Consider the following 282,041-nt stretch of genomic DNA (forward strand, 5'->3'; position numbering starts at 1 on the left):
TTAGCCATAGCATTAATCAACTTCATCCCATCTCAGAGGGGAAAAAAATAATTTTCTTAACGAGGACAAAACCAAAAAAATGACAAACACCTGCTCCCTGCTTACCCGAATGATATGCCAACTCAGCTACAAGGTCTCGTTTCTAATGTGACTCAAGGGTGTCACCATTTTGACAACAGATGAGTCAAATGGAAATATGTCACTCACTCCGCACTCACTACCAGCCTCGAGATACAGAAACCTTGTAAAGGCTGTTTTCTCCACCTCCAGACAGAACATTTATGATAACAGCAGTGCTGAGTCCCTGGGCTCCGCAGCGTGTGCCTGTGTTAACACTGCCTGTAGTAACTGCTCCAGTTACCCAAGCCAGGCGGTTGAGGCCAGTTGCTGCCACACAGGCGGTAAGGATAAAGCTTCAGCAGAATCATAGAATCATAGAATAACCAGGTTGGAAGAGACCCACCGGATCATCGAGTCCAACCATTCCTATCAAACACTAAACCATGCCCCTCAGCACCTCGTCCACCCATGCCAACAATTCATAGAATCATAGAAACATTAAGGTTGGAAAAGACCTCCAAGATCATCAAGTCCAACCATCAACACAACACCAAGGTGCCCAGGCTCTGGTGCAGCTCCCTCACTGTGGCCAGCGGCAGGCTGGGCAAGGCTCAGCTGGGGCAGCATCCCCCCCGGCAGGGCCAGGGACGCCCCTCGTACCACACAGAGCACAAAACTGTGGTGAGAATCAGGGGTTCAACCTCAAGGAAACCCGAACAACAGCAACAAGCACCTTTCTACAAGGTGCTCCCAGCATCAACATGTGGCACTCCCCAACAGAGCAGAGCAGTTCTCGTTAACCCTTGCCTAGCTGACACCAGGTTTCCACATAAAAATAACTTTTTAAAAAGCTTTGAAAATCTTATCCGCATACATTCCTCTAGAATGCTGAACAGCAAGTTAAATGAAATACGCAAGAAAGACTGACAAGATCTACAAGTTTGCTGCAAGAGACCTCTGCAGCATATGTGATAAGAACATTAAAAGGTGGTTCTCAAACAGCTGTCAAACTAATTTCAAGGGTTTGGTGGGTTTTTTTGGTGCCTCCAAACCTATTTATAAGCAGAGCTGAGTTTCCTAGCTACTGGTGCCATAAACCTGATTTAGGAAGAATGGGAGGGAGTTAAATCATACTCTGCTTTTAAACCAGGAATAAAAATAGTCTCTCACCACAGTTTAGATGATGATTTTTGGTAACATGGTTTAAGATAAAACATTTTTACCTCTTTTTTTTCAATTCTACTTTGATACAAAGGAATAAAACACAAGTTCTGTCAGCAAAATGACAGACAACAAGGGGGGAAGCGCTCCAATATATCTACCTTTGATAATACAGATGTTCTGTTAGACAATGAGATCTCCCCTCTGTGTCAGGCCCCTTTTTCTGCTGAGGCAGTTGTATTAAGAAGGACAGGTTCCCCAGATAAGTCGTGGCTGCCCCATCCCTGGAGGTGTTCAAGGCCAGGCTGGATGGGACTCCGAGCACCCTGATCCAGTGGGAGGTGTCCCTGCCCATGGCAGGGGGGCCTTGAGGTCCCTTCCAACCCAAATCATTCTATGATTCAGAGTAGTCTACAACAGACAAAAGCTCTCTCCCCTGCCTAGACTGCGAGATGGTTTTGCAGACATGATGCAGTGTCTGGCTCTTGAACTGACAAACTCCACTGAAGGCCGGACACAGAAGGAAAAGCACCTACAAAACATACAGAGCAGCTTTCCTTACAGCTTTGCATAAATAATTACTGCTGTTGGAAATCAGTTTATAAAACCATATACCTGAGAAGTTTTACTATCCAGAGTCTTCTCCCCCCATCCTAACCCAGGGATGCTGCATTTCCAACACTACTATTGCTGCTAAGCAGAGCATTAAGCAGAGGTATCAAAGTCTATGCCCTCAGCAAGGCAAGTCAAACCATCTCTTGCTCTTCTACACAAAATGATACAAATGATAGATTAACACTGGGAAGCCAGAGCAACACACAGAAGCTGTACTAAAAAAGTTAGTCCTTTTCCCTTTCTGTACCTACCCAGGAGCTAGAGGAGCAGAACAAAGCTCCCATGATCCAGGAGGAAGTGGTTAGAGACTTGCTTGGCCAATTAGGCATTCACAAGTCTATGGGGCCGGATGGGATCCACCCAGGAGCATTGAAGGAGCTGGCGGGTGTGTTGGCCAAACCCCTTTCCATAATCTTCCAGCAGTCCTGGAAGACTGGGGAAGTCCCACTGGACTGGAGGCTGATGTTGTGCCCATCTACAAGAAGGGTCGCAGGGACGATCCAGAGAACTCCAGGCCTGTCAGTCTGACCTCAGTGCCAGGGAAAGTCATGGAGCAGGTGATCTTGAGTGCTGTCATGAAGGTCATGCAAGAGAACCGGGTGATCAGGCCCAGTCAGCCCAGGTTCACGAAGGCAGGTCTTGCCAAACTAATCTCATTGCCTTGTATGACAAGGTGACCCACTTACTGGACGATGAAGAGCCTGTGGATGTATCTTCTCGGACTTCCATAAAGTCTTTGACACAGCTTCTCCCAGCATTCTGCTTCGGAAACTGTCCCCTCTGGCCTGGACAGGCGCACACTCTCCTGGGTGGAAAACTGTTTGGCTGGAGGGCCCAGAGAGTGGTGGGAAATGGAGTTAACTCCAGCTGGAGGCCAGTCCCAAGTGGTGTCCCCAGGGCTCAGTGCTGGGTCCAGCCCTGTTCAGTGTCTTTATCAATGACCTGGATGAAGGCATCGAGTGCACCCTGAGCAAGTTTGCGGACGACACTGAGCTGGGTGGAAGTGTAGAACTGCTGGAGGGCAGGGAGGCTCCAAAGGGATCTGAACAGGCTGGACCGCTGGGCTGAGACCAATGGGATGAGGTTTAACAAGGCCAAATGCCGGGTCCTGCACTTGGGGCACAACAACCCTGTGCAGCTACAGACTAGGAGAAGTCTGGCTGGAAACTGCCTGGAGGAGAGGGACCTGGGGGTGTTGTTTGACAGCGACTGAACATGAGCCAGCGGTGGCCCAGGTGGCCAAGAAGGCCAATGGCATCTTGGCTTGGATCAGAAACGGCGTGACCAGCAGGTCCAGGGAGGTTCTTCTCCCTCTGGACTCGGCACTGGTGAGACCGCTCCTCAAATCCTGGGGTCAGTTCTGGGCCCCTCACCATAAGAAGGATGTTGAGGCTCTGAAGCGAGTCCAGAGAAGAGCAAGAAAGCTGGTGAAGGGGCTGGAGAACAGGCCTTATGAGGAGCAGCTGAGAGAGCTGGGGGTGTTTAGCCTGGAGAAGAGGAGGCTGAGGGGAGACCTCATTGCTTTCTACAACTACCTGAAAGGAGGTTGTGGAGAGGAGGGAGCTGGGCTCTTCCCCCAAGTGACAGGGGGCAGGACGAGAGGGAATGGCCTCAAGCTGTGCCAGGAGAGGTTCAGGCTTGACATCAAGAAAAAATTTTCATGGAAAGGGTCATCGGGCAGTGGCAGAGGCTGCCCAGGGAGGGGGTTGAGTCACCTTCCCTGGAAGTATTTAAAAGACACTTAGACAAACTGCTCAGGGACATGGTTTAGTGGCAGAAAGGAATGGTTGGACTCAATGATCCAAATGGTCTTTTCGAACTTGGTGATTCTATGATGATTCCATGATTGACGTACGCTTGCCTATCTAATACTCTTCCCTCTCACAGAGGTAGAATGTTAGATAAATGTGCCTTTTGGAAAAGCCTATTTATATGCTTTAAATGTAAGCAAAACGTAACATTAAAAATTATTCTGTAGTCCCAAAACAGATAAAGGACACATGCTGTCCATGCTGAACACATTTTTGAGGATATTTGCTAGAAGATGTTTGCCACCTATTGAAGTTAAAACTTGGAACAATGTTTTACAATCCAGATACTGCTTAGACAAAGAATGGGACCTAAGAGTCTGGATAAACGATGCTTACAAACAAGGGAGAGAGGGAAAACAGACAAGCTATCTGCTCTTCTCCATCAGCTTGCTTTGGTGGACCCAAGACTGAAAAGCACCATGCTAGAGCCCTGCTGAACCAATAACAGCCCATCTGGAAACAAGGTTTCTCACAAGCCAAGCCACCTTGCTAGCACAGCCCAGGAAGACTGAGTGTTGGACTGGAAGACAGAGCAAAACTGGAGGCAGAAAAGTCCGAGGTTTTACTGTGTAGTGATCTGCAACATTTCAGATGTCTGCTACTGCTTTACCCTTGTTTAAAACAGAAGCAATTCTCTACTTCTGCTTGCAAAAAGGACTAAAAGTCAGCTACAGACAGTGCTACCACAGAGATGAGGATGGCAGAGAAAAAGCAAGTAAAAGGCTTTCCTCCCCCTCCTTTACCAGAAAATTTCTCCGAGTTATGTACATACTCGTATCCTGAACTCCCCCTCCAGTTTCACAGTTTGCAGTTAACTCTGCATTCTGCTGGAGATGACACATGTTTAGCTTTCAGCATGTTTAGGCTAGAACACCCTCTGAACATCACACGAGGTCACCGAGCCCACAGAGGGAAGTATTTCCAGCTGCAGAGACAGGCTAGAAGATACTAGACAGAAATATGAGGCTCCATCTCTATAGCACCCTGAAGAAATCAACCTACTCAGTGAAGGAGACAACTAAACAGCTTGGCAACGCCTACAACTGGTGCTCAACCTCAAATCCAGCAAAAAGATGTAAATATTTAGATTTCAATTTCATCTGATACGATAAAAATAAAATGCCTATTTCCTTTTTCAAAAAAAACTAGCATTAAAATAGGTAAGCCACCCACGTTGAGAAAATTATTCTGCAGCATTTCTACCTTTAGGAGGAGCTTATTTAAGTTATAGTATTGATCTTGAGACAAACAACCATCACAAATGACATTATTCCCATCGAATTGTCTTCTGATGTATATAAAACATAATGACACCACTTGTCTATATATAAATGTTTTGCTGTTCATTCCAAACATCTAGTGGCTGATAGCAGCACATTATTTTTTACCTTTGAATAAACATCCACAGCTCTCCAGGGTTCTCTGTGGACTGATAATTCTGACTACAACCCAAATCATCTGAAAAAAGCCATGGAGCAGTCCACTGTGTCCTGAACTGGACTCTTTACGAGTTATCCACGCTAGACGCAATGGAAGCTGAACAGCAGTTTACCATGGCTGTACGATAAGAACCTGAAATCCTTCTGTAACCTTTTAATGCACATAATGGTGTTTAACCTGGAGAAGAGGAGGCTGAGGGGAGACCTTATTGCTCTCTACAACTACCTAAAAGGAAGCTGTGGAGAGGAGGGAGCTGGCCTCTTCTCCCAAGGGACAGGGGACAGGACGAGAGGGAATGGCCTCAAGCTCTGCCAGGGGAGGTTCAGGCTGAACATTAGGAAAAAATTTTTCACAGGAAGGGTCATTGGGCCCTGTCCGAGGCTGCCCAGGGAGGGGGTTGAGTCACCTTCCCTGGAGGGGTTTAAGGGACGGGTGGACGAGGTGCTGAGGGACATGGGTTAGTGATTGATGGGAATGGTTGGACTCGATGATCCAATGGGTCTTTTCCAACCTGGTTATTCTATGATTCTATGAATTATGGGCCCACTACATATCCATAGTTAAGAGTCATGCAAATATCAAACTCCTCTGGAGCTGAAGATAACATGGCCCCACAAGCCCCAGGATATGCCCAAGCCTCAACATGCCAGTGTGATTACACACTCCCACCTTCCAAATTAGTTATTGTGCCGTTAAAGAGAAACGCCTTCTCAGGTCATTGCTCTGTGGGTTAAGTCAGCCAAGACGTTTGAATTAGCCTCCCAAAGCTCAGTGATCATTATGTAAGTGCCAGCAATATAAACAAATCAGAGTTAACTTCCCTGTCCATTACAAGAACCACTGCTGTGATGACGAATTGCAGAACTTTCAGCTGTTCATTCACTATTAGCTTCCCCAAGTCCTCCCAGTTTTACTGTAGCCATCAGATGTGCCTCTCCAGCTGCAAACTACCACTTGCTTCATACTGGCTTGTCTGGACGACCACTGCCCCAGCCAGCCTATGAGAACTTGTTGGGGGGGGGACAGGGCGGGAGGTTAATTACAAGTCCCTGGATCTAGTCTCTTACAGGAAGCAGAGCTGCTTAAAGAAACAGAAAGGATGGATGGCAAACTGTTTTCCCTCTCTCTGACTTCCAAGCCCAACTGCTTCCCTGCAGAGGAGGGCTTTACTTTCTGCTTACAACATCGTGGCAGTCCCCAACCTCAGCTGTCCAAACAAAAGTCAGGACTGTAAAAGCTGTGCAGAGCTCTCGCTAATCAAAATACTCAGTGTTCAGGGTTTGGTTTGTGAAAAATCCTCGAGGTACACAAGGATGCCAATTTCTGGATGTTGTACCTCTTCAAATCTGTCTTAGCAAGATTTTCTGGAGACTGTTTAAAAGCCAGAAGAAGATTCTACTTTAGAGGCCCCAAGTACTGGCTCGGAAAGGAGAAGGCGAAAATCAGTCTTCCTATGCCAGGAAGACCCAGTCACCGCGCTCAGGGTGCCCACGCTCCTACTCACGCAGCTGCATTCTGCTCAGCACCCTTCTTAATCAACTGAGGTGTTTGCTTTCTGTCCCTGCCCTCCGTGGCACTCTGGCTGCAGACTCAGAGCACTGGTATGTGCCCTCCTGCCACGCGGCAGCCAGGAGGACGCAGGAGCAATGACCTCAACGTCTTCACTCCTGAGCTCCAGAGCACCCTGCCAGGGCTGACAGCTCCACTGTAGCTTTCCACTCTGTTCACTGACCTGAGCTGTGTTAAATCACCAAACCCAAAATCACTGTATCCTTGCTAGCATCCCGTGCATAAGAGAGCCCGCATGCAGGAGACGCTGTTTTCCACCTCAGCGAGAGGCACCAAGTTCACCTCCTGGATAATCTTTCATTGCACAGCCACCACCTCCTTGCTGTCATCTCCTTCCACATGCTCAAGGCTCTCCAGGCTAGTTTTTAGCCCTACGTTTATTTGATTTCTTCCTGGTCTTTCACACCGCGGCTGCCATCATTGTGCGACCTGTGAGACCCCCGGGCCAGGATCCGCACCCCCGACCCTAAACCTGCACCTCCAGGCCAGCACCTCGAGCTGAAACGAGCACCCGAACCCCAAAAACTCTTCTCCCTGACCCAAATCTGACCCCCTGGACCCACACCATGAGCTGAAACCAGTCACTAAACCCGCATCCCGAGCCAAAACCAGGACCTGACCCCCAAAAACTCTCCCCCTGCCCCAAACCCGACCTCCTGGCCCTGCACCCTGAGCTGAAACCAGCACCCGAACCCCAAAAACTCTCCCCATGACCCAGAACTGACCCCCTGGATCCGCACCCCAGGCTGAAACCAGCCTCCCTGCCCCAAAACTGGCCCCTAAAACTGGCACCGGCACCCGACCCCTGAAAACTCGGTACCACACCCCAAAAGTGACCCCGGACATCCAAAAACTGACCCCTGACCCCCTCAAAACTGGCTCCCCACCCCAAAACTGACACCAAAAAAACAACTCGCCCTCCCCAAAACTCACTCACTCGCCCAAAACCCACCTGCGACTCGCAAAAAATGATCCCGATCCCCCAAAACTGGCTGCCTGCCCTGAAACTGACCCCCAGAAACCAACTCACCTCACCCCAAAACCGACCTGTGACACCCGAAAAGCAACCCATCATCCCCCAAAACTGACTCCTGGCCCCTAAAAAACAAGCCATGGATGGACCCAGGGGAAAGGGATGGACCCAGAGGGAAGGGATGGACCCAGAGGGAAGGAGTGGCATCCAGAAGAAAGGGATGGCATCCAGATGAAAGGAACATATCGAGAGGAAAGGGATGGACCCAAAGGGAAGGAATGCCTCCAGAGGGAAGGGATGGGGCCAGAGGGAGGTGCGTGGGGTAGATGGATTCGTGGGGTGCTTAAGGTGCCTGGCTTGGCACCCACCCACGCTCTGCTCCTTGCCTGCCCCAAAACCCGCGGTGCTGTGGGCGCAAAGCACTGGCGTGGGGCTGCCCAGGCCCTGCTGCTGTTTGATGTCCCCTTGCGCGGCGCAGAAAGAGGGGAGCATCCCCCAGGAACCAGGGCATGGATAGGAGTGGTTGGACTATATGATCCAGTGGGTCTCTTCCAACCTGGTGATTCTATGATTCTATGATTCTGTGCAGCTCCCACATACACTCAGTAACTATCTCCACTTGTCTAAGCAACCTCTTATTTCTTCTCCCATCCAAAGCTTGACCCTGCGTCAAACGCACTTGGGAAGGGTTGCAGGAGTGAGAAGAAACTCTGCCTCCAGACGCCACCCTCTCTCCAGAGATTTCTTGCATCCTCACAACCACCCTTCAAAAGGAAAGAGACCAGTAGAGAAAAAGGTATCAGAGTTCTCCCACGGGATTTACTGAACCACTTTGCTGTGAGCTTCAAAAGGATATACATTTCTTTAATTAAAATACACCATCAAGCCAATCACTGCTGTGAAACCCCCCTGCCCATGGAAAATCCACGAGGATGAATTCAGGAGTTCTGTCCACTGACTTGGAATCGTGCTGATTAAAACTCCCTGGAGTGATAGGAGCAGAGCTAGCCCATGATAAATTGGTTTGTTCTTTTTACATTAAGAACGTGTAAATATCATTCATTACTTTGTTCATACAAAATTGTGTAGGAGTCCCGGCACTGACACGATGATTAAAGAAGGCACATTCCCTTTCAGTTCACAGACTCCTCTGCCCCAGTACAATGTTGTGGCATTTGGATTTCCTCCAACACCCAGGAAACAAAGTTAAAAATAAAGTGTTTTATTTATGCCCTCTCCCCCATTAATTACTCCATTTCCATTCAGCTGAATACTACGGAACATTTTTGTTTAAAAGGCGCTTTCAGGCTCAAAATTAAATTTAGATAAACAGAAATATTAATTGCATCATACCCTATGTCAGCCAGCTTTAAAATTAGATTAAAAGGCATTTTCCACGTTCAAATAAACTGGCTGTTGAAAAAAACATGGGGTTTATATAGCGAATTTTCTTTCTAAGAATATAAAAGCAAATAGAAAGACACTGAGGTCTGTTTCTCCTCTCTCCTCAAATTGAGGTATGTGTCTCAAATACACGGAAGCTTAAAAGAAAAACACCATGTGAAAAAGACGTTTCTCAGTGGATCACACTGGTCCTAGAACAGGACACTGCTGTGAATATGCATGAATGGCACGAGTCAAACGACACTCAGGAGCAAGCATCAGCTTTCACTTGCCATTTTCCCAACCCTCCCAGTCAGGCTGCCAAGACAACAACTGAATTACAAGATTTTTATTTGAATGCCACTTTGGATTAACTGGAGGAACCTTCTTTAAACTGGCTTCCTTGAAGGATGTGCTGCTTCCCTATTTGGTCAAATCACAGAAGCAGTAACAAATTGTGAATAAAAAGAGACCATTTATTTAAATTCAAAATCCCGCAGCAGCCTGTCAGTTGTAAGTTTCAAGAATTGCTATTAACAAAAAAAAAAAAAATCAGAATAAGGTCTTTTCAAACTGGTTGCTGTCAACTAAAATGAGAAGTTAGATAAAACTCCCACGTGCCAGATGGTAAATCACAATAAATGCTTGGGCTGTTAGATGCACAACAAGCAACAAAGGCATTGAAATACAGCATCAGCAAACCCAAAATAGAAAGGATATTTCAATAAGAAATTAACATTAGGGAGAAAGATCCTTCTGAAGCTCATCAGAATCAAAAGTCATACATTGAGGGCTTCTCACTTTACTCACTACCTCACGCAGGCATAAGGAACAAAGTAATAGTTCTAGCAGAGTTACCTGAAGCTAAGGGCTACAGTCAGCAAAAGCCTCAGTTAACTGTTTAGACATCATTTACAACCTTTTCTGCCAAGCTAGTTTAAAAAAAATTCATTAAAGGATACCAGGGAATTGTTTACTCAAACCATTACTGTTTCCTGAACACAGATGGAAGAAAAAGTTATATTAATAAGATAAACAGCTGCTACTATATGCTGTTTAAATGGTAACAAAAGCATCTAAGGGCCATAAAGGGAATAGTAAGGGAATTAAAAAGCATTTTTATGCATGAAGAAGGCTAACATCTGTACATTCATTAAAGTGTATCAACCGTGCTTTTAATTAAAGTTAGTGACAGAAACTTAAATATGATTAACGAAGCCTAGAAGCCTACCAGAAGCCTGCTCTATCAAAAGCAAAAAGCACAAGCTGTGTTTCCAGGCCTTCCCTGCTCACTTCTCTTTCCCTCTTGGAGATGCTGCCACAATCAGAACACACTGCAAGGACCATGAAGCAGCATTCCTGTGAAAAACAGCAAGCCAGGACAAGCCTGCAACCACACTTTCATGCTTAGCCATTCTTTATTTTGTATATCCCAAGGAGGCATTTCAACTACTGAACAGCCTGGGGCCAAGACCAGGAGCCGGTTATCTGTCAGAATAACCAGCTCTGCAGCCATTTATCAACCACTGCGGGCGAGAGGTCTGCCAGAGGCCAGGCAAAAAGGCTGCACAACACACAGGAGTCTCCTGTTTGACAGCGGGAAAAAACCCCTCTGAAGGCAGTGCTGAAATCTGTAACACAGCCAGTCTTGAGTCACTCAGAAGCACAACACAGTCACGACAAAAATAAACTATGTGATTAGAATACAGTGCAAGCAAAAAGATGTGGGCATCGAGAGAGAATTAGAAGGCAATAGGAGGATAAGGAGTCCTACAGGACACAGATATATCAACCTGCAATCAAACCACATCCTGCTTAAGTCCCAGTGTCTGCAGACTCGTCTGTTCAGCTGCCCCACGGAGCTGCTGTCGGGTACAGAGCTGAGCACATGCAGATCAGGTTTTCAAAGACTGAAGATATTTTTTAGCACCTTGTTACCCACTTAGAATCGTAGAATCATAGAATCATAGAATCACCAGGTTGGAAGAGACCCCCAGGATCATCGAGTCCAACCATTCCTATCAAACACTAAACCATGTCCCTCAGCACCTCGTCCACCCGTGCCTTAAGCATCTCCAGGGAAGGGGACTCAACCCCCTCCCTGGGCAGCCTCTGCCAGGGCCCAATCACCCTTTCTGTGAAGAATTTTTTCCTGATGTGAAGCACTTGGGTGCTTCCAGACACACAGATTGTGGAAGTTCTCATTTTAGAGCGGACACCAACACAGGAAGAAACTTCATTTTACTTAAACACACAAATTAAATAAATTTTCTCTCAGTCATTGCATTTTAGCATAAAACGCGCCGGGACTGAACTGCAGGGCTGACTGCACAGGGCTCCGCTCCGAGGGGCTCCTCACTCCCAGCTCTGCTAGCGACGCTCGAGCCCCAGGGCGAGACCCTTTGTGCGAAAGGCTGGGGAGAAGGTGAAGGAAGGACTGAACCCCCGCAGCAGCTGAGCAAAAAGCCGCTGATGCCGCAGGCCGGCGGCCCGGGCAGCAACCCCCTCCAGGACGGAGCCGAGGGGTGCTCGGGGGCTCCAGTGCCGGGGAGGCCGGGGGAAGGGGCGCCAGGCCCAGCATCCAGCTGAGGGCAGGGCGCGCTGCTCCGGCTGAAGGGAGAACTCTGCCTCCTGCCCTCCCGAGCAGACGCAGCGCCGGCTCCCAGGCCCCCAGCCCGCCGCCCGCCGGCCTCGGAGCGGCCGCGAGTCCCAAAAGCCCTCGAGGGTCTGTCTCGCCTCCAACTGCTCAAGGGCGTCTCTCCGGAGAGGCCACAGGGCTCGAGCCTCCGCGCCCCCCTCACCGCCGTGAAATCCAAGCCCGAGAGATGTGGAGGCTGCGGGAGGAAGGAGGGAAGGAGAACGGGGAGAGAAGGAGGGAGGCTGGAGAGGGAAGGAAGGAGGGAAGGAAGGAGGGAAAATGAGGAAAGAAGGAGGGAAAACGGGGAAAGGAGGGAAAATGGGGAAAGGAGGAGGGAGGGAAGGAAGATGTGGAAGGAGGGAAGGAAGCGAGCCCGCTGGGGAGGGCAGGAGGCCGGGGAAGGCCGTGGGCTCCCCGCGGTCCCCGCCACCCCGCGCCGCTCGCTCCGCGTTACGAAACGCCCGCCGGCCGCAGCGGCGCCGCCGGGACCCTCGGGGGCTGCGGGCGATGCTCCTCGGCGCCGCCGCGCGCCCCTCCGCTCCCCTCCGGGGAACCCTCCCCGCCCCGGCTCGCCCCGCCGGGGTCCCGGTGCCGCCCCCCGGCCCAACGCACCGGCCGCTGCCCGCGGGTCGCTGCCGGCCGGGCCCGCGCTGGCATCCTCCGCGGCGAGGGCGGCTCCTGCCCGGCGGGGGGCGGCGAGGCGGCGGCAGGGCCCGGCGCTCCCCGGCCGCCCCGCTCCGCGCCCGCCGCTCCCGCCGCCGCCGCGCCCCCTGCCGGCAGCGCGGGGCACAAGCGGCGAGGACGTTCGCTCTGCCGCTGGAAACGGTTCATAGAATCACAGAATCACAGAATCCCCAGGCTGGAAGAGACCCACCGGATCATCGAGTCCAACCGTTCCCATCAAACACTAACCCGTGTCCCTCAGCACCTCGTCCACCCGTGCCTTAAACCCCTCCAGGGAAGGGGACTCAACCCCCTCCCTGGGCAGCCTCTGACAGGGCCCAATCACCCTTTCTGTGAAAAATTGTTTCCTAATGTCCGGGAAGGGGTCGGGGGGAAAGGACCGCAAAGCCCGTCCGGCCCCCCCCGCCCCATCGACCCGGCCCGGAGCAGCCCCAGCCGCGGGGCAGCCTGCGCCGGGCCCCCCCGACCTGCACAGGGAAAAAATCCTTTCTAGTATCTAATCCAAGTCTCCCCTCTTTCAGCTTAAAGCCGTTCCCCTTCCCCCTCTCTCTGCACTCCCCGATCAAGAGCCCCTCCCCAGCTTTCCCGGAGCCGTTTCCGTACTGGAAGCAGCTCTAAGGTCTCCCTGGAGTCTTCTCCAGGCTGATCGACCCAAGCTCTCTCAGCCTGGCCTCGTACGGGAACGTGCTGGATGTTACTTTTAAGGATGCACCATTTCACTGCTTCTGTTCCACTCCAAAAATGTAAAATACTACCAGCAACCAGCCCCTCATTGAGTCCTGGACAACTGCAAGCTCGGCCCCCTCCAGAGCGCTGCCCAGCTGATGCCACCTGCGAACTTTGTCCCCATCCTCAGGGCCTCATCAAGCCCTGCTCCTGTTTCTGCTCTTCAGGGGGTCCCAGTCCTGCTCCTGGGCGCTGCCCCCACAGTGCCAGAGCCAGGTCTGCTCTGCATCTCAGCTCTTTGCAGAGAGGCAGATTATTCCTAAAGCTGTCACTGTGCAGAGACATCCTTTTCTGGTTTTAAATTTGCTTTTAAAAGAAGTGGACAAATAGAAATGTTATTTTCCAAAGGTTACATCCCAGAGGTGAAGGGCCTGTCATTTTATTATAAGAGAAAACTATTCGTGGGAGCGCCTGGCATGAGAGAACGAATAAAGCCTGGGGCTTCAAATTTTGTAGATCTGGAAAGGCGATAAATGCCTGAGGGGGGGCAGGTGGAGGAGGAAGATGATTTACGTCCTCTCAGAGGAAGCGTTCTGGCTCTTTGGAAGGTCTGTATTTGTCCCAACTATGGAACAAAGCAATGTGCTTGTATTAAAGGTATTTAAAAGGGGATTTAAAAAAAAAAAAATCAAACAAAACCAAACACCCACCCCCACCAGTGTCTAGCAAAGAGCACGGCAAGGGCACTCACGTTCTCCACAGTAAACACGCACTTCATGTGCCGAGCTTTGTGGCATTTCTCATCCGATTTTCAGAAGCGCTGAGCATTCAGGCCTCCCACTGATTTAATCTGGAACTGCATATTCCCTGCCCCTCTGAAGATCCGGGCCGGAGGCACCATGCTGAACAGCTCACCCCAAGCCAGGCATCCTTTGAAAAGGTTGTCCTAGAAGTTTACCAAGAGCAACACTCAGATTCCTCCCCCCTTTTGTGTTATGACAGAACAGAAATAGCCTACAGAGCTTCAACAGATGGAGGAGGACTTCTGATTAAAAAATAAATTCTGACTCACACTTCAGTTTTTTGGATGCAATAAAAAGAATACATGAATATGAATAGCAGTGGAAAGAACAGAGTGGAGATAAAGAGGGGTTAGAGGGAAAGGCAGTGGAAATAGCTGAACCCATTTATCTACTTGGTTGCAATGTCTGTCAGGAAAATTCTGTTTGGTTTTGCTGTCAGGCAGATGAAATAAAACAAAACGCATCAGTGGACCTCTGAAGTTTCCAGTGATGGATTCCTGGGAAAAATCCTGCTGGCTGAATGAAAATTTTGAAGATGGCTTTTAAAGCATACCTGTTAATAACTTAAAATGATGGGGAAACTTCTTTAGCTCAACACTGGAGCTACCCATGCTAGTCAAGATTACTTTTTACTCCCTCAACCCTTTCCAAGTAAAAATCACATGTAAGAATATGGAATACCATCAAAATTTGTATGTCTGTTCCTGTAGCTTGGAAATATATTTCAGCAAGTGATCTCTGAGCATTCAGGCGCCATTTCTACATTTTAGAGTAAAGGGACAAATTAGTACTAACAGAGCTGACTTCTCAACTCCAATCCTGTGTCAACAGAACCCGCAGAGCAGAATAATACAATTTTTCAAAAAGACTGCATGGGTAGGACAGTTCTTCATCAAATATCTTAAAACACAGCATTCTAATTTTAGAATCAGACCTTCATAAGCTTCCTTTATGACAGCTATTCTGGGCTTTTAATCGCATCATTGGTAGCTAAACATCTTGATCAAGGACAGAATTTGAAACACACAATATGATTAAAACCTACATTATCGCTGATGTAATATCCCAGAGCCTATTATTGTTCTTGGGCAGGAGGAAAGAATCTAATTAAGCATTTATTTAATATTAAAATACAAACTGAAATATCAATGTTGGACAGTAATTCAGCAATATGCCAACAAGCAAATATGTATTTTTCACCAAGAGAAATGCACGTATGTTCACAAATAGAGCTGGGATTTTATTCGGAAGTATATGCAATCAGAACACTGGCACGGCCCAAACCCAGCCTGGCGCGTTAGAGCAGTCACTCCGGTGAAGTAGCTCCAGTCCTGGAGTGTCAGCTGGCACTGAGCGATTCACTGGGAGAGAGGATGGCTGCTGTCAGTCTCGTGAATCCTGGCACCCGGGGAACCAAAACACTACTTGCTGCAACTGTTGGGAGACATCACATAATTTAGAGGAGTATTTTCCTAACACAGCCAAATGAGCAAAACAGACCTGTTTGCAGCCAGCCAGCTGTAATGAAAGTATTGCTCACAGTTTTGTCACAAAAAAAAATACCTATGTTATAAGTTTTAATTTAAAAGGATTTACCACACAACAGTAATTATCTTTAACACAGGTAATTTGTGTTGCTTTTTGTATTAAAGTTCAAAATTTCCTATTGGCTAGTATTTACATACCATAAATATTTATAAAATGGTGAGGAAAACACAGTGCAAAAGGATAACGCTGTTATTTTCTGAAAACAAGCTGCCTCTTAGTTTCTTGTTCTTATTACAAATTGGATATCACTATTTAAAAATAATTAATATTTCTAAAAATATTACAATCCAGGATAAACGTCAATTTCTCAAGTGTAACAAAAATATGTTTTAAATATAGGCGGCTGTTTGAAGTACAAAATATTGCTGCTTGTAAAGTGTAAGATGGTTGTAAATCTACTACTGACGGTTTATAAAAATACAAAACAATTTGCATTTACTGAGTGCATAATTACATATTAGTGCAAACAAAAACAAAGCATAATTGCATTCAAGAGAGAATTGTCAAAGATTTGCAGAGGTACGTAAAACATGAAATCTTTTCAGAGTCATGCGTATTGACCCCAAATCTCTATTAATCCTCTCCAAGCGATCTTCCAGGGCTTCCTAAAAGAAACAGTAAAAGAAAAGAAAGGAAAAAAAAAAAAGGATTTAATAACATACAACAAAATCTGATGTTCCTTCTAAAATGAAACAACTACTGCTTTTCCTAGGTTAGGACTGGTATCCTTTTGGACACATTACTGGCACATGTAGGGCCAGACCTACACACCTTTCATATTATTTTAATGTACGTGTGTGTATTTGTGGACTGTTGCCTTTTTTAAAAATCGTTTCAAGTATTTTGGGTTATTTTCCACTTGATTTATGAAAGTGCATGAGATAAACTTGACAAGAATTACAACACGCGGATAATTAGGGAAATGCATTTAGCAACCAGGTGACCACTGCCAGGAGTGGCAGTATTGGTTTACTGGAATGCACTTTTACTTTCAAATTTACTTGCAAAATTATTTCAATATCAAGCCTTGAGATGACCATTTAGGAAATGCTGAAGTCATAGGCTTCCTAGAGACCTCTATAATACAACCTTGAGACACTTTTTTTCTGAAGAAGGCATGCTCCTGTATTCCACCTACACTACTCCCTTTTGCCTTCCTATTTTCTTCTTTATACTTGCAAGCAGATAAAAACAAACCAAATGAACAAAATCTGAACTTTGCACTTTCTTCTACAGCACAACATCCTCTCTACAGCTTCAGGGATCTATTTCATAGTCACTGCATTTTCTTAACATATTGCCTCTATCAACCACTCAGTGTTATTGCAACAACACACTATTCTTGCAGTAATACAGAAAAACGCATCCTGTGTACAAAAAATAGAAGATATAAACAGTCTTATGGAGAATACATACTATGTAGTAAGTACATATATACATATATAACACATCCTTTTCCTTTATATGCATACATATATGCACACATTCACACAAAAGAAAAGTCATCTGTTTGTGGTTGGGGCAGCAGAAATTAAATGTTTGCAGAGTTAATTACTCTTTTCTGAATCACTTCCATACAAATTATTCAGATTGTTTTCACCTTTTACATAGTAAGTCAGAATGTGTTCATAATTAACTTGAAGTAACTTTTCCATTATCTGCTAATGCAGTTAAGCCTAGAGAACATCTTTCAGGCAGATTCCAAGTTCAGCCATATTCAGGAACAATTCTGAGTAGTATGAAAAAATTCTGACAGTAATCACCCTTACTATAGAGCAGAACATTAATTTACGCTGTACATCCTCAAATTGTGGAAGAGCAACTCAAGAGAACAGTCATACATAGAAGCTTTTTCACCTGATTTAATCTTGCTTGCAAGGTCAGTCTTCCACCAGAAGAAGGTATTCGACTCAATGCAGCCTCAATCTATTAACAGAAAATACTTCATCTGTAAATGCCAGTTTCAAGAGCAAATACAAGCCTTCCTAACTCATCTTACAAAGAGAGGAGTGAGGTGTAGAGATTACAGATACACAACCAGTCCTGTTCTTAAACACTAACTTATGTTACCGTGACACTGTGCCATACAGAACCGATGCAGAAGTCAACATTCATGAGCAGACCCTCTTAAGGATACTTTGAACAGAGCACTCTTACTTGCCAGAATAACCTTCCTTGTTTGAAAGGCTGATTTAAAACATTATCCATCAAGGAAGAAAATAAATTCACTCCAACCCCTTCCATTCACACTCTGTTTATGTTAAATTCCTTTAATGAAGCCAGGGACAGAAAAGCACCAGAGCATGGGAAGTAGAGCAGGGAATGATAATGGCATATTCCTAGGGTATCACTAAAAATAGTGCATGAATCTCAGCCATGCGCTGCAGACCTATACAGCTGCATGCCTTGCCTCTCATATAACAATTATGTTTTGTTGCAACTTTGAAATAAAAATAATCTTTGCCTGTTGCTTTTCTTGAGTCAGCTCATCAAAAAGCCTCTCTGTTTCAGCCAGAGTCTTAATCCTTGCTGCGTACTTGAAGTCTCCCTCGAAAGGTGTTAGCGCTGGCTCATATTTCTGTGCTATGCTCCTCTCGTCCCAAGCTGTTGCTCTCTTCATCCCAGTATTGACAGATTCAGCGCAAGAGGTGTGTCTGATATCTGAATGCTGCCTTCCTATCAACAAAATAGGAGTCCTCTTATTTGTTTTGTAATTATCTGCAAAATTGTGACATATGACAGAAAAAGAGACTAATAACAAGAAAAGCAATGTGACCTTGGAGGTACATAAACTGAGGAGAGGGACTAGCAAAGCTTTGTTAAGCTTGCCTTAAACGAACTTCCCAGAAGAGTGCAAAACACTTGTATGGGTCATCTTTCAAGTGATCTTTGCAACACAGCATACTTTTTTAGTTAACAAACAGATTACTGTACTAATTAAGAATTACTTTTACTGGTACAACTTTTCTAAATATCACCAAGTAGCCTAGTTGTCATAAAAATACTCATCTAAATAAACACATCAATAAAAACAAAAGCAGAACATTGTGACCAGAATTACAAAAGTGAGAAAACATTCGGTTCAATAACTCATTTAAAACATAGGAAGCAACTGGCTTTACTATAGTTACTCCTTGCTATCTGTAATGCAATGTTTAGCAATAGAATTTTATTCAGATCAGTATGTACCTCCTAATGTAGACCCTACTAAGATACTCATTGCATAACTGACTTAAGCATAGGAAAACATATTGCCCTTCTTTCCCTATTTACCTTTGTTGTTCCACTGTGTTCATGCACACAAACCCATACATAAAAATAAAATGGTGTATGAATGGCATTTCTCTGCCTACAGGAATAAATCAAGATTTAGAGGATTTTTTGAAGTTGTACTTCATAAAGTAAAGTCTCAGCTTTCTATTTAAGCAGCTGTTACAAATGTGCAAGAAATTATGGTAAAAAAAGAACAGTTTTCTCCTCATTCTGACAGATTACCTTCTGTGTCATCTACTGAGAGAAACTGGAGCCTTTTTCTTGTATTATTGTGCTGCAGAATAGATGTAGGACCAGTTTCCAGGTCATCTAGAAGTATATCAAATCTACAGAGCACGAAGCACACAATTACTTGCCAGAAATCATGTATCAAGTAATACAGTATTTTTGACTTTTACACCATCTGGTTAAATAAGCAATTACTTAATAAAACACTTCTATCCCACAGGCATAGCAAGTCTTCTGATTACTGCTTACAGTACCACACCCCAAAACTCTCTTGTTTGCACACAGCAAAATATCTCCTTCATGTGCCTTTCCTTCCAAAGCAGGCCAAGCTGCCCCTCTCAAGCACACCAAACTGCCATGTTGTCATCCACAAGAACCGTTAAAGTGGTGCTAGACATTCCTACACTTTAACCTCACAGCTCAGTATGTTCTCAAACTCTACAAGCCTTGCCAAGCAAAGGTCTCTCTAGAAACCACATTATCTAATACAGTTAGCAGAAAGCTGAGTTTATATTAATGTGCTAGAGGTGCCATGGCAGGTAGGTAGATACTAGTTTCAACTTTTATTTACACCTCCTGATAAGTGGCATGTAGATCTGGACCTACTCCACAGACCAATTCTTCTGTAACTTCTTTGTCTCAATCTTGGCAAATGCTGAAGATGGAAAAGCATTCTGGATTTTTTTTGCCAGATTTCAAAAAGTAAAACTTAGCTTTACATTCAGAAATCTTCACATGACTCATCTTCTAGGACTTTTAATGAACAAGAAACAGCAGGAACAGTATTAAGCCTGCATAAACATACTGCTGCTATAATAACGACAAGAACACAATTGTATTCACAAAACTGGTACCTTGTCACTGTGTTTTCATTTTTGTTAAGCAAATGGCTAAATCCAGGAGAGAGGTTTTCTTTTGGAGATCGTTTTGGGCTGTACGTCACAGACACCGGTGCCAACATTATCTCTCTTCTTGCTGCAAAAGACAAACTATGTTTACCTACCTAAAACTTCTTCCAATGCAGCGCTCATGATCAGATGCTTACATCTTAAAAGAATGCTTTACAAAGCTGTCTATGTGTTTATTCTAGTTAGATGAAAACTGCATCACCACATAGAAAAATAAAGATAGGGTTTCTGCATTATTCTAGCAGTCTGAAATAAATCTCGTCTATAATCATAGAAAACATGAGAGTTCCAAGTTAGTTTTCACTTTTCTTTCTTCTAGAGCAGCCTTTCATTATTTGCTTCTACTTTTTGAGTAACACAAACCAAACTTCAGAAAAGCACTTACTTGGAGTGCTATTTGATTTCCTGTTTGAAGGAGGAAGAGACGATGATCTCTGGCCAGAAGGGGGGCTGTACCGTTTTGGTCTGTGTTGGTCTTTACCTTTCTCTGGGGAGCGGTTAGCAGCTAGAGAAGTCTCAACAAAGCCAACAGTTTGACGTCGATTTGATGTTTCTAATTAAAAGGAAAAAGTTGTTATATTAGTCATTCTTTTTCCATACAAGAACTCACCAATACTCTCTCACACTCAGTTTTTACTGTACAAAGACTGCACTTAGTCTGCTTTACATCACCATATATGTGCTGTTTTGCTCAAGCCTCGCTTCCTGCTCACCATATTCACGAAACAAGAGAGTTTAACTCATGACAAAGGATGCTTTGCAGAGTGTGGGGGGGAACTGATGCTAAATAACACTGATTTAATAAAGAGACAGTGGAAAGCAGGACAAAAGCATCTTTTGGTAAAGAGGGTTGAATACCCGCCTGAACCATTATACAAGTATTTATGAAATGCTTTCTACTTACAAGGCTTCTTGAATCAATGCTGTTAGAAAAGCTCAGTGCAGTGCTACATGCGCCAGCTTTCATAACAATATACTGATACACCGTTATGAGAACAAAACTTAAACAGATGTACAGCCAGCCAGAGCTTTATTAGGACTCCATTAACTGCTTATGAATACCAAGTTATTCTTAGAAAAAGAACATTAATTGCTCTCTAGCCTGAGACCTAACAGCAAACTTGGCCTTCCCTCTATTTTAAACAAGTCACTTATCTATATAATTTTGGATTTTCTTAGCAAAATTCCAGAAGTCTGCATGCTAAAACTGTTTCTATCTCATCATTCAAGCCTGATGGACTTTAATGCTAAGAAAACCAAAACCAAAAGACATAGAAAGATAGAAAAAAACAATAAAAACAAGTTCAGGAATATAAAAATAAAAGTTACTAGCTGTCGTGTCGTCTTTTTCTGTCTGTGTACCCCAATCTTTAAATGCTTTTCCTTCTTCAAGTTCTTTAAAGGCTTTTATAATCGGTGCTTCTGACATCTCATTTTCTTTCTTTTCTATTGTGTTTGTTGAAGAGCCTTCCTCAGAGAAGTCTTTTTCAGGAGGAGAATGGTGCCTTAAAGAATGTAGGGTAGTGGAGGGGAAAAAAAAAAGGATCAAGTTTTATTTATTTTATTTCCTATACCCAAATACTAGCTGAATAAACAAAACCTGGAGAAATTTAGTTTGAAATTTAGTCATCAATGCAAAAATTTTAAGGGTGTTTTTAGTTTCAGATAAGAACCTCAAAGGATTTTGTTACAGATAATTTCAGAATCTGAAGTTGAACATGAGCTAAATTTGGTGACTTCACATGTTGTTAGAACTAAATAAATTCTGACAGAGGCTTTAGAAACTTTTGAGGAAGAAGGCAAACCACTGATAAATTACATTGTAAATTACACCAGAAGCTTCACACTGGTGGAAGGCTGCAGCTAACCACTAGAGCTCACATCCAGTACAACATGGCACACGGTGTCTGGACTCAGTAGAACTGGACACAACTCAGAGGGAGTAAAGACAGCGGCATAAAATGCAGTTGAAGCTTTCTGATATTTCAAGGAAGGTACTGAAGGATGATGCTGCTTGCTTCATAGCAGGTTGGTGAAGGAAGAAAGCTGCTTTGGTTTTAAGGAATAGATTCCGTCTACAACATTCAGAATTTTTTTGTTTAGAACTCTAGTTAACAAGTACTAAAGCTAAAATAGTAATCTAGTCAATCCTGGATAAAATTATTTTTAGAAGTGTTCAACTTCACAACATAGTGGAGACTGAAAGAAACCAACTCACCTAGAAGGAATGTAGGTTTCCTCTAACTTATTATCTCTAGGGCTCTCCTGGACTTCCAGAGGCTGGCCAGTGAAGATGGAATACTCTGCCCCTGGTATCAGCCATTTTCGCCTGCTGACATCAGGAGTTGACAGTTTGCTGTGGGAATAAAAAACTTCAACATTATGAAAGGCTTTGGAATTTCTTTTTGGTTTTCATTAAAAAAAAAAAAAAAGTCAATTCAGCTATTTATTCTAGTTAAGCAGAAACAATAACACATATACAATAAACTTGTAAATACTGCGGAAAAATAACTTTTAAAAACATATTTGTAAATAAAAAATAATTTTAAAAAACTATGTGTTGAGGTTTCAATCTAATTTACATGTTAGGCTCAGAATGCAGAACTCGGCAAAGATCTTCTTCCAAGTTAATGTGCTTACTGAGACCAAGGTTTGATTAACAAGTAGTTCTCAACCAATTGAACAAAAACCTTTTGGTGCAGATTACTCCATAGTTCAGAGCATCTGACTCCACATTTCCCTTTGACACCATTTGTTAGAAAAATAAAAACCAAAAAGCTCAAACAAGAAAACGACACTGTTGATAATCTGAGAGAGATAGATACTAACTAATAAGCATCAATGAGTTCATTATTATCTTGAAACGTCAAAAGAAAATTGTGAGTTTTATATGCAGGAAAGTAGATGATAATTAGCAAAGAGGGTTCTTGCTTACACGAGACATGAGCCCTGACTACTATTCTGTAAATCTATCCTGCTGTGCATTCAATTGGAACGAGGCTTTCTCTGAGCCTTTGAGATCAGCAAGGGACAGATTAACTTCCAATCCCTCTTGGCTTTTACATCCTCCTCCCTGGTGAACACAGCCTGCCATGTTCAGGTCTTGCTTTTCTCTGTTCACTGTTGAGGGATCTTGTTCATAAACATTAAAACAGCTGTAAAGAGAAATCTCTCCCTGTAATATGTTAGTACATAAATCACTTGCACCTGCACAATTATAAAAAGTCAGGTCCCCCTCAAAATACCACTGTTCAATATATACAAATGGACATCCACAAAACACATCACATTATCATTTTGTGCTTCCCAGCACCAGTGCTGAACTGGCAGAAACAATGAAGAAGCCATAATAAAGCAATAAAAAAACAAAGGGTGACAAAGCTTTTCAGGTCTTTAAATATTAAAAAAACCAACCAAACAAAAAAGAACCCCAAAAAAACCACAACACAAGACAACTTCAATTTCCTTAACATAAATTCACAATTAAAACTAAAGTATGCATTCTATTTCCACTCTACTCTCAGGATACCTGTACAAGCTATGTTTAGAAACATAAGAAGTAGTCAGCCAATCAAATCAATCACAAAGAAAACCTCAAATGTCGAGTCAGACTATTAGATTTTATTTCCAAGATCTTTGTTGAACATGGGGATTGTACTCAGCTGAGCAACTGAGACCTATCAAATGCTCATTTGGGAAGACTAGAGAGAGTCTGCCAAGTCACACATACATTATCCAAAGTAGTTACTTGTTTTTAATAATTACTTGGCATGTGAAGTTTCTGGATTACGTTGTATGTTTAATCCAGTTTAGACTACAAACTGACATCAAGTTGATCCATCTTTAGCCAAAACATATCAAAAAGTATTCTAACATACATAACCTGGTTTTACATTGTTGGACTATTCACTTACTTGGCACAAGAGATTCTTAAACGACTTTCAGTAACATGTCGACATTTCAGCGTGTTTTCGTGTTCCACCTGCTTGAGCTGAGCTTCAAGTTTAGAAATTGTCCTAATGTGGAAGTAACCAAGATACATTATGAGATTATTTAAATGAAATAAAAGATACATCATATTTCTTAGAGCTTACTCATTTCTATTCAGATAACCTGAGTGAAGCCGAAGAACAAGAGCAAATACTATATTTTTATCTACATATGTATACAAATATGTATATAAATATGTATTTGAATTCCAAGTTATATAAGTTAGGTGGCCTAGCTAGACAGACACAACCAGAAGACATTGTCATGGATCAAAGCATTCACCTCAGAGGGGTTGGGGGAAAACAAAACAAGAATATTTTCCCTCCTTGAAATGATGTGCTTATACAAAGGTCTCCCTGACTCTGGATTTAACGAGTGCCTCCTACCCTGTGTCACTCGGGTAACCCCACTCATCTCCTCCTCCGGCTCTTCACATGATTTTCCCCTCTCCCACATACTGCAGTCCACATCTCCAGCGAACTAGCCTTGGGCAACGCAACACAATCTTAGGCATTCCCCACTTAAAAGAACAGAAATATAGGGTTTTGGAGCTAAAAATAAAGAAATCTCATTTTCCACTACAATTTCCTCAGTCTGGAATAGTCCCAAGCCAGCAGCACTAAGAAACAGGCAGGAAAACACAGATGCACCAATAGAAATACTTGACTAAACACCATCATTTCCTCAACAATCCCAATAAAAAATGAAGGCAGAGTGGGTTTGGCTTCCTCTCATTCCTCTCTTAAATTCTTCCTATTCATTCTTTCTGTTCTTCTTTAAAAAATCAGGTGATCTGAGCTGAAAAAAAAAGGACTGTGACATCTCCTGAGTATCACATTTGCTATTTTTCAGGTTTTGTCTGAAGACTCTGCACAGGTTAATGCTTGGTGGCATTGACATTTGGAACTAATTTCGGTGTGAAACTTGTAGCCACGTTTCTAGAAGAATCATCAAAAACCATGCATAAAAAAAAAAATTGTCTTAACAATCTGGGTTTCAGCCGCTCATATAAAATTATGGCAGCACGTGCTCCCAAAAGAAGCCCAAAGGGAGATGAATGACATGAAACATCACCTCATTATAGTTCTACAATGTCTGCCCTAGAACCCCCTCAGATGTTCTCTCTTCCCAAATCTCTACACTTTCCTGAGCAAACGTGCTGTTTAACAACCTCAACAAAGAATGGCTGAGAAATCCCAGGCTAGAGAATATATTTATAACAAGAAATTATTTTGATGTTTGATGGTCAAACACGTCTTGCTTAGGGCCCACATAGAAAGTATAAAGCTCCAGGGATTTCTGTTCTCCCAATCAAAAAATAGATTCAGGTAGCATGAGGGACATCCACAGGAGATATTATTCCTGCTCTATACATGGAACACGTTTCTGTCCTTTACTCATGCCTAGGAGCCATAATCTTGAATAGCAAACTCCCGCCAGCATCCTCACTCCTGAAAAGCAGGACAGAGACTGGTTAGCTGAAGATGGGGGCTCCTGAGAATTCAACTGCAGCAGTAAGAGCTTGAGCAAGACTCTGGCTGATCTTCCTGAGTGACAACAGTCAGAAAGGAAGCAATTAATTACATCCCACTGGAAGGGACTGAGATTGATAAAATAGAAAAAGCAGATATCCTAAAATAACAAGATTTTTACAGGGTATACAAAAGTAACAAAGCAACATGAAATGCTTCATAAGATGCAATTACACTTGCAAGATATACAGCCTTCATAATCTAGGAGCAAACATTCAGAGCACAGCCTACATTTCATATTGTTAAAATTGTAATAAGACAGTTTCCCATTTACCTTTTCAAATCAGAAATCTGCATGTTTGCATCAAGCAATTTGTTTTCAGTTGTATTTAATGTATCCTACAAGTACACAAGGAAAAAAGGTAAACAGCCTAGAAACTACACAAGGAAAAAAGGTAAACAGCCTAGAAACCACACAAGTGTATTAAAAGAAAAGTTAGTAACTCTACACTGGTCTTGAAGACAATACATTAAGTACACCTTTCTATTTGAAAGGGAGGGTGATTCAATTTCTTTGGCTTTGACTTTGCAGCCTTTTTGTTGTCTCTGACTGGAAAACATACATTCCAAACTCCCTCTTTTCCCTCCAGGGCTCTAATGATGTAGTAGGAAGCACTCAGTTAAAATAAATATGGATCTTTCAGTTTGATCTTTTTCAAAATACTTAAGTTTATTAAGTTAATTAAAACACCAAATATGCAAAATGCATAATAACATGCCATAGAATTAACTAGCATGTACTTACCTTTACTCTTTCATGTTCTTTTCCAAGGGACTCATATTCTCCTAAAAGCTAAAACAAAACCAAACAAAGAACACAAAAACCCACACTGAGACCATACACAAGTAACAGTTCTGTTGACTGCTGTAAAATTATCTGAATCATTTCTCTACAGCATGCAGAAGCCCTACAGGGGATACAGAGTGTACTTTAATAGTACTTCTTAAGTTCTTGCACCTTCCAACAAGAACAAAAAGTTATAGGCAGGACAAGAGGAGACAGAGCTACTTACACAATGTATTTCTAATTTTCAAATTATTTCTCTCTAAAGAAAGCGAAGGAGTTAAATGAACTGATAAAATTAGTCACTGACTTCAATGCTGACTTTATATTTTGAAATTTTAGTTGTAAAAAAGGAGCCAAAGCATGAAATAGCTTTCCCCAATCCATTTAAATATTCCATAAACCTACGACTGAAGAATCAAAGAACAAATCCTTTGATTATTTAAAATCATATCACAACTTGCTAAACCTGTTATTTGTGCGACTTATAAAAAATTCAGTCCCTCACCACTAAGCTTAAGAGAGAAAAAATAACTTTCTAAAATGATTTCCTATAATACCTCTAAAAATAAGATAAGAATACATGGAGTAATAAAATACGTGTGCCAGACTATGACAAGTGTTATCACATTGAGTGATGCTGCCTTAAACAATTGGTTTTAAATATCCGCTAGGCCTGCAGTATCACCTACCACCTAGCCAAGAGTCACCCAAATAATTTCTCTTCTCTTAGTTGTGCGTCAAGACTTCATAATGGAAAACTTTGAGTAGTTTTCCAAAACACCCAGGTCTTGCCATGTTCTTAACCTGCTGTGCAAATGTGAACAACGTTGCCCATTTTCTTACTTACATTTTGAAACATTTTACTTTCTTCTTTTAGTCTTGTATTTTTATTGTCAGATAACTTATAAGCCTTTTCAAATGCTTCCTCTAGATCTTTAAGCCTTGATTTTAGTCGACTGATAGTGTTATCCTTCTCTTTATTATTTGTGCGCATTTCTTCAACACGTTCTTGCAAAACTTTGGAAGCACTACTGGCTGCATAAAAGCGTTCCCTCCAATCTGCCTGTAGGAGGAAAAAAACTCATTAATTATAATGCTTACCTAGCAGATTTTTTATTGCAGTACGAAGTATAATCTAAAGCCATCTAAACATAAAACAACAATACATCTGTACATGAACTAAACAAGATTTTTGCTCATTTTTGTGATGTATAAAAAAGAATATTAAAAAAAAGTATTTTATAGGACTTAAAATATCCAGAGGTTAGGCCTTTAACCCCAACTGACCGCCTTGCTTCCCAGCACAGAAAGAAAAGTTTTAAAAAGGTGGAATGGATTAGTCCAGCTGTCATAACAAAATCCTTTGACCAATAAATGCATCTACGCAGTCATGAGCAAACTGTTTTGACCTAGCCAGAAGGACTGTATGAATATATTTTGAAAGAAAATATTTTTAGCCCAGTAAAGATGAGATTTGCTTTTATCACAGCTTTTATCACTTTCTCACAAGAGAAAGTAATTAAAACAAAATAAATTTAAAAAAAAAATCTAAGGAGAAACATCATAAACATATCGCAGTATCTCACTCTTAAACGTTGTTGGATCCCTGCTAACCTGGGAAGGTTGTTCATAAGCAAAGTGATGATTATTCAAGGAGAAACTCAGCTGGGAAAGCCACTGGTGTAACATATTGGCTGATGTGACATATTAAGGAGAAAGGGTGAAAATAGAGAAAGATATGGAAACAGATCAGCTTAGTAACAAGTGCATTTTCTTACTCTTTTAGTGAAAAAGCAACTTGATTTAAGAACGTCTACTTACCACTTGCTTTTCTAGCATATTATTCTTATTTTCAAGGGCTTTTATGCGAGCACTCGCTTCATTCAGAGCTGCATCTAACTGGTCACACCTATTTAGAACACAAAGATTACAAAAATCTCATGAAATTTTAAAATACTAAATCTACATTTTACAGTCTTTTTTCCTTCCTCTTGCATCCCCACGAGTTCTCATGCCCAGCCTGTGACCTCCACCCACAGTCTCTGCCTGTTGCAGCGAGCAGCCAGTGTCTCCGCTCAGACAGGCTGTGGTGCTCATGGTGGGCAAGCAGCAAACTGGGAACATGCACAGAGACTCCAGATGGCTCAGAGCGTAAGAGCTGCAGAAGCAAAAGCAACCGAGATGCACCAGAGCAGAGCTAATTGATGATGCTGTGTGATAATTAGCGACAGACATCTTACCACAAGCTACTTTAACTCAATAAATGACTGCTCGAAAGTCACTTTTAATAGCTAGAACACACGGGTGATGGAAGATTATTACTAAAGAATCTCAGCTACTCACACTCTTTTTCAATTGTTCTGAAGGGTACACATTTTTTAAAGTATTTTAGCTGTCTGCCTTTACAATATGTATTTTGACTGGCAATAATGACATAAAAATTGCATCAAGCTTCTATATATAGCAAACATTCAAGTTGTGTCTAATGGAATGTATAGGTTAGGCACACAGACTGCAGTAGTAACATCTGGTCAAAGACCACTGACTGGCGTATTGGCTTTACAAATCTAACAGTGAGTTCAAGCACAGTCCTGTATCATCTGTGGTTTTAACATGAAAGATAAAGAGGGACAACGTTCACCAGAATGACCGGTGAGCATTATCCTGCAACAGAGATACTTCCACCAGAAATCGCTTGGGATTACCTCAGTCTGCTAGCTTTTATTGAGCAAAGCTTATTCTGGTGTCAGCAAAAATCAGGTCAAACAAGATCTCTGTTCCAAACATCACACTTGCCTAATAATAATTTTAAACTGATCTTAAACAGCTGCATAAAATAACAAAAAATTTATATTTAATAGGAAAATATTCATATAATAAATGCATGAAATCTTCAGAATAGAAGAGCAACATAAACATTTTAAGATATTCTAAACAAGCATAGTCGTTTTTAAAGTGTAAAGAATGCCATGTACCAGAGGAAGAGGACAAGAAAGGATAAACAGTACCTGTCAGCAAGACTTTGATTGATTTTCTGCAAGTCTTCAGATGAAGCAGTTTTGTGGCTTGCCTCTAGCTGCTGTTTTAAACTATGTAGCTCAGATTCATAGTAGGCTCGTAGATCAGCTATGTGTCGAGCATGTTTTTCCCTCAGGTTCTGCCTAATCCTATTTTCAAAATTAAGAACAAAGAAAATGCCAGCTATCCACATCACCATGCACTGCTGTAGTCACTCACATAATGAGTTCAGCACATCTCTCTTACACAACTTAATTGCATTCGTATTAAAGCAAGAAAAAGCTTCATCACATAAAGCAGGGCTGTAAGACACCCAAGGCTTGCATAAAAGTCTTCCTGTTAATACGAATATTTACAATAAATACAATACAAAGTTTAACTCTCTCCTCTCCTTTGCAATGCACTAGAAACTACACATATGACTTTGAAATTCTCTAACCAACTTAACTCCCTCACACAGCCTATGAAGAAAACGTGTTTTTAATGTATAAACAGAAACAGACGAAGCATTAAAACATAGGACATTGCTTTGCCTCCTAGTTAAGACTTTGACATCCAAGGAAGACAGAGAATAAATATTATGCCTTAGATTAAAATAGTACAGTCTAAAGAAGATTAAATAACACAGTCTAAAGAAAGACAATTGCAAGAAGGAGAGAATGAGCATTCTATTTATACACCATCTGTACTGCAGGGGGAGGGGAAGAAGATGAAGGAAAAAAAGGAAAAAAGAAGCAGCAATGTCAAACTATGCAAACAGAACTCACATTTTGCTTATTTTGCTAGTATTGTGAAGTTTCACTTCTTTCATGGAAGTACCAACTCTATGACACTTAAAAAAAAAAAAATTATTTCTTACTTCGACATTACCACAGGATCTTCAACAGATGTCACCGAGAGACTACGTTCTGGCACACTGTTGTCAGCACTCTGAGTAACAGAAGATGGAGTTAGAGTCAGTGTTTCCTCCTCAGTGTCAACTAAATTATCATTATTACCATCTCTATATGCCATTGGAAAGGGACAGATGGTCTTGTTTTCATTTTGGAATGGGCGATTTCTCCAGAGGTCCAAATGCACAGCTCCGCTGCTGACAGGATATTTCAGAGAATCATCTAGCTGAGATGAATTACTTGTCTGTGAAAAAGAGTCTGTGTCACAATGACTTGAAAATCCGGGCTCCACCACAGAGTCTGGAGAAAAAGCAGTAGTTTCTTCAGGAACATTGAAGAAACAGCATCCTGGGTTCTGCTGCCCTGGTTTCACATGTAGGGTTGGGTCCAACGTCAAGATCTAGGAAATAAGTTATGATGCTAAAAATATTGTGGTTTAACTTTCGTAGCCCGAGAACATCAGCAATCTATATAATATATTATAGGAATTATATTGAATATTACTACAATAATTTAGTAGTGATAAGCAAGATGAAGGGACCTGTAACAGCCTAGGTGATGATACATATTCACAATGTTTGCAACTTGAGTTTCTTAGTTTCTATTAAGAATAAAAGACCTATCTAAAATAAGTAGCTGTCTACAAAACCTTTTACTTTTCAGTTGCCTACGTGGGACTATGATGTTTGCTTGTAGGTTGAAACAATGTATTTGAAAAGTTAAAAAAATCACTTCATGGACTGTATCAACATCACAGATTAGCCATCATTTCTGGATTCTGTAGAAGACTGAAAGCTGTATAAAGAAACAGATATGATGAAGAATATTTCCACATCCTGTGCTTCTATTTCACGGGTGGAATTAACTTGCCTAGTGGGAAGCAGCAAGAAACCTGCTTCTGTGACTGCAGCCTCAGGGCAAGCAGATTCATCCCTGCACCATCCTCGAGGCTGCGAAGAAAAGGTGCTTGTTTACCCAGGGTATTCTCAGAGGATCTTTTCAGCTGGATCTCTCCCCAGTCTAATACATCACACGGCAGCACAAACTGCTATTCCAACATAACACTGGAGGTGGCAGCAGGGGCCAATTAATACAAGACCAGTCTGTAACCAATTACGTGTTTCAGACTAGGACACAAAGTTAAGAAATTAACGTTACCTGTGGTGGGTGGCTTGACTGGGAAGAAGGCATAAAATTCTGGTCTGGCAGCTGCTTATTTTCCCTTTGTCTTCTATGATAAATATCCTTCAATGATGACAACTTCGTTTCATCAGCAGGCAACTTCAACAGGCAAAATCGCCGTTACTCTCCCTGAACACAACCCTCCATCCTCAATATAGATAAGCAATTTGTGGGGTGGGATTAACTAATAAAGCAGTTCAGAATGGAAGGCAGCTTTATTCAATGCACCCAGTTTAAAAAAGGGTCTTTAATGAGCTAAATACACCTTTAATACACTAATCAGTTTCTTTTCACCTCCTATACATACAATTTCTTTAAAATGACAAAAGAAAGTTAATAAATTCCTTAATAAATTATAAAAACAGTGGGGATAAAAACAGAATATGAGTGACTGAGATAACAGAAGAGTTCACTTCGCGAGGGCCGTTTCTTTCCACTGTAGAAAAAGCAAAGATGACAAGCAACTATAAGACACCTTTGAAAATACATACAAACTTTACCTGATCTGGTGATACTTTTGTGGAGAAAACATCAGCAAACTCACTTCTATAATTCTCTGGTAAAGAGTGATACATCTCCTTTTCATTCAGCTTCCAGTAGGAAAGTCCTGATAAGAAGAAGCATTGAAAGAAAAAAAAAATTACAAGTTTCAAGCTCACAGCTATAGAACAGGAATCCCAAAGTCCATCAGCAAAATGTTACTTTGTCAGCTAACAAGAATGCTGTATTAATTACATGCATCTATTGCTTAAGGATCGCACTAAAGCATTTGTTACCAGAAGTTACAAAAATCCTGATGCAAAGCACAAGCAGCATAATCAGTATTACAGCACACAGCATCAGTAATGAAAGCTATAAACGAACGAAAACATATTTAGTCTTTGGTATTTAAAGAACAATCCTCATTTACCACAAACTTTTACATTTCTATTGATTCCAGTACAGCACTTAAAACCTGTATTACCCAAGGAATAATCCTAGACAGCCATTTAACACTACAGACACTCCAGTTTTGTACTTGACAGCACTTTACAGCATGCAAAAAGCAGACTACCAGGAGTAAGAGGGATGGCACAAGAGGAACAGACACAGTCTCGATCCCACTTCAGTTTCTTATATGAGTCCCCTCTCAATGGGTGGTGAAAAAGAAATAAATTTACACAGTTTGCAGGGCTGCATCTCTGTGCCCCTTTTTGTAACTGAAATGAACCCACATTGTTGTAATCAAAATATGTGAATTAGTTGTCTGGCTTTCACAGAAGAAACAAAAAAAATCCAAAACAAAACACCAAGACCAAAAACCACCTCCACAAAAACAGCTCAGCAACCAAACCCCCAAAACCACCCCCAAGCACACCTCACACACACATCCCAAAACATCAAAAGCAAAATCAGACCAAAAGAGAAAAAGGCTATGTTACACGTTGTTATTTTGTTCTTGTCTATTGACACAATTATTGAACCACACCTTGTCTTACAGGAATCCTGCCTCTATTACCATGCACTCCTGTGATTACTACACCAATGACACTAATATATGAAAGATCATTTGATACCCTACCATGATTATGAAAGAATTTTATACACAAAGCTCAGCTTTAAAACGTTGAGAAATATGAAGGACAAAAATTGCTGCATGTCTTACATCTGCCGGCAGTGAAACACAGGAGTTACCGTCAGTTTGAAATGTGAGAGCAAGAACAGCAGAAATATGTTCGAAGTATGAAATACTTACAGAAATATGTATCAAAGTTTAATAGCTTGTCAGTGCTCAAACCCTCCTCACCGCCCCAAAGTTACAGGAATGTGTTCTTGTAAGAGTTTTAAAAAACAAGAATTCAAAAGAAAAGGAAACTTAAGAACAATAACTATACCTGAAGCTTCAGACACTAAGGAATTTGGACTTTCCTTCGGTTGACTGAGGTAAAAAGTGTAAGGTGGCAAAGCAGCATCAGTGAGGTTTGTCTAAAATTACAAAAAGAAAACAAACTTGAGGAAAAATCGCAAAGCAAGAAAAAGAAAAATATCAAGGATATAATTAAAAAAAATGCATGTAAATGCTGTCAGTCTTCTTAAGCAAAGAGATTAAATTTAATTATACAGCATGTTCCAAACCTTTACAATTTATATTCAGTGCAATCACAGCCTAAAGGGGAACTAAGCTAAGCCACATGGTTAAAAGATATTTATATTTTCCAAATCACGTGCCTGTCCACTTGTGGAGCAATTTTGTGATTAACTGCTACAAAAATACACATTTCAGAAAGTCATCAAAATTCTCTTGCTCCTTAAGAGGAGCAAGTACATAGAGGGATGACTTACCAACAAAGTGTTATTCTTTCCTCAACCTAAGACTGGAATTTGTTGCATTCAGCTGTTATGACTCTACCCACTACACATCAGGAGGTAAGCACAGTCTATCATCTCAAAACAGACAAGAGACTGCACACCCTTCTTCTCATCACTCCAAACTTCCTAAGCACCCTCCCAGCTAAATACAGAAACAACTTTGAAAAGGGTGGGGCCAACACTTGGAAAAAAAATCCACATAATTTACAATTTGCTACAACTGTCCTTTTCCTCAGCCAAAAGAAGAAACTACGTTGATACAACACAGTGATACAAGAGCAAGTGAGGGCAGCAAGCTTTAAAGTGTGCACCTCACATTGCTCTTGTTTATCACGCTCAGGGCTTTTTGTTCCATTAGAGTAGCTGAACAGTCACACTACGCGGCAAATTCATAACAACCATACAACTGAGGACTGGAACAGGACAGCAACCACTGAGTTAATGGAAGAAAAAAAATTAGAACTAAAGCTTTTCTAGTTTTTGCATGAAGGACCATCTCACCTCAAGGCTATTCTCTCCCTTTTAATGTTTTTATTTAGGTATTCTGCTTTGCCTAAGGAGGAAGAAAGGAAAATGAAGGGGTATCAACTGAATTGTTACAAATGAATAGAGAGATAAACTTATTTTCAAAAGCTGAGAGAGAAAAACAACAAACCACAGCAGATTAATTAGACTCCAGGTTTGAAATAGCCCCTTACAGTAACATCTTGTTTCCACTGACAACAGATGATGAGAGACAGCAAGTCCCAACAGCTCCTAGCCCTTCTGGATCACCCTCAAAGTGACCACAGGAAAGAAAACAGACCATGCCTTGAATCAAGTGATTCTTATTTGCTAGTTCTCCTATTCTCTTGTAGATGGAGTCATTCAGAGTTTCAGGAACTATTTCCTTAAAAATAGTACATGGAGAGAGGTTTGTGACAATTCATCTACTATAAGTAATGCTAAAGCTTCATGGTTACGTGAATGACATTTACTCATACAATCATGTTGCATAACATCCTTTTGGATCAGAAATATTTTCTGTGATGAAACTTCCCTCCCCCAAAGAAGCAGATTTGTGGACATACACGCTTATTAACTCAAGAGTATGTTGCGGGGGGAGGCTGCGGAGACACAAAGAAACTTTTTTCTCAAAAGAAGTATTTTGAGCCAATTCAGCAATGACAGCAACAGGCGTTAACTACAAACACTTCTAAAGAGCCAATTACATTTCCTGAATGTCTCTTGTGGGAGCTGGTTACTCCACTGAGCTTGGAGGAGCCAAATCGTAGTCACACACAAGCATAAAAGAAAGTCTTCTTTCATAAAAAAATACAAAACAATATAAAACAACAGAAATCAAACATTAAAAAAATATCCCTGCAACTTAAAATCCCAGTCTGGAGAAACACTATGTGTCCTAAACAAAGTAGCTAATGCCTCCACACACAAACAGTTCTGTGTACTGAAAGAGATGTTACCAGCCAAAATTAAAGATATGTCCAAAAATTTGTTATGGAAACTATGACTGCCAGCCACCATAATAAGGTTCAACTCCAGGATTCCTTGTAAAATTACAGGGCCCAATAAATTACCATGACCTGAATAATTAACTGAGGATGTGACTATTATCTCTATAAGGAAAAAACATGTCCCGCTTAGGCAAATCAAGACAAAAATAAGGGAAGGAATAAAACACTATAAAACAGCCATGTAAGTATAGAATGATGCAAGAAGTGAACTCCGCCCATGTAAACTTTAAACATATAAATGGGAACATCACTACTCAAATGTTTCAAGTATGAAAGCACATTCTGAATCAGAACATACAACAACACTGGAAAAATACCAGTGACAATAATAAAATCAGGAAAATTACATAAAATAAAAAGATACCTACATTCTCAAGGGGTAGTTTCTTCACTTGCTCATTTTCTTGCATAGAGTTCACACATACTTCTTCAGCATTTGTTCTTTTTGGTTGGTTTTTTTTTAACTTTTGTGCCCATGACGTTAAAGATTTACTAGATGGTAAGAAACGCATACATATATCATCAGTACATAAGGCCTTTTCAGTGAAAAACATTCTTGAATTGAGCTTCTCCAGCTCTTTGTTTCTCTGAAGTCCATGAAGCGCAGCTCCTCCTCTCACGGAACATGAATCAAATACTTGAATAAACCCCAACAGAATGGAGGAAGGAACGTGTATCAATGAGGTGATCATCTATCTTATATGCTGAAGTAAGACATTTCCAAACTCAATTCTCTAAAGAAAGCTGGTTTATTATCTACTAGGAAAATGCAAGTTCATTTTCACAATTCTCTCCCCAATAGAGAGAATGCTTTTATCTCCACAAACCACTATCAGAGGCCCACAGGCAACATGCTGCCCACAAGATCTTTGACACTGCTCGTGACCACATGAAGCCACTGTCATTACAGCTGACAGGGAGAGTGAAGGAGACTGTTAAGTTATATGTGACCAAAGCAGTGCTTGGTCAGTATTGCTGCCAAATCAGCTAGCCAGTCTTCAAAAAAAATCTTGGTAGACTCACCCACCTACTGAACACAGCAAAAAACCAAAGATCAACCAAAAAAAAAATCCAACAGAAAAACCCAAATGTGTTCAGCTGTTGTCTGATACAATTTATTACTGTAATGTAAACATATAAGACTCGTTGAGCACAATAGGAAAATATCAGTCATTAAAATTGGTAATCAGCACCTAAATTTCTGGTGCACAGATAAACACTATAAATAAACTGTGTCTTAGCTGAAATTTGCAGTAGAAAGTAGATTTCATAGTTTCCCTCCCAATGTATCTACAAAGATAAGACTGCAGATACAACTATGTATTACACAGAAGTGTGAGGCTGAACTTTATCTACCAAGCAGCAGAGTACTTTTTACAATCAAGAAGCTCCATACCATTCTCGCACGTTTCCAGCTAGCAGCAGCTGTTTACCGAGTGGGGACTATCTACAATAAATTTAACACATTCAGGAATTCTATCACTTACCTGGCTTTTTTTCCACATTGAGCTTCATCAACTTTATGTTCAAATTCAGCAGGAAAAATTAAAGTATCATTCCTTCCTGATGAAAAATTTTCCTCTATTTTTTTGGGGAAAATTTCACTTTTATTTTGAACACTGGCTACAACTGCACCACTTTGCAATACTGCTGCGTCACCCTGTCCTTGTGATGTTTTCTCCATGCAGTCTGTGCAGTCATTAACGCCGTTAGATCTGCTAGGGTTCAGTTCGGAGGCAGAAAGAGTACCATACCCACTATTCATTGAAACGTCACTTGCAAAACATTCCTGATGCAGATCAGAGGCATTCAGCTGACTTTCTGCTTCATTAGATCTAAGTTGATCGACGATGCACTCATTTCCTTCAAAGATTTCAGAACTCATCCCCATTTGACTTTCTGGGGATGAAAAAGCGTCTGTAAGCTTGGCTGGCAAACTTCTGCTCTTGTTGGCACCCCAGCTGCTGGTCTGCAGTCCCACCAACTGCCTTATCTCATCCTGAATCAGCTACAGAAAAACAAAAGGCAAAACTCCTATGAGATGGTGCCACAAATCACACTTATATTTTGAGGCATCTTGGATTCAATTTATTAGTGAAAGAATTAGAGTACTTATATGAAATAGCCCAATCATTTCAATGTGTAAACATCTCATGCATGAAGTAGATAAATATACTGTGCATAACAGTAAAATGTGCATAGTAACAATCCTCAATTCCATGCAGTGAATCACAGGTCTCACGAATAATTTATTAGTGTAAAAAACCACACATGCATGTATTCACTGCATGCATTCAGAACTGTAGTTACCTACCAGCCAGCTAAAAACTAGAAACTCTCTACGTATGTCATTAGAAGTGCACATAAGTCTTACCAGGTTTAGGTCTAAAGGAACCTATAATTTCGGTATACATTTTTAAAGATTGCAAGGATGTTTTAATGGAAGTATAAATCATCACTCTATTACACTAATAGGAATAATGTACCTCTGTAAGATTATTTGCACAAAACTCGACTTTAATACATCGGATTTAGATAATACGTTATTAGATAGTCCAAATAATATTAATACAAAGATCTACATTATGATGTTTTGGTATCTGATGGAGTGGAACAAACCTATAGCTAGATCATTTGAAGAAATTTAACAGGTCACTTTCTCTTTGGTCCGCAAAGCCCATGAAGAGCTATTTCAGTATATTAGATCAGTAATTATGGGGTTTTTTTAACTTTTCAGATGCACACTGGAAACAGCTCTGAGAAACAACCCATGCTTTTATCAAGGGCTATGAAGACCTCACGCCAGTGCCCATGGCTGCATCCTTTGACCAGCAATCAGCACTTCTGCTGAATTACATTGAGATTACTGAACTTACTCTACACATCGCAAGATCAAAGTATATCAATGTTTTGAAGAACACGCTTAAAACTATTTACTTCAGGAGGATTAAAAAAAATGTTTTTTCACAGAACTACAGTAACTCACATACAAATAGCAAGTGGAAAGCACAAATTGTACAAAAATAATTTGTTCCCTGAAAGTAAGAACTAAAAAATAGGACCTAATTTCAGAGGAACCTACACGCAAGGATTGTTAGAATCCAGCCTCATGTTTTACTAACTTGCCGTAGAATTAATGATTGAATTTCAGCTCAGTTTTTCTGTGCTAAAAAACCCCAAAACAAATTAACCCAACAAAAAAACCAGGGATGAAGTATTCTGTCATAACAATTTTTTTTGTTGTGCTAATGGTTTCAATAATGACTGCAGCAATCATTTTGAATTTTAGTTCTGTGATTCAGCTCTGCCAAGGAAGGTGGGAAGTGAGAACAAAAGGGAAGAAACAGAACTGTGGTGGACAAAAATCAAACTGACCAGATTCTCTGCTGACATTTAATCTTTGTCATTAATACTTTGTGCAGTGAGAAGTAAAAGGCTACTATTTCAATTCAATAGCACTTTTACTTCTCTTTGCATAGTTATAAATAATTCCAAGAAAAATGGGAAAAATAAGACAATATTTCTGTAGAGTTTTGGAATTGTATGTATTTTTTTATTTTAAATCCTCTTCAACCAAGCCTGATCTTAGGATGATCCACAGGTGCTGGTAGTCTGTTGTTGGCACTCTTGTCTTCCAGCATACAGATCACAAGTCGAGGACTAACCCCACTGATTCCAAAATGAAATCAAGGTCTTTTGATCTATTTTTTCATATAGACGAGGAAGTAGTTTTATAAGCACAGTTGGTCTTGAAACGCAGCATAGTGCAAGCCTTATCTCAGAATCACATCAATGCTAATGCAGCATCTTGCTTTTCTACCTCAAATACTGGATTTCTGGTTTTGTCTTTTTATTATTCTAATTAGAGCATTGAGTTGCCTGCATTTCATCATTTTCACTAGGTCACTCATATACTATTCTGTTCTATGATTCTATGATAAGTAACTCCATCTATTTTATTTAACGCATTCACTCATACAACTGAAGGCAAGTAATAGCTGTTGATTCTATATTTAGTGTGGCAATTCACGCAGTTAGTAAATCCCTGCTGGTACCACAAACTCAGCTCTTCCAGAGGTAGCCTTTCCTATTAATAAATTAAAAAAAAGGGCAAAGCCAGCACAATGGATTAGTCAAAACTATGACTAGCAACAAGTGAATCAAACCACTACAGTGACAGGAAGGATATACAAGGGTAAGGAAACACCGGTGGGAAAAAATAATGAGATGGGAGGGGGGAAAAAAAGGCAGGAAGGGAGAAACAGGAGATAGGATAAAAGGACAGTACCTCTTGTTAATTCAGTTCAGGAACTGTTGTTTACTACTAGTGTAGAGGGCATCGGGAAAGGGAAGGGAAAAACAGCAACCAAAATTATGAAGATATTAACTTATATATATCGAATTACTGCCTTTTATACATGCATACACATTTCTCCTGTTCTAATAGATAAATATGATTCAGGAAAAATGTCACTCTCAATGCAGATCATTTTTCATCCTTAGAAAGGAGATCATTCAACTGAAGGGTGAAATAAGCGTTCAGCTATTACACTGAATGGTTTTGTATGCTATATACTGTCTAGCCCAGGAAATGACAAGTCGCATAATATTTTCTAAAGAAGAGAAAACTATTATGTCTCAAAGTTAGAAATTATACAATCCAACAGTTAATAAAAAACAGCTGGTACCTAAAAACACCCCAATTATCACATGGGCATTCTGAACCAAACATTTGTGAAAACAGTAACTGAAAACAAATAATCCAAGAATCTTTACTTCTGAAATGGTTCCCACCAGTGACTTTATTAATTAGCCAAGGTGTCTCAAATACGCACCCTGTAAATCAGCATTCCAGTCATCCACTTCTTTTAACTGCCCGTCTGATATACTGACAGAAAAACTGAGCAGTGCCAGAGACTGTATTATTTTAGAGGGGCAGAGGGTAGAAAAAAAACCATTCAGTCTAACCTGCTTACATGAACAAATTATTACTCACTTGGATTTGATGGTGGAACTGCTCTTGCTGGGCGAGTATTTGTTCCTGACATTGTTTTTCCACCAGTCTCAATAACTGTAGCCACCTTGTCTATTAAATCACAAAGTAAAATAATTAAAGCACAGCCATATTGCATCTCCTACCTTTTACTCTAGCTGCAAAACAATTTTGCAATGTTATACTTGGCGTTGACATAACAAAGTTTAACAACAGCACTGCTGTCGTCCACCCCACCATACATGCAGTCCCCTATTCCATCATTCAATGGAAACAATTCACTAGAGACATATTCTCCTAAAAAAAGGTCCTTCTAGACAGCAAGGTAACACACTTCTACAACTTAAGTTTGTTTAAAAAGAAAACAAACGAAAATAAGCAAGGGAAGAGAGTTAGTCTATTTAAAAAAAAATAATAATAACATTACTTAAAAGTAGAAAGAACTGGCAAGAAAGGTTGATTCCAGTACAATAAATTGTAGGCAGTTTTAAAACTGATAATTAAACATGTTTATGTCCAGTGAACCATTCATTTCAATAAGAAACTCTCCCCTTCAGCAGCCCAGCTAAAGGCCACAATACATGTCTATTTAGTCACAAGAAGAAGATAACTTAAAAAATCCAATATATGGGGTTCCTACAATGCAGTAAAATCTGGATTTATGCTAATGTTTACGGAGGCTGATACGATACTTAAAGCATAGGACATGGACATAAAATGCATGAGCCTAGACACAAAAATATTTTCTTGAAGCCATTAAAGAGCTCCAAAATAAGCATCTGTCAAGAGACAGTTTGACTGACCACAGACAGGAAGCTCAAAAATTCTGCAAGAAAAAGCCCACGATGTGGAAATCTGATGTTCCTTATGGAGACTAAAAATAAAGATAAAATTTCAAATATAATAGGACAAAAACAACATTAAAAAGGGGTTTGAGACATCAAGCTCATTGAACCCACGTTACAATCTTTGCATTGTTTTAAATCTGGAAAAAAACCTGTTTATTTACTCTATTTGTACAGATGATAAATTCAACTAAAATAGAACCTAAAATAGAACAACTAAAATAGAAAACTTCTATTTCTAGGTTCACTTCAGACCAGTTTGAAGCGCTACAATTTTAACGGTTTAAATTTTTCAGTTCAAAGACTTGCTATCTTAAAATACTGATATTGACATCTGTATTGTAAAACAGTAAAATAAAAAGCTAAGATAAAATCATAATAAAATCCATCCACCTGATTAGTTCATACACTATAAAAGGATTTGTCCTATCATGAAGAATAAACACATACATATATAGAACTTACTGCTAAACTATATCATCATTAGGCCTATCTTCAAAAATGCAAAGACGATGCATTAATATAATTTATTTTTAAATAGACGCTAAGATCAAATACCTCACAGTTCTTCGCGATTTCTGAGTCAGCATTTCCAACGTTCTGGATATCTTGCATAAAAGAGGCAAGCAGCTCAACAGAACCTGATGTTAACGAGGACCTAGCATTCCCTGAGTAACCAGAAACTCCATTGGGACTGGATGAGGGACTTCTAGTGAAACATGAGGAAAAACATTTCAATTATTTACCAATGCCAGTTCTCCAACACAGTGGCCGAAATATCACACCACATATGCTATACAGCCGTAGAAGAATTATACACTTAATTTACACTGTGACCATCATCGTGCTGAAAAAAAACCACCTGACATTGGTAAGAATGAGGATATTTTTCAAGAAAACGTCAAAGACTCCATTGCATGCTTCACTCTTTTCGTACACATTACTAAAATGCAGTAGCTTTCCAAGAGGAGAGACAGAATAATCAGCACAGATACTACTGTGCACTAGTACAAACAGCAATAAACCCAGTTTTTCAAATCTATGCATGTCTTCACAGATTCCGAGATCAGAAGCTTTCAGATTTAAGAGACTTGTAATTCTTATCTGAACAGGTCAGTCAAGAACCTCTCCTCATCTGACCCCTTAGGCCATTCACCTGCATTTGCCCTTCTTATTCACCAAGCATGGAACAGAAAAATTCAGTTCCTCTAAGTTGCTGTTCTCTGCAAGTGACTTAGCGTAACGCGTGATCTTTCCAAACAAAGGTCTCTCACAATTTGTCACACCCCTCCACCCATTCAAAGAGACACAAGGCAATGGAAGTAACTAAGCTTTTAAGGGACAATTTAACAGTTCTTCACTAAGGAAGACACCTGCAAATTTAAAAAAAATATATACATGGTAGAATATTACATATTATTTCACCTTAGCACCAATGTTACTGTAAAAGCATACTAATTAAGCAAAACAAACATAACAAATGTATTTTTTAGGAAGGCCTCCAGCACCGTACCTGTTACAATTCAAGTTACATACAGAGCTATGAGTATTTCTGTCATCAGAGCCTGCACAAGATGAAGGGATTTCTTGTGTTGTATTCACATCACAGTTTTCCATACCTTGGGCTCAAGGATGACATTACCCTGAAAATACAAAGAAGTAAGTCACGCTCATATTTTAAAAAGCCGTTTGACTCCATTGTTCAAAGAAAAAGAATTGGATTAAAGAGACAGTTGTCTCAGCCAAACCACCCCAGAAAGAGCCAGCATTCCACAACTAACCTTTCTTCCTAGTCCCACAAGGAGCTTGCAAACTGGTGCTATTGACTCAGCCATGTACTTGCTGGGACTGCTACAACTTAAAGAGATTCCTAGCACTGCATCACACACCTAGACTGAGCTATAACGAGTGTCTGAATCCAAAACGTTCCAGGCAGAACAGTGTTGTTTGGTTGGGTTTTTTTTAAATCTGAGGCTCTACAGATTTATTTTGAGAATTCCAGTTTACTTAACCTGCTGAACTGGAATCTGTGCCTGCACTGGAAGAAGCACACCCACCAAATCATAAAATCCCACTGAGTTAGACTGCAGTTGACCAGTTCTGCCATTCGTGCGCGTAGTATTTGGCTTACGGTTTTTTTCACAGAACTCTTATTTTATTATTACTGTTTAACATTAATTCTAAAAGCTTTAAAATTGTTTTGAAACACATTTCTTATCATCTAACAACTCTCTCCCTCTCAGAGTGAAGCAGCAATCCCACAGCAGTTCAAACCAGCAGCTAGCTAATGCAAAGCATCATAAATAAACAAATAAATAGAAAATACTTGTGTGATGGTCTCGCAGCACTCAAAGCAGCACTTTACAAGAATGGTTGTACAGAGACTAAAACATTCTTCCAGTTTCCATGCTTTCACTAAGAAAACACTTGAAATACACTGATGAATCAATTCATCTACAGTGCTTATTTCAGCACCTTCTAAACCCCGGTGACATAATCCTATGTTCTAACACTGAAGAAGAACCTTACAGTCATTTCATAGGAGAACAAAAAGAGACATTCAGTAATACCATCCTGACAGTCTGTGATAATACTAAATCCCTGCTGCCTTAACAAAGCACACCACCTTCAAAACACGACCACTCTTCTTTCCAGGGCTCACAAGGACGTGCCGCTGTTTCATTATTTGTAAGTACACAGAGATCCATCCCTAACAGATAGTGTCAGAAGTATAAAAAAATATTTCCGTCTGAAGGAAACTGATGGACAACCATCTGATTTCACCTGGTTTTACTGGAGCCTGTTTGGCTTTAGCAGAAGTATTTTCCACATACTCATTTAAGCTATCTCCTTTGGGTAGGGCTGAAAACGCAAGAACTGGAAAGAAGTCATCACAGATACACATATGCCTCTGGCAGGGCTTCCTGGGATAAACCAAAGAAGGAAAAAAGAAAAACAAAAAAAACTTTCTTTCTTCTTTTGCTAGTGGTCAGAAGTCTGGAAAACTTGAAAATTATCTGGCACCTAACAGGACAGATAAAGCAGAAGCTGCAAGTGTCTGTGGAGCGGCTGGATGGCAGTAGCGGGGGCTACATCAGCCACCCGAGTCTCCCCAGGATGAAACCACGGGCAGCCTATCTCAGCAGCACAGCGGATGGGTGGGACTTAGCTGTGTCACAGGCTCGTTTCATAACCCCATTAGAAGTCTGTTCTCGATAAAAAAAATATTAAGTGAGCTATAGCTGGGCTGAAAAACAGCTAAGCCAACAGCTGCTGTTTCCATGGCACGGAACAGCCCTCATACAGCCAAGTCCCTACATAAAGGAGCAGGATTAAAGAAAAACAAACTGCAACGTATTTTGACTCGGAAGAGCAGCGCTGGTTTAGATGCGAACACCCCGGCCGGCAGAGACCCGCGAGCACGGCTCTGCCCGCCACGGGCCGCTCGGGGGCGACAGGGCGCCTCACCCCCCGTATCCCCAGCTCCCCGAGGACGTCCTGAGGGATGCTGAGAAGGGACAGCGAACCCCAGGCTCTGGAGCGCAGCCCCCCTCAGAGGAGGGCCCTCGCCCCCACAGCCGAGCCGCCTCAGGGCCCCGCTTCCCTCCCCGCGTCGCCTCCTCAGAGCCGCCCCCCCCAACCCCAGCCAGGCAGCGACCTCCCCGCTCTCTGTCGCGTCCCGCGGGTTCGGCCCTCAGCGAGCTCCTCCCGCGCAGCTCCGCCCGCCGCCGCCCCGGGGCCCGCGCGGTCCCTACCCGGCCGCTCCGGCACCTCCCTCCCGGCGATTGGCGGCCGTAGTTTCGAACGCGCCGGGACCGGGGGGGGCTGAGAGGGGGCGCGGCGCGCGGATTGGCGGCCGCGGGGACGCGCCTCCCGCCGCCATTGGCCGCCGAGACCCCGCGCCGCGCGCCGCCCGCGCCCCGATTGGGCGGGAGGCCGCCGCGAGCCCCGCCCCCCGCGCGGCCACCGGCTCCGCGCGCGCCCCTCACCCCGCGGGGCCGCGCCCTCCCGCGCGTGCGCAGGGGAGCGGGGAGGGGCGGGGCCGGCGGCGCGAGGTGAGCGGCGGCGGGAGGGGGCGGAGGGGGTGTTGCTGACCCGGGGAAGGGGCTGGAGAACAGGCCTCATGAGGAGCGGCTGAGAGAGCTGGGGGGGTTTAGCCTGGAGAAGAGGAGGCTGAGGGGAGACCTCATTGCTCTCTACAACTACCTGAGAGGAGGTTGTGGAGAGGAGGGAGCTGGGCTCTTCTCCCAAGTGACAGGGGACAGGACAAGGGGGAATGGCCTCAAGCTCCACCAGGGGAAGTTCAGGCTGGACATTAGGAAAAAATTTTTCATAGAAAGGGTCATTGGGCCCTGGAACAGGCTGCCCAGGGAGGGGGTTGAGTCCCCTTCCCTGGAGGTGCTGAGGGACATGGTTTAGTGTTTGATAGGAATGGTTGGACTCAATGATCCGGTGGGTCTTTTCCAACCTGGTTATTCTGTGATTCTATGATTCTTCTATGATCCCCGAGAGATGGGGAGTGCCGAGCAGGAGGGACTCAGGGCTCGGCACAGCGTGTCTGGCTTGAAATGCAGCTTTGCCCACTCTGTGTCAGAGCTCGCCGAGGCCTGTGTGCACCAGGGCCCGCGAGCGCTGTCGTGGAGCAAGGTCAAAAGCCACGTCTGGAGCTTGCATTCTTTAGAGAAGGATTAACTCTGTTTCCTATACTAACCTAGCATAGAAAAGGAACTGCAGAGCTCGGATTCATCAATCCGTCTGTGACTGTAAATACACACCAGAGCGCTGCTGTGTTCTGCTCGTCACCTGCTCTGACCGGGCAGTGTCACTCCCACAGGTAAAAGTGTCTCTGCATTCCGACTTATTCAAAATACTCGAGCTCTGTTCTGCCTGCCCTGACTGTTCATATCCTTGGGACAAAAATATTCCATGTACTGTATTGTTCTTTTTCTTTTTTTTGATTGTTTTGTTCTCCCTCTCCCCCTTTTTGTGCTCTTCCGTGACTGTAAGCCAGTGAACATGGGAAGCCAAGTCATTATTAGGCCAGTTATGTAAATCTGCTGCTTCCTCCGGCAGGTTCCTTCAGCTCACGGTTTCTGGCAGCCTCAGAGGAGGGTTTCTGCACCCTCCCCTGTCCGCCTGCTGTGTAGTTCAAGCATGTGTCAACAGTTGAATTGCAGGTGCCAGCAGGACACAACTCTGGCACACATGGAGTGTCAGCAGAGGCTTCCCAGTCAGACTGCAATTAGAAATATCCTCTCTTCCCTCACCCTTTTTTTCCAGATATCTTTAAGTGCCAGTAAGAGTACCAATTTATTTACTGTTTTCCAGATCCCTTCCAACAACAAAATAATAATCTTATCTATTTTAAGACACCTAATGCAATAAGAACTGAAATTCCATTTGGAATGGTAAATATTTCAAGGCAAATGCCTATGACATCAGTTCAAATATCCCTTGAAAATAAATCTGAATTTCAAAATACCACTTAAGCCATCCAGCTAAACTAGATAATCTTAAAACAAGGATACTAATGGTGAACTCCATTCCACATTCTATTTCAGGTTTCATTCCAGAGAAACTGTGTCCTTGTTTCTATATGAATGTTCCAAGTTTATTTCATTTTACATTCTTACTGAGAGAAGTACGAACACCATCATGGAGACCATGGATTTTGAGGAAGCAGCATTTTTCTCTGCCTGCAGCACCCTTACTCCAGGCAGCAGGAAAGAACTCTTCCAATCTCCTTGAACTAACTGAGGCAGAATTAGAAGAACAGTTTGTGAGAGGTGATGGCCCAGGAGGTCAAGCCACAAATAAGACAAACAACTGTGTTGTCTTGAAGCATGTTCCATCTGGGATTGTAGTGAAGGTAATTGTATTTTATTTCACTAGGTCACAAATCCATCATGTCTTCTGAGTCTCCTTTCATAGTGAAGCATAATCACAGTGTAAATGTCATGGAGGAACAGTCTGTACTGTGGAGAACCTTGGCAAGCAGCAGTTTTGGCTATCAGCAGATAAATGAACTCGGGGTCACAGCTGATCCTCCTGGCTTCAACATGCAGTGCTGTGCTGTAGTTTTCTATAAAATCTGTTTTCATTGTAGCTGCTGCCACATTCCCATCCTGTCCCTCTTGTAAGTTAGTTAGAATTAACAAGTTGATCATACTCACTTTACACTTTTTAAGCATTACGGTTACTACTTCTTGTGGATTAACACTTTGAAATTAATCTCTTGCTTCCTTATCACAAGGGAAGATACAGCTAAGTTAAACTCAGAAGCAGCTTTCCAAGGTGATATGGAAGCAGTCTGTTTGCTGACAGAATTAAAGATTAATGTAAAAGCCAGTCTGATAAACCACAACAGCAAATAATTATTAGGCAGCCTCTCCAAAATGTATCACCTGGATACAGAAGTTCTGTCAGTTCTTGGTAGAAGGATGCTCTTGGCTTGGGGGAGAGGGGAGTTTCTTTACTGTAATGGCAGGAATATGTAGACTGAAAGGGAAAGCAGAAATATAAGCAGGTTACTGTTCTAGTAAAAAATGTCCTATTGTATTTCTTAAGTGTCATCAAACACGATCAGTGGAGCAGAACCGAAAGATAGCCAGAGAAATCCTGCAGGAAAAAGTTGACCTTTTCTACAAAGGTGAAGATAGTGATGTTTTTAAAGAGAAGAAAGCATCAGAGAAGAAGAAGCAGGAGAAAAAAAGAAGAGCAAAGGAAAACCTAGAAAGGAAAAGGCATTTCAAAGAGATGCGACAACTGGACAAGAAATAAACATGTGAAATGCTGACTTGCCCTAGCAGGGTAAGGGAAACATTTGTCATTGTACCTAAACACTGTTTTCAAACAGATGATGTAGGGCTTCTCAAGCACAACTGAAATATTGAGCCGTGGCCTGCTACTGCTGTAAAACCAAAGTGAACAAAGCAGTCATGTACGCCTGCTTCTGTATGCCACCACCTTGTAATTCACATTTAGCTTCAGTTTTTCTGCCAAGTTGAGGAGATGATAAGTCAGTCCTTGTTAAAAAGGAACTGTAAACTTTCCACTATTGTTACTGGAGACAAAAAAATTCAACAGGTCTTCTTTTCCCAGATGACACATTGTGAGGCTTCTTAAGAGCTCAGTACATACAGAAAACCGCCCTAAAAGGTTCTAAACGTTCCATCTGTACTGAGGCAATGCCAATAATCCTTTATAAAGAGTGACTAGGCTTAGATTTGGTTCTGAGAGAGACAGTGGTCCCTGGCTACCTCCTTCATAGCTGTCGGCTAAACAACTGCTCTGTTCTACTCAATGCTGAATGAAGTTTAAACACAGGCTTTACACATCTGATCTGGAGTGGTGATGAGCCCTGTGGGGCGAAGGCAGTCCCGTGAGTGAGGGTTGCTTAGTCATGTTCTTCCTGTTAAAAAGTGAAATTGAATGAACAATGCATGTTGGAAGCTGCCTGCCAAGGCAACAGAACCCAGTTCATCCAAGCTGAGAAATAATTAACTCTGCCTCTTAATAGTGAGTTTTCTTCAGGTATTCATAGCTACATGTCTATTAGATATCCTACATATTCCATCTTCCTTAGGTTTTAGATTTCATTATTCACAATAGTGAATTACAGTCATTTATTACATTTGTGCTACGCTGCAGTTAAGCTTGGGAACTTTGGTACCTTCACTGGTTTTTACGGTTTCCTATTTTATGCAAATAACATGTAGCAGCATTTCCCTTGTCACTGTTCTTTTGGAGCCACCAGTGAAGCATACGTCCCTGCTTTAGTCCTGCTAACAACTCTTAATTGCTTAACGAGCGCTTCTCTTTTAATTTTTGGACAGCACCCTCACCAGCTTCCACTAGGTTCTGACCTCCAGCAGCGAAGGGATGCTGTTTCAAGAACTGAAGCCACAAGGTGTATTTTGAGAGCAAGAGAGACTCCTAGCAACTACCCCACCTTCTTACAGAGCTCAACTACATCCAAACTGTGCCATGGATGGAAACGCTCCAGTAATCTGCAGGCTTGCTCCTTTGTCTGTTCCTGAATTTGAGCCTCCGGCATGAAGGTTAAATTTTCATCTGTTGAGGATTCCTGTTCACGGAGTATGAATCTGATTAAAGTGACTATACATAGTTTTAATCCAAACTGTTAATGAAAATAAGCTTTATTACGTCAAGTAATAAATACATACAAAGATGCAAATAACAGTTTTAGTACTTTATCCAGAATTTTCTTTTTTTTTTTTGGCAAACTTTAAACTGAAATCTCCAGCCTTTATGTAGAAATTAGCTTTCCAGGACCTTGTTATTATTTAATAGGTTTCCCTATTCTCCATATCACTCATGCACTTTAAATGGACTTCAAAGCACTAACAGTCATGCAAATGTTTATGCAAAATGAACAAAAAAAAGAAAAATAAGAGAAGGGGAAGGTTAATTCTAAGCAGGGTCTAAGCTGTATGAAAAATTGTGACTTAGCAGACTACTAGGTAGAGCATGCTATTCTGCCTTTATTAAAAAAATCCTTAGAGCTTATGTCAAACTTTGAAAGATTGACAGTTTGGGGTTAAGTGAATATAGTCAAAGGAAAAAACCAGAATGAGGCTGTGGCTGGATAAGAAGAGAACTGAAATAGAGCCTGGGAGAGAGCATTCCACTGCATGCAGTTCAATTTTCATGTTTTAGAAACATCTTAGGGAGTTTTAACGTTTTTACAAAATGCAAACCCTCAGTAAGCTGAAAAAAACCTTGTTTTCTCATTCTTAACTATACAGTTTTATAAGGACAAAAAGAGAAAAGTAAACCATTCATAATAAAGGCATTTGTCTGAATGTTTCAAGAGTCAGAAGGAACGTGTTACGTTTTCTTCATTAAGAGATGGAAAATCTTGCAACTGAATTAGTGGGCTAGGATCTTGCGTTTCGTTCCGTCTCAGCCAGGCATTCCCGAACTAATCCTCTAGCATGAATAATGCCTGCAGAAGAATTGGACGTATTTTAATTCATCTCATTCAGGTCACACTTGCAACAACAGTTCAAAGGTTTACATATTTCTGTCCCGAGTTGCCAAGGTTACCACAGCCTCAGAAAAGGGAGAGAACCTTTGCTTCTCCAACATCAGCTGCTGCTAAACAAGTTTGCTTTCCCAAACTGGCAATATAAATTGAAAAGGGACTACACCAGCAATTGGAGCACAATAAGATTTGTAAGTCTGCAGTGATAGGTAGATCTTAATGTACAGGACAGGCCTACGTAAAATCAGAAACTTAGCAGAAAGGGAAAAAAAATCATCTCACCTACCTGTGAGTTATTTTGCTACAGTGAAGTGAAAAAAAACCCACAGTTATTTGGGGAGTCATTTTAGCAAGCTCTAAAGGTTATCTTGGAATAGTTATACCTAAAAGCTATACCTTGGAATAGTTCTCTGAGAGGATGCATCAAAATCCAAGCCTTCATAAAACTGCTTAAATCCAGGTTGTGCCTCTTGTAAGAATAAGAAGACACTTTTTATGGTGTGTGCGAAGAGTTCTTTCCTAACACTGGCTTGGCTCCCAGTGTAAATCATCACCACTTTACACGCTGCCATGTCTACTCTCATCTGATAGACAATATGGAATTTTCCACTACGAGTCCTGTTGCCTTGAGTTCCAACAATCTGGACCTTGATTCTTAATCCTGGAACTACATCTAGACTCATGTTCACAGAGCTGCTGGAGGAACAGATCTTGAGATAGATTTTTAAAATGAGACACTGTCAGATTCTGTACAACAACTGAGGTTATATTTTACTGACAGGACAAGATAGAAGGTGATTTCTCTGCTCAGTCATTCTCCTTAACAAGGTGGAGAAAGGACAGTAAGGCAATAGATGAGGTTTAATCTCTGTTTAAAAAGAATGAATTCTGTTTCTAGAAACCTGCTAGCCCAAATCACAGGAACAGCCCCTTACATCCAAGGATTACTGACCAGGTCTGGTGGAAGGATGCCCAGTTTATGCAGCAGAACTACCCTGAACTATGTAGAACACTGGGAATTTGGCCAAATTTAGAGGTCAGTAGCCTCCATGCTTAGGAATGGGTGGAGCTGGGGACACAACTTTATTCAGGAATAACCTCCATGTGGGCATGGAGGCCGCAGTCACATGGCTGCCCTCAATCACTTCTGCTCTCATGCTTCCACATGCTCTTTCAGTGCTCCTTCAGCTGTTAGGCTCCCAAAATGGAAAGAGAGGGCTGTCTGTGACCCAAAGATGGTAGCAAAAACTATTTATTGGGATTCTTTGCAACACTGCCAAGTCACAATGGCAGCATTGAATCTTAAACCTGCATTAGCCAACAAACTAAATACTCACTGCAAGAAGCCGCAAAACAACATTTCCTTGCCAAACAGAACCACTCAGTTCAGTCTGCATCTCTCCTGGTCTCTCTAAAGTTGTCCCCATTAGCCTATTGCCATTCATGATCTATTAATACTGTCTCTGGCAATGCAATAAAGAGAAACTCCAGCAACATTGATTTTAGCTGGGCCAGATTCCACTTACCACTCATCAGCAGACTTTATTGCATCCTTTCCCAGAACAGCTACTAGTCATTTTATTGCATGTCACGGCAGATATATTACTCTCCCATAATGGCTGAGCCTTAAATAAAGCTTTGTAGTCTTGGGTAAATGTAACAGGGATTTGCAAGGTGAAGTTAGTCTGTTACAATAACATTCCCATTCCGGGTGGAATGCATGAGCCAAACTCAGCAGAAGGACCAAGGAAAGGGAGGAAAAGGCAAAAGACAGAATTGCCAGCACAACTGTTGTCGAAGGCCTTTCAGGGTCATTTCAGGAGCTGGAGCAGTGGAACATCCCACTGCTCCTTCAGAAATATCCCTCACACCCCCTACAGAGGACAATGTCAAGCTGATGTCAGCAGTGCGACATGCAGGGGTTTCTTTTACACTGCAAAGAAAGGGCTTTTATTGCCTCTTTTAGTTGATGAAGCAAAGCTAAGGAGACCTCATCAGCCAGGCCTAAAAGCTCCCTGACTAGTGGACTCTTAATGACACCCACTCAACACTATGCAATGGAGCCCAAGCGGCAGCTGCACAGAGGCACAAAAGTGGCTGTTTGACATCCAAGTCTGAACAGCCTTCCCTGACAACCCATTTCATCTATTAGATGTTCTCTGCACCCGCCCTAGTGTGAGCTACCACAATGTAGCAGCTCTTCAGTAAAGACTCTTCTGTCAAGAAGACGGGTGATGGATATGAGAAAAAGTAAACAGTGCTTGGTTGTATATTTTGGAGAATGGGTGGAAAAGGGAATTGAAGGGGCAAGTCAGTCACCAGGAATCTAGCAGCACATATCCACAAGACACTTTAATATTTCAAATCTTATTTTCAAACCCTTAACTGAAAATCCTCTTGTGCACATGAAACAAATTTGGTCACTGGTTTATCTATCAGATAGTGCACGAACAGAGGATCTCAGATGTTCAGCTGCTTGTTAATACACCCAGTTTAATGATGAGCTCAAGACAGCTGTCTCCTTCCAAAGGAAACAGTCGTCATGAAGCCGTATACAACTAGTCAGTGCACAAAGAGTACGTGACACTTTTTTTTTTTTTAAATAAATCTAAATGTTACCTCTTTTTAGCCTCTCCATCGCACTTTTACTCCCAGCGTACGTGGGTCTAATCTCTTTTCCTAATTCTTCTATGATAGCTAGAAGTTCTGCGTATTTGCTTTGCGGTACTTGACTGCTGCTGGTACCCTGTAGTTGAAAGTAGATTAATCTCAATTAAATACTGCTAAAACCAAAATAATTACAACAAACAGCAACTGGAATTCATGGAGGACCAGAAATAGTCCTGGAAGTCACTTCTTAAAAAAGAAAACTTTGCGTTTATAATATAAATGTGATTTTCTTTTTGCAGTTGCTGCTACAGTTGAACACAATGCTACATGCCCTCCAAAAACTGGGATCAGCTGGGAGGATGCAAGATTGGGACCTGAAGTGGAATAGAAGTTAAAACAATCCTGCAAGAACAGCAAACCGAGAACTGCTCATTTAACTCTCTTCCTGCTTTTTCAATGTTTAGGCGTATATTTTGTGGAGACGTTAGCTAGGCAGAGAGCAAGAATCACATACAAACAGAACTGCCCATAAGATAAGGGAAATCCTATGAAGTCAAATGCATTTCACTGAAATTTTACTGCTCCTGAAGCAGCCTATCGACTGTCTGTGACACACAGAAGTTGTAAGACTAAATTTTAGAGTGTAAATTTGCCAAAGAAAAACAGTAGAGAAAGATTCATTTTTTAACAATTAATTTTAAAATATGTTAGAGCCCTTACAATGAGTATAAAACTCAAGACAAGTTTCACTGTGACTCAGAAGGATGGGACTAACGGTTAATTAGTAACCAATCTCACTCAGCACTCTGCTTAGTCTAATTTGATCCCAAGACATGTGCGATGAATCAGTCTGCCATTTGGGTTTGATTTCATATCTTAGTGGGAGGGAGGAACACCTCACATTACGGGGCGCAATGCACACCGGTGTGCAAATGCAGAGTCAGTAATCTGATTAAAGAAAAACAATAAGCAGAGCTGTACCTGCATCCCTTGTGTATAGCCTAGAGATGGGGGTCCGTAGTCATTTACGAGCTGCCTGTATTGCGCAGACGTTGCCATACTTGTGGAAGGAGAGTGAACGCTCCCAGCTGTAAGAGAAAACGAAAGAAAAAAAAATCTGTTACTACCTAAAAATTAATTAGTCTGTTACACTGGGACATATTTTAGATCACTTTTTTCTAAAGCTGTGACCTCTCACCTTTGTCTCAGCCCACTAATGTCATTTCAGAGTCAGAGTTTGCTAGGAAGAGAAAGGTTAAATTAATGCTTTTCTAACGTTTGCTGTATATTTGAGAAGAGCATAACCTGCAACATTATCAGGGCAAATTGTTTGCCTGAAAGTGAAATAGTGTAACATGACAGGTTGTTCTGCCCAGACAAATTGAAGGAGCCCTATTTTTGCTGTATACATTCCACAGAGATTAGTCTATGCACTGTACTATTTTTACTTTTTCAGTGCAAGTTATCTGAAAGTAATTTTGCAACTCAAAGTGTCACCACATGGTCAAAGCATGTTACCCTCAGTACCATTTTCAGCCAACGCCAGAACTATTCCTAGGGAACAGTCAATTGAGGTACCTCAGATCTGCTGTTCATTGTATGCCAACAGAGGCAAAGATTGCTACTGCTCTTTGTGCGACATCAAACATTTTCAGCCAGCCAAATTGTGCTATATAAGAAAACCAAAGGAAAAATAACATCGCTTTGTGTTATGGCTACTGTTTCTGAAGTTATAGAAGATTATATTCATATCTACAGAGTTCTGAGTCAGCTAAGAGTTACAGAAACAGACTCCACTGTGATCATTGACAAACTGCTCCAGAAATGAGCAATCAAAGTGCTTGTCACTCCCAACAGTTAAGAATTTGGGTGTGAGAAACAACTTCTAGATTTTCCTTAGGAGGCTTTGTGACACTGCCTATTTCACAACAGTGTTAGAGCACCTGCTAGTTATGGGCTGCACACCCAGGACTGAGGGAGCATTACACCATTCAACGTGTTCACTCTCGCAGCTGCAGTGCCCCTCCATCCACTGATGCTGCTGTCTTTGCCTGTAGGCACAGACACACACTGCCTGCTGTCTGGAAAGACCTTCCCCCTTGTAAACTCCTTTGCTGAAAACTCCCAGCTGTCTTTCACAGGATCTCATTTACCAGCCTTCATTTAAAACCTAAATTAAGCTGATGCTAAAAGTCATTGGGGGTCAGAACTAAGTAAATCCCTAGCTGCGTTTTAAAGTTGCAAGTGATTTCATTCATATTTTCCCCTGACTTCAAGAAGAAAGAGCCAGCAGTTACACTGGAAAAAAGCACTGCTGACCACAGCGGAACAGACTCTTGCTCTCAGCCAGGAGGTCCTTCCACTTCAGAATTAATCATGCAATATCACTGTGGTGTTGTCTTCATTATCAGAAGGGAGCGTGTTCCCAATTTTGACTAGTTAACCAGATGTGAAATCCTAAAAAAGGCAAACTGAGCTGGTCACTAGGTCACCTCAAAAAAAAAGCAAGGTTTCTCCTTGTCTTTAATTAAGCTGGTAAATTTTATGGCGTTACAAATGCATTTCCATTGCTAAGGTTCCACATGGAGCTGTCACATTTTGTTAAAGCACAGTAAAACCCAAAAAACCCACCACACATATAGGGTAGGGCACTGTGAAGGGACACCTCAGTGGTCAGCTATTCTCTTAATTAGCTGTTCACATCACCAGCTCAAAATACACACACAATTGTCAGATTTCTGTCTGTACAACTCAGTCAGTGCTTCAAGTCCAGATGACTACATTTCAACAGTTATCAAGCATTACACAACAACAGACCGCATCTTTCCTCCAAGGACTACAAAACGCTTCAAAAGCATTAATGAGCCCCTTGTGCTGCAAGGTAAAAAGGTTTAATTATCTTAATTAAGCAGAGAAAGACTTAAGCAATTTTTCATCATGTACAACAAAAGACCCATCCTGCAAAGACTTGCTCCTGAACTGTTACTGCAAGCAGTCACACTCCAGACCTGGGAGCTCCAAACTGTCTCAGAACTAAAGCAAGGACTCCGACAACCAGGCTCACAAACCCTGTGGTACCCACTGAACAAACCTTAGCTGCAGCCCACACAGAATAAAAAACAATCTACACCACCCTATCAGTTAATGATAATACAATACAGATAATTTTGTGATTATTGCAGATTACGTTGATTTAAGCAATAACATGTGCTTGCTCTGTATGAAATAACACAGCAGAGTATGTCTAGGTAGGAAAGAAAACCCCACTAGAAATGTGATGTGCCAAGAGAAAGCAGGGAATCCAGGAGCTGACCAAGAAAGTTTCACAGATGTGAAGCCAGCAGCACATGGTGCTGCAGTGGACAGTAGTTGGTCCCAGCAGGAGAGCCTGAATCCAGCAGTGACTCAGTCAACACCAAACGACAAAAACAAACAGGAACTTTCTGCAGGCGACTGTAAGTAAGAACCTGGCGGCTGCAGTCAGAGCGTGGCTCCTGCCTGGAGTCGGCCGTGCGATCCGCGGAGTTGCGTGTGCAGTATTGTCTGCCGTATTCCCGACATATGCACAGCTGAGCTGCAGACACTAGAGGCCATCGCAGAGTGCGGCGTGCCCTGCCAAGTGACAGATCCTGGTAACCATGGTGAGTTTACCCGTTTCTTTGCAGTCTGCATCAAAAATGTAATAAGACATAATGCCATGCGCCGACCACTTTATCAGCAGCAGCAGGCCCAGAGAACAAAGAAAAGGATTTGACTTGGCCTTGGCACCAGCCTCCTTCTACCCAGGTCACAAGTTACGCCAGTCAAACTCAGCTGGAGGAGGGAGAAATGAAAAATACTTAATTTCACCTCATTTTAAGATGATGCAATCATGAAAATGAAATTAATTGTGGGGGTATCAGTATCTCATGGGGCAACAGATGTTGAGCTTTTTCACCTCGCGCTTCGTATATTAATGTCGAGGAGAAGACCTGGGTCTTGGATGACTCTTACTCAATTAACCCCAGACACGTCCACACCTCTGAGCATCCTGTATATCTAAGAGGAAAAAAAAAAAACCCCAAACAAAAAAAACCCAAACAGCTATTGGTACTGCAGTTAGCAGGAAAAACTAGGCCAGCAAGTCTCACACTTAATATCCAGTCAAAAATCAGTGTGACGATTAAGTATTCACGAGAGAGAGAAAAAAAAAAGGAGGGGGGATCTAAATTGCAGCTTGCTTTCTCATGTTAAAATTACAATGGAGACAAGACAGTTAAGAACTGACAGAATGGAAAGGAGAGTGTGCTTGGTACTGAATTTAAGTGACACTCTGTATCACATCCCAAATTGCCATAATGCTCGCTGCTGCATAAAACCTAAATTAATATACACATTTTCCTCCCTTCACTTTCCTAATTAAATTTACACAAAACCTTTTATACACACATGTATTCTTGTGCCAACAATGTTTTTTATTTCTGTATTCAAACAGAAGACTGCCAGAAGCATTTTCCCCCACAAAAATATAGTGATTTTCTTGTTAATCAATATTAATCATTATTAATTGGGGGCAGGGGTGTCTAACAATACAGCAAACAGAAATGAGATTTTTGTGTCAAAATCTCTTCCTTCCAGCTGTCCCTCTGAGCCCAAATTAACACCCTGGGAGACAAAGGATCTAGAATCAATCTTTGTTTGCCAAAACTCCCACTGACCAGGAACTACCCTGTGCTGGGTAAGGTCCTATAAAACCTCAGAAATGAACACATGCCATTTTACAAACTCTTTGTGCACATGAATATGACAGCCTGTAAGAAGAGATACCTGGAGTTTATCCAAGGTACATGCTATAGTCTGTGGAACCTCACAGGTTCTACCTCTATTTCACAGCCTCTTCAAGCCAAGGTTGTTTGCGACGTAAAGGCTGTTGCATTACGGTTGGACTCGATGATCTGGTGGGTCTCTTCCAACGTGGTTATTCTATGATTTTATGATTCTATGATTTAGACTACTAGGGGTCATCACCCCTTTTGCAGGGCCTGCTGCTGGAAGGTACTGCCTCTGCCACATCCCTGGAGGACATTTCTCACCTGCTTCGGATGGCAGTAGTATGTTTCCTAATGGTATGCGGTACGAGAAAACCAGGCTGGAATATTTTAACTGAGAGGGTATAAATTTTTCTGTCCTAAACTGGACAACTTTGCAAGAAAACACATATTCATGTAAGCTGCTCTGCCAAGGTACATTGTGAAGCATTGTCAAGCACAAGGGGAGCAGTAACACCTTCAGCCAGAGCAGGCATTTCTGCAGCTAGTACCTGAACGCACCCTGAACCACAGCTGCAATGTTTTGGCTGACTACAAGAATACTTGATTTCTTAGCCCTCTACACAGTTTGGTTTAAGTTCAAGAAGAACTCCTTGCTACCTACGGGACACCACATGCATGCCTACACAAGAAGATCTGCTGCACAGCCAAGCCACACACTGAACTTGACTGGAGTTGCCAACTCAGAGCAAAACCAGACAGCCCCATTTTCCCCAACCTTCCAATAATTTCTTAATTTTAAAATAATGGACCCCATTCTCATTTGCACAAAACTTTCCTTACAGCAATGGCTGTGAAAGTTGTATTTTTACCCACCATTTCCCCCTTAAAGAGCCCATAGGGTAGAAACAGACCTTTCTTTGAATAAAACTACTTCCTTTTAAAAAAATCCAATGTGCACACACATAAATATGCTCTCAAGAACCAGGACATCTTTATCGGAACAGCCAGAGGCTTTGCTCTTTTGATCTGCCTCACTCTGGGCCTTTCCTCATTTCACCTCATTTTAAGATGTGTTCTCATTCTCTCGTTCTAATCTTTCCATGTGAGTGATGTTTTAGGTCTCCTCTTCCTATCCCCTTGCTTTTGGGTTTTTTTTAATCAGAAAAATGAAAGACAGTCACTTGGACTCCCCACCATTCCTCTCTAATAGCTTAGGACACTGGCTATTTCTACACTCGCAAGGTATTTGACACAACAAGGGAAGGATCAGAAGACGAAAGCAGGTGGTACACACACACACACACACACACTCCACCTGTAGTCGGGGTGAGAGGGTATAAATTAAGATTAGATTTTGGCCTGGTCCCCCAGACTAAGTGTCTGTATTGTGGGTAGGGTTCAAAGCTGTCCAATCCTTGGTTTGGCCTCTTGTGTTCCCATTAAAAGGGATGGAGCATCAAAGCTGCACAACTACAGTAGAGCTTCTGGTTTACCTTTATGCAAAAAGAATCAAGTTAGCATGAACCAAAACCACTCCGCAACTCAACCAGCATATGATGGGTGAGGACAATGAGGAGATCTGCTGATTGTGAAAGCCCTACCACTGCTCTGAACCCAAATGCAAGGTACACAAAGCCAAAATGCCAGTTTTCCAAATGTCCAAACAAGTCCACTTGAAAATCGCTAATTCTGAAACATGCTTAATGTGCTTCTTTTCAGGTCATTTTTAACTTCACAAGGACTTCAAGAGATCAGGGAATCAGCAAATTTCCATTTAAATCAAGAGGAGAGTGTATTTCCTAGAAATCATCCATTCTGATAAGGCATGAACACTTTGCTCTCTGCTCCGCCTACAAACAGTATTCCTTCCAGTACTCCCACTCCAAAAACAACCTCTCAATATGGACAACAATATCAAACATAAGCTGTCTCTGTAAAAGGCAGCAAGCAAGCCATTTGCTCATGCAAGTCTGCACTGCAATCTTAATAATATGAGGAATGGACTAGTGCACTTGGCATCATTTCCCAGGATGGAATGAAACGTGTCTCTCTGGTTGCAAGCTGCAGCCCCAGTTAGAGAAATTATTTTCATTTCACCTCTGGGTGAGAATTTACACTTTTCACCACGTAACTGCCAGTCACTGTGTGGTGTGGCAGGTTCAAGGACAGCCCTGCTTGTCCGCAGCCACAACAGCACCTCTTATACAGGACAACACTCAGGGAGCGAAGGAACAGTTCCTTCTCTTCTCACAGTCTGCTGGAATTTGTTTTTCCAGATCCTACACGTATCAGTTTTTATTACAGGAACAGGATTTTGCATTGAAACCTGACATTTCTGGAAGAGTTAGAATAAAACCAAGAGAAAATCCTAAGCTGTTTCTGCTGGCCTCTGTATCTTAAAACAACTTTTCTCTGACCTGTGCATACTCTTAACAAAATAGGAATGCTGGTGAATATCCACAGAGCCAGAAAATACATGGACACAAGAGAAAAGAGAAACTACAGACCAGTTCACAGCTGGAGTAAAATCTCTCGAGTTCCACTGAGGTCAGTGGAGATGCTCTACTTCACCTCCCCTCAGCAGCTGGTCCTCTCACAGTTAGACAATGTGAAACACGAGACAACTGAGGAAGAAATTACTTTTCAGGATTCAGTATAAGCAAGAGAATACAAACAAACCAAAGTACGGCTGTTAGAAAGTGTAACATAGGATGCTGAAGGGTCAGGTGAGGCTGGGAAGGTAGAGCCACAGCATCACAGGCCCCTAAACAATGTACTTTTTTACGACTCAGGCAGAGAAGGTGCTTGCGCAGGAAATTAAATAGGGCTCCCCAAACACAGTTTGGAACCGACAGCCTTGGGTGGTACACACAGGGGCCCAGTTCCCAGAGCACCTTCCCACCGGGATGGCAATAGATAACTCGGACAAAACACAGCAAGCCTGGCTGCAGACAGCCTGGGTCAGGTTTCACCACTGACCTGGGCAACGGGGAAGAGGAACAGGCACCAAATTCTGCTGCGACAACATGTTCTCTTTCCCCTAGCCTGGTGTAAGGCAGAGAAGTCAGCACCCGGATGCTTCCAGCATCCTGAGTCACTTGCAAAGCAGCTGCATTTTCCTCACCCACAGTCACTCACAGATCTGCTGACGACCCAGGGAAGCTTCCTCCCCACGTTTCCTGCCCCCTAAACAGCTCCTCTCCCTCTGGACTTCAGCCCAGGTTTCTGAGACCTCAAACATGTTCCTGTGCAAGAACAGAGCACAGTCACCCCTCCACGACAACCGCCTCATCTCACCCATCGGCTTACTGAGCGCCATTTAAACATGATTTTGCAGAGTGGCCACTCTCAGCCTAAACTTGAAAGGAGTTAGTTCTGCAGCAAGGACACAGCTCCAGGAGCTGAGACGACACTGCCTTTCCAAACACTCCTGCACCAGAAGCCCTGCACTGCAGGGAAGCAGCATTACCTCCCAGAGGAAAATCCCTGTGAGATCCACAGCTGGCCAGAGCCCTTCGTCGGCCGAGACCAAAATATTCAGCATTCACATGGAGAGTTCTTCTGCAGGGCTGATTTCAGGCCAAAAGGGACAGATTTCCTGTTTTCTTCTCCTCTGCAGGACAGGGCGGGGGGGAATCCTTCTCCCCAGGTCTGGAAGCAAACCTAGGATTTCTCCTCCTGGCCGGGGAGGCATTTAATTTAAGCACAACAGAAAAGCAATCTTCTTCAACTCAGAATCAAGCTCCAGAAAGAAGGGGGGGCCATTTGCAGTCATATCACTGTGAATTCGATCTGTGCGACTGCAAGGACTGCTTTGTCTAACTCCCTTGGCCTTAGGCCACGGTGCTGGCAATACCACTAGCTAGAGGAAGAGCTGGTGCGTGAGGATAATGGCAGAAGACAGGGAGGGAAGAGAGAGCCCATTTTGGATTCAGAGGAGGACGTTCCTTCATTGAAAAGATTCTGGGGGTGTTGAGGATGATCCAAACTCAGAAGAGAGGACAACTTAGACAGGAATAGTTCCAGCATGACAGCAAACTGCTGCAAACTTGCCATTATGAGGAAAAAAGCAACGGGGAAGCGGGGGGAGATAAAACTGCACAAAAAAATCTAAATCTCTGACTGCAGCCAGAGCGTTCGAAAGCACAGACACGGCAGCAAGGGGACTGGAGAAAGAAACTTCACCGCTCAGCTCCCAATGTGAGCGGCACGTCTGACCCGGGGCTCAGCAGCCAGACCCGGATCCCCCCGCTGCACGACCTGATCCCCACCCCTCACCCACCACCGCAAAATGCCACCTTTGTTTTCCCTGTAATTTTACGGCTGTTCTTGAGACCAAGGCGCAGGTTCTCGTGGGAGCCGACAGGAGAGCGGTTTCCCTTGCTGGGCTTTGTTTTGTTTCTCTTTTTTTTTTTTTTCCTTTTTTTCCTCCGGTCACACTTCTGCTTTTTGTCAGCAATCCTCAGCACCTCCCCTCGCCCCGGCCCCCCCCGGCCCCCCCCCCCGCCAGCCCCACCGACTCGGCCCCACGCCGGCTCTGGGCCGCGGGGTCCCCGCTCCCCCCGCTCCCCCCGCTCCCCCCGCTCCCCCCGCTCCGGCGGCGGCTCCTCGCGCGGCCACCGCTGCTCTCCCGGCGGCTGGGAACGACGAGCATCCTCCTCACCCCTTTCCTTCACCGATCCCCCCAGGATCACAGCCGCGAGCGGCATTCTGAAAACCATCCAGGCAGACTTCCCTCCTCCCCAGACCCAACCGCAAAACTTTCCCTTCCTCGCAGAACCCCCCAGCCCGCCTGCCGCCCGCGGCTGCTCCCGGCACCCGGCGCTGGGGCCGAGGGCACACGGCAAGATCGGGTGTTTTTTGAAGTCAGACGCGATGTCTGCGTGTCGGTTCTGGCACGGAGGAGCCGGCTCCCCCCGGAACGTCCCAGGGCGAAGCGATCGCCGCCGCGGCTTTGTTCGGGCTGCGCCCATCGCCGCGGGAGCCCGGCCGGTGCCCCCGGGAGCGGGGGACGGGGAAAAGGGGGGGGACACGGTTAAAAAAATTTAAAAAGAAATAATAAAGTTAACGTCATTAATGCCATCAAGGAAAGTTGTTAGAGAGGAAAGTTGTAAAGACTCCTCTAGAGATCCGAGGAGCAGGAGGAGAGCCCCCCCCCCCCATCCCCGGGCCGGAGCCGGAGCCATCGCCCCGCGCGGCCCCGCGGCCCCCGGGCAGCGCCGGCACCGGGACCGGGTCCGGGTCTCTGCGGAGCCGCCCCCGGCGCGGGGCGCCCCCCCCCCTTCCCGAGCCGCCTCCCGGCCGCCGCCGCCACTTACCCGCGGCCAGGGGCGTCCCGGGGAGGTGCGCGTTCAAGTTGGGCTTGTAAGACATTCCCAAGGACATGGCGGGGGCGGCCCCGCCGCTGCCCCGCACGCCGCCTTGTTTACGGGCGGCAGCGGCACCGGCAAATATGGCCGTCAGTTATATTGACACCCACAATGCAATATATCATCCATACATCATGAGGAGACGCCGATCCGCAAACTTTCGGGGCGAGGAGGGCGGGCGGGCGGCAGCCGGCGGGGCGGGGGCTCGGGAACTTCTGGCACAAGTCGGCCCCGAGCCGCCCGCCCCCCGCTGCCCATCGCACCCCCCGACACGGAACCTCGGAACCGCCGGGCTGGAAAAGCCCTCCGGGACCATCGAGTCCAACCATTCCTTTCTGCCACCAAACCGTGTCCCTCAGCACCTCGCCCACCCGGCCCTTAAACCCCTCCAGGGAAGGGGACTCAACCCCCTCCCTGGGCAGCCTCTGCCAGGGACCAATCACCCTTTCTGGGAAAATTTTCTCTTGATGTCCAGCCTGAACCTCCCCTGGCGGAGCTTGAGGCCATTCCCTCTCGTCCTGTCCCCTGTCACTTGGGAGAAGAGCCCAGCTCCCTCCTCTCCACAACCTCCTTTCAGGGAGTTGTAGAGAGCAATGAGGTCTCCCCTCAGCCTCCTCTTCTCCAGGCTAAACACCCCCAGCTCTCTCAGCCGTTCCTCATAAGGCCTGTTCTCCAGCCCCCTCACCAGCTTCGTTGCTCTTCTTTGGACTCGCTCCAGAGCCTCAACATCCTTCTTGTGGTGAGGGGCCCAGAACTGACCCCAGGATTCGAGGAGCGGCCTCACCAGTGCCGAGTCCAGAGGGAGAAGAACCTCCCTGGACCTGCTGGTCACGCCGTTTCTGATCCAAGCCAAGATGCCATTGGCCTTCTTGGCCACCTGGGCCACTGCTGGCTCATGTTCAGTCGCTGTCAACCAACCCCCCCAGGTCCTTCTCCTCCAGGCAGTTTCCAGCCAGACTTCTAGTCTGGAGCTGCTCAGGGTTGTTGTGCCCCAAGTGCAGGACCCGGCATTTGGCCTTGTTAAACCTCATGCCATTGGTCTCAGCCCATGGATCCAGCCTGTTCAGATCCCTTTGGAGCCTCCCGACCCTCCAGCAGATCCACACTTCCACCCAGCTTAGTGTCGTCCACAAACTTGCTAAGGGTGCACTCGGTGCCTTCATCCAGGTCACTGATAAAGACACTGAACAGGGCTGGACCCAGCACTGAGCCCTGGGGACACCACTTGTCACTGGCCTCCAGCTGGAGTTGACTCCATTTCCCACCACTCTCTGGGCCCTCCATCCAACCAGTTTTCCACCCAGGAGAGTGTGCGCCTATCCAGGCCAGAGGTAGCCAGTGTCCTAAGCAGAATGCTGGGAGAAACTGTCAAAGGCTTTACTGAAGTCCAAGAAGATACATCCACCGCCTTCCCCTCATACAGTAAGCTCCCCATCTTCCCTCCACTGCTTCCCTTTCCTCCCCACCTCACCCCCACCGTCTCCCTTTGTTCCCCGTCTTCCCCCCAGCTAATTTTGACAGAAAATATCTGTTAAAATGTTTAGAATAAAATATAATTCTTTTTTTTCTTTCCTAGATGCCAACAAGGATAGATCTGCCCTTCCTTTTTTTTCTCCTGTCTGTTGATGTTGCATCAGGACAGGTTCAGATTAGACATCAGGAAAAATTTCTTCAGTGAAAAGTTTCTCGGGCACTAGCAGAGCTGCCCAGGGAGGTGGTGGAGTCCCATCTCTGCAGGGATTTAAAAGACGGACAGATGAAGTGCTTAGGGATCTGATGTAGTAGTGCACAGGTATGTTTGGACTTGATGATCTGAAAGGTCTTTTCCAACCAAGCATTTCCATGATTCTGTGATTCAAACCTCTGTTTCTCTCCACTTAAAGACTGTGAGTAAATGTGGATTGCAGCTTCTGCGGGATCAGAAAATAAATAGGAATCTTGCTGATAACTGACTTGATTTTCTGCTTGCAAGCAGTGGTAAAACTTCCCCACAAAAAAAAAAAAGCTAAATTTGCAGGTTAATTCTGAAGCTTCCCAGCTTGCAGATTGCATCTGCCACCTCAGAACTCATCCTTTGCACTGCTAGTAGTACTACTCAGGTTCGTTCTTTCTGTCAGTCAGTCCCAAACAAACCTCTATAATTGTTAAATTACTCCAGATTTATACTCATATAACTGCCTGGGACCTGGATAACCTCTCCTCCAGCATACAGCTCAGCCCGAGACCCATCAGGTGAGATCCAATGTACCTTACTGGAAGGCACTCTGAAACCAGTGAGGTGGGTTTATTGCACGTGCTAATTATATCTATCCAAAATGACCTACTGCTCTTAATGCCAGTTACAGCAGACACAGAAAGCCCAGTCCTGCTCCTTAGAAGTCAGGATTGAATTCCTTTTCAGTGGCACTCATTTAGGCCCACAGTGTCTCTCACCATGGGCTGCTCTGCAGGAGGAGGCAGGTAGTATTTCATAGAATCATAGAATCATAGAATAACCAGGTTGGAAGAGACCCACCGGATCATCGAGTCCAACCATTCCTATCAAACACTAAACCATGCCCCTTAGCACCTCGTCCACCCGTGGACGAGGTCTCCATTGGAGAGACAAGGGAACAGTCACTGAGCAGTTAGTAGATTTCCTCAGCATAAAGCAGAATTGAAGCAGAGTGGGAAAAACGTTATGGCCTTTGAACCCCCTAGCCTTTGATGCCCTAGTGACTGCACACTGCAAGAAAGAAACATCTGAAAATTATGACTAGTACCAGATCATAGAATCATTGAATCATGGAATCACTAGGTTGGAAAGGACCCACTGGATCATTGAGTCCAACCATTCCTATCAATCACAAATGAAATACATAATCTTCTTACAGTTGTGTATTTTATCACCAGTCCAAGTGCATGATTCCAGCTCTTGTGGCAAAGCCCAGGGCGGCACAGACTATCCTTGCACAACTGATCCATGTCTGTTAGAGAGGGGACCTGAGAGCCCCAGGTGTGGAATTACACACTCAGGGACAATATTTTCACCATGGTGTTTGGGGCTTTAACTGTGTAATTCTCATTAGAGTCCTGAAAGGCTGCACTGATCCAGCACCATGTGAGAAAGAGCTTTGCGTCCCTAAAGCTTCACTTCCAGGCTGGTAAATAACTGCTTCTCTATTGGTTCCTGGAAGGCCAGCAAACTCCTGCAGGCTAGGGGCATGCTGCTCTGGGACTTTCCATTGCTGTGTGATTGTTTACAGTCACACCAAGTGAGTGCGAAATGGGAGTGTTCCGAGCTTGCCATGTACGGCTTTACACCAACTCTACAAAACTGCACTCAGAGCAACACTGTGAAGAACAAGATCCCCTGTGTTTTGCTTGTTTCTTTTAAAAATAACTTCAAAATATACAATATTCTGGGAGAGAGGGGGGAATAAGGGATCAATCCTGTAAAGATTATCCTTTCTTCAGCATAGGGCACTGCTACCTTTGGAGCAAACTGTGAGGGTCAGGCTTGATGACACAGTCGGGCTTGTAGGGTCAAATTATTTGCCCTGTGAGAGAAAACACAACAGTTCCACAGCTCAGTATTTTACATTCCCTCTGCAGTTCTCTGGGCATAGGTAGCAGTGGTGGCATGAGACAGAACCCCGGAAAATGGCACCCTTACTGCGTGGCCTCAGATGCTACACAAGCTTCAACTCACTTCACTAGTTGCCTCCTGTTTTGTTTTTGCAGACACTGCTGAAGTTGACTTGGGTAGGAAATACCTGCACATTCTTCCTGTCTGCCACATGCTTTCTGGATTCCCTTCAGTTGTTTGGAACCAGATGTGGCCACAAGAATACGACCACCACCGTGCGTGGGCCCTAGGCTGCCCGTTTAGCAGGATGATCAGAGATTTGAGCTCCCTCGGAGAGGCTGCCTGCAGTTTGTCTTCTTTTATGTCATGAACATGGCTTGCAGCACAGAGAGTTGTGTTCTGGAACTACACTTCCAGCAGCATGCACGCTCCAGGCTGTTCACAGCAAGCTACGGGTCCCTGCTCTGCAGACTGATGGCTGCAAAAGCAGCTTTCAATCACCAAGTGGCCAAATCATGGAGCAGGAAATACAGCAGAGCCATTTTATGTCACGTGACATTTTCAAGCCTTCTCCACACTAAGAGGTAACTTGAAAATAAATACATGTGCTTATGTTTTTCAGCAAGGGAGATGGACAGTAAGATACGCCTGTCTCTTTGGACATCTGCAAGTGCAGATGATGTGTTTTCCAGTATGGCTACTTCTTCTCTGATGTGTAAGATCTGCAACGTTCACCACGTCCCCCTCCTCTTTTTCTTTTCTTTGCATTTTCTCTGTTCCCTCTCCTGGTTTGACTTTCTCACCTCTGCTCCTCCCAAACCACTGGGAATACTCAGCAGGCAGCATTTCCACAGAATGAGCCTTCCAGCCCCTGCTTAGCCAAGCTCTGAGTGATCTCAAGGAGGTTTTCCTTTCCTAAAGCTCTGTGAGGTTGGATGCCAAACCTCTCTGGCAAGAGTGTAAGGAATATACATGCAGAGTGCGATGTTGGAAGGTGCTGGCAGCTGGGTATCAAGATGGCTCTCCACGGTAAAGCTAGGGGCCTTAGGCCATGCTGTAAGACAAAATCATTTGTCCTGTTTTATGTGGAAATAAAGCAAACAGCCATCAGTGTCTGCAGAGCCGTGCTGGAACACTGTTGGAGACCTGCAAATGGAGAGCACGAACTGCGCTTGTCTCTTATCATCTTGGATTAAATCAACAGTGAGAAGAATTAAAGATGGCACAGCAAGACCCAGGTTTTTCCTGGCATGTCTTTGACATGTGTAAAACATTACATTTGTGCATTAATTTCAGTGTAATTAATTGTTGTCAGGTTTAATGAACTGAGTGACTCGGAGACATTCTAACTGTCCTTTACCCACCACAGAGACCCATGCAGCAGTGAGAAGAAAAAGATGGGAAGTTTGTTCCTTTTCCTGGAGTGAGTTTATTTTCAAATATTTATACCCGCGTTTCTAGAGATTCAGCGTCATACGTAAAGAAATCATAGAGGCATCTACAAGTTTCTGAGCACTGATTTAACCTGCAAGTATCCAAACTGCTCTCTTGTTCCAAAACTAAGATGATAGGCCTAGGCTGAAAATTAATAAGTCTTGAGTGAAGGCAGGCTTAACCTCTTTGAAAAGCACAAATGGCAGATGCAAGTGTTAGTTCTAACAAACAGCATTTTAAAAGATGTTTTATAGAGCTGAGGCCCTTTCTTACTGGGAATGTAATGAGCCAGCACCTCCTGGTGTGGAACACTTCCTTCACCTCCTTCCTCAAGCCCACCTCAAGGGACACCTCGCATGTTCATAGGGCTCTCGGGGACATCAGCAGAGAGGGAAAACTGCATTTTATCCTTTTTGGTTCCATTGTCACTCCCTTCTTATCACCTTGCTGCAAGTCCTTACATTTTTGTCTTACATTTTGTTCCCAGCAGCTGCTTCCTGCTGATGGTACGAGGTTTCCCTCCTGCTCTTTTTGTTCCCAAGGGATAGCTTGACAGCTCTCCATGTCCCTCTGCTGTGATCTGCTTTTTGGCTGATATTTGCTGCTTATTGCTTCATCCTCAACAGAAAGCACGACAAGTACCCTATCCTGAACAGAAATAGAGATTCTTCAGCTCTACCCTGTTGCCTTTCTTCGTCACACCTCAAAATACCCCTGGAAGCTCTGGATTGCTCCCCCCTGCAGGAATCAGCCCTCTGAGACCCTCTGCAAGGGCGGGGGGGGGGGGCGGCTGCCACAGAGATTGTTGAAGCCAAAAGCGCGGCGGCAGCAGCTGTGAGCCAGGCCCTGGGAAATCCTCTTCCAGGGCTTGGCCCGCATCAGCAGACAAGCTTGCAACAGTTTCGGATCAAAGTCTGGATGCCATTTCTGGACAATCTCTCCCCGTAAATTCTCCCAGATAAACTTTTATCCCAGACTAGCCCCGCTCCCCAATTTCAGATGGTTCCTCCCAGGCCAGATGCCATATGATCTGGAGTGACTTTCCCTCCCAGCCTTGTTTTCCTCCTACTCCTGAGTCCTTTGTCTGGCTGCCAAGTGGAACAGCCCTGCCAGGCAGCCGCTCAGCATCGCCGCATGGGTGCTGCCCTCTGGGCTGAGGAGCCAGTTCCAGGCCCATTTCATCGTCGAGGGGGATGATCTGCCTTAAAGGAGAAAAAGCAAATAGCACCTGTAAAGCCCTCAGAAGAGACTAGAAATGTTTAAGGTAAAGAGGCCTTAGTGCTACTCTGGGTTTACCTCTGAGATGGTGTGAGTACAAGCCTGCTCCCTCCTGCTCCAGCTGGAGGTCTCCCTGGAGGACAACGGAGGAGGAATAAGAAGTTTCCAAGCCCTCAGCCACAAAAACACAGGCCTGGAATCTCTCTAATGAGCGTTTTCCTCTTTGCAGTTTGCCAGGCAAACAAGCAGCAGGCACCAATATCAAAACCAGTCCAAATTCTGTTGAAAACCAGCAAAGGAAATAACAGCAGAAAGGAACCAGCTACGTTTTGCTTGTCAAGAACAAGTTACTGAGCCCTTTCAACCAGGAGGAGAGCTCTCCCTGCCCATCCCATGGGGTGAACCCCGGCCAAGGGCTTGGGCCAAGGTGCTCCTCCTTCCTCGCTGTTGCTTGCAGGGACGGTTTATTCACGTTATCCCCACGTTACAGGGCTTCCCTGTATCGTTGTTCCAGACAAATGAGTGCTCCACCCTGCCTTATTCCTTCCGTTTGCCTGGAAGAACTCTCCTTTCTTGCCCTGCGGGCCAGACTCTCGTTCTCCTCCACTCCCTGGCCCTTGAAGGCTGTGCCAAGGAGGGCGGCTTGGCCCAGGGCGCCGCAAGCTGGCGCGGCCCGGCTTCTGCCTCCCGCCCTGTGCAGCCGGGGGCCCGGGGCAGGCATCACCCCACCCTTTGGCTGGGGCAGAGAAGCCTGAGAGACTTGCTTTCATCCCAGCTCTGTCTGGGAAAGCTCCAGAACCTGCTCTGCGTGCTAGAGTGGAGGAATCCACGGCAAAGTAGAGTCCTGGCTCGCCTGCTGAGTGCTTCCCGTACACAGGCTGGTGTCAAATGCCCAAATCCCAATCGAGTTGTGCCCATGGGAGATGAGCGTCTGTGTGATGCCCGTGTTGGCTGCGGAACGGAATTCCCCTTGGAAGGGGCACACCAGGGTAAAGATTCACCAAAACCCTCCCAAATGTCACCAGAGCAGTGAAGTATTAGTAAAACAAACAATCTAGAGGCACAGACACCTCTGTCCCTCATCGCCTCATTGCGATACCAACTGTAAATCCTGATGGGAGCATCCCTAATAGTTGCTGGTCATTTGAGCAAGGGAAGTGGAGGAGAGGATGGAAGCAAAGCCCAGGGATGGAAAATGGAAATGACTGTGAGGAAAGGAATGTGGAGCATCACAGCTTTGGGAGGGAAGATCACAGAGTAGAGAGAAGGGGAAAACCAGGAGATAAATCATAGCGACAGGACAGCAGAGTCTCGCAGAGTGCAGTGCAAGACACGGGCGGCTCCTCAGTGCTCTCTGGTCGAGCACCATGCCCCAAGCTGACACTGCTGGGCACAGCACCGCCGCCTCCTCCCGGGGCAGAGCCTCAGACACGGCGTCTGCCAGGATGAGTCTGACGATCTACTGAGCTCCTGCCCCAGAACGTCATGCAGCACTGCAGTTTGAGCCCTGAAGGCACCTCTTGCCAAGGTGGTGTCTGCATGCAGGTATCGCTGCTGTGAAAGCCTCAGTGCCCACCTTGGCGAGTGTGCGGGTGCGGTTTTGCAGTGCTGATTGCAGAATTTCACGCTCCTGGTGAAGGCAGTGGGGCAGGGTGATGCTCACAGCATTAGGGCTTAGAAATGCTAAGTGGCTTTAGGCAGGTAAATAATCAAACTGCTTGAAAAGGTCTGCCTGAGGAGTGACAGCAGCAGCCTGCTGCCCTGGAATAGTGCCTATGGACCCCTTCTTCTCCCCCTACAAAAGCAACGAGAAGAGGCAGTGGGGTCCCCCCGAGGCTCTCTGGCACAGACACGCTGTGTGTGTTCCCCATGAAGCACCGACCAGCCAGCTGCCCCCACGGATACCAGAGCCTGGCAGCCACCACGCTGGCCCCGTCGGAGCTCTACGTGTGCGAGAGAAACGAAGGCACAGTCCCGGCTGTGAAGGATTTACAGCCTGGGCAGACGCTCGTCACAGGAGAAAGCGTCGTCTGTAACTCAAGCAGCGCAGTCTGAGGCCAAGATTTGGCAGCAGCAGAACACGGCAGAGCCCCCGAAGCGCCATCCACCTGCCCCAAAGGGCTCTGGGGAGGGCATGCTGATCTCCCCAGGGGCGCACGGCGCTGGGACGTGCTTCTCTCTGGCCACGGAAGGGAGAAAACACCAGTGCTCGGCTGGGTTCTGCCCTGGAAAGCAGCAAAGGCCCAGGGGGACGCGTGTGGCTCAGCAGCCATGTCGCAGAGCCCAGGCCTGAGCTGGGAGACCTGGGGGTCCCTCACAAAAACAGGCAAAGCGGCAGCGCCCGCTCCCAAAGCCCAGATCTCTGGCACAGGGAGGATAACGCTGGGTTTGCCGAGACTGGCTGAAGTCTCAGATCTTCCCTGTTTCATACCTCACATCTGCCTTTTTATTCACTGCACGTAACTTCAGGGGAGATCTTGCCCAGGAGTAATTAAATCACTTGCACCCTGGTTTATGATTTAACTTACTCACTCTGGCTAAGCTGATAACAGATCTCTGTTTCATGACCTGCAATTCATTGTACATTTAGCAGGCACAGTCATTTCTTCCAGCTTATATACATGGAAGTAAGGAACATATAAACCAGACCTGGACTTCCAAAGGTAGAAGCCGCCAGCTCACAAGCTGCCTCTCTGGCATTTTTAAGGCATATTACTTACATATTGGAGAAAAGCCAACCAAAACCTCTCTTTAAACATTTCTCCCTTACTTGGAGAACAAAGCCTACTACTTTATGAAAATGAATAATTCTGAGGTTTGGGCACCTCCATTTATTGCTGACAACTTGATGTCATCACCTTTCCAGACCTGGGGAAAATGAAAATAAAAGTCAATATATAAAAAGATGCACAAAATTTATATTATAGTAGCCAGTTTATCCCAAACTGGCTCTTTGGCCAAAGGAAATATACTTGTGTGCTATGTGTAGAACATGAAGAAGTCGATACTTTCCAGTCTTGACACAGTTTTTATAAACTTGGCTCCCTTTTTAAAGATCATTACAATCAGTGTTTGAGGAATGTCATGAATCTGCTCTGAACCACCAGTTTAATTAAGTGGGGAAATGAGCCAGGTTCAGTGCCAGGTATGTAAATGTACTGAAAGAAAAGTTCTTTGGATTATTACAACATGACTTCTGCTAGTCTGAAGGATCCTAAAATGGAGTGACAATGAATGTTTAGCATATGCAGAAGCATTGCTCAAAGGCATTCCAGTATAAAAAACCTATGTGGACAAGTTCCACAACAGAAAATTAGAAGGAAAAACCCCCCAGAGTAGTAGTCAGTTTACTTTATTTAATTTTTTTTTTAATCAGAAAAATCCCCCTACCTCAATACGTCATGGCCTCAAGCTCTGCCAGGGGAGGTTTAGGCTGGGCATTAGGAAAAAATTCTTCACAGAAAAGGTCATTGGTCCCTGGCAGAGGCTGCCCAGGGAGGGGGTTGAGTCACCTTCCCTGGAGGGGTTTAAGGCACGGGTGGACGAGGTGCTAAGGGACATGGTTTAGTGTTTGATAGGAATGGTTGGACTCAATGATCCGGTGCGTCTCTTCCAACCTGGTTATTCTATGTTTCTAGGATTCTATGAAGGCAGGCGAGAAAAAGGACACACATAATCCATCTCATGTTACACGCCTTTGGAATTCTGTCAGTTGACTATCAAAGGTGTAAACTGAATAGTGAAGTCTGACTTTAAAAAAGCAGCATATCCTTTGTGCAGGAACAGTCTCACCACAACGATTACTGCAGGGGTGCAGTACGGCCCCTCCAGGGGTTGCTGAGGCAGAGAACACCCACCTCTGAGAGAATTCAGCAACCACGGGACCTGATGTCAACAACTGACAAAAAATGAATCGGTCAATCGAGATGCCATTATGTGCACCGGCAAGCGATCTGGCATTTTCCTGGTTTTCCTCTCTGAATCAGAAAGCAGACACGTAAATACGTACAGAATCAAGAAATGTCAGTAGAAATGTCTCTGTCCTTCCCAGTGCCAATCAAACACAGAAAAATTGCTCTTCTGCAAGTGACTGGTCTCATTAAAGTTAAGCCCTAAGTGCAACTACATTCAGAAACACTCACCTAACTTAGTTCTTACAAAATAAAACTGAACACATTGATTCATGCGTTGCAGGAGTTTTATAAACAAAAACCATCACTTGCATCGGAATGTGTTTCTGTGTCAGTTAAGCTGCCTGCTCAAGTGCACCAGATCCACTACTTTGTCATCTTAGCACAGGGGCCTTTCTGCTGGGCAGAGATGCCAGCGTCCTTCCCTCCTGCCGTGCGCAGTTCCACAGAAACCTGCAGCATCGGTTCATGGCGTAGCGGGTGAAAAACTCCTTACACAAGATTTGGGCTCAGCTTAAACCTGCCCAGTTCCTACTCTTGAATTTTATTACTGCCTCAAACATCATGCACTCAAGAACTACTTTGGCTCAATTAAGAAACAGCAAAGCACATCAAATAAGTAAGTTCTTACGAGGTATTTACTTGCGCTCTCTTTAGCGTAAGCTTTTAGAGGCAACCTGCCTCCAGCTGTTATCACAGTGGCTGAGAAACATTGGCATTTCCAGTCTTTTCTTCCCTCCTTCATGTTTTTCTCCTTACGAGGAAAGTTCTTGCTTTCAAACTGCACAGCACCTAAGCAGTAAGTGAGCCGAGGCTGCTCTGGGCTGCAGCATCAGCCCTCGAGGCCCCCACGACTGCCTGCACTGTGGCCCATTTGTGGCTGCCTCACGCTATTGCTGCTCCGTCCGTCCCTCCCGCACGTCTGTGACACGGAACCGCACACTGCGGCGGCCGCCACGGCGCACAACCACCTCCGGCATCTTCTGCACTCAGCGTTAAAGCTTGTGTTGACCACAGAAGCTACCCGAAGGCTTTTGTTACCATTTGCAGCTGGACCCTCGTTGCCCCAACTCTCCCGTCACAGCCTTTGCAAACCATTTAATCAGGCACCACCCAGCAACAGGGAAGGCAAAAAAACTGTGACAACCACAGAAAGCTAAATAAGGCTTAAATAAGGGCTAAATAAGAGACAGACAATTTTGGGTTTTCTTATTAACTTCTAGATTTGATAGGTGTATTTTCATCTGGCAATTAAATATATGCACCATTTTTTCAAAGGTAAGGAATTTCCATTTCCTCAGTTGTGCACATTTAGATGTTACACAAAGCTCAAAACATTCCCACGAAATACACTGCAATGGATGCATCTTTTCTATTCATAAATTACCAGCCATTCTAGGGTGCTTTTAAGGCACTTAATGTTTCATCTGCATGTTTTACAGGTGAAGACAGTGGGTGGGCCCTACTGCTGATGTGTTTAATTGTAGAGCTTGTACTGCAGGAGCTCACCGAGTGTACAACTTGAGATACTAGTAAGTGGAAGAAAACGGAAATGCATCTGGAATTAAAGCTTGAGTTCTGAAATGCCCTGAAAAGACTAAAGAAAAACTACAAGAAATTTCTAATATTTGTTTCTCTCTGATACAGGCACGAGGATGTCAAGACTACCAGTCACTGGAAGATGTAGGGAATCGACTTCTCTCAAGAAAATGCACTGAACACTAAAAATACAAAATAAACCCACACAGCATCAGCTGAAGGCCAGTTCCAAGTGGTGTCCCCAGTGCTCAGTGCTGGGTCCAGCCCTGTTCAATGTCTTTATCAATGACCTGGATGAAGGCATCGAGTGCACCCTTAGCAAGTTTGCAGATGACACTAAGCTGGGTGGAAGCGTGGATCTGCTGGAGGGTCGGGAGGCTCCAAAGGGATCTGAACAGGCTGGATCCATGGGCTGAGACCAATGGGATGAGGTTTAACAAGGCCAAATGCCGGGTCCTGCACTTGGGGCACAACAACCCTGAGCAGTGCTACAGACTAGAAGTCTGGCTGGAAACTGCCTGGAGGAGAAGGACCTGGGGGGGTTGGTTGACAGCGACTGAACATGAGCCAGCAGTGGCCCAGGTGGCCAAGGCCAATGGCATCTTGGCTTGGATCAGAAACGGCGTGACCAGCAGGTCCAGGGAGGTTCTTCTCCCTCTGGACTCGGCACTGGGGAGACCGCTCCTCGAATCCTGTGTTCAGTTCTGGGCCCCTCACCACAAGAAGGATGTTGAGGCTCTGGAGCGAGTCCAGAGAAGAGCAAGAAAGCTGGTGAAGGGGCTGGAGAACAGGCCTGATGAGGAGCGGCTGAGAGAGCTGGGGGTGTTTAGCCTGGAGAAGAGGAGGCTGAGGGGAGACCTCATTGCTCTCTCCAACTCCCTGAGAGGAGGCTGTGGAGAGGAGGGAGCTGGGCTCTTCTCCCAAGTGACGGGGGACAGGAGAGAGGGAATGGCCTCAAGCTCCGCCAGGGGAGGTTTAGGCTGGACATCAGGAAAAAATTCTTCCCAGAAAGGGTGATTGGTCCCTGGCAGAGGCTGCCCAGGGAGGGGGTTGAGTCACCTTCCCTGGAGGGGTTTAAGGGACAGGTGGACGAGGTGCTGAAGGACATGGGTTAGTGTTTGATAGGAATGGTTGGACTCGATGATCCGGAGAGTCTTTTCCAACCTGGTGATTCGACGAGTTATGGCAGACAATTGATAATTTTGAAAAAAAAAATGATGACAAGATGCAACATCCACAATGGACGCAGACACCCCATGGAAGGTTTATATATGATATATGTACTTCAAAGTACAGACAAACTGCCTGTTTGGCAGGCTGAGAAAATAGGAATACATTCTAAGAAGGTCATGAACAAAAAAAAATCACAAAGGAAAACAAGAGTTATTTACATTCAATAATTCAGTAGCCTTTAACATCTCTATATACATACATACTGTCTTTCTATGTGTACAGACTGCGACTAGATCCAAATAAAACTTATTGCAAACACAAAATACAGCCCCCCTTGATAATTCACGTGACAAGCATTTACAGGTTGCAGAGCTTTCTTCATTTACAAAGGAAATAATCACAGACCTACCAGACAACCAGCATCCTTGGGGAACATGAAGTCTTTACAAGAGGTGTTTGTTCTCTGTGGACCATACAGCAAGAGGGAAAAAAAATGGAAAATTTGCAGTGCAGAGGGTTTAGGAGGTTATAATTGCATTTACTGGGCCAGACACACCTTAAGTATGAAACGAGTTAACAGGTCAAAAATGAGTTGCTGTCAAGGGACAGTTTAAAAAAGAAACACCAATTTTTCATCCCTTCAATTCTGAAATCAACTTAAATGCGCATCTTCCCCTTCTACAGCACACTTCCCAACCTCAACCATTTCACATTGAGCTTTGCTCCCATTAGAGACACCCATCCTTTCTAAATCTTACTTCCATTTCAGATGGTGATGTGTACAAAGCAGATCAATGCCCCAAAAGCAGGAAAAAAACCCTGATGGTTCTTGCCCAGGCAGGTAATTTATCTGACCTGACACTTGGTGTCTCCTTTTTCCTCCCTGTGAGGATGCTTACGGGCAGTGCTCCAAGGGGAGACTGCAGAGCTGTTCCTTATGCCATCTGCTATTCTATTTACGGTCCTTTTCTCCACAAGCTTTATCAGCAGCTCATGCATGGAACAAACCGCTGCCAAAAAAACCACACCCCAACAGCTGAGCAGGAGTCATCAAGAAACAAGAGTTTCTGTAAGCATAAAGGCTAATTTTAATAACACTCCGGAGCTGGATGCAGAAGTGTTAGTAACTGAGAGAACAGGCAAAGACAACCAAGTGAGGGAATGGATTTCTGGGATGGGAACAGTTCTTAAGAGTCTTTAAGCTGGGTTTTCTCCCTCCAGGGGACACAAGTCCATGGGAAATTGAACAGAATGTGAACAAAGAGCACACCTGTCAAAACACTACACAAAATCCTATTTTCCTGGAATGGATGCCAAACACATCCACTGGTGGGTACAAGACATCTTAACATCCTCCCTCAGACCCTGTCTGGGGGCTACAGTTTTGCAGGGCATCAGCTCCCCCCTGGGATTACAGCGCACAGGGGAAATTCCCTCTCCTACGGGAGGATTAAAAAAACCTCTCCGCACACCCAGCACCTGCATTACAAGCACTCAGAGGGCTGCAGCAGGTGGCACAGCAACAGCAAGTACACGACACTGCTCTAGAGATACATTGCAAGTCAGGCACAGGTGTGTGCAGGACATTCACCCCCTTCACCATTTCAGAGCAGGAGCCGAGGGTGGCAGGCAGACTGACCTCCCCTGACACAGGCACTCTGGCTCCTGCACTGGGTACTGCCACAGGCAGCATTAACAGAGCCTCAAGCGAAATTATTCACCTAAAGGAACTCACTTCAGCCTGAAGTTGTGGAACTTCTGGCATATCTACTTCTGTGACACTTGAATCCAGCTCACCAAGCGCTTACTGAAGTGACACACGGCAAGGGAGCGCTGCTCAGGCAGGGGAGCATCAAGGTTTACACACAGTTTAGTTTTTGCCTCATTAAGGAGCTCAACTGTGGAACAGCTGGAGTGTGAGGGAAGCCTGGTTAGAGCAGACTGGAGCATGCCAAGTCCCATCAGATTCCAATTGTACAGACTTGTTAGTGTGGTTTTTTTTTTTAATACAGCAATTGCCTAAACAAGACTCCACTTCTTGTTAGTACAATAACTTTTATTTGACATCTACAAGATCAGTATCTTGTAGTATTTTTGGACAGGTTTATACAATCTCAATTTTTCAATAGTGCAACTTGTGCAAGCAAGAAATGACAAACATTGTCCTTCACTTTCTTATAAACATCTACTATTATAGGCAAAACAAAACTTACCCATATTATAGATAAGTGACTATTCACATTTGTACATTACAATTTCTTTTAAACAGCTCCAGATAAACTCTACAATGTCTTACAACATATTAAACAGTATTCAAGTTACTGGGTAACAGAAACAGCACATACAGCGGAACCCTCAAGTGTTTCCCATTCTCTAATTTACAGCTCAAGTAAGGTTCATCTTACAAGTGACAAATTAAATTACATTAAAGAAGTAAAAAATATAAGATTGTATGCGAGATGGAAGTGAATTTGCACTTAAGTTTCCATAACCACCTCAGATTAAGGAAATGCTTCAATTTAAGCAAAACAGGCATTCAGCCATCTTTGCAGTACACATTAGGAATATCATTAATACATTAAAAACGAACTAATTTTAATTTAAGATGTTTATCACAAAAAGAACATGTTGTAGACTCAAATATATAACCCCCAGGACAGAACCAGAAAAAATGCAACACCTGGGTATAAACACTATAAAAATGCAATAACCAATGCTGTACAACTAAGATTGTGTTTCTCTCCGAATTCCTGTTGCGTGTGTTTATCCTGCCCATGCCCGTTTCCAGAGACATGCACTGTCAAACAGAAACTGGGAAGGAACTCGAATGCATGATGTGCAACCTCTAGGTTTCATGCTTTTATAAACCCATAAATTGAAGAGAAAAACCCAATATATATTTTTTATATATATACCAAATACATGCATTCGAGGATATCTCCCACAGCAATGGCATCGATGCACTGCGTTAAACCCTGAGCACGGTATGACAAGGTAAAAATAAAGCCTGCTTGGGGATTTTCAAGCATTTTCAAACTAATTGTGGTTTGTAGCTTAAAAGGCCAAAAGTAAAAGCAAACAGGAAGCACTACAGAGAGCATAAGGAAAAACAGATGCACCACCATAAACAACTGCTGGCTTTCAGTTCCACCAACCTTTTTAGACTTCTTTATTCCCGAAGTATTTGAGAGCACACAACTGAACTTAAAAGGTTATATTTCTTTGGAATCTGTCCCTGATTTTTATGCAAGTGATATGCTTTTACAGCCTTTTCCTCAAACACCAAAGTCAACACCTGTGGTTCGTCCTCTTACGCGCTGTTGAAGTTGGTGATGCTTTGTGGGTGATGCTGCTGCCAGATCTGCTGCTGTTGCACTGCGAGCTGCTGAGACTGGTCTGACGTCGACAGGAGGTTTACAAGGGGCGATACACAATTTGCAGGAATGATCAAGCCTGAAAACAGTGAAAACTCAATTGTTTCACACAAACAATCTGTTATTAAAACCTCAGACTGATATTTAATTCATGCAACAGTCAAAGATAGTTTCCAGCACCAAGCCTAACCCAGCACACCTAACAAGTTCTCGTTCTCAATAACAGGCTTATCTTCAGAAGCCACTAGAGGTGTTAGGTCACGAAGCACTGGAAAGAAGTTGCCATTTTGCCCCGAAGGCAAATTTTATTCTGCTGTTACCCGCTGCCACCTAAAACCAGAAGTCGGCTATTTTTTCCTTTCCTAGTCTCACAGACATTGCAATGCCATGAAAGTTTAAACATTAAAAAATAGGTTTGAGCTCTTCCAATACAGTTTCTGGAGCAGGAGCTGTTATTGCACATCCACAGCAAGCCCATGTTTAAAAAAAGACAGATTTCAGCCTCCCAGCTACCTGCTACAGGAGCTTCACCAAGAGGTTTAGCAACAAGAAATGACAATCATCTTGAAGTCATTCTAAGCTATAGATTACACATGACTTTCAGTAGCTCAAAACCCATGAAAACAACCTTGTGGTTCTTGGCCAGAAGCGAGAAAAAAAAAAAAAAAAAGAGTGAAGCCCTTGGTTTCAAAGGTAGCTTGGCTGGAAGAGGCCGAGTATGACATTGCTGTTCCTAGTAAATGAGAAGAACTCAGAATGTGTTCCAAAACCTGGTAAAGATTGTCTTCCTCCTCTAACCTGACTCAAAACACCCTTTGTACTACAAACACGGATTTTAACATACTGACAAGCATCTTGATAAAGGCGCACATCACAATTTCTTTTAAACAGCTCCAGATAAACTCTACAATGTCTCACAACATATTAAACAGTATTCAAATCTGCTACATGATTCTCAACATAGACTGACCTGTAAGTTACAACTACCTTCTACTCCAAGAGGGAAATAAATCACTTACCTACAATCCTCTGCCCATCTTCTGTTCTTAGACGAACTATTTGCATTTTCACATTAGTACCACTCACAGAGGCTAGAACACCTTCTACTTTTGTCCAGACGCTCAATACTGAGCCACACAGAACATAGTAAGTTCGACAGCGGAGTCCCACTTCACAAACTAATCCCAAGCCTGCCTTCTTACAATTACCTCTCCTGCAGCATAAAGAAAAAAAAAAAAAGCTTTCAAAAGAATTCTGCAAACAAAAAGTGAGACTTGAAGTTATTTAACATTCGGAGTTGAGCGAGGGCTTTAAGTACACAGTAAGGGGAGAATACTTTGTCCACAGCATGCCTCTAATGGTACAACTTCGAGAAGTGCTGGCCTGTTTAGGACCACGTCTTCAAAATGAAGAGCAGCGCTTTAGGTCAAAGCTATCACTCATTTACATCACCTGAGAACCAGAACATTACTGTGAAACTGGTATCTGATCAGTGTATTTCAGAAGCTCCAATATTAATCTGAACCTTCTACCAGTTACACTGTTCCTCAGGAATTAAGACAACAGCTGCTGAGTTCAGACAGAGGAGGTAGCAAAAGAACAGCTGTCCCTGACATCAACCTCATCTCCCCCGGCAAACATCTGAATTATCCACCCACAATAATAGATCAGATCAAGACACAAAGCACAAACTACTCCTGGGTCATTACGCATCCACTGGAGTGCTATCTATATGTTAACATTAATTTAATACATTAGGACTCCAAGGACAAGTGCAAAGCTTCACGTTTCCACTCAAAGGTTAGGTCAGTTGACTGGTCATGAGACCATTTCTTTAACAAGTAACACAAGATTTCACATCAGTAACAGAAGAACAGAAGTAGTGGTAAACCAGTTAAGGTAAATGGTTTAAGTGAAACCATCTACGTGCATGCAAATACTAACCAGTAAGCATGGGTGCAGGTATCCGCAGAAGAATTGTACTGCTCTAGCCAGTGTGGCAGAGCATCTTCAGAAGGTACCTGGAAAAGTAATTTGAAGTGGGAATAATAAAGTAAAACACAAACCTTGTATAGAACAAAAACAATTTGGTCATTACCATGAGAAAAGGGTGATCAACATTCTGATGGTAGAGAGGTACATTATCCTATGTTATTATAATTTCAGACTATTCATTGGAAATGCCATCTCAAAGGATGAGCAAAATGCTTGAGCAGGGCAGGATCTCAGCAATGAGAACAGCAGAATTTCAGAGTGTTTACAATCAACTTGATACCGGAGCTTCCTCAGGTTTTTATGGCAAACTTGTGAAATTGTCTAGTTGTTAGATATCTTTCCAGCTTCTAATTAAAACAATCCATGACAGCATTTAAAACACCAAGCGAGCAACTGAAGCTTCAGAATAATTGCTTGGCATGCACAGTATGTAGCTGCTTATTTAAAAGTATGTTCATATCCCTCACAAAGAAGCTTTTCCTTGCTAGATTCTCAAAACCATCATTTTACCTTACGCCACTAGAGATGATTTATATTCAGAAAGTTTTGGATACAAGAATGCAGAAGTCACACAGGCCCACTTCAAGGGACCCAAATACAAGCTCTGCTCTGGAAAAAACAAGCTTAATTTTTGACTTACCAGAACTTTCACATAAAAGACAGAAGAAGAAAGTCCTTCTATTTTAACTTTTTTCCAAGTTTAAAACTAGCAAAATTTTTATGGTTACCTTCTTATATTTCTTTCTCAGGTCTGCACATGTTTCTAGTTTGAGTTGTTTCCCAGTATTTGGTCTGTATACTAAAAAAAGCTTCTTTTTAGGATTCACCTCTTTTACTAGAATAGCGGTTTTCTTGTTATTTCTTATCTGGAAAAGAGACAAACGAAAAACTTCCTAAGTTTAAGCACACTGACAGTACCTACCTTGAGTGATTCCATCATGTGTCCCTTACAGAATAATAATGCGTGTGTGCATGCAATTAATATAACAAGTAATAATGACACCTTTAGAAGACAGCACCACTGACCTACATTAACCTCACAACTTTTCCTTACAGTGAAAACATCACATATCTTGATGCAGATTTAAATAAGAGCTATTAATTTGGCCTCATATTCCTATCGGAAAAAATCCCAACCAGCTAAAAAGGTGTGCTTCATACATAGCGCTGGAAGCAAATTTAACATGAATTTTAACGTAAGATTAAAAGCACGCTGCAAGACTGGACAGCAATTAACTTGAACAGTACATTTTATCAGGTAAGACAGCATATTTGGTTAGCCCCCAAAACACTTCTTTGAACATAATGTAAGAGACAAAGAACTTTACCTGTAGTGATAAATAAAATCCATCATCTGGACCCGTCTGTTCTGCCCAGATCTTAGTTGCTTCGTCCCAAGACATTCCTCTCTCTACGCTGATCTAGAAGACAGCCATGCAGGGGTGTTTGGGAACAGGCTTTAACAGTTACAGACATGGGAGCTAGAGAATTGTAGAACCACTGAGTGCCCAGGGAAAGGCCTGAAAACTCCCCTTACTCAGCTGATTGCGTGTTTTAAGAAACTTATTGGCAAGAAAGTTCTATCAGTTGATACAAAGAAGATACAGTGACTTACAGTGTATAGTTCTACATGTCCAGAGGTAGAATATCCAGGAGTTAAAAACTTCTTAACATCTGCCTTCCTTACTTTCTCATCTCCAGAGCCCAAATCTTGAAAGGAAAGGAGAGAGTTATTCTGTTTCTTCTTACTTAAGTACAAAAGTACTGAGAAATCAATTTACTCACCTAAGATGCCCATATCATATCTTCCATTCTTTTTAGCATTTTGAATAACTGCATTCAATGTGTCCGAAAAGTACTGGAATAAAGCATTCTGCTGATGTACTTCCATACCAAGAATTCTATTCAGAAATTTCCCAATATTGTTGTAATCTTAAAAAATAATAATAGACATATTTGGTCAAAGACTAAGTTTGATGACAAGCTCTCAATCAGCATTCAAGGAATCTCAAAAAGACTAAAATACATTCAGAAATGAGGAAGACATTCTTAAGTTCTCAAAAACCCACAACTTTTTCAATAGTTGGAACTTCAGTTTTGTTGCTGGGAATCCATTATCACGATATATGATATTCCTAGTGACATTCTGAAGATACACTAAACATGCAAATACCTTTATCAAGAGTTAATATTCCAGATCTGTCTTCTACATTTATCAAGCCTACGCCAATTAATCCCTGACGAACATCTAGGAAAAAGAAAGAAGTTAAATCATAGTTACTTTGCTATCTAAAAACAAACCAATGAAGCAGCAGCTTGTTTGTCATTCTTGTTTCCGGATCCGGTTCCAAAACTTCTGACACCCCTCAAACACATGACTTGCAACTTCTACCCAAGACATCAACAAGACAGAACTTTGCCTTCTGTCCTTCCAGGAAGCACAGGCAGGGACAACCACCAATGGCACTACACACCAGCCCACAGGAGGACAACATATTACAACAGATAAAGTGAAAATGAAGTTAAAGAATTGTATGTAATACTTGGGCCAAACCGATAAAGAACGTGACTTATATTGAAAGAATTCACATATCTTATTTCATACATGAACTTCAACATCCAAGCCAGATACACAGGAATAACATCCAGTGAGAGCCCATCTGGGCCAGCTAATTGGTTTAGGTAGTAACAGTGTTTTCTAGCTCTGAAGTTATTTGCATTTTCTGTATATCAGAGCATGAACAAGACTTGGCTATTACATCCACTTAATTACACTTACCTTTGAAGAAGTCTCCAGGAAAATCAGGAGGAGGCGAGACCATCGGGGAGTCCAAGTTCACAATGGATTTCATAACAATCTCTAAAGCATTTCTGCCATACTGTGTAAGAAAGAGAAAGTTGTTCTAATAACATGATCCAGCCTTTGTGCCTCAGCCCCAGGCACACACGGTTTAACAAGTACTTGTATTCACAATAAAACATTCTTCTCTGCAGTAGTAATGGGAAACTGGTTATTAGCTTTTCAGTTATAAACTACACTATATAAACAGCCCAGATTTGTAATTAGAATTACCAAATTAACCTTTCAGTTGTGACTGAAAGGACATACCATTTGCTTAAGACTTGGATTGTTAGCAAATGCATAAAAGTAATTTAAACACCTATGTGTTCCACACAGCTTTGCCAACAGAACTAAGAACGTTTAGTGGCTATCTCAGAGAGAGGCCTCCTGCCAAAAAGTAATGCAGTTCGAAGTAATACACATCATAGGAAATGGAAGAAATCCTTCCTCAACAGGTCATTTGTGGGAAAAGCACCACAGCATGAGCTTTCAAACAGAAACAGAACCGTCACCTTGTTGTCAAAATTGAATCTGCTGAGGTCTCGAGTTTCTGTAGCCCGTCTGTCACCATGGGTGAGGGCTCCCTGTTAAGACACACTTTTGTAATTAAACCAAATTTAAACAAGAACAAATAAGTTGTGTTTTCCTCAAACAAAGGATCAAACCTCTTGAAACAATCTTACCAAGCTCTCCAGTCTTTTTGCAACTATAGATGCAAATCTTTGCTCTCCTGCCAATTCAGAAATAAGGAAGACATACTCTGGAGCAGTCACTTGGTTGGATCTATGAGTCCTTCCTGGATAATTAAGTAGAAACACCAATGTTAAATAAATTCTGCCTCACTGAGCATTTCTAATAAACTATGAATTGTGGAGAGTAAAGAGAAAAGCTAAAACTTATCCCTGCTGAAAATTAGCTTCTCCTGTAAGTAGTACACAAATGCCCTAGAGTTGTGACAACTTTCATAAAGACACTTGGTATATGAAAAAAACCCCCAACCCTATGCTGCAGCATAAATTCGTTAGCTATGACTAGAGATAAAGCTGGTTCTGTCTATGGGTAAGAGAGACTGGAAAGTCCGCAAGAGGTCATTTAGTCTATCTTAGCTTCCATGAATTAGCAGGAAATTCAGTGTTACTGAGTTTGCTAGGGGAAGGATACAAAAAAGTTATTTACCAAACTGCTGTATTGCTCTATCCGCACTCCATGGCAACTCCAGAGTCATGTGAACTCTCCGTCTCTGATTCTTAGCTCTACGGTCTGCTTGCAATGATATACCAGAGCTGGCAGCCTCTGAGATTATGGCAATGTTCTTTTATTAAGAAAGAAGTTGTTAGTCAGCAGTAAATCCAAGATCAAGCTTCAGTTTTCAGTCTCTACATTTAATTTTACAGTTACTAGCAACATGGGTCTGGAATGGTTTTGCTATGATTTGGTCTTCCTGTCATGAAGAGTAGGGGAAGGGAGAAAAAGTACGGCTCTTTCTAATGACTTTTGAGTGAAAGGAGTGGGTTTCACTTTTCGGCACCACCTTTCTGTGCAAATGAAGACAGACAGTATGCTGCAGTCTTGCCATTCCAAAGGGCAAGTCTCTCTAATGTCAGCCTGCACTTAAGGGAGGAACACAGGAAGACTTGCTCCGAGAGCAAGCCACACAGAAGACAAAGTTGCTGCTAGTACTGTGTAAGGAATTGGATCTGGCCATTCTGGTAGCTGAAAGCATTTGCCTTGAAAGAACGTTTCTGGAGTGTGCACAAGTCACTGACAGGAACATGAGCATTTACCTTCAAGTGTCACAGAATCACAGAATCACAGAATCACAGAATAACCAGGTTGGAAGAGACCCACCGGATCACCGAGTCCAACCGTTCCTACCAAACACTAAACCATATCCCTCAGCACCTCGTCCACCCGTGCCTTAAACACCTCCAGGGAAGGTGACTCAACCACCTCCCTGGGCAGCCTGTTCCAGTGCCCAATGACCCTTTCTGTAAAGAATTTTTTCCTAACGTCTAGCCTAAACCTCCCCTGTCGGAGCTTGAGGCCATTCCCTCTTGTCCTGTCCCCTGTCACTTGGGAGAAGAGGCCAGCACCCTCCTCTCTACAACCTCCTTTCAGGTAGTTGTAGAGAGCAATGAGGTCACCCCTCAGCCTCCTCTTCTCCAGGCTAAACAACCCCAGCTCTCTCAGCCGCTCCTCATAAGGCCTGTTCTCCAGCCCTTTCACCAGCTTTGTTGCTCTTCTCTGGACTCTCTCCAGAGCCTCAACATCCTTCTTGTGGTGAGGGGCCCAGAACTGAACACAGTATTCGAGGAGCGGTCTCACCAGTGCCGAGTACAGAGGGAGGATAACCTCCCTGGACCTGCTGGTCACGCCGTTTCTGATACAAGCCAAGATGCCATTGGCCTTCTTGGCCACTTGGGCACACTGCTGGCTCATATTCAGTCGGCTGTCAACCAACACCCCCAGGTCCCTCTCCTCCAGGCAGCTTTCTAGACAGACTTCTCCCAGTCTGTAGCACTGCATAGGGTTGTTGTGCCCCAAGTGCAGGACCCGGCATTTGGCCTTGTTAAACCTCATGCCATTGGACTCTGCCCAGCGGTCCAGCCTGTTCAGATCCCTTTGCAGAGCCTCCCGACCCTCCAGCAGATCGACACTTCCACCCAGCTTAGTGTCATCCGCAAACTTGCTAAGGGTGCATTCGATGCCTTCATCCAGGTCATTGATGAAGACATTGAACAGGGCTGGACCCAGCACTGAGCCCTGGGGAACCCCACTTGTCACTGGCCTCCAGCTGGATTTCACACCATTTACCACCACTCTCTGGGCCCGGCCATCCAACCAGTTTTCCACCCAGGAGAGTGTGCGCCTGTCCAGCCCAGAGGCTGACAGTTTCTCAAGCAGAACGCTGTGAGAAACTGTGTCAAAGGCTTTGCTGAAGTCCAGGAAGACCACATCCACAGCCTTTCCCTCATCCAGTAGCCGGGTCACTTTGTCATAGAAGGCGATCAGGTTAGTCTGGCAAGACCTGCCTTTTGTGAACCCATGTTGACTGGGCCTGATCACCCGGTTCTCTTGCATGTGCTTCATGATAGCACTCAAGATCACCTGTTCCATGACTTTCCCTGGCACTGAGGTCAGACTGACAGGCCTGTAGTTTCCTGGGTCCTCCCTGCGGCCCTTTTTGTAGATGGGCACAACATCAGCCAGCCTCCAGTCCAGTGGGACTTCCCCAGTCTTCCAGGACTGTTGGAAGATGATGGAAAGGGGTTTGGCCAGCACATCCGCCAGCTCCTTCAGTACCCTAGGGTGAATCCCGTCCGGCCCCATAGACTTGTGACTGTCCAGTCGGGCTAGCAAGGCTCTGACCACCTCCTCTTGGATCATGGGAGCCTCATTTTGCTCCTCTAGCTCCTGGGTTTGTACACAGGCGGAACGACCCTCCTTACGACTAAAGACTGAGGCAAAGAAGGCATTAAGTACCTCAGCCTTTTCCTCATCCCCTGTTACTGTTGTCCCTTCTGTGTCCAATAGGGACTGTATGGTCTCCCTAGTCCGCCTTTTATTATTTATATATTTGTAGAAAGATTTTTTGTTATCTTTCACTGACTTGGCCAATCCAATTTCTAGCTGAGCCTTAGCCCTTCTGATTTTTTCCCTACACAATCTCACTTCCCTCCTGTAGTCCACCCAAGAGGCCTGTCCCTTCTTCCAGAGGCCATAAACATTTCTTTTCTTCTTGATATCCCTCATGATCTCTCTATTCAACCAAGCTGGCTTTCTCCCCTGCCGGCTTTTTTTCCGGACCACGGGGATGGCTTTCTCCTGAGCTGCTACAGAAGAAGACCACAGAAGTTCCACACAACAGCAATGTTTGCTTGATTTGCTCTCTTGTGGTAGCTCATCCCACATTACCCAGAGGCAAGCAGGGTGGGTTCTCTCTCCAGAACCCCTTCCCACCCACCTGCCCTTCCTTCTAATCAGCTTCAATACTATCATTACTCCAGTTAGTATTTGCTTTCAGAGTGCACTACAAAGGAAAAGAGCTATCGCTCTTTCCAACATTCCTTCTCAAGCCTTCTTAAGTTAAAACAACCTCCACCTTTTCCCTTCAGCCCCTCACTGAAACTTTTTTCATATTATGTCAGTCTGTTTTTTCCCCATTTCTTAATTTCATTATTTCCTCGTGGAAGCAGAGGGAACAGTGATCCAGAGAGAGGAATCACAAAGACATGGAGGGTTATCTACCTCTTAAACAAATCCTGTTTTACATGACCAGCTTAAAGGTGCTGACTTTCAGTTTGGCGTGTGTGTAAGCAGCTCTTAAGCACAGGCCTCCATGCCCACTGAACTACAGCCTAACCTTCAAAGCACACTGCAGCCACCTACTAGACAGGATGACTGAACATACCAGTTTGGAAAACAAGACATAGCAGTGCACAGAAAATGCTTTCTAGCTAGAATTACTTATAGTACCTGAAAAGTGACTGTAGGGTAATTGCAGGGCCACAACTTGTGTAACTTACACTAAGTTACTACGGCATCTGGCAAGTGTTTCTAAACTGCATCTCTTTAAGGAGAGTACCTTATCTCCATCCATGAACCTCTGTTTTTCTGTGATATTCAGAATTTCAACAGGCACATCAAGTTCAGATCTTGACTCATAAGATATGCTGCCATCATCGTTGCTTACAACTCTACCTTTGCGGCCTGTCATCTTTAAAAATAAAGAGGGAACACAAGCTCATTATGGCAATACCAAAAGTATCACATGACCAAAAACTTCAAGTAACAGTGCCATTTATTCATACCTTAAAACAGATTCAGTAATTTACTCCAATTGCAAAACAATGTTAGAGAACCTGGATTATTTTTTTGGTCAATGCCATTACCTCCTATGTGAAACACATACTTAGAAGGAACTCAGAAAAACGAACAAAGCTAGAAATGATCTAGTATTGTATTACTGTGCATACGGGATTTAACAAGAGCACTAAGAAAATAAACTGACAGCTGAGATTGTCACTGATTTTAAGTGAGTTTTAAAGCACAGTGATGTCTTTACTTGATACAGAGAGGTAGTTTAAAGCATACTTCTAAAGTTACTGAGAAAGAGAGAATTCATCAGGCTTTTCACTGACACAATTTCAGTATACTGGTTCTTATTCCTCATTAACTAGGAAGATGAACTAGACCCGCTTTCTGTTTTGTATACACCAGTTTCCTATTTAACACAGCTAGAGAAATACATCACTAAAGGTAAAAAGTAACAGGTAGGACTTACCCAACAATAACCTATTGACCCATTTGCCGTATTCTAATACAATCTTCAAGTTTCTTTTTAATTCAAAGGCATTCACAGCAAAAGTTACCTATATTTTCATCCCAGTCAAATTACTATATAGAACTGCTAAATGAGCTCTCTTTAATGACTATTAAGAGAGCTCACAACCCTGAAGAATGACAACATTGACTTACTGCAGCCAGATAACATTTGGTTACAGCAGAAAAAAGCCACCAATTTTCTTACTGTGAGCACCATCTTACCTCTGCAACGTTTTCAGGGCCACCCAGTTCATCTATAAGCTCATCCAGTGTATTAGGTGGAAGATCTTCAGCCAGTTTTTCCAGTTTATCCAGCAGTTCCTTTTTCATTTGTTGGGCCCTTTCCACAGCATCCTGACTTGTTACAAAGCTGCTGTTTGTGTTACTGCTTGCTGAAATTTAAAAGAAACTCTTCAAGATACAGAATTTCACTGCCTAATTGTTAAGTGGATCAATGCCTAAGAAACTTATTCTTACCTGATGTGTTGGTACTAGAAGTGGTGGTACCAACAGTGGAAGTAAAACAGCTAGGTCGTTTTGATCCGAGACCAGAAGCTAATAAGGCACTTTGAATAGAATCTGGGTCTATACTTTTCTTCTTTTTCTTGTCTTTATTTTTTTTATGCTCTTTTCTAATTAACCACGGATCTAAAGTTAAATAAAATACTTTCAATAAGTTTCAAGCATTTACTAAAAAGCCATCCTTTCTTTTGAAAGGCTACATTCTCATAACAAAAGGTGAGTTACAGACCCCTTAACTCCAGTAGGTAAAAATCGACTTGAAGATGCAAATCAACATTTCAGCACCAATTCCGATCTCATTAGACTTAAAACTACATGCTTATCAAACGCTGGAATACGAAGCATGAAGTCTTCCTTAACTATGTGCAAGTACAGTTACTTGCTTAATGCAACACTTAAACTGCCTTACCATCTTCATCATCTTCACTGGATTCGTCTCTGAATGGGTTGAAGTCATCATCATCTCCGGAGCTCAAAAATTTGGAGCTCTCATTGTCGCTTTCTTCATTATCTGAAGCATCAGACTCACTTTCACTCTCATCAGAGCTGCTACCCGCAAGGCCACCTGTTTTGCGAGCTTTTTTGGCTTCTCTGCTTATTTCCTCACCTAATTCCATCACCCCAGAAGAAAAACAACGATTAGTTTGGACCCTGCAGCCTATTTTTGAGTTACATTTTACCACCACTGCATACAAACTAGAAAAATGCTCAACTTCTACCTGTTTAAGAGGATCTAATCTAAGTTTTAAGAAAGACCTCTCTCCTGAGGTTTGTAATGATCACCTACCTTTTGCTAAGAACATAACCAATCAGGTAAGAAGGAGTGGTATTAGGCTTCTCTTTACTGAGCCTCAGGAAAGAGAAAGCAATTATTTGCGTGACTGCATTGGGAAGTGATCTGACATGTGCATAGCATTTGAGGCTATTGTCTCGTACTAGATTCATCCAATTTTGAGCAAAGTAGTAACCAGAATCTACAGGTTGTATTGCTTCAGCAGCAGTTCTAAAATCTATTAATGGAAATTTCTAACACAGTATCAATAGACTTGAAATACATGCTTTGTCATGAATGACTATATTGATATTTACGTTCCCGTATTTTTTCCTGAGTTCATTCTTAGACAGCTCTGAAAAGGCCATTTTCACTAAAGTTTTAGTGTAGAACTTAACCATTACCTTTCCGTTTCTTTATTTTGTTCTCCTTGCAAGGGCTGTCTCTGGGTGAATTGTTATTACTTTGAGCAGTCAGGTCAATTCCCAACAAGCTAAACAGCTTCTTCCTGTCAGGAGCTGGAAAGTGCTTTTCAATAAGCGACTGGAATACTCCTCTGTTTAAGAAAAAAGAGTTCTTGAGTTAAATTTGCATTTATTTGAAGTAGAAATCTAACATTTTAACAGCCTGCTTGATTTCTTTTAAGTATTCCTTGCAAATGTTATTACACACTCTGTGTAATGATCACTCATATTACTGTGTTGGTCACACTCTTAAAAGTAGGAGACATTGACCTCACAGTACAGTACAGTAATGGTATTGCCATTGCCATTTTCTTATTGCTCGCGGTTTAGATGGCAGGTTATAAATTAAGATCTTCAGCAAGGAAGTCTCAGGATCTTATCAGATGAGCCAGATGCAAAGAAGGAAGTTGTGATTGTAACTTGCTTTAGTGTAAATGCAGTGCACACTTTCCAAGTCTTTCCCCCATCCCAGTTTGAGGACAGTTCAGCTGCTCACATCTGAAAATGTCATTTCACAGAGTGCTAGTAATACCAAAAACTAATCAATGGTTCACTTGAGCAGTATTGTCAGATTTCGTGTACAGGTAGTTTAAGTAAAGAATATTTGTACTAAAGGACATCCAACCTTCTACACAATGATGCATGTTTTACACATGAAAGGACAAATTACTACACCCACACTACGATGGATTAAGATTATTTTTGCAAAGAACAGTTCCAAACTTCAGTCTTACTTTGCTGTAGAAACAAAGTCATTCAGTTCACCACCACCTTCCTCCAAAGCTTCTAATGTTCTTGCTTCTCCTGTTGACTGCAGGCCAATAACAACACACTAAAGGACAAATACAAGGCATTGTCACTAAGATGACTGACTTGTAAGTTTATTTCTGCCTAAATTTTGATGCATTAAGTAGCTTCAATACTATAAAGTCCAAAAGCATGTTACTACATCTTAAAATATTAGTGTTCAACAAAAAAAACCTAATTGCTTTACATTTAAAAATATCTTAAAATAGGTCTTGATCAACTTACTTTCCCATTCTTGATTTCTTCCCGAGCTAGCTGCACCACCCTCTTCACTTTAGACGCTATGCAGAGGTACTTGAAAAACCTCTGATGAGCTGACCAGAACTGACCCCACATAGACTTTTTCATTCGTTGCTCTGCATCAATAAGATCGGCTGCTTGTTGAAACCTCTCTCTAGCGCTGACCCACTGAAGAAGAAAGTTAATTGGTTTACACTTCACATTTCAAGGCTACACAGGTACGTTAATATCCAAACAAAGACAGAAGACAAGTTTAAAGTTACAGTACTATGGGACTGCAAGTAAAGGTATTTTAAAATTGATGTTATACACCTCTCAAAGATAAAATCTGGTTACTGTAGCTGTACAATATGAATACCAAGTCATACTTCAGCACTTCTTCAGTAGGTAGAGACCTTGCTCTATGTACAAGGACTAATTAGTTTTATCCAATACAGCAGTGGTAATGTACAAGTAGAATGTGCACTCAGGGAAGAGACACTCCTCTTAGCATTATGGACAAAACAATTAAGAACATCATGGAAAAGATAACCAGCAGGGGAATAAATGAAAACATTAAAGGGAACCACAGCTTCAGTGCTTTGGATTTGATCTGCCATGCAAGTAAAACTCCCAGTCTACACTTGGCACTGTTTCACAATAACTACCCCCATCATGCAGCTTCATTGAAGAAGTGCGTGCAGCCTAGTGTTTCACAGCTTGTTCTCAGCTCAGTTGCCTGAAGGGCAAGGACTGAGACACAAAAACGTGACCAGCAGGTGAACATTAGCTTTATCTTAGGCAACAATGAAGGTCTCTGAAGTAATGCTAGAATGCAGTGGATCTGGGAGAAACTCCAAAAACTGCACCTTTTACGACTCGGAACAAGAATTAACAGCTTCTGCCAACTCTTAAAGGGAGAAATTTTTACACTAAGATGAGACAAGAAGATGCCATTCCTGAATCTGAACAGGCCATAGTACTGCATGCTATTTCAGGAACATTCAATTTTAAACCAAATAACTTCAATCTCTCTGAATGCAATACAGAAAGCGAATTTTAAAAGGCATTCTTACCAGTTTCACAGATTTATTGTACATTTTAACATATTCTTGTGAGAGCAGAACTTCATCAATTTTGAAAGTTACACCTGAAAAACTCAACTGTCTTGCTATGTACATTCCTCTCAGCTTCATATCCATGGCAACTATTTCCATGGCACCAACACCCCTAAAGTAAAGGAAAAAATTCAGTCAATATTAGAGTTTTGCAGAGGAAGTATTTGCTACAAAAATCCTTCAAGTGTTTTAGAAGAAAAGGGCATGCTTACAAATGTGAAGGAATGTTTCCAAACTCATTAGTACTGTTTAAGCACATCCAGTCAGGGGTCTTGAAGTTTAGCCTATATATTAAACTATATCCTTGCCTCGTGAATATTAAATGTAACCCAAGATGTATAAACACTTAAATAGTTGCTTTTTCCCCAAATAACCTAACATGCATTAGGAGACAGTACCTTACAAACTGTAACTGGGTAATGAAGTTGGCCCAAATACATAACAATCTTGCATTGCCATTTTACAAACCTTCAGTGGTATTTAAACTAATGAATACAAACTGTCTTAAGCTATTCAGATTTATACCAATAAGAAAATAATTAAGCTAGTAGGAAACTTCAGTTCTTCTCAAGAGCCACACACCTACAGCAATACCTCAAGAGCACAGCTGACTACAAAGCTACCCTACTCACAAGCTTGGACGTGTAATTTCATCATTGCTCAGTGGATACTTACTCAGTAATAAGGTAGAGACTACACTCACACAGGCTAGAAAGACCAGGCATCATGTAGATGGTGTGCAAGGAGATGCACGCTCAGCCCTACTGTTGCACTCTAAAGAGTTAAAAATTCTTTTTAAGTAGGCAAAGCTTTAAGATGCTTTCCTACCAAAGAATGTAGCAGTTGCATTTTCTACATTATAGTTCTTCTGCATAGTGGGACATCAACTCTCCTGAGCGTACTCGGTACACAGTGTGTTTTCATGACAAGCAGCAAAATATTTTCATTTCCTAACACCCATATTTTCAGAGGACTATTCTTCCAGCAAGCTTCTAAACCTCCCAAACTTTTCCATCAGTGAGGGAAATGTCCAATTTTTTGGCCACATAAGACAGATTACATTTCTGCTTGATTTAAATGCTAGTCAAAGTTCTTACTGTGACAGGAGAAATTGCAAAGGACTATAAGTGAAGACAAAGTAAACAATGCACCACTGCAACCATACGCATTCTTGCCATGGCTCTTTGAAGTATTACCTTCTTTCCACAGCCTGAATAAAATCACTGAATTCTCTAAATGGAGTTCCTTCACCCCATATTCCAAGACGGTTCATGTATGCCATATTTCTTGGCTCAGATGCACCTATGAGAGGAACACACTCAGTACCAGTGCCGGTAAAAATGGAGACATGTAACGCAAACCAAGCAGTACCTACCTGTGGCACTTGCATAAACAACCCTGGCTTTTGGAAGTTTATTTTGAAGTTCCAATACAGCCAGACCTGTTTTTGTTGGTTTTGACGAACCAACAGGACACAGATTCTTAGCTTTATGACACTCATCAAATACAATCTGAACCGTAATTAAGGAAAAAAGTTGTTCCACTTATTTTTAGAAAGAAGAGCTAAAACAGAAGACAAGATCTGCTAATTACAATAGGTGGCAGAAGCAAATTATAATCTCAAAAATACTAGTAATTTTTCACTAAAAACTTCACTAATATTTAGCAAGTAATTACTTGTACCAGAGTTGTGTGGCAACAACACGATGGTAATAGATTTGGCATGAAGTTCGTAAAACTTGAAGTCTAATGTCATAGCACGCACACAATTTATTACTGTCACAAATAAAAGAACGATACATAAAAATACCAATAAATAAAGACGACTTTCTTTGAAGATGTAAGCTTAAACAGTAATTTGTTTACAGTCAACTGAACTCCAGATAAAGGATACAACTCCATCAAAGTCTTCCCCGCACCAGTGAAGAAGCTGCTTTAATCTGGTTTTGTATTTACCACCAGACTGACTTTCACCAATAAGAGAAGAATAGGTAGCAAAGATGACACCTTTCTTCACACTTCCATTATGCTTGGAAGAGATTTTCCCATACTTGAACTGAAATAAAAAGTTACAGAAATTACTCAGAAGAGAGCCCTCCTCAAATCCATTTGCCCTTTGATTAAGCCATGTTGGTGGTCTTAACCTTACAGTGTGCACACTTTGAACCACCTGTATCCCTACACCACGATTAAGGCATGTGGTTAATGACTTATACAGGATCTGAGGCCTCAAACGAAAAACAGCCATGTCCTTTGACCACACAATTTCCTTAACTTAAATACAATTAACATTCATTTCATTGCAACCCTTTGAGCTAATAGGTCAAGTGTATTCACAGCTACTACTGTAAATGACCATTTCATAGAATTGTAGAATAGTTTGGGTTGGAAAGGACCTTAAAGATCACCTGGTTCTAACCGCCCTGCCACGGGTAGGGACACCTCCCACTAGATCAGGCTGCCCAAGCCCCATCCAACCTGGCCTTGAACACCTCCAGGGATGGGGCCGCCACAGCTTCCCTGGGCAACCTGGGCCAGGGCCTCACCACCCTCATGGTGAAGAAATTCTTACACTGAGTCTAAATCCATCCTTCTCCAGTTTATACCCATTCCCCCTCATCTTATCACTACAAGCCTTTGTGAACAATTTCTAAAGCTTTGCTGTACTTTAGAAATTAAGACTCCAAAAAGCAAAAATACTAACTTAAACTAAGTTCAGCAAATTCAATGAGGAATCCCATTTTATAATTTATGCAAGTGGTTAATCCTGAGCAGAGGTAACCTCCAAAAACAGCTTCACATGCTACAACTGCTTTAATAAATTACTGAGGAAGCCTGTTATTCAAGTAGTAGATACAAAACATTAGATAAAATGTATGCTGGGAGATAGAAAAGAAAAAAAAAAAATGCTAGAAAGCCTAACACATTTAAACAATACTTCAGCTTCCAGAAAATATTCCACTAGTGGCATCAACAGTGGCTTGAAGAGTAATGCTCAGAAAAAGATAACACACACTGCAACTTAACCCTACAGGGGGCCTATTTACATGATTAACTTAAAGCACCATGTGTTCTTTGTAAGATTAAAGCCTGCCAAACAAGACCTAAACAAGTTTACTGAAATTAGTACATTCTTACTCTTAAACAGTCAACATACACAACTTGTCACACAAGCGTACCTAAAGTTTTGCCTCAATTGTACATAGTAAAAAGTTTCCACACCTTGTTTAATGAATGAACCAATATGTTTTTTGCTCCAATGTCTCTCAAATCTCTTTCAGCGTCGTATTTCAGATCATTTGACACGCTAAACCTGAAGATATAAAACAAAGCATATATCCTGTAAGTTACACCAGAAGTTTAAAAAGAAGTTAACAGAACATTGGTTGGAAGACAGATTACACACTACGGTGTCCGCCAACAAATCCTAACTTACCAGACTGCTCTTTTTCTGCCTAACAAGTAGTTTTCATAGATTATTCCAGCTATGGTCCTTCCTTTTCCCACACCAGCACCATCACCTATCAAGAATCCAGCTCTGTCTCCATTGGGCAGGAATGTTTCATGTTGCTGTAGGAGAAAGAACAAAAAAATTTGTACCCATTCTCCAGAACACATTGCTGTGGAGTGTCAGAAATGAGCAAACATAAGAAACATCCTACCGGATGAGACCAATGGTCCACCCAACCAAGCAGCCTCACAACCACAGGAAGACAGGATTTTATTTAGAGAGAGCACACGAGCCTCGCTGCTTTTGATCCATTCTCCTCCCCCTTCCCTCAGCACCTGGAACTGCTGTACGTATCTACCAAATTCCTCCAGTGCCCACCACGAGACTGACTGCTACGCACCTCCACAGCCTTTTGTGGCAGCAAGAACCAGATGTCCACTGCCTGTGTAAAGCATTCTTCTGTCCATTTTAAACCAATCTCCTATCAGTTTCACCAGGTTCTGCTTTGTTCTTGGTTTTGTGGGATTCCACTGCCTTCTTGATTATGTAAACCTTGACTTTGTTACCTTTCATTTTTCTCCTCTCCAGCCTGAGGTGTCCCAGCCTTGTAACTTTCCCATAAGAAGCTTCTTCCCTCCTGTGACCACCTTAGTTGTCCTTTAGCTTCACTACCTTCCTCCCAGAGATGCAGAGAGCTGCAGGCACATCTGATGTGGGTCCACTGAAGTTTACTATAACAGCAAAGTAACACCCCCTCTTGCTCTCCCTTCCTGATGATGCCAAACTGTGTTGGCTTTCTTAGCCTGCTACAGCCATAAAGTTATTTCAGAGAAACAAATGACTGCTAAGACATGTTTTAAGACATGTCGAGATCAGCACCACCACAGTGGTTTAGACAAAACTTTCTAGGCCTGCTATTCTCAAATTTATCTGAGCTGAAACTCACCTGGCACCTGCCATTAGAATGCAACTCAAACCTTTAGGATCTTATTATTTTATCTCCTTTTAAAACTGATACAGCTGCACTTGTCAGATAGAATTTTTTTCTTCTTAAATTCCATGATAGCTTTTAAGCTACACTAATGTCTAGCATACCTGGGCTGCGTAAGTGATTGCTTCAAGTTGCAAGGCCGACAACCAGCCACTGTCAATTGTTTCTTCAGATATTGATGTTTGGTACCACACATCAGGAGGAGTTACACTAGACAATGAGCTGGTTTCCACTACTGGGTCAGGATGACGTAGACCAATTTTCACTGGTTGAAAAGGGAGGCGGAGGCAGGGAGAAGATGAAAACATAAAACAGTTCTGTCACTGTAGCACAGGATATTATATTTCCCAAAACAAATTACAATTGTACATTGCAACAACTGAACTCAATGACTACATTTCACTGCAACAGTACACCAACTGTTAAACTGCATCGCATGTAAATGAATACATTAACCTGAATTTACATCACACAATCTTGATTTTGTTTCTCTTCTCACCACTTCCCTCAATTTTCATGAAATCAGATAAAATCCAGTTCACAGAAAATAAAAGCGTCTGTGTACTTGACTTGTTTAAGAAAAACTGGTCTGAACCTCGTCTTCCCAAAAGGCCAGAGGCAGCTTCAAGATGCCAGAATCACAAAAGAAGCATTCTTCTAGCTATTTATATAGTGCTGTTTTCAAGCAGTATGAGGAGAAAAGATTTAGAACAGACATGGTTTAATTACTGACATATCTAAATGACAATTAACCATCTAGCTACAAACTCCATGCAAAGTTTTTTTGCCTTGCTCTTACAGCAGGTTAGCAACAAACCCAGGAAACAAATTTAACAGCTTTTCATCACAGATTGCAACAAACAAGAGAAAGGAGAGAAAAAAAAAAAAGAGAGGAGATGGCAACTAACAACAGTAAAAGATACACTTTAAATATAAATAAATAAATAATCAGCTGCCAAGCAGTCAGGAACAATGCAGAAAGAATGTGGTTAGGGTAACGTCACACCAAAAGACTCAAACTAGATTCTTAAGTGTAGTAGTGACCACTTAATGCCTTCACAAACTTCCTTCTGCTGAGGCATGAAGTGTCTTAACACAGGTTAAAAAAGTCTCATCTTGGTCTAATCATTTCTGAAACAAGCACTGCTCAAAGATACACTCCTTTTCTATTAAAAAAATCTGCATTCGTTCCAAAACTTAGCACTACAGAAAAAAATATGCTAAGTAACTACAGAAGAGTAAACAGCAAACTAGCTCTCAAAACATTTCAGCCTTTTGATGTAATGAAACATTAGGTCATACATTTTATTGGCATGTACTCAGCATAAGTTTCTGCATGGCCCATTTCCTCTTCATCTTCTTCCTCAGGTTCCTCCTCTTCTTTTACTGCTGGCACTTTCTAGAATAGAGAAATTCCTGCATTAACCCCACAGCACATTGTTAACACTTGATGTCCAGTAAGTTAACACAAGAAACAAAGCACGTACAAGCTTGTACCTGAATGCTTTAACACGTCCTACATGAACCAGTGAGCAGCTGGGAAAACTACAGACAGAAATGTAGATTTCCTATACTCTAACAACCCTCAAAAACACAAAGCCAGGGAACTTCCTCTCCTTTGCAAAGAGATTCAAGCGCTCCAAACTCTCACAAACTGAACTAAAAAAGAAACACTTCTTATAGCATACTAAATCCAAATTATGACTTAAAAAACACTGCCTTGAAAACACAACAGCTAGTTAACAGCTGACACCTAACCTTCAAGCACTCCCATGAAATCTCCTGCAGTTTCACATTCGCTGTGTCACTTCACAACTTTGGGGAGTAGTTACAATAGTCACAGTTCTACCCAGTACTCTCTGAAGCCTGACAGTTATCCATCTTCTACAGTAGTCTTGAGCAACGTGAATACGCGAATTAAACTATTTCCTAGATGACAAAAAACTTCCACAATTACGAATTTAACATTTAATATATATATAAAAAAAATAACCTGAATACCCTTCTGTTTGCCAGTCACTAAGGAACACTGCTCATCACAAACTTCAGTCTGTTTCTAGCTATCAGTGAAAATTCTGAAACTCGAGTGTTTACAGCATCAGAATGTATATCTATTAAATTTAGAAAAATTAAATGATAGTTTGCACCTTAAATGAAACTGCCCAGGTGGTCTGCCACACTAGAGAAAGCCTTCTCATTTCCTCATTGTTAGTTATACGAACGAGGGTATTTAAGAAGAAAATGTCTTAAAACACATAGCAAGCGATTCACTTAGCTTTAACTGGAACACACTCTTCTGTGTTCACAAAATGACTTTCTGTTGAGGACAGTTATTTCTTGAAATTGTCATTTCCTATGGAGGTAGTCTACCGTACGCAGCTGTTACTTGTAGTCATCTAACCAAGTATTCATCTAGTGGAGAAACTAACCTTTTGAACAAACACGTACTCAATTCTCCACACAAAAGGCAGATATGAATAACTACTGAAACTAGTCACATGTGGTTGTGGCCAGTAAAATAACATTCATTTGACAAGCTAACCATTTGTACTACATACCATAGTAGGTGAAAAACTTCTCATTTTAACATCATTTATCCATATTCTTGCTACTTCTTTTGTGGAAGCCTCCTTTTTCACTGCACCATTGCTTAGATCAGCTACAAAAGAAAAGCTGTGTTTTAACAGAACTCTCTCCAAACATCAATCCAGATTAATACGCTGGAAGAGAAGGTTAAAACGTCCACTGATGCTTCAAGAACACAATCAATATTTTGTCCAAATGAAAGTCTAAATTGGGCATTAAATCTTGTTATTTCTTTGAAGAAACTTCCTATATACCATTGCACGGCTCTGTATTAGTTTCAGCATCTTAAAAAAAAAGCTACTTAGGACCTTCACCAAATCTATGCACAGCATTTGGAAACGCTTCATCTTGTGAGGCTTTGAAGTTTAACAACAAACCAGAAAGCCCAGTGTTTCAACAGAAACGAACATACCTGGTCTGGTGGCACTTACCACCTTAGGAGAGACTACAATTATTTCTGCAAAACAAAAAGCCAACACTTTCAACTCAATTGTTTAGAATTTATAACAGCATCTTTCAAGAGGACAATTTATTAACTTTCCTATCCTCAGCCACATTTAGGAGCACTTGGCAATAGAGCTCAGAATGGAACTAAAAAATTTTAAACAAGGATAGATGTAAAACATTGAAAGCAGTTGTCAAACTTCCATCATGTTGACAGACAATGCATGCAATAAGTTTAGCTTAATCTTCCCTAAAAAATAATTAAGAGAATTGCAAAAATAAAGTTTTCCTCGAAGAGGTTATGTATATTAATATTTTCCAATCTAGAACTCCTGCTGCCTGAATTATATGAAAAGACCATGTTTCACACTCTTCCCCTGAATTTTCTGAGTACCTGTCATTTTCAGGAACAAAGAAAGATCCTGAAATACAAGCACATAAATAAGAAATGCAGTTATAGATGTTGCATGTCTCCTTTTTGCTCAATACAGTAGCTAAAGATTCAACCATTTTTAGTAGCTGTGTCACTACAACAAATATTGTGCATCCATGTTACCTATCATTTACAGCCTTCTGTGAGTTTTCATTTAACAGAGGGAATAAGCCCATCCTATGAAACTTTCTTTACTCCTCTTCCTCACTCCCTTACCCCTAACTCCCACTTCAGATAGCGTCTCAACTCTAGTTTTTGTCAACCACTCGATTACAGAAAGCAATAAAACAAGGAAGCACATTGTTTTTGTTTGAGTCCCAACACCTTCATTTATTGCAGACTATCTGCATATAAAAAAATAGGTTAGTTCCAGCCACCCCTATAAAATCCATCTCGCTTCACAGACAATGAAAATACAGTATTCCAGCCTGTGTACCTTTCAGAAAAAGGTAGGAATAGATATTTTCAAACTCAACCAGTCTGATCTTAACCTCATGCTAAAACCAAAACTTGAAAGAATCAGGTCAAAAATACACACATGCAGCTTTTCCCTTATATTAAGCTGACCCTTTAAGTTGCCCACACATTAGAAATAACATACAAGAAAGATTACTAAAGGAATCACAAAGCAAAGGTTTAGAGAGTGGTAACAAAATACCTACGGCATGTAACACATTTAAGTAGTAACATGGACACAAAGAGCACTTTTTTAGGATTTTAAGATCTGATGCCTCCCCATGAAGCACACAGTAATAGAGATTTTTCTCTCAGGAGATGCATTACCGAAACACCCTGTCAGAAGAGTTCCAGCACGTACTACAGGTCTAGTGTGGAAGAAGCCAAAGAAGTACTCATTAGTAATAGTTCCACAGCAAGTACACAGTAGAACAAAAGCTGATGTAGACTCAAGTAATACAGCTAAATCAACTTCAGTAATGTTCATTAATTAATATTACCAGTTTCCCAGCTGCAATCTAAAAATGTCATCTCCCTCATTCCTTGCAGTAAATCAAGAGCTTTTTTTTTTTTTTCAAAAAAAGCGCCTTTTATTTTTTATTACTCCATCCTGAATTCTAACACAGGTAAAGTTAGAATAGAATTTATCAGGTTTTCTCCACCATTTCACCTTACTATTATATTCTACTAATCAATGAAAACACAAAACATATAAAGATCTCAACATCTTATTTCACGATTCATCTGAATACTGTATTATGAAGAAAGAAGAAAACTCACTTGCTGCTGTTGCTACTGGTTGAGCAATATTAGGAGGTGGCTTCAATTTCATGAGTTCATTAAGACTATTATTCTTTAGTAGATCTTTCAGCTGAATCTGGTCCTTTGAAGGTGTAGTGGTCAAGGCATTGCGCACTGCTGGTGCTGCAGCTGAGGGCCGAGTGGTTGTGCTGGTCTGGATGATTTTTGCTACAGTGATAGTCTGCCTCGTTGTTGTTACAGGTGTTGTTTTTGTCATCACTATTGTAGTCCCTAAAGTTGGAAGCTGATTTATTTGATTCAGCACAAAGGTTGTGGTGGATGGTGGTTGCTAGTAACAAAGAACAGGGAAATTTTCAGAAGACAGAAAAAAGCCAATTTTATTAGACTTCTATCTACAGCATTGGAGTCACCATTTTTAATACACTTGTACTAAGAAATGTCTTCCCATAACATGCTGAAGATGCTAGGGTGGTGCAACAGTCTGAGCAAGAAGCATCTATCAAGATACTGCTAAACGTATTTTTAATAGTATTTTTAAAGTACATTTTAAGGTAAGATAAAGGAAATAAAACAACAGGATGAAGGATTCGTCACCTGGGCACAAAACTCTACTATTACACGTACACACACAGAAACCCTGACCTGAAGAGAATTTCCAGTACATAAACTAGCTGCACAAATGTCATGATAAATAGCTTGGATTACTGAAAGCGTATGCACAGCCTTTAAGACACTGCAATACACACCTTCCTGCAGATCAGCTTTTCTACATTCTCGTTTCAGGTGCAACCACCAGACTGTGGTGCCCAGAATCACCTGCAGCTAGTCTTTTCCAACCTGGTGATTCTACAATTCTAAAGGAGACAGGTACACACAACCTCCCCCCATCCCCAGAATTTGTATGCAGAGGAAATCAAAGGCACACAGGAGATGTCAATGTTTTTCCGTATGCTTTGTCCTCCCTGTCATAGAAATCACATCAACCCATGCGTACACTAATCTTTCACATTCTCAGCACAAGCAGAACGGAGACAGCGGCCAATTAGCATTTCACAGTCCCAGTTCTTTTCTTTGACTAATGTACTGTACTGATATTACGCAGCAAAGTTTTAGTAACAGAGGTGGCAACTGTGAGAAGATGCCAGACACTTTCCCCAACATACAACAGAGCCAGTTCCAACCTGTACAAGACACCTGCCACTGGCCAAGGCTGAGCCAATAGGCAATGTTGGCAGAGCCTCTGTGATAACGTATTGAAGAAAGGGTAAAAACTGTTGTCGCAATCAGCAACCGGGAGAGAGGAATGAGAATGTAAGAGAAACAACTATGCAGACGCCATGGTCTGTGAAGGCAAAGGTGCTCCAAGCACCACAGCAAAGACCACCATGGAGCAGATTGCCCCCCTGCAGCCCATGGAGGTCCATGGTGGAGCAGGCATCCAATCTGCAGCCCATGGAGGACGCCCTGCTGAAGGAGCCGGATGTGCCTGAAGGACACTGCGACTCTGGAAAGGTGCCGAGGCTGCATTAGGTTTGCTGGCAGGACCTGTGGCCATGCAGGCGACCCACACTGAAGCTGTCCATTCCTGAAGGACTCACGGAAAGAGCCTAAGCCGGAGCAGTTCATGTACAACTGCAGCCCACGGGAAGAACTCACACTGGAAAAATCTGTGAAGGAACTGATGGAGCAGGTGGAAGAACACAACGAAGAAGGAGTGGCAGAAACAATGCATGATGATGCTGGGAGAGAAGCTGAGACCAGGAAGTAGGGAGGGATGGGAGGAAGGTATTTAGATTTGCTCTTATTTTTCATTATCCTACTCCATTTTTAACTGACAATAAATTCATTTCCCCAACTTGAGTCTATTTTGCCTGTAACAGTAACTGATCACCCTGTCCTTACATTGACACATCACTTTTTTCTCTCCCTATCCAGTTGAGTGATAGAGCAGCTTAGCGGGCACCAGATGTCTAGCCAAGGTTAACCTACCACATACACACACACACAAAACCTTCTAGTACCAGTTCTTACCCGAACATTTAATAAGGCTGAAGCTGACACAGTCTCTGGTTCTTGCTTCACCGCAGCTGTGGCCTCAGTCTCCAAGCCCAGTTCTAATGCACTAAGTGGCACTGACTGCAAAGAAAAGAAAGCAAGCATCAGGAAACATGCAAATTAGCAGGAAAAAACACCTTTAAGATTAAATATGCACCCACAAAATGGAAGTTTATGGGGAAGTCCATAACTGTGCTCGTTCACAAAGGTTTCACTGAAAATAAGGATTATCAAGTGGTTGGTTTAACATTCAAAGAAGTTAAACATGCAATAGCTTATTAGTTAAATCGGGTAAAAATGTAATTAGTTTTGTGATGTCACTACTCAACACACTACTATTCCCAGTCTGTATCTGAAACAGTCACGTTCTTGCAGACTGAATGCTGTCATGGAGCTTGAACACCATGTTATACTATGCTTTTTGCACATTTTATTGGACAGCAGCTAGATTGCAGTGATACTAAGAGTTCTCCATGGATACATAACAGCATGCCTCCACTTCATTTCCAGCAGTTACATATATTTATGTTTATACCGACCTCAATAGATTGCTTTTATTGTATAAAAGTTTAAAATTAATTAGCAAGTCATTTTCTAATCTCATGGTATCGAGAGAAGAAATTTAAGGAAACTCCACATTCTTCAACCATTTGCTAACAGATGCCACCCCCAACTGCACAACATATCAAGTACAAGCTCTTATGTCCTCTAGCGAATGAACTATGTTCTTGTTTTAACCTGCTGAACAGCTGGAGTTGGTGCTGGATTTGCAAGAACCACATCCGGCGAGTCAATATCAAATAGATCATTTGGACTTATTCCACTCTCACTCAAAGCAGCAAGCAACAGATCTTGTCCTGGCTCCACCATCTCTAAAAAAAAAAAAAAAATAGAACCACAAACGTAAGTTACATTTAATTTTTATTTTGTGCACACACGCTCACGTTTAAATGTCCCTTTCCTGCATTTAAGGGCATAAGTGATGCAGTTTTACATACACAGAGTTTCACTTTCTACATTTGCTCTGGGACTTTTGTTCATTTGTAAATTCCCCTCCGCCTTTTTTAAAATCTTTTCAACATACCACACATATTTAGAAGCTGGAAAAATGAAAAAATTTACTACACAAGATACTACCATACCCATAACCTTAAAAAAAAAAAAAAAAAAGCTTTTTCTAGTCTTCATCACACTACATTTTTAAGCATTACAAGAAATACCAGGAGGCAGAAATGGTGAGACTATGTTATGCTAATGATACATCTTTGTCAATGAAGCACACTGCAGGAGGAAAGCACAACTAAAACTCATTTAGTTTATCTTCTAACAAGTTAGTGGTAAGAAGCATATGAGGAAAGCTTTTATTTTTTGCTTGTCGTCATATTAGATAGTAATTCATTCACTGGAGAAATTCTGTTTTGCCTAATGGAAGGCACAAATGTTCCACTGTTATAGTAAGTTAACTTATATATTAAGTAGGTCACTAACATCAGGTCACAGACTCCATGCAGAATTAATTTCAAAAAACTATTGTAGAGAGTATAAATTATTTAAAAAGCCAAGTACTCCATGTTTTAAGATGAAGAGGGAAGATAATATGTTTTGCTTCCTTAAGAGGAAGCGCATTCGCCCTAATGCTAAGGGAAAATTTAGATGAGTCCAAATAACAAGCTGTTTCTTATTCCAAGCAGCAATCTGTTTCACTTATTTTCCACCTCTCCTCCCAGTAACACTCACTGGTAACAAGACAAAAACCAACAAAGCTGAACATCAACTCTAAAGCAGATAAGAGAATAAAAACATTTATTGTTATTTTAGACACAATCATTCACAGACTCTGAAACAGCACTCACTTGCTTATCCTTCTCTGTGCATACACCTAAGCCACATCCAGCTGGTTGGTCACACACTGCTTAGCACGTTTGGCAAAACAAGTAATTCTTGTAATAAAACAAGCCTCAGGCATTTAATTCTTATTCTTCCTAGTTTCACTCCATCCAATAGTAGGGAGAGACCTTCTTTTAGGGGACTAATTCCGAGATGGTGGCACAACTGAACAGTGAATGTAAGGTAGCGGGACAATTCCCCGACCAGAACACCCAGTGCTAATGAAACACCAAAAACTAACAAAGCATCAAAAACTGTACTACCCAAAAGAACACCAAAGCAACAAACAGTAACTAGTGGGACGGCTAGGAACCACATGCAATTCCATTAAACAGCACTTGCTGTGCCAGAACTAGACTATTTTTTTTTAAATAAAAAAAAAGGCATTTGAGGTGAACAGATAAATTGGCAGTATGGCCGGGTTCATAGTTATCAGGTACAGAAAATATTAAGAAATATTAAGACATTTAGCAGATTTAATTAACATGGCAGCTCCTTTGAAGGATGTCACCTCCCACTAGTCTGTCTCCTAGAACCCTGAATGGGTCAAGAAAATTGAGTAAGAGCAGACTGTTAGCTTCACCTTTCATAACCATTAAGATTCCCATCTCAAAAGGGGACTACCCATATACTAATTAAGTAGGATAAGTTATTTTCATCAGCTTAAAATGCTAACAGCAATCAACCTTTCTAATTTAGAAGCTTACAGCACTATTTTCTAATTTGAAACAGTCAAGAAGAGAAAGAGTAAGTCTGCAGGTGAAGTTTTAGCTTATCAGTACTTTTGGTGCTAGCAAATTCAGAGCAGCCACTGTAGGTGAATTCCTCTACAGAAGAGGAATTAACACTAGTTAACCTGTCAAACCAACACTTTAGAGTTTTAACTTAGTATCAATTGGGGAAAGAGGCATGAGCACTCTTCCACGTTTGCTCAAAATGGTCAAAAACCCAAAAGCAGTTGTGCCATTATTCACTCCTTATGTAGTTTTGATCACACCATCTCTAAAAGAAGGTATCACTAAAACTTGGCTGAGAGATAAGTGGCTATACTGAATAGAGGCATAAGGTCAGAAGCTTGAGGTTGTTTACTTAAGAGAACTAGGTTGAAAAAAATTACTCAAGAGAAGCCCGGGTTGTCTCTTGCAATACATGAAGGAAAGTCCTTTCTATGAAGTTAAGACTCAAAGCAAAACCAAGGCTCAGAAAAAAAGACAACACCACACAAAAACGTATCTTCCCCAGCCATCCTAAAATGGTGCCACAATCACTCAAGTCTGTTTCAAGTCAAGTTTAACACACCCACAGCAATACTGAAGTCTGTGTTTTTAACCTTTAAAACCATCATGGCTTGGGTAGCTTAAGACAAATCTCACCGAGTTTAGAAAAAAAATCCCAACACATTCACGGCACTAACACTAATTGCTTGCTTCGAAGTTTTTGCTAGATGACTACCGTATAGCAACCCCTGCTATCCCAGAATAAGTTCCCTCAGCTTCGATCACGCCTTTCTTAGCAGAGCGGCTTTCATGTCCTCAGCTGCATCTCTCATGCTAACCTCAATTTTAACAGCCTTAAAAATTAGCAGTTGCTAACAATCTGCCAAAAAGCTAAGTATAACAACAACAACAACTGCTTATTTGTCTGCCAGACAGTTTGGACAATGCAATTTTGACTAGTTTCACTTACTTTGTTTCTGTATGCTAGGAACAAAGCTCCATTGTTTGGAACTGGAACAAAAAGAATTCTGAATTTCTAGAATTTTACATTAAAATCACTGAATACTTAACACAAATTTCAGGCTTTGTAAAACTTCCAAGCAGCACAGCTTCCCTCCCTCCACCCTCTAATCTCCCCCCATCAGTTTTAATTTAGTAAGGAAATTAAATGAGAAAAAAAAATCAGGAAAAGCTGCATTGTGGTGGCTTATTTTTTGTGACATACACTAGTCGAGCCTAAAACGTTATCAAGCTGAAACAGCTCCATAATCTTAAGAGGTAGGAGGCTCCTTCGTTAACATAAGCGAAAGTGACTTTATCAAGCTCTACAGCTCAGCTTTGGCAATACTATATAAGGACCTAAAAATCTCCAAAAGAAAATACTTATAAAAATGTTGTGAATATTACAAGCTGTTCCACAAGTGTTTCACCAGTCAAAGAATTGTTCTGAGCACACAGAATCCTGCAAATAAAGTCAGTGTGTTTAGTCAGGCTGTCCAATGTCATTAAACAAGAACGAACCCATTCAATAAAACTAATAAAAAAAAAAAAATAGTCTATCAGCAGCAGGAGAATCTCTATTATTTTCTTTGTCTTAAGAGAAACTATAAACTGTTGCCACATCAAGAAGGGCTACCAAACACAAAGAATTTTGGGAAGTTACTCTTCTGGTAAAGAACACAGCCTAAAATTTTGATTAAAAAACAGTTCCGCTACTCCTGCACTTTAAGTAAATAATTTCTGATTTAAAGATACAAATACAGAATGCCATGCTTCATATTATGTCACATATCCATGCCGACCTGGCTATCCCCCTCCCTGCCTCCATTTTAGCTTCGGTACAAAGAGGCTAAACAACAACAATAAAAAAAAAAAACAAGAAAAAAAAAACCCTCTCAAATACACAAGCAACCTGCTCTCCATTTCCCCTAAGAAAAATAATGGTAGAATCCTAAACCATGACAACGCTTTTGATTTTTGGGTCTGCAAGTTACACATTGTAACACTGTACACCGAAAGTACTTACTTAAAAATCACAATGAGCTACAGTATCAGAACTTATGCCAAATCAAACATTGCAATTAACCATGCACAGCTGTTGCCAAGCCCTTCTGACACTGGCCCCTGTGGCATCCCAGCTGCACACTTAGGTTTTAATGCTTGCCCTTGAGCACCAATGCATTTCCAATGCATTTCAGCAACTTACATTACCCTGTTATTGGAAGGGTTTTTCCCACCGACTTTGAGGAATACATGTCACTGGAACTATACTGGAAGCCACTTAAAACAAACTCTGAAGTGGTAGAGAAGACATATAGACACATCCCCCAAACTGTCTAAACTGTGAGTTATTATCCACCTAAAAATGTCACATCTCCTACGTGCAGGCTCTCAGAAAAGAGTTGGAAGGGCTGCTAACCCCCAGTCCCACACAAGGATATTCTCTGGCCGTCCAGATGATTTCTGGCCATGTCACAGCTTTTGGATCCAGGAGGCAACCGAGGTAACAACAAAAGAAAAAAACAAACAAACAAAACAACTAAACCAATCCCTTTTGGTCCTTTCCAAGTCATCTCTAATCAAAGACTAAAAGACTAAAACACTAATTACTGAACTCACTCATCCTTACATGCCCTAACCTCAAGGCCAGTGGTGAACACTGCATTTCAACATACAGAGTTGACTTTTGATTTTTGTGAAAACAACATCAATTCTGTAAAAAAACAAGCTAGTTTTTCAAATGCTAGTTAACACGCCAAAATCAAAGTCTGTAAGGACATAAGAAACGGTTCACAACGCTGTGAGATTCAACTCTGCCTCAAAGCTCTCTTATGACTGTTGGATGAAATTTACAGTAGGGAGGATACACAGTCTAAAAATGCAAAGTTCAGAAGTTGTTAGACTAAACAGTGCAATGATTTGGCATTAAGTCAGTTGCTAGACTAACTGGTTGGAGGCAATAACTTGGCCAATATTGAAAGATCTTAAGAAACAAAAAGCCAGAATAGATAAAAGCAGCATCCAAGTACTAGAACCCTCCCTTGGTTTTGGCCTGGGAGTCAGTTCTAGGTTATCTCAAGACACAAGAAACAGAATAACCATGTCCCCTACAGACTTCAATAGCTTTCGAATTAGCTAGGAGCCAAAGAACTTAACTGGACAACAAGACAAATTGCCCACATTTTATTTTTAAAGACCAAGATTACATTTAAATATAATATATCATGCCTGCAAACAAGATATAGAAAAAAGAATTCCAGTGTTGTACTGCTACAGAACTTCTGCCATAGTAAATTCTTCATGTTACCTCATCAACTTGAGTTTCTCAATTTAAGGAGGAAAAAAAAAAAGCCTACAAAATATTCATGTATGTATCTAGATCACTTTAACCCAGACACAATCTATACTCTCTAAAGCCAGTCTGTTGCTGAGTTAATTCTTAACTCTAGAGCAAGTTTAGAAAAAAAAAAAAAACAACAAAAAACCAAAACAACAAGAGAAGTTATTACTGTGAACAACACAATCCGCAGATCAAAACCAACTAAAAACAGAGTACAGGCACCTGGAAGGAAATACAAGAGTTCTAATCTATACCTTCAAAAGCAGCGTGGAGCCCTCTCAGCTAAAAAGAATAACGAAATAACCTACAAAACAGCAGACAAACCCACAAGGCCTCTTCCCGTGCAGACTGTAAGGGCATTTTTACGTTAAACAATTCCTCCCCCTGGCAACCCCTCGCCTGGCCAGGCCCGGGGGGTGCTGCCCGCGCCCCGCGACACGTGTTCCCGACATAAACTTCCGGGTTGGACTGGAATTGGCTGCGTAATCGTGTCCCGAGCGCGACTTTTTGTTTGCAGCCCTTCGCCTCCTTAAAAGATCCCTCTAAAAGCGCCGGGACCGCGGGGAAGGGCGAAAGGGCCGCGCCCGCAGAGCCGCTCTCGTAAATCACCGCCCCCCGCCCGGCCGGAGCGGCTCCGTGCCCAGGAGCGGCCGCTCTCCCGGCGCGGCCGGGGCTCACAAAGGCCGGGAGCCGCCGCCGTCCCGAGGCGGGGGGCAGGCCCCGGCCCCACCGCACCAGGGCCGCGAAGCTCGCCTTTCGCCGGGAGAGCGGCGCCCCCCCGTCCAGCCCCCGGGACCGCGGCGCAGGGGCCGGCGGAGCGCCGAGACCCCCTCGGGGACGACCGCCGCGGCGCCGAGGCGAGGGGAGCCCCGGGGGCGCCGCCACGGCGCGGGGAGCGCCCCGAGGCGGCGGAGCAAACCCTCCACTAAGCGAAAAAGCGGAGCGGGACTCACTCTCTCTCGCTCTGGGGTCCTCCCGCGGCCGGTGGTGGAAGTCTCCGCCGCTGGCGCCGCCGCCCGCCGCTTTCTAACTCACCGCCGCCATCTTTGCCCTCCCTCCCCTCTCGCGCGGAGGGGGAGGGGAGGGGGGGGGGGCTGGGGCCGCGAGCTGCGCCACACCACGTGACCGCCGACGCGCCGCGCCCTGCCCCACGTGACACCAGCCACCGCCCGCCGCTGGCGCGCGCTCCGCGCCACGTGACCCGCCCCCACCCGCGCCAACCTGGCCTCCCCGGTCACGTGGCCGCCGCCGTCTCGCGCCAACCCCCCCCCCCACAACTCCCCGCCGGCCACCGGCGCCGGGCCGGGCCGCGCGCTGCCCTGTCACGTGACACGCCGCACCTCGTCCCTCCCCGTCCCAGGAACAGGTCGGAGGCAGCGACCTCCCCCCCCCAAAAACCCCGCCATATCCACCGTCCTCAAAAAAAAGCGACGTCCCCCGCAGAGGACCCCGGCTCCGGGGCGGCGGCGGGAGCGGAGAGCGGCGATCCGGGCCCGGTTCCCGGTGGGTGGGGGAGGGGAAAGGCGGAGGCGGACGGCTGCGCGCGGTCACGTGACCCCGGCTCCCCAAGATGGCGGCCGGCGGGGTGATGGCAGCGCTCTCGCGAGACCCCGCTCCTCTCGCGGCCGCGGGGGGCGGGTCCCGCCTGAGGCGGCCCCTGGGGCGGGGGACTTGCGGGCTCCCTGACGCGTAGTTTACGAGCTGCTAATGCGAAATTTTCTGCTGCGAAGAAAATAGCTGCCTGCTGACCGGAGTTTAGCAATGGGAGAGCATTTCAGTCTTGTGAAAGGACCCCTTCCGCGCGATCTCGCGCTCACAGGATGGTTTGGGTCGGCGGGGAGCCTGGCGGCCGTCAGTCCAAGCGCCCTGCAGGAGCAGGGGCACCTCCGGCTCCGCGATTTGCTCGGAGCCCCGTCTGGCCTGGCCTCAACACCTCCAGGGGTGGGACACCTCTCTGGACAACCTGGGCCAGGGCCTCACCGCCCTCAGCGTGAAAAATCCATCTAGTCTAAATTTCTCTTGGTTTCGTTTAAAACCATTACCCCTTGTTCTGTTGCTACAGGCCCTGCTAGAAAGCTGTCCCCCATCTTTCCTAGAAGCCACTTTTAAATATTTCAAGGCTGCAAGAAGGTCTTGGAGTCTTCTCCAAGTTGAACAACTACTCTCCCAGCCTTGCTTCATTCCCAGTTGCATAACAATACAACCATTTTTAAAAATTTTTAACAGAAGCAGACATAAATTGAGTGTGGACAGTCATGAAATCTTAAAATATTCAGTACTGCTCATTCAATTTTACACAAGTTTACTTATTTTACTGTTAGACAAACTTAAGGATTAAAATAACTAATACAGGATAAGCCAGATTTAGGCTAAGCTATTTAAAGACAAAGCAATGTTAATTAAACAGACTTAAGTATTTCAGATTAATCAGTGATGCTTCAGACACTAAATGGAGGAAAAGACGATGGACGTCTGTCCAGAGATGAGAAGAACAATTTAAATGGCAGCTAAAACCTTGATTATTGCCCTCTACACACTTCAAATAAAGGCACAGCGAAGAGCAGTTTGTGTGCGGTCTGTCTCGCATTAGCTGCATCTAAACAGCTCCCTGCAATCATGGAAAGAAAGCAACAGTTTTGATGTATTGAGTTGAAAAGATAGTTACCTGCCAGGCCTGAGAGCAGAGCTGATGATGGGCCTCAACTGGGAGAGGTGAGTGATTCTGCTGTATGTTTCCTACTGGTGTGAAATGAGCACATGTGGAATTATCCACAGGACGCTGCTTCCATGGGATTTTGAATATAACAAGGATCTCACTGAATGCACTTTTTGGTCAGAGGTGGGCTTTTTTAATCCTTGGTAGATACTACTCTGACTGTAATTATATTTTATAATCTATGAAACATAGCTAGGACCTACTGGCATTTTACTATATGACTTTATACAATAATGTTGCTTAATGTAACACTCAGGAGTTGCCCTTAGGGCATAGTTTTTACTTGCTTTCTAATGGAGAGATACAGTGGCTGAGACACAAATTGTCAGTATTTCATCTTGTGAACAAGTAATTTATCTAAATGTTGTGATAGTGATTTTATTTTGCAGAATTGACAGGTGTTGTGTGAGAACTACAGCAAGAACTTGCTCTCACGTTATTTAACTAACATCTTGTGGTGCATTTAAAATAAACTGAACTATTGAATTTAAAGGTAACCCATCATAAAAAAATAAGAGGTTTTTTTTAAACTGGGTGAAGCATTAGTTTAGACTGCGGGTATTTACTCTTAAGATTTTCTTTCCTTTTTGCGCCAGTCCAACACCACGTTCATCAGTTTTTCTTCCCTTCCCCCACGAAAGTATTCCACATTTCTACATTAAAACGCCGTTCTCTCAGTAGCTGCTCTCACAGTGCTACACAAGATAATATTTAGGTCAGTGGGTTTTAGAGCTGGTGCTGGGAGCCGGGCTGTGCCCCCGGGAGCACGGGAACCGGCCAGCACTTCCCACGTGCCCTGGCTCCTGAACCATGGTGACAGGCGCTTTCAGACAGACGCCTCCTCTTTCGGGCTACAGCCTTATGTGTGATAACATTTTTACTTCCTCTAGGTACTGGCTTTTTTAGCCAAAATCTCCTGAAGAGAGCTGGGGGAGCCAGCACGCACACCGCGAGCGCTCGGTGCTGCTGCAGATGATGTCGTTTCCTTTGTTGCTCTAGGGAAGAGAGTGACTTGGCTTGCCCCCTCTGCTGGGGGCCCGCACAGCTGCAACGCAAACTCGGTTGCTTTGTGTAATATACATCTAGAAACTTAATATTAAAAGACATCCAAGACAAAAAAAGGCTGAGCAAAACCACAGTAAAGGTGTTTCCAGAGCTTTCCCAAGACATTAGGAACAGCGTTCCTCAATTACTGCCAGAAGGAAATCATTATTAGTAATTTATGAAGCATTTTTTTCCCAGTCACATCTTAGCCGTATGAAAAGAACAGTGTGAATTGGGGTGGAAAAATCAGAGCAGCGTCTGCCGAGGGCTCCAGTGCTCTTCTGGAGAGCTTGGTGCGCCTGCCTGGATGGTGAAGAGCATCGCCACGATGTGCAGTTGGTGTCTGCTGTCTGCAGCCTTGTGCCCAGCGGAGTTCACAGGCAAACACCCAGCGCATTGCACTCTGTGAAATGCATGTGTATGCCCTGTTAGTGATGATGCAGAAAACATGGTGATAGCCGGGCTTCTTTTGCAGAGGAGCTATCGTGAAATGCAGGAAGCGCAGGCCGTCTCCTCTGCAGTCACGCTGACTTTGTTTCTTGTCCACTCCCCGGTGCCAGGGACGGTCTGGGGAGGATGGGACCATCCCTTTGGTTTGAGGCATTTCTTGCTGAAACTGATGTTGGGGTTTTTTTCTGTTCTTCTTGGGGAGAGGGATGGTTTTCAGTTGCATCACCATCCTGGACTGGCTGATTATGTTGCTGTAGGAATGCCCGAGGGAGCCGCAGCCTGTGGCTGCCGATAAGCCCTGGGTGGGAAGCTGTCCCTGCGCTGATAGCCCTGTGGGTGAGCACGCTTATCACAGCTCTGTATCCCGAGCACACACGAGCAGCTGCTGTCGGGCAGGTCCTCAAGGGGCTGGCACAGATAAGAGGACGGATTAGTCACACGTTGTGGTGGTGGCTCAATGTGATTGCACCAAAGAGGTCCTGTGCGGTGATTTACTAACTCCTTGATGACGCTCACTACCCAAGCAGAAACAGACAGTATCCTGGGATGTTCAGTTCTGGGCCCCTCACCACAAGAAGGATGTTGAGGCTCTGGAGCGAGTCCAGAGAAGGGCAAAGAAGCTGGTGAGGGGGCTGGAGAACAGGCCTTATGAGAAACAGCTGAGAGAGCTGGGGTTGTTTAGCCTGGAGAAGAGGAGGCTGAGGGGAGACCTCATTGCTCTCTGCAACTACCTGAGAGGAGGTTGTGGAGAGGATGGAGCTGGCCTCTTCTCTCAAGTGACAGGGGACAGGACAAGAGGGAATGGCCTCAAGCTCCGCCAGGGGAGGTTCAGGCTGGACATTAGGAAAATATTTTTCACAGGAAGGGCCATTGGTCCCTGGCAGAGGCTGCCCAGGGAGGGGGTTGAGTCACCTTCCCTGGAGGTGTTTAAGGGACGGGTGGACGAGGTGCAGAGGGACACGGGTTAGTGATTGATGGGAATGGTTGGACTTGATGATCCTGTGGGTCTCTTCCAACCTGGTGATTCTATGATTCTATGTGCATGCCTTCTCGCCCCACTGCTGCTCTGCTCTTTGCAATCATCCTCACCGGATCCTGCAGTACCTGTACGCGGCACGGTGCTGGAGCCTGTCCGAGCCTTTCTGCTGGCGGCTCTGTGGCTTTGCCGCGGCTTAGCTGCCATCCTTACGGAACAGGGACTGCACGAGGACTTTGAGTATTACCTGTTCTCCAGGCACGCTCGGAGGGTGGAATTAACAGACTTAATTTTCGACCTGAGAGGTTTCGGCTGGACGTTGGGTAAAGCGGCAATTCTGCAGAGCAGAGCTGGGCAGAGCAGAGCTGGGCAGAGCAGAGCTGGGCAGAGCAGAGCTGGGCAGAGCAGAGCTGGGCAGAGCAGAGCTGGGCAGAGCAGAGCTGGGCAGAGCAGAGCTGGGCAGAGCAGAGCTGGGCAGCGCCGCCAGCGCCCCGCGGCTCCCCGGGGCCGGCGCTCCCGCCGCGGGGGGCGGCCCTTCCCGCGCCGCCAATGGGCGCGCCAGGTGCCGTTCGCGCGGGCCAATGGGCTCGCGGGGGACGCGCGTTTAAACCGAGTCTCCGGGAGCGGCGGCCCCTCGGCGGGGCGGGGCGGGGCTCCCGGCGGCGGCCGAGCAGATGGGGCTGCGCAGGGCGGCGCGGCGGCTCCTCGGGGCCCGGCGGGGCGGCGGGGCCGGCTCGGGCGGAGGTGCGGGGAGGGGCGGCGGCGGCGGCGGGCGCGGGGCGGCGGGCTCCTCCCCCGCGCGGCTGGCGGGAGGGGCCGCGCTCGGCCCGCCGCCGCCGGCCCTTTAAACATGGCGCAGGCCGCGGCCGGCGGGCCGTGACGGCGGGCGGCCCCGGCTCAGGCGCCGCTCTGTGTCCCTCGCCCCTAGGGAGGAACATGCCCGGCGCCGAGGAGCCCGGCCCCGACAGCGCCGAGAGGAAGGGACCCGCCCGGCCCCGCGCCGGCGAGGTAAGCGCTGCCCGCGCCGCCCCCGGCTCCCGCGGCTCCGTCGGGGCCGCCCGGCGCTCCCCCCCGGGGGGTCCCGCCCGGCACGGGGAGCGGCCGGCAGCGAGGGGGGAGCCGCGCCGGGAGGAGAATCCTTCTCTCCCCGTTAACGGCGCGTCGAGAGCTAGGGGGCTCCGGTGCGGTTCGCAGCTTCTGCCTCCCTCCAGAAATGCCCCTAGCTCCCCGCTCGCTGAATGCTGACAGCTCTGCCGTGTGGGGTTCGCTGCTTAGAATTGCTAAAATGGGGTATTTTCGTGGTATTTCGTCTTCAAAAGCTCCTGGTTGCTTTAAATAAGCGAAGATTGTCTTTCGCAGGCCTCCCGGTAGCACTGGGGGTCGGTGGCTGTCTGGCCTGCTCTTTCTCAGACTGTTCTAATTCGTCTTTACTGGAGTTTATTTGTGGGCTGAGATTTGAGCCTCTAACTTTCCTTATTTTGTGTACGATTTACATGCACCTTTGTTATTTATGAGTATGCTAATTATTAAAATTATCCTGTGTGTTCTATTGTGTGCTTTGCTTGCTGTTTTGGTGTTTGTATGGCTCATGTGCTGGAGGATTTGTTTAGTCGGCTATATTAGAGCTATTTTTTAAATAATGGGGAACTTTGTATGCTTTTATTAAGGAAAAAAAAAAAAGCATGTTTTCATTGTTTTAACTGGCTTCCAGTGTCTGAAAATTGCTTTTAGTTGAGTCGAAGTATAGCCAAGACAAACTCATTCTGGCCAAGTTGGATCTGCTTGTCCAGACTCTGCAATTTCCCAGCTGCCCCGCGCAGCCAAACTTGGTGAGGCGGCAGGAGGCCGTAAAAGCAAAGGTGGCACAACTCCACTGAACACTGCTAAATTTGATACTGCTCACCGTTTATGTTCTTGGAGCTCGAGACAGTGTACAAACCCCACTCTGTGGTGTTGGACCATACCTGAGGGTTTTACCATGTTCCTGACTAGGCGTAACTGCTTTGTGTAGACCCTTCAAAGTTTCTTTTGCTGTGAACAACTTTTACACGTTATTTTGTGAAATATTATGGAGAAGAAGAAAGCAATGTTGATCTCCCAGACTTCACAGAGAGGTGTCACTTAAGGTAGACTGTGCAACCGATTCCTGTCTTCTGTGTTGCTCAGTTGAGCTTATAATTAACTGCTGTAACATTTGATACTTCATGGAAATGTTTGAGTAAGCTCATACCTCTCTGGCTATGAGAATTATGTTCTGGGCTTGGGCAATTTTTGCTGCATTACTGGTATTTTTTTTTGGCTTGCACTCTGCGAGGCCGCTTTCCTCCTGAGGAACTCAGGGTTGCTTTTTTTTTTTTTAGCACTAGAGTTCATACTGTGAAGCCCAGGGTGGAACCCAGAGTTAGTTATAAATATCCCATCCTGACACGTTTCCTATGAAAGTGAGTTCCTTTGATTCCCAACGGGCTCATACTGGGCCGGGTTGCTCAGTTTAGAGCAAAGCAACCCGAGTGTCACAGTGACTGAACGTGAGCCAGCAGTGTGCCCAGGTGGCCAAGAAGGCCAATGTCATCTTGGCTTGTATCAGAAACGGTGTGACCAGCAGGTCCAGGGAGGTTCTTCTCCCTCTGGACTCGGCACTGGGGAGACCGCTCCTCGAAACCGGTGTTCAGTTCTGGGCCCCTCCCCACAAGAAGGATGTTGAGGCTCTGGAGCGAGTCCAGAGAAGAGCAGCAAAGCTGGTGAGGGGGCTGGAGAACAGGCCTTCTGAGGAATAGCTGAGAGAGCTGGGAGTGTTTAGCCTGGAGAAGAGGAGGCTGAGGGGAGACCTTATTGCTCTCTGCAAGTCCCTGAAAGGAGGTTGTGGAGAGGAGGGAGCTGGGCTCTTCTCCCAAGTGACAGGGGACAGGACAAGAGGGAATGGCCTCAAGCTCCACCAGGGGAGATTTAGGCTGGACATGAGGAAAAAATTCTTCACAGAAAGGGTCATTAGGCAACGGAACCGTCTGCCCAGGGAGGGGGTTGACTCGCCTTCCCTGGAGGTGTTTAAGGTGCAGGTGGATGAGGTGCTGAGGGACATGGTTTAGTGTTTGATAGGAATGGTTGGACTCGATGATCCGGTGGGTCTCTTCCAACCTGGTTATTCTATGATTCTATGAAAGTTCTCTGGTATTGAGAGTTTGCATTAGTAAAGTTCTTGGAGTGCTTACCACTGTTATGTTTTCAGTTAGTAGAAATAGCAACAGCAGCAAGGGTGATGCATTAAAGCACTGTTAATTTGCATTAGCACAGTCAGACGCCAGCCCTTTTTTTTTTGCAGCATGTTATGGATACCCATGTGATGCACCAGGCACCTCTGATGTACTGATTTCTGTGTGGGTCTGTTTTAGGAGAATGTGTTTATTGGTCAATCCAAAATCTACAGCTACCTGAATCCTAGCAAAACTTCTGGTGCTCGTCCTCCGCTCCAAGAAGAAAACTCTGTCATGTATCGTGAGGTGAAATGTCAGGGCAAAGCACTAAACAAAGCCTACAGGAAAGGAGATGGTAAGATTGATCTTTGGATTTTTTGCCTCATTAAACATGCTCCCCCACACCCATTTGGAAACTTCATTGCAGGTCAGGAGGGGCAGGCAGCTTCCCCAGCCTGGTGGCTTTCCCAGTCCTGCAACTCTGTTCACAAACTGGGACTCTGCAAAGATGACGGTGGTGTCCTTATTCTTTTCAAAACTTAGATCACAGGTTTACCAGCCAATTCTTCCTCTGGTTTTCTGTCTGACTATATTTGTATTGTCTCTCTGGATATAAAAAGCTAATGGTTGTGTTGTCACTGTGCCCTAATCTCCTTGCAGTTCTATTACTGCTCTGCTTCCTTGGGGCAGTGTTTTGCAGTTTATCTTCCCCCTCATCCCCCCCTGTTTTATTACCCAAAGCTGGTTTATTCTGTAATTTGACTACTTTATACTAAGTTAAATAAAGGTAATTCAGCATCAAATCGTGTGTGAGGTAGAGTCATTGGTAGAAGAAGAAACAATTCTTAAATTTTTGGGATGAAATAAAGGCGATGAGAAGGAGGAACACAGATTGTGGATGCTGAGTGCCAGATTTCATAGATGCTTTGCTGTGGTGACTAGGAATGAGACTGTTGGCGGGGGGTGGGGGATAAATAAGCTGGCTTGTGTTTAAACGTAATAACAAAATAATAATTTGTCAGAATACGTTGATGCGAGCAGGTATTTTAAGCCCTTCTCAACACAGGAGCTGTCAAGTTTTTTAGAAGCTGAAGGCCTTAAGTTTCCAATTTAGCTCTCCAGGTTTGACAAGTAAGTGAAGACGGCTTCAGCTTGTTGCACTGCTGTGGCCTTGCAGCTGTGCTTTATTTCTCCAGTGAGGCTAAAGCATCTGTCTTGGCAGATGGGACTGTTAAACCTAGTGATTTGCTTTAAACAAAAAGTTTATTCAGCTTTAAGCTGTGTTCGCCTACCTCTAAATCAGTTGACTGAGGAGGATGTGGTTGTCTCAAGGTGGGATGCATGCAACCAAGAGAATGTTGGTTGTGTGTGGGGTAGACTTCTTGTAAGTGCCAGTCCTTTAGCTCCTGTGGGTTTTGGCTGAGTGGTGTTGGCCACTTGGTACTAGTGTCTGTTGCTGTGTAATGCAGGATCCAGAGAAGCTTCTCCTCCCTTCTTGGTGTGGGATATTGATTAGTTTATGGCAGTAATTTAGTATGCTGGATGCAAACTATGCAGTTGTTTCAGACGCTGCACTGAAGGTGCTGCATGCTGAGGTTTGGAAAACTGAGCCCCAAGCCTAATGTGACAAGTACTTGGCTTTGTTTTACCCTTTCTCTGCTCGTCTCTGCCTCTGTACTGCATGTGCTGTAGCAATGACTAGTCAGAAGCTGAATAACAGCCTATCTGGGCTCTGGCTGAAAGATTGTATTATTCCCTTCCTCTTTCTCCTGTTTGACAGAACTAGAAACTTGGAGTAGAAACCATTGGAATTCATTTAAAGCTCTGTGGTATAGATGATCCTAAGTTCAGAGCCTTGCTTTATTTCCTTGTTGCCAGGAAAAAAGAATGGTGGCAATATAATCGAAGGTGCTATGAAACCAGAAGATCAGAAGGAGAAAGAAGATGGGCGTGATGCTTTGGTGCCCTCCTCTGATCAAAACCAAGAAACTATAGAAACTCAAAAGACACCTCTGCCTTCAGATGGTGCTGATGAGGCCAGTGCTGCAAAGCCAGCTCAGAAAAAGACGGTTAAAGCAAAACGTGGACCACGAAGAAAGTGAGTGACTTCTGGAGTTGGGAAAAGATTTTCTTCTGTTTGTCCTTGTACACCAGGAGGGTTTGATCTGAGTTTTTTCTTTAGGAAATAGATTAATGTTGCTCTTGCTTTGCTGCCTTTTTTAAACAAATGATTATGTTGGGGGAACAAATCTTAAAGGCAACTTTTTTTTTCCCCCCCTCAAGGATACTGTGTTTGAAAGTAATGTATAATGCCCAAAGTATTTATCTACTGTGCGGAGGACTTTTGTTGTTCTTGCAAGCAAGGCTGGTGTATTTAATCTCAAGTGAAATACTTGCTGATCACCTATAGGAAAATAAATTAATGAGCCATTAAGACCTACTTTTCTGTGGACAAATGGGAATTTATCTTGTCAGAAACAGAGTATTAGGTTAATTACAGTTGGAGACTTCCTGGCTGAGCTGATGATCTTTCTCATGATATTGGAGTAGCGTGACCTAAAACTAATGAATTCCTTTCCAAGCAGTTTTCATGACCTAAATTTTAGAGTCCCTACTGGCAAGGCACACAGGGCTCTTCAGAATTTTAGTGTAACCTTCGGTTGGTTTCCAATGGCATCTCTTCCTTGTTGTTGAAGAATTAGTATACTTAGAGTAATGGAAATAGCACGGGGAGGAAAGGGAGTGTAGCTTTTGGCTTGAAGTAGAGTGCACTGATGATAAACGCTGGTTCATACTGATCACCTTTCAATGCACCAAGCTGAAAATAATTTAAAAAAATCTTATTTACCTCCCTCCTCGAGGTGTAACTTCACAGTCTGAAATACTTGTGTTTTGTGTTTCTTATTCCTTAGAACGCAAGGAAGAACACCAAATCGAAAAGTGACAGATTACTACCCAGTTAGAAGAAGTTCCAGGAAAAGCAAATCTGAATTGGAGGTAGCACTTCTTGTCAAAATAACATTACTTACAACACTGCCAGTTAATTGAACAGTGCGTAACTACCTGTAAATGGCTTCCATTGGCCAAATACAGAATGTTGTGCACTGGAAGTATTGTTAAGAACATTCTTAAGATTTGGAGATACTGATCCAGTCCTCCTAGGACAGTATCTAACTGCTTGTATATATGGATGGCAGAAATCTCTCTACCATTCAGCTCTGCTAGAAATGTGGGGTGGTTTGCAAAAATAAGTGTCACTGTCTAATTTTTTTTTTGCCGTAGAGTAAGCTACAAAACCTATCAACGTGGTTTTGTTTGATCTTGTTTCTTCTGCAGACCGAGGAAAGGAGGAAAATAGATGAGCTAATTACAAGTGGGAAAGAAGAAGGAATGAAGGTAACGGCAATGCCAGCCTGAGTAGCTACGTACCGTTTACACAGTACCTTGCAGTTCATCTGTTTAAGAAGAAATTAGTGGAACTCTATCACAACTGCTGCAGTTCGTCAGCAGTGGAGCAAGACTGGAGCACACTGTCTTCCCTTTTGCTTGGGTGCAGTTTGGTTCTGTAGAATGTGTGCAGCCTCAGTCCGAAATACTGAAGTGGTTTCATGGTCTTCACTGAAAATGCATTTGCTCCCTTTAGTATCTTATTTCTTGAGTTAGCTTCCAGAAATGGGGTTAAATATAGCATCTTAATTGTCATATGTTTAAAAGGTAACACCCATATACTGTCTGTATGGTAACAGATTCTCAGGCTGTTCACAGCCAGTTGCTGAGAATCTTCGTTAGGGCATCTGGGATAAAGGGGTTGTGCTGATTTTCATTCCTCTGCTAGCAAATACCAATTACTGGGACCAAGTGCTTATCATTTGGTTTACTCTGATCACCTTTTTTTTATAATTTAAAGCAGAAGTGGCTGCTGGGAAGTGTGGAAGAGCTGTAATTCTTGAAAAGCAGCAGCCTGCAGTTAGCATTGTCGCATCCTTTACAGGGACAGGAGAACTTTCCCGGAGTTGTCCAGTTTACATGGGGAGGCAGGAATAATAAAGTATAATGGGTGATAAATGTAATTTCTGTGACTGATTTTTCTTTTCTCTAACTTTTTAAGCTGTCCATGGTAATGATGATGGTGCACCTGAAATGAAAAGGCTTACTACCTCAGCTAATATGTAGTTTAAAAGAAAATATAGACAACTCTTCTCTGTGTATGCTGTTTTAAAAAGTAGTTCTTTGATTAGAAGACCCTGTATCAAAATACCTGGTAACTCGGGGTGTATTCCAGATTCATCCTGTCTGCAGTACACACAAATACTCTGCTGTGGCTTTTTTATAAAGACAAATCACCAATTTCCCAGGATATGGCATATTTGTAGTCATGTAAATAGTTTCTAATTGGCCAGCTGTTTTTCTTTTCAACTCAACAGATTGATTACATCGATGGCAAAGGGAGAGGAGTAATTGCTACTAAACATTTTAATCGAGGAGAATTTGTAGTTGAATATCACGGGGATCTCATTGAGATCACTGATGCTCGAAAGCGAGAAGCTCTGTATGCTCAAGATCCATCCACAGGCTGCTATATGTACTATTTTCAGTACCTCAGCAAAACGTACTGGTAAGCTTCTCTTCCCTCATGTGTGATAATTGAGTGACAGAGGCTTTGAGTGCTGCGAAGTCTTTTCTTATTTTCATGAAAAAAAAGAAAATAATTGAAACCATGAATTAGGAAATTATTTGGAGCACTCTTTCATGGCTCAAGAGTCTCCTGTACATCTGAGCTAAAAGGAAAGTTAGATGACTCAAAGCCCTGTTGCCTGAAGTACAGCACAAGCTAAATGGAGAGTTGTATCTGCTTGGATGAGACTTCCACCTCTGCCATGGACTTATGCCAAAACTTATTCTTTTGTAAAATTAACTGCTTTTCTTAGTTGCAAGGATTTTTTTTAAAAAAAACCAACATGAACAAACTCTCAGGGAGAAAAACATTGCCTTCCACTGTATTTGACTGGGTCTCCTTCTTTATCTCGTACCTGACACCTACCTCACGTGCATACCTTATCACTCTATTTGCAGTTTCATTTGCTGCAGACTTCAATTCTCTGAGCAGCTACTTGGGCTACGCTCTTTCCTCCTTGGCTACTATTACTGGATACTGGAGTATGGGTCACTTAGCCTGTATGCTAATTACTGTGAAGTGCTCTATATGCTAGGTGTCTGACCTGCAGTCTAGATGCCATAATGATAGCTGCTAGAACAACTTTTTGTGCAATGAGGGGCACCAGAACTTTAATTTCCAGGCCTCTGGAAATTTGGTATATAGTGTTTGGGCATTCTCAGCCTTCTGCGTGAGCAGAGACTCTTGCTAGCTTACTCAGCAGATATTGCTTAACTTGGAGACAACTTTCCTGAGGGCAGGGTATTTAGGTTGTCAAGCCTTTTTTAGGCTGTTCTGCATCTGGGTTCTGTTGTTCCTTGTGAACAGCTGAAACCTGCTTGGAAATGGGCAGCTCCAAAAAACACTCTCAAGTTTTCAGTTTTCTGGCTTTTGTGCTAACTTTAAAGTCTCCCAGAATTGCTTTAGTTTGCCTCCGTCTGCTGTATCACGTGCTCTCTGTTTGATTGTGTGCGTGTTCAGTAGTGTTCTTCGAAGCCTTGTGTGGATTCCTCGTTCTTTATTGATTTGCACTTTAGTTTTTGTCCACAGATGTGATTGTGTGGTATGCAGCAACCCTGTGTTCTGTTCTTCTTTCAGTGTTGATGCTACAAAAGAAACCAATCGTCTGGGAAGACTGATTAATCACAGCAAATGTGGCAATTGTCAGACGAAGCTTCATGACATTGATGGTGTGCCTCATCTCATCTTGATAGCTTCCAGAGACATTAAAGCAGGCGAAGAACTGTTGTATGACTATGGAGACAGAAGCAAAGCTTCCATTGAAGCTTATCCCTGGCTGAAACACTAATTCATCCGCTCTGTTTGGGTTTGGGTTTTTTGGACTGAGTGCTCTATAAGGAGTCGTGGATTTTTTTTCTCTTTTGTTGTCCTCACTTCCCTCAGCTTTTAGCAGACTGCTAATGGTGTTCTGAGCTCCTTAAAAACTACCTTTTTGCTTTGCAGTATTTAAATACCCATTAGAGTTTTCCAGGCAAGTTTGAATAATTGACCTTAGATTGCCAAAACTTTTATATCGTGAAAGGAAGCCCTCCCTAAAATTTGAATGCTTCTCCATAGTGACCAGTGCCACTTGAGCCTGCAGTCAAAAACTTGCGCAGAAGCTCACTCGCTTAGGATGTGCTTCTGCTTTTGCAGTGTAATGTCGTGCTCCGCTTTGGGGCGATGACCTTGGCGTTAGCTTTATTGGCAGCAGATGTACTTCTGTGCTCTGACTCGTGCATCCAGTGGCTGGGCTGCTTGTCAGACTGCTTTTTGCAACCCAGTGCTGACAGGCTTCTCTGAGATGGATGCTACTATTGTTCTCCAATAATTTGTGGTAGGGATCCAGTTTTTCCAGTGTCATATCTCCTGTTGGCAGTGAACTTAAATGCACTGGTGCTGAGGGAAATGGATGGTCAAATTGGCTGCTTTCTTCAGAGAAATGACTCCAAGCCAAATCAGGGTGAATTTTGATAGACTGGGGTGATATTGATTAGAAACATGAAGATAGAATTTCACAGTGAGAATCAATGTTTGAAATTACTATTTTCTAAAAATTAAGATGGTACCTTTTTATAGCTAAATGGATGATTCTTGGAGGTGTCTCCCAGAGGATTTTAAAGTAGTAAGACAAAAAGGCACTCTCCAAAAATGTTTTATTACCTTCCTATGCTAATTAGCCACTTCAGAAGCTATTTATTTACTGTGAATGCTTGAAGTAGAGCATAGCGGTTCCAAAAATAGGAGTCATCTTCATATGCAGCTTCAAACTGTAATGATGGAGTTCATGCAATGAAGAAAGTGGATTCCTTATTGCCTGGTCCTGTAGGTCTGACCAGCATGGTCTGGTCCCACTGTCCTGAATGGGAGTTGAGTGCTTAGCATCTTGCGGATGTTTTAATGTTACTGTTGGAGAACAAAATCTGTGATATAGGCGGGCAATACAATGCAGGTCCTTTATGTTAAAGATGAATTCTTACCAGTTGGAATTTTTGCCAAGGCAGGCTTGGCACGTGTGTAGATGAAAATGGCTGTGAGCCATCAGCCACGCTTGCTGCTGGAAGGTGTCGGCAAGGAATCTGTGGCTCTGTTAATATCTTCTGTTCCTCGTGTCTTGAAGGCTGCTGCTGTTCCAGCTAATGCCCTCTAGGACAATCCTATACGCTTGCCTATGTGATAGGTCAAATGGCAACATCATCCTGGTTGTATGCTCCAGCAGCAAGAGAGGTGGCTTAGCGATGTGTTTTTTAAATTAAAAACTTGAAGACAATGTCTCTGTAAAATAAAGAATATATTTATTATTGATGAAGTGGCTGCTATGGTACCTGTCTCCATTGCAGATCGTTAGCATTTTGAAAGAAAGCTGTGAAAATCATTAGCCATTAAATGCTTTATATTATTTACCACTGAACACAAGGCAAGCTCATCGGAGGCAGCCTGTGTTTTCACCATTTCTGAAGAATTAACTGGAGACCTGTTACCTTATGAGTACTGAGTTACAGGTATGCTTTGTCGGCTGACTTGTTTGGGTTGGCACTGACTTTTCTCTGGTCTCAGTAACAGAGACCACAGCAATGTGTACAGTATCCTGTTTTCCTAGAGCACTCCCTTGAAGTCAAAAAAAAATTGGAATAAAATGCTTCTTTTTTTGTTTCTTTTTATTTAAACATTTGCTTGTTCTTTCTCAGGTCAAATAGTTTAAAACATCTGCTCTTCAGCATCACTTTTGTAGTTGAGAAAGGGGGAAGATATCTCCCCATTTCATGTTAAAAATATTGTCTTCTCTGAAATGCTTAACTGGTAATCAAGTAGCACTGCATCGGAAGATGGTAATAAAACTGATGTTGCACTGAATATGTATCCTTTACTTTCCTAGGAACGGATATGTATATATTACCTCAAGACTACTTTTTGCTGAAACATGCCATTTGAGTTTTTATCCTTGTGCCTTATAGGAAGGTTTCATGTTCTGATAAGGTGCAAAGCACTCAGCAGGCAAAAAGACACACTTGGATTGGGAACCAAGCTTCCTTTATCAGGCTCCTATGGCTTTGCCAAAGGCAACAGGGTTGTTCTAACAGGATGGCAGCCTCTTCTTAAGTAGCCTTAGCTGAGGAATTTGCTCCCCTTTTGAGAAAAAAGCTGTGCAGCTAACTTGGCACCAGAGCAGATGTAACTGTGATGGTTCCACAGAAAGACCAGCCCAAAAGGCTAAGGTGCTCTTCTGACTGCTTTAACTGGTGAACTCCCACCTCTTTTTATTATTATTTTTTCATAAAGAATATCTTAAGTGAATAATTGGAGCTTTCATTTTTGTCTCCTTCCACTGCCTGTGGAGAGTGGCTTAGGGCTGTGTTACAATCTTCTGTCTCTGCGGCAGGGTGGTACTTCAGCCCATTACCTGAAGCTGCCTCATTAAGGCTTGGTGATTAGTGTGTTCTGGGGCATAGTCCCACCTTTTTAAAGGTGATTAGAAAATGCTTTCCTGGGGTAAATCACAGGAGAGGATGGAGTTCAGAGCACATGCAAAAGTCTCTTTTCAGCTCAGAGCTGTATTGTGGTTCTTGCTGGCAAGTGATTAATTGGTGGTGTTGGGTTTCCACCCCTGTAAACACAAAACCTCTGCTAAGGAAATGCAGTAACTTCCTTCCCTGCTCCAAAAAATACTTCGTGGGGACCAGGCCAAGGCTTATTAGTATGTTGAAGATGGCAAAAGTGCTTCGGCAGTTGTGTACCCTGGCTGAACCAGCCTGCTTAGCTCAGATGTCTTTGATGTTGCCTTGCTAACGAATTCTCTCTGAAAGAAGACTGCGGTTCTAGCTTCTGCAAAGCCGCATCCACATTGTGCATCTGAGCAGATGTGTAGTGTCCTATATTTTTCATGTTGCTATCGTACAAGAGGGAATCAAAAGATTTCAGAGCCCGCTTTCACTTTTGAAGATAGCAAGATCATAGTTTGATAGCTGTCACTGCTCCTTTTATGTCTGTTCAGACTTTTCTGCCCTGGAAATTCTACTTTTTTAATTGGTATCCTTTGAGCTTCTCTTTCTAGTCCTTTGTTTGCCCTATATGCTTCCATTTGTGATAAGTCTCATTACCTGGGCTAATACACAGGTTGTGATAGTTGACTGAATGAACAGAAATTATGAAAAATACAACTGTCTGCTGTGGGAGAGCTGTAGCTGTCAAAAAGGAAATGTTTGGTGCATCTCTTCCAGCTCGAGCAGCATGTCTGCACCTCTGAAAGAGACATCGGTCCTTCACACGGACAGAGTGCAATGCAGCAGCTTTTCTTCCCTTGCTGTGTTCTTCATCTTTCATGTCTACCTCAAACAGCCGCTCTGTGGTGTACGGGGGCTCTGTTGTCGCAGTGCAACTGCATCGTCCGTTGGTGCGGCTGGGTGGGACAGGCCTCCACCTGCGTATTGCCCAGCTAGTGCAAAGAAAGACAAAAAAACCACGCTGGGGTTTCCTTCAAGCAGTTCTGTGCTGGTGCAAGATAATTACTGTCTGCAGAAGAGCCGTGGGGACTGCAGTCTGCGTGGGTACCTTCTTCCCAGCGCTTCTCTATGAACACAATTCAATATCTTCACCCTGCAAAATCATTAGGGCTGAGCATTTTGATGGGTGGGCAGGATAAATATGTGATAGTACAGATCACAGACTCTTCTATTAATAATAAAAATCACCTTTGTATAAATGTTTATTCTCTACATGTGGGTAATGTCTGGCAGGAATCATAAGAAATATAAAAAGTGACTGTTTGAAACAGTTTCTAAAACAGCAAAGTAAAACCTGTTCTGAAGGAATATTATACAACACAATTTTTGAGTGCTTCTCTACAGCAGGGGTGATGCTTTCTCTTCCAGTTGTTGACTCCCTGATGCCTTAGAAGCAGTCATCAGTGCCACTTCTGAGCAGCAGCGGTGAAGTTTTTGAGAATGCTCATTTTCCATCTTTAAAAGAGATCCTAAAAAAGAACAAAAAGAAATTTATAATATACAACTGGAAAAGGAGCATGCAGCCATAAGACTGTGCAAATGTGTTCTGGGGAGGGACTGGAGGGAGGAGTCTGAGATTGCGTGTAGCGGATATAGTTGCTTCATACAAGGTCAATATGCTCCCAGGGAGAGCCGGCCTGTTCCCACAGCAAAGTCGTGATATCCTAGAGGAGAGGCAAGGATTGCAAAGCTTTGCTCTGAAATGCTTGGTTTTCCTAGAGAAAAAGCAATGCCCTGCTTGCCTGGGTGGACACGGCCTTACTCTGGAGTGCTCTATCAGTTTTTAATTTTACAGGGAGAGGAGAAAAACCATATCCAGCCAACGAGGCTGAAGTTCAGAATTCACCCTGGATTCCCTAATTGTGAATCAGGTCCTAGTCTGCCTAAAGACGCAGGCAGGCTTACAGCTGTTTGATTGTCCTCACTGTCCCTGCTGGCGGCAGGGCTGCTGCTGGCTGCCTTTCCTAGTTCTTCAGTTTGCTCTTTTCTGTGAGATGATCCCACGGGGAAAAGAGGCTTTGGCGTTTGGGGGGTGGGGTGGTTTGGGGATTTTTTATTGGTTTGGGGCTTTTGGGGTTTTTTTGTTTGGCTTTTTTATTTGGTTTTGGGGTTTTTTTGGGGGGTGGGGTTTTTTTTGTTTTTTTTTGTTCTTTGGGGTTTTTTGGTTTTTTGCTTGTTTTGTTGTTTGGGGGGTTTTTTTTGGTTTCTTTTTGGTTTGGTTTGGGTTTTTTTTGGGGGGGGTTGTTTTTTTTTGTGGCTTTGTGCATAACGAGGCATTACTGACTATGTTTAAACCCATCCCTGGTCAGCTCGGGCAGGGGCGAACGGGCGCTCACAGGACAGGGATGGCAGCCTTGCCTATTTCTCGTAATGAATGACACTTCTGTTCCTTAAACACTGTGATGTCATTTTGCTTAGGCTGAGCTTTAATGAGAACACAAAAAGTAACGACCTGCCTTCTACACAGAGGAGGGATGGCAAAGCACAACAGAAGTGAAAGGGAAGTGTAATCAGACACTGGACATGTTACAAGAGTCCAAAGATGACAGGAGGGTACAGACAAATGGTGAATTTCTGCATGGGTGGATCTGTGGTACCTTCAACAAAGCCACCAAAGGGCTCACACCACACAGCTGGGAACAGATGGGAGTTTCCCAGCTTCCCTGCAAGGCAAGTGGCTGTTCCTCTTCCCACCCTATGGAGGAGAAAAGAAAGGCTTTGCCCAAGCTGTAGATTTTGCCATCATGCTTCGACACTGCTGCATTCCACGTGGTTGTTAACACCTACTTTAAGCTAAAATTTCAGATTTACTGAAGGAGGTTTCCCCTGCTTGGAATCAGGTTAGACGTTACCAGCTTGCATGCTACACGATGCTTTCGCAGCATGGCAATTTACTGTCCTGAGCTGACCTCATTTGTCTCGAGAGCTGATCACAGCTTGTGACGGCAGTAGCTGCAAGGAGCTAAAAAACACTTGTCTGGATATAAAAATACAGGAGGGCATCTAGAAATTGGTGTCATTCTGAGGCCAGTTCTCCTCTTAGAGAAAAATGGGACTGTGAGCTGTGTGACACTGCAGAGCTCTCTCTGCACTATAGCTTCTCAGCAATCACGATTACAAATGCAGTCCTCAAATATCATCAGTCATTTTAAGCCATTCTCTGTAAGGATGTCAGGTACCTTGTGCTAACAGAGCTTATTTCCAATTTTAGATGTTTTGGAACATATATTTATGGCTGTAAAATTCTAATTTGGGTTTTGTGTGAATGTTTAAAGGGAAGATTTTTTTTTTTTGGCTTCAGCTCTATCAAGATACAACCACATAGAACTAGTGGAACTGGAAAGCAGGCTTGACGCACTCTCAACGCACAGCACTGTGACTTAAATCACTAAAAACCCCAAAACATTTCCCATGTAAATTTTTAATGTGGCCTTTAATAAACTGGATAACACAGCTCAGCAATCAAAGTGAGAATCTGTTCTAATGGCTGCACAGCACAACTAGGGAGCCGAGATGGGGAAGTGGTGCCTCACTGTGCTGTGAGAAGTGCTGTTGAGCAGTTTGTAAACAGACTTCTTTTATTGACCTTTAACTTCTTGGTTTAACCTGCCTCTTACACACAGCACAGGGTGGCTTACTGGATCTAAGAGGTTGTTACTGAAATCTCTCAACTGACATCTAATGTGCTCAGGTGTTTTGTGTCTAGATTAAGAAGTAGTTTCTTGCCCCAAAGAGTTTAATACAACCTGATGATGAGGGGAGAAGTCTTGGAAGTGAATTTGTAACACCAGGACCAACACCCTTCCTGCACCCCACCCTTCATCTCACACTGATCCTCCTAGCTGGTCTTTTATAGAAAGACCAAAATCCTTCTCTGAAGGACCTTGTTCTGCACAGTTCAAGTGCCTGACACAACCCTCTGTTGTCAGTCTTAAAAAACTCTCTTCAGCTTATCTTATGCAGGAAGGGCTTAATATTCTGCTTTCCAGATCAGTGCCATGTTCAGTGTGGGAGCAAAGGAACAGCAGATAAGCCAGCATCCCCCAGGGGAAAACTGGAGGAGGAAGGAAATTCTGACTAAAGCTGAGCTGGAAACCCCTGTGCTCTTTGGTACCAAGTGTGGCTTTAGACAAGAACAGCACACGTGCAGCTGCTGTGGCTGCATAAACAAATTCATGTGTGCAAGAACCAGCCTGCATGTGGAGTGGGAATAGGTGTATGTGGCCTTACAGCAGTACAGCGACAGGAACAAGCTGCAAATTCTGCAGAGAAAGAGGAAGTTTAGTTTTAAAATTATGCGGCAGAGAAACTTCATAATTCCCCCTTTTTTCTTTGCACATTTGGAGGCTCTTGGGAGCAGAGACATCTCTTGCACATCCAGACAGTGCCTGGCCTGGTCTAGGTGCTCAAACCTGATACTGTGATCTAATAAGCTCCTCAGACAAGAAGTGACTGTCATTAGTTCTTTGCAGGCTTCACAATACCCCTTTTATAGCATCGTGGCTTCTCTTGCATCACAAGAAGCTGAGCTTTCAGCTGGTTACACTCTTGCAATACTTCTTGCAGCTCCTGTAAACGTGAACCGAGGCTGGTTTGGATCTGTGTGCTCCATTACACTTTTATCTGGTCCAAGGCTGAGCTGTAAAATAAACGGCGGTGGTTGTGATCCTGTAACCTGACAAGAACAGGGCTCTCCTAGAGCAAGAGCGCTGAATTGTAATAATATGTAATAATTCTTAGGACTACTGGGAGTTCATCACAAGCCTGTTTTTTTTTTCATAGAATCACAGAATCACCAGGTTGGAAGAGACCCACCGGATCATCGAGTCCAACCATTCCTATCAATCACTAACCCGTGTCCCTCAGCACCTCATCCACCCGGCCCTTAAACCCCTCCAGGGAAGGGGACTCAACCCCCTCCCTGGGCAGCCTCTGTCAGTGCCCAGTGACACTTTCCCTGAAAATTTTTTTCCTGATATCCAGCCTGAACCTCCCCTGGTGCAGCTTGAGGCCATTCCCTCTCGTCCTGTCCCCTGTCCCTTGGGAGAAGAGCCCAGCACCCTCCTCTCCACAACCTCCTTTCAGGCAGTTGTAGAGAGCAATGAGGTCTCCCCTCAGCCTCCTCTTCTCCAGGCTAAACACCCCCAGCTCTCTCAGCCGCTCCTCTTGTTCTCCAGCCCCCTCACCAGCTTCGTTGCTCTTTCGAACTATAATCACTACAGTTTTTATATGACTTTAGCATTCCCTTAGTGTCTGATTTCCCGGCGCAGGGCCCGGCAGTGCCCGGTTCTGCTCGGGGAGCACCCCGGCCGGTCGCGCTGCAGTTTCGGGGCTCTCCGCTGTCGCTGCGAGCGGCCCGGGCCGCTCGGCCGGGCGGGGCGGCCTCTCCCCTCCCAGCCCGGGCCCCGCGGTCGCTGCTTCGGGCCCTGGCGACGGTTCCTCAGGCTCGTTGGGCGGCGATGACCCCGCGGGCGCCGCCCTCGGCCTTCCCGGCGGCCCCGGCGGCCGCTGCGGGGCGGGCGGGGGAAGGGGAGGGAGGGGGCGGGGCCGGCGGGGGAAGCGGCGCGGGGGGCGGGATCGGGGAGCGGCCGCCAGGAGCCCGAGAGGTCAGCGGGGGGGGTCGGGGGGTGGCGGGGACCTCGAGGACCGTCCGGCTGTCCCCGCGCTGCCTCCGCGGCTCCGGCGCCGGCCGGGCCCCCCGCAGCGGCCTCCCTGCCCCGGGCAGCCCGGGCCGGGCCCTCCCCGGCCCCACGGGGAGGCTTTTCTCCCGAAGAGCTCGTCTCAGGCTTTCCCCCTCCAATGTAAAGCCGCTCCCCCTCGTCCCACCGCTCCGTGCCTCTGGGAAACGTCCCTCCCCGGCTCTCCTGCAGCCCCTGAAGGGGCTGGAAGCCGCTCTAAGTTCTCCTGGGAGCCTTCTCTTCTCCAGGCTGGAAGGCCCCGGCTCCCCGGCCCGGCCTCACGGCGGCTGAGCTCCAACAGCAGCGATACCGACACTTTATTTAAGCTTGTCCGACTTCTCGGGGATTTTTGGATGGAAAATACCGTACAGCAGTGCTGGAAGTGGTTCCTGTACTCCCTTCTCTTCTCCCCCAAATCCCTGTGTGTCCCTCGGGTGTGTGTTCTTCTCCCCTCTAGACGATGAATGACTGGGCCCCCATCGCCAAGGAGTACGACCCCCTGAAGGCCGGCAGCATCGACGGCACCGACGAGGAGCCCCACGACCGCGCCATATGGAGGGCGATGCTGGCACGCTACGAGCCCAACAAGGGAGTCACAGGGGATCCTCGCCTTACCCTGTTTGTAGCGAGGCTCAATCTTCAGACGACAGAGGAGAAGTTAAAGGAGGTCTTTTCCAGGTATGGAGACATCAGAAAGATCCGTCTGGTTCGAGACCTGGTCACGGGCTTCTCGAAGGGTTACGCGTTTATCGAGTACAAAGACGAGCGTGCTCTCTTGAAGGCCCACAGAGACGCCAACAGGCTGGTTATCGATCAACATGAGATCTTTGTAGACTTTGAACTGGAAAGAACCCTCAAAGGATGGATTCCTCGGAGACTCGGAGGTGGTTTTGGAGGTAAAAAGGAATCTGGGCAGCTGCGGTTTGGAGGACGGGACAGACCTTTCCGAAAGCCCATCAATTTGCCAAACATGAAAAGTGATTTCTGTGGAGAAGGATCCGCGGAGAAAAGAAACTGGTCTCGTGAAGGAGCAAGGGACTGGAGAACAAGGGAGCGAGACCATGAAAGGAGCAGAGACAAGCGATGGTCAGAAAGGGAACGGTCATGGGCTTGGGGTGACAGTGAGAGAGAGAGGGACTCCAAGGAGGAGAGGAGCAGAGGGTGGGAGAGGAAGGACAGAGACAGAAAGGACAGGGATAGAGACCGAAGCAGGGAACGAGACGCCAAGAAACAAAGGGAAGATGATAAGCATCGGTAAGCGACAGAGCATCACTGGGGTACAGAGCTCCTGCACCCACAGTCCCTCAGTTGCAGGTGTTCCCTTCAGCCTGGGGGTGTGAGCAGCACTCCCAGAACCAGAACTCTTACTCCCTTGTGCTTGTGACGATCACCTGCTAGGAGTTCTCTGTAGTTTGGTTGCTAACAGTTATTACGTGTTGAGTTGTTCTTCAGAGAAAATAAACTTACCTATTAATATCTGTGAAGTGGCGAAGGCATTTAAGAAATGCACTGTGTGTACAGGCACCCCCTGCACCTCTCGTCCGGTGCCTGTTGGGTGCCTGGATTAGGGCTCATGAGAGCACTCGTATTTAATTATTTATGTGCCAGGTGTCCACACTCAGTGAGACAGATGCTATAGTCACTTGTTGAAGAAATAGTAACGAAAGACAAACTCAGCTTCTGAAAAACAAGGCCCAGACCAGAAGCTGGTGGGAAATGATTCTGTTTTCCTGGAGACACTGGGACAGGTGAGGTCTTTAGCAACAGCACATCCTTAACTTGTTCCATGACAGAGAGAAGCATGTAGTAAGGAATCTTTTTTTTACATCATGGGAGGAGGTAATTCCCTTTTATTAGAGGAACGTGCGCTACAGAGCAGGAAACAGGTCAGAAAATGCCTGAAGTTCCTGACCCACTCATGAACCATCACTGAAGGATGGTGGTGTGCTTAAACGTGCCTGCGGCTGCTCCCACTCTCCACCTCTCACCTAAATGAAGTCCTGCCTGTACAGGGTTTAAATCTTGTTCTGAACACTGGGCTCACTGCTGGTTGTAGCTGAACTAGGGAGGACGGAGGGCAAGCCAGGGTGTGCAGACACAGACACGCGTCTCCCACTTAGTAGCTTACAGTGTTTTCTAGAACAGGCTCTGCTGCATTCTTTGTCATCATATGCCATTCCAAAATATTTCCTAATGTATTTTAAACTGTTTGGTTAGGGGTTTGTCAGCTTTTGAATGGCCCTAACCTAAACCTTACATAGTTTGAGGCTTATTTCCATGAAGTGTTGTATGAGCCTTTTCCAGGTGAAAGAAAACAGACCCATATCCTGCATCCCCACGAAGAGATGGTATTAACCTTCCACAACAGAAAAAAAAGACACAAGTCTTGCAGAAAAACTTGTTTTTCAGAAGTATTTATTAAACTGTTAAAATGATTTCCTGCCAACAAAACAAAAAAAAAAAACCAACCCAAAACCCATCGGTGATCCTGCCCCTTGCAGACAGGTTTGTTACACCCCTCACCTGGTAACGTCCTGGCCCTTTCCCTAAAAGCAGATTTTACTGAATATTAAGAAACAAAACGTGACAGATCTTCAAATCTTTATATACTCTTCCCTACGTGCCATCCTTTATGATAGCACTTGGAGTGTATAAACTCAGCATTTCAGATGTAAAAACAAGGAGTGGAGTGGTTAATGCTAGCAAATCAGGAATAACTAATTATATTTTTGAGGTAATGGGCTGCAGAGATGAGTGGGGAAGGTGGGACTGCATTGTGAGTGTGTGAAACTGGCTGCAGAGCTGATCCGCACTGGGCTCTGGTGCTGGGGAGGAGCTTTATGTGCACAAGGCCAGGAGACACCCGCTTAGGTGTTGGGGAAAACCTGTGTGATCTGTGTGTTTGTCACCCTCGCTCCCTGCTCTCTGACTGTGCTTATTCAGGCCGTGCATTGTTTCTGATCACTGCATCTCTTCTGAATGTGCTAACTGACTGTAAACTATGCTAGGGAAAAACTCCACAGGCATCACTCACAATTTAACTGCCTAGAGTGTATTTTTTTTCTAATACAAAAGTGAAATTGAGATCTTAACAACTCAATTATCATTAAGACACTCCCCCCTTCCCTTAAGAGCTGCTTTTCACACAAGAGGGGGAAGTGCTGCTGTTTTGTCAAAATAGCTTTCTGTAAGCAGAAAACTTAAGCTGTTACCAAAACATAACCAGGAAAGAGCTACCTGCCCAACGCTGACACCAACGCCACCATCACCAGTTCCGACGCCGATTGCCTTTCACGAACAGCCACGACTCCTCCCTGCAGCACACCAGGGAGGCCCAGGGAGCACTTTTGCTCTCTAGAGCGTGTGGGAGGTCTGTGTTTAAAACAGCACAGTGACAGGCAGGAGCAGAGCAGAACACAGCCCCTTGTTGCCAGGGATGGTTTCCTGGCAGTTTCACTACAGACAGGCCAAGCACGTTAAAGAATCCGCAGTCTTGGATGACCCTGCCTTAAAAACACCTGGCCTGCACTAAACCCCTCTGGCTCGCTCTCATCTAGGGGTCCTCTGAGGCTTCCTCCCACGTTCCACCCCTGTGAGCATGGTTCCCTGCTCCAAGTGCTCTCCTGAGAAGAGGCTCTTCCCGGAGCAGATGCAGCTGCTGTGGGTGAGGCACAAGCTACAGCTCAAGGCCCCCGCGCTGCGTGTGCAGACGCTACCTACGGCCTCGTCGCGTCACAGCAGCTCCAGCACGGGCTCACCCAGTGTGCAGCCAAGCTCACAGGCGAGCTCAGCACGTCCCTCACAAGGAGCCACGATTAGGTGCCTCCATGGAAAGTGTGAGCAGAGAAGGGTGTGCGCTGACAACGGGCTGCGCAATAGTTATGCTCCTTGGGGCTTTGGTGTCGTGGGTTTCTTAAGCACAGCCTCAGTCAGACCCAAGGGCCTCGCAAGTTCAGGTGCCAAGCAGATCCAAGTCCCAGCTCCTGGCAGCTCGGCTGGGCTGGGCTTTTCCTGGTGAGTTAAACCCCTGTAACTGCAGCTATCAAACATCAGCCAGCACCAATGGAGCCGCTCGCACACAGAGAATGCGTCTGCTCTGTCCAAGTAGTGTTAGACTGTCAGAGAAAATGCTTTGGATTGGGCTCTTCACTAAGTCAGTTAAAACAGTCCCTGTTAGCTTTTTGAGGCTGCCTCCCACTCTGAGGTCAGGAGTCTTATCTAGGCAGAAAAGTGGAGTGTGACTTCATCAAACAACTGCCTGTGGGAAAGGGACCTGGTTCCTTTCCGGCAGCTCTCTGCTGCTCTGGGGGGAAGGCCTGGTAAGAAAGGAACAATTCAACTGTTGGAATTCCTCCTTGTAAGCTGTTTGTTTTCATTAATACTGCAGAACTCATGGCAAAATGCAAGGCATGCTCACCTCATACCTCGGCTTCTTCATGCTTTAGGCACTATAAGCAGCAAGGGAAATGTACACTCACTCTCCCTCTCAAGGCTACTCCAGTTTATCAGTTTGTATTGGGTGGATTTCCAAGCGGTTCCTCTGCAAAAGGCAGATGCCAGCTGACCTCGACAGGACACAGCAGTGCTAGAAACTGCCACGGAACTGACCAGCTGGCCTATCCCTCCTGAAAAAATCCTTACAGAAGTAAAAAGCAAACAACCAATAGTGTTACAAACAGGGTAAAGGAGTCTTTGCCACTACATACTGTACACTGCAAACAAACTTCTAATAATGGCACAGGTCCTTTTTTTTTGGTTTAAGGAAGCTTGTGTTACTGTAGTTAATGTGTGAACAAGACTGTAGACTTGTTATTCAGCACAAAACAAGTCGTCTAGAAGCTTCAATGTCCCAGGGTATCAGCTACTGTTACTACAGAGCTTGGATTCTGTTTTCAGCAGTCACCAAGTAAACAGCAAGGGATACCTTTTGGAGAGTACATCTGAAACAGCCACTGAGGTGTGCAAGGCAAATAACAGTGATGAGCTGCTGGATTTGTTTACAGAAGCTTCTTGTGACTGGACTGTCAAGATCTACTGCGGTAAACTGAACACCTCCAGGTTTTAGTCACAGGTGCTGCAGGGCTTCTTGTCCTTGTTCGGTGTAGGCGTAATCTTTATGTGAATTTGACCATTCTCCAAAAGTATCCTGGAAGTGGACATTTTTCTGTGATGTCTGCATACGTTTCTTATCACGAGAGAAGAAACTAAACCTTCCAGGAAGGGAGGGAAAAGAAAGATGACCGTTTACCATCTTGAAAGCACTTCAAACACCCGGCACGATACACAGCACAACAAAACATCTGCAAAAATCAAGGCAGTGAAGCCTGATGGGAGCACGTGTTAAAATGTTATTAAGATGAAGTCATTGCAATCTCAAGCGGTTTGGCTATGGAAGCTTCAAATAAGCTCTACGGGGTGCAGGTATCATTTTAGATGTATATCCCCCTTCCCCAGCCCTGGGATAAAGCAGCGCCACAGTACAGGTTAGTTTCTTGGTGTAAGTAAAGTGGTATCTTTGGCAGTAAATTTATAATTTACCACAGACCAGAAATAGAAAATGTTTTAAGGGTGTCAGCAGGGAAGTTCGTAAGAAAATAAGCCTCCCCATTTTTTCCAAATGTACAGATTTTGATACATAGACTTGATTCCTGCAAAAATAAATAAATAAATGCACACGAGTTTGCAGGCTCCAAAGCGATGCGCGCAAGTGTGCTTGTCATTTCCTGTCACACGGCTTGGGTGCGCTAAGAGAATGACGTACGTGAACCAACAGCCATTTCATACAACAACAAACTGCCAGCTGACAATAGAACCAAAAAAATACAGTTGGAAAACTCCTTAGTATCGTTTTATTTGTATAGGACGAAGTTACTTCATTAGTTGGATTTAATGTTCTTCATGAGTTCAGTACAGGAGGTGTTAGGGCTGTGTTTAGGTCTGCTGAGAAATGCAAAAGTTGTGGTTCCAGCTACAAAGGCCTGAGTTGGCTCCTTACCCTTTGAGTTCTAATGGTGCTTTAGGAGGTAAATATCGTTTTGCTTGCACAGCACCGAACATAATGCAGTTCTGCCCCAGGACAGGTATTGCTAATTGCTTCTACAGTCAGAGACTACGCAAATATAAGCTCGGCTTTGGTAGGCGATGGAATGTTTGTCAGGGCACAAGCTTGGAGCTGTGTCCCCACCCCCTGTCCTCACCATTCTGCCTCCACCCCTGCTCCCTTCAGGCTCCCCTCAGCACCACGATCCTGGCCGGCTGAGCCGCCTTGTGCAGACCCGGGAGTTCTGCCTTCGACGTCTCTGGTCTCACAGGACGCTGTTCTTGAGTGTCAGGTGAGATTTAAGGCAACTTTCCTGAAAAAATATCCTATCGTATGTGCAGGTAAGCATGATGATAATTATTGAAAATATCAAGAATATTAAGAAACATTATTTCCTGACTAGAAAGGGATATAAAAAGCTACGCAAGTGCACAGGCAGATAACTAACATTGCTAGCAGGACCTGAACTTTTGCATTTCCTGGATTCAAACGTGCAGCCTTAATAGCAAAATAAGTCTTTTGCGCTTAATTAGCTTCATACTTTTCTACGACCTTCATCACATTCACACACATATGCTGTGTCTTTTCAGGGCCAGATCCAACCCCAGCTGATAAAAGAAGTGTCTGGCCACTGAGGATTTCTGCAGAGCGTGTTTGGTCCTGCACGGTCAGGCTTGGTACCCTGAACCCAGACAAGGCATGGCTGTACTTATGCAATATGTTTCAACAGTCAAAGTTCAGTAATTTTTCATTTTACCATGAAATGAAGTGAGAGAAGAGTATGTTCATAAAATCTCTACATGAAGCAGAAGGGTTAGCCTTTTAAATTCCTTCTGAAACAATGAAAATTGTTATTATGCCTAGAAAAAGCTCATGTCTGGAAAAAGCATGTCTGTGTGGAGAGGAAGGGAATTAATTACAGTGTTGCTGCTGCAAATATGAAGATTGTTTAAGCAGCAGTTCTGATGCAACGAGACTTTGCATTAACAATGATCAGCACATCTCCTAGGGACAGCCAAGAATAGGAAGACAGAATTGATTATTGAGAGTGTATACACTATTCCAAAATACATAATTAGAGACAAAATATACAGTGCATAGATAGAAAAGCATGGAAACAACAGCCTATAATCTACACTGGAAATTAATGTAGATATCAGCCATTACGTTCTCAGCCATTTCATCTAACTGAGATGTAACAAGTCATTAGAATGGGTTTCTTAAAAAAATTCACCAGTGTGAATTGTGTATAGGCACACTTAGTGAGCAAAATTAACTGATGCTGGTTAAAACTGCACAATGCAACAATTTCTTATGGAGTAACGATCAGTTTTGCAAGGTACGTTAAGGCAAAAGGTGATAAAATGTCAGTGCTTGAGGGTCAGCATGGAGGACAACGATGAGCTGTGTACTGACTGGTCATTCTGATTGGCATTTTTTCTTTGTGATCCCACAAGCAGCCGATGAGAATGCAACCAGCAGTGCAGGTTAACACGGGATCATGCAAAAGGAAACCACGGTACCAAACATTTAAAAAAAATTCCTACAAGGGACACAAGTCTTCTTATTGGCTGCAATGTGGGATCATCTGGAATCAATCCAGCTGCTACCATGGGCATTATGGCTGTAAATATCCTGGTCAGGAAAGTACAGACACAGAAGAGATAAGACTGCAGCAAGGGAAAGAAAAACCATTCCATTAAAAAGAAAAGAGGCAAACATGATACACAGCGTTACTCTGAAGTACCACACAGGACACGTTACAGGGAGAGGTGGATCTGCATCACCCAAGACAGCTCTCCTCAGTGAAAAACTCTTATTTAGGAAAAGGAGCATTGCAATAGTTTGAATTGCTTTTGAATTTCTAAAAGATACCACTTTTCTGCTGTGAGGCAGCCTGCAGTCTGGGTTGAATTTCATCAAGGTATCACTACCTCTAGCAATGCAGAGCACAGTGCACATTTTTCTTCCCAAGAGACAAACAGGCATTAAAATCATGAAATGAGGGATGAAGGTGTATGTTAAGAAATACAGAACAGGACTCTGCTGTGACTACTGGGTATTTGCACGGAACACAGGGTTAGACAGGACCAGCATCACAGTTAAAGGTTCTACAAAAGCTACAGTTGATAACTTCAAGTTAAAAACTAGTTCACAGGTGAAATCTTGAAATAACCTCCTATGCAGGCTGCTCGGTTAAAGGGCTTATGTGTCTGTTCGTAAAGATCCTGCATTGCTTCACATGCAGAAAGATGCCAACTGCAGGCAGCTAAATGCTTATTTGAAACCTTGCAACTCCTCTAGCAGAAATGCTTTCCAGCTGGCCAGCAGCAAGACTTTCTTTGTCAGAGTTCAGCACTTTCACTCTGCATTATACAACTCATGCAGCGCAGCGGCTGGGAGAGCACACCGGGTGGGCGCTCTGTGCCCCGCCAGCCCCACACAAACCTGCCGACACACCTCCAGCCATACCTGGAACACCCTCTGTTTTTCTAAGGATTCTCCTCAGAGGTTCTCCCTTGTGCCAAATATTTTTTTGAACTGTGGACTAATGTCAATTAAAGATTAAGTTGAAATCACAAGAGACATTTCACTTGCGACCAACCACAGCTCTCCCCAATGCCGTCACTCTAATGGCTATTCTTACATGAAAAATGCAAACGAACAAGCAAACATTATCATTAGCAGTGGCTACGACTTCTCTTTCTACACATCGTGGCACAGTCACAATGGGGCAGAAATGAGACGGACACATTGGCTTTTGTAGACTGCAAGAATAGGAAGAAAATTTATGACTTTTTCAGGCATTACATCAGTGACAAACAAGCACGTATGCTCAAAGAGGAAACAAAGGGGCGTTTTCTGCTCAAAACAGGGGGAGCATTTTTAATCCCTGTGCTTTTCCTCCTCAGTGAAAGCCCCGGGTTACACTGTGTCATCAAAACTCTGACATGTGCTGTGGTGGAGACAAATGTAGAAATCAAATCAGTCTGAGATCAGAACTCAAGAGATCACCCCAAATGTGCAAACCCCAGGGGTGAAAAGTGTTGATTTCTGTAACTTCTTGTTTTCCTGTCTTTATGGGGATGCAGCCCAGAACTACCTGGGCACATCTTAGATGGCAGAGGCTCCGTATATCTATGTCTCATTCCCTGAGATGCTGCAGGGTCGAGAAAAGAAGAGCCCATTACACCAGCAAGCATAAAACTTCTCTTGAGAGGCCAGCGGCAGTGCCTACTACTTTTGTACTTTAGCTTTCTGTTTAATCAGGAGGAAAAGTCTGAAATGGAGGGGAAAGCAACCCTGCTGTCATTTGTAAAGGCATCCTGAATGCAGACGTCAGCATTACAGGTTTTCCTCATTTCAGATGGAGAGTGTACGTGCCTGTGTGCTGCCCAGGTGGCCCTACGGCCCGGGACAGGGGGCTCTGCGGACAGCTCGCAGCGGGCAGGGCTGCAGGCGGCTGTTCCAACAGGGCACAGCAGATGCCACACTCGGGTTCTTTGTTTTTTCAGCACTGAAATTTCCTGTCCTTTTAAAGCCCATCCACAAGTACACTGCCGACAACACCACAGAGGAGGGGAAAGAAAATAAAGCCACACCAGACAAATCCTATCCAGACAGGCTGCAAGAATAAGCCAAACCTGAAAATTATTACCATCCTTCAGGTTACTTAAGTAGATGGTTTTATCTTCCTTTATTTAATATGATAGCTAAATGAAGAGAGAACAGAAAGAAGTGACAGCTAAAGAAAGTAATTTCACCTCAACAGCAGGTTCAATACGTGCTTCCACTGTTTGGCAGAAGAAGACTCTTGCCTCTTCCAAAATGAGCCAAACCAACATGATTTTATTTTACTGTGTGCAGTTTTAGTTACATGAATTTAACAGAAAATCTGAGAAACAGAAGGATTAGATAGGTGCCTGAAAATGTGCATCAACCGAATGGTCTGATGCCCAACAGGCTTCCACTAAGAAATAAATTGAGAGGAAGAAAGCACTGAGATAACCAATTGAAAACACTTTTGTGCCTCCTGCCATGGCTCCCTGCATTGCTTATGTGCGTGTGCAGAAGGAAGAGTCAAAGCCAATACTTCATCAGCATATGCCCTGTCTTACAACGTGTTTACATTTCTATGCTGCATTTGCTTCATAAATCAAGCATGGAAAGTGCATTCAACACAAACTGAGTAAGCTGCAACCAGCCACCCTCTCCGAGAGGAGAAGCTGTAAAAAGTACTAAAATAGATTTAAAAGAAGATCTTGTGAGACAGAGTATTATTATCATCACAGTTGTAGAAAGAAAACTTAAATCCAAACTCAAAGTGTGTTTTCTAGTCATGTGAGAGGAAGGGTTCTCAGCAAACAGAGCAGCACAGACAGAAGCTGTAATCTACTGAAAATAATAAAAAATGCCTTCCTGACTTTATGGTGTTTTGGATCTCAGATCTTCCCATGGAGCTGTCTCTCACAGGGCTGCTGCTATGATTAAACAAGGACTGAAGGTTTTGGACATGTGGGACAGGACAGAAGAGCTTTTTATGTGGAAACTTTTAAAAGACTCTTCCAAGATAATATAGGCAGTTAAAAAAGTTAAGCTTCCAGAATCACAAAAATCCAAAGACTTACTATATGGTTACAGGACACAATTTGGAATAAATAAATGTGCAAAAAGGGAGTTTCAAAGGCAAATGGATTGGCCAACGCTTTGGTTTATAATTAAATGGTGTACCAGTAAACACACACCTCTGACAGTAAGCTTAGGTTTCAGACAGTAACATGAACTACTTCACCAGAAGAACGTGGGGCTCTTTATAGCCAAGAAAGCTCTAGCATCCTCTCCAGTGAATTTGTTACGCAAACAAAAGGTGTTTGTGCTATGCACATTGTGCAAGTCGGGGTCCAAAAGCTTAAGTCAACACAACAAGGCTATGGGGAAACCTGGCTCTGCATGCAGAGCTGCTGCAGGTCTGAGACTGGTTTTACTCAACAATGCTCTTTATGGTCTTCCAAGTGAGACCTGGAGGCCAGTGGCTGCTGACAATCCACCACCTCAGGAACTGTGTGTTGGGTAACTGGGTCTTGAACTTGACTAGGAGCATCGTTCCTACAGTCTTTGCACACTGAGATGTGGCCCTGACTCAGTTTTGCACACACAGGACAGGCAGAGTGGTGCTCTGAAATACTAGCACCTCCCTCTGGAGTATGACCGTGTGGCTCAGACATAAAAAATTCTCTAGGAAGATCAGGTGCCTGTATTTAAGACCTCATCTGCTCACACAGGCTATAATAAAACACTGAAACACACGCTCTTTCGGTTCGCCTGAATGGGAAAGATGAGAACCAGAGTGGGCTTCTTGGACACACCAGACTGGCCCATAAACAAGAGCACATGAGTTCTGTTGGACTCCGGGCTGGTCTCTGCACACAGGGAGCATGAGATACCACAGGAAATGATCTGAGACTAAAAGATGACCATGGAACCAGGCAAAGTTTTGCTGCTGTGTCGTGATACCTGTCAAATGCTCCTCAATGTCTCTCACAAATGCATTAGGGATGTACTTAACTTCTAAATTCTTTAAAATTATCCCACCCATAAGAAACATTTAGTATTTGCAGGCTATATCCAGTATCCTTAGAAAACACGCTACTTACAGTCGTTTGATTCCAGATTCAGGCTGAGTTGAGGGTTTTGGTTGAATTATAGGTGGAGGTTGAGGGGATCTAGTTTCTTCTTCTGTTTCCTCACTTGAAAAAAAGAAAAGATAATTAATGTTCCCCTCCCAAGCCATGGAAGCACTTTCAGTTCTAAAATGCAATTGAAGGTTGCTGTTGATGAAGAAATGCAAAAAGATCTGTTCAAAGCTCAGTGAAACCAATAGGAGATCTTTCTGCTGACAAAGGAACAGCACCTGGAACTGGGTGTCCTTTCAGTATTTTCTTCCCATTTGGATGAGGAAGAAGAGGAATGCATTGAATAAAGGTCTGGAAATTTCATTTTAGATCCCCTCTCATCCTCATGTTTCAAGTTCAAAAGTACTAAATGTTTATAATCTTTCTAAGATTCTGTGAAAACCTAGAAGTTAGGGAAGGACATAGATTTTTCCTGATTTTGAAGAACCAGATTCAAACTAAAGCCACATGCTTACTATCTCTGCTTTAAGCCTTTGCCAAAATAAAAACTTGCTGGATACGTTAACACCACATTTATTGTTTCTACACCTGCCCTACAGCTTCTCTGTGTATGGCACGCACAAGAGAGGCGATCTAACCTACCTTTTGTAATACAAAAGTTCCTCTTGAAGTAAAAACACTTTAGATTTCAATTCATTCCTCTCATGAAGGACATCCCGGAGTTCCTGCAAGGTGAATCTTGGATGATTTGGATCTTTTAAGTCCAACGCCATCTTTTCTGACTCTGAGAGGCAGTCATCATTGTTTGGTTCTGCCTAAGAAGTGAAACATGGGCTTTAAAATCACCATGTGAGTGTACATCTGAGAAGTCCAAAGTATTTATCAGTCTACTTCCACACGTCTTCCTTTCAGCACTATTAAATCCTCTTTTAAGAGAAACACAGCAGTTTTAAGAGGACAAAAATGTAGAAGGAATTTGTTTTTCATGTTACAGTCAGTCAGCAAGAACAGCTCAGTGATGTGATCCCTTTGCTCTGTCCTGTGCACAGGCTCTTGAGACCAGGCAGGCTCTGAGAGACCTGAGCTCTATTTTACCTCTTTTCACCTGGTGTTTGGAGGAAGCTTGCAAACAAGGAACACCTAATTGTTGTGACCTACAGCCATAGCCTTGTGCTTACAGCAATCTTTCACAGCAAACAAACACCGTTTTTTTTCTAGCAGGCCTGAAAATAGGGTCCAACACGAGCCACCTCAGAGGTGAGAATTTTTCTTGTGGAGCAATTCCTGTGGAATCCACACTGCCAGAAAGTCCAAATTTTGATAAACAAGTCAGTTTAAGGAATTCATACTTTTAATAAATGTGGTAAATCAAACATCAGCCTTCCACATAAATGCTGAAAAACTGCATAGCAAAGATCACGACAGTTCCTTCCAGCTCTTCCCACAGAGGAAGCTCCTTTGGATGTTAATATATTAAGTGGAGATTTAAATTTATATCTCCTTAATGCCTTTATTAAAAAAGCAGGACTGGGGTAAGCACCAGGATCTAGCTGCAAAGTGGAAGAAAACTGCAGATGAGATTTCACATCCATACCCTTACCTCTTCGTTTCCTCTAAGAAGAGTTCACTGCAAGCTTGGAGGAATTTTATCTCTCCACACCCAGTTTCTGTGGCTCCCAACAAGCCAGCACCTGCAGTCTGGGAATGTGGTTGGATTCTCAATCCTGCAGGGCTGCTTCCAGCCACCCAGCACTTACACAGAACTATTTGGCCCCAACTACTTCTGACAATGTGGTCTGTGCAAACAGAGCTCACAGACCATCGTTCAGGTCCTCTGCTGTTGTTCCACTCAGTGGACCAGTTCATGAGAAACCAAAAGCTTCTGGGAAGGGCACTTAGAATCAAGATGCTGAAAAGCAGGTAGAAGCCTTTAGAGGTCTGCAGGATTTCTGACAATACCAGTGTAAGCAGGGCACACTGTTCCAGCAAAGTACATTTGAAATGTGATGCTTTTTGCAAGGACTGACTGGAGTCCAGTACACAAAATCAGAGATGACAGTAGCCAGGTCAGCCACCTGCCCTTTCAGTAGGATGCAGAGATCAGAGTCACAGAGCTCCTGCATCGCACTGACACCTTGCTGGGATACAACCTGGAATTTGAGCAGCTAAGTACCGAAATTCTTAAACAGAGTCCATTTTTCGTAAGCCCGATCCTTCCCTCTTTTGAGCTTATGCATTTGTGAAACAGTTTTGCTACCTACTGATATCTGATTCCAGGTTAAACTTGGCTGGGCTAAGGTTGGTGCAGTATCAGTTCCTACAGCAGGGACTGCCGTCCTCGTCCTGCAAAGCCAAAGCAGCAGAGCAATGCTTGCTTGTCCACTTATTGGGATCCACCCCGTTCATTCAAATGTATTTCTTCACACAGCCTACAATAAAGATTGAAGCAATCTAACAAGAGGTTCAAAGGAAATTACCCAAACAATTTTCCTCTCCTTCACCCCAGAGAGATTAATCTAGAGAGATTAGAGTCTGAGCTGATGCCTCTTCTTTTGGTTGTATTCGTGCCCCACACCTTTACCCAGATAAGCTGTTTTTGCTAGGTTCTGCTCAACTCAGTAAAGACTGAGCAGCCTGTAGTCAACACAAACATTTCTGCCTGAAGCCAACAAGCGATGTCCATTGCAGAGCATGCAGCTATTCTAGCTTTCTGCTTGCCACTGCAATTCCTGCCTAACCATCATCCTGGCAGAGGGAGCGGGGAACGGCTCTAATTATAAGAGGCACCATTGCCACAGAACTGATGAGTTAGAGAGAGGTAAAGAATGTGTCCTTTCTCTCCAGAGACTGAAGACACTTTCACTCCCACTGGCTCCAGGCCCAAGCTCTACAACCCCGTTTACAAAGCTGGGTGTCCTGGTTGAATTAACAGCAATGAAATCATTCTTTTCAGTATTAATACAGTGCTCGCCCCATTCACCAGTGACATGTTAACACAACACTGGCTCTAACATTCCAGGGGGGACTGAGGCACCACATCAGCCTTTGCCTCTGCTTCTTGATGTACATTTCTGCCTGCTACAAGTGAATTGGACATTTCACTCCCTGATGCAACCTATCAGGCATTTACAGTGCCACTTGGTACTTGAGCTCCTACCAACACATCCAGTCAAACAGCTCCACGTGACAGTGCTCCTCTAAGTCCTTTCATATCAGGATACCCCTTCTTCCATTTTGTAGTCTTCTCAGAGCTTATTAGGAAAGGGAAATACAGCACATTTGCTTTAGTAAGACAAAAGTAGCACAAACTAAAATAACAGGAACCAGGAGGAGGACGAAGGGATACAAGAGATCAGAGATGCATCTTTTTCTTGGGAAGCTCCCCTCAAGCTGCCCTTCCTACTGCTCTGATCTCAGCACCAATTCAATTGGCAGATTATCACTTTGCCTGTTCCTGCAAGTATTGAGTATGCAAGCAGCAACATTTGCTTTTCCTGAACATTTGTGCCAGGAACATCACACTGCACAAATTCTAATAGGTACCAAAAGCAGAAATAAGGCCAAAGCTGTTTCCTCTAAAAGATGCCTTCAAATATTCATATGTTGATTTGGTAGTAAAAGACCAGCTTAATCCTGACAGATCAAAAGCACCATAAGCACTGCAAGGACCAAGAGTGGGGAGTTCTGTGGCCTCTGGAAGTCCCTCTGACACAGTTTATTTCCTACTGTGGTTCACGTGACATCACCATCACAGTGCATTGCACAGTTGGGACCCCTTAGGGCTTCCGTATTTGCATACTTGGCAAGGCTTTAGATACCTGTCAGCCATCTATCTTTCGGAAGAGGCAGACCAGAAAGGGATCAGTTTGATTTCCTTCAAGGGAAGGGACTGATGTGTACAAAAAAAAAATTAATCCAAACATACTAATACAGCAATACCAAAACACCACATGCCTCCAATACAAACTCCAGAGAACTTGAATCACCTCCCCATATTCTTAACAGCACACACTCTTTTGAATCTGTGATTTGTTCTCGTATCTAGCAAATTCTGCAGCCTAGCACATGACCCATAGGTTATACTTGCTAGGACACAAGGTGTTACGGCAGAGCCATTCTCTAATGCCCGGTGCAAACTTCTGCTGCCGCTCCACTTTATGTGTGACTTATTCTTTCCTTTAGGAAGGAGGAGTCTGTTCCACTGAGTCATCATTCACCCTTTCAGGGCCTTTCCTGTCACAGTGCTATGAGCAACATTGCTTTCTGCAAGTCACATTTGAAAATGAGATGCTGTCCTCAAGTCCCACCATTGCCTCTGCTATGTATCAATCACATTTGTCCAAAGAAGAGGTACTTGATATGAAGTCCAAAGCTTTTGAAAAAGCTGTGACTTAAAATGCCTCTTACCTTTACTTCCTCCCCATCTTGGCTGTCCTCACCCTGAAGTTTTTCTCTCAGTTTCCCCAGCTCTGCTCGCAGGGTGCCCATCTCCTGCTCCTTGGTTTGCAGGTATGCTTCTAACTCCACCTTCTGCTCAATCAGCGCCTTCCCCTGCGCCTCCACCACAGTGATCCGGTGCCGCAGGTCATGATTAATTTTCATTAACCTGTTCTGCTGCTGCTGAAGCTGCAAAACATTGACGCAGTAGGTCAGCATCCATTCTGCCATGATGGCCAAGGCCCAAACACCATGTTAAAGAAAAAGCAGTGGGTTCTTGTTGAATTTAATCTGGAAAATTCTCCCCCTTCCTTATCCCCAGATTAGTTTTATAATGTCTAATTATCTAGTACTCTTGCAGTCACCAGATTTTAATTGGTTTCTAGAGTAAAGCAGCATGTCTCCCCTAGCACATGGAATTCTCCAGCTAAAAGCAAATCCCCCACTCCTGATATTATGTTTCAAAAAAGCAAAGTTCAAGGACAGAGTGGCTTATGGGATTCTGGATCAAATCTTAACCCAGAGTAGAAGAGAGAAAGACAAGACAGAGGAATCCTCAGTATTCAATTTATATAATAAGTACTTTGCACAGAGCTCTTAGGCTCTCTCATAAGGCAAGATTTGTCCTGCTGGGTATTGCATGAATAGCACCAACTTGAAAGGCCGCAGCATCTGCCAGAGGCACTTGGGGAAAGCAGAGATCTAGGCTGGGCCCTTGCTAGCACTAGAAATGTCCCATGGCCTGAGGAGATGAGGCAGAGTGAGTATGGGAAGCGAAATATGGGTAAGGAGGTCATTCCTCCTGACACAGAAAGAACCAAGACATCATTTGATTCCCAGAGTCACAGCAGAGTCTGTGACTCATCTAAGTCTACACCCGGACCTCTGGCACTGTGCCCCCAGGGCCACTCATCCTCTCAGTGACCTTCTGCTCACTGCTGGCAAAAGCGACCTGAGCTGGGCTCCAGCCCCTTCCTGGGCACAGAGGTAAACCACCCCGCACCCCTGGAGCAGGAGCGCATTGAAGTCCCTGCTGCTAAACTCTGGTTTGCACTGCCAAAGCACAGAGGCTCAAGAAGCCAGAGAAAGTTACCCATCCTGTTCCCATGAAGGGCAAGAGGTATCGGGTCTTTAAGGAGGCAAACAAAACAACCTCTCCCACCTCCATCTTCCTTCCTTGTTACACTGGATCCCAGTCACATTTCAAGTGTGCCTGGTCCTTCTGAACACAGCAGAGGATGCGTGTCTGCACTGAAGGCTGCCTAATACTCGTGGGCACTCCACAGTTACGCCAGGCACTTCAGTTTCTGGACTAATGATCTGGCATTGCTTACAAATTCTACGTTAACTTAAAACTTGAAACCATGCTATGGAAGCATAGGTGAGAAAGAAGAGAAATAGGATGACAAAGAGCCACTTACAGCCTCTACATCTTCATTCTTAAGTCCAAGTTCCCGGTCCTTTGCTCTGATTTCATCCCTCTGTTTATCTACCACTTCCTTCAGCTTCTTCATGACTTGCCGCTCTCTCTCTGACATTCCTGGTTAAAAAAGGAAAACAGAAAAGAAACTAAGATAATCAGGAACTGCTGAGACTGAGAACAAAACCAGTAAGTAATAATCAGGTAAAGATTCTGGAAGTTGCTTGCTAGTACAATTACAGAGAAGCTGTTGGAAGATGCTTTAAAGATTACTTCAAGGCTAACAGAGAACATAGATGACACAATCCACTCCACTGGGGCAGCATGCGGCTGCTCTAGATGAAGTCCAGTCCAAGCAGGAGCTCAAATCCAGGGTCTATGGCTGTCTTGTTCTATTACCTTTGGCAAAGTATCCAGTTACATGGGTCCTCAGCTTCCTCTATCTACAGACTGCAAATGGTGATAATTCACTCACCCTGCTGGGGTGGCTGGAAAGCCACTTCCTTTTTGATACATTAAAGCAGTTTCCCATCCCACATCAAGAATGCGCTGGATACACATCACACGCATCCAACGGTACAGCAGAGAACGGGTCACCGCTCTGCTGGCAACAGAATTAGTGATCATGGCTGGCCAGGAATTTGGTTCAGAGGACTTGTTTCTGTTAAACCCCAGAAAAGAGCTGAGTGACACGGTGTTCGCATTCTAGTATTACATTCTCATCTTACTTAATTCTGTGGTAAATTTGCCTGCTCTGGACCCTGGTCCCCATTATCTCTCTGCTCTAGGTTCTAGTTCTTCATAGGATAATTTTAATTCTTCACATATCCACCAGGAAGGAGAAGCAGACACTGACACATATTGCTACTTATCTCTTGCAAATGATCCACACTTTTCTATTGCAACACAGTTCTTATACGCCGCTGCACCCACAAATCCCACACCAGGTTCCTGGATGTACCCCCTGCAGGAAGTCTCAGGGCTGTGACCTAAAACGTCAGCTGTATTTTAAAACAAAAAAATCCAGACCTTTGCCTTCAAGTACAGAGAGACCACAGTAAAACTTTAGACTGGTGACTTCACCCCAGTAGAAGCTAGGAATAGTGAGGGAAACTATGTTCATTAGCACTTGTGAGGTGTTCTGAAACCTCTATATAGCAGCTGCTACATAAAGAATTTAGAACCATTTCAGTGCTGATTGCTTTTCCTCCCACTGTGCTCATTTTTCTCCCTAACAGTGAACGTAAAGGACTTGAATTGTGTGCACAGGTCACTACATTATCATTTTCATTGCAAGAGAAGAGGAAAGAAAAGGTGGGAAGTGTTTGTGAAACAGTCATGCCTTCCATTTCCTCAGGCACTGGGGAAGAGGAGAGGGAAATCACTAAGTGACCTAAACTTGAAGTAATTATCTCTAAATGATTCAAAGTCTACAATCTGCAAGATCTGAACACACCCAGCTGGCTTCCCTAAGTACATCCTATGAGCAGCTTCCTGTGGATTGCTGTGGTCATAGCATTGTTCAAGCAAGAGAAAGGAAATCGGCTGGGAAAAAAAGAGGAAAAATATATAAAATAAATAAATAAATAACCATCATTTATGTTTAGGGACTTTTTTTTACCGTTTACTGTTGTTTATACAACTGCTGTCATAACAGGCCAAAGCACCAGTCAGGGCCTGCAGCACTACACCACTACCCAAGCGCTTAAAAGCTTGCTTTGATGTTTGAAAGGGAATTGTAGGTTCCTCAGCAGCCTAGCACAGGAGGTTCACACCACTGCTGACACCTTGCTGCTTGTCTCCATTACCACAGCCAAGCCGAGACAGCAGCTCCCCTCGCTGCAGTGGGACAGCAGCTTGCTGGTTGCGTTTGACACAGGATGGGTCGAGTTTTCTCGTGGCATATTATTAGGATATTCCTATCAGTCAGCGTCATCCATAGTGCTCAGTTTGATCTTGGAAGCAGTAGCATTAAGTGTTGCAGACTCCTCTTCAACACCACCTGCGTATTTTGTATTCTGCCACCTCCTTTCATACGAACCCTGGTCTGCTCAGCCCCTTGGCAGATGCCCTCTGTGCAAAACTCTCCTGTTTAGATAGGATTTCATCTGCCTCTTAGAAACACCCCCATTACACTAAAGGGAGGCTCTGTGAACCCTGATGTGACTATTAATTGGTAAGGATTGAATCTCAAAGTCTTGTATATCCAAAACACCGGCCTCTGTTGCCTGTGCTAAAAATAACTCCTTTAACTGCCTGGTGAACAAGCAGCAAGCTGTTAATCCCAGGGGCTAGCACTAAGGGGAGACATGACCACAATACTAAATCACGCTGAGATACAGCAACTGGAGTCCGGTCAAAGTCAGTCCTGCTAGCAGGGCATTTAGCTCGAAAACTTCCCACCACAGACTCTATATGTATCCAATCAAATGATGGAGACTGAAAAAAAAGCAGCATGACTACTTTTTGACACTACCCAAACAAGTCAGTTGAGAAAAACCTGTCCTTCATCATTAATGACAAAACTTCCTAAAAAGAAAACAGTTAAGCTTGAGATAATAGGTGCTAATAATAAAATGGGGTTACTATAAATTAATGTGATTTCAATTAAGCTGATGACTTTGGCCAAAGAATATTAGTGACTGCAGAATCTGGTCTCTGAATGGGCTTATGGAGTTCGTTTGCGTTATTATATTTGGGCAGACACAGTAAAAATAACGTGAAAAGTATGCCTGGCATTTGCTTGGCCAGCTGAATGAGAAGAGTATGGCTATATTTAAATAGCACATGAGCTGCAGTGAGCTAGATACCTACTGGTAGAAGGAAATAAAAAAAAAATTAAAAAAAAAAGAGAGAGAAAACAAAGGGGAAGTTGTTTCTTTGTAACACAATGTCGTAGTCTTCAAGGTCCATGAGAGATCACTGCCATCCTGAAATTTTGCATGGAACTCATAAGGGTGACATTGAGCTACTTCTGTGTCAATAATTGAATCCTGAATGGGAAGTGTTCTTGAGAGGTGTAACCAGTTTCACTTTTTGAAGACTTCATTGTACTCCTCCAAATGGCAGGTGAGCAGTACCTGGCCTCTGGGAGGAAGCAGTGCAACTTCTGCAGTGTTGGATGGAGTTCCATCCACCTACAGGAAGCTGCCATTTAATCCCAACCATCACTGTCTGGAAAAGGACACCCCTTCGTTCCTAATACTTCACTGGAGAGCTGCAGTGGCTCAGCTGCATGGTCTGGTTTTCAGAGTGGCAGTGACTTTGCCCATTACACAGCATGTCAGCGTTTGAGGGAGCCAGGACTCTACTGATAACCACAAAGCAAAGCTGGGGCTTGAAGAAGCAGCAGCGTCCTGTCTGTGTACAAATAGTTCAGAAAGCCACCCACTTGCAGACAGACTCACCATCCATCACCGGCAGGTTTTGCTGCTCGAATAATGCTGTGGCCACTCACAGCATCCACCCTGCCTCAGCTCAAGGCTGTGACATTCCTAAAGCTGCACAGCCTTTGTTTTTTTAACTCCTCAGCTTAAACCTCAGGAAAGTATCAGGAGCTCACAGATAGGGCTTTAAACTAGATGTGAAAGGGGAGGGGGATAATATCAGGCTAGCCTATGACAAGCAGTGGGAGGACAGACAGCGGTTGGAGGGATGAGGTGCTGGGTACAGACCCTACACACGCCGTCCAGGGCTGTGCTGGGGATGCCATGGCACAGCCAAAGTCCTGTGAAGATGATACTCCTGAGGTAGTAAGTATCAGGGAGTAAACTTCTCCAAAACACCTTATAGGTAATAAAGGGTCCACTAAGAAGGCAATGTGACCGGCAACCCAGCTGAAGGGCCTCTATACAAATGCTCGAAGCTTGGGCAACAAGCAGGAGGAGCTGGAAGCTACCATGCTACTAGAAAGCTATGATCTAGTTGCCATCACTGAAACTTGGTGGGATGAACCCCATGACTGGAGTGTGGCTATTGATGGCTACAGGCTGTTCAGAAGGGACAGACTGGGAAGGAGGGGTGGAGGCATTGCCTTCTGTGTCAGGAAAGGGATAGAATATGAAAAGTTCTCATTGAAGAGTAGCCACGAGCAGATTGAAAGCTTGTGGGTCAGAATAAAAAGACCAAGGAACCAACAGGAACCTTGTGGTTGGTGTATACTACAGGCCACCCGATCAAGGAGAGTCAACTGATGAAGCCTTCTTCCTCCAGCTACAGGAGGCTTCACGCTCCACCCTAACATATGCTGGAAAAGTAGCACGACAGCTGTAGGCAATCCAGGAGACTTCCTGGACAGCTTGAAGATAATTTCTTAACCCAGCTAACAGAGACCCTGACCTGAGGGGATGCAGTACTGGACCTGATGGTCACTAATACAAGTGAGCTCATCAGTGACATTAGGGTTGGAGGCAGCCCAGGCTGCAGTGATCATGCACTGGTGGAGTTCAAGGTCTGAAGGAATATGGGGCAAGTGAGGAGTATAGTCAGGACCCTAAATTTCAGGGTAGCAGACTTCCTACTTGGTAGGACGCCCTGGGACACGATCCTTGGGGACAAGGGAACAGAACAGAGCTGGCAAATACTTAAGGATGCTTTCCATGAAGCACAAGAGCGCTTAGTCCTCATGTGTAGAAAATCAGGCAGGAAAGGGAAGAGACCACCGTGGCCGAGTTGAGACCTGCTGGTCAAACTCAAGAAGAGGGAACTGCACAGGCAGTGCAAGCAGGGACAGGGAGCATGGGAAGTGTACAGGGACATTGCCTGGATGTGTAGGGATGAGGTCAGGAAGGCCACAGCGCAGTTGGAGCTGAACTTGGCAAGGGAATTGAGGACTAACAAGAAGGGCTTCTACAGGTACGTCAGTCAGAAGAGGAAGGTTAAAGAGAACATACCCTCATTGAAAATGTCAACCTTATATCAACAGACGAGGAGAAGGCTGAGGTACTACTTAACAAATTTTTTGCCTCGTTCTTCACTGACAACTGCTCTCCTCACCCCTCCTGGGTCATGGGACAACAAGATGGTGACCAGGGGGGTAAACCCCCTCCCACTGTAGAGGAAGATCAGGTCTGTGACCACCTGAGGAACCTGAACATATATAAGTCTACGGGACCTGATGAGATGCATCCCAGAGTCCTGAGGGAATTGGCTCACGTGGTTGTGAAGCCACTCTCTGTGATATTTGAAAAGTCATGGCAGTCAGGAAAAGTCTCTGGTGCCTGGAAGGAAGGTAACATTGTCCCCCTTTTTCAAAGGGGTAGAAAAGATGACCCTGGGAACCACCGACCTGTGAGCCTCACCTCTGTGCCTGGGAAGATAGTGGAACAGATCCTCTTAGAAGTTATGCTAAAGCACATGGATGACAGGGAGGTGATTAATGGCAGCCACACAGCTTCACCAGGGGCAAGTCCTGTATGACCAACCTAGTGGCTTTCTATGATGGGGTAACCACAGCGGTGGACATGGGGAAAACAATGGATGCAATGTATCTGGACTTCTGTAAAGCAGCGACACAGTCTCCCACAACATCCTTCTCTCTAAATTGGAGAGACATGGATCTGATGGGTGGACCGTTTGGTGGATAAGAAACTGGTTGGATGGTTGTATTCAGAGAGTAGTGGTCAATGGCTTGAAGTCCAGATGGAGATCTGTGACAAGTGGTGTCCCTCAGGGGTCTGTACTGGGACCAGTGCTATTTAATATTTTCATCAATGATATAGACCGCGAGATTGAGTGCACCCTCAGCAAGTTTGCAGATGACACCAAGCCGAGAGGTGCAGTTGCCACAGTGGAAGGACAGCAGGTCATCCAGAGGGACCTGGACAGGCTGGAGAAGTGGGGCTGTGTGAATCTCATGAGGTTCAACAAGGCCAAGAACAAGGTCCTACACCTGGGTCGGGCCAAGCCCCAATTTCTATACAGGACTGGGGAATGACGTGATTGAGAGCAGCCCTGCAGAGAAGGACTTGGAGGTGCTGACTGATGGGAAGCTCCACAGGAGCCAGCAGTGTGCACTCGCAGACCAGAAGGCCAGTCGTGTCCTGGCCTGCATCAAGAGAAGCATGACCAGCAAGTTGAGGGAGGTGATTCTGCCCCTCTATTCCTCTCTTGTGATACCTCATCTGGAGTATTATGACCAGTTCTGGAATCTCCAACATAATAAAGCAATGGAGCTGTTGGAACAGATCCAGAGGAGGCTACAAGAATGATGCGAGGGCTGGAGCACCTCCCATATGAGGACAGGCTGAGAGAGTTGGGGTTGTTCAGCCTGGAGAAGAGAAGGCTCCAAGGAGACTTTATAGCGACCTTACAGAACCTGAAGGACCTACAAGAAAGCTGAGGAGGGACCGTTCACAAAGGCTTGTGGTGATAGGACATGGGGCAATGGGTATAAACTGGAAAGGGTCAGATTTAGACTAGACATAAAGAAGAGGGTGGTGAGGCACTGTAACAGGTTGCCCAGGGAAGCTGTGGCTGCCCCATCCCTGGAGGTGTTCAAGGCCAGGTTGGATGCGGCTTTGGGCAGCCTGATCCAGGGGGACGTGTCACTGCCCATGGCAGGGGGGTTGGAACTAGATGATCATTAAGGTCCCTTCCAACCCAAACTATTCTATGATTTGATGATTCTATGAAATGGACTCGGTCTCTAGCAGCTTCAAATGAAGTGGTATGAACTGTGGAGCAAACAGACACCTGCTCATCTCCCCATGCCCTTGGGAAAGAGTTATTGCAGAGCTGTGGGTGAGAGCTGAGAGCAGCAATTGTTTCAGTTGCTGCAGTGAAATCTATCTGTATTTGCAAGTTGGAATTTTATGCCTTGAACTTCATTCTGCCTCAAGAAAGAAGTTGCCCACAAATTGGTTTTTTTCAGCTCTTCATTATTCACCCACTTCCTGGATTATAAATATTTTCACTTATTGGCTGTAGGTCCCAAATAAGTGAGAGAACCCTGAAGCTGGGTAAGACCAGTGAAATCAGTCTCCTGTTCTAGATGAATATCATGATAGTCTCCTGAGTATCTCCATGTGGCAGACTGATATAATTCAAAGAAATCTCGATCTGCTGTATTTCAAGCAGTTATCCTGAAAAGACCAACAGCTGCAGTTATTTTTGTGCATAATGGTCTGAAATAAATATTTCTGGATTATTCTGTTTCTATTAGAAAACATAAGGAGTGCTTAAGAATGTTTTTTTGCAAAACCTGAACTAAAATGATAGATCAAAAAGTGAAGCTACACTTTACTTTCAGAGATGCTTCTTAGCCAAACAAAAAGCTGTTTAGGCTTTTCTTTACCTCCTGCCTCCACCTCTGAACATGCAGTGTCATTCTGTTTTATGAGATTTTCTATGCAGATGAAGAAAAACCCACCCCCATCCCCCTGCAAACCCCAGACCTGCATAAATCTATAGGAATAAAGCCATAACATCCAGTCAAAAAAAATATTACTTTTTATAACAAAAACAAGTACTGAATTTGAAGTATCAAACTTGCCTTCATGCTTCTGAAATTCCTCTTCTGTGAAATTAATGTCTTTGTGAGACAAGTTTGTCATCAGTTGTTTATTCTCCTCCTGCAGCTGGGCAATTTGGGTAAGAAGGTCCTGTGCTTCCCCTCTCCAGACATCCTCCACCAGTTCTAATTCCTAAAGAATAGACCAGGACAACACATTTTTATTTTTTAAACACATTAAAGAGTCTTTGACTGAACTATTCACAGATCAAACTAGTAACAATTCTACTACAATTCTTATAGAAAACAATTAAGTGAGACTACTTTGAATTTCTTAAAAGAGATCTGCTTTTCAAATGCCAGCATAAGGAAACCAACTATCAACGTCTCCGTTTGCTGTACGCCGAACATAAATACGTGAGGAGACAATTCCTGATCCAAATATTTCTGACATGCAAGTTACCCAAAGGATGGCTCCTTATGCGCAGTTTTGCTGTGAAGAGCAGATTAAGGGGACTGCTACATTAAAGGAGATAACCCAACATGAGCAAGAAGCAGTCACAAAGGCTGTTATAAATGTTAAAAATCACACTTTGTGGGCCAGAGGAGCCAGTGTGAGACCTGCTCATTTTGAAAGAGTAGTCTAGATTTCTGTTATGAAACAAAACAAATGAGTCCATGACAGAGCTGCAAACCCCAGGCTCCTGGTCCACACAGCAAATGCAGGACAAAACTGTGCTGCTCCTCATGTAAATGGTTCTATATGGAATGTCTTAAGTGGCATCTATGCTAGCGGCAGTAAGACCCGTCAAAACAACAGCTCCCATTTGTCAAGAGCAGCTGTCACCAGTCCCCTCAAAGGTCAAATTAGGACAAGAAGTGTAAAGCCTTCAACGAAAAACAGTTGTATTTAGAGATCTCCTTCTTCCAAAAGCCTTCGCCAAAAATCACACTTCTGCAGTGGGGGGCATTCTCTGCTCCGTTTTCATGTGTGTGCTTCAAACAAAAAAGGCTGCCTGTAAATCACTGGAGCCAGGCTGAGTCACTTGCTGACTCTTACATTCATCCAGCACGCCCCTCTCCTACCTAACAACAAAACACATTCAGACAACAACCCCGCCAAGCACAGCTCTAGGCTAGAATAAGCTCTGCCGAGAGATTAAAGGATAGCTTTCTGCTATGAATGCATGCTCCGATAAAGGGAAATTGTGGTCCTATTGACTTCTCAGTCCAAATGCTATTTTATTCCACATTTATTTCTGCATCACTGTCTTCTTATACTGCTTGCTGAAAATTTTGCAGAAAAAAGTATATGTCAAAGATTATGAGTAACATATAAGCTACATGGACTCAATTAGTAAGAACATTTCACGAATCACCTCTATTTTACTTTAAACTATTTTGAGAGAAAAGCAAATCTGTAGTGAAACTTTATATTGCCAAATACCTTGACTATTTACAGTGATGCTGCATGTTACAACTCTGTAGCTAAAATAACGTGCTGACCTAGTTTAGATAACAAAACAGCACATTCATCATTTAAAAGCATACTGGTAAAAACAAAATAGAACATACATGAAATGTCAGCCTATCTAAACACATACGATTTCTGTGTGACCACACTATGAACAGACAACTATTTTAACGTTTGCCTAGGCAAACTTTCTTATTTATTGCTACTGAAGAGCCCAATGAATTGGAGCAGAAATTAAGTTCTGAACCCTCAGAGACAGAAGGCAGATCCATGGGCCAGTCAGCTCAGGAAAATCCAAGTGGCGCTAAGCCAGGTTTATAGGCAAACCAGATTCACATTGGAAGATTCTGAGGGCTAAAATCTCACAAACTGATGCTTACTAGGATGACTAAAAGCTTTTCTGGATTGTTTTTTGGTGGCTTTTGTGTCACAATGATTTCTCAGTCTCTGGCTTTTTCTGCTTACCACAACCTGTCCTGAGGAAGAGTCTTACAAACCCTCAGGCTGGAACACAGAGGGAGGTGACACCACTGTTCCATGGGGACCTGGTGCACTGGGAATCAACTCAATTGAAAAAAAATGTATGTATCTTGTATTGTAAAAACAGATTTCTACCAAAGTTTGTCTGGATATTTTGAACACTCCGGGAGCCACTTCTTAACTATTGTAGAAGGTGGCCGAGTAGAGATGGTTAACTGGTGGGGGATTAGTTGACAACTAGAAAGCGTTAAGCAGTTGACACGTTTGGGAAAACTTTTTAACACCTATCTCAACTTCAGAGTCACCTACACAGAACACCAATTCGTGCAACGATACTTGGTGTTGCTGCCAGGCCCGGTTCAGGGTCCACATCACCAGGCAGCATTTTGTAAATACCTGAGGTAAAGAACTACTGTAAACTGGTGATACAGTGGTCTCTGCGTGAACAGCGAAGAGATGGGACTTAGGGCAGCTCTTCCCCGAGGTGACACGCCGCTAGGGCTCAGGAAGAGCTAACGGGATTCTAACAGAGGGCCCAGACACAGCATGGGACGTGCACAACGGATCATCCATTCAGCGCCCAGTTAGATCTGTTAGAAGTGCAACAGGACGGGTTTGGTACACGTACCTATTCTCTCAACCCTCTTCATACTCTGGAAACTTATCGGCGCTTTATACATTAAAGATCCAACACCACCCTCCTCAAAGACACTGCCCTGAGGTATCTCCTGCAAAATGTTGCAGGAATTACCCTGGATTTTTCATATGCTAAGATTTTTCATATTCAGCTGACTCGCTTTAAATCTTAAAACTTGAATTCACTTAAATTAAAGACCAGCCTTTAAGTTTGGGGTCTCTCTTTCAGAAACCCCCCGTCTCTTTACCCGGACTCCGTGCGCGTGAGGGCCCGAGGCAGCCGCCGGCCAGAAGCGGCGTTCCTTTCGATGGGGTCTCTGGTTTAAGAGCTGCTACAGGCGGGTGACACAAGCCGGGAAACCATCTCCCCCCTGCGCTTTGACGGGAACGGGGTGAGGACCCCGCAGCCGCAGGGGGAGCAGCTTCCCGAGGTGGGGGGGGGGCTCCCACACCGCCCTCACGCCGCTCGGCCCTCCGCCCCGCTCCTACGGCTCCGCCGCCCGGAGAAGCCAAAGCAGCCGCGGCTCTGGAGAGAGGAGAGACCTTTCCCGGCCTAGCAGGGACCGGCCCGCCCGCCCACCGGGAGAAGAAAAGGAGCGAGAGCCGCGAAGGGAAGGAAACGCGGCGACCGGAGAAGGGGTGGGGAAAGGAAACTTCCAGGAGGGAAGGGAACCGCCCCCGCCCCCCGAACGCCGCTCCCGGCACCCCGGCCTCCCTCTTTGTTCTCCGGGGGCTGCGGGGGGGGTCGCAGCTCTCCCGGGGGAAAACACCGAGCCCCGAGAGAGGCGGGGATGAGGGGGGTGTCACCGAGCCCCGCCCGCACCTTCTGGTGCTTGCGCTCCTTCTCGATACGGTCCATCCTCTCCAGGCGCAGGCGGTCGAGCTCCAGGCGCAGCTCCTCCATCTCGGGGTTGATGTGGTTGCGGCTCACCAGCACCTCCAGGATCTCCAGCACCCGCACCACCTTGGGCATGAGGCGGGCGATGGCCTCGCACCCGTGCTGGTCGATTACCCGCTCGAACTCCTGCCCCACGGCCGAAGCGATGTCGTAGACGTCCATGACCGTCAGCTCCGCCGCGTTCTTCTCCAGGGCGGGCGGCCCCCCGCCGCCGTCCATGGCTCGCCCGGCGCCGCGGCTCCCGCATAGGCGGCGGCGGGACCCGCGCGGGCCGCCGGCTGCGGGGGGTTCAAACTTGGCCGGGCGGTGGGAGCGGGGGGCGGCCCGGGGGCTGGGGACACGCCCCCTCGCCGGGGACACGCCCCTGCGAGCGCTCGTGCCTCCGCGTGGCCCCGCCCCGGGATGGCCGCGCCCTTTGATGGCCCCGCCCCCTCGGAGCCGCCGCGCCTCGCTTGGCCCCGCCCCTTGCCGGCCGCGCTCCCCGCCGCCCCGCCCCCTCATTGGCCCCGCCCCCTCAATGACCACGCCCCTTAGAGAGCGCGCGCATCCGTTGGCTCCGCCCCCACAGCCCCGCCCCCGCCGGCTCCGCAGCGCCAGCCCGTTCGTAGCCTCGCTGGCCCCGCCCCTTCCCCGACTCCGCGCCCTGCCCCTCTGGCCCCGCCCCCGGCAGTGGCGACGGCCTCGAGTTGTGCCGGGGGGTTGGATAGGAGAGAAAAAAGCGTTTTCCACCGGAGCGATGAAGCATTAGCACAGGCTGGCCAGGGAACTGGTGGAGCCGCCTTCCCTGGAGGCGTTCAAAGAGCGTGGAGATGTGGCACCTCTACACAGACTCGGTTTAGTGGGCACAGGGGTGTTAGGGGAAGCTGGGGAAGGGGCTGGAGAACAGGCCTTATGAGGAGCGGCTGAGAGAGCTGGGGGGGTTTAGCCTGGAGAAGAGGAGGCTGAGGGAGGCTGAGACCTCATTGCTCTCTCCAACTACCTGAAAGGAGGTTGTGGAGAGGAGGGAGCTGGGCTCTTCTCCAAAGGGACAGGAGAAGAGAGAATGGCCTCAACCTCTGCCAGGGGAGGTTCAGACTGGACATCAGGAAAAAATTCTTCACAGAAAGGGTGATTGGTCCCTGGCAGAGGCTGCCCAGGGAGGGGGTTGAGTCACCTTCCCTGGAGGGGTTTAAGGGACGGGTGGACGAGGTGCTAAGGGACATAGTTTAGTGTTTGATAGGAATGGTTGGACTTGATGATCCGGTGGGTCTCTTCCAACCTGGTTATTCTATGATTCTATGATTCTATGGGCTGGCAGATGGACTGGATGATCCTGGAGGTCTTTTCCAACCTCAATGATTCTATGATTATATGACTGTGCGCTTGTAAATGTTCTTATTCTCATGGCGCTCGGTATGAGGTGCTCCAGAGGAGTCTTTACAGACAAATTAATTGTGCCCTGAAATAATTTTAGGTTGAAATCTTGCCAATTGCTGTACAGTGTAGGAACAATGCATTGTATTTTGGACAAGATACTATAAATAACATCAAACACTGGAACTAGTCAGGATAAGCAAAACAGGAGCTGCAAAAGCAAAGTTTGGAGTGAGCGATACCTCTATGTGTTGTGAATGCAGCATCAGTTTTCTGGTTTTGGCAGATGTGAAATGGCAATGAAAGTAAACAGGAGGTGTGAATGACGCAAAATGTGACACTCAGACAAGCTTTTTCAGGCAATGCTGTCAACATCTTGTTCTGTCACAAGTTACAAATTTTTATCTACCTCATGCTCTGCCAGTGGGTGCCGATCTTCACTGAGACAAGCAGCCAGGAGGAGAATGAAATAACCTCCAAACATCCAAGTTTGACCTTCAGTTGTCTAACTTATTGTAGTAATGATATCCCATGAAAATATACTAGGAAATTTATTGCCAACATCTAACACTGCAAGATGCTGCACAAAGTTCCAGAGAGAGCATGAGGATGAATAACGGCATAGTCATCCTTTCCAGGCAAAGACTGCTTGCAAAAGCACAAGAAGGAGCAGCAGTACGGGCAGAGCACTGGGAGAACACTCTGCAGCACCGCAGGGGAATAGATAGGCTGTGAAATCATTGTTTTGTCCAAGTAAGAAGTGAGAAAAAGAGTTCATACCACCAGAATTCAGTATTAGATGACTTCCAATTGCTATATAGAAATGCATGTAGAGGAAAAAAGTAATAATTTAAAGAATGTGCTAGCAGCAAGACAAAAACTGCTACTGAGACAGATGAAAAGCCAGCACAGCAGTTCATGCTGAGCAGTAAATTCCAGGTTGGCTTGCTCCGAACTCATGGAGAACAATGGCGGTTCTTGGTGACTCAGCAGGAGAGTCCTTTTATCCAGTCATGTACGTGACCTGCAGCTCCTTACGTTTGTGCTTCTCTTGCCCAAAGTCTTTACACACCCAGAGCCTGCCCAAGCGCAGCCACCTCTGCGAGCTCCAAGCCGGCAGCTTGAGCGGAATTTACTGCCGTAAATCAAACGTTTGGGTCACATTTGCTGCACAGCTGGAGTGCACAGCTGAGTGCAGCCATGTCTCTCTAGAAAGCTGGATCCAGCACCAGCCTTTACACCTTCTAAAGCGCCTGCCCATGAAAAGATATTTCATAGAATCATAGAATCAGCAGGTTGGAAAGGACCTCTTGGATCATCGAGTCCAACCGCTCCTGTCTGCCACTGAACCCTGAGCACCTCGCCTACCCGTCCTTTAAACCCCTCCAGGGATGGGGACTCCACCACCTCCCCGGGCAGCCTCTGCCAGGGCCCAGTGACCCCTTCTGTGAAAAATTTCTTTCTGGTACCCAGTCCGACCCTGCCCTGGCGCAGCCTGAGGCCACCGCCCCTTGTCCTGTCCCCCGTCACTGGGCATCAGAGGCCTCACCGAGCTCAAGCGCGGCCGCCCGCCTTTCCGACCGGCGCTTAATCGACCTCTAGCGCTCGGGCGCGGCCGGAGCCCAGCGGGGTCCCCGTCCCACCCGCCGCCGCCGCCGCCGCCGGTGCCTCCGCGCTGGGGCTCCCCGCCCCGCTCCCTCCCCGGCTCCGCCCCTGCGCTGCGCGGTCTCCGTCTCTCGTCCCTCGGCGGCCGCCGTAGCGCGGCCCGTACGTGGCAGCGGGGCCGTGGCGGCCTATGAGCGGCGGCCCCGTGCCCCGGAAGGGGCGCGGCTTGAGCCGGAAGCGCCCCCTCCCGCCTGGCCGCGCCGCTCGGTGCCGCTGCCGCTGGGCTCCGCCATGTCGCCGCTGCGGGCGGTGCTGGCGCTGCTGGCCGCCGTGGCCGCCCCGGCCGCCGCCTACTTCGTCAGCATCGACGCGCACGCCGAGGAGTGCTTCCTGGAGCGGGTGCCGTCCGGTACGAAGATGGGGCTCATCTTCGAGGTGGCGGAGGGGGGATTCCTGGACATCGACGTGGAGGTGAGGGGGGGGCCTGGGTCTGGGCCGGCCTGTCCCGCCGCGGGGCCTCGCTCCGGGCCTGGCGGAGGCGCTGCCGGGCACGGGGCCGCCTGCCCGCCCTCCCGGCCGCTCCCGCCGCGTGTCTCCCGGCGCTCCGCTCGGTGCGGGCTCGGGGCCGTGAATGGTTCGGGGGAGAGGGAGCGGGGCTGCCCTTTACGGAAACGGGGTGTCTGTTGCGAAGACAGCGCCGGGAATCGAAGGGTACCGGCGTTCATCAGGTCGATTCCTGTCTCGGAAGTTGTGGGTGAGTCCTTTTCTTCTTTTCTCGAGGTATCGAATGGGTAGGAGGATGGTAAATGAGAGTTCTTTCCTCTCCTTGAAGAGCAGAAAGCTGTTTGGGATGAGTCGAACACGAGAGGGTCGTTGATGACAGGGAGTGTAACAGTTTAGAATTACACGTTGCTCGAGTGCAGGACAGGGCCCGGAACATTGTTTTCCATGGTGAGATCCAAATCCCGTTTGGATGTCACTGTGGAAGCTCGGCAGCTGGGTTTGGTGGCTTGGCGGGATGGAACCCTTAACATCACAGTGACCCTGAGTGCTCCCGGTTGGGCCCTAAGCCCGTGTGCAGTGCCGACTGCAGCAGTGCGTAACAGTGCCTGAAGCTGCGCTGACACTCGGGAGAATGCCCTTTTTTTTCTTTTTTTTTCTTTTTTTTTTTCCCAAGCATCAGAGATAAGGTTTGCCCTGCAGTTGTTAATTTGGCGAGCAGCCCGGCCAGGGCTGTAGATAGCCTGTGGCTTACTTGTTCTTGAGCGCTTCTTATCTTGACTACGGGAGGCCAGTAATCTTGGCCGGCAAGAGAGGCCTTTGTAGGGCTTTCTTTACCAAGAAAGTTGTGGATTTTTTTAAAAAAAAGAAAATATTTCTGGGCAGAAGAATATATCACTGCTTTGGAGTTGTGCGAGGGAAAGTATGAAGAAGGCCAAAGCCGTCGGATTGCAGATGGTGTTGATAAATACAACTGGGTAACTTCAGAACATGTATGCAGTACTGTAATGGTGTGCTTAAAACCACTGTATTTTAAATTAAATGCATGATATTTTGTTCTCCGTCCAGATTACAGGGCCTGATAATAAAGGCATTTATAAAGGCGATCGAGAGTCCAGTGGAAAATACACGTTTGCTGCCCACATGGATGGAACTTACAAGTTTTGCTTCAGCAACAGAATGTCCACCATGACTCCCAAGATAGTGATGTTTACTATTGATATTGGGGAAGCTCCAAAGGGGCAAGACATGGAGACAGAAGGTGAGGAAGATTCCTGGAAAGGAATTAGCTCTAGCGCGGGAGCTGTTCCCTACTTGCATGACTTTTGAAGTTGACTAGGGTTCTCAGAATTCCCGTTTTTTCAGGCTGTCCAGTTAGCTGCTCTCTTGCACATGCTGATATGGATAAGGAAGTTTTTAGACCTCAGTACACTGTTTAATGCAAAATCACCAGACAATCACTCAGCCATCTGCAGAAACTAATGCTTTCATCCTTTAGTCTTTTAATCAGATTCATTCTTTGATTTCTAGTTGGCTCAGCAGTTTGTAGACTGCTGCAGGTATTCGTTGAGCTCTTTGGTAAATGTGCTGATACAAAAACTTTCTCAAAGCCATATAAATGACTGTTTTATCTGCAGCCCTTTGTCCCATATTTGTGTTCATCTCTTACACTTTTCTCTAGGTGGTGGAGATACCTGGGATGGTATGTGTACTGCTTTTTGAAAGCTCGTTAGCATCCTGTCTTTTGCGTACGTTCATTCACTAACAGCTAATGTTTGCTTTTTCTCTGTAACATTTGTTTGTAGCATGAGAATGTCTATTTAATAAACTACATAAAAGGTCTGATTCTGAGCAATGCTGAGCACCAGCAAGCTTCCATCGAGATGTTTATATACTTGGTGGCTCTTGGGATCAAGTCCTATGCTTGTCCATGACAGTTTGTCTTCAGTGGGTGTTTATGGCTAACAGAAAGCTTAATTGGGAGTTTTAGATGAGATTAAACACTGGACAGCCAAGAAACTGGATCTTCTAGATGGCATTTGCTTTCTATTGCTAAAATGCGCATTGAATAATCCAGTGCTTTGGGAAGCCATGAGCTGCTTTTAGGTTATGAACTATTGGTGAAGTTACAAGGGGAAAAACTTCAAACTTGTATTTTGCTTTACGAGAAACAGATTAATGTATTGGGTAACAAGTTATAAAGTTTATTTAGAAATCACTAACTAGGTAGCTAGAAAAGTAGGAAATTCTTGTTTTCTATTTTAGCAAGTAAATGACTGTGTGCATTGAGTGTTTGATATCCTTTGAAAAGGAACTAATTCCTGGCTTTTGATTTTTTTTTTTTAAAGACTCAGTTAAATCTTTTATTGAGTCTGAATAGACCTACTGTAAAGAATATTAGTGCAGCTTTAAATTTTTAAGGCAAGCCATTTTTCTCGAGTGTATTTTTTTATTGAATGGGCATAAACAAACCCTGCAACTATGGTTTCTTCTCTTACTAATAAATTGCACTTATTGCAGTGACCAGTTGTCCCTGAAAAAAAGGGATTTACCATAGTAGAAAAGCGAGTGTAGATTACACACTATTTAGATTTTAATTGTAGCTTGTATGAGTGTTATTCTCTGGTCCTCTTGACTGCTTCCCATAAGGTGTGCATTTTGAATAGCTTTGTTTTCAGATTGTGATCTTGAAATAGTTTATAAAAATGTAATAAAGTATCTTCAAAGTCAAGTATGTCCCTTGAGTGGAGAATGTGTCGGGTTTTGAGGCTTTTTTTAAGAGGGCTGATGGCCCAGAGCGTGTCGTGGAATAATGACTTGAACCTCTCCTGTGCAAGAAAACTTTGAAAATTACCTGCATAATTTATAAATTTGTCAGTGGGCAGCTCTTTTGAGCGTATTTAAAAGGTCCTGCAATTGACTCAGATCACTCAATCTTGGGTCTCTGATCCTTCCATTTGCTGAACTATCTCAAGCTAGTTTTTTGTTACCATTGGTCTGATATTTTCTTCGTCTCCTGCTTTCACGACACAGCAGAACCTGAAGCCAGTCCTGCCCCTTTGTTTCCACCGAGTGCTGTGCTTCAGCTCAGCTGGGAGATCACAAGATGTGACATGTTGCTTCAGAAAGTGATCTCGTTTTGCCAGCATCATGATCTTAAGCTAAATTCTCAGTCATTCTATTTTTGCAAGCTTAACAACTAGGAAAAGCTGTAATGTTAAGATAATTTGCTTGGAATATATTGGGTGTGATTGGCAAAACGGATACTCGTGTGTGGTATTGATCTCCTGTGTTTTATGTTCTGTTTTCCTGGAAGAGTATGCCCGTGTTGAAAATAAGTGGTCCGTACTGACTCTCAGTTGCGTGTCTTCTGCCTCCCTTTGGATGTGGAGAAAGATGTTTTCCCAGTCATTAAGTACCAGAGAGACGTGTTAGGAAAAGTGGCGCTAGAAAAATTAACTGTACTTTGCTGTAAGGTTAGAAAGTTTTCAGCTGTACAGACTCCATTTTTCAGAGCTTATCCTGCGACAGGAAATTAAGTATAACTGTTCATAAATTTGAATTATTTGGGTTTTGAGTCAATAACTGATACTTCTGAAATTATTCCACAGCTCATCAGAACAAGCTAGAAGAGATGATTAATGAGTTAGCAGTGGCCATGACAGCTGTAAAGCATGAACAGGAGTACATGGAAGTTCGTGAAAGAATACATAGAGCAAGTACGTGTCTTTGCCTTAAATGCCTTCTGCCCTCTCCAATGAACTTACAGAATGCCGTGAGTGTGCCTTAATAATTGAGCCAAAGTATTTTAAAAATCTTTTGTTGAAACAGGGCAGCAATGCAGTTGTTTCCAAGCAGGGCATATGGTGAACTCTCCAGTCACAGCCCTCACTTTCTGAAGTGCCGCTTTAGAATATTACTGAGAGTGCCAGGAGGCACGTTGCAGGAAGCCCAGTGATGATAAAGAGCAAATATTCGTAATGTGAAAATACAGCATTACATTAAACTCTGGCCCCTCAGCTTTTTGAACCTATGGATGTGTGCAGTTTTATGACTTCTGTTACTAGTGCCCTGATTCAAGAAAACACTGAAGCTTTAGAACTAAAGATGATATGCAGCCATCACTTGAAAAAGCCAGTGACTTCTCTTCGGAAAGTTTCCTTTGGCCTTTTCCGAGGTGGCCAGAATAGAGAAGGCTGCTGTGTAGTGCGTGTGTGGAGTTGAGGTGAAAACATCTGCTTGTGTAGCACAGTACAAGCCTCTCTCGGATCTCATCTCTTTAGACCAGAGAGCCCTTTTGGGATGGTTGGAGTGACGTGATACAAAGATCAGCAGTTTATAGGCAGTATTTCAGTTCCATTGACAAAGTACGTGTAAAGTTTTTTTTGAATGCTTTGTTACTCACTGCTTTTTTTTTTCTTTTCCCCCAACAGTTAATGACAACACAAACAGCAGAGTGGTTCTTTGGTCATTCTTTGAAGCCCTTGTACTAGTTGCCATGACACTGGGACAAATCTACTATCTGAAGAGGTTTTTTGAAGTCCGAAGGGTGGTTTAAGAGCACTTTCCTGGTCCCGGATTTCAGCTCACTGTCTACCAAACATCCTGGTCACAAAAAAAAAAAGTCATGTAGTTTCTGAACCCTCTTTACTGAACTGTAAAACTTATTTGCTTATGTTCCTTCCTAGTTAAAAATGAATTGTTTTTATATATCTTCTGTAGCAAAAGCTGTGCTGAAATCTTCTCACTTAATTGGAACATTTTTTTTCCACTGAAATCTGCCTAGTCTGTACATTAAGCGATGTCCAGGCGAGCTGCAAACGCTGTAATTCAGCTGTAGTAACAGGCATTGTTGTCTTTTCTAACTGTTACTTTTTTCCCCTGTTTTCATAAATCCTTGCAGTTCTATCTAGGGAAATAGTATAAGGCCCTAAGGTGACTGTTTGCATTTTTGACATCTTTAACCCTGAGGTAGGTGTTAGGAAATTGAAATAATCCCTTCTTCACACAAACTGCCATGGAAAATCGATTGGAACTATATTCTAATCTTGAGTAGGAGACAGCTGGCCACGTCTAGTCTAGAGTTCATACCTAGTTGCTATTTTAAACGAATTCTCCAGTAACTATCCCAATTGCAGCAACTTATTCTCTATATTCTTTTAAGCGGTCAATCTGAAAATACGTTTTCTTCTCTCATTGCTGAGTGTTCATCCTGTGGTTTTAAGTCTTTCACAGGTTTTATATCAAAGCTGACTGTGTGCAGTGTCTTGGCAAACAAAAAATAGTTAACCCTTTGGGTTTGCGGGTCCGAAGCTCAGACTGTTGGCACTACTGCAGCACGCATTAGTGTTCGGGAAACCTGGATTCCTGATGCCAAAGGGTTAATCATTCTGGGGGTTTATTGCAATGCTATGCAGCCCTTATATTTAATTTCAGCGGCAGTCCCTGCCGTTATCCGATCATAATTAGCACAATGCTAAATACTGGCATGTTTTTTTTTTTCAGGCACATGTAGATTTGTTTTTGTATAAAGTTTCTTTCCTCAGTATCTGATTGGTTTAAAAATTAAAGAAGCGTCTGATGTGGGTGCTGAGCCAGGATTATGTTGTGACTGATGTATATTAGTTGTAATCATCTTGGGGTGGGATGGGGTCTTTTCCAGGGGGGAGCCTCTACAAGCAACACGCAACAGTTTTGTACAATTAATTTAAGATTTGTTACAGGTTTTCATGTTCCAGGTAAAGTTTTTTCAACCTCGGGCAAACACTGGCAGCAGTTCTTCAGAAAGGTGGCTGTTACACCTTATCGCGACTGTTGTGTGCCAATATTTTTGTGTAAAACACTTACAATTGAATTCAAAGATGTACATTTAAAAATTGGTTGTGAATCGAAATACGACCCAAGTTCGATAAATAAACAAATTCTTTAAAAAAAATAAAGTAGCTTTGTATCTTCTTTGATGCTTTAAGGAAGCGCAGTTTAAAACTCAAAGCTTTTCATATTGTGGAAGAAGGTCTTCACTGAAAGGGTTCTTGGGCTTGGCAGAGCTGCCCAAGGAGGTGGTGGAGTCCCCATCCCTGGAGGGATTTGAAAGATGGGCAGATGAAGTGCTTAGGGATCTGGTTTAGTGGGGGACAGGTACGGTTGGACTTGATGATCTGGCAAGTCTTTTCCAACCAAATGCTTGTATGGTTCTTCCCAAAGCCATTCTGCTTTGTCAGCAGGCAGGAGGAATCCTGCTTAAGAAACTGGCCTGGGCAGGCGCGTCCTCTGCTGAATGGGTGGAGGGCCCAGAGAGTGGTGGGAAATGGAATTAATTCCAGCTGGAGGCCAGTCCCAAGTGGTGTCCCCAGGGCTCGGTGCTGGGTCCAGCCCTGTTCAGTGTCTTTATCAATGACCTGGATGAAGGCATCGAGTGCACCCTTAGCAAGTTTGCGGATGACACTAAGCTGGGTGGAAGTGTGGAACTGCTGGAGGGTCGGGAGGATCCAAAGGGATCTGAACAGGCTGGATCATGGGCTGAGACCAATGGGATGAGGTTTAACAAGGCCAAATGCCGGGTCCTGCACTTGGGGCACAACAACCCTGAGCAGCTACAGACTAGGAGAAGTCTGGCTGGAAACTGCCTGGAGGAGAAGGACCTGGGGGGGTTGGTTGACAGCGACTGAACATGAGCCAGCAGTGGCCCAGGTGGCCAAGAAGCCCAATGGCATCTTGGCTTGGATCAGACACGGCGTGGCCAGCAGGGCCAGGGAGGTTCTTCTCCCTGTGGACTCGGCACTGGTGAGACCGCTCCTCGAATCCTGTGTTCAGTTCTGGGCCCCTCACCACAAGAAGGATGTTGAGGCTCTGGAGCGAGTCCAGAGAAGAGCCACAAAGCTGGTGAGGGGGCTGGAGAACAGGCCTTATGAGGAATGGCTGAGAGAGCTGGGGGTGTTTAGCCTGGAGAAGAGGAGGCTGAGGGGAGACCTCATTGCTCTCTCCAACTCCCTGAAAGGAGGTTGTGGAGAGGAGGGAGCTGGGCTCTTCTCCCAAGGGACAGGACAAGGGGCGATGGCCTCAAGCTCCGCCAGGGGAGGGTCAGGCTGGACATGGGGACGTTTCTCCACGGGGGCTCATCGGGCCCCGGCAGAGGCTGCCCAGGGAGGGGCTGGGTCTCCATGCCTGGCGGGGTTCGACAGCCCGGTGCACGCGGCGCTCTCCCCCAGCCCCGGTCCCGCTGTCCCGCCCCTCCCGGCCGTCCCTCCCCCCGCCCTCGCCGCTTCCGGCGGGCGCTGCCGGTCCGTGCGCCTTTCCGCCTCGGCCGGAGCGCGCCCCACGCCGGGACCCCGCGGCGCCCGGAACCGAAGCGCGGCGGCCCCGTCCCCGCGGCGGCGCCCGGCTGGCAGGCGCGCTGTGCCCGCGGCGGGGCGGCGATGGCGGGCGGAGAGGGGCGCTGGGAGGCGCTGCCGGTGGCGCTGAGCCCCGGCGTGCGGCGGGCGCTGCGGGAGCTCGGCTTCGCCAGCATGACCCCGGTGCAGGTGGGAGCCGGGGGGCGGCTCGGGTGGAAGGGGCCTCGCAGCCCGTCGGTCGGGAGGAGATGGAACGATTGGAGCGAGGCCGGAGGAGGCCGCGAGACGAGCCGGGGGCGGGAGCAGCTCCGAACGGGGCCGGGCCGAGGGGCGGGTGTTCAGCCTGGGGAAGGGAAGGCGCCGGGGAGACCTTAGAGCAGCTGCCAGCGCTTGAAGGGACTCCAGGAAAGCTGGGAAGGGGCTGTTTACAAAGCCGTGGGGTGATAGCGTGAGGTGCAATGGGAATAAAGTGGAGAGGGAAGATTTAGACTGGACATAAGGAGGAATTTCTTCACCGTGAGGGTGGTGAGGCCCTGGTCCAGGTTGCCCAGGGAAGCTGTGGCTGCCCCATCCCTGGAGGGGTTCAGGGCCAGGCTGGATGGGCCTTGGGCAGCCTGATCCAGGGGGAGGTGTCCCTGCCCGTGCAGGGGGTTGGAACTGGATAATCTTTAAAGTCCTTTCCAACCCAAGCTATTCTATGCTCAGGCTCACCCCTGCCACGGGCAGGGCATCTCCTGACTCTCCTTGCCAGGCAGCGTTCACAGAGGCTTCAGTGGCTCTGGGGTTTGGCCACTTTGAGGTTCGTTTCCAGCAGAACAAACTCAGATGATGTTTCTCTTTTCTCAGTCTGCAACCATCCCGCTCTTCATGAATCACAAGGACGTAGCCGCAGAAGCGGTGAGTGCTGCTCCTTAGTGGTGTTCCTGGCTTTTCCCGGGTTGTCTCTGGAGCCGAGGCAGCGCTGACTCGCTTTCCTTGCTCACAGGTAACTGGCAGTGGCAAAACCTTGGCATTTGTAATTCCCATACTTGAAATTCTTCTGAGGCGGGAAGAGAAATTAAAGAAAATGCAGGTAAGGTTAAGTTATTTAGTCTTGAATGCTTTTTTTACAGCGTGCCAATAAGGTTTGAGGATTTCAGGAAAAGCACTGTTAAGGAAAATTCCATACACGTAAGGTGACTCGGTGCTCAGTTCTGTGGGGTAACGATAACAAGAAACGGTTTAAAACTTGAACTTAAGTAGTGAGGTGCTTTCTTTGCACTCAAATATGTTGTATTTATTTGACGTGATTGAAACAAGTTCCCGAGCTGTGAGAAAAATGTCTTAAAATATCAAATACAATGATGTGCTGCAAACAAGAGCCTTTGAATCCTTTTTAGGTTCCATTTCCTTTAAGCCGATTTTGGTGTATAGAGAACTTGCGTTGCTATTTGCTGTTAAAGCTATTTGAGCTGAGCTATTTCATTGTTCAGTGCAGTACCTCTTTTGTAGATCTTTTCCACTGTTTTGTATACTTTATTGTATTTCTGTGGGAATATTTTGTCTAAAAGTGGCATCGTAAACATAGCTTATATTTGCTTAGCTTGTAAGGGAGAATTTTTCCCAAATTTTTCTTCTAGTCTTCTATTTTCTTTAAATTCTTTTTGGTTTTCCTGCGCAGGTTGGAGCCATAATTATCACACCAACGAGAGAGTTAGCGATTCAGATTAATGAGGTGCTGTCACATTTCACAAAGCACTTGCCCAGGTTTACGTGAGTGACCTTTAGGCTTGCTGTGACTGTAGTTCCCTTTTCTTTGGATGTCTGTCACTCATATATTTGCAAAACTTGAAGATGACTTGAATCTCTGTTTTATTGTTTTAGTCAAATTCTTTTAATTGGTGGTAGGAATCCCATAGAAGATGTTGAAAAGTTTAAAGAACACGGGTGAGTTGCTTGTTAATAATTTTTATCAGTTCCTCACAGCTGTGATTTTCTCATTCTTGAAATTTTCATATTAGGGCTTTGGTCTTGCTGGCATTAAAATTAGGTGGTGCTGCATGAGTTTGTTAGGATATATGCTGAGGAAATGGCGAATTCTTTTCCTTGCATGAGATACGCCCCAGTGAGATGCTAAGAAAGGATCAGATGTGCAGTTTGTGCCATTTTTGTGCTGTTTGGGTCAAGAACAGCATGCAGCACGAGTGAGTTGAAAACTGTCTTCACTGAATATTTCAGTTCCTTCTTTCTTGTAGACTTTGTACGATCAGTAGGCCGTAGTGAGATTGAGACCATGTTGATGAATAACTTTCAGGAACTATTTGGTGCCAATAGCCATGATGAAGTTTTTAAGCAATCCTAATTGCTTCTGGCTTTTACAAAATGTTTCTTCTAGCTGATAGTTGTTTTCCGTCGCTGCTGATTGTGTTGTAAACTTGTGTGACCGCAAATGGCGTGTTTTCACCTGAGCATTTCTTCTCCCATCAACTTGGTATCTGAAAGGCAGTGAAACGTGAATACAGCCAGAAGTGACAAACTGAAATTGTGATATTGACAAGTGTGGTCAACTAGGGTGCAGGTTTGTGCGGTGGTGATTTTGGTAGCAGTTCTTCCACAGTCTTTACCTTGTGGTTACGAATTGCTGTGTGTCTTGTTCACAAACAGCGGGAACATCATTGTGGCTACGCCGGGCCGCTTGGAGGATCTGTTCAGAAGAAAAGCAGATGGGCTGGATCTAGCAAGCTGTGTGAAGTCTCTTGATGTGTTGGTGTTAGATGAAGCAGACAGACTCTTAGACATGGGTTTTGAAGCAAGGTATTTAAATAATACATGAGCTCTGTACCTTTTCTCTTAATTAGCTCAATGGAAGATGGTGTATACTAGGCTCTCTGTTTATAAACTCTCACTTCCAATCGTGCACCGTTTCTCTGAGGGCAGTCCTGGGACAGTTACGTTTCACGTGTGCTCACTTGCAGTTTGAACACCATTCTGGACTTTTTGCCCAAGCAGAGGCGGACAGGTCTGTTCTCAGCAACTCAAACTCAAGAAGTGGAGAACCTGGTGAGAGCTGGTCTCCGGAATCCTGTCCGCATCTCAGTGAAGGAGAAGGGAGTGGCAGCAACCAACACACAGAAAACTCCAACACGCCTGGAGAACTATTACATGGTGTGAACCTCTATGCTTTGTTTCTTGTTCCCTCTCCTCTTCCTCTGGTTCCATCAATGAGTTTTTAAATCTTGGGCAGTTACAATCACATTAATAGAGGAGCTGGAAGTCTCCAAGGCGCTCTCGGGTTCTCTGAAGATCAGTAACCAGCCGAGGAGAAAGATCTGAATTAGCAGCCCTGTTGTTTCCTGCTGTGAGGTTTGTTGGGCTGGCCAGGAGCTGTGATCCCAAAGCAGCCACCATGCTGCGGCTCCTCGACCTGCTTCTAGTTGAGTGGGTGTGGGAGGAGGCGCTGGCAGTTTCGGAGAAGTGGCTGAGGGAAACCTGAGAAACTGACATGCGAGAGGAATTGTGGCTGGGGATGGAAGTATTTATTTTTACTTAAAACAGGATGCATTTTATTTTTTTTTTTCCCTTTTTCCTTGCCTTGTGTAGGTATGCAAAGCAGATGAAAAATTTAATCAGTTGGTGCATTTTCTTCGACAGCACAAACAGGAGAAACATCTAGTCTTCTTCAGGTAATTCAGTTTGGGTTTTATTGTGACAATAGCGTGGTGGTTTATTACGTAAATTCCCAAACTCTGCCCTCTGTGGAAAAGGACACAACTAATTTGGAAGTGATTCCTTTTAAACGGTGCATAAACCCAGATTGATGTCAGGATTGCGTTGAACTTTATTAAACAAAACATACATTTTAAATGCATTTTTAAAGTAAGGCATTCTAGAGGATTATCTATTAATTCTAAAAATTATGTACGCCTTTTAAATAAACATAGGTCTCAGAGCGCTCTAGCTTGATTGACTAAACCAGATTAAAAATCCAGCATAATCTTTTTCTTTTATGTCTGTCCTTATTGCAACAGCACGTGTGCCTGCGTGGAATACTATGGGAAGGCTTTGGAATCCTTAATCAAGCAAGTGAAAATAATGAGCATTCATGGGAAAATGAAACACAAGCGTAACAGGATTTTTACTGAGTTTCGGAAGCTCCCAGGGTAAGAACGTTGGAGCAGGGTAAGGCAGCCAAAGGGAAAGCAGTGAGGGATATGTCGTTCTGTCTGACAGCGTTATTCCACCACGGAAGTGTGGAACTGTGGTGGTGTGGTTAGAAGGATGCTACCAGCTGGTTCTGAATGTGTTTGTGATAACACAAGCTGTGCTTAGGTACTCAAAAGTATGATCACAAACAGAGCGGAAATGCGGCTGGAGCACGTCCAGTCTAATTGAGAAAATCTGTGTGGCAGAAGGTGCAGGGATGTGGCTTTAGGGTACCCTGCAGTCCAGGACCCCCTGCAGGTTGTGATGTTTCTTGCTGCTGACTGTGCTGCTGTATTACTGGGCACATTGAACTGTCACACTCCAACCTCGCATCAGCCTCGCTGCATAAACGTACTGGTAGCAGGGAGCTGGAGGTGAAAATAAACTTTTCCTGATGAGTAACCAGGGCGGAAACCCAGGATACTGCTTTTGTTGCTATACAAACAAGAACATGGCAACGTGGTGCTGTAATTTACCTGCAGAAAAGTGTTCTTTGTCAGCTTTGCAGGGCATTAGGAAACTCTCGCCCCATTAGCTGTCATTTTTTTATTGTGTGGGACCTCAGTTTTTGGCATTGTGCGTTATAAGAAGGATAATTACCAAGGGACTAGAGGAACTACTGTTTTAAATGGGATGCTCTGAGGTCCTTTTATTAAACCATTTATAGTATTACATTCAGCTGTGGTGGATGCAACAGTGATGTAAAAATAGAACATAGTGACATGTTGTCTGTAATATAAATCACATTCCTTTTCCTAATGTTATGTAGAATTCTAGTTGGAAGCTGCACTTACCTTGTATTTTGTGTCTTTTCAAAAAACCAAATGTTTTAGAATGTTTTGTTCCTCATTCTCTGGTGCAGATGCCGAACACGCAGCTGGGGGGAGGGGGCAGCTCTTCTCAATGGCCACTTTAATGAAAATGCACTTTTTCTTCTTCCTAGCGGCATTTTAGTTTGCACTGACGTGATGGCCCGTGGCATAGACATCCCAGAAGTGAACTGGGTTTTACAGTATGACCCACCCAGCAGTGCAAGGTACAAGTTCAGCTCTTAAGAACCTTTACTCTACTTGTGGTCATGTTATTATACTGTTAAGATGCAAACTCAGAACACACAACTGTGGAAAACACATTTAATCACTGCCTGGAAGTCAGTCTGAGCGGTCACAGAATAACACGTGAGCAAGGGAGGATGAAATGCTGTGATTTTTGTTATAAGTGCTTTGAACTGAAATGACTTTGTGGTGTTTGTGTGTAAGTCAAATGGGTGTTTGCCACTTACACTGGTGGGAAGAGGCTCTCTGGCCTGTTGGTGCGAGAGTATCGAAGCAGTGGTGAGAGGTGAGACGCTAGGGTGAATGAAAACAGAGGTGAGAGGAGGGGACAGAGCTCCTCAAGGAACGTACATTGAAAGTTCACATGGAAGATGCTTTTCCATGTATTTTAATTTCCAGTGTCACAATTCTCCCTACCATTTGCTTAAACTCCATCCCAGAGCCTATGACCATTGTTTCAGCATGCAGTCCTAACAGTGGAGCAGGGCTGCTACCCGTTTGTACCAATTCCTGCTGGATTAGTTCAGAAGTGCATAGCACGTAGCACAATTATTTACCATCCCATCAGATTTCCCCTTTTGCTGTCTAGTACCTTAAAAATTGACTGAGCATCTCTTATGGGAACTCTTGTTGTGTTGTTTCAGTGCCTTTGTGCATCGGTGTGGCCGAACGGCGCGGATCGGCAATGCAGGCAGCGCACTTGTATTTTTGCTTCCCATGGAAGAATCTTACGTTAACTTCCTGTCAATCAACCAAAAGGTGAGTTGGCTTTTACTCTACCCTGAAACAGGAAAGGGCAAGGGGACAAGCTTAACGATAGCAATTTTGAATCAGAATTTGTAGGACTTAAGGTCATACGCATAGATCATGCTTTAGCAGAGGTGCATACAAGAAAAAAAAGACAAAGAAAAGTGAAGACAAGAGCTGCTTATTAATTGCGAAATGCAACTCTCCATTAGAACATGGTTGCTCCCAGTGTTCCCTGCTGAGTTTGTAATAGGAATATATGATGCACTGAGTAAGGAAAGGCTTTTCATTCCAAGGGTGTGTAGATGCAGCATTTCCAGAAGGGCAGCGCTGGCTTGAGCTCCTCCTGCCAGCCCTGCCCTTGCCAGTTCACGCGCCGCACTCAGTGCTCTTTACTTTTAACTCAATTTCCCGTGTCTTGTCTTGCATTTGTGGAGTTAATTGTATAAATTCTCCAGAGCCCTGCTGGCAAGAATGTAGCTAGATAAGGTGTGAGACAGAGGTGTTGCCTCTTGAGCTGCAGCGTACAAGTTGTGTTGCTGGGCTGGGACAGCTGCACGGGGTCAGTGGGGAGCCAGCGCGTTGAAACGACCAAGAGAAGGGGGAAAGGGGCCTCGGTTTGCCCAGGATTAACTGGAGAAGGGGGTGCTTGAAGCTTCACGGTACATTTTCAATCATTCAGCCAAACTTTTCCTTTGTTTTCTTAAGTCTTCTTTGGTTTTCAGTGTCCTATGCAGGAAATGAAACCACAGACAGACGTGTTGGATCTTCTCCCAAAGCTGCAGTCCATGGCCCTGGCCGACCGCGCAGTGTTTGAGAAAGGGATGAAGGCGTTTGTGTCTTACGTCCAGGCTTATGGCAAACACGAATGTAACCTGATCTTCCGAATAAAAGGTAATTCCCAGCAGGAGCTGGTATCTTTTTCTCTTCTCTTTAGAAAACAGTCTTTGGTTTGGCAAAAAACAGTGTTATTGTCCACAAACTTCAACTACTAATTCCTGATATCCAACTTAACTTTCCGCAGCATCAGATTCTGATAAAACACCTATTTTTACGGCAACATTTCCCATAGTTTTCAAGAGAGAATGTTTAATTAGCAAGTTTGACCAAAACTGACATAAATAAAAGTGGCTTAGCATTGTTACTAGTATTAAGTATCAAATGCAAACAGTACAATAAGAAAATGGTTTTTTTTTTTCTGCGATTTACTAAGTGAAATTAACTTTCTATCCAGTAGACTGATTTTACCATCTTTATTTTAACAGATCTGGATTTCGCTAGCCTTGCTAAAGGTTTTGCATTGTTAAAAATGCCAAAGATGCCTGAACTAAGAGGAAAATGTTTCCAAGACTTTACTCCCGTCACTGTTAATACAGACTCCATTTCATTTAAGGATAAAAATAGAGAAAAACAGAGAAAAAAGCAATTAGAGCAACAAAGAAAAGAAAGAGAGGAAAATGGAGGCAAAAAGAAATTTATAAAGAACAAAGCCTGGTCGAAGCAGAAAGCCAAGAAGGAGAAGAAAAAGAAAATAACGGCTAAAAGGAAGCGCGAGGAGGTGAGGTGTGGCCATTGTGTCAGACTGCGTGTGATCACTGAGTGCACGTATGCACCTTCAGATGGCAGAGCCATGGGGTTTATTTGATGCAATAGGACCTTGGCAGACAAAGCTTAAAAAAATTGTAGGGAAGCTTTTTAAAGGCAAACATCAAACCAGCTTCTCCAGCCTTGGCTGCCAGTCAGTAATGCTGCCACCAGAGGTAGCGTAGGTTTTTGTTTCTCAGAGGTGCAGCTGTTGGGCGTGGTAGGGGCAGTGCTTGACTGTTCCTCCTTGCTTTTTTCAGTTCTCAACAAATGTAACTGAGGGTGACACAGTTTCCTAGGTAGAAATCGGGAATTATTTCCTGCTTGGAAAGTCCCGGAAAAATCTGAGTTATAAATGTCTCTTGTATTTAGCTGTATTAGAATGAAAGCCTTTTGGTGTTGTGTTTCATTTGTTGTTTTTCAACTGCCAACAGGGCTCTGATATTGAAGATGAAGATATGGAAGAGCTGCTGAATGACACAAGACTCTTGAAGAAATTAAAGAAGGGAAAAATTAGCGAAGAAGAGTTTGAGAAGAGACTAACGGGCAAGCAGGGTAGACTTAAGGTAGAAACTGATGCTGACTGAAGGCCGACAGTTGTTCTAATGCTACTTTTACATTAGAAGACTGCCTCTTTCAATAAAACTGTGTTTTAATAACAAAATGATGATGCAGAGAAAAGAATTGATCTGCTTTCTTCAGAAAGAGACCTGGTGTCCATAAAGACATGCAAACAAGCCTGTGATGAAGAACAAAGCTAAAAGCACTGTTCTTGTATGGTGTGACAGGAGCCGTAGATTTCCAGTAGCAGCTTTGTGCGTGTTTTCATTTCATTTTGCTCAGGTCAGCAGCAGCACACCTCACAGTGAGTCTGAATACACTGCAAGGTATTTTATTTTACAATATCAAAATACACCACGCATCTTTTAAAATAATTTATTTTAGGTCTTCAGAAGGTGCAGTAACTTCTGCAATTTTTTTAACAGTGGTCCACCGACATGTAAAGTTTTGTTTTAAAAACTGTAGGTGGCTGATAATTAAATTAATCCTTACTGTGTCCACATAACCCCTATAATCTTCCAAGTTTACACAACTGTGATAGTCACTTCAGAAGATGATGCATCCTGTACACAGAGTCCTCTGTTACAGATAGAGTTTAATAAGTTCATCACTGACAGCTGATGGAGTTAACACACCGAGGTCTGTAAAAAGTAGTGTAATTAGTGATGGTGACGTGTAGTCGATCCAGGGATGCTCCTCTGTCAGATTCTGACTTGTTTTGAGAGTGTCTGCTTTGTACTAGAAAGAAATGGAGACCGTTACTACACAGCTGCAAGTTAAACCTCTTGCAGGCAAGAGCAGGACTGTAGTCACAAGCAGATGTTTGTGGTAAAACTGAAGGAAGCCAACTGCTTTAAAAAGAGGCTGGTGCTGCCTTGGTCTCAGCTGTTTTACCTTCTGTATGAAGTACAACCTCTAGTTCCAGGGTGTATTTATTAAACTGTTTCTTGCCCTCAGCTGTGTTTGTGGCCTAAATGAACTAGCTGTTTGTATTACAACAAATTATGGCTGTTGGACATGTGACTGTACCTGGTGTGAAGTTGCTCCATGTTAAAGAGAGCTACAGCAGAGAGGTCCAGATAAATGAAGACGTGCTTAGACGAAATTATTCATAGACATGTAAGCATGCGTCTTAGCTGGCTAAGAAATAATCTGAATTACTCTTACCTTAAACTTATCTGGTACGTCCTGCTGATTTAGAGGAAAAAGTCTTACAAACTTGAAACTTTCTGCTACCACATAAAATGGCTTATTCTGAGCTTTGGCGCACACAGCAATTTGATTAGTGCCAATCTGTGGAGACAGACGGAAAACAACAAGCAGACTAAGTGCTAGTGAGCCATAATATTGCCCTGTTTCCAACAATAAATAGACATTTACTGGATAACATCCAAACGGAAAGATTTTTTCAGAAAGCCTTGAATTCCTCAAAGAAGCCAAACTTCTAACGTCTAGAGTTTACAGAATGATGTAATGAATTCACTGCCCGTTACCTTGTTAATAATGCCTCCGCTTTCCACTACACCTTCAGCACCAACTAACACCAGGTCCACTTTCTCCATAATGTAGCTGTTCAAAGGGGGAAAGAAATCCAAGTCTTACTGGGTAATATGACAAGTGACTTGCAGAACAGAAATTAGTGACTCAAGTCTTTCATTTTTCTGAACTAGTTTTGTGTACCTATGTAAGTTCACGTCCTGTTACACATGCTTGGAGTGAGCTTCCATCTGCTTCCTTGGCAAGAACATTAAGTAACCGTATCTCTTTCAGCCATACCTGACCTTGGCATTTTTGTGTAAATGCTGGAGGAAGTTGACATCTGACTCGGAATGTTACTCGGTTGCAGGATGCAGGTGCCTGCACAGTGAAGCGTAACTGCATTGTGATAACCTTGGCCAAACACACACGGTGCTTCTCATCTCCCTTTCTTTACATCCCTCCAATGTGTTTTGTTAATCCAAAATACAGTTGATGGTTTTCTTTTTAGATCTAAGTGATTTGAATAGACTTAAGTTGTTCAACAAAACTTGTGGACTCGTCCGGTTGAGCTGCTCTTTCCTAGATAGGGGTGCCTGGGGACACAGACTGGTACATATTCTCTTGGAGGCAGCATCTTGTGCATTTTGCACTTGAACAAGAACTGAGATTTGGATTTGTTACTGTTCTTTCTTTTCTCATGTTTTGGACTTTTACGAGGCAGAGGTAATTTAGCAAATAGCTTCAGAAACCCCCAAAAGATAACATATATGCAAATCAGAAAAATATTTAGCCTTTTTGTATAGCACCTCAGGCTTGGGGTTGGTTTTTTTCCACATATCCCCAAGTTCTACGCTGAGGTCTGACTCCATTTTTCATTCTAATATGCAAATATCAAATATTTGTTTTGTAGCAGGCGTATTCTCCTAATTGCACACCTAAAGGTATAACTTGTTTAGCTTGTTTGGTGACTGCAATGAACTAAGTAATAACCTCTGTAGTTTGAATAAGCTTCTAGGAAACTTACATACAACACTAACAAAACTGTGATGAATGATATCAAGCTTTAAGGATTAAACTTACCCAACTGCAGCATCCAGAATCACAGTCACAGGAATGTTGAGGTTCCTCAGGGCTTTTGCCATTTTTTGCCTATTAAAAAACCATTTTGAGCTTGAAAGACAATGCTGGAAACAGAATGAGACCCATGACTGACCATGTTTGCCTTACTTGCAGTTTTGGTTCATGATGTACCCTCTAACAGAAAATAAGTTCTTGTGTAGAAATGGAAAAAAACAGATTACAATAAACCCAAGAAAAGCCAGGTCAGTTTGGTTTAGCAGTCAGAATTAGAGAAAGACAAGTCTGTGAAATATTACTGAGATGACAGGTTATCTACACTGCTCCAGCTTTTCCCCCAACAGGGTGTAAGAAACAAGTGGTAAAGCATGGGGAGCATTACTAGAAGTTACTTCTGTGAAGCTGGAAAATTGTATGTACTCCACTTGACCAAACGTCCTTGGTTCTAGTGAGATGTGTTAGCGACATCTGTTATCTAGCGCAGGATTTACTGCTTCACTTACACAACAGTGCACGCTCTGAAGAGGGAAAGCTTGCTCTCTTGCTATCAGTAATATAATTTATTTGGCACCTTCAAACAAGATTGTTAGCCGAATGTTTCACTTTGCTGCGCTTCAGACAGTACTGATGGTTAGCTCACTTTTGAGGCAAAGAACTAGAAATCAGTTGTCTCCTATCTCAAGGGAAATGTAGGTTGCCTGGCACTGACTGAAAGTTTGTAAACTTTCGAGGAAAGCCTCGGTACCACTGTAATTAGAATATTTAGTATTGGAAATTACTTGCCAATATTGTTTTTTTCCCACTTGTTTAGAGTAACGCGGTACTGTTAGCAAGGGTGACATTTGCAATGCTGCAAACAAGCCTAGCAGCTTTTCTTAAGGCATGACAGACTTGATGCTAGCTGTGACTTACCTTGTTAACCACACTAAAACAGAACTTAATAAGTACTTGCCCAGCTTGATCTGGCTGTGATTCAGTAACATAAACGCTGAATCGCTTCTTTGCCTCCACAGCTGCTTCTAAGACTCGCAGGACCACTCTTGAGTAGGCGTGTGTCAATATTCGCTGCCAAAAAAAAAATCCCATGTTACTTTTTGCTGAGCTCTGGGAAGTCTTTACTTCTGTCAGTGGTGTCATGGCTTCTACTCCCCACAGGTGTCAGTCAGTGTTACATAAACAGCGTGTCACTTGTGCTCTACAGACATGGGATAGCAAATCCCCGTCTGAGCTGGGCTTCACGTGGCCACACCAGTGGGGCCAAGGGGTGACAATCTTGTACTTTAAGTAGAAGCTTGGAGCTGTGACTCTTCAGCAAATCTCAGAAGCAGACCACAAGTTAAAGCTGGATTGCACAGCAATGGAAGTCAGGGCAGGAGATGAATCTTAATGCAATAAACTGAAGGGCAATGTTGCATCTATCTACCTGCAGAAGCTACCACCAGAGAAGGTTGTTGTGAATGTCAGTAAACTTTGCTCCCCTCCCCTTTCTGTGTTTCCCCTCTGCCAGCAGCAGAGCATCAGAATGACAGCGGCCTGGCCTCGGCCTACTTACGGCACCATCTCTGATGAAAGGATGACACAGCTTGGCGATTTTGTTCCTCGAGAGGGAGACTTTCCTCAGGAAGATCTCCCCACGCTCGATCATGATTTCTTTGCACTTGGAGTAGTCCTGGAAAAGGTGGCTGTGTGGGCTGAGCGTTCGGCCGGTCCCCAGCAGGCAGGGAGTGCGGGGCTGCCCTTACCGAGTACTCCAGGGAGGTGAGGCTGATGAAGCGTAGGAAGAGCTCCCCGGCGGAGGAGACGGCCACCGAGGAGTCCACCCGTGACAGCGTGTCGATGGCGGCCAGCAGGCTGCTCCGCAGGCCCTGGATGGTCTCCCCTGGGCAGAGGTGAGGGCACGGTCAGGGCCTCGCTGCAGGAAGACCCGGGGTGGAGACGGGACTGGGACCCAGGGTCGGGGGGCAGAGGAACCTGGGATGGAGGGGACCCCGGGATCGAGGAGGGACCCTGGGGCGGGGTGGGGGGCCGGGGACAGAGGGCGGGACCCAGGGATGGAGAGGGTGGCCGGGACCCAGGGTCGGGGGGCAGAGGAACCTGGGATGGAGGAGGAGGAATTTGGGATGGAGAAGGGACCCTGGGACGGAGCGGGGGGCCGGGGACAGAGGGCGGGACCCAGGGTCAGGGGGGCACCTGGGAGCGAACAGGGGACCCTAGGACGGATGGGGGGACGGATGGGGGGACCCGGGGGGCCCGTGCGCCCACCTCGGTCCTGCTTGAGGAAGTCGAGCAGCGCGCGGATGGCGGCCACGGCCGAGGAGAGGTCGGGGTCATCCCTGAGCTGCGCTCGGAAGGTCTCGATGAGATCTGCAAAGCAACGCGGCGTCAGTACCCGCCCCGCGCCCCCGGCCCCGGCCCCCGGCCCGCTCCGCACCCGCCGCGCCCATGGCCGCTCCCGCCGCCCCGGAGGAGGCGGAGCCGGCGCCGCGTCACTGGCGAGCGACGGGGCCGCGGGCGGCGCCATGAGCGCGGGTGAGGGGCTGGGGGCCGGCACCCCCGGGACACCCCCTGCTATCACCCCTCCTCGTGCCATCATTCCCCCTGTGCCATCCCTCCTGTCCCGTCCCCCATGTCCTGTCCCCCCCCGTGCCATCTCCCCCATCCCACCTCCCCTGTGCCATACCCCCCTGTCCCATCCCCCCGTCCCATCCCCCCTGTGCCATCCCCCCCGTCCCATCTCCCCTGTCCCTTCAGCCCCTGTCCCATCCCCCCCCATCCCATCTCCCCGCCCCAGGCCTCCCCTCTCCCGGGCTCAGGGTGATGTCTCTGCGTTGTCACCTTTTCAGAGGACGAGCTTAGCCTGCTGGTCATCATCATTGACACCAACCCGATCTGGTGGGGGAAGAGGGTGCTGGGAGAAGCCGAGGTACTGGGTGCTGGTGCTGCTGGTGGCGATTTCTGAGGAAAATAAGTTTGGGTTTTGTTAATGTTAATAAGTAGCCCACAAACGGGATCAGTCTGTGCAACTGGTATCACGCAAAACCAGGCTGGGCAGAAATGGTTTGGGAGGACAATTATAGAATCATTAAGGGTGGAAAAGCCCTTGGATCACCAAGTTCAACCATCAACATGACACCAATGTACCTAGTAAACCACGTCCCAAAGTGCCACATCTATGTGTTTTTGAACACCTCTAGGGATGGTCACTCCTGAGTAGCTCTGAAGAGAAGGACCTGGGGGTGCTGGTGGATGAGAAGCTCAATATGAGCCAGCAGAGTGCATCTGCAGCCCACGAAGCTGGCCATGGCCCCGCATCCAAAGAAGTGTGGCCAGCAGGGTGAGGGAGGGGATTCTGCCCCTCCACTCTCGTGAGACCCCCCAGTCCTGTGTTCAGTTCCAGAGGCCTCTGCACAGGGAGGACATGGAGCTGTTGGAGCGAGGCCAGAGGAGGCCACGGAGATGATGTGAGGGCTGGAGCACCTCCTGTATGAAGACAGGATGAGAGAGTTGGGGTTGTTCAGCCTGGAGAAGAGAAGGCTCCGGGCAGACTTTAGAGCAGCTTCCAGTCCTGAAAGGGGCTCCAGGAAAGCTGAGGTGGGGCTCTTGATCAGGGAGTGCAGGGATAGGACGAGGGGGAAGGGTTTTAACCTGAAAGATGGGAGATTGATATGAGATGTTAGGAAGAAATTTTTTCCTGTGAGGGCAGGGAGGCCCCAGCCCAGGTTGCCCAGGGCAGTGGTGGCTGCCCCATCCCTGGAGGTGTCCCAGGCCAGGCTGGATGGGGCTTGGAGCAGCCTGATCCAGTGGGAGGTGTCCCTGCCCATGGCAGCGGGTGGAACTGGATGGGCTTTGGGGTCCTCTCTGACCCAAACCATTGTAGGATTCTATGATATTGTCTCTTTGTCAAAGCTTTTTTTCCTAATCACTTCCTCTTACGGAAAGAACCCCTTCCTGTCTTCAAATTCAATATCTCTTAGCGACAGTTATTTGAGAGGCTGATTTAAAATTACTTAACTGTGGATGTTATTGTAGTATATCTACTTTCTTCTTCTTTTTTTTTTTTCCTACAGTTTACCCTGTCAAAATGCATTGATGCAGTGATGGTACTGGGAAATTCGCACTTATTTATGAGTCGCACCAACAGACTTGCTGTAATAGCGAGTCACACGCAAGAAAGGTGTGGTTGCCTCTTAACAGTATAAAGGTTTAAAGCATACTTTCCTCTATCTGTCTCTTATGTTCTTGTTGGACTGAAGTATATGATTGAAATGACCTTTAAAATGCTTAACATATCATTGTCATTAAAACCATAAATTAACTAAAACTGCATAGGAAAGAAATAATCAACTTAAAGCCTTACACTAAGCAAACTGCATAGGAAAGAAATAATCAGCTTAATGCCTTACACAAAGCAACAGAGGCTTATAGGACAGAAAGGAGATTTAAATAGGACAGAAAGGAGATTTAAACAGAATTTTACTTAAATCTGTATGGAGAGAGAGGATGGTAGTGGTGTGGCAAGCAGGACAATGGAAGTGCCTGAAGTTTCCTGTTTAGTGGATGTTTCCAGCTATTCGTGAGCCTCAGGATCAGCCACTAAGTGCAGGCATGGTATCTGTTTGCAAATTCTCTTAAGAGGTGTCTTGAAAGGAAGGAGGTGAATGTGGGTTCTACTCCATTTCGAGTTTGAAGGTTGCCTGCCTTGTGTAGTCTCTTTAATGTATAAAGTATTAAAATTATTTGAAACTATATTTCAAGTATTGCTGTCCACAGCTGGTTAGTTTATTGCATTTTTTCTTGTAATGTTAAGGACAAAACATGAATACTTTGTTTTTTCTCTGTTTCAGCCGTTTCTTATACCCTGGGAAGCATTGGGCTTTTGCAGATATCTTTGGAGATGGCAGTAGTTCTGTGGAATCTAATTGCTCTGGCAGCAAGGATGGAAAATATGAGTTGTTAACGGCAATAAACGATGCGATTGCAGAAGAGATTAAAGACCTCATGACAAAAAGTAAGGAAAAGGAAATTCTCGGCTTAATATGTAGAATTGCAAAACACTTGGACTTTCAAGGAATTGTAGGAATTTCCTTTATTTTCATAGACTCATAGAATGGTTTGGGTTGGAAGGGACCTTAAAGGTCATCTATTTCCAAACCCTTGCCATGGGCAGGGACACCTCAAGCTTCTCATCAGTCATTGAAATCACATTTTGATCACGTGAACTCTAATATAGAATCATAGAATAACCAGGTTGGAAGAGACCCACTGGATCATCGAGTCCAACCATTCCTATCAAACGCTAAACCATGCCCCTTAGCACATCATCCACCCATCCCTTAAACCCCTTCAGGGAATGTGACTCAACCCCCTCCCTGGGCAGCCTGTTCCAGTGCCCAATGACCCTTTCTGTGAAAAATTTTTTCCTAATGTCCAGCCTAAACTTTCCCTGGCGGAGCTTGAGGCCATCGCCCCTTGTCCTGTCCCCTGTCACTTGGGAGAAGAGCCCAGCTCCCTCCTCTCCACAACCTCCTTTCAGGGAGTTGTAGAGAGCAATGAGGTCTCCCCTCAGCCTCCTCTTCTCCAGGCTAAACACCCCCAGCTCTCTCAGCCGTTCCTCATAAGGCCTGTTCTCCAGCCCGTTCACCAGCTTCGTTGCTCTTCTCTGGACTCGCTGGTAGATGGTTTATTATGCCTGACACTTCAGGCCTCTGTGTTAATAATATTTGCCAAAGATAAAAGTTGTAATATTTGATAGGGTCAGTTCAGCAACTGTTTTTATGTATGAAAGTAACTTTTTCAACTTTCTCTTGTATTGCAGCTGACATGAAGGGTCAGCAAACAGAAACTTTGTTAGCAGGATCACTTGCTAAAGCACTTTGTTGTATCCTTTTGATCATGGACTCTTCAAAGCCTTTATTTTTGACTGTTTATTATAATAATCATGTTTTAATATGGGTTTTACTATTCCTGTTCTGTAATAATACTAAAACCTGAAATGTTTTTTTATAATAACTGTGGGTCCTGCTTATTAGAATGCATGTTGGCGAAGGTGGTGAATATGTGGTATGGATACTGGACTTATTCTGAAGTACAGAATGTAGATTCCTTAATGTCTGCTAATGTAGTTATTAACAAGATGAGCAAAGAGTTAAAAGGTAAGGCCTCTTCTCCTGAGTACTTACATAAATACTAGAATCAGAACAACTGATATAAATGCATATGTGCCTACAAATAAATATACATATGTTTGACTCAAACTGGAGTAATAGGTGTGGCCAGGTTTGTCCCAAACATTTGAAGTTCCCCAGTTTAAACTAGGTCTGGGTGACAATTAGAAGTGCAGGACTTGATCATTAGTCCACATTCTTATTCTGATTTTCTGTTGCATGCAAGTAAAATGAGTAAAACTGTAACTGGAATCTCTTTGGAACAACTGGAAGTTGAGAGGAATTTTTTATAAGTCACAAAATGCACAAATCCTCTTCCAAAGCTCCTGCAGAGCTGTGATGATAGTTGAATACCTTACTTGATTTTGGTCTTCCTCTTGTGACTTCTGTAATCAGGAGTAGCCCTATTTGTGCAAATAGTTCTGCAAGGAGCATATTGGACTAGAATCAGCTGTACGTTTCAGATCACTTCAGTCAATTAGAAATACCACATAACTTGAGATATGTTCTTAAAGTGGTGAGTTGGTAATGAATAACTTGGAACATTTCTTTCCTATTAAACATCTAACTGAAATGGATCTGCTTTCATAACAAGTCTAGATTAGTTTACAGATACTTGTCAAATGTTTCTGCTACTCTCTGTGCCACTGGAACTGTAAACCAGTTTCATATACATATTTTAATTGAGACGTTAGATACTTGACAACTTGAACATTCGTTATCTAACAGCTGTTAGATGCCACAGAATTATAAGGACAGACTACAGGTGACAGAAAGAATGTACTCATGCATTTATTTTTCTTTTCAATACTTAGCCAATCAAGAAATGAAATCAAGGATTTTGGTAAGAACTTCTGCTGTCAGTTTTCTTTTAGTCTTGAAGTCCAGTGATTTTATGTAGGTTAACAAGGTTGAATTGCTTTATTTAGGTCATAAAAGCTGCAGAAGACAGTGCATTGCAATATATGAATTTCATGAATGTGATCTTTGCAGCACAGAAACAGGTAAAACTGTCGTTTCAGTTTGATGTATATTACCTTCCATTAATGTGCAAAGATAACAAAATTTTCATTTGTTTTATTTACTCTTTCTTGCAGAGTATTTTGATTGATGCCTGTGTTTTGGATTCTGACTCAGGTCTTCTACAGCAGGTACAGATGTCCTATTCTTACTTGCTGTTTACATTTATTCATAGGTATTTGATAATATATAGCTTGACATGTTCTTAAGCTCTCTCCTTGCCTTTATTTCAAGAGTGGGTGTGGAGATATGTTCAGTGGATCTGACAGTTCCAACATGCAGGCCTCGAGCAGTATCTGGATATTTTAAATATCCTGTTAACCTCATAAAATGTAACAATCTGATCGTGCTCTTTGCTTTCCAGGCTTGTGACATTACGGGTGGCATATATTTGAAAGTACCCCACATGCCATCCCTTCTACAGTATCTGTTGGTAAGTCACTTGAGAAACACTTCAGTGTTTTTCACGTCAGATATGAAATCTTACTGACTTCATTGATGAATTAATGCAGCAGAACTATTCCAGTTTGCAGAATTTTTTTTTGTTTATTCATGCAGTGGGTATTTCTCCCCGATCAAGAACAAAGATCCCAGCTTGTCCTTCCACCTCCTGTTCATGTTGACTACAGAGCTGCATGCTTCTGCCATCGAAATCTCATTGAAATTGGTTATGTGTGCTCTGTGTGCCTGTCAAGTAAGTCTATAGATATTTAAGAGTATGATTTCTTACCTTCAAATGAACTATTTTAGTGAAAGTTGATTCTTTTATTTTCCAGTATTCTGCAACTTCAGTCCTATCTGTAGTACATGCGAGTAAGTGTTGTTTCTTCTTGTTTCAAGACTGGGTGCGGAAATATGATCAGTGTATCTGACAGTTCCTTTTTTATGCTGTTTCAGGACTGCTTTCAAAATATCGTTGCCACCTGTCATGAAGGCTAAGAAGAAGAAATTAAAGTTAGCTGTCTGACAACATTACGTAAATACCTCATAACCTCCTCCAGTAATTCCATGAAATGGAACATACTTGAGAAATCAGTGGCATTTTTTATTGGATTTGAAAGAGAATTGCATGGAGTGTTACTACTTGTTTCTTAAGGGATAAGTATTTAAATTGTATGTCTTCTACAGAGCCCTGTAAATAACAAACCACTGTATTACCACGTAGCCGGTGTTGGTTTAAATATTAATTCATAATTGTGTGAGGAACCAGAAGCTGCAGCCTGTCAGGAGGCAAACCCTGTGAAGCTGAAGGTATCTGGCCACTGCAGAGCTTCACTCCCCCAAGTTATTTTTAAGGACAAGAAATCTCTGATTCATTTGTATGTTGGCGTAAAGATAAGAATGACCATTTCTGGTGTGTAGGATCAGAATTGTAGCACTCTGTTATTCAGGGACTTCAACTTCTTACCAGCTTTTGCTAGGAATTTTTGGACTGAAACACTATCAGTTTTAAAGTAAATGAGGCCACATTTTCAAGATGCCTTAGAACTCACCTTTTTCTTAAGATGCCAACTCCCCTGCCAGTTCACTTGTGTGTACATTCATATTCTTTTGACTGTTCTGTCATTGTGGTATTTCTTTCTCATTTGGATTCTCTTCATTTGTGAATAAAAGGGTCCCCTTTGTTTAACATAACTTCAGTAAATGCAAAACAGCTGGTTAGTCTCTAAGTCTGTTTTTGAAAGCAGAAACCAAAAAAGTGTAATTTATGTAATATCATCGTATGTAGAGTTGGAAGGGACTGACAAGGATCATCGAGTCCAACTCCTCTCCCTGCCAAGGGCAACCCCAACATTCACACCAATATGACAGCAGGCAGACTTTCCTTTGTAGCGTGTGGCCTTATGCCTGGCATTTTGAGAGGGAAGGGGTTTGGAGTAGGCATGCTGCCTGCTTCTGAACAGGGCTTTGCTTGAAACAAACAAACAAATCTCTCACAGCTTTTAAAGGCTGTGTAATGTGGGGGTTTTACCCGTTGCTAGTAAGTGATGTTCTCCTGAAAGGAATACAGAGAGAACTTGTTTCCCACATTGAAGAAGGCAGTTGTTTTTCCAGGAATTTATACCATGTCTTTGTGCTTCATAGAATCCTAGAATGGTTTGGGTAGGAAAGGCCCTCAAAGCCCATCCAGTTGCACCCCTTGCCCTGGGCAGGGACACCTCCCACTGGATCCAGTTGCTCCAAGCCCCATCCAACGTGGCCTTGAACACCTCCAGGGATGTGGCAGCCTGGGCCAGGGCCTCCCCATCCTCACAGGAAAACATTTCTTCCTAAGATCTCATCTCAATCTCCCCTTTTTCAGCTTAAAACCATTCCCCTCCTCCTCTCACAGGATCACAAGGTTGGAAAAGACCTCCAGGATCATTGAGGCCAACCATTCCTATCAACCACTAAACCATGCCCCTGAGCACCTCATCCACCCGTGTAAATACCTCCAGGGATGGTGACTCAATCACCTCCCTGGGCAGCCTCTGCCAGAGTCTGAGAACCCTTTCTGTTGAAGAAATTTTTCCTGATGTCCAGTCTGAACGTCCCCTGGTGCAGCTTGAGGCCATCGCCCCTTGTCCTGTCCCCTGTTCCTTGGGAGAAGAGCCCAGCTCCCTCCTCTCCACAACCTCCTTTCAGGGAGTTGGAGAGAGCAATGAGGTCTCCCCTCAGCCTCCTCTTCTCCAGACTAAACCCCAGCTCCCTCAGCTGTTCCTCATAAGACCTGTTCTCCAGCCCCCTCACCAGCTTCATTGCTCTTCTCTGGACTCGCTCCAGAGCCTCAACATCCTTCTTGTGGTGAGGGGCCCAGAACTGAACACAGGATTCGAGGAGCGGTCTCACCAGTGCCGAGTCCACAGGGAGAAGAACCTCCCTGGACCTGCTGGTCACGCCGTTTCTGATCCAAGCCAAGATGCCATTGGCCTTCTTGGCCACCTGGGCCACTGCTGGCTCATGTTCAGTCACTGTCAACCAACCCCCCCAGGTCCCTCTCCTCCAGGCAGCTTTCTAGACAGACTTCTCCTAGTCTGGAGCTGCCCAGGGTTGTTGTGGCCCAAGTGCAGGACCCGGCATTTGGCCTTGTTAAACCTCATGCCATTGGTCTCAGCCCATGATCCAGCCTGTTCAGATCCCTTTGGATCCTCCCGACCCTCCAGCAGATCCACGCTTCCACCCAGCTTAGTGTCGTCCGCAAACTTGCTAAGGGTGCACTCGATGCCTTCATCCAGGTCATTGATAAAGACACTGAACAGGGCTGGACCCAGCACTGAGCCCTGGGGACACCACTTGTCACTGGCCTCCAGCTGGAGTTAACTCCAGTTCCCACCACTCTCTGGCCCCTCCATCCAACCAGTTTTCCACCCAGGAGAGCGTGCGCCTGGCCAGGCCAGAGGTGACAGTTTCCTAAGCAGAATGCTGGGAGAAGCTGTGCCAAGGGCTTTAGTCCAAGAACACCACATCCACTCTGCTGCTCCCCCCGCTGTCCATGACCCAGAGGCCCCTCCCCGTTGCCATGGCGACGCCCCGCGACATGGCGGCGGTCCCGCGCGCGGTGCTGCTGGCGCTGCTGGCGGCGGCCGGGGCCGGGCGGGCCGGGCGGGAGCTGCCCACGCATCGTATGTCTGTGTGTGCGGGGGGGTGGAGGTTGTGTGTGAGTCCCGTGAGGCTCACCGGGGCCGGGGGCATCCGCGGGCCGGGGCCGGGGCATGGCGGGGCTGGGAGAGCCGTGAGGAGGAGGGCGCGGGGGGCTCGGGGCTCGCTGAGAGGCGTCGGTGAGTCCCCCCAGCCCAGAAACCAGCCCGGGGCTGCAGCGCGAGCGTGGGCAGCGGCGCGAGGGACGGCATTCTGCCCCTCTGCTCACCTCTTGTGGGACCCCGCGTGGAGCCCCGCGTCCCGGCCTGGAATCCACAACGTAAGAAGGAGATGGAGCTGTTGGAACGGGTCCAGAAAAGACTACAAGGGTGATCAGAGGGCTGGAGCACCTCCCGTACGAGCACAGGCTGAGAGAGTTGGCGGTGTGCAGCCTGGAGAAGAGAAGGCTGAGGGGAGACCTTAGAGCAGCTTCCAGTACCTGAAAGAGGCTAGAGGAAAGCTGGGGAGGGACCTTTTACAAAGAAAGATTTGGAGTAGTAAGTCAAGGAGGAATGGCTTTAGGTTGGAGAGGAGCAGATTTAGACTGGATAATAGGAGAAATTTCTTCAATATGAAGGCGGCGAGGCCCTGGCCCGGGTTGCCCAGGGAAGCTGCGGCTGCCCCATCCCTGGAGGGGCTGGGTGGGCCTCAGGCAGCCGGATCCAGTGGGAGGTGGCCCTGCCCATGGCAGGGGGGTTGGAATTGTATGATCTTTAAAGTCCCATCCAACCCAAACTATTCTATGATTCTGTGGTTCTGTGAACGTTATGTACAGATTTTGTGATTTAAAACTGAAATGTAGTATTTGTTTGAATAATAACTTTTAGCTTGCCTGTGCCTGGATGCTCATGCTTAAGTAAGGACTTTTAGCAAGGTTGCAGTTAGAAAGAATTATAAAGAATATGACTGTATCTCATTAAGCCAGATAACAGGGACAAGCGCAATGATAAAGGTAGAAGAACCAGCTAAGACTGGATGCAACCCTGAAAGGAGCCCAAGGAGTCTAAGAACAAGTGTGAGAAGGGGAGGTGAAAGTTCAGCTGTGAGGGAGACCTACGACCTTCATCCAGAGACCCCTGAAGCAGAGCGTGTGCGCCAAGGGGAGGAAACTTATATAAATACATTCTGAGAACTGGTTATAATAGGCACACCTATTCCAGGAAAAATAATGAATATGTAAGTTGTTTCCTGGAATCTATATAAATATGTATATTTAATCAGTAGAAAAATCATGTAACCAGCCTCTATAATTGCACACACATTATGTGGAGCCTTCCCCTGTGTGCCCAACATCGCATTAAAAGATACCTTACTTAATAATCAAATTGGCATTGGTTATTGAATCTGACTTTTCATGGCATCACAAGGCAAAGCAGAGTTAAGTTTCATCTAAGTAATTGTCTGTTTTGAAAGTGAGACAGAATGCCTCTCTGACAGCAGGTTTTTTTTCAAGCAGTGTTTTTTCAGGCACTGTGCATTCTTTGGAGATGAAAACGTCTTGTGTTCAGTCTGATCTATGCCCAACAGATACACATCTGATTCTTCCGGAATCCCCTCTGCAGCCTTTCCCTGTCTCAAACACAAGGTCAGGCAGAGCTGGCTCCAAAGCTCCAAATGAGCAAGAGTTGTGACTGTTGTGAAGTTCATGATAACATTAATATGAGTCCTTGGAAAGTCATAGAGTGTGCACAAGATTTCTGGGAAAATTTATACACATGCATGTAAGTGGGAAGTCTATTCTGTAATAGCTCTTGTCTTGCGGCACAGGACTGATTGAACTCGCTCCCTTGTGTTGCCCAGGCCTGATAAAGGCTGCTCACTTTCTAAAATGCCAAAACGAGTCTTAGAGAGTTTAATTTGCTGGCATTTTCGGTATCAATGGGACAGTCGGAGCTGGTGGTCCTGAGCCTTTCTGCACTGGGAAAGTCTAGAGGGAATTCCTGTGGAACTCGCAGTTCAGAGCCCAGTGCCCTTAACAGTGTCCACATGCTGAGGGCAGCAGCTTGTCACTGCTGATCGCAGGCACTGGTGCACCCTGGTACCCATTGCGGCTGCGAGGAATTGAAATCCATGAGCCAAATTTGGCAAGTAATGCCAAACACATTGCGTGGACCAGCTAGTGTCTGTGTGGGCCAGCAAGTGCTGCAGCCTCCCGTCTTCGTTCCTGCATTATTCCTGAGCATCCTGACCAGTGTAGACTCATAGTATGGAAACTCATGGTGCGCCTGCTGCTCTAGCATTTAGCGAGACTGTGTGTACTGCCTGGTACTGGGCATCGTGAGGTATTTTTGTCTTACAGATGTTGCCTTTTTCAGTGTGTTAGAACTTCTTTTTTTTCTCTTCTTTAGTCTTTCAGCCTTCATTTATCCATATGTCTGGGTCCAGAGTAAATTTGTTTTTTCTTGGAAATTCTTCAGGAGTTTATTTTTCTATAACTTTAAGTTCTATAGATGAAGACACAGGTAAGAGTGCTTTGCTTCTACCCCCTGCTTCCCAAATAACTTGTAAACAAATGTTCAAATTCTGAATGTTTTTTCTGCCACCAAAGTTACAAGGGAAACAGCAAGGCACTTCGTTTACTGCTTTAATAGTTACTGAAATAGGAACTCCAAAGGACTTCTGATGATTAAGCCCTCAGTCCTCTGTCGACTCCTCATCAGGCAGGCCTGAGCGTGTGCCTACTTGAAAGCATAACAGTTTAAATGTACTTATAATTTTCTTGACTTTTTTTTCAGTGACAATGGATTACTTTAAAATCTTTATTTTTATATAGGAAAATTGCAACTTGCAAATTGCAATGGAAGTAAGAGAGCTCGCGATTGGAGTCTGGATGTAAGACCTGGTATGGTATGTAAAATACTGATTCTTCACAATGAGAAGGATTGAACTGCCATATATTAAAGGCAAATGAAATACTAGCAAAATGTTAATGCACTGACAGACAACCCAGTCTGAAGGTCTTGCCCTAGCTTTTTTTGCTTGACACATCCCTTTGTGTGGGTACCTTTGCTGGAGTTCCGTGAGTCTACTTTGACATGGGTTCCTTGTCCTCTGCTACTCTGAAACCGCCTGTACTTCCTGCCTGGCTGCAGTGTTTGGTACTGCTTCAGATCTGCTGGAAAGAGCTATTAGAAATACAAAAAGGTTTCTTTTTATACAGCATGAGCTGTATAAACACCTGTATTTTTTTAGACTTGCCTTCAGTGTTATACATAATTTCTTAGGGGTTTTATCAACTCTGAAGGCATTGCAGTTTCCAGCTGAAGGTGGCTGTAAAAACAGAACTTCATTTTTTGGTACTTGTTCTTTTCTTTAGAATTGTACATGTGATTTCTGAGGTAACTTAATCTCTATGTGTGCTTAAAAAGTTCTGATTACAGTTCTTATCCTTGCTGTATTTGCATATCTCAGTAGCAGACCTTTTGTCATCACATTCTCAACAAACGTACATAGGAATGATCCTTGCATTGTAGTGCTGACTAAGCACAGGGGTACTGAGACTCTTTCAGAAGCTGATGAGTGGTACAAATAAGAATAATTCAATACAAACCATCAAAACTGTCAAACATTATTGTGCCTTTTTTCAGAACACTTCTGAAATGACTGTAAGCTTGACTAGAAACCTGCAGCTGTGTTTGCCCAATGCCACTGACTGCTGCACAGAACCTCTCTGCGTGGTTGAAACTCTTCAGGTTTTAGCTTGCCAGGATTCGGTAGTGTTGGCACATCTCCTGATCCAAGCTGAAATATACGCCAACTCTTCCTTTACAGGAAATGTGTCAGGTAAGCATTTAGATATGCTAAAGAAGAAATGCCATTTTAGCTGCTCTACTCCTCTGTTTATGAAAAATTAATAATTGAGATTTAGGCAGCAATGAGAGATGCTGAATAATCATTAATGGAGTTTAACAAAAGGTTTGTGCATAGTCAGAATAAACTGCAGCGCACATGGTCTCTTTATTTGGATCCCAGTCCATTTAATCTGTTTTTCTCTTATTTTTTTTTTTTTTTAAATGCTTTTACAGAAAATGCAACTGTCATCCCAAACCAGGTGTTTCAGCCCTTGGGCTCCTGTCCTTGTGACTTGACAGCTGGAGCATGTGATGTTCGTTGTTGCTGTGACCCGGTACTTATTTCACATTAAACTCTTGTTTAAATGTTTTCAAAGTTTCTAACCTCTTTCTGTTGTCTTTGGGGAGAAGGAGGTACTAAATGCTTCAGATTAGATGGGACTAGAGGGATTGTCTCGATTTCCCAGTATTTCTTGAAGTAAATATGACCTCTCTCCACAGAATTGCCTTGATCTGCCTGTAGGGGTGGCTTAAGTGCCTGTGGTAATGCAATTACTGTGCTAAAAAGCGACCACTCTTTTCTCTTACAGGAATGTACACCAGACTTGAAGCAATTATTCACTGGATCATGTTTCATTGGAGTGTTTGGTGGGGATGTAAACCCGCCTTTTGATCAGCTGTGCTCTTCCCAGTCAATGGAATATACCCCTGACTGGTTTCCCTTCCTTTGTGTACAGTCTTCTCTTAACAATACACCATTCCTTGGCTACTTTTACCATGGCTTTACGTAAGTCTTAAAGAAACTTATTTTCTTATCACATGCATTAGAAACACTACTGAAGATATAACCTATTTTTATAATGAAAGTTATTTTGAAAGGAGAATTTTAAGATGTGAACTTTAAGTGCAAATGAAGAAATGTCATTGGTACTGCATGAGGCCATGGGACATGAAAAGAAATGTGTAATATTTTGTGTGAGGTAGAAAGTAAAGAATTGTTTAATTTTTAAACTCACTTGCAGTTCTACGCCTAGATTTCTTCCATTTAAGATCCCTTTACCAGCTTCTCCTGGGAAACTTTTCACTGGTTATGGAAAGGGAGATCCAATTATGACAGAAGAAAATGACTACTTTACCATTCCCCAGGTAATCACTTCATGTTAAATGTAAACATCCTTCCTGATCACCCTTCCCATCCCCAACAACAGAAATGTCTTAATTATGTCAATTAGAAAAGGAAGGTTAAAGAAAGCGTTCCCGCACTGATAGATGAAAATGGGGACCTCATATCAACAGACGAGGAGAAGGCTAAGGTACTTAAGAACTTTTTTGCCTCAGTGTTCACTGACAACCACTCTCCTCACCCCTCCTGGGTCTGTGGACAACAAATGGGGACCAGGGGCGTAAAGCCCCTCCCTCAGGTTCATGACCACTTGAGGAACCTGAACATATATAAGTTTACGGGACCTGATGAGATGCATCCCAGAGTCCTGAGGGAATTGGCTCATGTGGTTCCCCAGCCATTCTCTGTGATATTTGAAAAGTCAATCAGGAGAAGTCTCTGGTGCCTGGAAGGAAGGTAACATTGTCCTCGTTTTTAAAAAGGGTAGAAAAGATGACCCTGGGAACTGCTGACGTGTCAGCCTCACCTCTGTGCCTGGGAAGATCGTGGAACAGATCCTCTTAGAAGTTATGCTAAAGCACATGGGTGATGGGGAGGTGATTAATGGCAGCCAGCACGGCTTCACCAGGGGCAAGTCCTGTATGACCAATCTAGTGGCTTTCTATGATGGGGTAACCACAGCGGTGGACATGGGAAAAACAATGGATGTGATCTATCTGGACTTCTGTAAAGCAGTGACAGTCTCCCACAACATCCTCTCTAAATTGGAGAGATACGGATTTGATGGGTGGGCTGTTTGGTGGATAAGAAACTGGTTGGATGGTTGTATTCAGAGAGTAGTGGTCAATGGCTTGAAACTCGGATGGAGATCTGTGACAAGTGGTGTCCCTTAGGGGTCTATACTGGGACAGTGCTGTTTAATATCTTCATCAATGATATAGACAGTGAGATTGAGTGCACCCTCAGCAAGTCTGCAGATGACTCCAAGCCAAGTGGTGCAGTTGCCACAGTGGAAGGACGGCAGGTCATCCAGAGGGACCTGGACAGGCTGGAGAAGTGGGGCTGCGTGAATCTCATGAGGTTCAACAAGGCCAAGTGCAAGGTCCTATACCCAGGTGGGGCAATCCGAGGTTTCAGAACAGGATGTGGGATGATGTCATTGAAAACAGCCCTGCAGAGAAGGACCTGGGGGTGCTGATCAATGAGAAGCTCGATAAGAGCCAGAAACGTGCACTTGCAGCCCAGAAACCAACCGTGTCCTGGGCTGCACCAGAAGAAGTGTGGCCAGCAGGTCAAGGGAGGGGATTCTGCCCCTCTAGTCCTCTCATGGAATCCTCGTATGGAGTATTGTATCCAGTTGTGGAATCCTCGACATAAGAAGGAGATGGAACTGTTGGAATGGGTCCAGAGGAGGCTACAAATATGATGCGAGGGCTGGAGCACCTCCCATATGAGGCCAGGTGACAAGAGTTGGGGTTGTTCAGCATGGAGAAGATAAGGCTGAGAGGAGACCTTATAGAGACCTTCCAGTACCTGAAGGGGCTCTAGGAAAGCTGGGGAGGGACTTTTTACAAAGGCATGGAGTAATAGGACAAGAGGGAATGGCTTTAAATTGGAGAGGGGCAGATTTAGACTGGATGTTAGGAGGGAATTCTTCACAATCAGGGTGCCCAGGTTGCCCTGGGAGGCTGTGGCTGCCCCATCTCTGGAGGTGTTTAAGGCCAGGATGGATGGGGCCTTGGGCAGCCTGATCTAGTGGAAGATGTCCCTGCCTATGGCAGGGGGTTGGAATTAGATGGTCTTAAAGCCCTTTCCAACTCAATCTGTTCCATGATATCAAGAGGTAAAAGCAAGCTTTGCATCCCAATTAATAGTTAGTGGCTTTCCACATTTCTGTATTTTTTGGCTTGCTCCCTGCATTACTGAGAACTATGATTGGTTTTCCCTTTGAATCTTAGTCATCTGGTTGTACTTGTTTCAAATTCCTTTTGCATTTTGAGGAGACTTGTTGGTTGTAAGTATTATGACAAATCAGGATGAAGTACCTCAAAACTGTTTTGAAAGCTATGCTTCTTAAATTCTAATCTCTCTTTTGCTGCACATGGAAGTATTTTGATAACATCAGATTACTTCGTTATCCAAGTGTCATATGGCTGTCATACATATTTGGAACATTTCACTAACAAATATTCTTAAAATGAAAAGCAAGGGGTTAGAAAACAGTCCAATGTGCTTATTTCTGTTGAACTACCTGCAGCAATCCGTGGCTGGCCAGTGTGCTGGGAATGCCCCCGTAGCGTATCTCCAGAACTTTGATGTCAAATGCCGTATTAGTCTGGAGTTGTACAAGGAAGGATTGCCCCATGACGTGAGGATAAACAGTGGTACTGGAGGTAGGCTGCAGAATCTCTACAGAAATGTGTGTTTTGTCTCTCGGCACTGCTAGAACAGACCAAACCTGAGGGCTGTTGACACAGCAGCCATAAGTAATACCTTTGTTAACTGGTGGCTGTAGTTCAGCATTTGGGGATGTTCTTTCCCTGTTTCTGATGACATTCTACCACTATTTCTCAAGATTTCAGATATAAGAAATAGTGGAATTGGCCTTTGTTTCCCATTTATTTATCTCTGGTGACTTATTCTGGTTATGGCTACACACAAGAGAACATGATCTCTCACTTCCCATTCTCTTGCAGAGCCCTTTTCCATCAAGAGGGTGCAGTATCATCATTTTAGAATTAGTGAGAAGCAGTTACTTTCTGTGTCACAAAAGCATATACTTATGAAGCGTCTTTCTGGAGTTTGAGAAAATATGTTTACCAGCATGAAGATAACTTATTTTACGTTACATAATTGTCTTCTTCTGCTTGCCCATATTACCTTTGTAAGATGTAGAGAAAACTAGCTATGCTGGTCCTTTACCAAAATTAATTTTCTAAATAATTCTCTACTCCATTTTCATAACAAAAAACATTGCACGTTGGATGTAGAAACAGTACATCTGTCTCATAGTAGTCAGAATTACTGCAGTGTTTGGTTTTTATTCTCAGATTTCATCCAACAAAATGTCATCTATAGAGCTGTAACTGACATGGGCAAATTCATCACTGCAAGTGGTATGTCTCTTCCATTTAATAAATGTTTTTTACTTAATATGGGCTATATAAAACCAGATTATTTTGATGCCTAATATGTTTACCTGCTGCAATTCTTAGGAGGGATCTTATATATATGTTATCTAATGCTCAAAAAATAAACTGGCTTACTGCCAAACAGAAAGTGTTTAATTTACCCCAACTTCATTTAGAGTTGGTCAAGAAAGTTATGTTAAAAGTAGTTTTTGAGAAGACAAAAAAAAAAAAAAAGAAAAAAAAAGACATAAAGAATGCTTTAAAGAAATCTCCTGGATGAACACGTAAGTGGGATGGGCAGACTGTAAGCAGATGTGTGTGCGTCTGTTTTGTAAGCTGTCGTGCCCTTTTAAAGGCCTTTTTCAGCCAACAAAGCAGTTATTTGATGTGGAGCAGTGGTTCCCAATCAGCGGGAGTGCAGTGCAGCACAAATGGAGCCAATGGAGTCCAAGCTAATGTGTTTTTTCTGGACAGCAATGACTCCCTGGGAGGGATGAGATGAAAGTAGAGGGGGTCCTCAGTCCAGAGAGGTGCATTGGCTGGTGGTGTGAAGTCCACTCCTGGGTTCTTCTGGAGGCGTTTAGCTACAAAAGGACCTGCCACCACTGGTGTTAAAATATTGATAAGCTGAGAGATTGTACAGTCACACTGACCTGATGAGACTTAAAAGAGCAAAATAAATTCTGAAAAAAATTATTGTTAATTTCCAGACTTTTGCTAGAGTCTTTTAATGTGTTCTTCGTCAGCTACAGTAACAGAGCTTTCTAATTAGCAGGGCTTTTCATTGTAGCCTTTTTTTCCCCTCATTTCTGCCAGGAAGCCTTCCTACCCCTGAGGTTTTGTGTCAAAATGTAACTTTTGCAGAGCACTACATGTTCATTTGTGAAGACAAGAACATAGAGTGGATAAACGTCACAGTCTTCCTTGGAAGTTTATGTGATGGAGGTATCATGAATTTGAATAGTTTTTTTTCTGCAGCATGGAAATTCTGTGATAAAATCTCTTATTTACTAATGCTTCCTAGAAATAATTTCTCCTGGACTCTGGAAAGAAAATTTATGGGGCTGATTTCCTTTAATTTGTATTAGTTTTGAATTTTCTATTACCAATGAAGGATGGAAGTTTGTGCCCCACATAGAGCAAACTGTTTGCTAGTTTACTTATTTAACACTAAAGTCATGTTTTTTTCTTTCACCAGAAATACTGACACAGAGATTCACAGTCAAATTTTTAAGTGTAAAGAGTACAAATGCAGCAGAACTGCTTGAGAATCCAGGTATTGGTACTTTATTTTAAGTGAAAAGAAAAAATAAAGTACTGTACAGATTATTATCAGTGACTATGTTGTATATCTCTTTAATACTTTACGTTCTAGGCCCTGCCTTCCTGTATTGATGCACTGCTGATTGTAATAGCAGTGATTGGTTCTTAGGATTTTGTTGTATAGCTATTGATCATTTAAAGTGAGGGTATTGCTACTGTAATGGAAATGCCTGTTCATCCACTTTGAGATCGATGACATTTATTATTAAAACAGTGCTAATGCTTATAGATTCTTATACAAATGTTCATGATTTACCCTTCTGTGTTTAGGTTATCAAGCTGGAAAACCAGTGAGAGTTGCAAATATGAATGCTTCTGATAATTCTGGAAGCCTAAACATCTGGCAGCCAGGTACTGGCTTGTGAGGTTGCAACTTCAACTGTAGTTAATGTTAAAATGTCCCCTTTTTTTTTTGGTGCCTATTTGAGTTAAGAGTCTCTGCCAAATTTTGCTTTTCTAGACTATTCCCTACCCTTTATTCAGACTTCACTGGCTGAGCTTTTAATCCTTTCTTTGAAAATTTAAGTTAAATGGACTTCTGTTGGTTTTTGTACTATACTACTTGGTGTTTTGCATTGTTATGTTTAATATTTTTGCATAAATTTGAAAGCTAGAGATCAAAAGGTTGATATAGATGTTCAAGTAAGATGTTTTCATTTCATAGCTGGCAGAGGTTTATGTACATCAGCAACTTCTACACCAGTTTTATTTGGATTAGATTCAGTCTCTGGGTGCATTCTAGAAGTTGGCATGAATGAAGACTGCAGCCTTTTAAGGTGAGCAGTGTACATTGAATTGTTTTTCCCTGCATCCCGATGGTTGCTTATTACATGATTCTCTCCAAGTGCCTACTATCAGCCCTGTCACATTCTTTTTAAATCTGTGCATTTCAGCTTTCTCTGGTTCATAGTCTCACGTTCTTTAAAAGGAAAATTATTATAATGGTTTCACTCGGATCTCTCTGTGTCCAAATGAGGATTATGTTGGAGTGGAATGCTTTGCCATTTCTTCCCTTCAACAGATAACTCAATAGTTCAAGGGTTTTTTTGTTGAGGTCTAACATCTTTCAGAGGAAGCTGACCTTAGGATATGATAGCATTGTAACCCAGACTGGCAGGCAGTGCAGATTGCTTTTTGTGTAATCTTACATTCTTATTTTGCAGAGGAAGCGTAACTGAGACATTGAATTCATTGATACAAGCTACTCACGTTGGAAAGAGGCACAATTCTAATTACAGTGATCTGAATGACTGGGTGGAAATTATACGTAAGTGAGGTTTGTGGTGTTGTTTGTAGTCTACATCTGTCCATACAATGAGTAGAGCATCTCAAAACTGTAATTTCAAATGTCCAGAGCAACCGATCTGTTTGCCTGGATCCATCCATCCATATCAGTGCACTCACATGCATAGAACTCAATATGTACACGGGTGCTGCACTAACATGTATTTTACTGTCAGCTTGTACGTTTATGACTTGGTATTTTTGATCTCTGTTGATAAAATACTCCTTTTCTGTATGTGTATTTTTTTGCTGTGTTCCTGTGTTACCTGTATTTCACTGGACTATGACAATAATATAATGATGGAATGTTTTCCGTAGTCTTTCAATTTAAATAACTCCATTCTCTCCCATAGGTCTTGATCCATTTAACTCTGATACCAACATGAGCACTGGAAACTTAAAAGGCATTTGTCCAGGTATTCCTGCAAACCTGAATATTCGAATCATGTTTGCTGATGTGGGTGCAGTACAAGGGATTCCCCAGCTAGAGATTCTCGCTGTGCAGATCAGGTAGAGTTGTATCTCTGACAAATACAAGTTTCATTTTCAGACTTGCTTACCTAACATATCTAGATTAAATTTTGCAAATAAAAATGTTATTTTGTTATTCTTACATAGCTTTTAATTTGTACTTGCACCCCAAATTCCTTTGATCACAACTAGGTTTGCTTTTCTCCCTCTGAAAATAAAGTAATAAGAAAAATATGAATGATTAACAGTAGGTAATCTTTCTACTTCACTGAAACGTTGGCATTTGATTGGAAGAATGTTTTAATTTCTTGTCATGGGGTGGAAATGAGTGTTCTCCTGTGTTCTGGCTTACCCCGTTGTAGAGCTTTTCTCGAGACCTGTGATAAATGCTTTGTTCTTTCCTGAAACAGGGAGTTTTCACTTTGCAAACACTTCTTTTTCCCATGCCAATTCTAATCAAATACATGTGGTTCTGTTCCATCTTACCTCATTTCCAGACTTTGCAAGTTCTCTCCCAGCATGATGTTGAAAATCCAGAGATCATCAACTGCCTCCTAAATGCCGTGTATTTTGTCCTTTCATGGTTATGCTTTGGCTCTTAAATTTCCATTTACAGCCCTCAAGTAATAGTTATGCACATTCTTACAGTTACTCAACGGTCATATGGCAATTCCAGTGCGGACTGATCTGTGAAAACAGCACCAGCTTTCTTCCCATCACTGCTTATGTTGAGTTTATTCAAGTGCCAGCACAGCCACCCGTTCCAATGACAAGGTAATATTTGTAACAGTATTGATACTCAACATGAGGTTAAGCAGATGTGAATAGCACTGATCAAAAGCTGACCTGGTTTTGTGGAACACAGAGCAGGATGGCCTGGTTCAAAGGTTTGTTAGCGGTTCTGTTGCTGGCAGTTGTCCCCAGGAGTGTGAAGAATGCGCAGGCCTGTAAATACCCCTACAAAGCTGTCATTTGGTCTCAGGTGAGCGGATAAGGCGTGGGGAGCGAGGCTCCCAAACTATTTGTTGTCTGAAAATGTTCATCACGAAAAGAAACATCTGACTAAAAATAACAGAAAAGGAGTAGAGGGGAGGTTCCTGTTTCCATTACAGAAAGAAGTTGTGAGAGAGTAACGAGAAGCTCCTGGTGTAGGTTTGGTGTTTTTTTCTTTCCTGTAATCTGGACAACTTTTTACTCTGTTTTTTCCACTTATGCTGGTGTTCTGCTACTGTAATTAATAAACCTGTTTGGTTTTTTTCTTCAGATTTCAGATTAATTATACAGAATTTGACTGCAATCGAAATGATGTGTGCTGGCCACAACTTTTTTATCCATTGACAGCATTTTACACAGGTAAAAATAAGCAGGAATGTGGAAGGCCATCAACTGGCCATTATTTCTTTGAAACATAATTAGGATGTGTGGAGTTCAGTCTGAAGGAATGCTTTGCAGTAGGAAATTTTAATTTCTCTTTTAGAAAGCATGGTCCAAAAAGTCTGTTTATTTTTTTTCCTTGATAATGTGTTTATTTCTTTGTTAAATTAGAGGAAAGAATAATTACTAGGAGTACTTGTGGATAAGCTTGAAATTTTGTGAATTTCTGTTTGGCAGAGAGAGATTCTTTTTCACTCCCTTGTGGAGTTCAGAGGGAGGTGTGCTTTGTAAGGCAAAGGGGAATATGTTGCTTTATGATATTGTTCTGTTCCCACTCTCTGCTGTAGTTGCAGCATTGTCATTGCCCTTCAAGGGTGGAGGGAGACTTTGTTTCTCGCTCTGCCAGTTTTTCAGACAGCTCACAAGAGTTCCAGTAAAAAATTGCCATATTTGCAAAGCTAATTTTTCGATTTCCTCTGTGTAAAACTGTGGTAGATTCTGTTTTGTGGAAGACATTGTGGCGTTTCAAAGAGCATCAAAGCACTTGGACGCTGTTCCAAGAGCTCCATGGATGGAGGCAGCTGCCTGGGTTCATGATCTGAATTAGGGTTGAAGTTACATGGAGTTTGGAGTTCTGGAAGTATGAAGCATTTTAATTCCTGGCTTGGTGCTCCATTATTTTAGTCAGGCTATACATAATCTGTATATTTTAGTTGTTGAAGCTAATATTTAGCCCTTTTATGCTTATACTTCTTTTTCTTTTTTTTTTTTTAAGGAGAACCGTATTCCCAGTGTCTCACTAAAGGCCTCTCATTGGCATTTCTGGCTTTACTTGCAGTGATTTTGAGTAACCCTTGGTTTTCTATAATATGGGATAGTTGCTTGGTTGGAAAATCTTGATGTACAGAGAACCCTTTTTGTCAATATTTTAAGTACTTTTGGGCAAAACTTATGGATACATATTCCTTGATTTTGTAGATATTTCATATAAATATTTAAGATACATAAAATAGAGAACAAGTCTTACGAGGAGCGGCTGAGAGAGCTGGGGGTGTTTAGCCTGGAGAAGAGGAGGCTGAGGGGAGACCTCATTGCTCTCTACAACTACCTGGAGGGAGGTTGTGGAGAGGAGGGAGCTGGGCTCTTCTCCCAAGTGACAGGGGACAGGATGAGAGGGAATGGCCTCAAGCTCCACCAGGGGAGGTTCAGGATGGACATCAGGAAAAAATATTTCACAGAAAGGGTCATTGGGCCCTGGAACAGGCTGCCCAGGGAGGGGGTTGAGTCCCCTTCCCTGGAGGGGTTTAAGGGCCGGGTGGACGAGGTGCTGAGGGACATGGGTTAGTGATTGATGGGAATGGTTGGACTCGATGATCCAGTGGGTCCTTTCCAACCTGGTGATTCTATGATTCTGTGAAAATAAATGAATCTGATGTACAGAAAACGATTGTCATGCTTAAATATAAAGTGAGATGTCTCTGCAGGCGCAGCGTTCCGAGAGTCACGGGATGGTTCGGCTGGAAGGGAGCTCAGAGTCCCCCCAGCCACCCCCCGCCCCCCCGCTGCAGCGACACCTCCCGCTGGACCAGCGGCTCCAGCCCCATCAACGCGGCCTGGGACACCCCCAGGGACGGGGCAGCCCGGGCCGGCCCCCCCCTCACGGCGGGGAAGCATTTCTCGCTCGGATCTCATCTCCCTCTTCAGCTCGAACCCTCCCCCTCGGGGCGGGGTGGGGGCGAGCAGCGCTGCGTGCTCCGCCACAGGCGATTGGCCGGTGCTGCGGCGCCGCCCCGGAAGGCGCTGCGGGTGCGGGGGGCGGGGGGGGCTGCGCCATGGCCGCCGGCGGGGGTGAGTCCCGCTGAGCCCCGCCGGGTCCAGCCGCCGCCGCCGCCGCCGCCGCCGCCATGGGCGCGCTGTTCCGCGCGGAGCCGATGTGCCTGGCGCAGCTCTTCCTGCAGAGCGGCTCGGCCTACGAGTGCCTCAGCGAGGTGGGCGAGCGTGGCCTGGCCGAGTTCCGAGACGTGAGTGGCGGCGGGCGCGCTGCGGTGGGGGCTCCCGGGCCCGTCTCGGCCCGGCGGTGGCCGCGGGCCCTTAGCGCGGGCAGGGTGGGAGCCGGCAGCCGGGCCCCTTCTGCCCCCCGAGCCGTGGGGTCGCGGAAGGGGGTGGGTTGGAGGCGCCCCTGAAGCGCCCCGGGCCCCTCCGGCCCCCAGCCCTGCGGCCGCGGGGCGAGCCGCCCGCCTGACCCGGACACCGTCGGCACCAGGAAGAGCGAACCTCGTTTCTCCCTTGTCACCTCGCAATTATGCGATTTTTGCTTGCGGGCTGAGAGCTCGGAGTTTCTTCCAAGCGTTCTTCAGATATCTGGGTTGCAAAATCTTCTAAGGAAAGCTGGGAGAACTGAAATGAACGGCAAGTTAGTAAATACATCTGGTAGGAGGAGGCAGATCTGTAAGAATCGTTGCACACGTGTTACATTTAACATGTTGGTGCCGTTCCAGGTATCTGACACACCCTTTATTCTGGAAGTTATGGAATCATAGAATCATAGAATAACCAGGTTGGAAGAGACCCACCGGATCATCGAGTCCAACCATTCCTATCAAACACTAAACCATGTCCCTTAGCACCTCGTCCACCCGTGCCTTAAACCCCTCCAGGGAAGGGGACTCAACCCCCTCCCTGGGCAGCCTCTGCCAGGGACCAATCACCCTTTCTGTGAAGAATTTTTTCCTAATGTCCAGCCTGACCCTCCCCTGGCGGAGCTTGAGGCCATTGCCCCTTGTCCTGTCCCCTGGCCCTTGGGAGAAGAGCCCAGCTCCCTCCTCTCTACAACCTCTTTTCAGGTAGTTGGAGAGAGCAATGAGGTCTCCCCTCAGCCTCCTCCAGGCTAAACACCCCCAGCTCTCTCAGCCGCTCCTCTTGTTCTCCAGCCCCCTCACCAGCTTCGTTGCTCTTCTCTGGACTCGCTCCAGAGCCTCAACATCCTTCTTGTGGTGAGCGGCCCAGAACTGAACACAGGATTCGAGGAGCGGTCTCACCAGTGCCGAGTCCAGAGGGAGAAAGTTAATGGGTCCGATCTAAGACTTTGCACCCTCATAATACGGGGATGTAGGTAAAACGATTCTTTGAACGCTTAACGTTTCAAATAGCTTCTGTGGAAACCTGTCACAGGACATTCTTGAGAATGATTTGTTAGTTAGAAGTCATTAAGCGGTATTTTAAAACAATAGAAATGACATCAGGATGGTTTCTGTAGTAGATCTGGTTGTTTTGTTATTTGAGTTAAATCAACAAAGGCCATTGACAGCTTTGCTTCAATAAAATCTTACTGTTTGAAGACTTAAATCTTTTTAGGTTTTTGTATCTTCTTAACCTGAAAATCACAATGTAGAAAGAGAGCACGTAGAGTGGATGCAACATTGTCTCCATGAAGTTATGGGAATAACTGTGGTGGTGGCTACTGTCTTAAATACCTAATAAGTGTTTTGTCCTTCTGCTTCAGCTCAACCCAAATGTAAGTGTATTTCAGAGAAAATTTGTGAATGAAGTAAAGAAGTGTGAAGAAATGGAAAGAATACTCGGTGAGCTCTGTTTTCATGTCTGCCCTTTCTTACCTGTGGTATTATTAGAGCTTACATTGCTAGAGTGGAACTACAATGAAAGTTTCAGTTACAGGGTTTTTAATCTTCTTGATTTTGTATGATCTGAATACTGTAGAGTCTTATAAAATTTTCATGTGTGTGAAAAAATACACACGTATAGAGAGTCTGTTTGTAGACTTGTGGAGCCAGAGATGACTTGGCTGTAGTACTGAATTGGGCTAGAACAAGCAGGTATATTCCTTAATTTGTTTTGATCTGCTGCTGCAATTTCAGCTGTTTAGGTTGGAAGGGGCCTCTTGACATTATATTGTCAATCTCCAGCTCAAGCAGGGGCAGCTAGAGCTGGTTGTCCAGGCCTGTGTCTGGTGGGATTGTGACTATGAAGACTCCAGAACCTTTCTGGGCAGAGAATGAGAGAGACTCTAGAACCTCTCTGTGTTTTATCACTGACCTCAGTTTCCTGGTTTTGAGAGCTGAAAACTTGCTTATGCTACAACATCTGTGTGCCAAATGTAGGTTGGAGGTTTTTTTAAGCTCAGAGATGAAGAGAGGTGCCAGTGATAAGTAATGGAGACAATTTCAATATTGACTGCTTAAAACTCTGCTAGAAAAATGGAAGCTTTATTTGGGCTGTTTCCTTGGCTCTAAGAGAAACTCTGTTTCATGTTATGTAGCTCAATACTGTTGAACTTCAGAGCACCCTCAAAAATATCTCAAGTTAGCTAGTGAATAGTGAAGAGAAGAGTATGCAGAGCGTTACAACCAAGGTGCAGATTTCTTTAGTGTATGCCAAAGAGAAGTTACTCTTGAAGGATTTTTTTTATTGAATTCTCTCAGCAGAGCACGTGCTGGTCATGCCAAATCATCCCAGCAGCTCTTCTGGCAATCTCCCTGCCCGGTGCGAGTTGCGTTTGTTGTCAGGGTTGCTTAAGGCACCTTGTTTGAACGCTTTTTATTCAGACATGGGTCAATGAGCAGAACGTCAGTGTTTGGCAGGTGGTGTGATTAGCAGGAAAAGAAATCTTGCAACAAAGAGATGCTATGGGATGTTAAAAGAAAGTATTTAGAAAGTACTTGTGGTTGGAAAACTGGAGTTGGAGGACTCTGAGGATTGCTTACTCCTGCAGACTTCCAAGACAAAAATGTTTTGTATATTTTATTCCTAGCACCCCATAAGACCCTCTTTTTTTTTCTTCCTGGACAGAGTAGTCTTCACTGTTTCCTTACATTCTTTTTGAAGGCTCTGGTATGTGTTTGTTTTTTACTAAAATAAATGAACAAAATCGCTAGGACAGCATGATCTGCACCAGCTGAAGGGCAGCTCTGCAGCATTCTAGGAAGTGTAAGGAAATACTGTTTTCTTTCTAATTCTTTTCTCTTGTCACTCCAGGATATTTAGTACAGGAAATTAAAAAAGCAGATATTCCACTTCCTGAAGAAGATGTTGCTCCTCCTGCCCCCTTGCTGAAACATATTTTAGAAATCCAGGTAACTTTTCCACACCACAGATGCCAGAGGGATAGCTCTGGGTCTTGGAACTTTATTTCAAACTTAATTACTTGCTATCTTGTGGCTTATGAATTAAGTTATAGAGGTGTGGCAGGGGGAAGCAGATGCCTTTGCTTTCATTTTTGTCCATTTTCTTCCTTTCTGCCATTGCTACTCCAAAGACTGCTAGTGAGGATTGGATATTAACACGAAATTCCTATGAAAGGGTGAAAGCGAACTCATGATGTTTGCAGTCATCTGGTTTATTTTGATGGATGGGCATCTTACACCGTTCCAGGCAAACTGTTGTTTGTAGGTGTCCTCCTTCAGCCTTATTTCACTTTGAGATTTATCTAACGCTCTTTTAATTAATCCAAAATTTCCAGGACGTGTGGAGTGTTATACGTCTGAGTCTCTGCAGGTTCCAGTGCTGGCTGCACATGGTGCTATTTTCTCTGAATGCTTTTTCTGGTATTGCATTACAAGTAGATGCTTGTAAAATGCAAATAGAATTTTGAATGGCATTCAGTTTTCCTGTAATTCTATTAAAGGAAAAGATTGGTGTCTCCCACTGTGTACTGTCTGAAGTTTCAATTCCATGTCCGCGATACGTAGCTCAAACACAAGCTGGGGGCAAAACAGTAGATGCCAGCAGAGGATCAAGGGTACTCGGTACGAAGCAGTCTTTGGGAGGCTGAGGGATAAAACCTACGGAGCTTAGTTTAATTAAGAAATCGAGAAACTCCCATAATTGCAGCAAATTAACATGCTTAAAATTCACCCTTCTTTGATTTCCAAAACAGTATAGCTGATTCTATGTCATTTTTTCTCCCTGTCTTAGGAGCAGTTGCAGAAGCTGGAGACAGAATTGAGGGAAATAACTAAAAACAAAGAGAAGTTGAGAAGAAACCTGCTTGAGCTGACGGAATACACATACCTGTTAGAGGTCACACAAAGATTTGTCCGGAAAACAGCTGAGGTACTGGTGATGCTGTAGGAGGATGGTATCACCTAGCGTTTTGATTGCATTCCATCAGCAGTTCTAGTTAGGGAGTTGGGCTTCACAGCGCTGCCCTGCGTTCCTTGTTATTGCTGCTCAGTGCCAGGAGAGCCCGGCTGGCAGCCTCCCGTGCTGGGCTGTACTCGGATGCATAGCTACACGTAGTTCTGAACTTAGTAAGCATTGCGATTTCTCTGCTAAGGTGTTCGAATGTTACTGCTGGTGCCAAGTGACAATGAACGTCTGTTGGTGCTATCTTGATGCATAAATTATGCTGAGAAATTCACCATGTAACCTTTAGACTGTAATTGCTAAAGGCGGTGCACTCGAGATTCCAAGATCTTCCTGTTGTCTGAACTGAACACAGGGAAGGGTTTTATATTGTTATTGAAATCATTTACTGAATTAGCATTTCTTCTTTAGAATAATAAATGAATGAAAATAGAGTGTTTTTTGCTGAAAGCTGTGAATAATTTTCTTCTCTTTGCTAGTATGAATCTCGTTTATATTCAAATTATGAAGAATTTCCGTCTGTGGAAGATGAGCCCTTGGTGGATTACAACTGCATGCACAGGCTGGGTGCCAAGCTGGGGTAGGTACGGTTCTGTCCACGTGTGGCAGGTTGTGTGTGTGCCATTATCAGTGTCTTATCACGAAAAATAGAACCACCTTACTATCAAAATGAAATGATGTCAAATATAATTCTAGTTGTGTTGCTCAGGCCTATGGTCTGTTTCCCAAATAGAGAATGTCTGTTTTATATACCAGTTTATTCCTTGGTGTGGGTATGATTCCTTCTCTAGAGGTGGCAGACGTTCAGGTACTGTGGCTGTGGTATCCTGAGTGATGAGGTACTCTGAGTCTTCATTTTTTCTGGTGGATTTTAGCTTATATATAATTTTTTTTCTCTTTCCATAGGTTCATATCTGGGTTAGTTCACATAACTAAAGTTGAAGCATTTGAAAAAATGCTGTGGAGAGCCTGTAAAGGCTACACTATTCTTACATACGCGGAGCTGGATGAGTGTCTGGAAGATCCAGCTACAGTGAGTAAATATTGCAGCTATCAGTTTATTTTGTTTGTAGTTTTCATAGGACTTGGAAGAATTGCTGCTAAGATCTGCCTGTGGTGAATGGTTTCCCAGTGCCCTTGGAGGTAAAACTATTTTAAAGTATTTGAACTTGTAAGACTTAAAAATAAGAAGTCTTGATGCCACCAGAACTATAGGAGTGATGATTAATTTATCATGGTTTGGCTTGAAGAGTGCACAGCTTTACTGTGAAATACTGGTGACTTTATGATTGCCTACCTTAATAAAAATATGTGGCAGGAATGGCTGCTGGGATATTTATTAACTAGATCTGTACAGTGGATTACCTTTCAACAGTCATTTTTTTTGTTCTTTCAGTAGTTAAGGAAAAAAAGTCTGGAGTACAGTTATTTTTCTATGAAGTTTTTTCTCCGAACTTACAAAATTCACTTTCTGTAAGTCAGCAATTATGATTACCTAATCTGTCACTTTTAAATTTTCCTTCGATTCTAAATTGTGACATTTTAATTTTTTAAGACTTAGAAGACTTTAAGACTTTTTTTTTTTTGTTATTACTAATTTTGAGATGTTGAAATACGATATATCTTATGTTCCCTGAAAACTCTTTTCTGGTTTTCATAGAATCACCAGGTTGGAAAAGACCTCTTGGATCATCGAGTCCAACCATTCCTATCTGCCACTAAACCATGACCCTCAGCACCTCATCCACCTGTCTTTTAAACATCTCCAGGGAAGGTGACTTAACCACCTCCCTGGGCAGCCTCTGCCAGGGCCTGATGACCCTTTCTGTGAAAAATTTCTTTCTGATCTCTAGTCTGAACCTCCCCTGGTGCGAGAGAGATTGGCACACTTGCATTTTATTTTTTGATCTTCACCAGAATGGTGGAAGGTTTATACTACTAACATGGCTTTTTCTAATTATTCATATTTGTTATTTTGCTATATTATGTCACCATAGAGTTATTGGTTAAAAACAGACTTAATCACCTTAACTTTTTTGGTTTCTTTAGGGCGAAACCACAAAATGGTTTGGTTTTTTAGTGTCCTACTGGGGCGAACAAATTGGCCAGAAAGTTAAGAAGATTTGTGATTGGTAAGAAGTAAAACTGATAGATTTAACTTCTTTGTATGTGGGTTATTTTGTTACTAGTTTTCTCACTGTTCCCCTTCCTTGTAAGTGTTGATATTTATGCAAGGTTTTTGAAGTTAAATTTGTTCCTCCCCCTCCATTGCATCGAGCTTTGTAGTTTTTCAGTATACAGATAAATGCATGAGTCACTTGTCTGCAGTCCTTACTAAGTACAGAGAAAATATCGGCTCTTTCAGTGGAATCTCTTCTGTGGTTAATCAGTGCTGTGTGCAGGTTTGACTAGGGCAGTGGGCTAGGTGATTTGGTTTGGTTTAGTTTGGTTATTTAACACGAACTTCTGTTTTTCTGTAGCTATCGCTGTCGCGTGTATCCCTATCCAAACACTATGGAGGAGCGCAGGGCAGTTGTTGAAGGACTAAATGTTCGTATTCAGGACCTTCATACTGTGAGTAGCTAACAGTATCCCCTCTGTGGTTATTGCACTGTAGGAAAATAATTTGACGAATCACAGCATTAAATACATGAATATGTTATGCGTACAGGTTTGGATCTGAACGTGACCGTGTGCTGTGTCCCTGGTCTCACGTTGCATGTACCTGTTAAACTTCAGGGCACTTGGCGTTGGTTTCTGTTTTAAACAGTGGCCAGTGTGGCCTCCAACAAATGTGATGTGACGCTGGAGAAATGCTAGCTGCTCCTGCTGTGGATAACCAGTGGGACATTTTCAATGAAATATTTTTGTTTTGTTCTTTGACAAAGGTGCTGCATAAAACTGAGGATTACTTACGCCAAGTCTTGTGTAAGGCATCTGAATCCATCTATACATGGGTCATCCAGGTGAAGAAGATGAAAGCCATTTATCACGTACTCAATCTGTGCAGCTTTGATGTCACAAATAAATGTTTAATCGCTGAGGTTTGGTGTCCCGTGGCTGATTTGCAGAATTTGCGCCATGCCTTGGAGGAAGGCTCAGTAAGTTAGCTGAAGGCTCACTAGTGTTAGAACTTCTGTCTTGAACTAACTCTACAGAAAAGAATTATTTAAAACAGGCACAAGCAGGTCTGGGTTTCTGCGAACTCATATAAAACAATGCTTTTATTAGCAGAGCCTTTATTTAGGGTTGTCGGGTTTTTTTGGATTTTTTGTTTTGTTTTTCTTGAATAAGAACTGTGTTGGACCCGAGTCTGTCTGGGCTCACAAAGCTGTTTGCAGTCAAGCAGAAGGTGCTCATTCCCCTTTATTGTGTGGAATGCAGCTCTGCCTTTTGGTTTAACAAGAGAGAACCTTTAGTAACAAATTGACTGATGATTCTCATTTTGTATTTCACGTAAAACAAGTATTAGTGCACTGTGCGTTAATTAGTGTTTTTAGGGGAACAGATAAATGTAATGTATTTTTTGTTAAGAAGGCACAAATGGATAAATGTTAAACTCGGGACTTAATTTAGGGATGTTTCAGGATCAGTGAAACTGCTGATAGAGAAAACGTTTTTGCTTTGGTTAGGTTAAGTATCAATGGAGTTCTTATATAAATGTGTCTTTTTCTGCCTGCAATTAGAGAAAGAGTGGAGCTACAATATCTTCATTCATGAATACCATCCCAACAACACAACCTCCTCCGACTTTGATACGTACCAATAAATTCACCTCAGGGTTCCAAAGCATCGTTGATGCTTATGGAGTTGGAAACTATGGGGAAGTTAATCCAGGTTGGTTCTTCTGAAATCTGGGCTGTGAGCTGTGCTATCGTTACTGAGAGCCTTGTTATGTGTTTAAGACCTTGCCGAGCTGGACACCAGTAAAGGCAAAATGGTGACAACCATACTGCTTAGTTGTAGATGTTTTAAAATTTCGGTAGCTCATCAGGATTCCAAATGGTGCTCCAAGCAGTAGGATGGGGTTTTATTGTGGTGAGTTATTTTAGCATTAAAGACACTGATAATAGGTGTATAATGTTTCTTTCTATGCTTTAGCTTGCATAAGATAAGATATTTAGGGGAAAAAAAGAAAGCTTTGGTAATGGCTATTGATCTTACTGAGGCATGGAGCTCATCACTTGGAAAAAATCCCCCTTGTTCAGTAGCCCAGTTAGCTACAAAAATGCATAAGGATATTATTGTCTATATGTTCTACAGGAGAATATATGTTACAGCACTGAGTCAAAAACAGCCAAGGAGGAAGAAACTGCTGTTTGTTTATTTTTTATTTCATGTGCTTGTATTATTCTCAAAGTTGTTGGCTAATGCTCAACTGTGGCATTGTCATCGCTAAAGGTATATGCATAAGCAAGCTTTAAATTGAGTTAAATTTGCGGTATGGGGGAAAGGTCTTACAAACTGAAAACTGAAAATTCTTTGAGAGTTTAAAGTAGTTGAATTGCTTAAACATAAGTCAAATAGAATCTTCATCATCTGTTGTGTTGTGTGCCTGAAATCTGTTACGTTGTCATTTCAGCTCTCTATACCATCATCACTTTTCCCTTCTTGTTTGCCGTGATGTTTGGAGACTTTGGGCATGGTCTGCTGATGTTCTTTTTTGCACTCCTGACAATATTGTATGAAAACCACCCTAGATTACAAAGATCACAAGATGAGGTAAAAGGAATTAAAAATAATTTACTCCCCATCCAGTAAAATAACTCGTCTTTCAGAATATACTTCTTGCTGCTAGCTCTGTTCCTAACACCATACACACCTTTGCCTATAGATCACCTGACATAAAGCTGTGAATGTGGGCAGATGAATTGCAACAGTTTGGTGACTGCCAGTTGGAAATTGCATAGTTACATGCTTAAGGCAAAATTCTGTGTGTTACATTTTGATTGGCCTTAGGTTTCTTCATATTCCTTAATTACTATTCACTAATTTTAGTTTTTAGAAGTCTTCGTATGGCCAAAAATTCGTTTCTCTTAGAACTTAGTAACGATTGTTCACACAGCAGATGATGTTCTCTATTTGTATTTTTTTTCCAATTCTTACAGATAATGAAAATGTTATTTGAAGGCAGATACGTTATTTTATTAATGGGTCTGTTTTCTATATACACTGGATTGATCTATAATGACTGCTTTTCAAAGTCATTAAATATATTTGGTTCTGGATGGAACATTTCAGCAATGTTTGAACAGAAGGTTTGGCGGTGAGTAGCATGCTCTGTTTGCTCTACCATCAAAACAAAAATGTACTTCCTGCAATAGTTTAACCCTTTTGCTCACCGATTTCAACGGTCCTTTTATTGAGAGTAGTAAGTATATGTAGTGAAATCTGGCAAAAACAAGTTAAGGTACTAAGTGATACATCTGTGCTTAAAAAAGGCAGTAATAATTATTTTAAAACAAATCTAATTGTTATCTTAAATTGGGAAATCCACAGAGGACACAATGTCTTGCAAACCGCTATTAGAATTTGATTATATTTAATGCAGTCAATCCATCAGGTTAATTTTGTATTTATCCATGCTGCTTTACTGGATTTGTGTGTCCTCAGTCACCTGGAATGTTTTCTAGAATATTATCATTTGGTAGAGGTGACAGTCCTCTCCTGGAACAAATTCTGCTGTAATACTTTAATACCAAATGCCAGCTAATAACTTTTAAAACATAGGGCTAGTTTTTGAGAAATTTGTCCTAAGTCGTGCTTCTGGAATGAGTAGCCAAGCAATATTAGCATCTGCTGTGAAGAAACTAACAATTAATGAAACAAATTAATTGCTTAGCAATTGTTAGTCTCTGTATAACTTTTCTTGATGGTAAAAAGACCTGAAAATTAGGCCATGTGAGTTGTCAAACATGGATTTTTTTAGAAAGGGGGGATAACCTCATTGTTTTGAGGTCTCATAGCCTGAAACGTTCACAGCTTACATCTCATTTTGCCTCAAAAACAGGAAGTGGCTTAAAACAGAGGAGCCAAAACCCACTGTGGTTAAAATGTGAACAGGCTACGAGAGCCGTGTTAATTAAAAACTTTGACATTAAAGTGGAAGCTTATCCAAATGCGAAAGGGGATGAAGACATCAATTATTTGTTGAGTATTTAAGTGAATTTTGTATACGAGCAAATTGTGAGCTTTTTAAATGAGACTTTGCATTCCTGGGGAATAAGGGAAAAAATCCAGGAACTTTCCTTTCAAAGACAGTGCAAATTAAGCCGGATTGAGTTTCTAGGATTTTTTAGTTTGGCTCTTGTTATTAGCCAGGCCCTTTGGGCTTAGAAATCCTTTTATTCTTTTAAAGTCTGACAGTGGGTGAGTGAGTCCTATAAAGGAAAGCAGGAGCAGGGTCCAGCAGAACTGAAAGGATATGTTGGCACTTTTTTCAAGCAACATGAGATTTCGTTGTGTTTTTCTCTTCAGTCTCGATGATCTGAAGTCTAATCAATTTTTAGCACTGGATCCGAATGTTACTGGTGTATTCAATGGAGCTTATCCCTTTGGAATTGATCCGGTTAGTTTTATTCTTTTAAATTATCCATTTGAGGTAATATAATTTACAAATTACTGATCTTGGGATGTGTATTGGGAAGATAAATCTTACTATGGAAAACTACAGTTGTCTTTGCATTCTCCATTCAAAAAGAGCTTTTTCCTTAACAAATCCAAGATGTAACTATTGTCACAAAACTAAAATTTCTGGTGCGATTGCCATTTGAGATAGAATTCTGGTCTCCAATAGGGAAAAGATACTGTTTTATTCTTTCTGTTACACCATTCTGAATTGCTGATTTTGTCTTCTTTTCTTCAGATTTGGAATTTGGCAAGCAATCGTCTCAGTTTTTTAAATTCTTTCAAAATGAAAATGTCTGTGATATTTGGAGTGAGTCACATGACGTTTGGAGTTGTATTGGGAGTATTTAACCACTTGTAAGTACAGGAAGTTAAGATAATATTAACATTATAGTTTTTGTCGAGTCTTGCATTATAATAGCTAATCTGATAAGGGAAACTGGAACGATTTTTTAGAAACAGAATAATAGTAATCGTGAAAGCTGTTCTTAAAAGAAGACGTAACAGAGAGGTCTTCTGTCACACCCATAAATTAATAGATCACTATTATGTCCCCAAAAATCTGAAGACATCAGTTAATACAGACTTTATTTCACTTGTTGGTATAGTTGCTCTATAGAAATGCATGTCTCTTGTGACCTTGATTTTTCCACTGAAATATCTGATTAAAACTGAATAAGAAGTCGTCAGTTCTGGATTCTAATTTCAGTCTTGCTCTCTGGAAGTTCTGCATTTTGTTCTGTTTTATTGAAAACATATTTGAGCCATATTTTTATCTTTGTAAAACTTATTTTTTAAATTTCTCCCACCTTTTAGACATTTCAAGAAGAAGTATAATATTTATTTGGTTTTTCTTCCTGAACTTTTATTCATGATGTGCATCTTTGGCTACCTTGTGTTTCTGATCTTCTTTAAATGGCTAGCGTACTCTGCAGAGGACTCTACATCTGCCCCTAGTATTTTGATTGCATTTATTAACATGTTCCTGTCTCCTGGTGCTGATACAGAAGTTTTCTACACTGGACAGGTTAGTGGTGTTCTTACAAGCTTCTGAAGATCCTGTTGTTCCCTATTCAGATAACTTTAGCAGTCATGAAAGGCTGATGTCTGAGTGTCCCCCTAGGAAGGTTAATGTATCAGACTAGGGAAACTGAATAAATGTTATGATTAAATAATATATTTATTCTTTAGTTGGCTGCAAGATTTTATGTAGTGATTTGTGAAAATCTCTGGTCCTACAACAGAATCTCCCAGGTTAAAATTAAGGCTGGAGAACAGAGTCTCCTGGTTGTAATTTTGATGCTTTTCTGTGTGCTGTAAATAATCTTATTAAACTGGGTATCAGTAATGCCTTAATCTAGAACCCAGACCTGAAGATGCTTGAGTGTCTGTAACACAGCTTAAGGGCTCGTTTAATTAAAATACTTACATGCGTGTTCAGTTTGGAGTACATGCCCACTGAAACCAGTGGTATTTTTCTTAGGCTCAAGCAGGCCTTTAAAGGAAGGAAAAAGGAAGCGTTTTCCTGCTTTTGATTGTGTGACCTAATCTCATTTTTTCTTTCCCCCTCCCAGGTTGCTTTGCAGAGGTTTTTACTTAGCATCGCTTTTCTTTCTGTTCCTGTAATGCTTTTTGGTAAACCGCTTTATTTATATTGGTTGCACAGTGGAGGACGAGGCATTAGAATGTACAGGGTAAGTATTGAGAGACACATGCACACTTCTTCACTACAGAAGAATGCAGTTGCTGTTGTATTGTATCTAGAGTCGTGTCCTGACTGGATATTTCTACTCAGCTTGAAAAGCTTTTGACTGTAGCACATAGTAATGTTTTGTTCTCCTAGCTCTCATTTTGCTGTTGCCTGCAACTACTTTAAATAAATTTAAAAAATGACACTAGCAGTCCACTTAAAGATGCGACGTATTTCTGTTCTGCAGAGTGGCTACAAGCTGATTCGGAAAGAAAGTGAAGAAGAACTTTCTCTGCTGAGATCTCATGATGTTGAAGAAGGAAGTAGCCACTTGGACAGCGGGCACAGAGAGGGGGATGGAGAGGAGGTAATGTTTTTAGCTATTCTCTAGTGTGTATGTCCTTAACGCAAATTAGAAGTGGAAGATTGAGAGGAAAATTTGTGCACAGTGTCCCCATATGTTTTTAAGAAAATCAATTGAACATTTACAAAGAGCTTGATTTCTGAACACAGTTTACTTATTTTCAACTGTTGCTATTTTATCGTTATTTCTTGGTATATTCAGATTGCTCCAGCGAGCCACAGTCTAGTGGAGAATGCCAAAAGTACTTTATTTGCATCTATAGACTTTGCATCTCAAACTATAGTTTTTCTTAAATTAAAGAGTGGGATAAAGATCTTGGGGTTTGAATGGTTTTATGGATTATTATAATTTGAGGCACGAGGATGACTGCCCAGCTTCCTGTTAATTAATCTTGGCTTTTCATCTAGACAAAAGTCTTATGTCTGCAGCTTGGATCTTGTGATGCAGATTATTGCTAATGGGGGTTGGGAGACATGAGCCGCATTCCTAGTCCCCAGCTATTGCTGTTTAGTTTGGCCAGATTTTTAAAGGTCTTGACTGATTCCACTGATTTCATTTGAACTGAAAGGCAAAAAATTACTTGTTTCCCATCATGCAGACCTTATAGCGCTTGCTTCACTGGGGTAGTAGACTCTTGCTCTTTATGTAGAGAAAACACAAGAACTGTTGTCTTAAATAAAATGTTGTAGTTCCATGCAAAGTAATTGTTGAAACTTGCAGTAATATTAGTCTTGGAAATCTGTGATAGCAACAGGCCTGTATATTTAGAGTTGACGGTATTAATGTAGTTATTTTTCTGTCTCTGGCATTACTAATAATTAATCTTTGTTTTAAAGGTGCAAAAATTGTCATTGTAAAGTTAGGACAACATCAGAACGGGAATTGGAATCATGGCTGGTTTTGCTACTTAGAGTTTTCAAGGACTAGATCATATTACTTGTGGAAAACATAAACTGCATTCACTTCTGCCTATCAACCAAATAACTGATAGTGTCTGTTTTCTTTTTTAATCTTGTCTCTGTAGTAAGAATGTTAAACATAGCAGATCCTTTATCCTTTTTTTTTTTTTTTTTACTTGATATGAAATCAATGTGCTTGATATGAAATCAGTGTATTACCCCTTAATGGGATTTTTTTCCACGAATGTGCAGTGTGCAGATGAATGTTTTTGTTCTGTCATCTTGTGCTATGTTGTTTAGATGGATACAAAGGTATTTATATTTTTATTGTTTAGCTTAATTTTGCAGATGTCTTCATGAATCAAGCAATCCATACCATTGAATACTGTCTAGGATGTATTTCTAATACAGCCTCGTATTTGAGACTCTGGGCATTAAGTCTTGCTCATGCGCGTAAGTCGGGGTTGGTTGGTTGGTAGTTTTCATCTGTCTTGATTTTTAATGCTGGTTAGAGGGGGACTGGCCTGTTATAGTGAGGCTACTATGAATTTATCTTTTCTCAATTTTAAAAAAAGTCATTTTTAAACTAATCATGATCTGTGATTCTATGACAAAGTGACTTGGCTGCTGGATGAGGGAAAGGCTGTGGAAGTATCTTCCTGGACTTCAGTAAAGCCTTTGACACAGTTTCTCCCAGCATTCTGCTTCAGAAACTGTCACCTCTGGCCTGGCCAGGCGCACACTCTCCTGGGTGGAAAACTGGTTGGATGGAGGGGCCAGAGAGTGGTGGGAAATGGTGTGAAATCCAGCTGGAGGCTAGTGACAAGTGGGGTTCCCCAGGGCTCAGTGCTGGGTCCAGCCCTGTTCAGTGTCTTTATTAATGACCTGGATGAAGGCATCGAGTGCACCCTTAGCAAGTTTGCGGACGACACTAAGCTGGGTGGAAGCGTGGATCTGCTGGAGGGTCGGGAGGCTCCAAAGGGATCTGAACAGGCTGGATCCATGGGCTGAGACCAATGGCATGAGGTTTAACAAGGCCAAATGCCGGGTCCTGCACTTGGGGCACAACAACCCTGTGCAGTGCTACAGACTAGGAGAAGTCTGTCTAGAAAGCTGCCTGGAGGAGAGGGACCTGGGGGTGTTGGTTGACAGTGACTGAACATGAGCCAGCAGTGGCCCAGGTGGCCAAGAAGGCCAATGGGGCATCTTGGCTTGGATCAGAAACGGCGTGACCAGCAGGTCCAGGGAGGTTCTTCTCCCTGTGGACTCGGCACTGGTGAGACCGCTCCTCGAATCCTGAGTTCAGTTCTGGGCCCCTCACCACAAGAAGGATGTTGAGGCTCTGGAACGAGTCCAGAGAAGAGCCACAAAGCTGGTGAGGGGGCTGGAGAACAGGCCTTATGAGGAACGGCTGAGAGAGCTGGGGGGGTTTAGCCTGGAGAAGAGGAGGCTGAGGGGAGACCTCATTGCTCTCTCCAACTCCCTGAAAGGAGGTCGTGGAGAGGAGGGAGCTGGGCTCTTCTCCCAAGGGACAGGGGATAGGACAAATGGGAATGGCCTCAAGCTCTGCCAGGGGAGGTTTAGGCTGGACATTAGGAAAAAATTCTTCACAGAAAGGGTCATTGGGCACTGGAACAGGCTGCTCAGGGAGGTGGTTGAGTCCCCTTCCCTCGAGGTGTTTAAGGCACGAGTGGATGAGATGCTTAGGGGCATGGTTTAGTGTTTGATAGGAATGGTTGGACTCGATGATCCAGTGGGTTTCTTCCAACCTGGTTATTCTATGATTCTGTGGAAAGCTCCTGAACACAACTGAATTGTGGTTGGTTGCTTGGAACATGGTAATTTTCCAATGGGACAGCACAAACCGGGGCGGGGTGATCCCATACTGTATTTAAACTAGAATACAGGTTGGTCAGAGTAGCTCACTGGGTTAATGTGTGTAGTATTAACATTAATTATGAAAACTTTTTTGTAACAGAATTATCAGAAGTTCTGTGGCAAATGGTGATGAGAGTGGGTCTTCGTGTGGACACAACGTATGGTGTCTTACTGCTAGTCCCCCTTCTGGCCTTCTTTGCTGTGCTAACAGTTTCTATTCTTCTGGTCATGGAGGGGCTTTCTGCTTTTCTCCATGCTATACGACTTCACTGGTAAGTTCATTTTTTCTTTATACCACTTTAGTGTCTAGTGGCTTGGTTAAGAGGAATTTTTGTGTCAAAATATCAGGTGTCTTGTTAAAAGGAAAAGTGTAAATTTCATGGTATTGCAATAGACTTATTTAATGATATTAAGTAAAGGGTTGTTAGTTGAATGTGATTGTTCCTCAGGAATATTTATAAAAACCCAAACTATTATATAGGCTTATGACGTTTATTAACCTCTACCACATTCAGAGTTGATTTTGGTGCAAAATTTCAGTATGTTTGCAGCTTTTCATACTGTAGAATGTTAGTAATGTGGGTAAGTATTTTTAATTTCAGTCTGGTTATATCACTGAGTGGCTTCAGTTTATTTTATTTGGTTCAACAGAACATTTATATTAGTGAGCAAAACTTCCATTAAAGTGGAGCTGCCAACCTTTAAGTATTTTAATCCTTTCTTAGTCTTAATATCATGAGCTCTGCATGTTGCAGTGGATTCAGAGAATATTTAGTTTGAAACCAGATAGAGTTTGCAGTACAAGAAAAGGCAGAGAAATCATATGTAAACATGAGGCAGAGCTATATGCTACAGAGCATTGTCCTCATGATTTTTTATATTTGCAAAACAATGAGCTGCAACTAAATCAAAGCCAAATTAGTAAGACAAATGAGAAATGAGCCAATACAGCACAATGTCAGTTTGTTTTCGTTCCTGAGAAACATCAGATTTGCCTAGGACTGTGATAGAAAGTTAAATAGCTGCACAGAAAGCCTAGGTGGCAGGATTATCACTGGTTTTGTTCAACCTCTTGCATTCTGTCCTTTAACAACCGCTCACTCTGGACTCATGTAGAAATTTTGTGGGTTTTGTCTCGTTTCAGGGTGGAATTTCAGAACAAATTCTACACTGGTGGAGGATACAAGTTTACGCCTTTCTCTTTTAAGCACATTTCTTTACATTTTAATAAAGATGATATGGCATAGTTTGGTTGCTGTCAGCAAAAATGTTTTTGGAATTGTCTGCAAATAATTATGTGATTGGATCTCCCCTACGAACGGTTACTTGTAGGACAAAGTGTTTTTCACTGAATGCCTTATAATGCAGCCAAATAATTCTGTAATGTATACCTCCCATAAAAATACATAGCAGAGCTGGAACATCTTGTATAGATTAAAAAAATGTACATTTTTCGTAATAAACTAATGTTATAAATTAATTTTATTCTTAAAAAAATTGTTACTGTTTGTCCTAAAACTGGTGTAGGCTTTTTTTTTAATTAATGCTGTTTACTTCTGTGAATGGTTAGTTTTAAGTTATCTAGAAGACTTCACTGTATTAAACATCGATTACTGATCACATACTTAAGCAAACTACAGTCTCATGCACTTTGGGGTCGATCCAGTGATGCAGCAGGTTTTCAGTACTGTTTTCAGTATCTGTTCCAGGAGGATTATGAAATGTAAGTTGCATAGTAGTGCAGCCTGCTTTTTTTGGCCTCATTTAGAATCGCACCAAAAACGTTAACTCTTTATTCCGAGTTCTACCCAGACTTATTCCTTTAAACTTTCAGAAGCCACAGTGCTATTTTATGTTAGGGAAAAAGACAGGATTAGAAGTAGGGACAAGGGTTGTTTACAGGGAGATGAAAGAGCTAGTGAGGAGCTTCGTTGGTGTTGAGGGGCCTTGGAAAAGGTCTTGCAGTGCCTGGGTGAGGCATAATAAAATAAGGGTGAGGACTGACATAAAATCATCAAAATGCCTGCTGAATGCTTTTATCCCCAGCTCTTTTTACAATGTGGTCCTAGGCAGCGTTTTTGCTCGTAGGGATAGCTTGGATTGAGGACAGTTCTTCATTCCCCCTGCCCATGTTTGTGTTTGGCTGTAAGGGCGTAACTTCCAGGGTACTTGCCTGATGTTTGTATGGAGTGGAGGGAAAAGGGGTTGTTTTGTATTATTTTTGTTGTACCAGTGTGAAATGGGGGATGTTGCCATCATGCACAAGACTGTGTCGAGGTAGGATGAGAGGAAATGACCTCAAGTCGCACCAGGGGATGTTTAGAATGGCTGTTAGGAAAGAATTTTTTACTGAAAATAGTGGTGAAGCCCTGGCAGAGGCCCCTGGAGTGGCAGTGACATGCGGAATCAAGAGTCTATAACTGATGAGGTTATAAAGTAGGTATGTTTATTCAGTGCTGAGATGCATGGGAAAATTATTTCTTAAAAAAAAAGTGTGTGCCCATCGTGGGAACTTGTCTTGACTTCATACAGTAAAGTGTTACATGCTCATAAAATTCAAAAAAACACCTATACATATTTAACCTTTCCCCACTTCTTATTATAATGTGTTTGAGAAGAGTCTTCTTCCTGTTTGTGCCTGTGCTGTGTCTTCTCAGGGATAAAGTCAATCGGCTTCCTTTACCTTCAATCTGTGCACATGTTCTCTGGATCCTTGCCATTTTTGTCAGTGTTGTTTTCTGCTTTTATCACAGTTCTGGATAACTTGTCTTGCTTATCAGAGATGATCTAGCAACAGACCCCCTTCCTCCATAAAGGCTTATAGAAATATCTTGCTTTAGCTAAACAACTGTCATCCTGTGTCCTCGGCACTGGGGAGACCGCTCCTCGAGTACTGTATTCAGTTCTGGGCCCCTCACCACAAGAAGGATGTTGAGGCTCTGGAGCAAGTCCAGAGAAGAGCAACGAAGCTGGTGAAGGGGCTGGAGAACAGGCCTTATGACGAACGGCTGAGAGAGCTGGGGGTGTTTAGCCTGGAGAAGAGGAGGCTGAGGGGAGACCTCATTGCTCTCTACAACTGCCTGAAAGGAGGTTGTGGAGAGGAGGGAGCTGGGCTCTTCTCCCAAGGGACAGGGGACAGGACAAGGGGCGATGGCCTCAAGCTCCGCCAGGGGAGGGTCAGGCTGGACATTAGGAAAAATTTTTCACAGAAAGGGTGATTGGGCCCTGTCCGAGGCTGCCCAGGGAGGGGGTTGAGTCCCCTTCCCTGGAGGGGTTTAAGGGACGGGTGGACGAGGTGCTGAGGGACATGGGTTAGTGTTTGATAGGAATGGTTGGACTCGATGATCCGGTGGGTCTCTTCCAACCTGGTGATTCTATGATTTCTTCGCTATTCATCAAGCTCACTTCGGTCCTGCAAGGTCTCTGGCCCCAGCCTGAGCTCCCCCTGGGGGCAGTTCTCCTGTCCCCTCTGTGACCAGGGATGCCCAAGGAATACGGAGTCCAATTCACTGCAAACCGGCCAAGGCTCAGGGGGCTGGGGGGCAGGCGCGTCTTTTCTCGGTTAGAATCACGGGTAAAGTCGATCCTCAAAGCCGAGGGGCGACCCGTCATCTCCCGAATTCAAGCCAAGCGGCAGCCCCGGGGCGAGCAGCAGCCCCCCCTGCGTCGGGCACCCGCCTCTCCTCCCTTCCCTCCCCTTCCCTTCTCCTCCCCGCCCGGCCCGGCTCTCCCTCCCGCTCCAAGAAGGGCTCCGCCCCCCTGCCCGCCGCCCGCTGCCATCGCCCCGCGGGGCGGGGAGGGGCCGGGGCCGGCGGGGGGCGGGGCGGCGGCGCCTTCCCCTTCCTGCCGGGCGGGAGCGTCTGTGCCGCAGCGAGCCGGACACAGGGTCACAGGGAACCACTAGCTGGGAACAGACCCCCGGGACATGGAGTGCAGCCGCTCCTGTCAGCCACTAACCCGTGTCCCTGAGCGCCTCAGCCACCCGGCCCTTAAACCCCTCCAGGGAAGGGGACTCAACCCCCTCCCTGGGCAGCCTCTGCCAGGGACCAATCACCCTTTCCAGGAAAAATTTGTTCCTAATGTCCATCCTGAACCTCACCTGGTGGAGCTTGAGGCCATTCCCTCTTTTCCTGTCCCCTGTTCCTTGGGAGAAGAGCCCAGCTCCCTCCTCTCCACAATCTCCTTTCAGGTAGTTGGAGAGAGCAATGAGGTCTCCCCTCAGCCTCCTCTTCTCCAGGCTAAACACCCCCAGCTCTCTCAGCCGTCCCTCATAAGGCCTGTTCTCCAGCCCCCTCACCAGCTTCGTTGCTCTTCTCTGGACTCGCTCCAGAGCCTCAACATCCTTCTTGTGGTGAGGGGCCCAGAACTGACCCCAGGATTCGAGGAGCGGCCTCACCAGTGCCAAGTCCAGAGGGAGAAGAACCTCCCTGGACCTGCTGGCCACGCCGTTTCTGATCCAAGCCAAGATGCCATTGGCCTTCTTGGCCACCTGGGCCACTGCTGGCTCATGTTCGGTCGCTGTCAACCAACCCCCCCAGGTCCCTCTCCTCCAGGCAGCTTTCTAGACAGACTTCTCCTAGTCTGGAGCTGCACAGGGTTGTTGTGCTCCAAGTGCAAATTTCCATTCTAAAAGAACAAACTTGTGAACTTTATTCTGGGCTTAATCGATGTGCACCTTTGATTCTTGGAAAGTGTCCCCTGTCTCTAATCCTGGACCCAGAGGGGCCGGGGGTGAGAAGGGACCCGGGAGGAGGGGGGACCCGGGGTGGAGGGGCTGCTGCTCGCCCCAAATGTGCGTTTGTTTGGGGTGGCCAGCTGCACATCTTCCTGCCATGATCGCAGCTTGTGTTTCCCTGGAGGTGGTCAGCGTCCCTGGAAAGGTCTTCTTCAGCACAGAGGCAAAGCTGGATGAGCTGAGGGAGCTCCGGTCTGGAGAGCGGCTGTTCCTGCGGCTTCACAAACAGCCCCCGCTCACCGTTTCTAGGGAGAAAGGTAAGGCTGGCACCAGCACCTTCTCTCGGGTGTACTTGGAATCGTGAACCCCGGTGGAAGTCATAGAATCATAAAACAATATGGGTTGGAAGGGACCTTAAAGATCATCTAGTTCCAACCCCCACGCCATGGTCAGGGATACCTCTCACCAGATCAGGCTGCCCAAGGCCCCGTGCAGTCTGGCCTTGAGCACCTCCAGGGATGGGGCTTCCACAACTTCCCTGGGCAGCCTGTTCCAGTGTTCCACCGCTCCCATGGTGAAGAAATTCTTCCTCATGTCTAGCCCAAATCTGCACCTCTCCAGTTCATCCCCCTTTCCCCTCGTCCTGTCATTACAAGCCTTTGTGAACAGTCCCTCCCCAGCTTTCTTGTTGGCTTCTTTCAGGTAGTGGAAGGTTCCTAGAAGTCCTGTCTGTGAAGTTAGTCTGTTATTTCTGTGCTGACAGCTGTGGTTCTGATGCACAGTGATCAGCTCTGAGGTATCTTTGGCCCAGGTGTGTTCCCAATGTTTTTTTTTTTTTGTATTGTGAAAATGCCTTTGAAAATGTTTTCAGTAGATACCAGCTTGTGTTCTGCTGGCATGGAAATTAATATTTTATTGATTAACGGGATTTATGTTGATTCCAAGAGCTGTAGTTCTAATTCACAGTAATAAATTCTGAAGTATCTTTTGCCCTGGTGTGTTCTCAATGCTGGACTATTTTGTGCTCAAAATGGTTTTAAAAATAGTTCCAGTAGATACCTTACCAGCCTCGGCAGTGCTGGCACTTTACCTGGATGTGTGTGAGTAACACCATGGCCACACCAAAATAAGATTAACGAAACGAGTCCAGTTCTGGACAGTTTGTGTGCATTTTTAAGGTTGAGTTGTTTTCTTTTAGGCAAAGTGGATCCGGGCGTATCTCCTGTGTCGCTTAGCTGTTAAGTACAAAGATTTCTGGTAAATCTCAGCTACTCGAGTTGCATTCTCTGCCAGTGTTGAATAAGAACAAGATGGATGGAAATCTGCATGCAGGTTGGATTTTATTTGGGAGATCACAGGTGGCCCTGGGCTTTAAGGATCAAATTTAAGCACGATTCTAACAGAGAAAAGAAGTCCCTTTCTCCCAGTCCCCTGTGCCTTGACCAGTTTTGAGGTTTTGCAGTGAATTGGCCTCTATATTCCTTGTGTGTCCCTTGTCCTAGCTAGGTCAGGAGGGTTATCTCCAGGTGTAAGAACAGGCGTGTGTCGGAGACTTTGCCGGACTGAAGTCAGGTCGATAGTAGCGAAGAGATATTTCCATTCAGAAAGAATAACCTTGTGGACTTTATTCTGAGCTGAATCAATGTGTGTCTTTGCTTCTTGGCAAGCGTCTCACATCTCTAATCCTGGACCAAGTGCTTTCTGGGGAGGATGGCATGGTTGGCTGGTCCTCTGTCCCTGGGAATGGTCCAGTTTTTTTAGAGCTGCTGAGTTCTTCTGCAGAATACAATCCTTGCACAATTTTGTCTTGGTTCTGCAGAGCTTATAACCAGAGGGATGCCTTGGTCTCTGCTGGTGGCATGTGTGGGTACTGAGAGCTCAGTTGTGCCTGTGATGGCAGTGATGCCTGCTGCTGTGGTTCCTGGATTCACACACAAACAAAATTTGAACGCCGTCTGTTAACAGCTGTTCTCAATCTGTAGGAAAATCAAATTCTGAGACTGTAGTACTTATGCTGAAACTACTTTTTCTTCCAGGGAAAATGCTGCATGAGGTTAAAAGCCTTGTCACTGAGGAACCAAAGTCTTGGCTGGATGTAATCTCTACTTGGAGAAACCTTCGTGGGTGTGAGGGGAAAAAAGATGTGTTTCAAGAAAACAGATTGCCTCTTAAGAGAAAATCAAAAGAAGAGACAAATATTGTAACTAAAGGCAGAAAGCAGAACAAGTGAGAGAGTCTGAGGAATGTCAGGCAGAAGATGGAGAGAGTTGTATGGTACCCAAGAGAAAGAGTGACCAGGACTGTGGGACTGAAAGCCAGGCTTCCTTAGAAGACCCTTCCAAAAGCAGCCAAGAGGAACCTGTTGCAAATGAGGAATTCGGCTTCAGTTTCAGAGTTTCTTGTTGCTGTAGTGGAGCAATTGCCAAAATACTTACTTCACAGGTATGCTCAAGTATCTCTGTTTTAAAGTAATTTACCAAAGGGGAAGGGAGCTGTGTAGTTTTGTTTGTCATTTCAGTTGTGTTGTATGTTTTAGAATAATAAACTGCAGGAGGTTTTTCTGTATTTTCTCAACCAAGCCCTTAATCTACATTTATTTTAAATAAGTAGAAATGCTAGGGTTGCTGTTAATTTCTGGGCTCTGATACCCTGAATATTTTTCAGATCAGTGCCTTTTATTGAGGATAAGTTGAGGTACTTGGGCTTGTGGAGCCTGAGAAGTGATCTGATACTAGCTTACACGTACTTAAAGGGCCCTTGCAAGGACTGTGGAGCCCAACTCCTCTCAGTTGTGGCAGAGGGTGTAAAAGAGAAAGGCACAGGCCAGAACTTGCAGGTCGGTGGGCTCTGACTGGGTGTTGGGGAGAATTTGTTCCCTAGGAGGGCAGTGCAGGCCTGGGAGGTGTCACAGGGAGTGGATCTTGGCCCTGGGAGAGGGTAGTGGCCTAGAGGACTTCCAGGGGCCCTTTCCATCTAGCACCGATCCCATCTGTAATAACTTTCTGCTAGAAATAGCAGCTCTGGAGCGCTGTTTCCACATCAGACAGCTGCCCATGGAGCATCCCCCCATGCTGGGAGCATCGCCCCCATGGCTGTGTTGCCAGGCAGGGCTCACCCGAGGAGTGCGCTGACCCACGGCTCCTTCGCCTGGCGCGAGCTGCAGAAAGAGAGGGGAAACATCCTGAGCGCCCCCGCTCTGCGCAGCCTGCGGGCAGAGACGGGGGCGAGCGCAGCCCTGCCTGTGGCAAGGGCCCCAGAGGCAGCGTGGAGCCCCGTGGGGCAGGACAGAGCCGCTGCCCGGTCCTTGCCGTGGGACGTGGCACCGGCACTCACGGGAAAGTGACCGCGCAGGAGCCGCGGGGCCAGACGAGGCCGAGGCAGTCGGTGGCCTCGCCTTCCTCCTCTTCAGCAGGGTCCCCGGCTGCCTGCGCCCGCCGATCGGCACCTGCAACTGGCCCAGGGCCAGGCAGAGCTTCATGCGCGGGGCGCTGCCACGGCTGCAGAGAAGAGCGGCACGGAGCGATCTGGAGGTGGCCGAGCCCGGCGGCTCTGCTCCAGCATCCCCCCGCAATGGACAGGGCTCCGTGGGCGTCCCTGCCCAGCAGTTTAGCTGGCCCATCCCATCAAGGCCACCGAAGGTCCGTGTGGGACTGATTGATGCTCAGGAGAGCAGCAAACAGCCAAAGCAAGGCACTCAATGAAGATGTTTTAGCTGAGCAGTGCTGCTGGTCGAGACCTTGACTCTTGCCAGTGCCAGACGGTGCAGCCACGGCACCGTCTCTGAAGGCACTCGAGCCGGTGCCGGGGCCAGCGCCGATTGGCATTCAGTAAATTCAGCTAAGTCTAGGCCATAGCAGGTTTATCTGCTGAGCTCTCATCGAATCATCGAGTCATAGAACAACCAGGTTGGAAGAGACCCACAGGATCATCAAGTCCAACCATTCCTATCAAACACTAACCCATGTCCCTCAGCACCTCGCCCACCCGTGCCTTAAACCCCTCCAGGGAAGGGGACTCAACCCCCTCCCTGGGCAGCCTCTGCCAGGGACCAATCACCCTTTCTGTGAAAGTTTTTTTCCTAATGTCCAGCCTAAATCTCCCCTGGCGGAGCTTGAGGCCATTCCCTCTCGTCCTGTCCCCTGTCACTTGGGAGAAGAGGCCAGCTCCCTCCTCTCCACAACCTCCTTTCAGGGAGTTGTAGAGAGCAATGAGTTCTCCCCTCAGCCTCCTCTTCTCCAGGCTAAACACCCCCAGCTCCCTCATGTTGTAGCATCTCATCCTATGAGAACATTGCTTTGCTTTTTATTTCCACTTAGGGTCCGACTTAGGTGACGACACCAAGGAAAAGAGAAAGGATTGGCAAGCCGAAGTCCCTCTGGGACTGCTGAATGTCTCAGCTGACAGTGATGTCGCTTCAGTAGGTCCTGCTCTGGCTGGAGAGAAAGTTGGTAAGAAAGATTTGGGTTTTATTGATTGAACGTGGGAGGATGTTTGTTACTGTTGCTATCACTTTACATACACTTTGATAGTTAGCTAACATACAACTGCAAGAATGTTTTCCTTCCTCTCCGGAAGGGAGATTAACTCTGTTGCTTCCAAAAGAAAAGAAGGAGAAGGATTCAGGATCGTTCTGTGCCGTTGCTGTTGATGAGGGCAGACATGAGCCAAAAGCAGATGAGGAAGACATGTAAGTCAAGCACCACACAACTGAACAGTTTTCACGAAATGACAGGTTGCATTACCTAAAGTTTTTCTTCTCTTCTTTTAAATTCACAAAGAAAGAAAACTCACCTGTTACACAGAGTCTGCCAATTGAACTTTCATAACTCTGATTTCATGTGTCACATGCCAATGTTGCCATTCATAATGTTGCACAGCAGTACAAAACAAATGTCACTTGACACACTGATAAGGAATGGTGAGGAAATTGTGCATCCTCTCTACACCTCTGCAAGGTTCATGCCGAGAGAAACAAATCCCTTTTCTTTCACCTCTGGCATCACCACAACCAAATGACTGTAAGGGTACAAAGGGCCTTATTTCTGTAGGCTGAAAGTACGTAGCAATTGTGGTACTGATGTACAAAATGACAAGAGTAGTGCCTTGCTTACGCTTTCAGTACTCAAAATACTAAATCCTAGAGGAAGAAGAGATTTTCCAGGGTTTTAGATAAGATCTGTACATCTTCCCACAAATCGAGGTAAGCAAAGAAGTTTCAGAAAGCTTAAAGTCACAGGGAGGTGGTTGAGTCACCTTCCTGGAGGTGTTTCAAGCACGGGTGGATGAGGTGCTAAGGGGCATGGTTAAGTGTTTGGTCGGAATGGTTGGACTCGATGATCCAGTGTGTCTCTTCCAACCTGGTTATTCTATGATTCTGTGAAAGCTTCACCTGTGGCTGAAGCATAATTCACATCCTACATAAACATGGCCAACTGTGTAGCTTGGTCTCAGTGGGAAAAGGGGATGCGATGCTGATAAGAGTGCTGGGCTGTTTTTACAGTTAGGATGAAATATCATTTGCCTAGTTGTGGTTTGAGCAGAGAACCAAGCTTTCCAGGTCTGAAAATGACCAATGTGTCGACCACAGCAGTGTAATCCTTGCTCATGTGGTTTGTGAGCCTGTGGTGCTCTGTTGGCACCATCCATCGCAACCTATTGCTGTGGTTATGCTTTGACTTTCTTCCAGGCTGTGGCTGCTTAAATTAGCACCTTTACAGCCCCAGAAAGTGGTTTGTGCCCAGCCAGATCAAGGCCAGCAAGGGTAGGGGCAGTCCCCATGGGCTCCTGGATGCTGGGCAGAGGGGGTGGGTGGGCGGGCAGTGGCCGTCCCCCCGTGTCACAATGCCAGTGCCTGGCACCGCACAGTCACAATGCCCCAGGCAGGTAACCAGGGGCAACGTCCCCTTCCCTCTGTCAGTCTGCCCAGCCTCGCCACCAGGACAGCTGGGCTGGGGACAGCTCTGAGACATCCACGAGGAAGCCCTTACGGAGCCCGTGGAATTACTGGAGGGAGATAAGGGAGGAAGGCTGGAGGCTGGACAAAGCTGCCAGCTCCTCAGGAGATGAGAAGAGCCACCAAGCCTGGGAGGTGCTGGAGGCTACGAGGTCTTTTCAGCTGGGTAGGAGTGGTAAGACAAGGGGATTCCTTCTTGAGGAGCACTGGAGTGCTCCCTGTGTTTTTCTCTTGCAGACTGAAGGTCAGTAACAGCATGAAGCTAGGGGTTCCAGTGCTTTGGAGCACCCACTGGTGCCATACAGGACAGGAGAAGGGTTCTTGCCCCGAAGGCCCATCAGACTGCGAGCAGTTTGCCACTCTTGGAAGCCCCTGGGATGGCTTCAGGTTGAGGGAGAAGAGAGGTCCGGCATCTTCTGGGAGGCATGAGCAGCTTGTGGGATGAGGAGTCAGGTCTTGCTCACATGCTCAGGGAACAGCCGATCGCCAGCTTTGGGGTCAGGAAGGAATTTTCCCCTGGGGCAGATTGGCACTGGTCCCCAGGGGTTTTTTGCCTTCCTCTGCAGCATCGAGCAGGACCACTAGTCAGGATTTCTTTAGCCCGGTTTGGCTAGGTTACTGCCTGCTGCTCCTGCCCCATGAAGATGGTTTCTCGTGCCCTGCAGCTGCAGGGAGGAAGGCTTTTTTTCCCCCAGGGTGGATTGGCAAGTGTCCCTGGGGTTTTTTTTTTACCTTCCTCTGCAGCAGTCAGCAGTGCCCCTTGCCAGGTCTTCCTCTCTAGGTTCAACAGTCCCAGTTCCTTCAGCTGCTCCTCATAAGACTTGTGCTTTATACACTTCACTAGTTTTGTTGGTGTTCTCTGGACACAGTCCAGCAGCTCAGTACCTTGTAGTGAGAGGCCCCAGGCTGAACACAGGATTTGAGGTGTGGCCTCATTGGCACCAAATACAGGGGCACAATCACTTCCTTTCTCCTGCCGGCCACACCATGTTTGATCCCAGCCAGGATGCTGTTAGTTGTCTTGGCCTCCTGGGCACACTACTTCTTACTTTCAGATTCGGCCTGACTTTCTGAGCTTAAACAAGTTCCTTGTGGGTCTTTTTCTGTCTGTCAGCTCTGCTTCTGGGCTATCAGGCCAGGCACCTCCCCAGGCATCTCCCAGCTCTGCTGCTGCTCAGTGTGAAAAGGGGACGTGATACTGATAACAGTGGTGGGCTTGGGCTGTTTGTACAGATTAGATGAGATATCATTTGCCTGGTTGTGGTTTGGGCATGGAAGCCAATGTTCCAGGTCTGAAAATGGCCGTCTCCCCTTCGCCGCGCCTCCCTGCGTCACCTCCCCAGCGTCGCGCTCCCCTGCACCGCCTCCCCTGCGTCGCGCTCCCCTTCGCCGCGCTCTCCTTCGCCGTACTGCTCTTCGCGCACTCTTCCTCGCCTGCTCCTCTTTGCGCGCTCTTCCTCGCCGCACACCCCTTTGCCGCGCTGCCCTTTGCCTGCTCCCCTTCGCCGCGCTCTTCCTCGCCTGCTCCTGTAAAATGGCTATTTGAAGCTTTTAAATGTTTGCTGGCCAGGTTTGAGTCATGCTTTTGAATCACGCTCTTATGTAGTTGTCTAGGCCTTTATAGCAGCCATTGGGTGACGTGACATGTCCGTTCGCACCCTTTTCCAGGCAGGTGAGGCAAGAAGCAGTGCTGAGAACAAAGGTCACTGAGCAAGTTGTTAAGACTCTCCCATTTGCCTGTCGAATGGACAGGATGAACCCAAAAGCGGTGATAAAACTGCAACTGCATTGGCGTTGAGGAGATGTGGTGGGATACGCCGCAGGACAGGCCGTTAGCGCTTGGCTGAAGCAATGCTAATCGTGGCCTGAAAAATACGCAGCCCAATTACTGCAGCTCTACCACTGAAGTAATGGGGAACTTGGGAGTGGGACTGATGAGCAGCTTCATAACGGGCTAATGAGCAGTCTGGCTGCTCTCCATCAAAGGCCTGGTGGAAGTTGGTACGAGACCCCTGAGGTGGTACAGGAGGAGAATGTGCAGGCTGGGAAATGTCCAAATGTAGCATTAAAATACAGCATGAACTGGGTGGAAGCCTGTGCTTAAATGTACAGGTGCATGAGAAGTGATACATTCTCAAAGAGACTATATTTGCGTTATACGAAGCCCAAGGAATAGATTATAGATGTGCTGTTTTAGTCTTAGAGCTTCTAGGTGGCTGGAAACACCTTTTGTTCCAGATAGTGGAGGAAGCTGCCTGAAAAAAAAAAGCAGCCTCTTGGGTTTAGATTATTGAGGCTTCGCCGCGCTGCCCTTCGCTGCGCTGCCTTTCGCCATACTGCTCTTCGAGCGCTCTTCCTCACCTGCTCTTCCTTGCCTTCTCCCTTTCGCCGCGCTCCCCTTCGCTGCGCTCCCCTTCGCCGCGTCCCCTTCGCCGCGCTCTTTCTCGCCTGCTCCCCTTTGCCGTTCTCGTTCTCGCCTGCTCCTCTTCGCGTGCTCTTCCTCGCCGCCTCCCCTGCGTCGCGCTCCCCTGCGCCGCCTCCCTTGTGTCGCCTCCCCTTCGCTGTGCTGCATTTGCGCGCTCTTCCTCGCCTGCTCCTCTTCGCGCGCTTCCCTGCGCCGCCTCCCCTGCATCGCGCTTCCCTGCGTCGCGCTCCCCTGCGTCGCGCTCCCCTGCGCCGCCTCCCCTGCGCCGCCTCCCCTGCGTCGCGCTTCCCTGCGCCGCCTCCTCTGCGTCGTGCTCCCCTGCGTCGCGCTCCCTTGTGCCGCCTCCCCTGCGTCGTGCTCCCCAGCGTCGTGCTCCCCAGCGTCGCGCTCCCCTGCGCCGCCTCCCCTGCGTCGCGCTCCCCTGCGTCGCGCTCCCCTGCGCCGCCTCCCCTGCGTCGCGTTCCCCTGCGTCGCGTTCCCCTGCGTCGCGCTCCCCTGCGCCGCCTCCCCTGCGTCGCGTTCCCCTGCGTCGCGTTCCCCTGCGTCGCGCTCCCTTGCGCCGCCTCCCCTGCGTCGCGCTCCCCTGCGTCGTGCTCCCCTGCGTCGCGCTCCCCAGCGTCGCGCTCCCCTGCGCCGCCTCCCCTGTGCTGCCTCCCCTGCGCCGTACTGCTCTTCGCGCACTCTTCCTCGCCGCCTCCCCTTCGCCGCGCTCCCCTGCGCCGCCTCCTCTGCGTCGTGCTCCCCAGCGTCGCGCTCCCCTGCGCCGCCTCCCTTGTGTCGCCTCTCCTTCGCCGTGCTGCTCTTTGCGCGCTCTTCCTCGCCTGCTCCTCTTCGCGTGCTCTTCCTCGCCGTCTCCCCTTCGCCGCGCTCCCCTGCGTCGCCTCCCCTGCGTCGCGATCCCCAGCGTCGCGCTCCACTGCGTTGCGGTCCCCTGCGCCGCCTCCCTTGTGTCGCCTCCCCTTCGCTGTGCTGCTCTTTGCGCACTCTTCCTCGCCTGCTCCTCTTCGTGCGCTCCCCTGCGCCGCCTCCCCTGCGTTGCGCTCCCCTGCGCCGCGTCCCCTGCGTCGCGCTCCCCTGCGCCGCCTCCCCTGCGTCGCGCTCCCCTGCGTCGCGCTTCCCTGCGTCGCGCTCCCCTGCGTCGCGCTCCCCTGCGTCGCGTTCCCCTGCGTCGCGCTCCCCTGCGTCGCGCTCCCTTGCGCCGCCTCCCCTGCGTCGCGCTCCCCTGCGTCGCGTTCCCCTGCATCGCGTTCCCCTGCATCGCGCTCCCTTGCGCCGCCTCCCCTGCGTCGCGCTCCCCTGCGTCGCGCTCCCCTGCGCCGCCTCCCTTGTGTCGCCTCCCCTTCGCTGTGCTGCTCTTTGCGCGCTCTTCCTCGCCTGCTCCTCTTCGCGCGCTCTTACTCGCCGTCTCCCCTTTGCCGCGCTTCCCTGCGCCGCCTCCCCTGCGTCGCGCTCCCCAGCGTCGCTCTCCCCTGCGCCGCCTCCCCTGCGTTGCGTTCCCCTGCGTCGCGCTCCCCTGCGTCACGCTCCCCTGCATCGCGCTCCCCTGCGCCGCCTCCCCTGCGCCGCCTCCCCTGCGTCGCGCTTCCCTGCGCCGCCTCCTCTGCGTCGTGCTCCCCTGCGTCGCGCTCCCTTGTGCCGCCTCCCCTGCGTCGTGCTCCCCAGCGTCGCGCTCCCCAGCGTCGCGCTCCCCTGCGCCGCCTCCCCTGCGTCGTGCTCCCCAGCGTCGCGCTCCCCTGCGCCGCCTCCCCTGCGTCGCGCTCCCCTGCGTCGCGCTCCCCTGCGCCGCCTCCCCTGCGTCGCGTTCCCCTGCGTCGCGTTCCCCTGCGTCGCGCTCCCCTGCGCCGCCTCCCCTGCGTCGCGTTCCCCTGCGTCGCGTTCCCCTGCGTCGCGCTCCCTTGCGCCGCCTCCCCTGCGTCGCGCTCCCCTGCGTCGTGCTCCCCTGCGTCGCGCTCCCCAGCGTCGCGCTCCCCTGCGCCGCCTCCCCTGTGCTGCCTCCCCTGCGCCGTACTGCTCTTCGCGCACTCTTCCTCGCCGCCTCCCCTTCGCCGCGCTCCCCTGCGCCGCCTCCTCTGCGTCGTGCTCCCCAGCGTCGCGCTCCCCTGCGCCGCCTCCCTTGTGTCGCCTCTCCTTCGCCGTGCTGCTCTTTGCGCGCTCTTCCTCGCCTGCTCCTCTTCGCGTGCTCTTCCTCGCCGTCTCCCCTTCGCCGCGCTCCCCTGCGTCGCCTCCCCTGCGTCGCGATCCCCAGCGTCGCGCTCCACTGCGTTGCGGTCCCCTGCGCCGCCTCCCTTGTGTCGCCTCCCCTTCGCTGTGCTGCTCTTTGCGCACTCTTCCTCGCCTGCTCCTCTTCGTGCGCTCCCCTGCGCCGCCTCCCCTGCGTTGCGCTCCCCTGCGCCGCGTCCCCTGCGTCGCGCTCCCCTGCGCCGCCTCCCCTGCGTCGCGCTCCCCTGCGTCGCGCTTCCCTGCGTCGCGCTCCCCTGCGTCGCGCTCCCCTGCGTCGCGTTCCCCTGCGTCGCGCTCCCCTGCGTCGCGCTCCCTTGCGCCGCCTCCCCTGCGTCGCGCTCCCCTGCGTCGCGTTCCCCTGCGTCGCGTTCCCCTGCATCGCGCTCCCTTGCGCCGCCTCCCCTGCGTCGCGATCCCCAGCGTCGCGCTCCCCTGCGCCGCGCTCCCCTGCGCCGCCTCCCTTGTGTCGCCTCCCCTTCGCTGTGCTGCTCTTTGCGCGCTCTTCCTCGCCTGCTCCTCTTCGCGCGCTCTTACTCGCCGTCTCCCCTTTGCCGCGCTTCCCTGCGCCGCCTCCCCTGCGTCGCGCTCCCCAGCGTCGCTCTCCCCTGCGCCGCCTCCCCTGCGTTGCGTTCCCCTGCGTCGCGCTCCCCTGCGTCACGCTCCCCTGCATCGCGCTCCCCTGCGCCGCCTCCCCTGCGCCGCCTCCCCTGCGTCGCGCTTCCCTGCGCCGCCTCCTCTGCGTCGTGCTCCCCTGCGTCGCGCTCCCTTGTGCCGCCTCCCCTGCGTCGTGCTCCCCAGCGTCGCGCTCCCCTGCGCCGCCTCCCCTGCGTCGTGCTCCCCAGCGTCGCGCTCCCCTGCGCCGCCTCCCCTGCGTCGCGCTCCCCTGCGTCGCGCTCCCCTGCGCCGCCTCCCCTGCGTCGCGTTCCCCTGCGTCGCCTCCCCTGCGTCGCGCTCCCCTGCGCCGCCTCCCCTGCGTCGCGTTCCCCTGCGTCGCGCTCCCCTGCGCCGCCTCCCCTGCGTCGCGCTCCCCTGCGTCGTGCTCCCCTGCGTCGCGCTCCCCAGCGTCGCGCTCCCCTGCGTCGCGCTCCCCTGCGTCGTGCTCCCCAGCGTCGTGCTCCCCTGCGTCGTGCTCCCCTGCGTCGTGCTCCCCTGCGTCGTGCTCCCCTGCGTCGCGCTCCCTTGCGCCGCCTCCCCTGCGTCGCGCTCCCCTGCGTCGTGCTCCCCTGCGTCGCGCTCCCCAGCGTCGCGCTCCCCTGCGCCGCCTCCCCTGCGCTGCCTCCCCTGCGCCGTACTGCTCTTCGCGCACTCTTCCTCGCCGCCTCCCCTTCGCCGCGCTCCCCTGCGCCGCCTCCTCTGCGTCGTGCTCCCCAGCGTCGCGCTCCCCTGCGCCGCCTCCCTTGTGTCGCCTCTCCTTCGTCGTGCTGCTCTTTGCGCGCTCTTCCTCGCCTGCTCCTCTTCGCGCGCTCTTACTCGCCGTCTCCCCTTTGCCGCGCTTCACTGCGCCGCCTCCCCTGCGCCGCCTCCCCTGCGCCGCCTCCCTTGTGTCGCCTCCCCTTCACCGTGCTGCTCTTTGCGCGCTCTTCCTCGCCTGCTCCTCTTCGCGTGCTCTTCCTCGCCGTCTCCCCTTCGCCGCGCTCCCCTGCGTCGCCTCCCCTGCGTCGCGATCCCCAGCGTCGCGCTCCACTGCGTTGCGGTCCCCTGCGCCGCCTCCCTTGTGTCGCCTCCCCTTCGCTGTGCTGCTCTTTGCGCACTCTTCCTCGCCTGCTCCTCTTCGTGCGCTCCCCTGCGCCGCCTCCCCTGCGTTGCGCTCCCCTGCGCCGCCTCCCCTGCGTCGCGCTCCCCTGCGTCGCGCTTCCCTGCGTCGCGCTCCCCTGCGTCGCGCTCCCCAGCGTCGCGCTCCCCTGCGTCGCGCTCCCCTGCGTCGCGCTCCCCAGCGTCGCGCTCCCCTGCGTCGCGTTCCCCTGCGTCGCGCTCCCTTGCGCCGCCTCCCCTGCGTCGCGCTCCCCTGCGTCGCGTTCCCCTGCGTCGCGTTCCCCTGCGTCGCGCTCCCTTGCGCCGCCTCCCCTGCGTCGCGCTCCCCTGCGTCGTGCTCCCCAGCGTCGTGCTCCCCTGCGTCGCGTTCCCCTGCGTCGCGCTCCCTTGCGCCGCCTCCCCTGCGTCGCGCTCCCCTGCGTCGTGCTCCCCTGCGCCGCCTCCCCAGTGTCGCGCTCCCCTGCGCCGCCTCCCTTGTGTCGCCTCCCCTTCGCCGTGCTGCTCTTTGCGCGCTCTTCCTCGCCTGCTCCTCTTCGCGCGCTTCCCTGCGCCGCCTCCCCTGCGTCGCGCTCCCCTGCGCCGCCTCCCCTGCGCCGCCTCCCCTGCGTCGCGCTTCCCTGCGCCGCCTCCCCTGCGTCGCGCTCCCCTGCGTCGCGCTCCCTTGCGCCGCCTCCCCTGCGTCGCGCTCCCCTGCGCCGCCTCCCCTGCGTCGTGCTCCCCAGCGTCGCGCTCCCCTGCGCCGCCTCCCCTGCGTCGCGCTCCCCTGCGTCGCGCTCCCCTGCGCCGCCTCCCCTGCGTCGCGCTCCCTTGCGCCGCCTCCCCTGCGTCGCGCTCCCCTGCGTCGCGCTCCCCAGCGTCGCGCTCCCTTGCGCCGCCTCCCCTGCGCCGCCTCCCCTGCGTCGCGCTCCCCAGCGTCGCTCTCCCCTGCGCCGCCTCCCCTGTGCTGTATTGCTCTTCGCGCACTCTTCCTCACCTGCTCCTCTTTGCGCGCTCCCCTTTGCCGCCCTCTTCCTCGCCTGCTCCTGTAAAATGGCTATTTGAAGCTTTTAAATGTTTGCTGGCCAGGTTTGAGTCATGCTTTTGAATCACGCTCTTATGTAGTTGTCTAGGCCTTTATAGCAGCCATTGGGTGACGTGACATGTCCGTTCGCACCCTTTTCCAGGCAGGTGAGGCAAGAAGCAGTGCTGAGAACAAAGGTCACTGAGCAAGTTGTTAAGACTCTCCCATTTGCCTGTCGAATGGACAGGATGAACCCAAAAGCGGTGATAAAACTGCAACTGCATTGGCGTTGAGGAGATGTGGTGGGATACGCCGCAGGACAGGCCGTTAGCGCTTGGCTGAAGCAATGCTAATCGTGGCCTGAAAAATACGCAGCCCAATTACTGCAGCTCTACCACTGAAGTAATGGGGAACTTGGGAGTGGGACTGATGAGCAGCTTCATAACGGGCTAATGAGCAGTCTGGCTGCTCTCCATCAAAGGCCTGGTGGAAGTTGGTACGAGACCCCTGAGGTGGTACAGGAGGAGAATGTGCAGGCTGGGAAATGTCCAAATGTAGCATTAAAATACAGCATGAACTGGGTGGAAGCCTGTGCTTAAATGTACAGGTGCATGAGAAGTGATACATTCTCAAAGAGACTATATTTGCGTTATACGAAGCCCAAGGAATAGATTATAGATGTGCTGTTTTAGTCTTAGAGCTTCTAGGTGGCTGGAAACACCTTTTGTTCCAGATAGTGGAGGAAGCTGCCTGAAAAAAAAAAGCAGCCTCTTGGGTTTAGATTATTGAGGCTTCGCCGCGCTGCCCTTCGCCGCGCTGCCTTTCGCCATACTGCTCTTCGAGCGCTCTTCCTCACCTGCTCTTCCTTGCCTTCTCCCTTTCGCCGCGCTCCCCTTCGCTGCGCTCCCCTTCGCCGCGTCCCCTTCGCCGCGCTCTTTCTCGCCTGCTCCCCTTTGCCGTTCTCGTTCTCGCCTGCTCCTCTTCGCGTGCTCTTCCTCGCCGCCTCCCCAGCGTCGCGCTCCCCTGCGCCGCCTCCCCTGCGTCGCGCTCCCCTGCGCCGCCTCCCCTGCGCCGCCTCCCCTGCGTCGCGCTTCCCTGCGCCGCCTCCCCTGCGTCGCGCTCCCCTGCGTCGCGCTCCCTTGCGCCGCCTCCCCTGCGTCGTGCTCCCCTGCGTCGCACTCCCCAGCGTCGCGCTCCCCTGCGCCGCCTCCCCTGCGTCGTGCTCCCCAGCGTCGCGCTCCCCTGCGCCGCCTCCCCTGCGTCGCGTTCCCCTGCGTCGCGCTCCCTTGCGCCGCCTCCCCTGCGTCGCGCTCCCCTGCGTCGCGCTCCCCTGCGCCGCCTCCCCTGCGTCGCGTTCCCCTGCGTCGCGCTCCCTTGCGCCGCCTCCCCTGCGTCGCGCTCCCCAGCGTCGCGCTCCCCAGCGTCGCGCTCCCCTGCGCCGCCTCCCCTGTGCTGCCTCCCCTGCGCCGTACTGCTCTTCGCGCACTCTTCCTCGCCAGCTTCTCTTCGCGCGCTCTTCCTCGCCGCCTCCCCTTCGCCGCGCTCCCCTGCGCCGCCTCCTCTGCGTCGCGCTCCCCTGCGTCGCGCTCCCCTGCGCCGCACTCCCCTGCGTCGTGCTCCCCAGCGTCGCGCTCCCCTGCGCCGCCTCCCTTGTGTCGCCTCTCCTTCGCCGTGCTGCTCTTTGCGCGCTCTTCCTCGCCTGCTCCACTTCGCGCGCTCTTACTCGCCGTCTCCCCTTTGCCGCGCTTCACTGCGCCGCCTCCCCTGCGTCGCGCTCCCCTGCGCCGCCTCCCTTGTGTCGCCTCCCCTTCACCGTGGTGCTCTTTGCGCGCTCTTCCTCGCCTGCTCCTCTTCGCGTGCTCTTCCTCGCCGTCTCCCCTTCGCCGCGCTCCCCTGCGTCGCCTCCCCTGCGTCGCGCTCCCCTGCGTCACGCTCCCCTGCGCCGCCTCCCCTGCGTCGCGCTCCCCAGCGTCGCGCTCCCCTGCGCCGCCTCCCTTGTGTCGCCTCCCCTTCGCTGTGCTGCTCTTTGCGCACTCTTCCTCGCCTGCTCCTCTTCGCGCGCTTCCCTGCGCCGCCTCCCCTGCGTCGCGCTTCCCTGCGCCGCCTCCCCTGCGTCGTGCTCCCCAGCGTCGCGCTCCCCTGCGCCGCCTCCCCTGCGTCGTGCTCCCCTGCGTCGCGTTCCCCTGCGTCGCGTTCCCCTGCGTCGCGCTCCCCTGCGCCGCCTCCCCTGCGTCGCGTTCCCCTGCGTCGCGTTCCCCTGCGTCGCGCTCCCTGCGCCGCCTCCGCTGCGTCGCGCTCCCCTGCGCCGCCTCCCCTGTGCTACCTCCCCTGCGCCGTACTGCTGTTCGCGCACTCTTCCTCGCCAGCTTCTCTTCGCGCGCTCTTCCTCGCCGCCTCCCCTTCGCCGCGCTCCTGTTCGGCGCCTCCTCTTCGCCGTTCTGTTCCTCGCCGTCTCCCCTTCGCCGCGCTTCCCTGCGCCGCCTCCCCTGCGTCGCGCTCCCCTGCGCCGCCTCCCTTGTGTCGCCTCCCCTTCGCTGTGCTGCTCTTCTCGTGCTCTTCCTCGCCTGCTCCTCTTTGCGCGCTGCCCTTCGCCGCGCTGCCCTTCACCACCTCCCCTTCACCACCTCCCCTTCGCCACGCTCCCCTTCGCCTGCTCCCCTTTGCTGTGCTCTCCTTTGCCGTACTGCTCTTCGCGTGCTCATCCTCACTTGCTTCCCTTCGTTTGCTCTTCCTTGCCTGCTCCTCTTCGCGCACTCTTACTCGCCGCACTCCCCTTCGCCGCGCTGCCCTTCGCCATACTGCTCTTCGCGCGCTTCGCAGGGCTGGAACTGGATGGGCTTTAAGGTCCCTTGCACCTGAAACTGTTCGGTGCTTCTATGAAAAATCAAGTTCCTTTCCGAGTTACTTGAGAAAGTACAATTTCAATGGGCAATCTTGCAAGAGCTGAATATTTTTAAGGACTTCTAGAAGTATTTCAAGAAGTGACTCCTTCAGAGCTATTTCGTTTTTCAGCGTGTCTGGATGTCAGCAAAGCCCTGTTTTCACTAGCATGCTGCCGTTGTCTTCCCAAGGCGAATTAAATTAAATGAGCCTGATATGACATGGCAATGCGTACCAGGGAAATAGTCATAAGACAGTGGTTATGGAGGAACATTTAAAGACGTCGGATGAAATTTGTCTTTAATGAAATTTTCTTTAGCCTTGGTTTTACTTGACCAAAACTAAGAGTTTCTTTCTACCCTCCTTATTTTTTTTTTTTTTTAATCAGGAAAACACTTCTTATTAACAAAGATCTCCATGGTGGGAGATGGTCTCACTTACCGACTATACGTTAGCTACACAGATAAAAATGTTTTAAGGCAAAGGATACTTTGTTGTACTTGAGAACTGCCTGCTTAGTGATTTCACTTAGTATGCTACTACACAGCAATTTCTGTGAAATGGCAGTGAGGGCATGTTTGTGAAAGTCTTGGCTCCTATCCAGGCTGCAAATGAGCATGAGATCAGTGGAACGAGATGGTATTTTTCCCAGTTTGGTGTGCTCACCCCTGCTAGCAGGTATGAGGTTCAGTTCACATCCATTTAATTAAGGTACTTATGTTATACTAGTGGGGAAGGAAAGTTGTTTTCAGGTCAGAAAGAATTTATTAAGAACAAGAAAATCAAGTTACCAAGTAAGATGGGCTAAATCAAAGGCTTTTATTGAAGCCTCTGTACATAAGGACTGTGGGTAATGATGAACTCGGATCTTAACCATCTCCTGGCTTTCTAATTGCAGGAGACAAGTTGTATGTGACTTTGACACTGTTTTTTTGCTATATGAGGTTTTAATATAGAAAGGGAAAGGTACTAGAAAGGTACTTTGCAGGTCAAGTGATTCCAGCTGGGGCAAATGGATCACATTTGAAAACCCTGAATTCAGTATTAGAGACTTTGAACACTCTGTGAAGAGACCTCAGTTGTCACATAGGTGTCCTTCTGGGTTGGTTGCTCTAGTGGTCTGCACGGCAGGGACCAAGGACGTTGGCCTGGACGTGTGCCTTTGAAGCACCAGACAAAGCTCAGTGTGCCACTCTTCTGGAGATGCATTTAAGTTTTGCTTGTAGTGAACCTCGAACCTATTAAGCTAACATCAGGTTTTGAATTGCCTTGGTTGAGCTGGTGCAGACCTCTGTGTGTGTTTACACTCATAAATCAATTGAAACACTGTGGGAACATTCTACAGAGAACAAGGCCTGGATGCTGTGAGATTGTTTAATACTGAACAACTCTAACAAGGCCTTGAAACAGAGAGCCAAAAGATAAACAGGGGCCAGCTGGGAGGAATGCAGCAGCTAGTTCAGTGGGAACGAGCACCAGCTGAAAGAAAAACAACTAAAGAGAACTATCAACATAGTTAATTTTAGTGTAACTTGGTTTCTTAGCATGTGCAGTAGTTTAGCCAATAATATGTTAGTAATAGCCTTATGGACAGCTACCTTTAACCAGGAATACACTGTGGATACCCTCGTGGGCACCCAGTTACGTAACTGAAAAGGGTTTATAAAGAAATAGCTAAGCTCAATAAAGTGAACACTCGCTGATCATATTGGTCTCTGTGTTTGATTCCATGATGCTCCCATCAACAAAATGCAAGCTGCATCATCTTGGTGAAATCCGCAGGAAAGCAGCGCAGTGTTGCCCCCACTCCCAGCACTTCACCAGCCTTCCCCTTAAACAAAAACAAGACCAAGAGGAAACAATTCTTGGTGACCCTTTGCAGATTCCCTGGGATGTGGCACGTTGCTCCAGCACTGGCCGTTCGGTTGTGCTGCAGCTGCTCACGCGTTCCCTGAATGTGGACTCAGGATGGAGAAGAGCTGGTGGCAGCAGCTGGTGAGGGGTCCTGTCTATGCCTCTCTGCTTCCAGCTCAAGCTTCCTCAGCAGAGAAGCAGGAGCTGCTGCTGTGGGTCTCCTGTTGGTCCTCCAAAGCATCCCTCACCTTGTTTTCTCCCCATCTTGTTTTAAGAGACCACAGGGTGTTAATTCCTTCTTCTCAGATGTGACCTTGGGCAGAGCCAACTGTGGATTACCTTTCTTCTCTGAATCCTAGTGCTTTCACTTCAAGTCTCCTGTAAATCCAGTTTTGATTTAGTGATTTTTGTCCTTAGGGGATTTTTCTGGATGGAAAGAGGGAAAACAAGCCTTTCTTCTCTCTGCTGTGCTCTGTTAACTTAAACCTCCCTGTATGGAGTTCTCTCAGTCCCCTTTGCAGACTGTATGATTTCCTATGGCTCCTAGGAGAGAGAAGCAAATGCTTCAAAATTCAGACTACAGTGTGATCAGTCCTGGAGAGAAGAGAAAAAGGACGATTGTTTGCTCCTGCCCCCATCTGCAGAGACTCCACGTGGCTAACCAGAGCAATGGGGACCCTAGATTTTTGGTTTAGTTGGTTTTCAGGTTGTTTTTTTTATCCTTAGAGTTGTATCAGCCAAGGCAGTCTGGGAAGAACAAACACAGCCACAACAAATTATTAAACCTTTAAACCGTGATTTAAACCTTTCAACTTACTCCTCTGCCTGCATCCAAGAACCTGGCAGAGCCCGGGGTGCAACTCTGCTGAACGCTGGTGTGCGCAGGGAGAAGACAAGAGCAAGAGGAGTCTGTGAAAGGCATCATTGCGCACTCCTCTTGCTCACCTAGGAAAGGAGTACAAGGAGAGGAAATTTCTTATTGCAAGCTTCTGTGTAAGTAGTGGCTCAGCAGGGAGGAATCCTAGTGTCGAACAGCACTGCAGTTTGTTATTTTGCAGGTATATTATTTGTCAAGAGCTTTTTTTTTTGTTCCTGTTAATCCTAGTTACATAAATAATCACTGTGGAAAAGGACATCAAGTACACAGTAATCTTGCATTCACCGAGGTCTCTAGGGCTGGAATTCCTACAGCTGTTAAGCAGCTACAATGTCTCCTCAGTTCTTGTGGTGCTCAGCTACGGGATGGGATAATGATAATTTAATAATGCACATAAGCCTATACTGACATGGCTTTGCAGCTCCTGTTCTCCTGCCTTGTAAAAATACAGGGAAACAATCACATAGAGAAAGAAGAAACGGCTCATATGATGTGTGCAGCTTGTATATTCTTCAGAAAGCATTCAAAAAATCATCCAAGGCAAGGAAAGGAGAAAGGCTTGTAGCACAGATACAAAGATTGAATTGTATTAATTCTCAGACAGAAATTTGGCAAATTGGGCAGACGAACATGGGCACGAGCTGGAGGAATCTCTGCAGAAAGTGGCAGCAGGTCCAGCAGCGAGAACATGGAAGGGTCGAAGAGCTGAAGGAAAGATGAGTTCACTTTGCCAAGTACTTGAAATATCAGCCACGTTGGGAGCAATACTGAAGGAGAGCTGCTGTGAACTTCAAAGGAAATCTTCTGCCTTTCAGCAGTGTTAAATACGCAACTGGAATTAATAGAGGATGGATGTTATGTTGTTTAGAAGGAAAAATAAACAGACTTGTTTTCAGATGTGGGACTGTTGAAAAATCCTCATCCAGACTGAAACGCACTTTCACCTTTATTATTCCAAACTACCTGGGATATCCCTGACAGCACTTGCTTGAGCAAATTTCTGATTGCATCCTCTCTTTAACCATTTCTGTATCATGTAAGAAAGTCTCCTAGGCAGTAGGTTGTATTTCTCTAGCTTAATCGGCTCCTGATTTGAAGAAGTTCTTGCAGCTCCTCCTAATCTTGAGGTACTGCCAATACAGTCTTTTAAGCCATAGTTTCACTTACACATTTCTGACCCTAAGCAGTATCTCCTGATGATTAACACTTTTCTATAGAGCAGCAGTAGAAGGGTTTATTAGCACCATGGGGGTTTATTAGCGCCATGAGATCTGTGCATTCCCCAGTTCCTAATCACATGTGACATAGGAGGTTCTTCCGTCTGCAGTTTTTCACAGACAAAATTTCATATAATCCCAGTGGAGAATAAGTAGAGGGGAAAATCACATTCCGAAGGCTGCTTTCAGTAGCGTTTTGCACTTCTCTTCAGTTTGCTAAAATATACAATATTGCTTTGATGGTTGAAAGGACTCCACGCTTTTCTGATTTTGATATAAAAACAGGGGTCCAAATCTAGAACATTTTTTTCCCCCGTGTGTTCTCAGTTTTATAACAGGCAGGAGTTTAGGGCTTTAGTGTTATTACTTGCGTAGTATTTCATCTTGCCCTCTACCTAGACTGTTCCATTCCCTAGGAACTGAGAATGATAGAATCATAGAATCACCCGGTTGGAAAAGACCCACCGGATCATCAAATCCAAACACTCCTATCAATCACTAAACCACGTCCCTCAGTGCCGAATCCACGATAAGGCCTGTTCTCCAGCCCCCTCACCAGCTTCATTGCTCTTCTCTGGACTCGCTCCAGAGCCTCAACATCCTTCTTGTGGTGAGGGGCCCAGAACTGACCCCAGGATTCGAGGAGCGGTCTCACCAGTGCCGAGTCCAGAGGGAGAAGAACCTCCCTGGACCTGCTGGTCACGCCGTTTCTGATCCAAGCCAAGATGCCATTGGCCTTCTTGGCCACCTGGACCACTGCTGGCTCATGTTCAGTCACTGTCAACCAACCCCCCCAGGTCCCTCTCCTCCAGGCAGCTTTCTAGACAGACTTCTCCTAGTCTGGAGCTGCCCAGGGTTGTTGTGCCCCAAGTGCAGGACCCGGCATTTGGCCTCGTTAAACCTCATCCCGTTGGTCTCAGCCCATGGATCCAGCCTGTTCAGATCCCTTTGGAGCCTCCTGACCCTCCAGCAGATCCACACTTCCACCTAGCTTAATGTCGTCTGCAAACTTGCTAAGGGTGCACTCGATGCCTTCATCCAGGTCATTGATAAAGACACTGAACAGGGCTGGACCCAGCACTGAGCCCTGGGGACACCACTTGTCACTGGCCTCCAGCTGGAGTTAACTCCATTTCCCACCACTCTCTGGCCCCTCCATCCAACCAGTTTTCCACCCAGGAGAGTGTGCGCCTGGCCAGCCTAGAGATGACAGTTTCCGAAGCAGAATGCTGGGAGAAACTGTGTCAAAGGCTTTACTGAAGTCCAGGAAGATCCATCCACAGCCTTTCCCTCCTCTAGCAGTCGAGTCACTTTGTCATAGAAGGCGATCAGATTAGTCTGGCAAGACCTGCCTTTTGTGAACCCGTGTTGACTGGGCCTGATCACCCGGTTCTCTTGCATGAGCTTCATGATAGCACTCAAGATCACCTGCTCCATGACTTTCCCTGGCACTGAGGTCAGACTGACAGGCCTGTAGTTTCCTGGATCCTCCCTGTGACCCTTCTTGTAGATGGGCACAACATCAGCCTCCAGTCCAGTGGGACTTCCCCAGTCTTCCAGGACTGCTGGAAGATGATGGAAAGGGGTTTGGCCAGCACATCTGCCAGCTCCTTCAATACCCTTGGGTGAATCCCGTCCGGCCCCATAGACTTGTGGGTGTCTAGTCAGGATAGCAAGGCTCTGACCACCTCCTCTTGGATCACGGGAGCCTCATTATGCTCCTCTTGCTCTTGGGTTTGTACACAGACGGAACGACTTTCTTTACAATTACAGACTGAGGCAAAGAAGGCATTAAGTACCTCAGCCTTTTCCTCATCCCCTGTCACTGCTGTTCCTTCTGCGTGCAATAGGGACTGTATGGTCTCCCTAGTCCTCCTTTTATTATTTATATATTTATAGAAGGATTTTTTGTTATCTTTCACAGACTTTGCCGATCTGATTTCTAGCTGAGCCTTAGCCCTTCTGATTTTTTCTCTACACAATCTCACTTCCCTCCTGTAGTCCACCCAAGAGGCCTGTCCCCTCTTCCAGAGCCCATAAACATTTCTCTTCAACTTGATATCCCTCAAGATCTCTCTGTTCAACCAAGCTGCTTTTCTCCCCTGCCGGCTTTTTTTCCGGAACGTGGGGATGGCTTTCTCCTGAGCTGCTAGGATTTCCTTTTTGAAGAGCTCCCAGCCCTCCTGGGCTCCCTTGCCCTTAAGGACTGTCTCCCATGAGACTTTGCCAACCAGCCTTCTGAAGAGATCAAAGTCTGCCCTCTGGAAATTTAATGCTACTGTCCTGCTAACCACCCTCTTCACTTCACCTAGAACAGAAAACCCCATCATCTCATGGTCACTTAGTCCTAGACATGTCACACACCATGTCTATGTTACGTAAATGCCACGTACACACCATGCATACACCATGCACAAGCCTTGGACACAGAAGGAACGTGCCACACTCGTGCCTTGGACACAGAAGGAACATGCCACACGGTGTTCATGTTATGTACGTGCTGTTTACACACCATCCACATGCCTTGCACACACTAGCACACGCCATGAAGATGACGCACCAGCCATGCACACACCATGCACACACCATGCATACGCCACTGTGCCCATGCACACGCTGTGCACATGCCAGGCTCGTGCCACAAGCACACCATCCACATGACACGCACACGCCTTGCACACACAAGCAACATGTCACACACGCCATGTGCTTGTTATGTTTCTGCCTCGTACATGCTGACACACAGCACAGACACGCAGCACGCTGCCCTCCCGCCGGCTGCGGCCAATGGGATGCAGGCTGGGGCTGGGAGAGGGACAGCGCCCCGTGTCCCTCCCGTCCCCCCGAAACCCTCCTGTCCCTGCCCGGGGTGCCGCGCGAGGCCGGGGGGAGGGCCTTTCCTCTTATGCCTGCTCACTTTTTTAGTTTCTCTATGACAGCTTTATTGGACTTGACTTTTAGCCTCATGACTGTGCATAAGACGTGGCTGAATGTGACGGGAAGACTGCTGGGAAAATGGCAAGAAGAGGATTGAGAAGAAACAGTGGAACACGCCCTTTAGAGTTTGCTGCTCGTCCCGCTGCTGAGAAACGAGAATGTCTATGAATTTGCTACTGCGTGAGACAGATTAAAGACGTTTAATAAAAGTTCAGTTCTATCTAAATGGTAGGTGGGACTATGCTTATGTAAAGAATATTGTATGTAACTGTAACCCATACGCTTCAAAGGACTGTATCTCAGCAGCTAGAACATGGAAGGAATCTTTTAATCTGTACAGTTTTTTAGCAATGATAACTGACGTTTAGTGGCTTAATAACATATATAATTGTATATAAATTCAGTCAAGCCTGGCTGTCATACACTGAACTTTCAGTAAAGCCCCAACATTTTATGTTTAGGAGTAATTTCCTATTACCCATCCTAAGTGGGATGCTATAGTTTTGCTGTTAAAAGGGTGGGTCTTGTTCAGAAACCTCTGAAGGTCATAGTTGGGTTGGTTAAGTCTGTGCCACACCTGTGCTCAGCAACTAGGTACAGGTGAAGAGTTTGCCCCTTAAAAGGCCTCTTGATGTAGAGCTGCCTCTCCCCTGCAGCTGGAGCATTCAGTGAAGGAAGGGGCTGCAGAAGCCTGCCTTTCTGCCTGCCTTTGCTGGGTTTTGAGCAGTCGTGTGGTTTTCTTTGTGGGGTGTTTGAGTCTCCTGTCATCGTTTCTTCTGTGAGTTTCAGGTAATGATTTTGCTTGTGGGTTTGCTTTTTAGTCTTAGAGTAAAATTGGTTTGCAATGTGGCAGCTTCAGAGAAATGTTACCACAAACCTTTGCAGTCAATGTCATCTTTGTTCTTGTTTTAGTAGTAGAAGTAGGGATTTTTTTTTACATTTTTTTTTTTTTTTAATCTGTTGGGGCCCTAAGGATTTAGGCTCAGCCTAAACAAGATTTCCAGTGTAGTTTTAGCGATAGCTGCTACTGTTTTTCCCGGAGGTGGTTTGTTTAATTTGGGGTTTGTGTCATAAGCAGTTGAAAATTATATTTGCCCAGAGCTTTTTGACGAAATGCCCAAGAAAGCTGTTAGCTTGCCTATATTGCTAGGAGTTTTTTTTTTCTAAATCTACATCAGCACCAGAGGACTCAAAGGAGGTAAATACGAGAGCAGTATTTAAAGCACTTTCTAGGGGGGAGTTAGTAAACTATTCACTGGTAAGGCTGTGACAACTGTGCCAGGCAAGTTACTGGAAATGGTAACTAAGAATGGAATTAGAGGGTTATGGATAAGTGTGGTGTTTGGGGTTGTCCTACCGCGTGCACCTGTCGGAGTTTTTTGAGGAAATCTGCAATCGTGTAAATTAGGATGATTTGGTTGACGCTGCTTTATCTACTGTTCAGATGATGTTTTCTCAAGAGCAGGAAGAAAAAGCTATTCCTATGCACTAGCTAAAGCTACGTACGGAATTTTTTTTTGCCAGCAGGTAGAACTGCTGAGTTCTGTTGACTTACTGAATGAGAGTATTGGGGGGGGGGGGGTTGAATTTCTGCCCTCTTTTGTGCTTTTCTGTTGTTGCTTAACTCCTGCTCAGAATTGAAAATGTTTTGAGTAGAGAGAAGATAAGAGGGTTTAGATGTAGTGCCTACTTACACAAGAATTGCACTGTTATCATGTTTCTAGAAAATGTTTTCATTTATGTGGTGACTGTTCCAAGTAGTTTTATGTAGAAAGCCTTGTTTAAAAAGCAATGAATAGTGAGCTCTTGCAGGGGAGTTAAGGCTGTTCAGACAGGGTAGGTGAATGTGGTCCAGCAACACTGCTTTTTGGTCAAGTGAGTAAAATAGCAACTGAACGATGCTCTTCCTTGCCAAGCTGTGTGCGGCTGTGCCATCATGGAATTTCCTGTTGTGTGTTTTCACTTTGGGAAAACAGATAATTTGGTTTACACTTTGATCAAAGTACTTTGCTGCGCTGCTTTTCTGATAGTACTCTTGGGGTAACAATTGCGAGGTTTTATTTTTCATGTTTTATGTGTTTTATTACATGACATTTCAGACTGCAATGCCGAACAAAACTGCTACGATTTTACTGTAAATATAGCTCAGCCCTAACTCGGTCTCTGCCATTTCTAGAAGTTGTTCCAAACCCATCCCGTGGCTTGGCACAGTTAAATACAATTGGCGATCTCTGTTCCGTAAAGGTACTTAACGGAGCCACTGTGCAGGGTGAACTGGTTTTCACAGTGGGATGCAGTGAGGTTTATGCAAGTTAGCGCAGAGGGCACTGCCAGCCCTGTCCACGTTGTGTCTCTCTCAGCTGGAGTTGCTGTGTATCGCTTGGAAAACGCCCTCGGTTTGGTTCTGGCTTCTGCAGTACATCCTCACATAAAATTTCACACAGGGAGTAACCGAAACAATTGTATAACTGGAGGGAATGGATAATGCAAGCGCCTTCCCATGGAGCTAGGGAACTCCCTCTGTTAACCAGGCTCTGTTTTCCTCCCCCCATAGTGGGGAGGCCATGCTGCTGTGCCTGACTCCTTTATTGATGTGAGGCCGGAGATTAGCATAAGATCAGAAAGTGACTGTCTGCAGAAGCAAGAATGATAATTAAGACCAGATATTGCTCATCTGCCCATGTCTTGCGTCTTTAGTCACTGAGGAAATGCCAATCCAAAAATTCCTACTTGCCAGTCCATAGGAAGAATATTTTCTCTGTAATGATGACAAATTGTCAAGTCTGGAATTCAGTGGCTGTATTAATATCAAATGCGTCTTTTTTTTCTTCATTGAATTTTAAGGCAAAGCTTCTGGAATCCATACAAACAGGTGGGAGGGGAAGGAGCCCTCTGTCTGACCCAATATATGCATCTGCATGACCTAGGCATGTTTCAAACTCCTTTTCCACTCAAAGTGCATAAAGGCTCTGTGCATTTCATAACATTTCTCAATATCCCTTTTATCAGTGCAGCTTTTTACTCTTTGAGCATTTGTCAGTTTGGCTTAAATTGCAGGCATTAAAGGGCTTAGGCCGGACGTTCTCTTTTGGAAGCTTAGTGTAGGGCATCCCCTAGTCCTGTAAGTGCAGTGCAGCTCAAAGGAATGATTATCTGAGTGATGAATGCTGTACAAGGCAGTTATTCTGACAGTGCTTCCCTGTCCCTGGAATGCCACCCGCCTCTGGCTTAGGTAAGCAAAGCCCCAACCGTGACTTGCTTTTGTCTTTCTCACAAAGTGCCGTCTTGAAGATGATTCAAAAAATTAATCTTGAGGGGAAAACCATCTACTGCTATTGATGTTGTTTATGAAATGCTTATGATGCTGAAAAGGCAGCGCACACGAGCGTTGGGCATACCTGAATACTCTAAGCAGTCACTACGGAAGCTTAAAATATTTGAAAGTATAAAAGTAGTAGGAGCCCCTGGGAAATGTCTATTTTTTTATTGTGTATTTAGATTTGTAAAACTTGTTTTATGGATTTAATGATTCTGTACAGTTCAATAGATCTTAGTCTCATAATGACTTTTGAGTGGTGCAAGGTATAGCCCATGTGATTTAAAGAAAGAAGAGGGGAGGGAGAATACATCCACAAAAACCCTAGCACTGAAACATGAACCCATTAAAACTGTTTTTGTGAATTAGTCCTTTCTGCAGTGCTTTCTGCGACGGTACTTCTCTAAGGAATGTAATTCATATTATTCCACAGAGAATTAAAGGTCCATCTGATTATTTCTGACCCGATGAACTGTTTTCTGAAGCAATGCTCGCTCGGGGGTCGAGGTTCACAACTTGAAATATGTTAGTAACTCCAGTGGAAAGACAGACTTTATGGTTGTGCGTTTCTAGCTGTATAGCATGTTTTATAAACAAAATACTCGCAAATACTGTGGCCTTAACTCTAGTGTGACTAAATGCAGTTTGGGGTATCTTAGGGGGATTGAGATTGTCCTGGGAGGGGATTTGGAGGGGGCTTGAAGGGTATTTGGGGGTGTTTCAGTGGTCCAGGGGGGATTTGGAAGGGTTCTGAGGGAGTTTGGGGGGGTCCTGGGGAGTTTGGGGGTCTGAGAGGCATTGAGAGGAACCTAGGAGGGGTTTGAGGAGTCCTGGAGGGGATTTTGAGGGGTCTTAGGGGGATTGAGAGGGCCCTGGGGGAGGGTTGGGGGCTCCTCATCACAGACTGGCATGTTTTATTGCCCGAACTTTAAAAACGTAGAGCCGTGGCACAGAAAAATTAAATCCCAAGTAGATTCTCACTGTTTAGAGCACTTTCTTAACCAAAAAGATACTAGTTTTCTGCATGTAGCTGGCTGGCAGGCCAATCACTTTCTCCATGTGCCTGAAGAATTCCTCACCAGACATTTACAGGGCAAAACTAGATTAAGTGCTTATTGTAGAGGAGAATTTCTCATTTCACCTCTTCACAAGCTCTAAACCAGCCAGGGATGGCTGGACAGCAGAGACCTGCACCACTAGACAGTAGTTTACTGGTACAGGTATTATTTCTGCTATTTTTGTTTCTTTCAATCCCTTCTCTGAGCTCTGGCAATGTCAAGCATCCAGCTGGGTGGATAGAACTAAATTAAAATTCCACAGTGCTCACAGAGAACCCACATAGATGTAAATCTGAAGGAAATCAACCTACAAAGATTTATCTGGATTTTCTTCCTATGAAAAAAACATTGAAGGGCTTAGGAACACTCTGGAGGACAAAAAGAAGGGCTCGCAAACACAATTTATTTTACAAACATGTTGAAGGGAACTGGCCTCTAGAACATAAACCCAGGCTAAGCACACTTCTTAACCCATGAGATCGTTTCCTCCATCCCAGATGTGACGAGTGAACACAGCGCAGGGTTTGGAACTCATGTCAGTAACAGGGAAACTGCTCAGATAACAAGTTCTGTTTCTTTCCTAAATAGTTGTATGATCTGTATTGCAGGGAATATCTGAAAATGTCTCAAGTCAAGTGGAGGGAGAAATGCCATCTTTTTTTAAGTGAAAATGGTGTATTTCTATAAAAAAAATAAATTCCCATTAATAAGTAGGTTGGATTTTGGGGGTTGAGGGGTAGGGGTTGGTTTGGGGTTTTCTTGAAAGTTTCTTTTCTTATTATTTTTAACAGGTAAAAGAAGGGAAAATGCCTTGGTTTTAAATCACTATTTTCAGTTAAAAAAAAAAACCCTCACATTTTTAAATGAAAAAAATATTAACAAAAATAAACCATCAGGAAAACAAATTTTTACACTTGAATTCTTTATTTTTGTATAAAAAAGAGCCTGAAACTTTAAAAATAATGAAAATTTTCCACCAAAATCCTCTCTTTATTTTCACTCTCTAAAGCCCATTTTGATTCAAAATATAAATTCAGCAATAAAAATTCTACAAGTTCTCCACAAATATTTAAAAATTGGAAACACTCTTTCATCTTTCCCACACTGAGAAGAAACAGCTTAAATTTTAAATTAAAGCAGTGACTATCGCATGGGTCTCTGTGTGAGGAAATAATTGAAGGGAAGTCTAAGAGAAGAGTATTGAGTCGCATTTTAATTTTGAAAGCAATTTGGTTTGGGGGTATTTTTGCCTTTTACAGGAGAAGTGCTATAATCCATTGCACCCTTGTCAGGAATTTACCCATTAAGTGTACCTCCCAGCAGGCCACGCTTCCCACTGCTTCAGTTTTCAAAGAAACTCTTCAGATTGAAGAAGGAAAGCCAGAAAGATTTTGCTGATCCATTTTTTCAGACAAAATTATTTAATCCAAGAATGCTGGTTCGAGCACATGGAGGTTTCAAACCCCTGGGGCAGCAGCGTTGCTGAATAGGAGCCACACAGAGGTTTGAAGAGGTTTAATTTGAGAACTTTGCTCAGTTCAGCTCGACCTCCTTGAATGTCAGCAAAGTCTCAGGCCATTCCTGATGACCCCAAGAAGAGTTCTCAGTACTGGGAACAGAGATGGTGAACGAGATACTTCAAGAGCAGGAAGCATGTAGGTTGAGTGAGGCACAAAAGTAATGTGCACTGGACAAGTTATCGAACCCTAACCCTAAACCGAACCCTATCCCTAGCAATAACCTAATGACCCTAACCCAAATTCCCCCCCCATAACCCCCACCCCCATAACCCCCCATAAACCCAATCCCCCAACCCCCGCCCCCATACCCCCCAACCCCCTAACCCTAAACCGAACCCTAACCCCCAACCCCCTAACCCTAATCCTAGCCCCAACCCCATAAACCTAACCCCCAACCCCCTAACCCCCAACCCTAATCCTAGCCCCAACCCCCTAAACCTAATCCTAACCCACTAAACCTAACCCTAAACTCCTAACCCCCAAACCCTAAACATAAACCCTAACCTTAAACCTAAACCTACCCTAAACCTAACCCTAGCCCCAAACCCCTAACCCTAAACCTAATCCTAACCCACTAAACCTAACCCTAAACCCCTAACCCCCAAACCCTAAACATAAACCCTAACCTTAACCCTAACCCTAATCCCTTACCCTAATCCTAGCCCTAACACAAATACTAATCCCAAACCCTAACACTAATACTAAACCTAACCCTAACTCCTAATCCTACATCTAACCCATACCCTAACACCTAACCCTAAATCGTAACCCAAAATCTAACCCTAATTACCATAACCCTAAACTTAAACCTAACCCTAACTCTGACCCCTAACCCTAAACCATAACCCTAACACTCACCTTAACCCTAAACCTAACCATAACCCAAACCCTAACCCTAAAACTAACCCCAAATGCTTACCCTAACCCCTAACCCTAAATCTAAACTTATATTCTAACCCTAATACTAAACCTTAGCCTAATGACCCTAACCCTAAAACTCCTAACCTTAACGCTAATCCTAGCCCCTAACCCTTACCCTGATGACAACCCTTAACCCTACACCTAAACCTACTCTAATCCTTAACCACAACCCTAACCCCTAAGCCTAACCCTAATGTCCACAAGCCTAAACCAAACCCTGACCCCAAACCCTAACCTTACAACCTAACCCTAATGACCCTAATACTAACTCTGACCCTAACTCTAATCTTAAGCCCTAACACTAACCCTAACAGCCCTAACATCTAACCCTAACCCCTAACCATCACCCTGACCTCTAACCCAAAGCCTAAGCCTAACCCTGAACCTAACCTCTTACACTAACCCTAACTCCTAACCCAACCCTAACGCTGACCCTAACCCTAGCCCTAAGCCTAACCCCTAAACCTAATGACCCTAATCCTAACCCTTCCCCCCCATTAACCCCCCCCCATTAACCCCCCCCCATTAACCCCTAACGCTAACCATTAACCCCTAACCTTACCCTAACCCTAGGGTTAGGATGCCATTCGGGTTAGGGTTATGGTTAGTGTTAGGGTCAGTGTTTTGTTAGGACGCCATTAGCGTAAGGCTTAGGGTTAGGTTTAGGGCGCCACTAGGTTTATTTTCTGGGTTAGGGTTTGAGTAAAGGCGCCATTAGATTTAGGGTTATGGTTAGCGTTAGGGCGCCATTTGTCTCAGGGTTAGGGGTACGGTGCCATTGTTGTAAGGTTAGGGTTTGGCTTAGGGGTAGGTTTAGACTTAGCCTCAAAGCCCACCCAGTGCCACCCCTGCCACGTGCAGGGACACCTCCCACTGGACCAGGGGCTCCAAGCCCCACCCAGCCTGGCCTTGACCCCTCCAGGGATGGGGCAGCCCCCCCTGCTCTGAGCAACCTGGGCCAGGGGCTCCCCATCCTTACATCTCCGGCCCAGGGGAGAATATTTGGGAAGTTGAAACTTCTTTAACCCGAACGAAGAAGTGAAACTTGAAGCCCACATCAAGGTGCTTCCTCTGCCGCCGGCCACGTGATGGGCAAAGGTGGCCAGACGGTGGGTGGGGGCTGCTGGGATGCTCCCTCTGCTCTGGGGACGTGGAGCTGGGCATCACCCAGCACCCCTGCTCACCACGAGGGAAAACTTCTTGCGGAAATAAGGCGTGTGACTCTGGAAAGAAAAGGAAAAATCCTTTAAACACGAAGTCGAAGCTGAAAATATGCACAAATATCAACAGGGGGAAACCCTCTTCTCCAGAAGACATAAGGGCCAGGTATCCCAAACCCACCGGCTGCGGCATCTCGTGTAGGGAAGTAGGTAGCAGACACCAGATGAAAGGATGGAGAACACAGCTCTGCCCTTCCGAGGCCACTGTGGAGCTCCAACCCCACCAGCCACACACCAACCCCAGAGCGAGGGATAGAACCTTCATCCCTGCTCCAGGCACAACCAGCAGCTGCTGCGGAACTCGGGACCCGATGGAATGGCTGGAAGATGCCAGGGGAGTGTGAGGTTGAGCACGAGGAGAAGGTTCTTCCCCCAGAGCGTGGTGGAGCCCTGGAACAGCTCCCAGGGAAGCAGTCACAGCCTGACAATGTTCCAGAAGGGTTTGGCCAATACCCTCAGCCCCACGGTGGGAATGTTGGGGTGTCCTGTGCAGGGACAGGACTTGGACCCAATAAGCCTTGTGGGTCCCTTCCAGCTCAGGACAGTCTAGGATTCTGTAACTTTCCCTGGCTCTTGTATTTGAGCAAAGACATCTGGAGCCGGTTTTAACTCCCACTCACCTGTGTAAATGTTAATGGTTTGTCTGTGGCAATATATTCTGTGTACTTGCAGACAAAAACCCCACAGTCGCTTCTGTTCTGGTGCTGAGGGATTTCCTAAGGAATGCAAAGAAGCAGAATTTTCCAATACCGTAAAAGAGAGGCAGTTTGGAAGCAGCACGTTACCCATCCTAACAGACACGCGGGACAATCCATTCACCATCGCACAACTCAGGGAACAGACCTGATTGACCACACATCATCTCTTCGCTTGGGTGTCACAATGCAAGTTCTTGGCAGGCTGAGAGGGGAGAGCAGCCTCCTAAGAGAGACGCCCTCCCTGCGAGGTTTACTTGGGGTTGTGGTTCTTAAATTGAGTCTTTAGGCAGTGCTCTTTGCTACTAACTCATAATCATCAAATGGTTTGGGTTGGAAGGGGCCTCAAAGCCCATCCAGTGCCACCCCTGCCATGGGCAGGGACACCTCCCACTGGACCAGGGGCTCCAAGCCCCATCCAAGATGGCCTTGAACATCTCCAGGGATGGGGCAGCCTGGGCTAGGGCTTCACTGTCCTCATCGTGAGGAATTTGGATTGGACATTAGGACAAAAATCCTCCCCCTTCCAATTTAAAGCCACCCCCCCTTGCCCTATCGCTCCATGCCCTTGGTAAGCCCCTCCCCAGCTTTCCTGGAACCCAACTCAGGGAAACACCCACTTAACCCTCTGCTTTGTCACACACCAGGACTTGTGCTCCCAACCAGAATAATCATCCCAAATTCCAAACCCATTTCCAAAGCCTGTGTTCTCCAACAAGAGCTAAACAGATTAAGTTTGTCTTGGGAAGTGGGGGCAAAGTCACATTCACCTGAACACAGCAGACTAATTCAAAAAAATGAAGCATGCAGCCAGCAAGGAGAGGTCATCCCAGCATGAAAAGATGAAAGATTTCATCCCAGCATGGTTAAGACCGGGTTGGATGGTGCTTTGTGTAAGCTGGTGGGGAAGATGTCCCTGCCCCTGGCAGGGGCTGGAACTGGATGGGATTTAAGGACCCTCCTGTCCCAAACCACTATGCGATTCCATGGTTTCCTGGGTCAGCTGTGGCCTAAGGTGGCACCATAAGAACATGAGATGCTTATGGCTCTTTTCTAAAAGCTTGGACCTAGAGAGTGTCAAGACCTCTAAAGAGAAGGAGTTGAGAGTTCACATTTCGCATCCCAGTAGTGCTCACGTACATGTGTCCTCATGCTGTCAAGTGTCCACTCTGAACAAGCCAGCTCCAGTTGCTTTTTTTCCTGGCTTTTTTCTTGCAGGTATTTGCTGTTGAAAACAAAGCAAAATCACTCTTTGCCTCAAGAACGTAGGTCAACAAAATTTCTCATGTCGGTGACATGTGATTACAAGGGGTCTGTCAGACAAAGCACAAACTTCTGCTGCACACACATCAAAATCAACACGGTTTTTTTTACCAGTTTTCTCTCCCCATCCAATTCCAAACGAAAAGCAGTTTGACTCACCACCAGAGTCCAACGGTTTGTCAGGTGGACAGGGACAAAGACAACATCCTGCTTGAAGAGATCCGCACCTGTGGTCCAACTCCTCACTGCTGCGTAACCCCAAGAAGTTAGTATTTGATAGAAGAAAGCAGGAAAAGCATGAACTGCTGGATATCCTTCCTTCTTACTTCTTTCCATCACAAGGTTCATGTAGAAATTCATGATCTATAACATAAAGAGTAAGCTTGAGATGTAAAACAAGACGCTCGCTTACCAAAAGAATGAAGCAGCAACAAGGGCCACAAGGCTTCTCGCCGAATGAGGATATCATCATGCTGCGGCCAGTTTTACCTCAGAATTGAGCCAGCAATATTTCTGCAGCGTGCAGATGTCACCACGAGTGACGTTCATTTGGAAGGCACCGCTAACGATGTCATTTGGCTCCCCGTGGCTAAACGCAGCCTTGATCTCTCTCTCCATGGCCTAAAACAAACAATTAAATGGGGAAGGACTCATGAAATGGAGCAATGAGCACACTAACAAGCTTTCAGCTGCAAGAACGCCTGCAATGAAGCTCAGGTACCAGCTTTTTGCTAAGTTAGTAACAGCCCTTCATTGTTGGTTCAGCACCCCAACTTTCAGCTTCACAGCCCAGCTTTGCCCCGGTTTGTTTTCACAACAGGAAGCCGATAGCCAACATGTGGACACCAAACACACTAAAGCAGCTGAAAAATTAACAGAAGTGGAGCAAACCCCTTTCCCATGGGATGCTGCAGCCCTTGCCACACTGAGGGTTAAGTAAGGGAAACTGGTTCCATGAGACATTTTACCTACAAGAGAAGTGTATAAGCTCTCAGTAACTACAAAAGAAATCCGTTTCCTGTCAGAAGCTTCACAAGATGAAAGTTATTTTTGTTACTTTTATCATATTAGCACTTCTGGCAACAGAGCGCTGCTCCCTTCCAAGACTTGGTGCACGTGAGGGCAAATAAAGCGCTAGACACTGATTTCCCAGCAGCGTTGCTGCAGCTTCTTCAACTACATCCATGGGGCTGTTACCAGCGGCCACCTGGGCGTTTACACACAGCCGGTTGTCTCAGTTCAAAAGGCACCTTCACCTCTTCAGCAGTACAGAAGAACCTCCCCATCCTCCTGGCTCGCGACGCTGCAGGCGCTGGCACAGCGGCTCCTTCATGAGCGGCCTCGGAGTCAAGATGCCTGCAGAGCAGGCTTGACGTGGGTTGTGCCGTTCCCGTCTGCACTGAAAACAGCGACAGCAAAAGACTCCACATCAGAGGAAACTCAAACACGCACATCAAGGAGACCCCCTGAGCCTTCTCTTCTCCAGGCTGAACAGAAGAAGAGGTTGTTGAGGTTTTTGATCTTATAAAACATCAACTTATTTTTGCTCTTTCAAATTAACTATTTAGGACCTTTTTACAAGCATTTCTGGTCTCAGCCTCTTCTCAAGTTCAACAGTTCATCCTACCGCAGACCTTTAATGTCTATTTAGTCTCTCGCATCTAGGAAGTGTCTGGATTTAAAGGCAAAGTTGGACACTGGCTGGGGGGAAGCAGCTGCAGGTCTCCCCTCGTACAGCTGCCGGGAGGAGCCCCAGAAGAGCCTGGAAAAACAGCACCACGCGGACACAGACACAGACGTGGGCAACACCGAGGGAGCTGGAGGAGAGAGTGAAAGTTACACATTTCAGAGAAGAAGTCAAAGCAAACAGAAGGGTTTTTACCTCAGTCGGGCAACGGGCTTGTGATAAAGGGTCCGTGTTTCCTTGTTCAAGGAAGTGCTGGTTCCATGAGGCATTTTACCTACAGGAGAAGTGGATAAGACCACGGTAGCCACGCCCCCTCCCCGAGGCCACGCCCCCTCTACCCCCATATATGGCCACAGCACTCCCATCCCTCAGCCATTTTATCTACACAAGTGGATGAGGCCACGGAGACCCCGCCCCCTCCTCTCCCCGGCTCCCCCCCTCTATCCCCATCTATGGCCGCTCCCCGCCCCTCCTCCCGCCTGCGGCCGCCGCCCCCGCCCCCTCCCTCCAGCTCCAGCCCCGGTCGTTCCCCCGGCCGCGGCCTTCGCGCCGCCCGCTCCGCTCCCTCCTCCTCCCCGGCCCCGGGAGCCCCGGGACGCAGAGGGGGCTGCGGGCAGGAGCCGGCGGGGCCGCGGGGTGGGGCGGCCGGAGCGGGGCCGGGCGGGTCCGAGCTCCCCCGGGGGCCGCTCCCCCCGCTCCCCCGCTCCCCGCCCTCCCCGCTCCCGGCGCTCACCGAGCGCTGCCCGGCGCCGCCGCTCCCGCAGCCCGACGAGCGCCCGGGACCCGCCGGGGCTGGGAACGGGGCAGCTGCGCCTCGGGGGGGACCCCGAGCGGCCATTTGGGGCCTCGTGAGCCCTCGGGGGGGAAGGTGTTTGTGTCGATCAGTCGCCCCCGGGTACTTGAAGTTTGGCCCCAGAGCCGCCGGCTCCATGTCCCCAACAGTGTGAAATCCAGGTGTCCTGGTCATATTCTCACAGGAGGATTTAGCAGAAAGGGTGTTTAAATTAGAAATCCTCCAGGACTTCGTTCACAATAATTTAAGGCGTCTCTGGGGTTTCACTGTCTTCACGTGAAAAGAGAATTTCCAATAAAATGCACAGGAACAGACAGAGATTTCCCTAAACTCTTAGTAACATTTTTCGTAATGTGTGCTAGGAATATAATAGTTTATAAATTCTGTATTTGAACCTATTAAACGTTATCCTCTTAGTGCTTTTATTTGTAAGCGGAAGGAGTGTTCACTCCCACACAGAACCGTGTAGTATTTGTGGACAATGAGAGAGATTCCTCAGGGAAAGGAATATTCTGGAAAAAAAAAAAGTTATGGTAATTCATGGTTGTTTGGTGAATAACAGAACAGTGAAGTGCGAATAATGAAGTAGAAAGCGCAGTCCTTGTTCAGAAATTGGATCAAACAGAAGATTCTTAAGGGCCAGAAATATTTATGGGGTTCTTGGTTTCATTTGGGTTTCATGAAGGTCCAAGGAAAATCATTCTTTGCCTTCAAATCTTTTCTGCAGAGGTTGAAGAAGCTTTGGGAGTGGCCGACTAATATAAACGCTTCTGTACCCCTAAATCCTACCTGAATTACAATGTTCAATCACGAGGGGCAGTTATGCTTCACAGGTCACTTCTTTACTCTCATTTGCTGTTGATCCAGCCTCAAAAAATGTCACCGTGTGTCTCCTGGCTCAGTTCATCCTTTTTTCCTAATGAATAAGCATTCTTCACATATCTGAAAGAGGACATCTTAATATATTTACTCTACTCCGATCCTGTAGGCTTATAGTGCAAGACTATTAATAAAAGTGAGGTTACAGAGCTTCTTCATTTTCTTTTCATTTAGCTGCAATGCGCACTGTGAACTTTCATCACAGTGATTTATATCAAGAATTACTCAAGCTGTTCCTATTGCTACAAGCAAATTATCTGTTTATCTTAACTGAATTTTGATATTTTTATATTATCATTATTTAAAACTGATACTGTTGGAAATTTTTAACAGGATCTAAGTTACAGGTGTACAACTACCTCCTGAGGATCATTTCATGCTCACCTCGAGTTCCTACTGGAAACAGGGACCTGGGTTACCAGCTGCTATTGCAGGAGCTGTTCTAGGGTGTGTTTGCTCCTCTTCTCAATCCTTCTCAGTCGTTTATGAGTTAAAAATGTTGTGATAATTGTGTGGCTGCTTTGGCTTCTTCTTGGTTTGGGGTTAATTTGCTTCATTTCTCACACAGAAATTGGTTTTCTATGGCTTTCAGACCCAAGTTTTTCTTTTGGGTTCGTCTGTGTCTGCATTTTGAGTGTAAGAGCCAAAATCAACAAAAGTTTCTTGGAGATACCCTACGGAATAACATGCGACTGGATCCTGGGCACCTCACTCAGAGGCAGAGAGAGCTGAAAAAGTGTAATGTTGTCATTTTAATTTTCTCCCCTAAAGTTGGCTTTGGACTGAAAAAACTCCTGTAAGAACATCAACAGGAGAGAGTGCAGCAGCTTTTGACCTTGTTCCTCCACCCCTTGTTGTCATTTATCCTTTTCTGAGTACGTATAGAGAGTAAATGCTTTCGTTTATCTTCTCCAACCTGCATCATCTTACTACTTGATTTTCTCATGAGCAAAATGGCCAAACCATCCCTTTTGGTCTTTTGTGACTCTGGCTGATCCCATCTGCTGCTTCACTTTGGCTGCTTTCCATCATGAGCATCTTCAGTGTCTCTGGTGCACGACTGTGATTTAAAAATAAATTGAATTGGCTTATTGAAGACTCGAATTTCACTCCTCCCTTTCCCTGGGCAGACTTGAAGATGCTCTGTCCCAGCGAACACCTAAAGGAGAATGAAAACTCCTACATTTTCCTCCTGTTGGTCACTGCTGGAAAATGGCAAATATCCTGAGCCCTTTTGAAGGTTTGTTCTTGCATCTCCCTGGTTTTGGTGACATCGGTTTGCTAATTAACTTTTATTACAACAGTAATTAATTACAATGATGTCTTGATTGCCTTACTTGATTTTCATACTGTATCTTTTTCTTACGCCCCTAACCCAGCTGTTTTTAATCGACAGTGTCATCTCCCATCCCCACTGAGGGCATCTATGGGCAAGATCTCAACTGGGAGGCAACTGGGGGGGAATTGGGGTTCCTGAGGCGCAATTGGTGGGTTAGGGGAGCATTTGGGGGGGCGAGGGGCCAATTAGTGGAGGAACTGGGGTTCCTGGGTGGGATCTGGGGGGGAATTGGGATTCTTGAGGGGCAACTGGGAGGCAATTGGGGAGCAACTGGGGTTCCTGGGGGAGGACTTGGGGGGGAAAGGGGGACAACTGGGGTTCTTGAGAGGCAATTGGGGGGCAATTGCAGACAACTGGCGGGGACAAGGGTGTTTGGGAGATGCTGGGGGGCAACTGGGGGGAAATTGGTGTTCCTGGAGGGAATCTGGGGGGGCAATAGGGGTTCCTGGGGGTACGTGGGAGGCAAGAGGCAGGATTTGAGGTTCCTGGGGGGCAATTGGGCAGTGAGGGGGGCAATTGGGGGGTGAACAGGGGCATATGGGGGGGCTGGGGCCAATTGCTGGGGGAATTGGGGTCCCTGGGGGGCAATTCGGGTTCCTGAAGGGGTTTTGGGGGTAGTTTGGGTTCTTGAGGGGCAACTGGAGGGTGAGGGGGTAATTTTGGGGGGAACAAGGGTGTTTGGGGGGGCTGGGGGTCAATTGGGTGGGAGTTTGGGTTCCGGGGGGGGAATTGGGAGGGCAGTTGGGGTACTTGAGGTGCAATTGTGGGACAAGGAGGGGCAATTGTGGTTCCTGGGGGGCAACTGGTGAGTGAGGGGGCGATTTAGGGGGAGGAGAAGACGTTTTGGGAGGCTGGGAATTTGTGGGGGGGAGTTGGATTTCCTGAAGGGATTTGGGGAGGGGGAATTTGGGTTCCTGGGGACGATTTGGGGGGTGAGGTGGGCAATTGGGGGGGGAGGGGACAAGGGCATTTGGGGGGCTGGGGTGCAAAAGAGGGGGGGAAATGGGGTACTGGGGGGAGGATCGGGGGGTTGGGGGCAAAAGGGAGGGGAAATGGGGGAGGAAATGGGTCTGGAGGAGGGGGAGATTAGGGGATTGGGGGGCAAAGAGGGGGGAGAGATGGGGTCCTGGGAGGGGAAATGGGGGGGTTGGGGGGCAAAGAGGGGGGAGAGATGGGGTCCTGGGAGGGGAAATGGGGGGGTTGGGGGGCAAAAAGGGGGGGAATGTTGGAGAGTGGGTGTAAAATGGGTCCGGGGGAGTAATGGGGATGTTGGGGGGGAAAAGAGGGGGGAAATAGGGGGCAAAATGGGTCCTGGTGGAGTTAATGTGGGGAAAATGGAGCAATTGGGGTAAAAAGGGAGAGTAACATGGGGGAAAATGGGGCCCAAGGGGGGAATGGGGGGGAGTTGGGGCAAAAGGCAGGGGGGAAAGGGGGATTTGTGCAGGTGGGCAACGGGCCCTGGGGGGAAATGGCAGGGAGGGGGGTAAAAAGGGGGGTGAACTGGGGGGGTTAGGGGGCAACGGGTGGGTAATGGGGGGGTTGGAGGGCAAAAGGGGGGTGGAATGAGGGGAAAATGGGTCCAGGAGGGTACTGGGGGGTGGGGGAATGGGTCCTGAGGGGGGAAAAAGGGGGAATTGGGGAGCAAAAGGTGGAGGCAGGGGAGTGGGGTCTTGGTGGGGAAACGAGGGGGTTGGAGGGCGATAGCGGGGGAGATGAGGGGCAAAGGGGGGGAAAATTGGGTCCTGGGGGGAGAAATGGAGGGGTAATGGGGGAGTTAGGGGGTAATGGGGGGGAGAATGGGTTCTGGGGCGGGAAATGGGGGTGTAATGGGGGAGTGTTGAGGGGTAATGGGGGGGGAAATGGTTCCGGGGGGGGAAGGGGGAGATGAAGCGGGGGGAATGGGGGCTGGGGGGGAGAATGGGTCCTAGGGGGTTTGGGGGGCAAATCAGGGAGGAAATGGGGGGCAGTGGGGGGAAATGGAGTGTTGGGGTGCAGCCAGGGGGGAGATGGGGAACAGTGGGGGGGGAAATGAATCGGGGGGGTAAATGGGGGGTTTTAGGGGGAAAATGGGTCCTGGGGGGCAAAAAGTGGGAGCTGAGGGGCAAAAGGAGGGGGAAATGGGGTCGGGGGGGGAAGTAACGGGGTTGGGGGGCATCCCGCTCTCCCCAGTTTTCTGGTCCTGTTGTTTGTTATTAATTGCAAATCATTAATTTGAAAATGATATTTAAATATAAATGACGCATTGAAGTCACCTATATGGAGGCTGTTTGTTATTTGGCTTAGTGAAAAGGGATAACTAAAAAAAAAGGAAAAAAAAACATTGAATACATTGTCATTTCTTATATAGTTTTGTCTGTTTAATTTTAAAATGTAATGATTTTCATTTAAGTGATCAGTTAAAACTACTGATCGCACCAACTGAATGGTGAAGCCATTTACTGTTTGCTCAAAGGAAATATATATTATAATATTAATTCTCACAATACAAACTACTGTTCATTTAGGGCATTATGAACCCAATGTCTGTAATTATGTTATTTATTATTAAGTAATGTTATCAATCCTGTATTTACTGCATATTCTCATTCACGCTTATGTGCAGAAATACATATATGCAGGAAAAACAGGCTAGAAACATTGCTTTTCCTTCTATTTATAATATAAATAATACATAAACTCAAAAAACCTTGAAAACTTTAACAAACACCTTGATCTAATGAGATTAAAAAAAATAACTTTAGCTATAATGCCACCATGCTTATATATATATAAAATATGTAATATATATGTCTCATATCTATCTATCTATCTATCTCATGTCATGTATATTTACCATCTAATTGATGCCAAAGTATCTCTCTATGTGAGCAAGAAGACTGAAATATATATATATAATGCTGTGTGGTTTTACAGTTAAATACTTAATTTATTAAAATTAAAAAAGAAAACAAACCATAAAAAAACTGGAAAATAGAATGGTTTTTAGGATAGGTTTTTTTTTCCTTTCAAAATACTCAGTTCCACATAAATGAGTTATGATGGGACAATCTGAATCTCTGAAAGAGACAAATTCACTTTTTTAGCCCCCGCACATCACAGAAGAAATAAAATAGACGGACTTTTCTTTATTTGAAAAAGGGCATTTTTCTTCTCAATAATTTTGGTTGATAAAAATGGAATTAAACATAAGCCTTTCTAAATACATAGTGCAAGAAAATTAGGTGCAAGATACTTGTTTTTTAATTAGTTCACACAAAAAAATAATCTTACTTCTTAAGTAATGGTACAATAGCAATTAATGCTTGCAGAGCTCTGGAACAAAGTTTTACCTATTTTTGTATCCTATTAACTAACAGGAGAGGCTGTAGATGAAAAATAAACTCTTTTTCAAGGACTAATGGAAGAAGAAATGGATCGTTGTCAAAGGTGATTGTCATGGCTTTGGATGAATTAACATCTTATTTTAATAATTGAGCCTGTTTTTAATTTTAAGGATAGTTTAAAAAGCTAACTGATTTCTTTTTATATATTTTCAATAATAAACAGGACTTCTGTATGACTTGTGTGGTTTTCTCCCTCACTTTTTTCCTCTTGCTTGTTCTCTCTCCAGGTTTTCCTGATTTTTATCCAAACTCTTTAAACTGCACTTGGACAATTGAGGTGTCACCTGGCAAGGGTAAGAATCTAATGGGAATTGCATCTGCCTACATAATGTCTGTGTTTAAAAAATTGAAACACACAAACACAATAAAATCCCATTTATGTATTGAGTTAAATTAGTGCTTTCTGCCGTTCTTCTGAGGAAGAATGATTTTGCAAAATAAGTATCTTTGAATGTGGTGTTAAAATTTAGTGTTTATTCTGCAACAGAAATATTCTTTAAATTATTACCAGAAGAAATGTGTTTTAGTTTCTTTTAGAAAAAGGAGGAGAAAAAAGTAGAAGTGGTAAAATACATTAAAATAATAGTTACTTATTAAATTGCACTAAAGATTTGATGAAAGCTTTCGGGATCCTGTTGGTTGCATTTAAGCATGAAGAAGCAGGTTTCATCTGTTCATTAGTAACCCTAGATTTCAGATTTAAATCATTTGGGCCAAAAATTATATATATTTAGGCAATACATATAGGAAAGTAGCATTGGGATGCTATTATTTGTTATATATAATATAATATAATATAATATAATATAATATAATATAATATAATATAATATAATATAATATAATAAACTATATTTTATATATATAATATAGAACTATATTGGAAGTTTCTGCTGTTTAAAATCTTCTTACAGACTGGGTTTTTGTTTAAAATTTATATGGCATTTTAAATGTGAATTGTACGAGAAGCCTTTCCATGAAGAATGTTATTCCCTACAGTAAATAATTGTATTTGAAAACCTAATGGAAATTCAAAATTGAAAAAACAGGCATGACTTGAGTAAAATATTGGTCCCAGAAAATATGAATCTGTATATCTGGAAGACTGTTCACAAATCTTGTATCTGTGGGCACTTCCTCGAAGGTTAGAATAAAAGATAGAATTCTGTTGGACAAAAATGCAAAAAATAAAACCTGAATACAAAGTTTTAGCCAATTATTAATGTACATCTCCTAGTTTAATAGTAAGACTATGACAGAGGTTATAAATGAAGGAGACACAAAGGAACTTGAATAAAATCTGTACCATACAAATTTTGATTTTCAGAGTGCTGTATACAAATAGCTCTGAATTCCATCAGTTCTCTGAGGGGAGGGATTGATTTACAGCGAGCTAAACAAACGTCCACACTGCACATTTGGATTGGTTAAGCCCGAGTTCTTTCTGCATGTTTTCTTTTCTGTGTGTCATGTTTGGATTCCGTGTGTGACTTTTTCTAAAACTCTTTCCATATACTGTAAGTTTTGCTTTCTGTGTCACCTCTTTATAAAGTTCACACCTTTCACCTTGAGAGCTCTCATGATTATTTGCTCATTACTGAAAATGCAAATTTTACTGCACAGCTTTGATTTATATCTGATTTTTCAATTTCTCTTGAAGGCTTCAGCATCACATTTTCAGGCAAGAAATTCAATTCTGCTACATGTCTAGAAACTGTTTTCAGATATTTTTAGTTGTAGATGGCAAAAACATTATGAAGAATCAGGGGAAAAAAGAGCAATAGAAATTATATAGTCCTTATTGTAGAAAATGGGCCAAGGTTTATACGGTGGCGAACAGATAGACAAGAATGTTTGTTATGACTCTTTTAAGGAAACTCAAGCACATTTTTTGAAAATGTGATCATATATCTTTTCATTCACCCTTTCTTTGACTTTTTGTTACATTTTTCTTCATATATAATTTGGTTTTTTTAACTCATTTGACTTTTTGTTACATCTTTCTTCATATATAATTTATTTTTTTTAACTCTCTCACTTGTAAATCTGTTTGGGGGTTGAAATGAATCACGAGTTATGTACAAGGCTTATAAATAATTAAAGAAAATGGTAAAATATTAAAACTTTTACAGTACAAGCTGATTGCAGCCCTAGAAAATAAGAAAATAAATGCAATGTTGGTGGGACACAATAGACAGCTGATTACCGTAGATATAGCCATAAAGACACACAGAAACAGGACTGAGTATCAGTAGAGAAGACAACTCTGAAATGCACATTTTCCAAGTGTTCCATACCGACACAATGCAACTGGGCTGGTTTTAAGGGTCCTTTTTCATATTGTGTTTTCATTCTTTTAACTCTTACCTGGCTTGTTTTGGTTTGGCTTGTTTTGTTTACATTTTAAAACCTGTAATACAGCGTCGTGAACTACAATATTTAAACATAACGTCTTGTTGTTCAAAGTCAGCTCCAGGTCAGCAAATAGATCTTTTCTGGGAAAAACCCTGGGGCTGGAAAAAATACCAAGTTTTATGAATCCAGTTTTGGTAGCCCTATATTTATCCTTTTTGTTATCTTAAGAGACACTTTACGTAGATTAGTGTGAAAATTTGATTTGAAGTTATGTTTCCTTATAGTGAAGGTGGGAAGGAAAAAAAAAATGAGACCCCTCTCTATAAGTATAAATCAATAAGTATTGACTTTATTAATCTAGACATTCCTAACTTTGTTGCTACACCTGTTCTTTTTAACAAGACTGAATTACACCATGAAATAAGCAAACTTTCTAATCCCCTACGGGATTAGAAAGTTACAGTCAGAAGAACAGCATTTTCTCCATCTTTACCCACAAAATTGTTGATAATAAACACCTCCGTGCTTGTGTGGACACAGTGAATTAAACACTGCCAGACCGTGGCCTGTGGTTTTTCTTTTAGATCAAAATGAATTGAGTAAGTGGGCAAAATACGAGGTCTGTATTGTCCCTTGGTCGATATTGTCCCCTCCCGTGGCCTGACAGTGCAGACAAAGACTTTAACTGAGCTTCTTGGATGTGGTCCCTCAGTCTCCCAGTAGCTTTGCACGTAAGTAGCTCAGTGCACTTGCCCTGATCATAGCAATCGGTAATTTATTCAGGTGACGCAAGCTTGGCCACTGTCTGTGCTCCATCGCCCCTACGGTCCCTCAGGCTCCTGGTGGGTTAAGTTAAGCAGCACTTTGCTGTCTCTTCCACCTGCTCCTAACGTGTTGTCTTTGAAATCTGCTAGTCCTTTAAATTAATTAATGCTGCTAGAAACTTACTCGATGCCATCAAATCGAGGAAGTTCACTGTGTACTGCATGAAGAAGTCATTGTTTTCATCTCTTTGAAATCCACATTCTTAATTGATTAATGAAACATCTAGTTTCATTAAGTGCCCTTTGCTCCAACACTGGTGGTTTGATGAATAGTTTTGCAAGCTTGCTCTCCAATACCTTCATGATTTTGTAAACTTCAACCATATCCCTTCTCAGCCTTCTCTTGTCCAAACTGAGTCTCTGCTTCTAAAACATAAACCCCTCAACAATTGCCTGTGTCTGTGATTTCTACAGCTCTGCTCTGTTCTTCCACACTTGCACAGACAGAAAACTCAAGAAATGGGCACTAAAAGGCAATAAACAGAGGCAAAGAAATGCCCACCGTTTTGTTTTTAAACCTCATTCCTCTACAAACTCCCATATTTCAGGGCTAAATCATCTTTAGGACTAATTGTCAATTTTGTTTGTACACGTGTGAATTGATGTTTTCTCCTTCATACAAGGTCATGTATTTTTCTTCTTCAGAAATTTATCAGAAGTCACTATTGCATTCCTTCTCCATTTTGTTTTTCAATTTTTTTTTGCAAAGAAAGTAGCCTTTTAAATATCAGTTAGGAAAAAGGAAAATGTCTTATGGCTTATGGACTACAGCACCTAGTTTTTCAGCAAGAACGAGTTCACTCTAAACTAACATAACATAATCCTCCCCTCCCTTTTGGGAGAGCTGTGGGCTTCTTAAGTTTTCTTCCTTGCCTATTTGTATCCTAAGTATGAGCAAAATATGTTATAAGCCCCAGTTTTCTGTCTTGTGTCTGCACAGGGGAAAGTCCCAAGATGACCTTGCAGGCAACTTGCAAGGGATGCACTAAGGATGCAGAATATTTATAAAACCTCTGCTGAAATGCAGGGCATTTTCCCACCTTACTCTGTTTTTAAAGAGAATAGATACATACGTAGTTCCACATTGGGTGCAGGTGCCCAGCCTTCCACAGGGGGTGGCTGAGCCCCATAGCCAAGGTGGTGGTGCCTTGGGAAAAGGGGATTTGTAAAAGGGCAAAAAATGCTGTGCAAGAGTGTATGAGAAAGAGGAGTGAAGGAAAGAAGCGTGAGGAAAGAATCTTGATAACTCCAAGGTCAACTCAACATGAATGTCTTATGGTGTATACAATATCGCTATTAGTTTGAGACAGGCGCACTAAGAATTCTGTGAGGATGTAATTAAGAGATTTTGGAATATATATAGGAAGGTGCATAAAAATGTCAGGAGGCTATACAGGAATTATCCCTCAAACCATAAAAGCTTTTAAAATACATTTCCCTTTGGGATGATTTTATGCCATTAAAATCTCTGCAATCAAAGAAAATTGAAAAGTTTATTTGTAAGTAATTTCTCTTTACTGTCAGAAAGAGAAACTGGAATTGAAGAAAATCCAGCCAGCCTTTCCCTCTCCTTCAGGTGAGTGTCTGATTTTATATTCTTACAGCAAATGCAGAGAAATTAGCACCGTTACTACCTCAGGAATAATTGTAGCACTGTCCTCGTGCCTACATATTTTAATCCCAGCAGTAGAGCAAGCACTTCCCTTTCAGTTCATCAAAAATAACATTTGCAAGGGTATTTCTGACCTCAGTAGGAATGTGAGGGGGAGTCAAAACTCATGTTTTCAAGGAGAATTCATGCAGGTTAATGACTGAGTAGCAGGCAAAGTTTTCTGCAGCTGTGGCAAAGTCTGAACTTGAATTAGCAGGGAAGAAATCTGAACTCAAGTAAAGAAATAGAAACAGAATCGCCATTTTGAGGCATATGGCAAAACTGAGTACCTGGATTATCTGTTTATTTTAAACCTTCTCCTTTCTCATCACTAACACTTCAGTTTCCCGATCTCCCTGCTGTAACTCCCACTCGAAATTTCATAATTCTTTAAAGTGGCCACTTACAGTGAAGTCTTTATAATGCAATCGCTGTGAATTTGTCACAGGTAAGAGGAAAACCAGGATGTTATTCCATGTCTTTCATCTATTTGGCCATATAGACCTTCTCTTTGTGGTCATGACAGAGAAAATAGTAATCGTAACATGAGAATGTCAAATGGATCCTCCTAAAAGAGTTAAAAATGTGTGATCTAATAGTGATAATGTCTAGGTTAATGTGTTAAATGTGTTCTCCAGTTCTCTAATTTTCTTTCCCAGGGGTGATTCAAGCTAGTTATCCATTTAGTCCACGGAGATTCAATGCAATATCATTTCAATTACTAGACTAGACATGTACCTACTTATATCTGTAATGTTATCAATCTTGAGAGATGCAGTGTTAGAAAACTGTTGGAACAGGATGTCTAAGGAACAGTGTTAGTCATCGGCTGATTTTGGGGTTTTGTCTTTTCTATTTTAAGGTGAAGAAAAATCACATTTTTAACATAGTTGTGATACTTTATTAATGACTACTAAAAATAGATTATTCCATCCCTCAATCCAAGTAAATTTTCTCTGTGTTTTTGCATAATATGTGTGACCAGAATGTTATTAAACAATAAATCTTATGATGAACAAATGCTTATTTATTTTGTACAATGGCTTTACAGTTCTGATTAATAAAGTGCAATCAATTCATGAAAGATCTGTAGTTCTGGCCTAGGACAATGGTAGAAGCTTGGAAGCATTTTTTGAGATGCTCTTAGCACAGCTTAAAGTCATATTTCTGCCTACAGGGAGACATTAAATACGTGTTACTGCTGGCACAAATCTTAAATACAACTGATTGTCTCTTCTGAGAGCTCATCCACGTGGCCTGATATAAGACAATCTTTCCTTAGTAATAAAGACAGAATGCATTGTTCTATTAATGGCTAGCATCATGTATTATTTTTCAAAAGATTCTTTTATGGAAGATAATTATTTATATTTGTTTATGTTAATTAAACTAAATTTAGGCTTTTAGCTTAAAAAATCTCTGTGCATGCTGGCTTTATTAGTTTATTTTGCTAGTGTCAGCACTTGAAATGAATTAAGAGCTTAAGATACTTCCTGTAGTTGTGTCTTTTATACTAGTTATCTGCAGTCACTCTCGCATGTATGACATCAGGGTAAATTATCTTTTATTTCATATTAGAAGAAAGCTGTTCAGACTGATTATTTGCTTTTCCATAAGCATTCCCATGATGCATGGTATATGCTTGGAATTATGAAACACACTTCATATTTGTTTATTTTTCCATGATAAAGTACAGGTGATTTATTTAATTTAAAGAAGAAGTTATCTTTTTTTTTTTTAATTCATTTTGATTAAAAAAAACAAAAACCAAACCCAAACAAACAGAAAAACCCATAGAGGACTGTTTCGGTACTTTATGGCTTTCAAGGTTTTGCAATAAGCAAAAATAAATTTTCAAGCCCTAGCCAATTCTTTGTGCTTGTCCTGTACTGGTGAACAATCTAAAGAAACTCTTATTCATTGTGTGACTGGAGGTTAATAGTGTTGATTTTGTCTCTCATTGAAAGTTTTTAATAAAATAACTTAAGTAAAGAAGATCATCTCTACACTTAGGCTGGAAATAGACTCAAACCTTTATTAAGACCTTCCTTACCTTTAGTAAGACAAAAAGTTGCTGTAGGTTTAGAATCTGAAATAAGCAGTGACAGATTGACTTTAATACGTCTCTCAGTTCTTATGTTAATATCTCCGGACACTAGAAAACAGCGCAGTTTACTTACTTCAGTGGTGACTTCAGAGGTCATGCTTCTGTTGGCCTTTGTGACTAATCATGAAAAATAATCTGATTTTATGAAACCTCAGAAGGTAGGCTTGCTTATAAATACTAATTCCATTCAAAATGACCTCACAAAAGTGAAAAGGAAAAAAGACTGAAAAACATCTTAACAGTGACAGAATATTTTATATTTCACTGAACTGCGTAACCAAGCCGTGTGTACCTGACACAATGGAAACAGTGATGCTTTTGGAGAAACTATTGGCCATACAGAGCCGACTTTGGAAGTGTTGTATAAGGATAAACTCATATTTTTCAGATATTTAGATAAGATGTCCAGTTCAATGCTATTATTTGTTTTCCACAAGGTGTATGATGGAAAAGACAGTTCTGCGCACTCTCTGGGAGCCTTCACCAAAAATGACTTGATGGGAGTTATCCTGAATAGCACCTCTAAACATTTGTGGATAGAGTATACTACCAACAGATCTGATACTGACCAAGGATCTCAGGTCACTTACACAAGTAAGTAGCTCACAAAAATGTTCTGATCGACTGTTAAGTGGGGAAACATGTATTTCCCAGCTGCAGTGATTTCTCATGGAATGGTAAAGATAATATCCTAGAACGTACTGAAGTTCAGAGTCTGAATTTTACTTGTATATACGTGTGGATAAGTTTCAGTAATTAGAGAGCATTACTAAAAGAAAAATTGTAGCCATTCAAATATAGAAAGCGTTGTTGTTTTGAGGATTTAGCAGTGGGGTTTGAATAAGTGTGAATTGTGACATCTGTGGGTTGAATATATTAGTGTTGTACTGTAGCAGATGCAGAGCCAGGTATTAAAAACATAACATTTAATTCCTGCAGATAAATTTAAAAATATAAAAGAACAAATGAGAATAAAAAGAATGCAGTGTGCTTGAGTGAACACTCTACATGTCTGCTTGTCAGGATCAAGGTGAAGTTCGCTGGAAGAAGAGCTGAGTAAAAAAGTTTTGACAAAGGGTGCACTTGTCCTACAGCTTGGATGTAATTAATTGAAGTACTTGAGCTGGCAAAACAATGAGTCCTTTGGAAAGGAAAACTATGGGGAGAGCTAGTTTGTTTCCAACACACATAACGAAATTTTGTCCACTTTCAAGGAATCTTCAAGTTCCCTTTGCCTTCAATTTGTCATCTTTTATATCAGTTTCCGTGAACCTCTACTAAATCCTTCGGAGCAGAGCAGCACATCATAATGTGACATAGAAATGGAATCATGGCCGTTTCTAATACATCTGCTGATTTCCGTTTGGATTGGAGCCATCTGTGGAATAAGCAGAAATATTTTAATAATGTGGAATAAGCAGAAATAATAAGCAGTGTGCCCAGGTGGCCCAGAAGGCCAATGGCATCTTGGCTTGGATCAGAAACAGCATGGCCAGCACGTCCAGGGAGGTTCTTCTCCCTCTGTACTCGGCACTGGTGAGACCGCTCCTCGAATCCTGTGTTCAGTTCTGGGCCCCTCACCACAAGAAGGATGTTGAGGCTCTGGAGCGAGTCCAGAGAAGAGCAACGAGGCTGGTGAGGGGGCTGGAGAACAGGCCTTGTGAGGAACGGCTGAAGGGAAGTGGGTATTTTTTAGCCTGGAGGAGGCTGAGGGGAGACCTCATTGCTCTCTCCAACTACCTGAAAGGAGATTATGGAGAGGAGGGAGCTGGGCTCTTCTCCCAAGTGACAGGGGACAGGACGAGAGGGAATGGCCTCAAGCTCCACCAGGGGAGGTTCAGGATGGACATTAGGAAAAAGTTTTTCACAGGAAGTGTCATTGGTCCCTGTCCGAGGCTGCCCAGGGAGGTGGTTGAGTCACCTTCCCTGGAGGTGTTTAAAGCACGCGTGGATGAGGTGCTGAGGGGCATCGTTTAGTGATTGATGGGAATGGTTGGACTGAATGATCCAGTGGGTCCTTTCCAACCTATGGATTCTATGATTCTTTTTGCTTTGTCAGCAGAGAGAATCTGACAGAAGTGTTGATGATGAGAGAGCTCCTGTGGGATCCCAACGCCTCCTCAGGGAGAGAGGAAGAAGCAACGTGGCGGTGCCCTCCAAGCCAGCAGCATTCGGGTACGTGGCTTTCTCGGGACTCACTCCTCTTTGCTAATCACTGTCCATCGTGTTGACGGCAGAGCCGGAGCGTTCTCCGCTTTGGGTTAGCATGTGACAGCATCGCGTTTAGTGAACGCTGGATGGAGACAACAATACTAGGGTGCGAGGGGCTTCGCCAGCCGAACCTGTGCACGCCACACGCCATAAACATGCCACACGCCAGGCCCACGCCACACACACGCAATTCACCCCCCACGCACATTGTGCTGCCCCCATGCACACGCCGTGCACATGCCAGGCTAGCGCCACAACCACCCCGTGCACATGCTTTTAACATGCAAGCAGCATGACACACACACCACAGAGCCCTTGTACACATCGCAACATGTCACACAGGCCACACACGTGTTATGTACATGCTGTGTACATGCCATCCACACACAAGGCATACGCTAGCACACACCATGAGGGTGACACACCAGCCGTGCACATGCCATGCACATGCCACTGCCCCATGCACATGCCACGCACAAGCCTTGCACACGCAAGCAACGTACCACACACCACGCACATGTATTGCACACACAAGCAACATGCCATGCATGCCCAGCACGTGTTATGTACATGCCATACACACACCACACACGCCACTGCTCCCATGCCCATTCCAGGCTCATGCCACAAGAGCCAACAACATGTCACGCACACACCTTGCACATGCAGGCAACATGCCATGCACGCCACACACTCCATGCATATGTTATGTACGGGCCATGTACATACCGTACACACGCCATGCACATGCTAGCACATGCCATGAAGAGTACACGCCAGCCAGGCACATGCCATGCACACGCCGGACACACTGCAAGCACGCCTCACACACACTGAGAGGGGAAGGGGAGATTTGGAAAGTGCTTTTGTGTTGTTAGTGTAGAGAGAGCCAGGAGAGAGGTTGCTTCTTTGATTCCCTTCTATAACCAGGCGTCTTTGCATTTAAAACCCTTCTGTGTCACAGCGTTTTACAACGGTGCAACATCCGTTACGCTTGCTGCAGATCCTCTTGGTTCAGACATTTCTGTTTCCTGTTACACAGAATATCTGTTTAGCCTTCTCTTCTATTCTGAGGCTTAACATCTTTTTAGACTTCTTTTTAGTATTTGTGTTAAACTATGTCCCATAACAGCGGTACGGAAGGGGAGTTGTCACGTTCTTAACAGTAACTGTAGAGTTTAGGTACCTCAAGTGCCTTGGGGATATGCAGACGCACCTCTTAGACATCCTTCATCTTTGCAGAGCGCTATGGAGCCTTCCCATCTCTCTCATACGCTCGCGGCGGAAGAAGAGAAGGGCGCCCATGGGTGAAATGGAAGCGGTTGCCATTCAGGTGAGAGGAGAAACCTCCCATTTGCAGCTCTGAGCATGGGTGACATTTGTGATGCCGACTCCTGGTTCAGGAAGCGGCTTCCGGCTCCTTCGTTTGTTCCTCTGTGGATGAGGGCTCGGTGTATCGGCCCGGCTTCTGTGCCAGTGGCGTGGTCATGTCGTTGACCGCATTGTCGTTCATCGTGCGGGGCCGGGGGGGCTTCGTCTGTTTTCATACTTAAGCTCTGATTGTCACCTGTAACTGGACAAATGACTCTGTTAGCATCATGACGGTATTCGAGGTGGCGTTAAAAATTCCTTAACATATCGTGCACGTGTCTCTCTCCTCGCAGCCCAAAAAGGCAGTCTGGAGAATGTCCTTGCTGCAGAAAACCTGGCAAAAGTCTTGCAGAACTGCCCTGCTTTTTCACAGCCCGGTATTGTTCTGTCCCGTCGTGAGGAGTAACGGTGAGCGACCTGGCATGGCACGGGGCAGGGAGGAGGAGGGTGAACTTTACCTGCTCTCCATCGGCTAAATGAAAAGGCCTCGGTCTGGCTTCTTTGGGACCGTTTTAACAGCACTGTGGCCGAGCGAGGCCTCGTGTTGTTGCTGTTCTAGCTTTCCTTTGCGCGTGTGTACGTGTGTGCTTACACACGAGTTGATGTTGCGTCACGGCTGTCGGGTGAAAGCCATGGGGAAGGTGATGGCCAAGGGGAACGCGCGCAGGCCGGCCGACGCGATTCCTCAGAAAGCGCTCAGATCCCCGATGAGCCCACAGAGGCGCCTCAGGGCCCCGCAAGGGTGAAACGCTCGTGTTCGCTTGGCGTGGAGACGGACGACAGCGCAACTATGCGGGTAGCTTCGCTGTCGGGATCTGCAGCTGGAAGCTGTTGTGGGGTCGTCGCATGGGTCTGAATTTTTCCAGTGCAGAGGCCGTGTGCTGGGACTGCTGATCTGCTTGCTAAGCCAGAGGGATGAGCTCTAGGGATGGAAAGGTGATGCGGTGTTGGGCATCCTCGCCACACGAGAGCCGGCAGCACCAGGAGCCTCCGTAGCGTGAAGGTATCTGCAGCTGAAGTGGCTTCTTTTGCCTCTCTCTGCCCAAACTGGGCAGATCTCATCCTTCAAGCGAACGCAGAAGGCTGCGTATGCTCCCAGGTCCCACAGAAAGGGAAGTCTTTGGATTCCCCGACTGCAGTAACCCCTGCTGCTGCCTGTGGGTTATTGCGCTGAAGACACCCTTCGCGCAGGGAGGGGCCACGTGGGAGACGGGTGACGTACTGACGTAAACTGTGTCCTGTGGGCGGTGTGTCTCCTCGGAGCCGTGTGAAAGCCGACCTCTGTTTTCTCTTTCCCTCTAGAGCGGGCAGAGGATGGGCTGCAAGGCCGAGAAAACCTGAGCGAGACAAGCGGCCAGCTAGACACAAAGTGGGGAGAAACGCTGATGCCTGGTGAACAAGGGAGTTTCCACTGCTGAAACGGATGAGAATGGACGTCACGAGCGTCCTTCTGTTTGGGGCCGGCAAGGGAACTAGAACCATTTCTCTGGGGAGAACTTGCACATGGCCGGAGGGTTCTGTCATGGGAGGTGACCGAAACCCAATTCCCAATCTTGGTTTGGTGAAGGAGAAGAAAGGGCTGTGAGACCTGAAGGCAGGGCTCTGCCTCGAGGCAAAGGTGAGTGAAATAAGCTTGAGTTTCTCATGCTTCTTGCTGCCTCCTCAGTGTCTGTCCTCTTCTTCAAGTGTGGCTGAACCAGTGCCTCAGGAGGTTGTCTGGTGGGAAAGAGCGGTCACTAAAATACTTCTCCCGTTAGCTTTAGTGCTAAGGTATCCCGTGGCACTGAGCTCAGGGTCAGGAGATGGACACGCGGCCTTTCAGAAGCTGCTCTACCCGGGTGAACCGCAGTACACCTGCCTCCCTCGAGGGAAGCCTCCGTTTGGAAAACTCGGTCGCTTGTCCTCCCTCCGACGGCCTCAGCGTGGCAGGGAGAGCTAGAGGAGCTCTGCCTGATCCCGTGGCAGGCTGGGGCCAGTCTGGCACAGCTTAGAGCTTGCTGGGCATTGGGGTGTCACTCGCAGTGGTGAGAGCTGTGGGGGAGGGGAGTGGTTCATTTAAAGCACGGTTACTTGGAGTTTTTTGTCGTAACAGCTCCTTGCTTTTGCTTTGTCAGCAGGGAGAATCTGACAGGAGAACTGTCAAC

The 282,041-nt window shown here is 45.2% G+C and overlaps 13 protein-coding genes across 21 annotated transcripts; 8 read left to right on the plus strand and 5 right to left on the minus strand.

The window, feature by feature from the left end:
- Window positions 1-15,018: 15,018 nt before the first annotated feature.
- MPHOSPH9 (M-phase phosphoprotein 9) lies at window positions 15,019-42,506 on the minus strand. Of its 3 annotated transcripts, XM_069870658.1 has the most exons (23): window positions 42,377-42,506; window positions 41,422-41,572; window positions 40,022-40,111; window positions 36,513-37,033; window positions 35,394-35,517; window positions 33,037-33,127; window positions 31,663-31,769; window positions 31,139-31,261; window positions 29,947-30,380; window positions 29,078-29,236; window positions 27,891-27,978; window positions 26,917-27,132; window positions 26,028-26,075; window positions 25,557-25,621; window positions 23,675-23,776; window positions 21,979-22,116; window positions 21,090-21,265; window positions 20,146-20,313; window positions 19,707-19,827; window positions 18,847-18,950; window positions 17,816-18,027; window positions 17,209-17,277; window positions 15,019-15,956 (listed from the first exon to the last, which is right to left on the minus strand). In XM_069870658.1, the coding sequence occupies exons 1-23, from the start codon at window positions 42,478-42,480 to the stop codon at window positions 15,855-15,857; spliced, it is 3,513 nt and encodes a 1,170-aa protein (XP_069726759.1). In that variant the 5' UTR covers window positions 42,481-42,506; the 3' UTR covers window positions 15,019-15,854. The 3 variants fall into 3 exon arrangements, with proteins under 3 accessions (XP_069726759.1, XP_069726760.1, XP_069726761.1); XM_069870659.1 differs by lacking the exons at window positions 41,422-41,572; window positions 42,377-42,506 and adding an exon at window positions 39,314-39,349 and having other exon boundaries at window positions 40,022-40,113; XM_069870660.1 differs by lacking the exons at window positions 41,422-41,572; window positions 42,377-42,506 and adding an exon at window positions 39,314-39,346.
- Window positions 42,507-45,596: 3,090 nt separating this feature from the next.
- MTRFR (mitochondrial translation release factor in rescue) lies at window positions 45,597-49,006 on the plus strand. 2 transcript variants are annotated; one of them, XM_069870670.1, is made up of 4 exons: window positions 45,599-45,697; window positions 46,425-46,732; window positions 47,431-47,673; window positions 48,699-49,006. In XM_069870670.1, the coding sequence occupies exons 2-3, from the start codon at window positions 46,460-46,462 to the stop codon at window positions 47,641-47,643; spliced, it is 486 nt and encodes a 161-aa protein (XP_069726771.1). In that variant the 5' UTR covers window positions 45,599-45,697; window positions 46,425-46,459; the 3' UTR covers window positions 47,644-47,673; window positions 48,699-49,006. The 2 variants fall into 2 exon arrangements, with proteins under 2 accessions (XP_069726772.1, XP_069726771.1); XM_069870671.1 differs by lacking the exon at window positions 48,699-49,006 and having other exon boundaries at window positions 45,597-45,697; window positions 47,431-47,816.
- CDK2AP1 (cyclin dependent kinase 2 associated protein 1) lies at window positions 49,005-62,783 on the minus strand. Its single transcript, XM_069870672.1, is given in 5 exon segments — window positions 49,005-49,831; window positions 52,490-52,616; window positions 53,462-53,568; window positions 62,550-62,667; window positions 62,669-62,783. Coding segments are annotated over 5 exon segments (477 nt in total). The 5' UTR covers window positions 62,726-62,783; the 3' UTR covers window positions 49,005-49,763.
- A 12,722-nt stretch (window positions 62,784-75,505) lies between these two features.
- On the minus strand, window positions 75,506-111,108 carry SBNO1 (strawberry notch homolog 1). Of its 2 annotated transcripts, XM_069871256.1 has the most exons (33): window positions 110,956-111,108; window positions 104,798-104,931; window positions 104,036-104,140; window positions 102,023-102,332; window positions 100,322-100,366; window positions 99,882-99,982; window positions 98,626-98,722; window positions 97,428-97,588; window positions 96,318-96,451; window positions 96,104-96,194; window positions 94,776-94,937; window positions 94,257-94,392; window positions 94,078-94,183; window positions 92,840-92,993; window positions 91,770-91,952; window positions 91,472-91,569; window positions 90,678-90,829; window positions 89,911-90,108; window positions 89,457-89,627; window positions 89,202-89,371; window positions 88,240-88,371; window positions 84,831-84,966; window positions 84,338-84,450; window positions 84,167-84,238; window positions 83,592-83,691; window positions 82,986-83,060; window positions 82,598-82,744; window positions 82,428-82,522; window positions 82,141-82,233; window positions 81,541-81,678; window positions 80,762-80,838; window positions 79,837-80,030; window positions 75,506-78,896 (listed from the first exon to the last, which is right to left on the minus strand). In XM_069871256.1, the coding sequence occupies exons 2-33, from the start codon at window positions 104,927-104,929 to the stop codon at window positions 78,754-78,756; spliced, it is 4,221 nt and encodes a 1,406-aa protein (XP_069727357.1). In that variant the 5' UTR covers window positions 104,930-104,931; window positions 110,956-111,108; the 3' UTR covers window positions 75,506-78,753. The 2 variants fall into 2 exon arrangements, with proteins under 2 accessions (XP_069727357.1, XP_069727358.1); XM_069871257.1 differs by lacking the exon at window positions 100,322-100,366 and having other exon boundaries at window positions 110,956-111,107.
- A 4,925-nt stretch (window positions 111,109-116,033) lies between these two features.
- On the plus strand, window positions 116,034-126,387 carry KMT5A (lysine methyltransferase 5A). The gene is made up of 7 exons (XM_069871138.1): window positions 116,034-116,196; window positions 118,578-118,734; window positions 120,258-120,477; window positions 121,292-121,376; window positions 121,716-121,775; window positions 122,804-122,994; window positions 124,132-126,387. Exons 1-7 carry the CDS (start codon window positions 116,125-116,127, stop codon window positions 124,340-124,342), a joined length of 996 nt encoding a protein of 331 aa, XP_069727239.1. The 5' UTR covers window positions 116,034-116,124; the 3' UTR covers window positions 124,343-126,387.
- Window positions 126,388-132,723: 6,336 nt separating this feature from the next.
- SNRNP35 (small nuclear ribonucleoprotein U11/U12 subunit 35) lies at window positions 132,724-134,190 on the plus strand. The gene has a single exon (XM_069871139.1). The coding sequence runs from the start codon at window positions 133,173-133,175 to the stop codon at window positions 133,968-133,970; it is 798 nt and encodes a 265-aa protein (XP_069727240.1). The 5' UTR covers window positions 132,724-133,172; the 3' UTR covers window positions 133,971-134,190.
- Window positions 134,191-135,110: 920 nt separating this feature from the next.
- Window positions 135,111-161,444, minus strand: RILPL1 (Rab interacting lysosomal protein like 1). Of its 3 annotated transcripts, none has more exons than XM_069871135.1 (8): window positions 161,106-161,444; window positions 157,735-157,885; window positions 150,244-150,362; window positions 148,793-149,011; window positions 145,028-145,200; window positions 144,407-144,499; window positions 140,300-140,387; window positions 137,783-137,922 (listed from the first exon to the last, which is right to left on the minus strand). In XM_069871135.1, the coding sequence occupies exons 1-8, from the start codon at window positions 161,397-161,399 to the stop codon at window positions 137,917-137,919; spliced, it is 1,143 nt and encodes a 380-aa protein (XP_069727236.1). In that variant the 5' UTR covers window positions 161,400-161,444; the 3' UTR covers window positions 137,783-137,916. The 3 variants fall into 3 exon arrangements, with proteins under 3 accessions (XP_069727235.1, XP_069727236.1, XP_069727237.1); XM_069871136.1 differs by lacking the exon at window positions 140,300-140,387 and adding an exon at window positions 141,225-141,300 and having other exon boundaries at window positions 137,784-137,922; XM_069871134.1 differs by lacking the exon at window positions 140,300-140,387 and having other exon boundaries at window positions 135,111-137,922.
- Window positions 161,445-164,363: 2,919 nt separating this feature from the next.
- TMED2 (transmembrane p24 trafficking protein 2) lies at window positions 164,364-170,172 on the plus strand. 2 transcript variants are annotated; one of them, XM_069871188.1, is made up of 5 exons: window positions 164,392-164,609; window positions 165,708-165,900; window positions 166,321-166,341; window positions 168,251-168,358; window positions 169,073-170,172. In XM_069871188.1, exons 1-5 carry the CDS (start codon window positions 164,430-164,432, stop codon window positions 169,195-169,197), a joined length of 627 nt encoding a protein of 208 aa, XP_069727289.1. In that variant the 5' UTR covers window positions 164,392-164,429; the 3' UTR covers window positions 169,198-170,172. The 2 variants fall into 2 exon arrangements, with proteins under 2 accessions (XP_069727290.1, XP_069727289.1); XM_069871189.1 differs by lacking the exon at window positions 166,321-166,341 and having other exon boundaries at window positions 164,364-164,609.
- A 1,878-nt stretch (window positions 170,173-172,050) lies between these two features.
- DDX55 (DEAD-box helicase 55) lies at window positions 172,051-180,206 on the plus strand. The gene is made up of 14 exons (XM_069871185.1): window positions 172,051-172,159; window positions 172,817-172,867; window positions 172,956-173,042; window positions 173,631-173,722; window positions 173,834-173,896; window positions 174,614-174,763; window positions 174,925-175,114; window positions 175,550-175,632; window positions 175,978-176,109; window positions 177,096-177,188; window positions 177,852-177,966; window positions 178,680-178,848; window positions 179,220-179,512; window positions 179,973-180,206. Exons 1-14 carry the CDS (start codon window positions 172,055-172,057, stop codon window positions 180,123-180,125), a joined length of 1,776 nt encoding a protein of 591 aa, XP_069727286.1. The 5' UTR covers window positions 172,051-172,054; the 3' UTR covers window positions 180,126-180,206.
- A 254-nt stretch (window positions 180,207-180,460) lies between these two features.
- Window positions 180,461-185,108, minus strand: EIF2B1 (eukaryotic translation initiation factor 2B subunit alpha). The gene is made up of 9 exons (XM_069871187.1): window positions 185,087-185,108; window positions 184,918-185,019; window positions 184,398-184,534; window positions 184,208-184,324; window positions 183,608-183,720; window positions 182,659-182,727; window positions 181,593-181,668; window positions 181,267-181,392; window positions 180,461-180,837 (listed from the first exon to the last, which is right to left on the minus strand). Exons 1-9 carry the CDS (start codon window positions 185,097-185,099, stop codon window positions 180,682-180,684), a joined length of 909 nt encoding a protein of 302 aa, XP_069727288.1. The 5' UTR covers window positions 185,100-185,108; the 3' UTR covers window positions 180,461-180,681.
- Window positions 185,106-191,496, plus strand: GTF2H3 (general transcription factor IIH subunit 3). Its single transcript, XM_069871186.1, has 13 exons — window positions 185,106-185,184; window positions 185,499-185,578; window positions 186,723-186,829; window positions 187,500-187,663; window positions 188,471-188,533; window positions 188,778-188,807; window positions 189,635-189,663; window positions 189,749-189,823; window positions 189,917-189,970; window positions 190,204-190,272; window positions 190,398-190,533; window positions 190,616-190,652; window positions 190,737-191,496. The coding sequence occupies exons 1-13, from the start codon at window positions 185,175-185,177 to the stop codon at window positions 190,804-190,806; spliced, it is 924 nt and encodes a 307-aa protein (XP_069727287.1). The 5' UTR covers window positions 185,106-185,174; the 3' UTR covers window positions 190,807-191,496.
- Window positions 191,497-195,029: 3,533 nt separating this feature from the next.
- TCTN2 (tectonic family member 2) lies at window positions 195,030-207,389 on the plus strand. The gene is made up of 18 exons (XM_069871234.1): window positions 195,030-195,042; window positions 195,806-195,919; window positions 196,231-196,304; window positions 197,045-197,240; window positions 197,483-197,583; window positions 197,839-198,035; window positions 198,271-198,394; window positions 200,629-200,764; window positions 201,422-201,487; window positions 202,319-202,447; window positions 202,701-202,778; window positions 203,096-203,176; window positions 203,490-203,601; window positions 203,989-204,092; window positions 204,463-204,619; window positions 205,229-205,354; window positions 205,845-205,933; window positions 206,730-207,389. Exons 2-18 carry the CDS (start codon window positions 195,829-195,831, stop codon window positions 206,852-206,854), a joined length of 1,986 nt encoding a protein of 661 aa, XP_069727335.1. The 5' UTR covers window positions 195,030-195,042; window positions 195,806-195,828; the 3' UTR covers window positions 206,855-207,389.
- Window positions 207,390-207,823: 434 nt separating this feature from the next.
- Window positions 207,824-224,990, plus strand: ATP6V0A2 (ATPase H+ transporting V0 subunit a2). 2 transcript variants are annotated; one of them, XM_069871231.1, is made up of 20 exons: window positions 207,824-207,975; window positions 209,457-209,535; window positions 210,947-211,044; window positions 211,886-212,023; window positions 212,536-212,636; window positions 212,963-213,089; window positions 214,106-214,188; window positions 214,537-214,630; window positions 214,945-215,157; window positions 215,743-215,893; window positions 216,639-216,778; window positions 217,165-217,322; window positions 218,534-218,624; window positions 218,922-219,040; window positions 219,500-219,710; window positions 220,258-220,377; window positions 220,621-220,740; window positions 221,972-222,089; window positions 223,615-223,786; window positions 224,659-224,990. In XM_069871231.1, exons 1-20 carry the CDS (start codon window positions 207,859-207,861, stop codon window positions 224,759-224,761), a joined length of 2,553 nt encoding a protein of 850 aa, XP_069727332.1. In that variant the 5' UTR covers window positions 207,824-207,858; the 3' UTR covers window positions 224,762-224,990. The 2 variants fall into 2 exon arrangements, with proteins under 2 accessions (XP_069727332.1, XP_069727333.1); XM_069871232.1 differs by having other exon boundaries at window positions 207,844-207,942.
- The last annotated feature ends 57,051 nt before the right edge of the window (window positions 224,991-282,041 follow it).

Source organism: Phaenicophaeus curvirostris, chromosome 17 (assembly GCF_032191515.1).
Source record: "Phaenicophaeus curvirostris isolate KB17595 chromosome 17, BPBGC_Pcur_1.0, whole genome shotgun sequence".
NCBI lineage: Eukaryota > Metazoa > Chordata > Aves > Cuculiformes > Cuculidae > Phaenicophaeus > Phaenicophaeus curvirostris.

Bases quoted from the DNA above. Each gene is read 5' to 3' on its own strand.
- MPHOSPH9 (XM_069870658.1), bottom strand. From the start codon at position 42,480: ATGGAAAACTGTGATGTGAATACAACACAAGAAATCCCTTCATCTTGT. The intron at 27,979-29,077 runs GTACTGTTTATC...TGTTCTAAATAG, and splicing joins AATCAAAGTCTTGCTGACAG to GTGTGACCAGTTAGATGCAG. The intron at 23,777-25,556 runs GTAAATGGGAAA...CTTCCACATTAG, and splicing joins CAGATTTCTGATTTGAAAAG to GACAATTTCTAAACTTGAAG.
- MTRFR (XM_069870671.1), top strand. From the start codon at position 46,460: ATGAATGTTCCAAGTTTATTTCATTTTACATTCTTACTGAGAGAAGTA. The intron at 46,733-47,430 runs GTAATTGTATTT...GTATTTCTTAAG, and splicing joins CATCTGGGATTGTAGTGAAG to TGTCATCAAACACGATCAGT.
- SBNO1 (XM_069871256.1), bottom strand. From the start codon at position 104,929: ATGGTGGAGCCAGGACAAGATCTGTTGCTTGCTGCTTTGAGTGAGAGT. The intron at 94,938-96,103 runs GTGTGGAAACTT...TTTTTATTTCAG, and splicing joins TGGTTCATTCATTAAACAAG to TTCAAGTATGGGAAAATCTC. The intron at 83,692-84,166 runs GTGACGGTTCTG...TTTCTTACACAG, and splicing joins GATTCAATTTTGACAACAAG to TATGGCAGAAATGCTTTAGA.
- KMT5A (XM_069871138.1), top strand. From the start codon at position 116,125: ATGCCCGGCGCCGAGGAGCCCGGCCCCGACAGCGCCGAGAGGAAGGGA. The intron at 120,478-121,291 runs GTGAGTGACTTC...CTTATTCCTTAG, and splicing joins AAACGTGGACCACGAAGAAA to AACGCAAGGAAGAACACCAA. The intron at 122,995-124,131 runs GTAAGCTTCTCT...TTCTTCTTTCAG, and splicing joins TACCTCAGCAAAACGTACTG to TGTTGATGCTACAAAAGAAA.
- SNRNP35 (XM_069871139.1), top strand. From the start codon at position 133,173: ATGAATGACTGGGCCCCCATCGCCAAGGAGTACGACCCCCTGAAGGCC.
- RILPL1 (XM_069871134.1), bottom strand. From the start codon at position 161,399: ATGGACGGCGGCGGGGGGCCGCCCGCCCTGGAGAAGAACGCGGCGGAG. The intron at 150,363-157,734 runs GCAAGTTTGATA...TTTTTTAACCAG, and splicing joins GGAATTTCAGAAGCATGAAG to GAATGTCAGAGAGAGAGCGG. The intron at 137,923-144,406 runs GTAAGTAGCGTG...CCTTCCTGGAAG, and splicing joins GAATCTGGAATCAAACGACT to GTTTAGTTTCTTCTCTCGTG.
- TMED2 (XM_069871188.1), top strand. From the start codon at position 164,430: ATGTCGCCGCTGCGGGCGGTGCTGGCGCTGCTGGCCGCCGTGGCCGCC. The intron at 164,610-165,707 runs GTGAGGGGGGGG...TTCTCCGTCCAG, and splicing joins TCCTGGACATCGACGTGGAG to ATTACAGGGCCTGATAATAA. The intron at 166,342-168,250 runs GTATGTGTACTG...ATTATTCCACAG, and splicing joins TGGTGGAGATACCTGGGATG to CTCATCAGAACAAGCTAGAA.
- DDX55 (XM_069871185.1), top strand. From the start codon at position 172,055: ATGGCGGGCGGAGAGGGGCGCTGGGAGGCGCTGCCGGTGGCGCTGAGC. The intron at 175,633-175,977 runs GTAATTCAGTTT...TTATTGCAACAG, and splicing joins AAACATCTAGTCTTCTTCAG to CACGTGTGCCTGCGTGGAAT. The intron at 177,189-177,851 runs GTACAAGTTCAG...GTGTTGTTTCAG, and splicing joins GACCCACCCAGCAGTGCAAG to TGCCTTTGTGCATCGGTGTG.
- EIF2B1 (XM_069871187.1), bottom strand. The intron at 184,325-184,397 runs GTAAGGGCAGCC...CACCTTTTCCAG, and splicing joins TCACCTCCCTGGAGTACTCG to GACTACTCCAAGTGCAAAGA. The intron at 183,721-184,207 runs GTAAGTAGGCCG...TTTTTTTGGCAG, and splicing joins CTTTCATCAGAGATGGTGCC to CGAATATTGACACACGCCTA.
- GTF2H3 (XM_069871186.1), top strand. The intron at 186,830-187,499 runs GTGTGGTTGCCT...TCTCTGTTTCAG, and splicing joins GCGAGTCACACGCAAGAAAG to CCGTTTCTTATACCCTGGGA. The intron at 188,808-189,634 runs GTAAGGCCTCTT...TTCAATACTTAG, and splicing joins GATGAGCAAAGAGTTAAAAG to CCAATCAAGAAATGAAATCA.
- TCTN2 (XM_069871234.1), top strand. From the start codon at position 195,829: ATGTCTGGGTCCAGAGTAAATTTGTTTTTTCTTGGAAATTCTTCAGGA. The intron at 198,036-198,270 runs GTAAGTCTTAAA...ACTCACTTGCAG, and splicing joins TACTTTTACCATGGCTTTAC to TTCTACGCCTAGATTTCTTC. The intron at 204,093-204,462 runs GTAAGTGAGGTT...TCTCTCCCATAG, and splicing joins TGACTGGGTGGAAATTATAC to GTCTTGATCCATTTAACTCT.
- ATP6V0A2 (XM_069871231.1), top strand. From the start codon at position 207,859: ATGGGCGCGCTGTTCCGCGCGGAGCCGATGTGCCTGGCGCAGCTCTTC. The intron at 217,323-218,533 runs GTGAGTAGCATG...TTTTCTCTTCAG, and splicing joins TTTGAACAGAAGGTTTGGCG to TCTCGATGATCTGAAGTCTA. The intron at 219,041-219,499 runs GTAAGTACAGGA...CCCACCTTTTAG, and splicing joins TTGGGAGTATTTAACCACTT to ACATTTCAAGAAGAAGTATA.